Source organism: Bos grunniens, chromosome 17 (genome assembly GCF_055505025.1).
Source record: "Bos grunniens cultivar Pamir isolate PY7600 chromosome 17, Bosgru_T2T1.0, whole genome shotgun sequence".
NCBI lineage: Eukaryota > Metazoa > Chordata > Mammalia > Artiodactyla > Bovidae > Bos > Bos grunniens.
The window spans coordinates 46,355,899-46,644,256 of record NC_141181.1 but is presented as its reverse complement, the minus strand read 5'-3'; the positions used below and the strand labels follow the sequence as shown (position 1 = coordinate 46,644,256).

General features: G+C 46.3%; 1 protein-coding gene, 1 long non-coding RNA gene and 1 pseudogene across 4 annotated transcripts; 2 read left to right on the top strand and 1 right to left on the bottom strand.

Annotated features, from left to right (window-relative positions):
• Positions 1-73,602: 73,602 nt before the first annotated feature.
• On the top strand, positions 73,603-250,298 carry ADGRD1 (adhesion G protein-coupled receptor D1). Of its 2 annotated transcripts, XM_086347242.1 has the most exons (26): positions 73,603-74,554; positions 74,644-74,680; positions 83,401-83,484; positions 85,661-85,756; positions 87,612-87,734; positions 102,624-102,803; positions 107,038-107,280; positions 110,202-110,266; positions 110,980-111,135; positions 114,317-114,376; positions 117,372-117,489; positions 118,724-118,834; positions 120,666-120,741; positions 133,178-133,319; positions 190,677-190,750; positions 195,004-195,127; positions 215,170-215,273; positions 216,911-217,022; positions 219,525-219,678; positions 225,517-225,583; positions 227,897-227,963; positions 239,688-239,779; positions 243,621-243,747; positions 245,001-245,042; positions 246,614-246,706; positions 248,077-250,298. In XM_086347242.1, the coding sequence occupies exons 1-26, from the start codon at positions 74,489-74,491 to the stop codon at positions 248,170-248,172; spliced, it is 2,709 nt and encodes a 902-aa protein (XP_086203368.1). In that variant the 5' UTR covers positions 73,603-74,488; the 3' UTR covers positions 248,173-250,298. The 2 variants fall into 2 exon arrangements, with proteins under 2 accessions (XP_086203368.1, XP_086203369.1); XM_086347243.1 differs by lacking the exon at positions 85,661-85,756 and having other exon boundaries at positions 73,724-74,554.
• LOC147355293 (translation machinery-associated protein 7 pseudogene) lies at positions 73,673-75,959 on the bottom strand (annotated as a pseudogene). Its single transcript, XR_015144417.1, has one exon. The product of XR_015144417.1 is annotated as a translation machinery-associated protein 7 pseudogene (transcript).
• A 17,855-nt stretch (positions 250,299-268,153) lies between the features above and the next one.
• Positions 268,154-271,193, top strand: LOC147355291 (uncharacterized). Its single transcript, XR_015144903.1, has 2 exons — positions 268,154-268,355; positions 270,357-271,193. It is a non-coding gene; the product is annotated as an uncharacterized LOC147355291 (long non-coding RNA).
• The last annotated feature ends 17,165 nt before the right edge of the window (positions 271,194-288,358 follow it).

The window sequence follows — 288,358 nt, the reverse complement described above, 5'->3', positions numbered from 1 at the left end:
TAGCTCATTTGCAAATGCACTGAACTCAAATGTCCTTTCATCTCCCTGTACTACTAAAACTTTGATGTTTCTAAATTTTAACTTAAAAAAAAAGTTGTCTATTTGTCTGCACTGGGCCTTAGTTGCAGTGTGTGGGGTCTTTAGTTTGGGCATACAACTTCTTGGTTGAAGCATGTGGGATCTAGTTTCCTGACAACCAGGGCCCCTGCACCTGGAAGGCAGAGTCTTAGTCACTGGACCACCAGGGAAGTCCCTCTAAATTTCAAGTTTTGCAGATGGGTGGAAAATCAAAATTATTTTAAAAATCTTTTGCATTTGTGTTTTGCCATATTATCCTCAACTTTGTATCCCCAGTGTCTGACATGATGCAAGATGCACATATAATAGTCCCTGCTGAATTAAACACATTTAATGAAATAGTTTCCTTGCTGCCACATTCTGTGAATTCGTATTTTGTGTTTTTAGAGGTACTTGAATTCCAGAGATACTCAAAGTGAGATGTATACTTTTACCTCCTTTTTAAATATTCATATTGTGTTATGCTCCAATCAGAGCTCAGAAAATATTGACTGGTGATAGGATTGGATTTATAGGGAGAAGATCTAGGAGAAAAGTAGGGAAAATCAAAGAAAATTGCCATGAGGATACGAAATTGAAAGCTTAAATTGCAAAAAAAAAAAAGATGGAAGCTCACTAGTTTCTTTTTGCCAGTAATTTTGTCATAACAGGTGTATTTGTCGGAGAAGGCAATGGCACCCCACTCCAGTACTCTTGCCTGGAAGATCCCATGGACAGAGGAGCCTGGTAGGCTGCAGTCCATGGGGTCGCTAAGAGTCAGAAATGACAGCGACTTCACTTTCACTTTTCACTTTCATGCACTGGAGAAGGAAATGGCAACCCACTCCAGTGTGCTTGCCTGGAGAATCCCAGGGACGGCGGAGCCTGGTGGGCTGCCGTCTATGGGGTCGCACAGAGTCGGACACGACTGAAGCGACTTAGCAGCAGTAGCAGCAGCAGTGTATTTGTGCCTTTTATTAATAATTGCCAGTAATTAAACAGTGGGGCCGAGGTGGCCTGTTCCTTTCTCCACTGAGCAGACTGAAGAATGAGTAGCTAGGAAATTTAAGGAGTCTCGTTCCCTGAATTTTCATGATTTCCCCTATACTTATGGGATTGTGTTAGCAGGTAAATTTTGTTATAACACAGAACTACTCATAAAATGGTGACTTAAAACTCTAGTTCCTGGGACTTCCCTGGTGGTCCAACGATTGAAACTGTGCTTCCACTGCAGGAGGAACAGGTTCAATCCCTGGAAGTGAGACCCCACACACTGTGTAGTGCGGCCAAAAAAACAGGACTTTGCTGGTGGCTCAGTGGTAAAGAATCCACCTGCCCATACAGGAGACACAAGTTCAATCCTTTGCCTGGGAAGATCCCACATGCTGGAGCAACTAAGCTGGTGTGCCACAACCATTGAGCCTGTGCTCTAGAGCTGCAACTGCTGAGCTCGTGCTGCAGCTACTGAAGCCTGTAGGCCTAGAGCCTGTGCTCAGGAACAAAAGAAGACACTGAAATGAGAGCCCACACACAGCAACTAGAGAGTAAGCCCCACTCGCTAGAACTGGAGAAATGCCCGTGGGGCAACGAAGACCAAGCACAGCCACAAATAAATAAATAATAAAACTTAAAGTAAAACAGAACAAAACCAAAAAACTTCTCTGGTTCCCACCTCAGTCATCACTTTCTCTGACCATCACTTCCTCTAGGCTTCCATCTAGACCCTCTGCCCCTGATGCTTGACTCCAGAAGCAGTGTTCCTGTCCCCACCCTAACTGGCATTAGAAACGCTGTCCTATGACTCACTTCTGATTCAGAGCCTGGGTTTGGAGCGCACAGCCGGAGTCCCATGCTCTGCTGTGGGAGATACAAAAGAGGGTGCTTGGAAAGAAATGGGACTGACTTAGATCCAGAACAAATCTGGGGTTCTGTTAGAGTGAAGTAGGGGATGGTTTTGGGGGTGATCATTTACCCTGTCATACATTGTATTAAAAATGACTATGTACTTTTCAAATAATTGCTAAGAACCAACATACTGACTTTTTTTTTTATATAAGTACATGAATGTTTTTGTATATATATGGTTTGAACCTTTTTTTCCTTAGAAATGGGCAGGGGATTATCTGGTTGCAGTTTATGAAAATCATTCTCAAAAGGCATTGTCCCATTTGCAGTAACTTGGATAGACCTAGGGATTATCATACTAAGTGAAGTAAGCCAGAAAGAGAAAGACACATATGATATCACTTATATATGGAATCTAAAATATGATGCAAATGAACATATCTATGAAACAGAAACAGACAACAGACTGGTTACCAAGGGGGAGGGCGGTGAGGGAGGGAATAACCCCAAATACAGGATTGATAAATGACAGTCATATACTGTGTAGCACAGGGAACTATTATATTCAATATCCTGTGATAAGCCATAATGGAAAAGAATCTGAAAACAAATATATGTGTGTGTGTGTAACTGAATCACTTTGCTGTACAGCAGAAATTAACACAACATTGTAAATCAGCCATACTTGAATAAAAGTTTTTAAAAAGGAAATGTCAAACTTCTCTTTGGGGGCTAGATTGATTTAATATCTTGCGTTATTTTCATAGTTTTTGCTCATTTTGAAATATTAAGGTTATAGTTTTACTCTTTTCTAGAGGAGGTATTTTTCTGGCATCATTTCATTGTACGTTATTTTATTTACTTTCACAGCATCATCTTTCAGGATTTGAAATAGCTCAACTGGAATTCCATCACCTCCACTAGCTTTGTTCGTAGTGATGCTTTCTAAGGCCCACTTAACTTCACATTCCAGGATGTCTGGCTCTAGGTCAGTGATCACACCATCGTGATTATCTGGGTCGTGAAGATCTTTTTTGTACAGTTCTTCTGTGTATTCTTGCCACCTCTTAGTATCTTCTGCTTCTATTAGGTCCATACCATTTCTGTTCTTTATTTAGCCCATCTTTGCATGACATATCCCCTTGGTATCTCTAATTTTCTTGAAGAGATCTCTAGTCATTCCCGTTCTGTTGTTTTCCTCTATTTCTTTGCATTGATCACTGAGGAAGGCTTTCTTATCTCTTCTTGCTGTTCTTTGGAACTCTGCATTCAGATGCTTATATCTTTCCTTTTCTCCTTTGCTTTTTGCTTTTCTTCTTTTCACAGCTATTTGTAAGGCCTCCCCAGACAGCCACTTTGCTTTTTTTGCATTTCTTTTCCATGGGGATGGTCTTGATCCCTGTCTCCTGTACAATGTCACAAACCTCATTCCATAGTTCATCAGGCACTCTGTCTATCAGATCTAGGCCCTTAAGTCTATTTCTCACTTCCACTGTATAATCATAAGGGATTTGATTTAAGTCATACCTGAATGGTCTAGTGGTTTTCCCTACTTTCTTCAATTTCAGTCTGAATTTGGCAATAAGGAGTTCAGGATCTGAGCCACAGTCAGCTCCTGTTTTTGTTTTTGTTGATTGTATAGAGCTTCTCCATCTTTGGCTGCAAAGAATATAATCAGTCTGATTTCGGTGTTGACCATCTGGTCATGTCCATGTGAAGAGTCTTCTCTTGTGTTGTTGGAAGAGGGTGTTTGCTATGACCAGTGCATTTTCTTGGCAAAACTCTATTAGACTCTGGAAAAGGTCAGTTTTAATTCCAATCCCAAAGAAAGGCAGTGCCAAAGAATGCTCAAACTACCACACAATTGCACTCATCTCACATGCCAGTAAAGGAATGCTCAAAATTCTCCAAGCCAGGCTTCAGCAATACGTGAACCGTGAACTTCCTGATCTTCAAGCTGGTTTTAGAAAAGGCACAGGAGCCAGAGATCAAATTGCCAACATCCGCTGAATCATGGAAAAAGCAAGAGAGTTCCAGAAAAATATCTATTTTTGCTTTATTGACTATGCCAAAGCCTTTGACTGTGTGGATCACAATAAACTGTGGAAAATTCTTCCAAGAGATGGGAATACCAGACCACCTGACCTGCCTCTTGAGAAATCTGTATGCAGGACAGGAAGCAACAGTTAGAACTGGACACGGAACAACAGACTGGTTCCAAATAGGAAAAGGACATCAAGGCTGTATAATATCACCCTGCTTATTTAACTTCTATGCAGAATACATCATGAGAAACGCTGGACTGGAAGAAACACAAGCTGGAATCAAGATTGCTGGGAGAAATATCAATAACCTTAGATATGCAGATGACACCACCCTTATGGCAGAATGTGAAGAGGAACTAAAAAGCCTCTTGATGAAGGTGAAAGAGGAGAGTGAAAAAGTTGGCTTACAGCTCAACATTCAGAAAATGAAGATCATGGCATCTGGTTCCATCACTTCATGGGAAATAGATGGGGAAACAGTGGAAACAGTGTCAGACTTTATTTTGGGGGGCTCCAAAATCACTGCTGATGGTGACTGCAGCCATGAAATTAAAAGAGGCTTACTCCTTGGAAGGAAAGTTATGACCAACTTAGATAGCGTATTCAAAAGCAGAGACATTACTTTGCCAACAAAGGTTCGTCTAGTCAAGGCTATGGTTTTTCCTGTGTTCATGTATGGATGTGAGAGTTGGACTGTGAAGAAGGCTGAGCGCCAAAGAATTGATGCTTTTGAACTGTGGTGTTGGAGAAGACTTGAGAGTCCCTTGGACTGCAAGGAGATCCAACCAGTCCATCCTAAAGGAGATCAGTCCTGGGTGTTCATTGGAAGGACTGATGCTGAAACTGAAAGTCCAATACTTTGGCCACCTCATGCCAAGAGTTGACTCATTGGAAAAGACCCTGATGCTGGGAGGGATTGGGGGCAGGAGGAGAAGGGGAGGACAGAGGATGAGATGGTTCGATGGCATCACCGACTCAATGGACATGAGTTTGGGTGAACTCTGGGAGTTGGTGATGGACAGAGAGGCCTGGTGTACTGCGATTCATGGGGTCGCAAAGAGTCGGACACGACTGAGTGACTGAACTGAACTGAACTGATTTTACTTACTTATTTTCTTCTTTCGCTTTCAGAAACTGTCTCATATGAGTTTCCACCATAATCTCTTCCTCTCGCTTTATTTTGGGACTTCAGTGTCCTGAACTTTCAGAAGCCTCCCTGTAGGCTACTTCTCCAAATACAGCCACCCTGAGAGTTAGGGTTGCAACACGTGGAGTTTGAAGGGCATGAATGTCCAGCTTAGATGGTTGTTAATTTCCTGTATTCACAAGATAAAGATGCTCCAGCTTCTGCTGGTCCCTGAAGCACCACCTTCCACCATGCAGGACACCTCTCAGTTGCTGCTCTCACACTGGCCAGCTTTCTGCTCCTCGGGGAAGAGCTTGTTGACTGCTTTGGGATTCTGCTTCAGACCCCAAAGTGGCCCTGTTGCCTTTTTTTTTTTTTTTTTTTAATATTTCTTCATTTGGTTGCTCTAGGTCTTAGTTGTGGCTTGTGGGCTCTTTAGTTGCAGCATGCAGGATCTGGTTCCCTGACCAGGGATCAAACCTGGCCCCCGGCACTGGGAGTGTGGAGTCTTAGCCACTGGACCACCAGGGAAGTCCCACTGTGGCCTTTTCTTTTCCTTTTTCTGTCAGAGATGCTGGTACTAAATGGGTCATCCAGACACCAGTGGTTTGTCCCCCACTTGGCTTCTTGTTTCTTTGTTTTTTTGAGATGGTGTAATATTTTTTGTTTTTGCTACCCTAGTTTCTGTCTGTCTTTATATGCAGAGAGAGTAAAACTATGCCATTATGGCCAATATTATTATCCAAAGTCCCACCTGTGAAATACTGCTGCCCAAAAGATAAGCTTCAAGAGTCAAATCAAGCTCTTAAATGTAACCACCAATTTATAGAAATATGGAGTCAGAGAAATATGTCAAATCAAACTCTTCAGGGGCTTCTCTGGTGGTCCAGTGGCTAGAACTCCACACTCCCAGTGCAAGGCCCCAGATTTGATCCATGATCAGGGAACTAGATCCTGCATGCTGCAACTAAGGCCTGGCACAGCCAACTAACTAAATATTAAAAAATCACACTATTCAGAACAAGTCTGCAAAATCCAGAATATGGAAAACTGAACAGAACAACTTCCTTCTAGAAAAAAAGAGGGGAGAAATTGTAGCTTAATAGACATGTAAGATCAACATGAATAGGAAGTGATCTGTGGTCCGTGTTTGGATCTGGATTTTGACAAACTCTTAAAAAAACATGTATTTGGTAGACAATCCAAAAAATTCTATCATTGATTATATATTTGATGAACAGAAGGAATTACGGTTAATTTGTTTTGCTGTGATACGGTTCTTGGAAGTCTGCCTTGGCACAGGTATGAAAACTTCTGTGATGAAAATCTAATTGATAAGGGTTCTGCCTCAGTCTTTCATCTGATGGCTTTAGCAGTCGTTGATGAGTTCTGGATTCACTGGTTCATTTGGATGGCAAAATGGCAGTCTCCTAGTTTTCTGTCACTTCTACATTTGTTGGCTGACTCTTTATCGGGAATATCTTTTCTTCATCTACTGTTTGGTTGTCCTAAAACATGGCCCATGTTGGACAAACGGAATAAATACCTGAGTCCTGCCTTCTGACGATTTTCTAACTAGTGATTTGACAGTAGCAACCCACACAAGTGACCAATGAGATTTTTTTTTCATTGCACTATTTTTAGGTATGCATATATTTTAATATATTTTGTGTGCTTCAATATATTGTAGAACTTTCTTTTTTCTTTTTTGCCATACCTAATGGCATGTGGAACCTTAGTTCCCTGCCCAGGTATTGAACATCCATTCCCTGCATTGCAAGGAGAAGTCTTAACCACTGGACCGCAGAGAAGTTCCATAAATAACTTATTTATTTATTTATTTGCAATTTATTTATTTATTTAGACTTCACAGCAAGCGGGATCTTAGTCCCCGATCAGGGATCAAACCTGTGCCCCCTGCAGTGAAAGTGTGGAATCCTAACCACTGGACTGCCAGGGAAGTACCACTTATTTTCGTTTTTGATGGTCAAACTGTACTATCTTTGTCCAGTGGGGACCCCATCAAGTTAGTCCCTGTGTCATTTTGATAGGACCTTTTTCTCTCTTTTTTAAAATTTTAATTTTTAAGAATTAGAAACATTTATTTTGGAGGGGGGTGGCTGCACAGCATGGCATGTGGGACCTTAGTTCTCAGACAGGGATTGAACCCTTTCCACCTGCAGTGGAAGCACGGAATTGTAACCACTGGACCACCAGGGAAGTCCCCCTTCTCTCTTTTAATAACATTTTTGCTTGAGATGAAACAAGCTATCTCAGGGTTCTCCCATTCATTTCCTGCTTCAGACCTCAGAGATTTCTCCAGGAAGTCCTAGAGAGATGCTCCTTAGAGCCCAGAATCTGGGTGCTAGGACTGTGGTTACTAATTTGTTATTGTTTCTAGCCTTTCAGTTGACAAAGATAGGAAATAAGTCTTTTCTAAAAGGGAAAAAAAAATCAGTTCATACTATTATTTTCAAGTAAACATTAAGAATGTGCTTTGATTTTTTTTTTTTTTTTTTTTTTTTTACATTCTCCCAAATCTTCCCACCCTCTCCCACAGAGTCCATTGCTTTGATTTTATAGTTACATCTTGTTATGCTGAAATCTTGGTTTCTAACTATGTTAAATTAATGCTTTATACTACTGCCAACATCACCACTTATGAGAATCATGCTGAATGTAGTTTACAAGTTCCTTCTGAGTATGTGTTTTCTCTCCCACTAACAGTATGGGGTCAAAATACAGTGTTTCAAAATCACTTGAAATGATGCTTCTTTTCTTGGTTATGCCATCAATTTGGTACAGAGTTAGATTTGTATATTTCAGGTTTTAAAAAGGATTTTTAAGCTTTTTTTTTTTTTAAAGAGGAAGAAACATTTATGGCTCTAAACCTAGAACCAAAAACCAAGTTACATGGAGAGGTCAAGACTTACTTCTGTTGATCACCCTCCTCACAGGTAATCAGTTTATTTGTTTTTGGTTTACCCTTCCACTGTTTCTTTTGGAAAAGAAAAAATATATATATATATATATAAAGCCCATGTATGTGTATGGTTGTATTTGAGTGTGTGCTATGTAATTTATATTTTACCTTCCTTACACAAAAGTTTTCATACTATATATACTTTTCTGAACGTGAAGTACTGTATTCTGGGGACTTTCCTCATGGTCCAGTGGTTAAGAATCTGCTTTGCAATCCAGGGGACTCTGATTCGATCCCTGGTTTGGGAACTAAGATCCCACATGCTGCAGGGAAACTGCCCTCAAACCGCAACTCCTGAGCCCCTGTGCTCTAGAGGTGTTGCACTGCAATAGAGAAGCCTCTATGTGCTGCAATCCCAAAGAAAGGCAATGACGAAGAATGCTCAAACTGCTGCACAATTGCACTCATCTCACATGCAATGGCATCCCACTCCAGTACTCTTGCCTGGAAAATCCCACGTATGGAGGAGCCTGGTGGGCTGCAGTCCATGGTGTCGGTCACTAAGAGTCCGACACAACTGAGCGACTTCACTTTCATTTTTTCACTTTCATGCATTGGAGAAGGGAATGGCAACCCACTCCAGTGTTCTTGCCTGGAGAATCCCAGGGAGGGGGGAGCCTGGTGGGCTGCCGTCTATGGGGTCACACACAGTCGGACACGACTGAAGTGACTTAGCAGCAGCAGCAGCACATGCTAGTAAAGTAATGCTCAAAATTCTCCAAGCCAGGCTTCAGCAATATGTGAACTGTGAACTTCCAGATGTTCAAGCTGGTTTTAGAAAAGGCAGAGGAACCAGAGATCAAATTGCCAACATCCGCTGAATCATGGAAAAAGCAAGAGAGTTCCAGAAAAACATCTATTTCTGCTTTATTGACTATGCCAAAGCCTTTGACTGTGTGGATCACAATAAACTGTGGAAGATTCTGAAAGAGATGGGAATACCAGACCACCTGACCTGCCTCTTGAGAAATCTGTATGCAGGTCAGGAAGCAACAGTTAGAACTGGACATGGAACAACAGACTGGTTCCAAATAGGAAAAGGAGTACGTCAAGGCTGTATATTGTCACCCTGCTTATTTAACTTCTATGCAGAGTACATCATGAGAAACGCTGGGCTGGAAGAAACACAAGCTGGAATCAAGATTGCTGGGAGAAATATCAATAAACCTCAGATATGCAGATAACACCACCCTTATGGGAGAAAGTGAAGAGGAACTAAAAAGCCTCTTGATGAAAATGAAAGTGGAGAGTGAAAAAGTTGGCTTACAGCTCAACATTCAGAAAATGAAGATCATGGCATCCAGTCCCATCACTTCATGGGAAATAGATGGGGAAACAGTGGAAACAGTGTCAGACTTTATTTTTGGGGGCTCCAAAATCACTGCAGATGGTGACTGCAGCCATGAAATTAAAAGACGCTTACTCCTTGGAAGGAAAGTTATGACCAACCTAGATAGCATATTCAAAAGCAGAGACATTACTTTGCCAACAAAGGTCCGTCTAGTCAAGGCTATGGTTTTTCCTGTGGTCATGTATGGATGTGAGAGTTGGACTGTGAAGAAGGCTGAGCGCCGAAGAATTTATGCTTTTGAACTGTGGTGTTAGAGAAGACTCTTGAGAGTCCCTTGGACTGCAAGGAGATCCAGCCAGTCCATTCTGAAGGAGATCAGCCCTGGGATTTCTTTGGAAGGAATGATGCTAAAGCTGAAACTCCAGTACTTTGGTCATCTCATGCAAAGAGTTGACTCATTGGAAAAAAGTCTGATGCTGGGAGGGATTGGGGGCAGGAGGAGAAGGGGACAACAGAGGATGAGATGGCTGGATGGCATCACTGACTCGATGGATGTGGGTCTGAGTGAACTCCTGGAGTTGGTGATGGACAGGAAGGCCTGGCGTGCTGCGATTCATGGGGTCTCAAAGAGTTGGACACGACTGAGCGACTGAACTGAACTGATGTGCTGCAAAGAGCCCTTGGGGCGACAAAGACCCAGTGCAGCCAAAATTAAAATAAATAAAGTAAGTAATGTATCCTGGACACACTCCACAGCAGTAGATGTTCAGATTCATTTTTACGCTGCATAGGTATATACTGGGCTTGCCACATGGCTCAGTGGTAAAGAATGTGCCTGCTAATGCAGGAGACTGGTTTGAGCCCTGATCTGGGAAGATAACCTGGAGAAGGAAATGGCAACTCATTCCAGAAGTCTTGCCTGGGAAGAGGCAAGAATCTCACAGACAGAGGAGCCTGGAGGGCTACGGTCCATGGGGTCGCAAAACAGCTGGACACGACTTAGTGACTAAACAAGAACAAGGTATATATTATGTTACATAGCAATCCAAGATGCATTCACAGACCCTTTTGATGGACATGAGGGTTATTCCAGTGTTTTGAAAGAGAGTCTTGCCTGGATATAATTTCTTGAACTTTTGAAGCTGGTAACTAGAAGTGGACTTGGGGGTCAAAGGGTAAAGGCACATTCAATTCTGCTAGATAGTGCCAAATTTCTCTCTTTAGGGGTCTTAATTCATTTTATTCCTACTGGCAATATATGTTATAAAATTTTGCATGCAAATTTAGATTTTCACTTTCGGATCTGAAAAGATCTGGAGCCACCCCATTCCCACATGGATGGAATGGGTTCTCCAGGTTGTCACAGCTCCTCCTGCTGACAAATTTATGCGTATTTGTTTGTACCTGGCCCCAGAATGGGTTTGTAGGTGTTTGCCTTTGTGAATTCTTATTGTAAGTCATACTTTATGGTTTTAAATCATCATTACCTGTGAATGAGACAGGAAATGTATCTGCTTACTTCCATTTGAGAGTGTGTATGAATGTGTGTGTGTGTGATTGTGTGTATGAGTGTGTGTGTATGTATGTCTGGAGAGGACTCATTTTTTCACTCAATTTATACAGTGTTTATGCAACATAGGTGGCTCAGAGGATAAAGTGTCTGCCTGCAATGTAGGAGACCGGGATTCAATCCCTGGGTTGGGAAGATCTCCTGGAGAAGGAAATGGCAACCCACTCCAGTATTCTTGCCTGGAGAATCCCATGGACAGAAGAGCCTGGTGGGCTACAGTCCACGGGGTTGCAAAGAGTTGGACATGACTGAGCAACTTCACTTCACTTTACTTCATGCAACATAGAAATCTGTAGATCTTCAGGTTTTTAAATTTCTTGTTATTTTCATTGTATAGAAATTGGGACAGGTTTGAAATAGTGGGACTCTCAACTTTATTTTAGGACTTTTTCTTTTATTTTTAAAAAACTTTTTGGCTGCACCACGTGGCATGTGGGATCATAGTTCCCCACCCAGGGATTGAACTCATGTCCCCCTGCATTGGCAGTGCAGAGTCTTAACCGCTAGACTGCCAGGGAGGTCCCTTTTTCTTTTATTTTAACAAGAAGCCAGCACAGAGGGGAAGGTATTTGTGTAGGTTAAGCGCATGGGGCCTGGCCTGACCTTGAAATCCAAATCAAATCTGGCTTTTTATGTCAGACAACTGAGATGTCGTATGAGTCTGAAGGGGACAGGCTTGGAGTGGTGATTTTGTAATCAACATTATCACTGAGATGTGGAGAAGGATGCAGATTTTTCTGGTTAGCGATCCTTTTATGATTAAATCACCAAGTATTTGGTAATATCAAATCCTTGAAGTACTCTAATTTAATAAAGCTCTTTGATTTATGTCCTCATCGTCTGAGGATAATAAGTATTAAAAGTAGTCACTTGAAATAAATCTATTTAAAACAAGGATCAACATTTCAGAGTGAAGAGTGAAAAATGATTAGGACTTTATTTTGAAAAATGAAGTTCAAAATTATGACAGATTTTCTATTTAATGCCACTGAGTTTGTAATTGAAATTATGTGCAAATTCTCCAAAAATGGACTGTGTTAATTCAGGAGGAATACAATCTATATGGTAGTTATAGTCCATACTTCAATTCACACTAATTTTCACAGCATAGTCATAATTTTTTTTTTTTGGTAAAAATATCCGAGACCTTGATTAGTCTTTCATTCCCTTCTGATTTCTCTTCTGTAATTTTAGCAGGTCAAATTCTGTCAGATTCTTTTTTTATATATATAAATTATAGAAATATTTATTTTTGGCTGTGCTGAGTCTTCCTTGCTGTACGAGCTACTTTCTAGTTGCGGTGCACGGCTTCTCATTGCAGTGGCTTCTCTCGTTGCAGAGTACGGGCTCCAGAGTGCTTGGGCTTCAGTAGTTTTGCATGTGGGCTTAGTAGTTACAGCGCACAGGCTTAGTTGCTCCTTGGCGTGTGGGATCCTCCCGGATCAGGTATTGAACCCACGTCTCCTGCGTTGACAGGCGGATTCTTAACCACAGAACCAGCTGGGATGTGTGTGTGTGCTCAGTCGTTCAGTTGTGTCCAAATCTTTGTGATCCCGTGGACTGTAGCACGCCAGGCTCCTCTGTCCATGGGATTCTCTAGGCAAGAATACTGGAGTGGGTGACCATTTCCTCCTCCAGGGGATCTTCCCCCTCTGTCCATGGGATTTTCCAGGCAAGAATACTGGAGTGGGTGACCATTTCCTCCTCCGGGGGATCTTCCCGGCCCAGGGGTGGAGCCCAGGTTTCTTGCACCTCCTGCACTGGCAGGCAGGTTCTTTAGCACTGGGCCACCTGGGAAGCCTTTCTTTATCCATTCATCTATGGATGGACACTTAGGTTGTTTACATGTCTTGGCTATTGTAAATAGTGCTGCTGTGAACATTGTATGGGTGCAGTGCATGTGTTTTTTTCAAATTGAAGTTTTCTCTGGATGTATGCCCTGGAGTGGGATTGCTGGATCATATGGTAACTCTAGTTTTAGTTTTTAAAGGAAGCTTCATACTGTTCTCCAAGGTGGTTTCACCAATTTACATTCCCACTGACAGTGTAGGAGGGTTCCCTTTTCTCCACACCCTCTCCAACATTTACTATTTGTAGACTTTTGACGATGGCCATTCTGCCAGTGTGAGGTGATATCTCATTGTAGTTTTGATGTGCATTTCTCTAATTATTAGTGATGGTGAGCATTTTTGTATATGCCTGTTGGCCGTCTGTATCTCTCCTTTGGAGAAGTGTCTCTCTAGGTCTTCTGCCCATTTTTGATTAGATTGTTTTTAATATGTGAGTTTTAGAGCTATTTGTATATTTTGGAAATTAATCCTTTGTCAGTTGCATTGTTAGCAAATACGTTCTTCCATTCTGTAGGTTGTCTTTTTAGTTTGTTGACAATTTCCTTTGCTGTGCAATGTCTGCTTAATTTTGAGTCATAATACACAATGAACATTCTCAGCTTTGCCACTGTTCATTGCCAATTTATATTATTGACTGATTTCATAGGCCTTTACTGTAAGTCATTTTGCGCAGAAAGTGATTTGGGGAAGTGGAAAACAGAAAGTACTTTTGAGTGAGAGAGACGTAGGCTCAGATCACAAGAAGTCTATGGACCCCAATTTTTTCCTCTGTAGAACTACTTTCTTTCTTCCATTCTCACCAATCATCTGGGTTGCAATGGTTACCACAAGGGTAGGAGAGGCCAGCCTGACAAAGAGAAAGATTGCAATTCACCATGTCCTCACACTGTACAAGTTTTCCTGAACATTTCATAATGCAGTTTAGTTCCCACAGTGACAAGAATCGACATATACTTATTTGTCATCCATTAAAAATATTATTCTTATGAAAGACAGGAAAAGTATTGTGTCTCTTAGGCTTCAGGGAAAACTGTGAGAAATTACTTTCTTTTTAAGAGAACTGCTGATGTAAGAAGAGCACAGTGAATTTTCCTCGTGATTCTCAAATCACACAGAGCTGGAATACATCTCAGCAATTTTACTCCTGAATCATTTTCCACAACTGTGCTGTGCAGTGCTTAGTTGCTCTGTCATGTCTGACTCTTTGTGTCCCCATGGACTGTAGCCCACCAGCCTCCTCTGTCCATGGGGATTCTCCAGGCAAGAATACTGGAGTGGGTTGCCATGCCCTCATCCAGGGGATCTTCCCAACCCAGGGATCGAACCCAGGTCTCTCTCATTGCAGGTGGGTTCTTTACTGTTTGAAGCCCAAGAATACCAGGGGAGCCCAAGAATACTGGAGAGGGTAGCCTCTCTCTTCTCTGGGGGAACTTCCCAACCCAGGAATCATGAACTGGGGTCTCCTGCATTGCAGGCAGATTCTTTACCAGCTGAGCCACCCTAGAAGCCCTTACATCTACTAACTCATTTTATATTGTAAAATTTTAACCTTTTTCTATTTTGGAAAAATTTACAAACATACAAAAAAGTTAAGGGAATCATTTAATGAACCCTATCAAGCATAATCTAGTGTTAAGAATTAACGAGTGCATTTATAAACCATTGTTTCACAGTAGACATTATTTCATGACTACATAAGTATCTCAATAATGTTTCTGAAGCCTTGAAACAACGTCAAGCATACTAGTCCTGAGGATTTCTTTTTAAGAGAGTAAAAAAGTACTCATCAGATATGCAGATGACACCACCCTATGGCACAAAGCGAAGAAAAGCTAAAGAGCTTCTTGATGAAAGTGAAAGAGGAGAGTGAAAAAGTTGGCTTAAAGCTCAACATTCAGAAAACTAAGATCATGGCATCTGGTCCCATCGCTTCATGGCAAATAGATGGGGAAACAGTGGAAACAGTGAGAGACTTTATTTTTGGGGGCTCCAAAATCACTGCTGATGGTGACTGCAGCCATGAAATTAAAAGACGCTTACTCCTTGGAAGAAAACTTATGACCAACCTAGACAGCATATTGAAAAGCAGAGACATTACTTTGCCAACAAAAGTCCATCTAGTCAAGGCTATGGTTTTACCAGTAGTCATGTTTGGATGTGAGAGTTGGACTATAAAGAAGGCTGAGTGCCGAAGAATTGATGCTTTTGATCTGTGGTGTTGGAGAAGACTCTTGAGAGTCCCTTGGACTGCAAGGAAATCCAACCAGTCCATCCTAAAGGAAATCAGTCCTGTTTATTCATTGGAAGGACTGATGTTGAAGCTGAAACTCCAATACTTTGGCCACCTGATGCAAAGAACTGACTCATTTGAAAAGACCCTGATGCTGGGAAAGATTGAAGGCGGGAGGAGAAGGGGATGACAGAGGATGAGATGGTTGGATGGCATCACTGACTCAATGGACATGAGTTTGAGTTGGTAATAGGGAGTTGGTGATGGACAGGGAGTGTGCTTGTGTGCTGCAGTCCATGGGGTTGTAAAGAGCAACTGAACTGATACTGAAAAAAGTGCAGGATAAGACACAAATACAACTGAATTTGGAGTGTATTATTTGTACCTTAGAATATGATAAGAAAACAAAAATTCTCTTTTAAAAGAAAACATCCCCATTTCTGATTTGCAGATTTTTCTTGTAAAGAAGGGCTAAAGATTTCTTTCTATGATGTAAAATCTTGTTTGGTTTTTCTTTTTGAGAAATTATATTTTTGACTTGAACATTTTCTATAAAATTAAAAATGATTACACAATAGTAGATGTTAATTATAAAAATAAGACTATATATTTATTTATATATATATATATATATGCCATCTGAAGTCACATGGTCTGAGACAAGCACTTTTCCTAGCCTCATGGTTCATGTCACCATACATGTTCTTTTTCTCTGGCACTTTAAAAAAGGATGACCATTTTTTTCTTCCATCCTCTTCCTACCCAGTAACCAATGATGACAAACTGGTAGGATAATGTTCCATATACCATACAGGGTGTATACAAACTTAATGAGCTGTTAATACTTTTAATGATTGGAACAAGGCAAGCATAATGCATTTATTTGGTCCAAAAATGAAGCCACGTTAAAAGGCATCCTGGTGAAAACTCCCCATCCTGGCCTTTTCTGCCTCACCCCAGGGGATAACAGATTTGTGCTAAGTCACATCAGTCGTTTCTGACTCTTTGCAGCTCCATGCCAGGCTTGCTGTCCATGGGATTCTCCAGGCAGGAATACTGGAGTGGGTTGCCATGCCCTTTGGTGTCTTATGTAACCTCCCATAATTTGTTTATGCATAAACACATAATATATACTGTTATCTTTCTACTATTGAAAAACACAAAAATTAGGTTACTTACACAATATGCACCTGCCCTTTTTCTACCTACAAATATGACTAGAAGATCTCTTCACATTGTATATGGATATCTCTCTCTCACCCTCTCTTTTTTGGCCACATAGTGTGACATGTGGGATCTTAGTCCCCTGAGCAGGGATTGAACGCTTGCCCCCTGTAAGGGAAGCATGGAGTGCTAACCGCTGGACACCTAGGGCAATCCCAGGATCTCGCTCTCTGTCTCTTTAAATAGTTGCAACCCACTACAGCTGTATAGACTCCTCAGAATTTCTTTAACTAGTCTGCCATTGAGGATATCTGGGTTGTTTATGATATTTTACTATGACAAACACTGCAGTAAGTATATCCTTGTGTGTTTGCTATTTTGTGTGTGTGCGTATGTATCTGCAGGGTAAATTCCTAGGAGTGGAATTGTGGTCACAGATTAACTCTGATAGCTGTTCCTTACCTGCCTTCTCTAGTGGTTCTTCCAGGGTACATTCCCCCTGGCAAAACTGAGCTCTTGTTCTCCTGTAGTTTCAGTAACACTGTGTGTGTTATTCAACTTTTATAATTTTGCCATTATGATCAGTGAAAAAAGGTGATTCCTCGTGGTTTTAATTTGCAGTTCTCTTACTACCAGTGAGACTGCAACTACAGCAGGTAGTCTTTTCAGATTGGCTTTTTCAGTTAGTAATAAGCATTTAAGGCTCCTCCGTGTCTTTTCATGAGTGGGTAGCTCGTTGGTTTTTTGGCACTGAATAACACTCCATTGTCTATGGACCACAGAGTATCCATCCACCTACCGAAGGATAGCTTTTTTTTTATGAGACTGACGTGCTGCCTACTGTGCTAAGGAGGCAAATAGGACATCATTTTTAATTTAAAAAGATATGTTTTGGATGTGCCTCTTGGCTTGTGGGATTTTAGTTCCCTGACCAGAGATTGAACCAATGGCAACCCACTCCAGTATTCTTGCCTGAGATAATCCCACAGATGGGGGAACCTTGCATGCTACAGTCCATGGGGTCACAGAGTTGGACACAACTGAGCAATTGAGCACACACACAATTGGGTAAATACCAAGGAGTGTGTTTGGTGGGTTTCATGATAAAAGGATGATTAATTTTGTAAGAAACGGTCACGCTGTGTTGCACAGTGCTATACCATTTTGCATTCCCGCCAGCAGTGAATGAGAGAGTCCCTGTTGCATTGGTTTATCCTCTGGAACTATGTTCAATGGAGGTTGTTTAAGGGTATTTTCCCATCATTTTCTAAGCTAAAATAACAATTCTTATGAAAGCAGTTTTGTTAGATTACATTTTCTTTGAACAATAAATTTGTCATTTAGTAATTCTAGCTTATTTGCATAGATTTAAACAAATTATTCCCTCCAGTTCTCTTTAATTTTCTTTCTCTGCAATTAATTCTCCTTTATCATTTCTTATTTTACATTTGAGCAGGCTTTTATTTTTCTTAGATTATTTAAAAAGCATAAGTTCTTGGATTTTTAAGATAGCTCTCACACTGGTATGTTTCTTAAAGTTTTGTTTCTTTTGCATTAATTCCTTTCCTTTTTCCTTGAAGTTTTAAAAGCTTTTTCTAATTTCTTTAACTTCAGCTTCAGCTTAGATATTTAAAAATTAGTTTTCGTTAGTTAAAAAATTGTTAGACTGTTTTTTATTTAAAGTAATTTTTACTGGAATATAATCACTGTACAATGTTGTGCTAGTTTCTGCTACACAGCAAAATGAATCAGCTATATATATATACACATATAGCCCCTCTTTTTTTTTTAGAATTCCTTCCCATTTGGGTCATCTTAGAGCACTGGGTAGAGTTCCTTGTGATAATCAGTAGGTTCTCATTAGCTATCTATTTTATACATAATAGTGTATATATGTCATTGCCAACCTTCCAGTTCAGCCCCCCTCCCCCACCTTGGTACCCATAAATTTGTTCTCTACATCTGTGTTAGACTAAATATTTTGTCTAATGCTTTCGGTAGTTTTCATTGCTTCTTGTTTCAGAGTTGTCACTTTCTATATAATGTGCAAATTTATTTTGTGTTAACTCTAAATATTTATGAGGTATTTTTAAACAGATGGTAGTGTTTTCATTTTTTCCAGCTTTAATGAGATATAATTGATACATAGCATGGTGTAATTTTAAGGTTGCAATGTGATGATTTGATCCTTGTGTGTATGGTAAAACAATAACCACAGCAGTTAACATCTCCACTGCTTCCCAAAATTACCATTAAAAATTTTTATTTTATTGAAGGATAGTTGATTTGCAGTGTTGTATTAATTTCTGTTCTATAGCAAAGTGAGTCAGTGATACATATATATTCTTTTTCATATTCTTTTCCATTATAGTTTATCACAGGGTATTGAATACAGTTCCCTGTGTGTGCTGTCTTCTTAAATGAAAATTCTTTCCTATTTTCTCTAGTCTGGAATTATACCAGAATTTTGTCTACTGACTTTGACCTTTTAATGCCCCAAATGTCAAGTGGTCTTGAAATGTTGAGGGTGCCTGATGTAGGAAGATCTAAATGGAAAGTGCTTTTAGAGAAGACAGGTCATCAGTGTGGTCCTTGTGGTACCTGATCTTTTTGATGCGGATAGAAAAATCCCCCTAATATTGCAGTTTAGGAGGGTGGTGCAATAAGGCAGCTTCCTCTTCTCAGAAATGAACAGAAAGAAGAAACAGAGCAGTGTTACGTGCTCAGTGCATGACTATGCTCTCTCTGAAATTCTCAGTTTCTCTGCTAAAATGTTTGACACACACACATTGTCTCTCTCATCATTTTTTTTTTAAATTTTATTTATTTATTTATATTTGGTTGCCCTGGGTCTTTGTTGCTTTGCTTGGGTTTTCTCTAGTTGCGACGAGTGGGGGCTACTCTTGGGAGCAGTGTGAGGGCTTCTCATTGTGGTGGCTTCTCTTGCTGTGGAGCAGGGGCTTCGGTAGTTGTGGCATGCGGGCTCCCAGAGCACGGGCTCAGTAGTTGTGGCCCATGGGCTTAATTGCTCCGAGGCATGGGGAATCTTCCTGGATCAGGGTTCAAACCCACGTCCCCTGCATTGGCAGGCGGATTCTTATCCACTGCGCCACCAGGGGAGTCCACACGCTCTCATCTTTTAAGAGCCCATGGTCAAGTTGGGCCTCTGTCTCATAGGTCATTAAATAGCAACATATTCTAGGAAGAGGAGGGTCTCTCTCTCTGCTTTATTTAAACTAAGAGAGTTATTCTCCAACTTGGGAGCAGATTTGTGTTTCTGAAACGAAGTCTCACATTCACCCAACCTTAACTATCAGGTCATATGAATAGGGGCATGAGAAATACAGAGTTAATTTCCTAGTTAGGAAATGTCTTACTTAATCAGGTCATAGAGTTATTTTTGAAGGAGGGCAAACCATGGGACTTAGTTGCTCCTGGTGATGTCTGATGTCTCTGAGAGTAAAATGTGAAGTCTTATCTTGGCTCTTCAGTTCATCCGCACTGACTGTCCCCATTGCTCCAGGCACATCATCGTTCTCTGTCCCATGCAGCGCATACCCTTCTTTCCATCCCATTTGCCTGAAAGGTTTATGCATGACTGGCTCCTTTCTGAAGCTCAGGTCTCTGCACAAATGCACCCCTTGACCACCCTTTCCCAGCTTTGCCCCAGGCTCCATGGGAGTTCTTCTGTCCACCTGATGCCTTTATACCCATGTCAGAACCATGGGGGAATAACTAAATAAAGTGGCTCACAGGATGGCTAAACTGTACCAGCCTTTGTTTTCCATCCTGGGAGCAGCAAGCGAGTTTGCTCATTGCAAAGTTTTGAAATAAGTATTTTGTTGCACAGTACAGCATTACTGATAGCTTACCTTATTTGTTTTTTTTTTTTTTTTTTTTTGGCTGTGACACACAGCATGTGGGATCTTAGTTCTCCAACTAGGGCTCAAACCTGTGTCCCCTGCATTGGAAGTGCAAAGTCTTATCATTGGACCACCAGGGAAGTCCAATAGCTTATCTTTTGACCTACAAAATGGCAGGTTCATATGATGGAGCCTAATAATTGGGCATGTTTGGGGCTCTCCTTTTAAATATTTTTCATCAATGTTCTTGCACAGAAAAAAGCTCTTCCTTCTTCCCACCCAGGTGTGTTTTTCTCCCAAAGTTTACTCCCTCTCCAAATTTCAGACCATTTCTTTTCTTCCCCCCACAACCCAACTTTCTGTTTTCGGTCTTGCTGATCTCCGCCAGCTATCAGGTGGGAAGCAGTCAGAAACCATTTACATTCATATGAGGAAGAGTTGATAGCTCTTCACTCTTGCTGGAAGTATTGACATTTAAAAAAGATTTTTGGTTACCTGGGTGAATCTTCAATTGACATGACTGAAGACACTTTAACAGAGTGAAATGAAACAGTTGAAGACGGGTAGCTGTATTGTCTGGGTATTTTTTTTCCTATTGCACATGACAGAAAACTGAGACGTGGCTTAAAGAGTATTTATTTATGTGTAATGAGAAGACTTTATTTCTCCTTTTTTTTCCTTAATTTTGGCCACATTGAGCTCCCCAACCAGGGATTGAACCTGTGCCACCTGCAGCGGAAGGCAGAGTCTTAACCACTGGACCACCAGGGATCCCCTGTACTGAGGAGTCTTAACGAAAGTGATAGAGATGGGATTTCTGCCCCCACCCCTCTACACAGACACCTGAAACAAGTGAAAAGTTGGACAAAATAGGTACAACAGTGGGTTTTTAAGATTTTGAATTTCAAGCAGTGAAAAACAATTATCTCAGAGGGATAGAGAACATATGAGACAAGCCCTGCAAACATGCCAGTTTACTGGAGAGAGTTTCCAGGCTGTGGCCAGGGAGGGTGATGAGGAGGAGCCCAGCTGACCTCAAATTGAGGAGGTGGACTTGGGGGTCAAGGGAGAAGAAACAGCTAAAGTGTGAGGGTAGAGTCCTGCATGGGCATGTGGGGAAACCAAGGCAGGGAAAGAACCACCCAGAAGGAGGAGAGGGAACAAAGCTCAGGACACACACAAGGCTGAAGAGAGCTCCTGGCTCAGAAACTAGAAGGACAACTGAATAGTTTCTGGGTATTAGGTAAAGTACTCGAAACAATTTGCCTTATGGCAGAAAGTGAAGAAAAACTAAAGAGCCTCTTGATGAAAGTGAAAGAGGAGAGTGAAAAAGTTGGCTTAAAGCTCAACATTCAGAAAACTAAGATCATGGCATCTGGTCCCATCACTTCATGGCAAATAGATGAGGAAACAGTGGCTGACTTTGTTTTTTGGGGCTCCAAAATCACTGCAGATGGTGACTGCAGCCATGAAATTAAAAGACGCTTACTCCTTGGAAGGAAAGTGATGACCAACCTAGACAGCATATTAAAAGCAAAGATATTACTTTGTCAACAAAGGTCCATCTAGTCAAGGCTGTGGTTTTTCCAGCAGTCATGTATGGATGTGAAAGTTGGACTATAAAGAAAGCTGAGCACAGAAGAATTGATGCTTTTGAACTGTGATGTTGGAGAAGACTCTTGAGAGTCCCTTGGACTGCAAGCAGATCCAACCAGTCCATCCTAAAGGAAATAAGTCCTGTTTATTCATTGGAAAGACTGATATTGAAGCTGAAGCTCCAATATTTTGGCCACCTGATGCGAAGAGCTGACTCGTTTGAAAAGACCCTGATGTTGGGAAAGATTGAAGGCAAGAGGAGAAGGGGACGACAGAGGATGAGATGGTTGGATGGCATCACCAACTCAATGGACATGAGTTTGAGTAAACTCTGAGAGTTGGTGATGGACAGGGAGGCCTGGCGTGCTGCAGTCCATGGGGTCGTAAAGAGTCAGACAAGACTGAGTGAGTGAACTGAAATGAGCTGAACTGAACTGATGTAACATATAATAGTGTTAATTATATTTACCATGTTGTACATTATGTCACTAGTACTTAATTATCTTACAATTTGGAGTTTGTACCTTTGGTCACCTTCATCCAACACCCCTTCCTTCCACCCTCCACCTCTGGTAACCACAAAACTGATGTTTTTCTCTAAGTTTATTTATCTGTTGATTTTTGAAGTGTGTTTGGCCTACAACACTGTGTTTGTTTCTGTTACACACCTAGTAATTTGGTATTTCTATACATTTCAAACTGATCACCGTGATGTCTAGTTACAAATACGTCACCATGCAAAAATATTACTTAGTTGTTGACTACACTCCCCACACTGTACATTTCACTTCTATGACTCATTTATTTTGCGACTGGAAGTTTCTCTCTCCCTTGCCCCTCCCTCTGGCAACCCTGTTTGTTTTCTGTTTCTACAACCGTTTCTGTTTGGTTATGTTTGTTCATCTGCTTTGTTTTTGATTCTACATATAAGTAAAATCATATAGCATTTGTCTTTTTCTGTCTGACTTATTTCACTTAGCGTAATACATCCTCTAGGTCCATCCACGTTGCAAATAGCAAGATTTCATTCTTTTTTTATGGCTGAGGAGTATTCCATTACATATGTGCGTGTGTGCGTGTGTGTGTGTGTCTCTGTGATGTCGTTTTTATCCATTCATCTGTTGATGGACACTTAGGTTGCTTCCATATTTTGACTACTGTAAAGAATGCTGCAAATGAATATAGAGGTGCATTTATCTTTTTTGATTAATGTTTTTGTTTTCTTTGTATATATACCCAACAGTGGATTTTCTGGATTACATGGTAGCTTTAGTATTCTAATTTTTTGATGAATCTCCATACTATTTTCCATAGTTTATATTCCAGTTTACATTCCCACCAAGTGTATAAGGGTTTCCCTTTTCTATATCCTCGCCAACACACTTCTTATCTTTTAGAAAACAGTCATTCTGACAGCTGTGCGGTGTTTTGGTCAGCGTGGCTGGCCCCTGATCTGGTTGGTGGCTTTGTGTGGTGGCTGCTGGGTACTGGTGCATGGGGTTGGGTCATGAGGTCACTGACTGTGGAGCCCTGGGGTGTCCTGGGGCTACTGCTGGCCCATTGTGCACAGAGCCAGGTTCAGGTGTGGGTGGTTGCAGCGCTGGGAGCTCCAGACCTTGTGGCAACCTGCTGGTGCACAGGGACGGCTCCTGATGTGGCTGGCTGAGGGGTCCAGTGTGTCGGAGCTGCTCTTGGCCTGCTGGGGGGTGGGGCCCAGGGTCTCTGGCTGCAGGGCCCTGGGGTCCTGGAGTTGGTGTCGGCCTGTTGATATCGGGGGACAGTTCCTCACACAGTTGGAGCTACAGGATCCTCAGTCTCCCAAAGCTGATGGGTGGCCCAGGATCCCAAGGGGGCTGGTTAAGGGGCCCAGGGTGTCCTGGGTCTGGTGCTGGCCTCTGGAGGTTGGATTAGCCCCTGGCGTGGCAGGCTGTTGGGCTGTGGTGGTTGTGGGCTGGTGTCCACTCACCAGTGGGTGAGGCCAGGTCCTGGAGCTGGTGCAAGTCTGCTGGTGGGTGGTGATGGGCCTGGATGGCTGGCTGTGGGGCCCGGTGGTTCCCTGGATTGGTGCCATTGACCTGGTGTGCCATGGGCCCTCCAGGGGCAGGGCCAGGTCCCAGGTGGCTGTGAGCTCAGAGGGTCTTCAGGCACCCAGCCTGCTGCTGGGTGGGGCTGTATTAGGGCCCGGTTAGACGCCTGACCTGAGGCGTCCCCATTCTGCTGCAGGTCAGCTCGGAGCTAAAAACGTAGCAAGATAAATAGGAATGCCACCTGCTGGCACCAGTGTGCATGTGGTAGAATGGGCTCCCCCAAAATGGCCATGCCAGTGTCTGTGTCCCCATGGCCTCCTGCCTCTCAGGGAGGCCCTCCAAGATCAGCAGGTGGGGCCGACCCAGGCTTCTTCCACATTCCTGCTTCTGCCCTGGATCCCGGGATGAGTGAGATTCTGTGTGCACCCTGTGAGAGTGGAGGCTCTGTTTCACTCTGGGTCTCCCAGAAGTAAGCCCTGCTGACCTTCAAGGCCAAATGTTCTGGGGGCTTGTCTTCTTGGTGAAGGACCCCTGGCCTGGGGAACCCAGTGTGCGGCTTAAACGCTTTGCTCCTTGGGGAGAACTTCTGCAACTGTAGCTATTCTCCTGTTTGTGGGTCACCCACCTGGGGGTGTGGGACATGGGACTTAACTATACTGTGTTTCCAGCCCTCCTACCCATCTCGTTGTGGTTTCTCCTTTTTTTTCTTAAATAGGATTGTGCTTTTATTTATTCTTATTGCTGTGCATGGGCTTTAGGACGCGCGGGCTTCAGTAGTTACAGCACCTGAACTCCGTAGCTGCAGCTCGCAGGCTCTGGAGTGTGGGCTCGATAGTTGTGGCACATGGCTTAGTGCCCTGAGGCACGTGGGATCTTCCTGGACCAGGGACTGAATCCGTGTTTCCTGCTTGACAGGTGTATTCTTTACTCCTGGACCACCAGGGAAGTCCCTTCTTTCTGTCTTTGATTGTGGTAGATCTTTTGTGTTAGATTCCAGTCTTCCTCAACAACAGTTGCTCTGTAAATTGTTGTGATGTTAGTGCCTGTGGGAGGAGGTGAACTCAAAGTCTTCCTACTCCACCATCCTGGCCATCCTCTCTCCAGTTTGTTTTCAATAAATATATTGGAAATTTAGCAGGGCTTCTCTGGTGGCTCAGATGGTAAAAAAAAATCTGCCTGCAGTGCAAGAGACCAGGGTTTGATCCTTGGATTGAGAAGATCCCCTGGAGAAGGAAATGGCAACCCATTCCAGTATTCTTGCCTGGAGAATTCCATGGACAGAGGGGCCTGGTGGGCTACAGTCCATGGGGTAGCAGAGTCAGACATGACTGAGCAACTAACACACACACACACACTGGAACTTTAAAAACAAATTCATGTTACAGTTTCAGTTCAGTTCAGTCACTCTGTCATGTCCGACTCTCTGTGATCCCAAGGACTGCGGCACGCCAGGCTTCCCTGTCCATCACCAACTCTCAGAGTTTACTCAAACTCATGTCCATCGAGTCAGTGATGCCATCCAACCATCTCATCCTCTGTCATCCCATTCTCCTCTCACCTTCAATCTTTCCCAGCATCAGGGTCTTTTCTAATGAGTCAGTTCTTCACATCAGGTGACCAAAGTATGGAAGCTTCAGCTTCAGCACCAGTCTTTCCAATGAATATTGGCATATAAGGTACAGTTTATTAATCTGCAAATGTCTGGAAGCATTGAAACATTTTTTTTTGAGATTTGTGACAATTTGAAAAAACTTGCAGACAAATCCTGTGGCGTAGAAATAACAAAGAAAAAGAAAGAAAAATTTAGGTGTGTTATGAATGCATAAAACATATGTAGATGCTAGTCATCCTTACATAAACTGAGTGATATTTCATATAAAATTAATAGCATGTTGGTTTTCTTACTGTTTTATAACTTTAGTTTCAAAGAATTACATTCCTGTACAGTATGCCTCTCTCTCTCATAATTTGAGAAACTGCCTATCAGCTATCATCACAGGTGAAAGGTTTTTAAAAATTGCTCAATAAAGGACAGAAATGGTATGGACCTAACAGAAGCAGAAGATATTAAAAAGAGATGGCAAGAATACACAGAAGAACTGTACAAAAAAGATATTCATGACCCAGATAATCACGAATGTGTGATCACTCACCTAGAGCCACACATCCTGGCATGTAAAGTCAAGTGGGCGTTAGGAAGCATCACTATGAACAAAGCTACTGGAGGTGATGGAATTCCAGTTGAGCTATTTCAAATCCTGAAAGATGATGCTGTGAAAGTGCTGCATTCAATATGCCAGCAAATTTGGAAAACTCAGTAGTGACTACAGGACTGGAAAAGGTCAGTTTTCATTCCAATTCCAAAGAAAGGCAATGCCAAAGAATGCTCAAACTACTGCACAATTGCACTCATCTCACACGCTAGTAAAGTAATGCTCAAAATTCTCCAAGCCAGGCTTCAGCAATCCATGAACCGTGAACTTCCTGATGTTTAAGCTGGTTTTAGAAAAGGCAGAGGAACCAGAGATCAAATTGCCAACATCCGCTGGATCATGGAAAAAGCAAGAGAGTTCCAGAAAAACGTCTATTTCTGCTTTATTGACTATGCCAAAGCCTTTGACTGTGTGGATCACAATAAACTGTGGAAAATTCTGAAAGAGATGGGAATACCAGACCACCTGATCTGCCTCTTGAGAAATCTGTATGCAGGTCAGGAAGCAACAGTTAGAACTGGACATGGAACAACAGACTGGTTCCAAATAGGAAAAAGAGTACGTCAAGGCTGTATTTTGTCACCCTGTTTATTTAACTTCTATGCAGAGTACATCATGAGAAACGCTGGGCTGGAAGAAACACAAGCTGGAATCAAGATTGCCGGGAGAAATATCAATAACCTTAGATATGCAGATGACACCACCCTTATGGCAGAAAGTGAAGAGGAACTAAAAAGCCTCTTGATGAAAGTGAAAGTGGAGAGTGAAAAAGTTGGCTTAGAGCTCAACATTCAGAAAATGAAGATCATGGCATCCGGTCCCATCACTTCATGGGAAATAGATGGGGAAGCAGTAGAAACAGTGTCAGATTTTGTTTTTTTTGGGCTCCAAAATCACTGCAGATGGTGACACTTACTCCTTGGAAGGAAAGTTATGACCAACCTAGATAGCATATTGAAAAGCAGAGACATTACTTTGCCAACAAAGGTTCGTCTAGTCAAGGCTATGGTTTTTCCAGTGGTCATGTATGGATGTGAGAGTTGGACTGTGAAGAAGGCTGAGCGCCGAAGAATTGATGCTTTTGAACCATGGTGTTGGAGAAGACTCTTGAGAGTCCCTTGGACTGCAAGGAGATCCAGCCAGTCCATTCTGAAGGAGATCAGCCCCGGGATTTCTTTGGAAGGAATGATGCTAAAGCTGAAACTCCAGTACTTTGGCCACCTCATGCGAAGAATTGACTCATTGGAAAAGACTCTGATGCTGGGAGGGATTGGGGGCAGGAGGAGAAGGGGACGACAGAGGATGAGATGGCTGGATGGCATCACTGACTCGATGGACGTGAGTCTGGGTGAACTCCTGGAGTTGGTGATGGACAGGGAGGCCTGGCGTGCTGCGATTCATGGGATCTCAAAGAGTCGGACACGACTGAGCAACTGAACAGAACTGAACAAGGCTTTCCTGCTGGCTCAGTGATAAAGAATCTACCTGTTAATTCAGGAGACACGGGTTTGATCCCTGGTCTGGGAAGATCCTACATGCCTTAGAGCAACTGAGTAACTAAGCCACAACTTCTGAGTCTGTGCTCTAGAGCCTGGGAGCTGCAGTTACTGAAGCCCGTGTGCCTGGAGCCCCTGCTCCACAGCAAGAGAAGCTATCACAATGAGAAGCCTGCTCACTGAAACTAGAGAGTAGCCCCCGCTCACCGCAACTAGAGAAAAGCCCGAGCAGCAACCAAGACCCAGGACAGCCAAACAAATAAATAAAATTAATTTTAAAAATATAACAATGTTTCCAATAGTGTATTAAGAATAAGACTGTAATACTGTAGGCCATAAAAATGTTACAATGATGCATTCATTAGTGTATAGGCTGAACTACCATAAAGCAATCACACTGATCACACTAGGTGACCATAAAGTATATTGTTGCTTCTTCATTATCAAGGCCTGAATTGTTATATGTGTAAATAAGTGAGATTCCATTTTCACATTATCTTTTCATTTTTGATGTCAAGTGTTAGTAACACATATAACATCTATAGTGTTTTGTACCAAACAAAGCAGCATTGATTGGTATACTGGCAGATGGACCATTCATTTCATAAACGGATGATATAACTTTAAGGTGTTCACACAGTCAGTACCATAAATGCATTTTCTCTTCCTTAAGGCTTTCTTAATAACATTTTCATTTCTCTAGCTTCTTTTATATTATAAGAATACAGTATATAATATGCATAACATATACAATATGCATTAATCAACCCTGTGTTTTTGGTAAGGTTTCTGGTCAACAGTAGGCTATAGCTAAGTTTTTGAGCAGCCTGAAGGTATATGAGATTTTCAACTGTATGGGACAGTGACGTAGTGGGTAGTGGAGGGTTGGCACGCCTGACAAGGGTCACTTGTGATTTTCTTTTCCTGTCATTTCCTTGTCTGCCTTCTTTTTTTGTAGATTTTTTGATGTGGATCATTTGTAAAGTCTTTGTTGAATTTGTTACAATATTGCTTCTGCCATATGTTTGGTTTCTTTGGTCGGCATGTGGGATCTTAGCTCTCTGACTAGAGATTGAACCTGCATCCCCTGCATTGGAAGGCGAAGTCTTGACCACTGGACCATCAGGGAAGTCCGTCCTTGTCTGGCTTTGATATCAGAGTAATGCTGACCTCATAAAATGAGTTTGGAAGTGTTTCCTCCTATTTTTTGGAAGTGTTTGAGAAAAATTGGTGTTAATTCTTCTTTAAGTGTTTGTAGAATTCACCGGGGAAGGCATCTGGTACTAGACCTTTCTCTATTGGGATAAAGGTCTAGTTTTATTTTTTTAATTGTTTTTTTATTGGAGTATAGTTGCTTTACAATGTTGTGTTAGTTTCTACTGTATGTTGGGGGGTTTCTGATTACTGATTTTAATTAATAAACTTTCTCATCATTGGTGTGTTCAGATCTTCTTTCTTTTCTTTTTTAATAATAAATTTATTTATTTTATTTTTTGGTTGTGCTGGGTCCTCGCTGCTGTAGAGAAGCTTTCTCTACTTGCAGTGAGCAAGAACTACTCTTCATTGCTATGGCTTCCCCTGTTGCAGAGCACAGGCTCTAGGCACATGGACTTCAGCAGTTGCAGCACAATGGCCCAGCAGTTGCAGCTCATGGGCTCCAGAGCGTGGGGTCAGTAGTTCTGGCACACCGGCTTGGTTGCTCCATGACATGTGGAATCTTCCTGGACCGGGGATTGAACCTGTGTCCCCTGCACTGGTAGGTGGATTCCCATCCACTGTACTACCAGGAAAGTCCAGATCTTCTGTTTCTAAATCACTCAGGGTATATTTGAATGGGCTTCCCAGGTGGCTCAGCGATAAAAAATCTGCCTGCCAATGCAGGAGACCAGGGTTTGATCCCTGGGTCTGGAAGATCCCCTGGAGGAGGGTATGGAAACCCATTCCAGTATTCTTGCCTGGAGAATCTCATGGACAGAGGAGCCTGTACAGTCCACAGGGTCAAAAGAGTTGGACACAACTGAATTGACTTAGCATGAATGCATGCATAGTTGAATATAGAAATTCCTAGACTTCACCCCATACTTAGAATCTTCAGAGAATGGTCTGGTAATCTGTTCTTTTAAAAAGTCCCCCAGAATTTCCTTACCATCAATCAAGTTTGGGAAATCACTGTGATGATTCTCTTCTATCCAGAATGATGAAGTCCTCATTTCATCAGTTTGCCTGTGGTTGTGTGCACCGTCAGGCCTGGGCGTGGTGTCCTCATGGGATAAACCTGTGCAGGGTTGCGGCTCTGCCTGTTTCATAAACAGATTCCGATCCACGTCTCCCGAGGCTGAGAAAAAAAATTCTGTTAAATAAAAGGAAAACCCTTGCCAAAGATCTCTGTAAACTTTAAATGATCTATGTACCTACACTACTTAAAGCTGCCCCGCCCCGCCCTAAGAGTGAAACCCAGCCTTCCAACGGCCTTTCAAGCACATCCTGACTTTCCTGGCTTGGCTGGTGCCTCCCTCCCCCAGCTCTCTCCTTCTCTGGTCTGCTCCCAGGTCCCACATATGCCAGCCTCCTGGACACCCGGCGCCTTTGTTCTGCTGTTTTCTCTGCCTGGTCTGTGTTTCCCTGTAATCTCTCTATCTCTTTAGTGGCTTAAAATAAATTTAGTCTCTTACGGTTCTCGAGATCAGAAGTCAAAGGTTAAGGGGTTTCCATTCTTCTGGAGGCTTCAGGGGAGAAGATTTTCTTGACTTTTTCAGCTTCAAGAGGCCGTCCAATTCCTTGGCTTGTGCCCACCCCCTCAAAGCCCCCTGACCTCTGCTTCTGTCTTCACCTCTCTGACTCTGACCCTCCTACTCCCTCTCAGAAGGACCCGGTGATGACTCTGGGTCACCTGTGTGGCCCAGGACCTTCTCAAATCCGGAGCTTCTAGCTCAGTCACACCTGCACAGTCTCTCTACCCTTCGAGGGTGAATCCCACAGGTTAAATCAGGATGAGGATGCAGGACCTCTTTGGGAATCCTTACTCAGTCAGGCACAGTGGGTGCCTCCATGGCTTGCACTGCACCCCCAACCTCCCCCCAGGAGCTCCCAGCCCTGAAAGGCTTCACACTGGGCTCCTCCGATCCCAGTCTCAGGCCACGTGGCATCTCAGAGCGGCACCTCCGCGACTCTGCAGCGCCCCTCACCCGGGTCACACTCTGTGCTCTGCCTGCATGGGGACTTTCACCGTGGTCCCTCCTTGTCTCCTTATTTTCATGTATCCTTTTAATGCTGTGTATTGAGCACCCGTGTCAGGCCCTGTTGCAGACGCTCAGGACCATCGGCGAGTAAAGCGGAAGCGCCAGGCCTGAGGGCCTGGTCTGGATTGTCAGGCGTCCAGCAACTTCCTCCAGGTCCCCACTGCCCCATCCCGCAGGCACAGGGCCCTGCTCCATCATGTTCAGTTAGGAGTTGCTCAGGCAGGTGTCGGAGAAGGCAATGGCACTCCACTCCAGTACTTTTGCCTGGAAAATCCCATGGACGGAGGAGCCTGGTAGGCTGCAGTCCATGGGGTCTCTAGAGTCTGACACGACTGAGCGACTTCACTTTCATTTTTCACTTTCATGCATTGGAGAAGGAAATGGCAACCCACTCCAGTGTTCTTGCCTGGAGAATCCCAGGGACGGGGAAGCCTGGTGGGCTGCTGTCTCTGGGGTCGCACAGAGTTGGACACGGCTGAAGCGACTTGGCAGCAGCAGTAGCAGGCAGGTGTTGGATGAATTCCTAGAAAAGCCACCAGGGGGCACTCATGCCCCACGTTTGTGGCCACACACGCGCTGGAAAAAAAAAAAAAAAAAAACGATCCACGGTAATCACACCTCCAGTTTACATCCGGAAAGGGGATGTGAATGAACCTCCTGTTATGAATGACCGCAGAAGGGATTTGTAAGCCATTAGGGAAAGGAGGCCACCTGTTGTGTGATCAAGCAGAACGAGTGCGGTTTGGCTGCCTGGGCTGGCCCAGAGGACCAGGTTCCCTTTGGTATCAGTTTCCTGAGTTCTTGCCCGGGGATGTTTGTTCGCTGCCAGGGAGCCCTGTAAGCACTCCAGAGCACTGGGATGGTGGTGGACAGGCTGCTGTGTCTTCTGAAATGCCAGGAAGAGGCACGGGGGGACTGGAAACCCTTTACATTTGTCTACTTGAGCTGATGGCCTCCAGGAAGGGAGGATGTGAAGCCCGGGGACCTGAACGCAGGGCTGGCAAAGCGACCCTCCCACCCCCTCGCCCCACTGCCCCTGCAGTGATGCCAGTGGGAAGCGTGGTCAAGCTGAGGAGGCAGGTGCTGTTCCTCTGATGCTCAGTGTCACATCATGTCATGGTGGGGGGAGGGGGTGGTTTAGGGAGATGATTATGCTCTTTGACTTGCATCTGGACATAATTTAGTGTTCTAAGCTTAAATGAGATTGAGTCTCTGGCAGACTAAGAGCTGAAAATAAAAAGTCCATCCAGAGAGCTAGACTTTGCAGCAATGTTCCCTGGGGAGGGCTTAAGGGAGCGAGTTAATGTGGGGAGTTAACAGGGGAGTTAACGTGGGAAGCACCAGGCATCTATTTGAAGCTGGAAAATGCTTTGAGGTGTCAAGGTGCTTTGTAGGACGACACAGCTCTCTCTGCCAAAGGCTGCTGCTTTGGGGATTCCTAAGATCTTAGAAGATATTGGATGCTTGGGAAGAAGAAAGGGGTATGGTTTTAGCAAAAGGATTCAGAGACAAAAGTCATAGCTTTTTCCTTGTTTACCTGTGTTTTCTAAGGAGCCCAAGCATCACCTGGGATCCTGTTCAGCCTCTGACTCAGCAGGTCTGGGGTGGCCCGAGGGTCTGCATTTCTCACCAGCTTGCAACGATTCTGAGTCTGTGGTTCTTGGGCCACACTTAGTGTTGAGGTACAGTGAGGAGGGCATGTTGGGGAGATGATTTCACAAAGGATGTTGGCCAACCTCACTGCATTGGCCATCTGCCCTTTTAATCCCCTTTTTTCATTCAAAAATGTTGAGTGCCCACCACATGTCCCAGGGACTGGAGGGGATTGGTAAGTAAACTTGAACTTGATCCCTAACGTGTTGGGGTTATTATTTTCATTTGGGAGACACAGAATCACCGACATGGGCGATCGTTAGCTTTCAAGGCCACAAGCAACAAAGCGCAGCAGAGGCCTGTGGACATACGTGAGCTCTTGAGCTGGTTTCAGAAGTCAGGATGGAACCTTAGAGCTGATGTCTACAGGCTAAGTGGTCTGCTGAAGGTGTCTTAGGCGGTAATGCGGGCCAAGGGAGCTGTATGTGCAAAGCCCTGGGCAGGAGGGACCGGGGTCTTTTTGAAGAGAGGGAAGGTCCCCGTGGTTGGGACACAGTGAGAAGGGAATATCTGTAGCCAAGGCTGAAGGAGACAGCAGGACTTGGTCAGATGCTCTTTCTGTTGGACTGGGTGGTCCTGCTCAGGAAAATCAACAAAAGGCTACTGCATATTATGGTTTTTCCAGTAGGCATGTACAGATGTGAGAGTTGGACCATAAAGAACACTGAATGTTGGAGAATTGATATTTTTGAATTGTGGTGCTGGAGAAGATTCTTTAGAGTCCCTTGGACTGCAAGGAGATCAAACAAATCAATCCTAAAGGAAATCAGTCCTGAATATTCATTGCAAGGACTAATGCGGAAGTTCCAATACTTTGGCCATCTGATATGAAGAGCCAACTCATTGGAACAGACGCTGATGCTGGGAAAGATTGCGGGCAGCAGGAGTTGGTATCACCAACTCAATGGACATGAGTTTGAGCAGGCTCCAGAAGATAGTGAAGGACAGGGAAGCCTGGCATACTGCTGTTCATGGGGTCGCAAAGAGTTGGACACAACTGAGCCACTGAACAATAACAACAAGGCATTCTGTCTCCACAGTAAGTGCAGCCTGTCTCTATCTGACGGACTTATCCCTGCAAAATGTGAGCTCAGAACTCGGGGTCCAGGGAACAGAGAGGCGTGAAGGAATCTCCACATGAGGGCAGCAGACAAGCGGGTTTGCCGCCTACTCCCAGGACTGAAATGGCATTGCCATCGAGTCCTTCTGCTGAGATTCTAGACATCTTGGCAGAAGGCCTCACAGACAGTCCATATGCACTATATCCCCACTGTTCAACTTCACTTCTTGTCAATTTCCAGGCGAAAATGACAGACGGAGAGGATGAAGGGCACCTGCTTCCTCTGTCTCTCTTGTCTCATCTGGAGCGTGTGGCGGACACCTCCCAGTGCCGCCGTGGATGTTAGTTCCCATCCTGACACGTTGCAGGGGTCCCAGCGGACACACAGAAGCTTTGCCAGATGGTTAAAGTAATTAAATCCTGAATTAGCTCTGAGGGGGAGCAGGAGAAGCCATCCGCGCGAGGGGTGTGGGTGGTTTGGGAGACAGGTGGCCAAGTAAGCATGTGCTGTGGCTCCTCCGGATCTCAGAGGCGTGAGGCTGCCCATCCTTTCTAATTCGGGGAAAGAAGCAGCTGGCAAACAGCCCTCTGGAGAGAAGGAAGAAGGCAGTCTTCAGGTGAGACAACTTCCCGCCAGTGTCAATGTCACAGTGGCCAAGTGGACTGTTTGAGCCAGTGCACAGGCACAGCTGTTTCCTTTCTTACACTTTGTTTGTTCGGGTGGAGACAGTGAAGGAGGCTCCAATTTCTCCATAATCTCAGGGCAGTGGGGGGTCAGCCGGCTTCCCAGAGGGTGTGGTTGATCGAGGTGGACACCATCATGTGAACATCCCAGTGGCTCATTCTCTGGCATCTAAGGAAAAAAAAAAAAAAGGCTTGTATATTTCCCTGCACTGAAATCAGAGCCATCGATTGCAGTCATACACCTCTCATCCTGTCCTGGACTTGGCTCCGAGGGGTAAGACAGGTGGCCATGAACATGCTGGTCCTGTCAGACACATGCTGCTTAGGCTGGGTGGCCAGGGAGTGACTGGGGGGGTCCATGGAGCAGGGAGTGCTGCTGGTCCTGTCTCTCCTTTCTTTGGGGGCTCAGGGTTTGCTGTCCTGGCTTCCCGCGCATGTGGGTGTGGCTGATGGAAGTGAGTGGACCGAACGTGATGCTTCCAGTCTTGACCTGGGAGTCACCCCACAGCAGCAGCCGTTTACTCGAGGGCCTGTCTGCTGGCTAGAGAGAGGTCAGTTGGTTGAAGGTACCCTGGTTCCTGGTCACCACACAGAGATCTGTGTGAGTATGACCACGATTTGGGGTCTGTGTGAGCGAGAAATGAATACTGTGTGTGGGCATCGGTGACTCTGGATTTGCTTGTTCCTGAAGTTGGCATCGTCTCACCTGACACAGAACTAGGCTATCTTTTGGGCTTCCAGGTGGCTCAGTGGTAAAGAATCCACCTGCAATGCAGGAGATCCACGTTTGATTCCTGGGTCGGGAAGATCCGCTGGAGGAGGAAATGGCAGCCCACACCAGTATTCTTGCCCCTGGGAAATCCCATGGACAGAGGAGCCTGGCGGGCTACAGTCTACGGGGTCGCAAAGAGTAAACAGCAATGACAGCAAGACTGTCTTTCCGATCAGGGGCCGAGGGCAGGAGGAGAACCAGCTGGTGGGGCGAGGGGTCATCCACACACCTCTGGACTTATGTTGGTAACACCATCGCAGGGTGATCCATGTAACAAAACTGGAACCAAACCGACCATCGAGGGGTCACCATAGCTCACCTCCGTAGCTGCCGTCTTCAGAGTGGCGGTGTGAGCTCCCCTGACCTTTCTCCTAGTGGAATCAGGTCTTATCACTGACACTCAGAAATCAGATGCTGCTCATGGAATTCAGCACCGCCTTCACCGGCCCTTCTCTGCCAACACGCACTTCGTGGCCAAATGATGACCAGGCCAGGCTGTTTGGACTGTCGTAAATTCACAAGCCCATGTTCCTGCCAAGGGCGTGCCGCTTGGCCGCAGCATCCCATCGAGTTGCAGGGAGGAGGGGTGGCCGGCTTGGCTGACAACAGACAAAGTATGTGTAAACATTTTCCCCCTGCTGATATCAAGCGTATTAGTCAGGGGTCTTGGTGGGAAGCCAGAGACCGCCCCTGGCTCTCTTGTGCAAAAAGGAAAGTTTTGAAAAGGATGTTGAGGGTTCAGAGTCACTGGGGCGACAAAGGGTGGGGCTTGGAAAATAGAACTGACTGAGGGGGCTTGGGAAGGCTGGCTTTCAGGAAAGGCAGCAAGCCCAGGGTGTGAGCCTGCAGTGGGCTTTGTTCCCCAGGATGTGGAGGCCAGGGAAGAAGACCACACTCACAGATCCTGGGCCACAGGCTTCCCACGAACCTGCCGTGGTGGGGAAGTAGAGGATTTGTCCTCTTCAGGCTCCAGAGTAGGTATGATGTCGCTGCCTACCACATTCATGTATAATGACATGTTCCTCCAAAACAATTAAGAAATTTTCTTTCTGAGAAATACCGTGTGACATCTGTTACATGCAGAATTGAAAAGAAATGATACAAATGAACTTATTTGTGAAACAGAAACAGCCTCACAGACTTAGAGAAGAAATTTATGGTTGCTGGGGTGAGTGGATAGTTACACGATCCACTGGATAGTTAGGGCGTTTGGGATGGATATGTACACATGACTATATTTAAAATAGATAACCAGCAAAGGGGCTTCCCAGTGGCTCAGTGGGAAAGAATATGCCTGCCAATGGAGGAGATGCAGTTTTGATCCCTGGGTAGGGCAGATCTCCTGAAGGAGGGAATGGCAACGTATTCCAGTGTTCTTGCCTGGAAAATCCCATGGATGGAGGAGCCTGGTGGGCTATAGTCCATGGGATCCCAAAGAATCGGACACGACTGAACACAAATACACATACACACGCAACCAACCAGGACCTACTGTATAGCACAGGGAACTCTGCTCAAAGTGATGTGGCAGGCTGGATGGGAAGGGAGTTTGGGGGAGAATGGATACATGTATATATATGGCCGAGTGGCTTTGTTGTTCACCTGAATCTATCACAGCATTGCTAATCACAGCATTGCTATACTCTCCAATATGAAATTAAAAGTTTAAAACACGCAAGAAATTTTTCTTTCTTTCCCACAGAAAAGTCTAGATAAGGGTTGGTGATGCTCTTCCATGAGGAGTTTCAGGAATGCAGGCCCTTCCAACTTGAGGCTCAGAATGCTCTGCCTTCAAGCAAAGAGCGCAGAGAGGAACCCCAGAAAGGCTTGGCCTGGATGGGAGCAGGGGAATGTAGGACACGCGTCTCTTCTGATCATCACAGTCACAGAATCAGTGACGTCACTCAAAGAGATGCTAGGAAACAGAAGCCAAAGGATGCAGGTGAACTGTCATTAAACAAATACGCGCAACCTAAAAGTTGAGAGTTAGGCTTTATTTGGTGGAAATGTTAGGACTTGAGCCCAGGAGACAGTATCTCAGGTGACCCCAAGAGAGTTGACTCCAAGGAAGCTGGAGAGGAGCCAACTATATACAAGTTTGCAGGGAGGAGCAGGTTATCTGAACACTAAAAGATTATTGTTAATTAAGGGAAAACTAAATCTCTCATGGGCTTCCCCAGTGGGTCAGTGGGCAAAGAATCTACCTGCAATGTAGGAGACACACAAAAAACTGGGATCATGGCATCCGGTCCCATTACATCATGGCAAATAGATGGGGAAACAAAGGAAACAGTGACAGACTTTATTTTCTTGGGCTCCAAAGTCACTGCAGATGGTGACTGCAGCCATAAAGTTAAAAGATGCTCTTTGGAAGAAAACCTCTGACAAACCTAGACAGCGTATTAAAAAGCAGAGACATCATTTTGCAACCAAGGTCCATATAGTCAAAGCTGTAGTTTTTCCAGTAGTCATGTATGGATGTGAGAGTTGGACCTTCATAAAGAAGTCTGAGTACTGAAGAATTAATGCTTTTGAACTGTGGTGTTGGAGAAGACTCTTGAGAGTCCCTGGGACTGCAAAAACATCAACCCAGTCAATTCTAAAAGAAATCAACACTGAATATTCATTGGAAGGACTGATGCTGAAGCTGAAGCTCCAGTACTTTGGCCACCTGATGAGAAGAGCAGACTCATTGGAAAAGACTCTGATGCCGGGAAAGATTAATGGCAAGAGGAGAAGGGGCGACAGAGGATGAGATGGTTGGATGGCATCACCGACTCAATGGACATGAGTTTGAGCAAGCTCCAGGAGATAGTGAAGGACAGGGAAGCCTGGTGCACTGCAGTCCATAGGGTTGCAAAGAGTCAGACATGACTGAGTGACTGAACTGAACTGAAATCTCTCACATAGAAAATCTAGTGATCTTCTATATATGGGAAGATGCAAATGTCTGGGCTTGCTGAAATAATTTCTTTCATGTGCATCTAGCTACTTGGGGCCAATCCTTTCTTTATTGTTCACATACTAATTCCTTGTTTACTGTAAGAGATGGCGAATGTAGTGGTTGGCTGCCTCTCACATCCCCTCCAGCTCCTCAGTGCTTAGCGGGGAGGAAATAGCTGATGGCTTCCAAATAGCCGGTTCAGTTTTACCTGGGCTCAGAAATTTACATTTGGAAAAGGCATGTTTACTGGTAGAGCATAAAGCAGAAAACATTTCATTTCACAACACCATTAGGGCCTGCTCGAGGGGGCCCTCAGAGAGAGGATTAAAAAAATATGACCAGTATCAGCTCCTGGATTCCCAGGTGGTGCTAGTGGTAAAGAACCTTCATGGTAATACAGGAGACTTAAGAGACTAAGAGACTCCAGTTCGATCCCTGGGTCAGCAAGATCCCCTGGAGGAGGAAACGGCAACCCACTCCAGTATTCTTGCCTAGAGAATCCCAAGGACAGAGGGGTCTGGAGGGGCTACAGTGTCTGCAAAGAGTCAGAGCAACTTAGCACATATCAGCTCCTGGGGCTAGACATGAGCATGTGGTACCCTGGGCGTTTGAGGAGAGGAGGTGGGCACCAATGCTTGTTGAGGCGCTTATCGGACATGAGGCACTTTGCTAATATAATCTCACTTAATCCTTTGGAGTAAATGTTATTCCTTGCGCTTTACACAAAGAACACTCACTACACAGGCTGCCATGGTGTTTCTTAGCCAGCAGGAAGCAAGAACTGGGACTCACACCCAGGTCGACCACCGCAAAACCTTTCCGTCATGACCCAGTAAGGATCACTGGGCTCTGGCCTTCAACCTGGAATATACCCGCCTCTTTACTGGGAGGGTTTGGAATGAGTCTAGATTGGAATTAAGATACGTCATAGGCAGTCCAGGAAAGCAGCAGGGGTCAGAGGTTGAATTTCCCCAGGGAGACACAATTTCAGGAAAATCCTGCAGGGGTGGAGGGATGAAGAAGGGAAAGGGGAGAGCCTGGCTCAAGTGTGGGCGGTTATCATAAAAAATTTCCCTAATTGCCAAAAAAATGAACGGACTGGGGGATGCCAAGAAAATAAAGTGCAAGTGTACTAGGCGTTGGCTTTTTTGGCAAAGTGGATTTGTCTGAAATCACTTTCAAAAGATATAAAAGGAATTGCCTCACACAATGTGATCACTCCAGACTAGCTTTTATCTGTTTCTTCAGAAACATTGCATTTGAAGGAGCCGCATTAGCTGAAGATGGTGGATTGTCTGTTAATTGCTTTCTATTATAAATCGCAGGAACATTTAACTCCATTGGGGGAAGGCGGAATGATCGAGAAAGCTAAAAGTAGAAATGGTCTTTTTCAGAGTTGACAGTTTTGTTTTCCTAGTGAGGATGGATGTTTTCACATTCACGGAACACCATTTTGTATCACTTAGGGTAATTATGGGAGCAGAGATTATAAAGCTGTAAGAATCTCAGATGCTTGATAGGTTGAAAGAAGTGCCTGAGGCAGGTCACTTGACCTACTGGGCAAGGTCTGTTCATCAATACTCAGCTCCAATAAAAAAAGCATTCAATCTTGATCCTGGAGTGGGGGAGGGGAGACATTGCCTTGCTTCTCTTTTCTTGAGGATTTAAACATCTGTGATGGTCTTTGTCTCAGGTGGTATTCCTTTCTTTGTCAAATCCCTATTGTTAATTTGTCAACAACCTCTCTTAAAGAGATTCAAACTGGTAGCCCTGGAGCCTTACCTGGCTTGCACACATCTTTTCAGAATATTTGAATTAGTTGGCAATGTTGAAACATCAAAGGCTTTTACATGAAATTTAGAATTTCCACCTTCTCCAAAAAATCCATACAAATCAGAAGATCTTGCAAACTTGAGCCTTCATTTCTGCCTGGCAGAAAGAACTGTATCCTCAGGGTCCCCCAGGAAAAGCTGCATAGCCTCCAAAACAGGTGCCGATTACTTTAAAAAATATATTTATTTATTTGCCTGTGCCGAGTCATAGTTGCAGCACTTGGTATCTTCAGTTGCAACACGTGGGATCTAGTTCCCTGACCAAAGATTGAACCCTGGCCCCCTGCATTGGGAGCCTGGAGTCTTGGCCACTGGACCATCAAGGAAGTCCCGTATATTTGTTTTATTTATTTTTTATGAATTTTATTTTTTTGTGCACATTCCTTTCTGGCTTCCCAGAGGTCAACCACTGCATCTTCCTCCATCCATCCCTTCCCTCACATTCCCAGCAATGTGTGGGCTTTCAGACTCTTCCATATCCAACACTGGGGGGTAGCCAGTCTTTGTAATTTTAGCCACTCTGGGTGTGTGGAGTGGGAAGTCACGGTAGTTTTACTTTGCATCTTCCTAATGACTAATGTGGTTGAGCAATCCTTCATGGGCTTATTGGCCCTTTGCATCTCTTCTGTTTTGAAGGGTCACGATGCCAGAACAGGCTCTCTACCACAAGTTTTCCAGTTGTTTCCCGCCCTCCCAGAAGCACCTTGTCACATGCTGTCAGGGATACCAGCCCCAGCTGGGCAACTCCCATGCTTGGAGGGCTGACTTCAGCTCCGTGGGGACCCAAAGGAAGTCAGACACCTTGATCCCTTGATGGTAGCATCTTTAGAGGTCAACCTCCTTTCATGTGGAGCATGTGGAGAGTTGGAGCTTTATCATGATTTTCCATCAGGTGGCTTGAGCCTTTGTGTCTGACCTCGGGTCAGAGAGTGGCTTAGGTCATCGCACAGGTGAACAAGTACATGGGGGTGGGGTATGACTGGTGAGTGGAGAAAACCCACAAATGCACAACACAAATGTTACCCTGCCTAGTGTGTGCACCCTGGCTGAGTCGCTTCAGTCGTGTCTGACACTGTGCGACCCCATGGACTGTAGCCTGCTGGTCTCCTCTGTTCATGGTATTCTCCAGGCAAGAATACTGGAGTGGATTGCCATGCCCTCCTCCAGGGATCCTACCTAGTACTGGGGCCCATTTATCCAATGAAATCCTCTGCTGATCTCTCATCTAGAAAGCAGTTAAAGAATACAGTTTTTTAACATCTGGTAATGTGTATGTGATCCACACAGTCAAAGGCTTTGGCATAGTCAATAAAGCAGAAATAGATGTTTTTCGGGAACTCTCTTGCTTTTTCCATGATCCAGCGGATGTTGGCAATTTGGTCTCTGGTTCCTCTGCCTTTTCTAAAACCAGCTTGAACATCTGGAAGTTCACAGTTCATGTATTGCTGAAGCCTGGCTTGGAGAATTTTGAGCATTACTTTACTAGCGTGTGACATGAGTGCAATTGTGCAGTAGTTTGAGCATTCTTTGGCATTGCCTTTCTTTGGAATTGGAATGAAAACTGACCTTTTCCAGTCCTGTGGCCACTGCTGAGTTTTCCAAATTTGCTGGCATATTGAGTGCAGCACTTTCACAGCATCATCTTTCAGGATTTGAAATAGCTCAACTGGAATTCCATCACCTCCACTAGCTTTGTTCATAGTGATGCTTCCTAAGGCCCACTTGACTTCACATTCCAGGATGTGTGGCTCTAGGTGAGTGATCACACCATCGTGATTATCTGGGTTGTGAAGATCTTTTTTGTACAGTTCTTCTGTGTATTCTTGCCATCTCTTCTTAATATCTTCTGCTTCTGTTAGGTCCATACCATTTCTCTCCTTTATCGAGCCCATCTTTGCATGAAATCTTCCCTTGGTATCTCTAATTTCCTTGAAGAGATCTCTAGTCTTTCCCATTCTGTTGTTTTCCTCTATTTGTTTGCATTGATCGCTGAGGAAGGCTTTCTTATCTCTTCTTGCTATTCTTTGGAACTCTGCATTCAGATGCTTATATCTTTCCTTTTCTCCTTAGCTTTTTGCTTCTCTTCTTTTCATAGCTATTTGTAAGACCAGCTGACCTGCCTCTTGAGAAATTTGTATGCAGGTCAGGAAGCAACAGTTAGAACTGGACATGGAACAACAGACTGGTTCCAAATAGGAAAAGGAGTATGTCAAGGATGTATATTGTCATCCTGCTTATTTAACTTATATGCAGAGTACATCATGAGAAATGCTGGGCTGGAAGAAGCACAAGCTGAAATCAAGATTGCTGAGAGAAATATCAATAACCTCAGATATGCAGATGACACCACCCTTATGGCAGAAAGTGAAGAGGAACTAAAAAGCCTCTTGATGAAGGTGAAAGAGGAGAGTGAAAAAATTGGCTTAAAACTCAACATTCAGAAAACTAAGATCATGGCATCTGGTCCCATCACTTCATGGGAAATAGATGCAAAAACAGTGGAAACAGTGTCAGACTTTATTTTTTTGGGCTCCAAAATCACTGCAGATGGTGATTGCAGCCATGAAATTAAAAGACGCTTACTCCTTGGAAGGAAAGTTATGACCAACCTAGATAGCATATTCAAAAGCAGAGACATTACTTTGTCAACAAAGGTCTGTCTAGTCAAGGCTATGGTTTTTCCAGGGGTCATGTATGGATGTGAGAGTTGGACTGTGAAGAAAGCTGAGTGCCGAAGAATTGATGCTTTTGAACTGTGGTGTTGGAGAAGACTCTTGAGAGTCCCTTGGACTGCAAGGAGATCCAATCAGTCCATTCTGAAGGAGATCAGCCCTGGGATTTCTTTGGAAGAAATGATGCTAAAGCTGAAGCTCCAATACTTTGGCCACTTCACGCAAATAGTTGACTCATTGGAAAAGACTCTGAAGCTGGGAGGGATTGGGGGCAAAAGGAGAAGGGGATGACAGAGGATGAGATGGCTGGATGGCATCACTGACTCGATGGACGTGAGTCTGAGTGGACTCCGGGAGTTGGTGATGGACAGGGAGGCCTGGCGTGCTGTGATTCATGGGGTCACAAAGAGTCAGACACGACTGAGCGACTCAACTGAACTGAACTGAATGTGTATGTTTCAATGCTACTTTCTCAATTCGTCCCACCTTCTCCTACCCCTTTGTGTCCACAAGCCTGTTCTCTATGTCTGTCTCTATTCCTGCCCTGCAGATAGGTTCATCAGTACCATTTTTCTAGATTCCATATATATGGGATGGGGTAGGGGGCAGATGGAAGGAAGGTTCAAGAGGGAGGAGACATAGCTGATTTATGTTGTATGGCAGAAACCAACTCAACCTTGTAAAGTGATTATCCTCCAAATAAAAAGTAAATAAAAAGTAAATAATAAAAATGAAAAAAAAAAAAAAAGAATCCCCTTTGTCTGCCCCCAATGCCATTATATCATCCTCCTTGTACAGTGGATATGTCATGAGTAGAGATGCTCTTACATTGATGGCTGCTTATTCTGGCTGCTCATCACACACCACCTTCCATGGTCTTTTCTTTCATTCACGTGAGTCCACTTTGTCTTTCCAGCAGGACTGTGAATTCTTTGAGTCAGGAGTCATCTGTTGTATTAATCCGTGTTCCTTGTAGCACTTAACAGTGAGCCATGTACCACCCTCGTTTTCCGCAGATGGCTGATTCCAACACATCCAACCAAGCAGTAAAAAGTAGGGCCTGTGGTTTCCCAAACATGGACCAGTTTCTTACTAAAGAAGGCAGACACTGCAACAGGGCTGCTGACGTTGCCCAAACAAACAGTTATTCATCTGAAGAAGCTCGAGCTAAATATAGAAGTAAATAGAGGTCAGAAGCTTTGAGAACATATGGCATTCTTTCATCTGCTATTTTAAAGTCTTCGAATTGGTAAAGAATATTCTTTATTCTCTACTTCTGAGAGAAAGTAAGGGATACGTTTGGTTTATGTGGTTTGGGAGGAGGTTTGTTTCTCTGCTGTTGATGGATCTCAGGTTCTTGAACATCATATGGGTGAATTTTATATATTTGGAAAACAAAAGATGAGTGAAGAATTGAATCTAATAAAGAAGAGTGCAACAAGCTGTTTTTTTAAAAAAATATTTTATTGAAGTGTGGTTGATTTACACTGTTATATTAATTTCTGCTGTACAACAAAGTGATTCAGTTGTATACATATATCCATTCTTTTTCATATTCTTGTCCATTATGGTTCATCACAGGGTACTGAATATAGTTCTCTGTGCTATAGACTAGGACCTTGTTGTTTATCCGTCCTGTATTTAATAGTTTACATCTGCTAATCCCAAACTCCCAGGCTATCCCTCCCTCAACCCTCTCCTCCTTGGCAACCACAAATCTGTTCTCTAGGTTTGTGAGTCTGTTTCTGTTTCATAGATACAGTCATTTGCTTTATAGTTTAGATTCCACATGTAAGTGCTACCATATGGTGTTTGTCTCTCTCTTTCTGACTTACTTCACTCAGTATCATCATCTCTAGGTCCACCCATGTTGCTGCAAATGGCATTATTTTGTTCTTTTTCGTGGCCGAGTAGTATTCCATTGTGTGTGTGTGTGTGTGTGTGTGTGTGTGTGAGTGTCTGTGTGTGCCTATACCACATATTCTTTATCCATTCACCTGTCAATGGACATTTAAGTTGTTTTCATGTCTTGGGTATTGTAAATAGTGCTGCTATAAACATTGGGGCATGTGTATCTTTCCAAATTACAGTTTTGCCCAGATGTATGCCCATGAGCGGAATTGCTGGATGATATGGCCCAAGAATTGATGCTTTTGAACTGTGGTGTTGGAGAAGACTCTTGAGAGTTCCTTGGACTGCAAGGAGATCCAACCAGTCCATTCTAAAGGAGATCAGGCCTGGGATTTCTTTGGAAGGAATGATGCTAAAGCTGAAACTCCAGTCCTTTGGCCACCTCATGCGAAGAGTTGACTCATTGGAAAAGACTCTGATGCTGGGAGGGATTGGGGGCAGGAGGAGAAGGGGACGACAGAGGATGAGATGGCTGGATGGCATCACTGACTCGACGGACATGAGTCTGAGTGAACTCCTGGAGTTGGTGATGGACAGGGAGGCCTGGTGTACTGCAATTCACGGGGTCGCAAAGTCAGACACGACTGAGCGACTGCACTGAACTGAACTGATGGTAACTCTAGTTTAGTTTTTTTTTTTCTTTTTTTTGAGGAATCTCTATACTGTTCTCTATAGTTAAGCTGGTTTCTCCAAATGAGAAATCCCCCTATGTGGTCTAAACTTTCATGATACAGGATTTAGTAAAGTCATATGTGGAGTCATTCTTCTTGTAAAGATGTGAAATGTTATATATGAGACTAGATGACCTTTTTGACTTCTGGCCCCTTTATTTCCAGAGGTACATTCTTTTCTGAGTTTGCTGCCTATGCTTCCAGAACATTTTCTATGCCTTTGTATACACTTCTGTGTTCTGTGGCAAATGATGTCACCTGCCACTACAGTAAACAAAGGATCTGCAGTAATAAAGCCATCATCCGCTGCAGCCCTGAGGGGATTCAGGATGGAGAAAAGCTGGATGCTGCTGCTACACTGTTAAAGTGCATATCAAAGGAATCATTTCAATAAGCCCAGACTCCTACATCTCTGCATATATAGAAAAATTCTAAAATCATTAACTTGAGATGTCTGTTTTTTGTGACTGGCAGTAATCTTTAAAAATTGTTTTATTTATTTGGCTGCACACAGGATCTTCATTGCGGTACATGGACTCTCTAGTTTGGTCTATGGGCTTAGTTGCTCCTAGGCGTGTGAGGTCTTAGTTCCCCAACCAGGAATTGGACTTGTGTCCCTTGCATTGCAAGCTGACTCACTGGACCACTAGGGAAGTCCCCTAGCGTGAATCTTTTGATGTTTGGCTGCATTTTTCTCCTCACCAAATCTCCTGTGTATCCTGCCCCTCCCTGACTTCTTTGGAGCTGTTCCTCAGAGCGATCTGAGAGGCTACCATCCCAGGCTAAAGTCCTCAGTAAGGCCACCAAGTAAAATATAATTCTCAACTTTAAGGCTGTGAATTTTTTTTCAGTCAAAAGTATCTAGAGAAAAATGATGGTATGTGTGTGTGCATGTACTTTACATAAATGCATGAAGGCTTGGTCGCTCAGTCAGGTCCTACTCTTTGTGGTCTCGTGGACTGTAGTCCCCCAGGCTCCTCTGTCCCTGGGATTTCTCAGGCAAGAATACTGGAGTAGGTTGCCATTTGCTTCTCTGGGGGATCTTCCTGACCAGGGATTGAACCCATGTCTCCTGCATCTTCTGCATTGATAGGTGGATTCTTTACCACTGAGCCTGGGAAACCCACTTTACATACATAGTGTCAGTTCAGTTCAGTTCATTCAGTTGTGTCCGACTCTTTGCAACCACATGGACTGTAGCATGCCAGGCTTCTCTGTCCATCACCAACTTCCAGAGCTTATTCAAACTCATGTCCATCAAGTCAGTGATGCCATCCAACCATCTCATCCTCTGTCATCCCCTTCTACTCCTGCCTTCAATCTTTCCCAGTATCAGGATCTTTTCCAATGAGTTAGTTCTTCACATCAGGTGGCCAAACTATTGGAGCTTCAGCTTCAGTCAGCATCAGTCCTTCCAATGGATATTCAGGACTGATTCCCTTTAAGATGGACTGGTTGGATCTCCTTGCAGTCGAAGGGACTCTCCAGAGTCTTCTCCAACACCACAGTTCAAAAGCATCAATTCTTCAGTGCTTAGCTTTCTTTATAGTCCAACTCTCACATCCATACGTGACTACTGGAAAAAACATAGCTTTAACTAGACAGACCTTTATTGGCAAAGTAATGTCTCTGCTTTTTAATATGCTGTATAGGTTGGTCACAACTTTCCTTCCAAGGAACAAGTGTCTTAATTTCGTGGCTACAGTCACCATCTGCAGTGACTTTGGAGCCCCCCAAAATAAAGTCGCTCACTGTTTATATACAAGTGTATGGTTCTGCATCAATGGTTCTGTAACTTGTTTTTTTCACGCAGTATTTCTTGGACATCTTCCTAGATTGGTACCTGTAAATCTTAATCATTCTAAAGATCTAAATCTTAAATCATTTATTTAGCTACTTGTAAAGCATTTGGGGTATGATGGGACCTCTAAAAATTCATGTAATCTGACTTGGTTCCATTATCAGGGAATGAGTAATCTTGGATATTTTTAAGCTTCCTAAAAACCCCAATCATTTTGAGGATTTCCCCCTTAAATATCTGCAGCAAGTTCAGGGTTCCTTTTGGGAAAAATGGTAGAGTTCTCTTTACCTAACTCAGGTTTGACTGCTCAGTGCTTGAAAGCCAATACTTGAGACACAAGCGTTGGTTGGAACGGAAAGTTTCCTTTATTCAGGAGGCCAGCAACCTGTGTTAGTCACTCAGTGGTGTCTGACTCTTTTGTGACCCCGTGGACTATATAGCCTGCCAGGCTCCTCTGCCCATGGAATTTCCCAGGCAAGAATACTGGAATGGGTTGCCATTTCCTTCTCCAGGGGATCTTCCCAACCCAGGGATCGAACCCACGTCTCCTGCATCTCCTGCATTGGTGGGCGGATTCTTTACCACTGAGCCACCTGGGAAGGAACCTGGGGAGGAGGCAAACGGGTGTCTAAAAACCAAGATCGAAGATTCTGCTCAAACGGGAAAGTTTTTCAAAGGAGACTCTTTTGGGAAGCAGGGTCAGAGTTTCTGTTATCATTTGCTGTGTGCAGGCTTTTTCTGATTGGTGGGTGGTGAGGTAACAGGGTGGGGCTCCAGTAATCTTTCGCTCAGCCTGAAGTTGCCATCCTCCACCTGGGTTGGGGGCCTTAGTTCCTGCAGAACTCAAAGACTTTGTTATATATCTTCCTTGACGAGGAACCGGGACCCTGCCCTGTTGCTTCTTGACTGCTCCTCCTCTCTGCAACCCCTTCCTCCCCTGATTAGCAACGGTTGGTTTGAATCTGCCCTTTGAAACTCAGCAAGGTCAAGGAGGCTGAATGGAGCCTATTTCCTACAAACGAGAAATAGGGAACACAGAAAGAATTTGTTCCTGGGAGGGTCCCACAGAGTCCTGCTCTCCTTCATTCTCCCCCATGAGGCTCCCTTGTTCTCCTATATGTTTGTTTCAGGAAGGGGACCCTTCCAGGTCCCGAGAGAGAGCTCTTTTCTAACACCTGGAAATGAACTGTCCAAGGATTCATGTGTTGACAAAGTAAGAGCCTGTTGGGAAGGGGTGCCCTGACAGAAAGCAGCAGGGTAAGGTAACCCAGGAGGACTGCTCTGTCATGTGGCTCCCAGTCTCAGCTTTTATGGTGATGGGGTTGGTTTCCAGCTTGTCTCTGGCCAATCACTGACTCAGGGTCCTTCCTGGTGGCACGTGCATTGCTCAGCCAAGATGGATTCCAGTGAGGAGGATTCTGGGAGGTTGGTTGGACATATGAACTGGCAATTCCTCCCTCCTTTTGACCTTTCCTGAATTCTTTCAGATGGTGGTAGCTTGTTAGCTCTGTGTTCCTTACCAGGACCTCCTGTTTAAGATAACTCATGCAAGCGGTTACTGTGGTGCGTGGCCAAGGGCGGGTGGTTTCAGTCGGTGGTTCCCCTAACATGTTGACTTGCCTAGATTAACTGGTTGCTGTGTCCTCTCCCACTCCTTGATGACTGAGGTTTAAATGGTCATGACTTCTCTGTGGTCTTTGTCAGAAACTGGTCTGAGGACCGAGTCACAGTGAGTCAGAGAGGGAACCCGGGCCTGGAGCTGCTAGCATCTCCCACAGGTCTTCCCACAAGGACAGGGTCTGAGGACAGCTGACATAGGGAGGCAAAACTGTGCAACAAGATGCCGTTCAAGTTCCTGGATGCAGCCGTGCCTGCAGCCAGAAACCTCCGCTGGCCATCTCTTCCCGTGGACCAATCGTACATGTTCCCTTTGCTTCCATCAAATGGGTTGGCAGCAGGTATGGAACTCACTGGCAGAGCTTCTATGTCAGACTTTTTTTTTTTTTCTATGTCAGACTTTTTTTTCACTATTTTGGTGTGCTTTTTTTCCCCTGGTTGCAGCATCTTCCACGATGCACTTTCTTCACTATTTCTCTCAACCTTGCAGGAGACCAAAAAGGTCAACAGTCTGTATACAACTTTTAATCATTACAGTAAATTCCCTACATACAAACGAGTTCCATTCTGAGAGCACCTTTGTAAGTCCAATTTGTTCACAAGTTCCAAAAAGTTAGCTGAGGTACCCAACTAACACAATTGGCTGTAAGTAATGTAGTGTAATAGGTTTATAATACTTTTCACACAAATAAGGCATAAAAAAACACAAATAATAAAACAGTGACCTTTTTGGTTTGTTTCTTAAAGTTTCTGTTTTGTATTGGTGTAATGGCAACCCACTCCAGTGTTCTTGCCCGGAGAATCCCAGGGACGGGGAAGCCTGGTGGGCTGCTGTCTATAGGGTCACACAGAGTCAGACACGACTGAAGTGACTTAGCAGCAGCAGCAGCATAGCCGATAAACAATGTTGTGATAGTTTCAGGTGAACAGCAAAAGGACTCAGCCATACATATGTATGTAACCATTCTCCCCCAAACTCTCCTCCCATCCACCCTGCCCTGTAACATTGAGCAGAGTTCCATGTGCTATACGGTAGGTCCTTATTGGTTATCCATTTTTAATATTGTAGTGTGTACATGTTCATCCTAAACTAACTATCCCTTCCCCCCTAGTCTTTGCTCCCCACCCCCAACAGCCATAAGTTCATTGTCTAAGTCTGTGAATCAAAGAAAACAGTTTTTTTAACCTCACAGTACAGGACCTTGAAAAGCACAGTGAAAAAAGTGAAAGTGAAGTCACTCAGTCGTGTCCGACTCTTTGCGACCTCATGGACTGTAGCCTACCAGGCTCCTCCCTCCATGGGATTCTCCAGGCAAGAGTACTGGAGTGGGGTTCCATTTTCCTTCTCCAGGGGATCTTCCCCACCCAGGGATTGATCCCGGGTCTCCCGCATTCCAGGCAGACACTTTAGCCTCTGTAAAACAGCTGGCATACAGGGGCTGGTATCGAGTGAACAGACAAGAAGAGTCACTGACTGGAGGAGGGAGAGGAGGTGAGAGATGGTAGAGCTGAAGGAACATCAACAATAGGAGACGGAGGGCAAGTTGCAGTTTCACTCATGCCTGAGGTTGATGGACTTTTCCATCTTTGAAAGTTCGAAACTTAAAGGTTCTTATGTAGGGCACTTACTGTACTTGCTTGACTGCATCATGGTTACTATGGATGCTGTATATTAGCTCATATTTGGCTTAGGTAATATGGCCAAAAAGAAAAAAAAACCCTCAAAATCTAGCAAGAATTCTTTTCTCTGCAGCTATAGTGTAACCTATTTGGCAACACATTTTACTGGGAAAGTAACATATGGAGAGGTTTTGCCCCCTCCTCATTACATTTATGTTTCCTTATATTTATCATTCTTGAATTCTTTCCAAAAGTTTACATCTAATTACCGCTACATCACATTTCCCCCATCAAACAGAAAAAATTGCCTGCCTTATAAATTATTATAAACATGTTCACTGCACATTGATTTTGTTTTCTTGTTCCACACGGACTCACAATTTAAAAATTCTTCGTAAGGCGCCTCAGACTTTATTTCAGGCAGAGCGAAGTGTGAGTGGTACTATTTCTCCTCTAATGAGAGTCCTGCTGGGCATATTGGCCAGCTATTTCCATGCTTTATTATTGTGGCAAATGGGGAGGGACAATTGTTAAAAGGCTCAAGCAGGGATGGAATATGAGGCTTTTTTTAATATAGGTTAAAGAAAGAAGCATTCTCCTGAGAGGAAGATGCTATGAGACTGGGAAGGTTTCCAAAGTCTTTGAATCACTGCACGTGAAATCACTGTGAAAAATTTGATCCCTTCAGCAGTGCATGTGAATGTGAGCCTGTATGTATATTTGAGAAAGAACGAAATTGAGGCAATCGTATGTTTTGTGTGTGTGTGGTTGTGATAACTACGTATTTGTGCACTAATGAATAAAATACCCAGGAAGGAGTAACCTTGAAAATTTTTTATGAGACGTTTTTCTTTTGGAATATTTTGGACATAGAGAGGCTGCACAGTGTAGTGGTTAAGAATGTGGGTGCCAGAATAAGACTTCCCGGGTTCTAATCTTTATACCCCTACTCATAAACTGTTTGGTCTTGGACAACCCACCACACTTCTTTGGGCTTCAGTTTCTCATCTGCAAAACATGGATGAAAAATAAATCTCCAGCACCCTCTCCTTAGTATACTTTCAGAAAAGATAAAACTTCTAATTAAAAAAGACACATGCACCCCAATGTCCCTTGCAGCACTATTTACAACAGCCAAGACATGGAAGCAGCCCAAATGCCCATGAACAGATGATAGGTTTAAGAAGATGGAATATTACTCAGCCATATAAAGAATGAAGTCTTGCCATTTGCAGCAACATGGATGAACCTAGAGAATATTATCCTTAGAGAAGTAAATCAGACAGAGAAAGACAAATATTTGTGATGTCACTTACATGTTGAATCTAAAAAATAATAGAAATGAATCTATATACTAAACAGAAACAGACTCACAGACACAGAAAACAAACTTGTGATTATCAAAGGGAAAGGGAGGGAAGGAATGATAAATTAGGAGTATGGGATTAATAGATACAAACTGCTATCCCTGAAATAAATGAGGGGCAAGAATTTACTGTATAGCAGAGGAATGATATTCAATATCTTGTAATAACCTATAATGGAAAATAACATGAAAAGAAATGGGATCACTTTTCGTACACCTGAAACTAACGCAATATTGTATATCAACTACCCTCAATTTAAAGAATAGCGTGTATTTCATTAGGGTTGTTGTAAGAAGTCAGTGAACTATTACAGGTTGGCGCATAGAAGGAGGTCTGCACAGGGTTATTGCTCCCTAAGTGTCTGCTTTGAGGAGGAGGATGAAGGTGATAATGATGAAGATGCTGATGAAGAAGATGATGTGACCTACCATGGTGATGAGGAGGAGGATGTCTGTGATGATGATGGCTACAAAGATGGGAAATGATCTAATCTACTTCTGCCAAGACTTTGCACTGTCCAGTAGTCGGCTTGATGGAGGAGCTCCTTATGAGTGCTGAGAAAAAAATGTCAAAGGAAACTAAGGATATGCTTGTTAAAAGTCTCAAAAAGGTCATTGTTTCAGATATATTTTCTCATTTTCCAAAATGAATGAAAACTTCCTCATGCCACTGCCTCTTCTTCGGCTCTTAGAGTCTGGGTTCCTCTGGATATCCAGAGGAACTGCAGCTGCACAGATTCGAGGAAAACAAGATTGGTTATAGACACAATCATGCTTTTGCAGCGGGGCCACATGCAAGGATATTTTTTCTCCCTCTTTGATAATGGCTGTTTCTATAGATCTAAGTAAGGTGTGTGACAGTCTGCACACTCCAGGTCAATCTGTCTTTCTGATTTATAAGCAATGGTTTATTATTTCCCATACAACAGCCTTCGTGGTGCTTTAACATCTTGGAAGTAACCTTCATTCTGAACTTTCAAATTATTTTTTGCAAATGATTTTGAGATGATTTTCCTGACATTGTGAGTGTGTAGATCATGACATTTTAGCCCTATGTTATACTCCAGTTTTCAAATGGACTTTGGCCAATCCACCATTCCTCACTACAGGATATAATTTGGAATCCAGACCAATTGCTCTCAGAAGAATATACTATGGAGTAGTTTAATATGATTAATTTAGATAAATTAGAAACAATATGATTTTCCACATTTATAATTTTTATGTGTCATGTCTGATTGGAGAAGGGAATGGCAACCCACTCCAGTATTCTTACCTGGGAAATCCCATGCACAGAGGAGCCTGGTGGGCTACAGTCCATGGGGTCCCAAAGAGTCAGACATGACTCTGTAACTGAGCACATGTCTGATAATCTCTGAGTACACATACAAGGGAAATAAAGAAAAAGATAGTTCCTGCCATTATAGGAATAATTTAATGAAAAGAAATGAAGTGCACAAATGATGCCCACTCAGCCTGCATAGTAACAGTAATAACAGGAATTGACTAGTTTGAAACAACCTGTAGGAGATTAGGTCCAGGATTCAGGTTATTGGACCTTTAATGATTGCAGAAAGAATATATTTTTCTTCAATGATGTGGAACAATTCGCGACTATTAAATGTGAGACAAACAGATGAGTTCAGGGCATAAAAACTTTGTAATTTCAAAAATTCTTCATGTTCTGAGGCAATTTCTTAAATATGGCTTAGAGGCATCCAAAATTTAGGGTCAAGGAAATAAAAATCATTCAGACTGGGACACATGAGCTATTTAGACATCTGAGTTCTATGACCTGGGTTACCCTACTCTGTGGCAAATGTGAAAATATCCAGTAATTAACATTAGTGATTACTGGACAGATGTTTTCTATTGTCCCTTGACCCCCTGAGGCTGAGGGGTTGGACACTATTTCAAAAGTACAATTTGAGCATTGCCAGCTCACATTCTTCTTGCCACACCCCATTTCCCCTGTACCCCAAATCTATAAATGTACTGTGGCCTTCAGTCCTCAAAACCATCTCCCCATCAGCAAAATCATTCCAGTAACACCATCTTTTTTTAAATTTTATTACTTTTCTCATGAGAGTAGTGTCAAACCCATTAAACGGTCAATGGCAGTCATTACTTTATTTTAGAAACACTGCTGAATGAGATAACCCATCTTCTTTGGAATTTTTAGTGGGTTGTAAGTCTTCATGGGAAATGCGGTTGACCAGGAATGAAATGGAACATCTGGAAGTATGTTCAAATCTTTTCTCCCAGGATTTACGAAAGGTTTTAGGACCAGCAAATACATAGGGCCCTCTTAGATATATTACCAGCTAAATCCCAAGTAAATTTGTCTTTTTTTGCTTTTCAAAGATGAAAATGATAGAGTATCTTCTTTGGGACAATGTGAGATTACCCAAAAAAACCAACTAACCAAACCAAAAAAACAACAAATAAAAGCAAACAAAAAAAGCCAGTGAGCAAACACCAAAACAGCCTGATGAGATTTCTGTTGGCCACAAAGGGAGAGTTTTAGTTTGCTTCCCTCTCCCCTTTGTCATACCCAGTAGCCAAAATCACATCTAATCTACTGAATTCCAAGTCATTTCATTCAAGAACAGGGTTTGGCTGGGGTCTGAAGGCTTGGAGGTTGATATTGGGTCTAATCATGCTCCAGGGTCTCAGAAGAGAAGACTGAAAGAAGGTATCTCATATTCTGGGAAGATGTCTGATAGCTGAGAAAGGAAGAGAAGCGGAGATGGTGCTTCCTCCTTGTTTTTTTCTAAAGTTACTTTTAAGGAATTGACTATAGTGTCAGCTGCCTGCTTTCCTGTTCTGTTCCAGCTCAGTTGGCAAGAGAGAAACATTCCACGGACACTTAGCAAAACACCACATTGAAAACAAATAAATATGGGTGAGCCCCCTAGGAGGATCCTAGGGAGAGGTCTATGGGGCTGTGAAAGGTTCTTTTATGAACAACTCCAGCCGCTGGGGCCCAGGGACAGACACAGTGGGACCACTCCGCTGAAGTGGAGATAAACACACTTCAGAAAGCAAACTGAGCAAGTGGGTGTTTCCACCCGTTAAAATTACAAGCCAAAAAGTCAAGAAGGACATTTTTAGTTATACAAATAGTTCCTAAAGTGGTTCTTGTGGGCAATGTGTGAATTCTCCAGAGCTCCACCAGCCCATGCTGTGGAGCAGACCATGGAGCTGTGATGTGTGATTCAACGCTGAGATGTGAGGATGCCAGGAGCTCTCGGGGGTCCCCGGGTCCCTTCTTCTGCCTCATAGCAGAAGTTTGCTCTTGGATCCCAGCTTGGAAGCTTTCACATTCTCTGATATTCTTACAAGACCCCCGAGTCTCCTGGTGTCCAGGCCACTCCTTGAGGACCTCCAACATGGTGGGAGGGGGAGGACGTGCTCTAGTCAATCCGTCTTCACACTGGGGCTCACAGCTCACATCAGCCATCACCGAAGACCCACATGGGCCCTGGCAGAATGGGGGCCCCCTTGGAATCTGGTTATCTATCTAATTCTGGATTTCCTGTGGGTTTCCATGGTGGCTCAGAGGTAAAGAATCTGCCTGCAATGCAGGAGACCTGGGTTGGATCCCTAGGTAGGGAAGATCCCCTGGAGAAGGGAGTGGCAACCCACTCCAGTATTCTTGCCTGGAAAATCCCATGGACAGAGGAACCTGGTTGGCTACAGTCCACAGGGTTGCAAAGAGTTGGACACAACTGAGAGAGTAAGTAACAAACAAATAAAGTGGGTTCAGTATTGCCCCCACCTTGATTCCAAGTCTCCTGCTGCCACCAGCCAGTTCCTGTTCAAGGTCCTTCTTGGTTTCACCATCTACTTGGTTTCTCAAACCAATAACCCAGGAGTCAGTGTTGACTTGTCAGAGTCTCTTCTTGGCCTTATCCAATCCATCATCAACTCCCACCCGCTTTATTTTCAAAAGTACATCTTCATTCCCATTACTACTACCCTGCCCAAACCACCATTACCTCCTGGCTCAATGTCCCCCAAAGCTTCTAAGCTAGATTTCCTGTCTATGGCCATACCACCCTGGGTGTGTCTGATCTCAGGAAACTAGATATCCTGCATACAACGGTGCCCTGCCCTCCAAGTGTTTAGCATCTACACAGCCTCTGGAGCAGTCTTTTAAAAATATCAAGTAGCTCATCTTCTCTCCGCTTCAAAACTTTCCAGTGGTTTCTCACTCTCTGTTGAATCCAGTCCAACCTCCTTTCCATGGTCTACAAGAGCTGTTCATGATCTAACCCCTGCATCTCCCACCTTCCTTTTGGACCATTCTACCCCTTCCTACTGTGTTCTAGCCATGTCAGTTTTTCTAATTCTCATGGACACCAGGTCACTTTTGCCTTTGGGAATTTGATCTCCTCTTCATCTGGCATGCTCTTCCCTCAAGAGTTGTACATGCCTGGTTCCATCAAATCATTCAGGGCTCAGCTCAAATATAACCTGTATAGCAAGGAAGGTTCTCCCGGATCATCACCTAGTCATACCTCCATTCCCTCTCCCCAGTCTAGGACACCAAACAGTGTTTTATTGTATTTAGAATACTTTTCACAGTTTTCTTATTTTTTGTTTACTTGTGTCTTATATGTTTCTCCTATCCACCACCGCCCTCCTCCCCCGACTGGAATATATGTTCCTTGAGGACAGGCATTTGTTTTTCTTGTTCACTGTTCCATCTCCAGGAGCTGGTGTGCAGTAGATGCTCAATAAATATTTAACAATGTAAACAAATCCTCTGAAAATGTAGTGGCAGAGGGCCTGCAGATGATGAAGTGTTTTGTTCAGGGTCTTCTATGATGATGGGTTTATGGGTATATGTGAAGCTTATCCACAGATCACTTCTCCCAGCTGAAGCTTCTGTGAGGGTGTTGATGCATTAAAAAATCAGTGTTTGGGGGGAAGGGAGTTAGTGGGTGCAAGAAAAAAGGCTGATGCTTAGCCTTATCTCAAGACTTCTTTAGCTTCCATAATCACATGAGCCAATTCCTCAAAGTAAATGAATCTTTCTCTCATATCTCTCCATCTCAATACATATTTGTTGTTGTTGTTCAATCGCTCAGTCTTGTTCAACTCTTTGTGGCCCCAGGGATCTCAGCATGCCAGGCTTCCCTGTCCTTAGCCATCTCCTGGAGTTTGCTTAAACTCATGTCCATCGAGTCAATGATGCCATCCAACCATCTCATCCTCTGTCGTCTCCTTCTCCTCCTGCCTTCAATCTTTCCCAGCATCAGGATCTTTTCCAGTGAGTCAGCTCCTCGGACATTAGTGGCCAAAGTATTGGAGCTTCATTTTCAGCACCAGTCCTTCCAATGACAATTCAGGATTGATTTACTATATACCTAGACATATATACACTTATGTATATAGAATATACATATGTATATTTATTTATTCAGTTTACCTAGAGAACACTGACTAATACACCTTCTCTCCCTCCATCCCACAAATTTGTATTCAGCTTGAATTCTATTTAATAGGGAGTAGATATGACCTGGTCTTTGTGCTCTAGGAACTAATAATCTAATAAGAGAGTTAAGGATACAAACACTCAAAATTCAAGGCAGGATTTAATTGCTGACTCAAGACAGGTGTAAACGCAATACTCTGAGGGTTCAGAGAAGAGAGACAGACATTAAAGTGGTTGGGAGGATTAATTCAGGAGCCAGGCTGTCTGAGCTCAATTACCTGTTCCCCTTTTTATTACCTGTGTGATCTGTGGCAAGTTATTTAATGGTCTGTGCCACACTTTCCTTACTTACAAAATATAGAAATAATTAGTATCTACCTCATGGAATTACCAGAAATAGTAGGCAAAATAAAGCATATAAGACAGCATCATAATATTAGAAGTATTCAATATGTAGGACTAAGGATGGAGCATTTTATACTAAAGTTGGGACAATTTAAATTTTAAGGTGAAGATTGGAAAGGAAATTCCAAGTGGAGTCTTGTGAACAAAAGGAGCTGGAAGGGGTGAATGATAATGGTTGAAATATTCAATTTGATTGGAAAACAAGAAGGAGAAGAAGATAATATTGGGAAATGATGTGGGAGCATAATAGCGAAGGATATAGTAATAACCATCCTCTCTTTGGTGAGTAATTATATATCACCGAAGATTTCCAAGCAGAGAATTGTTGAAATGCCTTAAATTTCTGCAACAATTTACTGGCTCAGAAATCTTTGGTGACCTATAATATCTTATCAAGGGCTTCCCTGGTGGCTCAGTTGGTGAAGAATCCACCTGCAATGCAAGAAACCTGGGTTTGATCCCTGGGTTGGGAAGATCCCCTAGAGGAGGGAATGGCAACCCACTCCAGTATTCTTGTTTGGAGAATCCCCATGGACAGGGGAACCTAACAGGCTACAGTCCTTGGGGTCACAAAGAGTCAGACATAACTGAGCTACTAAGCACAGCACAATGTCTTAGCAAAACATTTCTTTTGATTTGGGTTCTTTCCTCTTTATTTGGGTTTATTTGACTTTCTTTTCTAGTCTTAACATGGCAGCTTAGTTTATTGATTTGGGATCTTTCTTTCTTCATTTTAATGTACTCATTTCATGCTATAAATTTCACTCTAAGCACTGGGTTAGCTGTAGTCCACATTTTATGTTGTGGTTTTCTTTTTGATCTGTTCAAAATATTTTCTAATTTCCTTTGACTGTCCCTCTTTTGCCTGTGGATTAGTTGGGAGTCTGCTGTTTAATTTCCAAGTGATTGGAAGGTTTTCTGTTCCTTTTCTCTTACTGATTTCTAGTGATAAAAAATCTGCCTGCAAATGCAGGCGATGCTAGAGACAAGGCTTCAATTTCATTATGTCCAGAGAGCATACTTTGTATGACTTCACTTATTAAAATTGGTCAAGATTTGTTTTATGGCCTAGGATTTGGTCCATCTTGGTGAATGCTTAATGTGCACTTGTGTATTTTGCTGTTATTGGGTGGAGTGTTCCATTAATGCCAATTAGATCCAGATGGTTGATCATGTTGCTTATTTATTCTAAATCCCTTCTAACTTTCTGCCTCCTAGTTCTATCTGTTACTGAGAGAGTGTTGAAGTCTCCACATCTTACTCTGGCTTTGTCTATTTCTCCTTTGAATTCGTCAGTTTTTTCTTCATGTGTTTTGAAGCTCTATAGTTAGATGTATACACATTTAGTATTGTTGTATCTTCTTGATGAATTGACTCTTTTATGTATGTGATATTCCTCTTTATCTTTGGTAATTTTGTTTTGATGTCTATCTTGTTTGATATGAATATAACCAGCCCATCTTTTTTTTTTTTTTTTTGAAGGGAGTTAGTATTTGCTTGCATGTCTTTTTCTACTATCTTACTTTCAATTTATTTGTATCATTATGTGTGAGTAAGTTTCATAGAGCTAGCGTATATTTAGGTCGTCATATAAAATCTAATCTGACAGTTGTCTTTAAAATTGGTGTGTGCTCAGTTGCTCAGTTGCCTTCGACTCTTTGTGACCCCATGAACTGTTGCCCATCAGGCTCCTCTGCCCATGGAATTTGCCAGGCAAGAATACTGGAGTGGATTGCTATTGCCTACTGCAGGAGATCTTCCCAATCCAGGGATTGAAACTGCATTTCTAGCTTCTCCTGCATCTGCAGGCAGATTGTTTATCACTAGCACCGCCTGGGAAGCCCAAAATTGATGTGTTGTGTATAATTTACCACTTTATTATTTTTTGTTTGTTTAATGTTTTTGTTTCTCTGTTTCTTCTTTCCTGATTTCTTTTGGTTTGTTGGATTGTATCTTAGCATTTCATTTTATATATTATTTTCATTTTGACTATGTCTATTTGCTCTAGAGATTACAAAATGCATTCTCAGCTCTTCACAATCTGTTTAGAATATTATTAATTCAATTTGAATGTAGATGTCCTGTCCCTCTCATGTTCTTTAACCCCAAGTTATTTTTTTTTCCACCTTGGCCACATTGCATGGCATGTAGGATCTTAGTTCCTCGACCAGGTGTCAAAACTGTGTCCCATGTAGTTTTAACCACTGGACCTCCAGGAAAGTCCTACCCCTCTTTTTATGCACAGTTGTCTTACATATTACATCCACATATGTTAATGACTTCATCTGTCAATATTGTTGTTGCTATTATTTTTATATTATTTTGCTTTCAACTGTTAACATGTTTAAAATAACTTTCGGGGAGGGGAAGTATAGTATATGATATTTAGCCATATATCCACTTTTGCTGTTATTCTTTCTCTATTTCTAGAGCATTGAGCCAACAGAGAGTAAGTGGAGACTGACAAATAGAACCTAAATTTCTGATGACCTTGACTGAGTTCTGAATATGGCTGTATTATCCTCTGGACTTTTCACAACTTTTTTTCCCCTTTGTTGAAATCTGTTTTCAGTTTGATTTTCTGTCCTTTCTAATGGAAAGCAGCCTGGTTGACACAGTCTTAAAGGAGGATGTTTTGGGGAAGGGTACTATGAAAATTCTTTGGTTGTGGTTTAAGTTGTAACAGGCTAATAAATCACAAAATTGTAGGTGTAATTCAACTTGATTTCAAATCCAAATGTCTTTAAAATTTTTCTAGTTTAATTTCATTTGTAGTTTAAGAAAGTCAGGATTAGAATATTTGTTGTTGTAGTCTCTCCTGGAATAAATCCCTTGAAATGCAATTCTACATTTGAAGGTTTTTATGGATCTTGACATTGCTATTCACTGAGACAGACAGTAGAATATTAATTAATTGCCAGTTTCACTACAGTGGTCCAGGATGGTTTCCTAAAAGGGGCACAATGACTGTCCTTTTCTCTGCAGCTGATTTCACTTCTAAATAGCAAGTCATATTGTTTGCTGGAGGATATGTTAATTGCTCATATGATGATGGTGGTGATAATGATGTACAATTATTACTTAGTGACTCATTGGCGCTGGTCCCATCTGTTAATATCTAGAGTTGTTTATCCCTCAGTTTCAGGTAGATGAAAATGAACATGGATTTGTAGGTAGGTACCCATGACTGTTTAAGTGGCTGAGTTTAGAACAAAGTGGAAAATTCACTGTGGACTGAGAAATCACTTAAGATGAGTAATTATGATGAGGTCAAAATTAGTTTGTCATTTTGTATCAGTTGGAGATTATTTTCAAGTACACGTAACTGAAACTAGACTCCATTGGCTTAGGAAATAGAGGGACAGGTATGATAGTTCATGATGTCATCAAAAGACCCAAGCTTCTGCTTACCCTCGTCTCTGCTGTTATTAGTCTACAGGACTTTTGGGACAGGTATATAATTTATATGTAGAAAAAAATCACCCCTTTTAGAGTACAGTTCTATGAGCTTGGACACATAGGGTCACGTATCCGTCACCATAGCAAGATATGGAACAAGCTGAACATCCCCTACATTTTCTCTTGTGCCCTTTTAGAGCTAGCATCTCCTTTCACCCCCACCCTGACAACCAATGATCTATTTCCTGTCTCTACTATTTTATCTTTATAAGAATGCCATATGGATGAACTTATTCTTTCACTTGGGATAATGAATTAAAGCCTTATGCTGCTGTGTGTGTCAATATTTTTCCTTTTTAGAAAAAAGAAGAAGTACTTTTATGGATATCCCTTTTATGGATAGAGTTTGTCGATCCATTCACTAGTTGAAGCACGTTTGGGTTGTCTCTAGTATTTGTTGATATGCTATCAATATCTGCATGCAGGCTTTTGTGTGACCATGTTTCGTCTTGGGTACATACCTAGTAGTGGGATTGCTGGGTCATATGATGGGTATGTGTCTGGTGGTGGTGGTGGTTTAGTCACTAAGTCGTGTCTGACTCTTGCGAATCCATGAACTGTAGCCCACCAGGCAAAAATATTGGAGTGTGCTGCCATTTCCTTCTCCAGGGGATCTTCCTGAACCCTGGTCTTCTGCACTGCTGGCAGATTCTTTACTGACTGAACCACCAGGGAAGCTTTCGGTATGTGTTTCAGTTCAGTTCAGTCGCTCAGTCATGTCCGACTCTTTGTGACCCCATGAATCCCAGCACGCCAGGCCTCCCTGTTCATCACCAACTCCCGGAGTTCACTCAGACTCACGTCCATCGAGTCAGTGATGCCATCCAGCCATCTCATCCTCTGTGGTCCCCTTCTCCTCCTGCCCCCAATCCCTCCCAGCATCAGAGTCTTTTCCAATGAGTCAACTCTTCACATGAGGTAGCCAAAGTACTGGAGTTTCAGCTTTAGCATCATTCCTTCCAAAGAAATCCCAGGGCTGATCTCCTTCAGAATTGACTGGTTTATACAAAACTGAAGACTTGTTCTTCAAATGGCTGGAACATTCTTAGCAGTAATGTTTGAGAGTTCCTGTTGATTTACCTCCTCACCATCACTTGGCCTCGTAGTTTCTTTCCAATCTTATATGGGTGTAACAGTATCTCCTATTTAAAAACTTCTTTTCTCAATTATTGTTTTGTATTTGGCTGTGTCAGGTCTTAGTTGCAGCATGCAGGGTCTTTGATGCACCATGCAGAATCTTTTGTTGCAGTTCACGGACTCTCTCTAGCTGTGAGTTGTGCATTGATTCTAGAGTGTGGGGCTCAGTAGCTGTGATGCCTGGGATTAGTTGCTCTGCAGCATGTGGGATCTTAGTTCCCTGACCAAAGATTAAATTCATGTACTCTACATTGCAAAGGATGCTAATTTTCCATCAAAATGTATCTTCCTTGGTAAAGTGTGTCCTCAAGACCTTTTATCCATTTTGTACTGAGTTGTTTTATTGAGACTTGAGAGTCTTTTATGAAAATATGCATTTTGCAGATATTTTCATCTAGTCTTCTGTCTTCATTTTCTTACTTACTGTCTTTCTGAGAGTTTAGGTTTAACATTTAGTTTAGTTGGATGAAGTCCAGTTTCTCATTTTTTTCTTTTATGGTTTGTACTTTTTGTATCTTTTCCAGTAAGTCTTTGCCTTACTCAAGGTCACAAATATTTCCTCCATGTTTTCTTCTAGAAGTTTTATATATTTAGATTTTATGTTTAGAACTATGATTCAATTTGAGTTAAGTTTTTGTTGCATGACAAGGCTTCAGTTGAGTCTTTTTTTTTTTCCCTTAATGTGAATGTCCAATAGTCCCAGTCTCATATGTTGAAAAATCTATCCTTTCTCCATTGTGTTCCCCTTGTTGAAAATCAATTAACAATGAGTTTGGGTCTACTTCTGCATCCTCTTGTCTATTTCATCTATTTAAACATATAATTTTTTTCTAATGCTATGCTCTATTGATGACTGCAGGTTTATAATGTCTTAAAGCTCTCCAATTTTGTACATATTTACCAAAATAGTTTTGACTAATCCAGTTTCTTTGCCTTTCCATATTCCTTTTAAAATCAGTGTTGATTATATATATATTAAAAAAGTGGGATTTTGATTGGGGTTGTAGAATTGGAATATGAGTTGGATTACTTGGAGAGGGAATAGATATTTTAACAGTATTCAAGAATACAGTGCATCTTTCCATTTATTTAGATATTCTTTGTACATATTTTGTTAATTCATGCATATTTCACTTGGGGGCACTCTATTATTAATGACGTTTATATTTTAATTTCTAATCATTCCTTGTTCAGTTCAGTTCAGTTGCTCAGTCGTGTCCGACTCTTTGCGACCCCATGAATCGCAGCACACCAGGCCTCCCTGTCCATCACCAACTCCCGGAGTTCACTGAGACTCACGTCCATCAAGTCAGTGATGCCATCCAGCCATCTCATCCTCTGTCGTCCCCTTCTCCTCCTGCCCCCAATCCCTCTCAGCATCAGAGTCTTTTCCAATGAGTCAACTCTGCGCGTGAGGTGGCCGAAGTACTGGGGTTTCAGCTTTAGCATCATTCCTTCCAAAGAATTAGCATCTCAAAATACAATAAATTTTTTATGTTGACCTTGTTTCATGTGACTGTGGTAAGCTCACTTGTTAGTTCTAGTAATTTATATACTCTAAAGTTCATTGATTTAAAGTGTACAATTCAGTATTTTTAGAGTATTGACAGTCATGTAACCATCACCATAATCTAATTTTAGAACATTTTCATCACCTCCAATCCAGGTAGCTCTCTTTCCTTTGGATTTCTAGTCTAACTCCATTGATTAGAGACCATATTTTATATGATTTCAGTGTTTTATATTTATTGAGGTTCTTTTTATGATCAACTTTGGTTAATGTTTTATGTGCATTTAAATATTGGAGAAGGAAATGGCAACCCACTCCAGTACTATTGCCTGGAAAATCCCATGGATGGAGGAGCCTGGTAGGCTACAGTCCATGGGGTCACAATTAGTTAATGCTTTATGTGCGTATACAGGGATATCATTTCTCTGTTGTCGAGTGGAGTGTTTTATAAATGTCATTATATACCCCAGCAACGTACATTGATAGATGTGTTGGTGTTGGTCAGGTCTGTATCCTTAGTGATTTTCTGTCTACTTATTTTATTGATTACTGAGAGAGGAGTCTCCAGATATAACTGAAGGTTTACCTCTTTCTTCTTTCACTTATACTAGTTTTTGTATCATGTATTTTGTGGTTCTTTTGTCCGTTGAATGCATATTTAGAGTTGTTACGTGTTGTTGCTGAATTCATCCCTTTGTAATGTAATGACTCTGTTTATCCCTGATAAAACCCCTCTGTTCTGAAACCTACTTTGTCTGATAATATAGCCACTTCAGTGTTCTTTTGTCTAGTGTTTGCAAGATATATCTTTTCTGTCTAATTTTTAACCTTGCTGTGTATTTATATTTAAAATGTGTTTCTTATAATAGACAGTATATTTTTTGGTCTTTCTATTTTATCCAGTCTGAGAATCTTTGTCTTCTATTTGGTGTTTTTGGATCAACTAGATTCAGTGTGGTGACTGAATAAAATCTACTCTCCTTGCCAGTTCTTTTCTTTGTTTTGCTAGTTATTTTCTATTTGTTTCATTCGTCCTTCCTTATCTTTTTATCTCTCATTTATGGTCTGCTTCTGGATGAATTCAGAATTTACTATGATTCTATTTTGTGTATTATTGGAGTGTGTGTATAGTCACTCAGTTGTGTCCAGCTGTTTGTGACCATATGGGCTGTAGTGCAGCAGACTCCTCTGTCCATGGAATTCTCCAGATGAGAATACTGGAGTGGGTTGTTATTCCCTTCTCCAGGGGATGTTCCCAACCCAGGGAATGAACCTTAGTCTCCTGCTTTGCAGGCAGATTCTTTACCATCTGAGCCACCAGGAAAGCCCTTATGTATTATTATTATTAGCTTGTTATTTGTACCTCTATAAATTTTTTTTTTTTTCAGAGAAGGCAATGGCACCCGACTCCAGTACTCTTGCTTGGAAAATCCCATGGACGGAGGAGCCTGTTAGGCTGCAATCCATGGGGTCACTAAGAGTCGGACACGACTGAGCGACTTCACTTTCACTTTTCTCTTTCATGCATTGGAGAAGGAAATGGCAACCCACTCCAGTGTTCTTGCCTGGAGGATCCCAGGGATGGGGGAGCCTGGTGGGCTGCCGTCTCTGGGGTCGCACAGAGTCAGACAGGACTGAAGTGACTTAGCATAGCAAACATTTTTTTCTGGTGGTTGTCGTAAGGTTTACTGCATTTTCTCCCAATGGTTATCGAAGGATATATTTCTTTAATAGGTTACATGCTACTGTTAACTTAAAAAATGCACAGTGCGAGAGTTCTGAGTCAAGTTCCATTTGGGGGCAAAATGAGGACTGCAGCCTGGGAGCCAGCACCTCAGATAACTCTGAGAACCTGCCCCAGAGAGGCCAGTATATGGTGAAGTGGGAATACATGCAATCAAGCACATATTTCTCCAGAAGATTTCTGCTAGTCTCATGAAGCTTTTGCTAGTCATGAGGAACAATTGTCACCATGAAGGATTTTAACACTTTTCTAAATATGAGGAGATATAAGAATTGGGCTCATAGAATCTGCTCCTGAAAATATCTATCTGAAGACCTGTCCTGCCAGATTTCCCAGAGCTCAAGGTGCCTGTTTCTGCTCTCCACCCTGAACTCCTTTCAGGGGCTGTTGAAGGTCAGCAGCTGCGGCAGCACATGACTTAATCCTATGGAGATAGATGGCAAGTGCCAATTTGTAGTTGATACTACCTTCCAACCATATTATACCACTGTGTGGGGGGCAGGCCCTTCACAAGTGTATGTTCCCACTTTCTCCCTCCCTTCTTCTATGGTTCTTCTCATACATCCTGCTTTTACACATGCTATCAACCTACAGCATGTTCTACTCTTTTTTTGACAATTCAAGTTTTACAGCAATTAAAAATAAGATAAATAGTCTTTCCTATTTACCTCAATTGTAACCATTTCTGGATATCTTGAGGGCTTCCCTGGTGGCTCAGCTGGTAAAGAATCTGCCTGCAATGTGGGAGACCTGGTTTCGATCCTCTAGGTCCATCCAACTCACTTTTTTAAAGTGCAAAATTCAATGACTTTTAATATCAAACCATGATTTGTGCAACCATCCCTGGTTTCTAATTTCAGGACAGTTTTATCATCTCTCAAAAGAAACTCTATACCCAGGATCTGTCACTCCTCAGTCCCCTATTCTCAGTCTCTTCTTTCATTTTGAAAAATACTATTATTAGGTATAGACTTTTGAGTCACAGTTTCCCTCTTCCTACCATCCCAAACTCCACATATTTCACTTTATTGTCTTTTGACTCACATACTTTCCGATAAGAAGGTTATTGTAATTCTTGTCTTTGCTCCTCTGTATGTAATGTGTATTTTTCTCTTATTTCTCTTTTGACGTCACATGTCTAGGGATGTGTGGTTTGTGTGTATGGTGTGTTTATCTGGTGTGTGAGGTGTGTGTGCATGTGTGTACATGTGGCATGAGGAATATGCACATGCATATGTGTGTTCTTTACGTGTGTACACGTGTGTGTACATGCACATGCATCTCTGTGTTGTGTGTATGTGTGTGGCATGATGAACGTGCACATGCATATGTGTTGTGTGTGTCTCTGTGTGTGTGTACATGTGTGTGTGTGTGCATAGTGTTGGTATGTTTGGGATTTATCTTTTTTGGGGACTGTCTGCACTTCTTTAATTTGTGGTTAAATGTAGCCCATTATTTTCCAGCATTCTTAGTTATTTGCTCTTCAAATATATTTTGTTGTCTCAGTTTCTCACGTCTACTTCTGGAATTTCAGTATACACATATGAGAATATTGGACACTGCTCCTTCATGCTCTGGTTTTTAGAAGTTCCTTTTTTTACTTTGTCGTTTAGCCTGGATAATTTTAATCGACCCATCACAGGGTTCACGGATTCCTTCTCTGCCTGTATTGCATCTACTTATGAGCTCCCAGAAGGAGTGTTTGATCTGTTATGTTTTATTTTTAGTGGCAGCATTTCCATTGATTCCTTCCTATAATTTTCATCTCTCTGTAGAATTTCCCCTTCTGTACATGAATACTGTCACACTTTCCCACTAAAGCATTTAACATATTAGTCACAGCTATTTAAAACTTTCTGATATAGTTTTGATTTTTTTTTTAATCTCTAGACATGGTTTTCCCTGCTTTTTTGTGTGTCATACTTTTAGAATAAATGCTGGGCATCAGGTGTAACACAGTGAGGACTGAGGTCAACAGTACTGCTGCTGGGAAAAGAGTACAACAGCTCTTTTCTGCTGGGCATTAATGTGTGTGTGTGCAGTAGTGCACACATGTGCTTATGCATGTGTATAATGCATGCATGCATAAGCATGCATTTTAACTTATAACTGTGCACTACACATCTATGCATGTTATGTGTGTGCGCGTATGTGTGTACATGCATGAGCACGTGTTTACTTGTGCACATGTGCACATGTATGTTCATAATATATGCACACATGTGAACACATATATGCATGTATACACACATGCATGTATATGTATGTGTCTGCACATGTTCACGTGTATGTGTGTGTGTCTGTGTGTGCATGCATGAGTACAGGTTTGCTTGTGTGTGCATGCACACACATGCATGTATATGTGTGCATGTGCACACACACGTGTGTGTATATGCATGTGTGCATATGCCTGCTTGCATGTATGTGCATGTTAAATCAGTCTGGTGGGGAGTGGAGCTGGCTTGGGTTCTGTAGCCATGGTTCCCGTCAGCACTGCACCGGCTTCAGTCTCCTCTGGCATAGCCTTGCACTTGGGGTGGGGTTGTTCAGCAGAGGGAGTTCCTCACTGTTCCTGCTCTACTTTCAGTTCCAGGCCTTTCTCCTCAGCCAGAACAGCTCCCCATGCTCTCACCTCTCCCATTCCTAAGATGATGAGTCCAGCTGGCCTGGAAGTGTGGTGGTGGGAAGTCCATTTCCCTGGTCAGCCTCAGGCTCAGGTTGCCCTGCATTGTGGGCAGATGTCCTCAGTGGCTCTCTCCCTGTTTGGGTACAAGGGGACCTTTCTGCCCCTCTCCGGGGACAGAGTGGTGTCTTGCCTTCCTCCAGTCACGGAAGTTCTCCCCAGTACCCTGGGGTGCAGTGGCAGCTGTCCTTCTCTAGTAATGTCAGGATTTTGGTCCCTGGTGGAGAAGGTCCAGACAGGTGTCATGCCTGTGCCATGGTGGCCACTCACTTCTCCTGTGAACACTGCTGAGAGGCTGCCTCCCAGCTCGCACCACCACCATCTTCTTCTTAGCACCTCTGATCATGGAGAAGGGCCTCGGCTGGGGTGTGAACTCCCCTCTGTCTGCAGCAACAGGGGGCCTTATGCTTTCATCTAGCTCACACCTGCCTTTCCAAATTCACTGCAGTTCTTTTGCTGAATTCTCCTTACCTGTCTGGGCCCCATTTCCTCATGCCCCCTCTCATGTGAGCCAAGACTCATGCACACCTCTCCTTAGAGGGGTCTGTCTTCCTCACATTTCAGGCCTGGTGGGCACCCTGACCTCCGCGTGCTGGTGGACTCAAGAAATTCTCACTTTTGTAGATGTGGAGGCTGCTCTTGTGGTGAAGGGGATAGTGCTCTTTCCAGCCTTCCATGTCCTTGGAGAAAAGTTTGGGTTTCCGTGCCCACGATCACAGCACAGCTGCTCCGTCTCTTCTCATCACTTCTGTGCTTGGGCCAGAGAAAAGGTGAAGATCAGCAGGCTTCAGGAAGAGCAAAGGTCAAGAGTGTTTTCTTGGAAGGCTGTGCCACAGGCATCTGCCTATATCTCACTGTGCGTGGTACCCTGGTCACCCCAGCTGAAAGGGAAGTCACTGTTTTTAACTGAGTTACAGGCACACTAATGCACTTATTATTTTTTGGCCATGCAGGATCTTAGTTTCCCAACCAGGAATTGAACCCATGTGCCTGCAGTAGAAGCACAGAGTCTTAACCACTGGGCCACCAGTGAAGTCCCCCCTCGCTGCCCCATGCACTTGGGATTCTGCCTGGGGAGAAGGGAGAGACTGGATTTGGGGCAGGCAGTTAGCCACGTCTTCTAGGCAGTCTTCTTAGAACCCTCCCCCCCCACCAAACTCAACAATTTCTTAAGCTCTAACCCTCCCCTCCTCTTTGGAAATTGGATGAAAGCTATGGAACACTCCTCTCAAAAGTTCATGTGTTTGCATTCAAACAGAATTGTGCGTGTGACCTCAGGGTGTCCAGTGACTCTATGAGGCTCTACCTGCATGTCAGGACCTACGGGACTGTCACCCCTGAGGCTTAGTCTTTTTCTTAAAAAAATTTAAATTGGAGGATAATTGCTTTACAGTATTGCATCGGTATCTGCCATATTATATATACATATCTCCTCCCTCATACGAAGAGTTGACTCATTGGAAAAGACTCTGATGCTGGGAGGGATTGGGGGCAGGAGGAGAAGGGGACCACAGAGGATGAGATGGCTGGATGGCATCACCGACTCGATGGACATGAGTTTGAGTGAACTCCGGGAGTTGGTGATGGACAGGGAGGCCTGGTGTGCTGTGATTCATGGGGTCGCAAAGAGTCGGACACGACTGAGCGACTGAACTGAACTGAACTGACTGATCTCCTCCCTCTCGAGCTTCCCTCCTACCCCCAACCCCCACCTCACCTCTCTAGGTCATCACAGAGCACTGAGCTGAACTCCCTGTGTTATACAGCAGCTTCCCACTGGCCATCTGTTTTACACGTGGTAGTCTATTATGTCAGCGCTAATCTCCCAATTCGTCCTACGCTCCCCTTTACCTGTTGTTTGCACAAGTCTGTTCTTTCTGTCTCTCCATTCCTTCCCCGAAAATAGGTTTGTCCGTATCATTTTTCTAGACTCCATATATATGCATTAATATACAGTATTTGTTTTTCTCTTTTGGACTTACTTCACTCTGTATGACAGGCTCTAAGTTCATCTGCCTCTGATGGTCAATCTTATTCTTGGTTGCCCAGAAGCAGAGCCTGGGGTTGACAATGTGTGTGTGTAGCTTTCTTGGAGGTTGATTCCAGGCATGAAGGTGTTTGCTGCTGCTGCTAAGTCACTTCAGTCGTGTCCGACTCTGTGCGACCCAATAGACGGCAGCCCACCGGGCTCTGCTGTCCCTGGGATTCTCCAGGCAAGAACACTGGAGTGGGTTGCCATTGCTTTCTCCATTGTGTGAAAGTGAAAAGTGAAAGTGAAGTCACTCAGTCGCGTTCGACTTGTAGCGACCCCATGGACTGCAGCCTACCAGGCTCCTCCATCCATGGTATTTTCTAGGCAAGAGTACTGGAGTGGCTTGCCATTGCCTTTACAGGGAAATAAAACAGGCTGATGAGAAAGTCAATTCAAAGGTTGTTATTGGGTTGCCAACCCTGGAGTAGAAGAGAAGGGGGGTGTTTATCTGCTGGGTCCTGAACCCACTGGGCAGGGCTGCTCCCTGTCAGTGAGTGCCCCAGTTCTGGGTAATGATGCATGTGGCCACGTGCCCCCACCACCCCCACATCTCATCTGTCAAGTGGAAGGGGCCCCAGGCGGGCAAAGGCACACTGTGGGGAGTGAGGCTGGCAGGGGCTGCTATCAGGAAGATCATCCCAGTGCGTGGGACTAAGGAGTGAGGCTGACAGGACCAGCAGTGATGAGCAAGAGGGCCTGGGATGCCAGCAACCAAGCTCCACCTCTCTCTCTGTCCCCCCTCCCCTCCTGCCCCTTCCCTTCTGTGCCTACAGGTCACTGAAGGACAAGCGACTGCAGCTTCTGAGATCCATCCCTTTCGCCAGGACTCCTGATCACAGAAGCCAAGCTCAAACTTCCTCCAGGGAAACGTGAATTGATTGGTGCCTGTTGGCAAAAACTGGCTCTAGCCTCGAAGGAGCTCAGCAGACTCCAGTCTGTCCATTCTTTCCACCATAGTAACTCTTTATAGTGGAAAAGTGGGTATGAGAAGCCTTAATTTAAGATCCTTCGGGGTTATAGCAGCTCCAGTGGGGGTGGGGGGCCTCTTCTCTTCCAAGGCGCTGGTCTGGGAAGATTGGAGCCTAGCAGTAGGATGTACAACAATCACAGGCCTGGGGCACGGAGGTGCTGCGGGGGGTTCCCATCCTCCCCCGCTACCTGCCCTCCCGACAGAAGCACGTGGGCTGATGGAGGGCGCACCCTCCAAAGGAAGACCACTTACTTGTGGCCACAGAAGGGGAAGGGGAAGCCTGGGCTGGCAGAAACAACACAGGCCCTTGGTACACCCCAGGCTCCTTCCAGAATGTCTTTCCAGAATGCTCTTCCTTCCCTTGTCCCTTAAGAGAGAGAATTCCCCAACTCCCTCCCACCATTTCTGCAGTGCATTCATCTCTCAAGCTCTAATCCTGTTGATGTCTATGGTATCTGTGTGTTGCTTGTACCCCTAACACTGGCTGGGGGCATCATAGTTCTTCCTGGGGCGGCATCTCCACGGAACCCAGTGGGACAGGGCCAGCCCTGCCCAGGGAGCTCTTTACAAATGTGATGGTGTGTTGAAGGCTGTGTGGGTGGGGAGGTGCGGCTGAGGGAGAGGAGAACCAGGCACTGAGAATTCATCACCCTGCCAGCGTCTGGGCAGCTCTACAGGGCTCTTCATGAGCTCCACGCTGTCCTCCTGCTCAGCAGGAGGACACATATCCAGCTGTGGGTGAATAATCCAGTTTAGCCCCTATTTTCAGTCAACTTTACACTTTGTTTCATCCCTGTAAAACTGTATTGAATAGAGCCTAATTGGAATTTAAGCTTCCTTTGATTTGTTTCAGCTTTATCATAGTATAATTGACAAAATTGTAATATATTTAAGGTGTGCGATGTGATGATTTGATATACATGTACACTGTGAAAAGACTCCCACAGCAGAGCTAATTAACACATCTGTCACCTCACGTCTCACATATTTATCTTTTTTTGGGGATGAGAACATAAATTCTACTCTCTTAGAAATGTTAATTACACCATATAGTCTTATCCACTAGAGTCACCATATTATATTTTGGATCCTCATCTTATAATTGAAGGTTTACGTTCTTTTACCAACCTCTGGTAAATGCATTCACAGGGATGGGATTCCAGATGGGATTCCACACTCCATCAGTATCTTTTCCAAAATCCCCCCACCATAGGAAAGGATGCTTTACACAAAGATGGGCTCATCTCAGCCCATGAAAAGGAACCGAGAAAGGTGAGAGATGTGAATGAGCACGAACCTGCTATCTGGGATTGAGACGAAAAGCAAGTCCATGGGGAGTGAGGCCAGGTTCCGCTGACTTTGATTTCTACCCAGTTTTTATTGCTGTTATTGTACTGAGATGCCTCCTGTTATCTGATGGTGATTTTTAAAAAATGTTTATTGGAGTATAGTTGGCTCACAATGTTGTGTTGATTTCTGCTGTACAGCGAAGAAAATCAGTTATGCATATACACATATCCACTCTTCTCTAGATTCTTTCCCCATGTAGGTCATCACAGAGTATTGAGTAGAGTTCCTTGTGCTATGCAGTAGGTCCTTATTGGTCATCTCTTTTATATATGGTAGTGTATATATGTCAGCCCCAATCTCCCAATTCATCCCTCCCCCTTTCTACCCAGTAACCATAAGGTTGTTGTCTACATCTGTCACTCAATTTCTGTTTTGTAAATAAGTTCATTTGTACCATTTTTTTAGGTTCCACATGTAAGTAGTATCATATGATACATGTCTGACTTTCTTCACTCAGTATGACCATCTCTGGGTTGATGGTGATTTTTATGGTTAAAAAAAGAACACAGCCAGCGTGGTTCAGTCTCAGTGATGGGACAGGTCCATTTAATCAGCAATCTGTCTAATGTTTCGTAAATTAAGAAGCGGACTAAGGAAAGTCTGCATTGGCTCCCCCTCCTCTTGCATCTTTCTCTTTCTTCCAGAGGGAGGCGGTGGGAAGGAGAGAAAGCAGATGAAATGCAGAGATAAAGGCTGTAAGTTTCCACTGAGGCCATCAGTCTAGGCTACAGGATAAAGGTGCAGTTATGACAGTGGAATCTGCCATTTTTTTCAAGTGCGAAGAGATGGAGAAACGTGCGCAGGAATTTTCTGGAACCCTGCTGCCGCTGTGCAGGGAAGTTCAGGCTATCAGATCATCTGAGAGGTTGTGGGCTACAGGCGCAAGTTAAAAATAATCACTTTACAGTTTTGACATCACTTTTTTTTGTTCTTCCCCATGGAGACTGGAGGTCATTTTTCTTATCCTCTTTAGGAAGTACTTGGACTCCGTTCCCATTTAAAGTCAGGACGAAGGAGCTGATAATATTAGTTAACATTTAATGAGTGTTATTTTCTACTTTATAATAATAATCACAGCTAGCATTTATTGAGTGATATTTTTTTTTTTCCTTGCAAAAAACAGCGAGCGTTTATGGAGTGCTACATATTTTCCAAGCACTGCTTTGAAAGCCTTATATGTATCATCTCATTTCTTGTTACAGCTCTTTGGAGCTGAAACTATTACCTCCATTTTACAGATGAGGAATTTGAAACAGAGAGGTTCAGTAACTTGCCTAAGAACACACAGCTAGTTACGTGTTGGAGAGGGTACAGGGAGGTAAGTGTTAGTTAATTAAGTGTGTGTTAGTTAGGGGCATCCCTGATGGCTCAGACAGTAAAGAATCTGCCTGCAACGCATGAGACACGAGTTGGTATTTGTGTGGGTTAACTGTGTTACTTAATGGTGTGTGTGTGTGGACATGTATGCAATATAGATTAAAGTTTTAGTTTCTAGTAAAGTAAGATGAGGCTGGCTAAGGGTCCCTGGATGCTGTGGCTGGGGGGGAGAAGTGGGGTTTGGTGTAATGGCCCAGTGCACCTTGTAAACAGTTTCATTCATCTCTGAAAGGGTTAAAGAGAAAAGTGGCCAGCATCCTATGGAGGGCATGAGCTGGGGAATGGGTGTGGGTGTTTTTTTTTTTCCATCCCTAGATCACCTTACTTTTTTCTTTGGGCAAAGAAGACTCAGCTCTAAACAGAGTTTATTGTCTGTTGTATGTTTTGTATTTATTAGTATTTTCACTGACTTTGAGGGTGTTAAGGGAAGGCAGCTAAGGTATGTCCACACCCTGGCTCTGTCTGCTCTGCTTGAGAACCACAGATCCTGAAAATAATTCCCAGTTCTTCTTAACAGACCGGTGTTAGGACCCAGAAAGGATCCAGCAGCCGTGGGATATAAACAGAGGAGCAGAGCTGAACAAAGTTTGAGGAGAGAGCCTTACATCACTCACTCTCTCCACCCCGAGAGCCGAGAGCCGTGCCGGGGGACAGACGGAGGTGTAAGCCTGAGTCACACCAGAAGAACTTAGGCAGCAACGCGCTGGCCGGAGAGCCCCGGGAGCTCCAGACACAATTCCTCCCGCTTCCAGGAAAAAGGGCAATGTCCAACTCCAGACCTGAATGGGGACAAATGACGGCTCTTGACAGCAAAAGAAAACCGTGAGGGACCCAAGATTGCCCCCTGAGCCTCGCCACTGCAGTCCCAGCCCTGGATAGCTTTTCAGGAGTTTGGATCGGAAGCAGTTTCTCCTCCCCTCATCCCAGGGCCGGTTGGTTGCTCCAATGTGTTTATTGACCACCGAAGACTCTGAAGTTTGGAGACAGGCAAGAAACACCTCTTAACTCTCCACGACTCTGCCCTCACTCTGAAGTTCACAAACTCTAGCTAAACAGATGGTGTTCTTCTTTCTGGAACCTGTGACAATGTCCCTTTCCCAAAGAAGTGAAAGTTAAAGGCAACTCTGTCACAGACCCTCAGGAATTCCACTTGGATCATATTTTCACCTCTGAAAAAACCATGAAGAAGCTGCTGCCTCTTTGCTGCTGGCACTCCTGGCTGCTGTTATTTTATTGTGATTTTCAGGTAACGTCCCCAGGCGGTGCTCGTCGAGTCGGGAACAGATTTCTGCTGGGAGGTTGCTCGTGTCTTATAGTGTGATGTTTTGTGTGCAGGTGCACGGGGCCCACACCAGGTCACACGTCCATCCAGGTAAGGCAGCTTCCCCCATCTTCTGCTCACTACCTGTTCTTCCTGCCCAGTCTGGGGTCTGGAGGCAGTTTGCTTGTGTGTCTCTGAGGCTCTTGGGGAAGGAGCCCTTCTTGGGCTCCGCTGGCCCCACCAGCTGTCCTGACACCTTGTCCCCTGGGTCATTCATCGTCCTCCACCTCTGATTTGGAGAAGCAGGTCTCTCTGCGCCCCGAGCCTCTCGCTCTGGGGCATCTGAACACTTGTGATTCAGGAAATGGGATGTTCGTAGGTGAAGCATCTTCTGTCCTTGACTCATGTCGTGCGTCTCCAGCGCAGATTCACTTGAGCTGCCTTAGAGCAGCTTTTGTCCCCATCCTTTTGTCCCTGCCCTCTTTTGTCCACATCTCTCCGACGGGAGCTTGACTGCTCCAGCCCCTCCGAGGAAACCCCTCACCCACCCCTGGCTGGGTTCCCTTTCCCTTTGCCATCGTGAGTCCTGTCTGGATGCCTCACCATGAGGCTTTCCACAGGGAGGACGGAAGAAGCGAGAAACTTTTCCTTGCTCCTTCCCAGAGAAGGAGGTCTCTGGGACCATGGCAGGGGTGCACTTACTGGCCCTTGTTCCCATTTGCTGCTTGGCTGGTGCATGCATGGTGGAGGGGACCTCACACTAACATCCCCAAGTCTTTGCCTGGGAGCCATGAGAGCAACACTGGCCTGGGGGTGAGCGTGCTTCTGGCCGTGATTCTTGTCTAGAGCAGCCCTGCTGCCTCCACAACCCACTAGAGATGGTGGGCGCAGCATCCCCACGGTGTGAATCCAGGTTCCAGGAGATGGACCCCGGTCTGGTGGGAGCGCCAGCTTGGTGCTGGGTGAAGGTGGACGTGGGGTGGGGGGTCTGTCCCCGTTGGAGTGACGCGGCCCTCACGGTGGGCATCCTGTCATCTCCCTGTCTTTATCTGCAAGTTTATCTTTAAATGGAGAACAGGTTCCAAGACAACACTTCCTCCTAGCTATAGGTGGCATCAGACATTATGGCAGGGAATCCAGATGTTTAAGCAGAAACGTGATTAAGGGTCGTTATTGCCTCAGGCACCAGGATCAGCAGATGTTTCTCCAGATTTCTTTATTCCACCTGTGGCCAGGGGCGTTTCCCTTGCAGCCTTCCCTTTTAGTTCCTCCGATTTCTTCTGCTCCTCCTCCTGTTTCAGCTTGGATGTCTTATCTTCCTTATCCATCTCCTGAGCTGCTTCTTGGGCTGCTTCAGGGGCTTCTTCTTGCCACCTTGGCAGCTCAACATAGCACCTGCCGCCCCTTTCCCAGACCCTTCCAGGTTGTGCTGCTGTTTCTTTTTATCTGCACATTCAAGTTCAGTCTTCCGTTGAAAAGGATGCGAAGCTGGTAAATTTTCACCGGCTCCCCTTTCCTTGGCCAAAATGCTGAATGATTTGGGGATAAATAAATCATCTAGCATTGCACTAGAGGGAGGCTGTGTGAGCCCTACCGCTAACCCACGCCTCATAGCTCACGCGGATTTCCCAGGAGAGATGAGGGGAGGGGTCTGGCCAAGAACATCAGGCAGAGTGAACAAAGCAGTCCTGAGACCCCAGCCCCATCAGGGAGGAAAGAGAGCTGCAGGGGCGTTCCCACATTGTGCCTTTGGCCACATCTCCCCACATGCACTCGCATCCTAGGCTCTCAGCTTCAAGGAGCAGCTTGAATCCAGCCTTGGTTTCATAGAGAGACTGTTCCTTTCACATCCTAAGTTAGTGTAGAAGATCTTTTTCTGTTGGTCAACTAACTACCTTAGAGAAATCATACTAATACTGACGATCACAGACATGTTACTAAAAAGGAGCAGTAGACACTGAAACCTGGGTGGGGAGAGTTCAAGTTCAAAAACCCAGATTTCTGACACATACATGTACACACACACACACACACACACCAGGCCTTGTTTTAAACAACTGGGATATGGTACAAACAGAACAGTCTTTGCACTCAAGTTGCAAAGAGTCTGATAGAGGAGACAGACTACAAATATACTAACAAACAAAAACTTTTAAATTATAGTGTGAGTGCCATGGGAAGACAAAGAAGGGGGTTGGTAGAAAGAGTGGATGGTGGGCGATAAAAGGTGATCAGGGCAGGCCTCTCAGAGGGTATGTCCCGTGGACCGAGGCTTGAAAGACAGAGCTGGTTATGCACAGCAAGAGAGCAAGGGGACTTCGGGGCAGGGGCGACAGCAGGGAGTCCTGCTGTGGCATGAACTCGGTGTGTCATGGGCCAAACAGGAAGGGACCACAGTTGGCACGGGATTGGCAGGGACCAGTTTTCCTCTGTGTGGTGTAGTTTTCTGTCCAGTGAAGTCAGTGGAACCCTGGAGACGTATTTCCCTCCACACATTCAAGGGGTGAGGGCTTCCCTCTACTGACACAGAGAGTAAGTAACAGGGAAAGGATGGAATAGAAAAATCTGGAAGAAAAACTGAAAAGAAAAAACAAAAGCTATTATTAACTTTCTTTATGAGTATTGATACCCCTCTGTCCCTCCCCCCTCACCAAACTGGATCAACGAAACATTAAATATGGATGAGAAATTATTCCTGAAGAACTGATTTTTTAAAAATGTATTTTATTGAACTATAGTTGATTTGCCATGTCGTGTTAATTTCTGCTGTACTGCAAAGTGATTCAGTTATACATACGTACATGTGTGTGTATATATATATATGTATATATATATTTATCATACTCTTTCCCATTATGGTTTATCACGAAATATTGAATATAGTTTCCTGTGCTATACAGTAGGATCTTATTGTTTATCCATTGTATATGTAATAGTTTGCATCTGCTAACCCCCAACTCCCAATCCATCCCTTCCTTCACTCCCTGCCACCTTGACAATCACAAGTCTGTTCTCTATGTCTGTGCGTGTGTTTGTTTCATAGCTAAGTTCATTTGTGGTCATATTTTAGATTCCACATGTAAGTGATATCATATGGTATTTGTCTTTCTCTGTCTGACTTACTTCATTTAGTATAAGAGTCTCTTGTTGCATCCATGTTGCTGCAAATGGCATTATTTCATTTTTTTTCATGACTGAATAACATTCCACTGCTTACACAGGCCACATCTTCTTTATCCATTCATCTGTCAATAGACATTTAGGTTATTTCCATGTCTTGGCTATTGTAAATAGTGCTGCTGTGAAATAAGGGTGCATTCATCTTTTTGAATTAGAGTTTTCCCTGGATAAATATCCAGGAGTGGTATTTCAGGATGGTATGGTAACTCTGTTTTTAGCTTTTGGAGGAACCCCATGCTATTCTCCATAGTGGCTGCACCAACTTACATTCCCATCAACAGTGTAGGAGGGTTCCCTTTTCTCCACACCCTCACCAGCATTTATTTAGTTGTAGACATTTTGATGATGGCGATTCTGACCGGTGTGAGTTTTGCACTTTTGATTTGCATTTCTCTGATGTTTAGTATCTTTTCCTTTCCCTGTTGGCTATCTGTATGTCTGAAGAACTGCTTTATAGTTGTGACCTAGGCTGGAAGTCTGTCTCTCTCAGTTTATTTTTTAGGGCTGGGGGATGTTTTGAAGACCCTGTATGAACCGTGTTACCCCTCAGCTGTTGTCTTGTCTAAGTAGACATTTAGTCTGTTTAGGTTTCTTTGGTGAAAACCAGGGTGACTGTACAACCTGAAGATTCCATATCACCTTCTTTTTGGGAAAATAGCTGAAGTGTCTAATTCACAAAAAAATGAAACCCTTTTCTTCTGACACTTTTAGGTTCATGGATTGTTTACTCTTTAGGTTGTAAAAGGAAATCTATGTGTTCAATTAATTTCCTTGATATGTCTTGTTAATGCCACATAATGTTTTAATTAGTAAAAAACCTAAATTGCTGACATTACCATGTGGGGAGATTTCAAATTAAAAAAATATGTATTTCTGATTTAAAAAATATTTAGTATTTATATATTTGGCTGCTCTGTGTCTTAGTTGTGCATGTGGGATCTTTAGCTATGGCATGCAAACCCTTCGTTGTGGCCTGTGAGATCTAGTTCCCCAACCAGAAATTGAACCTGGACCCTCCGCATTTGGAGTGTGGAATCTTAGCCACTGGACCACCAGGGAAGTCCCTCTGACTTCTTTTTGAAAGTGGGAGACCTGGCAATACTAGGCATATCCTCCTACAGAGGTGGGATCACTGGCTTGGGAAGAAGTCACTTTCTTTAGACAGGACGCTCATTTTCTTCCCCGCCCAGCTGCTACCGCCCTGAGACCTGGGAGTGAGAAACCGGGGTGGTCCCGGTGTGTGTTCCCAGCACCTTTTCTGATCACCTGTGCCTTCCAAGTCGGAAGCCACAGTGAACATCATCCCTGGCCTCCCTGCAGGTAACTCCTCATGCCCCTGGCCCTCATGGATATTTCAGTGTGCACCTCCTTCATGACTTACTGGACAAACTCAGTGTTGATAGTTACATCTGGGCCATTTGGTGGGTAGCGTTCAGGCCCTCTCCTGGTCACAGACCCCCTCACCCAACCACTGATACTTCCCATCACTGGGCACTGGCTGGCAGGCAGGTGGCGGGGGGGGGGGCATCTTTCTATGTGAACAAGACACAATCCCTCGATTCTATGAACCTTCCTGCCCAGGATGGACATGGCCATTTCTCAGTGGAGCTGATAATGGAAAGAAATTTATTACCCACAGGCTTCATTTTATGAAGACGAAAACTCTGAAGATATAACATCTGTTCTTTGCTCAACAGATGTTATTTCCTTTTCCTATTTTTTTTCCCCAGATGAGTTGAATATCAAGTCAATGATGTCTTCTCCTCTTCAAAATTAATATCCCAGATTTTAGGGAAAAAAAATCATGGTATAAATAGGGATGAATATTTTTGATTTTTGCATTTCATATTCTTACTGTGGAGGTCCTGGAATAGAACCACTGATTTCCCAGAGACATCAAGTCCCTAACAGGTACAAGAGAGTTAGTTGTGCACACAGCTACCTCTCTGTGGCCCCTATTGTAGAATTAGCTAGATTCTTGGCTTCCATTTTTGATGCATGTACATAACCCTGAAGGGACAGCCTCACAGATGCAAACTGAAAAAAGAACCCGATAATCTGGACCTGGGCACATGTTTGGCATCCTGGTAGAAATTCAGATGTTAGATGGAGTGCTTCAGTTTTCTCTGAAAATTTCATATGGACATTATCTACGGTCACTTTAATTGTGAAAGCAAGACTTAAATGGTTGTTAAAATACAGGTCCTAACATTCAATTGCTTCCCTGGTGGCTCAGAGGTTAAAGCGTCTGCCTCCAATGTGGGACACCCAGGTTCGATCCTTGGGTCGGGAAGATCCCCTGGAGAAGGAAATGGTAACCCACTCCAGTATTCTTGCCTGGAGAATCCCATGGACGGAGAAGCCTGGTAGGCTACAGTCCACGGGGTCGCAAAGAGTCGGACACGACTGAGCAACTTCACTATAACAGTCAATAAAACAGAAATGAAAATCTCGCATCTTACACCCCATTTCTCAATTTTGTCACCCCAAACGAGTCTTCTCAGTTTCTAGAGTACACAGCCAAGCACCCCCTCTTTCTCTTTTCCCTGCCCTCTGAAACACTGTATTTTACACAAAATAGTTCACAATATACATATTTTTCTCACCTTGATTTTTTTATCTTAACAATACGACTAAAGAATATTCTATGTCAGTACATGTAAATCAGCGTCATTATTTATCCTAGTTACACCCTAGATCATTATATAGATGTTCCATATTTATTTAGCCAGCCCTCTGTAAATGAGCATGTAGGCTGTTTGCAGGTTTCTGTTACTATTTTAAAAATTCTGCAACAAATACCCTTGTACATAGGTCTTTGATCATATGCATGAGAATATGCTAGATCTTCAGAATAAATTTCTGGGAATTAAATTGCTAGGTCAAACATCATGTGAGCTTAAGATTTTGATAGATATTGCCCTCCAGAAAGGTGAACCCCCACCAGAAAAGGTGGTAGAACTTGCCCACTTCAGTGTGTTGTTGTTCAGTCAGTAAGTCCTGTCTGACTCTTTGTGACCTCATGGACTGTAGCTTACCAGGCTCCTCTGTCCTCCACTATCTCCTGGAGTTTGCTCAGATTCATGTCCATTGAGTCAGTGATGCTATCTAACCAACTCATCCTCTGCCACCCCCTTCTCCTTTTGCCTTCAGTCTTTCCCAGCATCAGGGTCTGTTCCAATGAGTTGCCTCTTTGCATCAGGTGGCCAAAGTATTGGAGCTTCAGCTTCAGTAACAGTCCTTCCTAATGAATATTCAGGGTTTTTTTCCTTTAGGATTGAATGGTTTGATCTCCTTGCAGTCCAAGGGATACTTAAGTCTTCTAATAAGTGTAACTTTTCATTTGCCAGTCTGATAAGTGAATAGGCTAGCTCGCTGTAGTTTTAACATGCTTTTTAAAATTATCAGCATGGTTGAACTTCTTATATTTCTAAAAGTAATTTGTATTTCTTTTTCCTTGAACTGTCTATGTCTATTTTGTATATAGTAGTATATATATTTTAATCCCAAATTTGTAATTTATCCCTTCCCCTACTTTCCCCTTTGGTAACCATATGTTAATTTTCCATGTTTGTGAGTCTATTTCTGTTTTGTAAATAACTTAATTTGTATCTTTTTTTTTTTTTCGATTCCACATATAAGTGATATCATTTAGCATTTGTCTTTCTCTGCCTTGTTTACTTCACTTAGTAAGATAATCTCTAAGGTCCATCCATGTTGGTGCAAATGGCATTATCTCGTTGTTTTTTATGGCTGAATTGTACTCCATTGTATACATATGTACCACTTCTTCTTTATCCATTCATCTGGTGATGGACACTTAAGTTGCTTCCATGTCTAGACTGTTCTAAATAGTGCTGAAATGAACACTGGGGGTGCATGCATCTTTTTGAATTAGAGTTTTCTCTGGATATGTGCCCAGGAATGGGATTTCTGGGTCATATGGTGGTTCTATTTTCAGTTTTTTAAAGAACCTCCATACTGCTTTCCATAGTGACTGCACCAATTTATATTCCCACCAACAGTGTGGGAGAGTTCCATTTTCTCCACACTTTCCAGCATTCATTATGTGTAGACTTTTTTATGATGGCTATTCTGGTTGGTGTGAGGTGGTACCTCACTGTATTTTTAATTTTTGATAATTAATGTTGTATTTTTGATAATTAGAGATGTTGAGAATATTTAGTAGATATTTTTTGATTTTTGAGTTTTCTTTATTAAGAATAGGTCAAGTCAACCGGTGTCTCCTGCATTTCAGGCGGATTCTTTACCAGCTGAGCTACCAGGGAAGCCCTTCATTTATTCAAGGGTTCTTTTACATCCTTCAGTATGATTTGATTGTTTTCTTCGTGAGAATGTTGTGTAGTTCTTATTCTTTTGTCCTTAAATGTCTTCTCTTTATTGATTGCATTTATAAATTAAAACCTTTCTTCTATTTTTTTTAGCATTATTATATGAATACAAGAGAGCTATTCACATTTGCATGTTTAATTTGTATCAGCCTCCTTACTAAATTCTTTTACCATTTGTAACAGTTTTTCACTTACTAAATTCTTTTCTTATTTGTAATAGTTTTTCATTTTCATTATCAGGCATACATCATTTGAAAATAATGATCATATTATCTCTTCTTAAAAAATATTTTTTACAATGAACAACACAAAGATTACTTTGGTAATTTTAACTTTACTGGGACCTGGCAGACACTGAAGGCAGTTGATTATTATTTAGTCATCTGGATCTTTATTTCCATTTCTGGGAACTGTTCACAGAGAATTAATCCCAGAGAAGATTCAAGTTAGGAGAACAGTTGAGTGTGTGATGGTGCAGCCTCTCCAGAGACTATTACCCAAATTCCATTATGAGAGTTAGAGAGAAAAAAAAAATGAAATAATTCATATGATATTAAGTGAGAAGAGCAGAATAAAAAAGAACATGTCTGCACAATATGATGTCTACTCAAAGTACAAGGACCCTAAAGGAGACTTTTAAAGGATTGATTTTTAGTATGGAGGAAGCAGAGCAAAAATAGAAAGATCAAGATCAATTCAGGAGATGTATATGGAGGATTGTATCTAAAACCAGTTGGCTGGGTGACTACTGAGGTGGCATTGTATTCCTTGTCTTAACATATGGCTAGAAGTACAATTATTTTATAGATTATTGTTAGACTGAAATGAGGATGTATTTGTAAAGAATCTCACACGATGTCTGCACAATATAGCTGCTGGCTTCCTCCTCTTTTTCAGCCTTTTTTTCTCTCTTGTCTGATTGCATCAGCTATTTCTCTTAAAGCATAGGAACTAACGGTGGGATAATGGACATTCTTATCTTTTTCTCTGACACATGTGGGCATGCTTCATGTGTTGTGCCATTAGGCAGAATGGCTTTTATTTTCTTTGGGCTAAAAGGTATCTATTCCTATTTAGTATGTTTTATCCTGTAAAAATATTCATTTATTTTTAGTTTATTGAGTTTTTGAAACCTGGGAGTGTGTGTCGAATCTATTCAAAGACATTTTGAGTACCTCCGCAGTCACTCTGATAATTAACTCTTCCCGCAATTCCTGATGTAGGTAGTAAGTAGCTCCTTATGTCCAGCTCTTTCTTTCCTAATAGTGATGTAACATTTTTATTCTTTTTTCCCTCAAGGGTTTGAGGTCCTGGCTTCTGCTTCCCATTACTGGCCATTGGAAAATGTGGACGGGATCCACGAACTTCAGGAGACAACTGGAGGTAGACAGGGGTGGAAACAGAAACTGGGGCCCCATGGGCATCTCTCAGGAATCAGGGGCAGTCTAGAGAGACAGGGAACAACAAACAGCATCAGCTGTGAAGCCAGGATGACAGAGATGAATAGATATTTGTGTTGCTTCCCCTTAATAATTGTTATTGCAAAGTATTTTCACTAGAAGTTTTATATGTTTTTATGATTAAAAGAAAACATTTATGTTTCAAAATATTAAGATGTGCATTTTCTCCAACAACCTTAAAACAAAAGCAGCGGTTTTCAGCTTTAACTTGTACCTGATGGATCAACCTCTGTACGAGTCAGGATGTATGTTTTCTAGGTAGACACAAATGGTATAATCTACACGCCTGCCAAAGCAGGGGCCCATCTGAACCTAGGGCCAAGGATTGTGCCAGTGAAGACTAATGCCCTGTTTGTGGGGTCACAATTTCATTTAGCAAAGGTAATCCCACCTACCCATCAGCTCTTCCGTGCTTCACTGATAGCCCCCCTCAACCCCCACGCCTTGAGAAGATCGAACATCACCTAAGATGATTCCAGTGGTCTGCAATTCCATGGAAAATAAAGTTTCTATCTGACTCAGTTCAGACTTTTACCGGAAGGAGAAACCCCAGACAGCCCTGAGTACTTTTTCCATTCCAATAAGATTTTTTAAAGTGTAAGTTTTGAGCAATTTGGGATGTTCTGACATTTTAATTTTTATTCCTCTTGATTATGTCCAATGATTGATTTGTACAGCAGGAGGCTTATGTACAACCATGCTAGCACATGCTCAGATTGTCTGTACTGGTTCTTTGCAATGGATTAAAAAAAAAAACAAACCCACATTGCTGCTTATTAGGATTCTCACACCAATACACTGATTTGTTCCTTATTCCCAGGACGTCATGTGCTGCCATAAATTGTCACTTCAGATTCTAAAATGTCTTTCTTAAACTTTGCAAATCAGGAAGTATTACAGTGAATGTCTCTGTTGTTGGCATCCTTAGAGGCACTCAAAGAGCAGGGCCCTCCAGAAGGATGCTATCCTCCTGTGCAGGGCTACCCAAAGCCCTGCCTTCATCTGGCATTATCTCTTCCTTGCCTGCATGTTGGGCAGCAATGGCGGCCATGATGAAAACTTACATTGAACCACTGGGGCTTCATATATTCTCCAAATAGTCTGTGCTATAGCGATGGACTGTTCCTGTGGCAGTTCATTTTGTGACTATCTCGGGTCAAAAGAAATGGCTTTCCCTTGTCATAATCTAATTTTCTCTTCTCAGGGCTTTTATTTTAAAGCCTTTGAAAGGAGATCATTCCAACTGGAAAATGCATTGTCAAAATAGCTCCGTGTTTAGGACCTGGGTGCTAACATTTCCGTAATTACTTTAAACAAGAGTTCAAATAATGATCCGTATAGTTCTCTCCTCACCCTGTCAACTCATCTCATTGTCATAGGTTATCAGATACAATTACATTGTGGTTGGATTTTGTTCACCCAAAATATTAATTTCCCATAAAACTCAAACTACATTGGTGTTTGTCCCAAAACACTCGAATAATAAAGGTTTCACTGCCCTTTTCCACGGGATCTATTCTTTATGTTATAGTGCACTGCTGGCATATTTCAATTTGATTACAGGTTTCTTAAGGCAAAAAGAAAAAGGAATAGAATCCATCAGCACATTTTACTGCTGGGGACGGTTGAATGGTGTTGGAAATTATTGCATGGATGCACTGCTTTGTTATTTGTTGCTGAATTAAATCTCTGTTGTTTTGTCCATTTGTTGTAATAACGTGTAGTTGTTTTCATGCTGTGCTTCTGTTTCATCAGTTCTTGTGACATCACAACCGTTAATCCTTTTTGTTAAGGCTACTTCGTGGCCGAGTTCAATTTCATATCTCTCAACTAAAGTATCTGAATGGGAGTTGGGGCCAGCACGTTGGAACCAAATACAACAGCCACAGCACCCTAGCTTGGGGACAGTATGGGGCTGCTGGAGTTGCCATAATGTTGACTGAATAAGTAAGGAGGAGGTGGGGCTGGGAGAGAGAACCCAAGCTGTTTGTGGGATGGAAGCACGCTTATGGGTGTGTATTATGTTGAGAGATATGTCGGTTCCATTTGTTTTTTGTGTCACTCATTCATTGTGCTTTTTTTTTTGTTGTTTCACCCAGCATCACGAACCCACAACCTCACTGTGCTCCCTTCTCATAATTCTACCTTTGTTTATACCAATGACTCTGCCTACTCAAATTTCTCTGCAACTGTAGGTGAGCATGTGTTACTTCTGGGTTAAGGTTGGATCTGCAATGAATTGAAAGGCCAATCCGATCTGGTTCTATATGAATTCACTATATCTTGACTAGCAAATGAACAAATATCTCCCCAAGAGCCAAAGAGTCAGGGTATTTGATGGTAAGGACTTAAGACTGTGGCTTAATTCTAAAGGAAATATCACAAACTGAAGGATAGTCGGGTAGGGGGTGTCTATGCACTTTCAAGCAACCGGGGTCTTCCAAACCAGCAGCTTATTTTCAGAACAGTACAGACATAAGATGAGATAGTTTCCAAAAAATAAACCTTGTTTGGATTTTTTAATGGATTATATTCTTTTGAGAAGGAAAAACATGCCCTTGAAATGAAAAATTAAAGTCAATTTTAAAATACCTCATCAAAAATTTGATGTCTTGCAAACACTAGAATCAGCATTTCTTCTGTAGCTGGAATTTTTTTTTTTTTTTAATCATTAGAAGCTGTTTTCTAAAAGACACACCCACAAGAGTCATGGTTAAATGATTATCTTATTTAATAACCTCCAAGGACCACATGTTTCAGATTTTTCTTAGGCAGCACAAAACAGGACAGATAGTAGCAATTGGGCAGCTTTCTGATCAGTATGGAAAGCTGGTTCAGATAACTTAGGTCTTGCTCCTGACCTTTTAAAAAATATATGACCTGATCGTTCTTTCAACTATGGGATGTTTCACTTCCAAAATTAATTTTGCCAAGCAAATAGTCTGGTTTAGGGGTTTATACAGCCTCATTCAATCCTGCAACTTCAAGTTGCCCATTTTAACTATGTAATATATAGATTCCCCACCCCCAGCAATAAACGAGATAGATTAAAAAAAATGAATTTAAAACAATAAGGAAAGATGTTGAAGTCCTTCAGGTTGGTATCTACATGCCAGTGGTTGTTAGAGAATCTGACCTAGGATAATGGTCAAGTCAAAGTTCTCCTGGCGCTTCTGTCCATCTTCATCTGGACCACCAGCTCTAAGGGCAGGACGCAGCTGCCACAGGGCAGGGGTGGCATCTGGGTGGCTTTGGTCCCAGTCAATCATGTGTGACTCATCACCCTTGGCTTTTAGAGTCTTCCCTTATCTATTCTGTAAACCATGTACATCACACTGACACCATCAGAGAGGTCTGCTATCGGAATGGGACAAACAAAATGATGGGGGAGCTGGCGTCCCCGCCAGGACTACTGGCCCTGCAGTCCAGTCACTGGCAGGCTCTGCTGGGTGCCTCAAAGTGTGGCTCTGAGTTTCCCTCCTAGAGCCTGAAAAGGAATGCTCTTAAAATCATGGGTTCCCATGTGTCAGATCACGGGCTTTCAATGAGAGAATTCAGAAAGATAGAGAGTACAGGTGTAGTTTTACATTTGAAATTGAATCTCAGAGTTTCACCTGAAAAGTCTCGTGTGAAGATGACAGTGAGAAGGACTCATGAAGAGGTGGATGGCATCAAAGTTTAGGACAGTAGGAGATTCTAATCATATGCCTCCTAGTAACTCAACTGTTGACAAATACAGTACTTATAATGTGGTCATATTACAGTGCATATTATAAACTGGTGTGATATTAATTACTAGGATACAATATTAATAAGATAATATTTAATATTGACACTAATACATTACTTATAGTCTAGTTCGCAATTATGAAATGTTAAATACCATTAATATTAAATAATATCTGTAACGTCATTGAATAGAAATATTTAATTATAAATAGAAAGAATACAGCATATTTAGATCAAAGTGGTTTGTAAGCCTGACAGGTGTCCGGACTTTTCATCTCCTGCAATTATTAATCTACAATGTTTGCCATTCTTCTTACTTAGATATTGTAGAAGGAAAGGTCAACAAAGGCATTTACCTCAAGGAGGGAAAAGGAGTCACATTTCTCTATTACAGAAAGAACAAAACTTCCTGCATCAGTAATCCGGCACAGTGTGGCCCTGAGGGTGAGTGATGCGCTCCATTCTTTTCTTCCTTTCTTTCAAGTTCATTTCATTGCCAGGTGGCATCTGTTCCTCTGGGCTGTGGCAGATGTGAAGACAAAGTTCAGCTGCACCATGCGTGCTCATGTCACATACGGACTTGAGGGGAGGAGTGGGGACAGGGATGCAGAGACTGGCCCTGGAGACGGAATTAAAACACCATTTTGCAGAGGCATGAGAGCAAAGTATTTAATCTTGTAAAGCAAAAAGCAACAAACAACAACAACCAAAACCCCCAAGAAACAGACGAAAAAGAACCCTCCATAAAAAGCAGACACGGTGATGTCGCAGTGGAGTTTGGATTGGGACCGTGGCGTTTGTGGGCAGGAAATTGATGGTGTGGCTCACGGGACGTTATTTCTGGCTCCAGGATGTTGGCCATGGGTCTGGGCGGGGCATGCCTTTTAAGACTCGTGCCATGGGTTCGCTTCTTTTATATCCGTGGAGATTGGAGGGGGCAGTGGTGAGAGCTGTCCCAGCGAAAGGTTGTGGGCCTGTGGTTAAAATAATACCGTGGGTGAAACACATAGGTACAAAAGAGAAGTTAGGAACCTATTCCTTCTTCTTCTTCCTTTTTTTTTTTTTTTTTTGTCTCTATGAAAAGTAACCGGCTCTCTCGGATCTGAGCTTCAGAAAATGAAGATTTGAGCCACATTTCAAAACGTTCTGGGAAACTGTCCTCTGCCATCCAAATCAGTTTCGAGCCTCCAAATTCCATTATCCTAAGTAACTGAAAATTTTTCTTTCTAGGAAAAAAAAATTTAATGCAAGCGGGTCTGAAAGCCCTAAGTCTTTTGGAGCATCCAATGGGCTTATCAAAACTGCCCTGTGATGAATTCATTGTTCTCCCACTCCCCAGGCCCTATGGGTTACATTCCAGTAAAAGTAAACAAAGCTTAACAAGGTGATAACGTGTGGGAGGATACATTTTGGACTTTGCAGAACCCAGAGTTTTGAGAAAGGGATTTGAGGTCTAAAACCACAGCCAGGTTTACAAATCCACAGTTCAAGCTGTTCCTGAATTCAAACAGCCCTATAAACACAGCAGAGTTGTTTATTTCTCTAAATTTAAAACAGCCCCGCCTCAGCTACAAGGACTAAGAGAAACAGGAGGGCAGCCTGTGCCTGCCCCACCCTTTCCCTGCCTTGATCAGGATGGCCGAGGAGGAGAAGCAGGATAGGTGTGTGTTTCTGTCCAGTTTGTCTCTGGGTCTGAGAGGCAACAGCTTCTCTTTGGAAGAAAGGTGTCTCTACAGCCCCAGCTACCAACTGGAATTGACTCAGGTGGGAGGGGAAGGTCCCAGGAATTCTAGTAACTGGGCACTGTCACAGATAACCAGCCTTTGAACGATGACTATGATGGGACCAGTGGTGACTATGATAGTGACCAGCTACTGGAAATCAGAACTATCGGAAAACTTTACCTGAATTCTCAGGTCGTAAACTAGAGGCCTCTGAGCTCACCCTGCCCTGTGGCTGTGCCTGGTTTTGTAGGCATGGAGTTAAAATTTTTTGATTAGCTACCAGAGTTGAAAAATAGGACAATTTCACATAAAAACACAAATTCCCGGTTTCTCTTGAGAAATCTCCCTCCCTATTCCGATTTCGTGGGGCTGAACAGAGGGGCCCTCTTTTGTGTTGGACATTGCCCTTCAGCTCATCACTGACTTCTGACCCTTTGATCATTGGACCTGCTGGACATAGAGCATGTTAATGGTTTGGGCTCCAGGCCCAGGCGGCTTGGGTTTCAGTGGTGTTTAATCCTTTCTGTGGTGACCTTGGGCAACCACTTAACTTCTAGGTCCAAATTCCTTACCTGTAACATGGGTCAATCAAAGCCAGATTTTAGTTCCCTGCTATGGGGTTGTTCTGAAGACTGGCACGTGGCCAGTCCAACACTGAGAAGCCCCCAGGGTCCTGTCCTGTATGGGTGCCTCCCCATGTGCCTCCTGTCCCCAGGATCGTGGTCCTCACTCCATCTGCCTGCTCAGATGTAACCCTCTGACAGGGGCTGACATGGTTGGACCAATCGTCATAATCACCCACAATCATGCATCGTTTACTTGGTGCCAGTTTTCTTGGACTGCAAGGAGATCAAACCAGTCCATCCTAGAGGAAATTGGTCCTGAATATTCATTGGAAGGACTGATGCTGAAGCTGAAACTCCAGTACTTTGGCCACCTGATGTGAAGAGCTGACTCACTGGAAAAGACCATGATGCTGGGAAAGATTGAAGGCAGGAGAAGAAGGGGACAACAGAGGACGAGAGGTTGGATGGCATCACTGACTCGATGGACATGAGTTTGAGCAAGCTCCGGGAGTTGGTGATGGACAGGGAAACCTGGCATGCTGCAGTCCATGGGGTCGCAAAGAGTTGGACATGGCTGAACGACTGAACTGAACTAAATTGAGTGTTCTAATCCCATTACCTGTATTAACTCATTTCATCCTCAAAAAAAAAAAAAAAAAAAAAGAGAGACAGACAAGAGCTCACATGGTATAGAGAGCTGTAAACTTTGGCTTCATGTTACCACCCTGTTGATAGCTTCTCGTGTGTCCTGGTTAACTGGAGCCTTTGAAGGTATTTTTTGGGTGGCTACTTTTCTAGAGTATGGCCAGATATGCGGTGAAGCCAGGAAACCTCAAGTCAACTTTGACCCCCTGGGACCATGCTAGCAGGGGTCTTTATGTGGCGGATGCTGAGGGAGGTTGGGTATTTCTTGGTCCACATCCTTCAGTTTGGATTTCAGACAGGACCACCAAACATGGGTGTCATCCTAAGGATCACTGTAGGCATTTCTCCATTTTATTAACCATATCCTTTGCTCTGGGGGGTTTCCCTGGGGCCTCAATGAGCTTACATTTCTAGGTTTAAGGAGAACAGGATTTGAAAAGGAAAGTCCATCCAACATTTTTCAAATCAAACTCCACATGGCTTTTGAAGTAGGTGAGATGATTTCAAGTGCACTTTTAGTGATTAAACATTTCTTTTTTTTTTTTTTTTTGCTTTGCTGGGTCTTTATTGTTGCTTGAAGTCTTTCTCTAGTTGCAGAGAGCAGGGGCTACTCTGTAGTTGCAGAGCTGGGACCATATATATATATATACATATATATGTCTGGCTGTGCTGTGTGACTTGTGGGATCTTAGTTCCCTGACCAGAGATTGAACCCAGGCCCTGGCAATGACAGCACAGAGTCCTAACCACTGGACCACCAGGGAATTCCCTCAACACTTAAACAAAGAGAGAAACACTTCCCACACCCAGTCAAGCAGGTCAATTATTTTCATATTTGTGATTTCCCAATTCTCTTGTGGTCTCTGTTCATATTTTTGGCTGATTTTTTTTTTTTAAGAACGTTGTAGCAGACAGGGTTGAGGTTTGAACTTTTCAAAAAAGGATAAAACATCTGAGCAATTTAGCTGTTCCTTCTCCGAGTTCTCAGCTAGAACGTGGGATCTTCCTTCTCTGCCAGCTGCTCACTCTGACATTTTGAACCCATGACCTGCTTATCTTAGGGCTCTTCTCCATCTGCTCCACCAGTTTCTCTGAGCTGACTGTGTGACCTGCCTTTTGGCAAATTGTGCCTCCTGGGAAATTTCCTCATGGGCGTTGGGTGCAAATGGGAGAGAGGCTCTGGAGGATCCTTTGAGAGAGAAAGTCTATTTGAACATTAACCAAAGGAAGCACAGTCTGTGTTCCTTCAATACTGAGGCAATTCTCCTCCAACTCCCACGACCAGCAGTAATCCACATGAGGGGGGAGTCTTCCTGGAGTGTTCCAGCATCTTGTTTCACTGCCCTGTAAATCTTATTTTAATTTTATTGTTTTATTGGCTTTGCTGGGTCTTTGTTGAGGCATGTGGGCTTTCTTCAGTTGCTTTGCACAGGCTTAGTTACCCCTCAGCATGTGGGATCTTTGTTTCCTGACCAGGGATTGAACGCACATCCCTTGCATTGGAAGGTAGATTCTTAACCAGTTGGAAAGTGGATTCTTAACCACTAGATCACCAGGGAAGTCCTCCCTATAGACCTTGAGGGCTCAGCTCCAGTGTGGCTCTTACAGAGATGAGTCCCACACCAGTTGCGTTCCTCTTTGCTCTCACAGGTTCCTGTATGTCCCCCTCTGTCCCTTGCATCTTTGGTGATGACCTGCTCATTATGTGACTTCCTTCTTGGACATTTAGCTCTGCAAGGGCAGGGACTCATCTGTCTTAGTCACTGCTGTATTTTCAGGGATGAATATCAGCATGATAGATGCTTGATCCCTGTCAACTGAACAGATACATCTAGTCTGTCTTTCTGATGCTTAAATGCCTTTGAATCCTTCCCCAGCACATATCTGATGGGCCATTATTTGCATATCACCTGTGATGAGTCCTTCTCCATCCTGAATGGGCCATCCCATTTTTGCACCCCTCTGATACTTCTTTCTGATATTGGACTAAATTTGTTTTGAGTAATTACCTCTAATTCCACTTCAACTCTCAATCACCTTGAATGCCTGCCAGAAAGACCTTCTTCCTGTTTTACTTGTTAATTTTTCCTCCCTCCGGAAATGTACCCTTCTTTTTTCCCTCTTGTGCATTAGAGCTTCCACTGCTTATAAACACCAGGAAACCTGCTACAGCTCCATAGCAGCAGCTGGAAAATCTCAGCATCCATATTCTCTTCTCAGCATCGACAGGACTTTTTAGACTATTTGCATTAGGTTACTAACTTCAACTTTGCATTAAGTCATTAACTTCAATGCCATCAACAAAATGGTAAAATATTCTGAATGGTGTTTCAGGACAAAAATTTCCAGAAGGGCCTGATGGTTGGGCACAGATCCAGCTTCTGTCTTCCTTAGATGATTGGGGGTTTTAGGGATGTTTGAAAGCCTGATGGAGCTTCAGAGAGAAGTATTCATTCACCACGTCCATTTCACAGATGGGGAGACTGAGGTCCAGAGAAGGCACAAGATAGCCTAGAGTCACAGGATGATTTACTGCTGAGTTTCTTTAAGTATTGTTTCCAGACCATCAGCAGAAGAGTCCATTGCAGAGACTGCTAAAAATGGAATTTCTCAGTCTCCAGCCCAGGACCCACTGAATCCAAATCTGTGGACAGGGCCTGGAGATCTGAATTTTAACCCAGGCCCTCTGGGTGGTTTTCATGGACCAAATCTCAGAACTGCTCAAGGCTGACTCTAGCCCACAAATGTGTTTTGTTTGCTGGCATTATGTCGGTTCTCACAAATTTTCTATTTTAACAAGTTTTCTAAATTGTTTTTTGGCAGAATGTGTGCATGTTAAGTTGTTTTAGTCATGTCCAACTCTTTGCAACTCTATGGACTATAGCTTGCTAGGTTCTTCTGTCCGTGGGATTCTCCAGGCAAGAATACTGGAGTGGGTTGTCACGCCCTCCTTCAGGGAATCTTTCCAACCCAGGGATCGAACCTGCATCTCTTAACATCTCCTGCATTGGCAGGCAAGTTCTTACCACCAGCACCACCTGGGAAGCTTTTGGCAGAATGGGTGGGTTCAAAAAGACTGCCTAACTGTTTGCAGAAACAGAGCCTCTCTCACGGTGCTTTAAATGTTTTTTTTTAATTAATGCTCAACTTCCCTGAAAGATAAAATTTCATTAAAAAATCTCTACTTCTGTCTTCTCTTGAAAAATCAGTAAATCCTAGTGTTACCCACCCTCCTGGCATCAGTTGGTTAGAGCTAAGGTGACTGTCCAATGGTCTCCAGGTTTCCTGAGTCCCTTAGACTCTCAGCTCTCTGGTAGTCCCTTGGACTCTCACAGCTTCCCTGGTAGCTCAGCTGGTAAAGAATCTGCCTGCAGTGCAGGAGACCCCGGTTCATGATTTCTGGGTCAGGAAGAGATTCCCTGGAGAAGGTATAGGCTACCCACTCCAGTATTCTTGGGTTTCCCTGGTGGCTCAGCTGGTAAAGAATCCACCTCTAATGCGGGAGACCTGGGTTCAATCCCTGGGTTGGGAAGATCTCCTAGAGAAGGGAATGGCTACCCATTCCAGTATTCTGGCCTGGAGAATTCCATGGACTGTATAGTCCATGGGATCGCAAAGAGTCAGACACGACTGAGCAACCTTCACTTTCACTTTGGACTCTCAGCGCTCTGCTTGATGAAACTGAAGGGAAGTGGCCCCTCACCTGTGGCTTTCTTAAAATAATATTGAGGAGAGAAATGGTGAGAGTGAAACAGAGTCCTACGGCAACAGATATTTCTAGAAGAAATTAGAGAGCCTTCTGGGGAGGCAGGAAGCATAGGCATGAGTAGCAGTTCATATGCAGGGCTTGATCTGACAAAGAGTGTGTCTGCAAGTTGAAAAATACAGCCTGAGCTGCCTACAGGAAATACGCTGGCTCTCTTATGGAGTCAGTGCCCCTGGGAAGACAGGCTTTTGAGTTTATGGCCTCTGTCATGTATATTAAAGTCAGAGAAACACTATTCTTCTGAGTCTCAGTCATCTTTTTCTCTGCATTTCATTGATCACTTCTCCTACCATTGCAAACTCAACTATGACTGAAGATGCAATTCCTCATCTTTCACCCAGGGTCTCTTCTGTTAACCAGGTTCTTCACCACTATGACATTTAGCTTTTTTTCTCTCCAAATTTTGCTCTTCGTTATATCATTTCTCCCACCCTATTTTGGTTATTGCTTCCTTGTAATCATGGAGCTGAGGGGAAAAAAAAAAATCTAAGGATACAGTGTGGAAGCTTTAGCATCTTCACCACTTCTCTGTGTCAAGTGAGAATCAAGATATTTTTGGGAAAGACAATGAATTTTGGGCCATAGAGTTGATACCTTGTAACATTTCTACTTTATGAGTAAGGTCTCTTGCATTCACTTAACCATGTATATATAGCCTCACACTTTGCTCCTCAATTGTTCTGTAATTTTTAGGATGAATAAGAAAGTCTTAGGAGCCATTCCTAAGACTGTGTTTTAGCACCTGGGTCTCTGCACTCTTGAGAACAGGTGAGAATAGATCACTTGAAAGTTTTACTGAGGAAATGTACACAGCCAGACATAATTCTATCCTTACAGCCCTAATGTGGACAAAAAAAAAAAAATGGCATGTCATCCCCCTAACTCAGCTTATATAATATAGACTATGAAGGCAGCAAGGCAGGATGTATTTATGCCAAGGAAGTCCAAGGGTGGGTTATTTACTTTAATTGGTTGAGGTTGAATGATGCAATTATCTAAATTTCCAGTCAAGCTAGAATGTTTTTAAGACAGTTTTTAAGATTCTCAAATTTTTCTCACTTTTAAATTTCTTTTACGATTTTTTTTTTTTTTTTTTTTTTTTACCGTATACACGTAGCACCTGAACTATAAAACTTGGGCTTCCCTGGTGGCTTAGCTGGTAAAGAATCTGCCTGCCTTGTGGGAGACCTGGGTTCGATCCCTGGGTTGGAAGATCCCTTGGAGACCCCCTGGAGAAAGGAACCGCTACCCGCTCTAGTATTCTAGCATGGGTTCATGGAGAATTCCATGGACTATAGTCCATGGTGTCGCAAATAGTCGGACGTGACTGAGCGACTTTCCCTCACTCACTAGATTCAATTGAAAAGGAAACTTATCATCCCCAAGAACTGAAACCCAATTATCATTTTAAGTGGAAGATTCCTGCGTTGTTGAATTCCATGTGGGTACCAATTCCCACCAGAGGCTCTGAATTCGAGATGTGGCATTTCTTTGTTAAAACAGGGATTAGCAATTGTTACTTACATACAAATGGACTTTCTTCTCATCATAATCAGAACTGAAAGATGACTGAGAAGGGATTAGCATCTCATACTGTGATTCCTGTTGTATAAAGGCATGAAAGTGAAAGTGTTGGTTGCTCAATGGTGTCTGATTCTTTGTGACCCCATGGACTGTAGCCCAACAGGCTCTTCTGCCTATGGAATTCTCCAGGCAAGAATACTGGAGTGGATTGCCATGGCCTTCTCCAGAGGATCTTTCCAATCCAGGGATCAAACCCAGGTCTCCTGCATTGCAGGCAGATTCTTTACCATCTGAGCCACCCAGGAAGCCCATATAAAGTCATGATGATATGCTAAAATTCTCTTGGAGAATCTGTCCAAGACCAGAGTGACTGAAACTATCAACTCTTAGAAAGATGTAGGAAGAAATCATCATATTGCCCTGTACTCTGCTGAAATGGGGAGGTACAGATACACTTTAGGGTCTTAAGAAAAGTCAGAGTTAGAAATCTGATTCGATGGCAGAAGCTTGCTGATTGATTGCCATGAGGTGTCTGGTCTTTTCCCAGCTTAGCCAGAAAGCCCAAACCTCCCCATCACTGTCTCCCAGCCTGTGCTCTTTTAGAAGCACTCAGCAGGCGGCCACTCCGTAGAGATGCTCTGTTATCAGAACCCTGTACATTCCTCTCCTCCTGCACAGTGGCCACACCACATGGAAAACCCGCTTAGAATCCTACAGTTGGTAGATTCCCTTGATGTCTTCTATTTTTTCTACAAATAAAGAAACCAAGGCCCCAGTTCTGGAGGCTCTCTTGACCAAAAACTGGGAGAACATCCAACTCCCATGCCTGAGATACGCTGTAATAAAATTGGACTTTGAACCAGCCAGATCAGATTAAAGGCCTTCCCAACCCAGCAAAATCTCTTTTATTTTCTTTTATGAGATCCTTTTTATTTTGAGATAATTGTAGATGAACAGGCAGTTGTAAAAAGTAATACACAGTGATGCCATGTACTCTTTACCCTTTTTGATGAAGTTGAGTGGTTAAGTTGAGGAACTTGAGATGGGGACTGTCCTGATTGTCTGTGTGGGGCAGAGACATCACAGGAGTCCTTATAAAGAGAGAGGGCAGAGGGGCAGAGTCAGAGATGTGGAGATGGTTTAAAGATGGGGGAGGGGCTGTCTTCTTCACCCATTCATCTACGGATGGACTTTTGGGTCGTTTCTATGTCCTGTCTATTCTGAATAGTGCTGCAATGAACACGGGGGTGCATGCATCCTTTTCAGTTATAGACTTGTCCAGATACAGACCCAGGAGTAGAATTGCTGGATCCCATGGCAACTCGATTTTTAGTTTTTTGAGGAACGTCCATACTGTTCTCCACAGTGGCTGTACCAGTTTACATTCCCACAAACAGTGGAGGAGGGTTCCCTTTTCTCACACCCTCTCCAGCATTTGTTATTTGTAGACTTTTCAGTGGTAGCCATTCTGACTGGTGTGAGATGGTGCCTCACTGTAGTTTTGATTTGCATTTCTCTGATAATCAGCAATGTTGAGCATCTTTTCTTATGCCTGTTGGGATGGCCTTGGTTTTCATGCCCTCAACTCCCCACTCCAGAACGTTCTTGAGCCTGCTCTGCAGGCTCTGGGTGGTTCTCATGGAAACTTGCTTTCAGGTGGCTGACAGGTGTGGATGAGCTCATTTCATGCTATCACATTGTAGGTGGACATGTGTCCCACATAGGCTGAGGGCCACCTCTGTCTTGAACCAAGTCCTCTTGGAAACAGAAAAGAATAGAGCATCTCCTTACTCCCTCTTCCCTGGTGGCTCAGATGGTAAAGAATCTGCCTGCAATGTGGGAGACCCAGGTGCAATCCCTGGGTCAGGAAGATCCCCTGGAGAAGGGCATGGCTACCCACTCCAGTATTCCTGCCTGGAGAATCCCCATGGACAGAGGAGCCTGGTGGGCTACAGTCCATGTGGTTGCAAAGAGTTGGACCTGAGTGACTAACACTCACTTTGCTCCCTCTGCTCACCCTGCAGCAGCTTCCCCAGCACCCTCCCCCTGAATCTGTCACCCAAAGTGATGGTCAGGAAGGAGTGAGGAAGCCATGTGCACATCCTTGTGGTGGCCTTTGGTGGCCTTCAGGGTCAGGAAGGGGACTCATCCTCTATGGACAGTCATAGTCAGCTGAAAGTTTGTAAGCAATGGGAATTCAACTCAGCTAGGCTCGGGGATTTATTGAGAGGCTCCAAGTAAGACTGTGTTCTGGTTATCGACTGCTGCATAACAAGCACTCCCAAACTTAACAAGTGAAATGCAATTTAGCATCACCTCTCACAGTTCTGGGGCTTGGCAGGGTTCTCTCATGGCTATAGCCATGGCAGCCAGGACTGGGTCCTCGGAAGGTGCCCCTGAGCTGGTTTCTCAAGACCACTTTCTTCACTCACATCTGGCACCTCTGGCTCCTCTGTGTGGTTTCTTTCTATACCAGCAGAGCCTGGACTTGTTCTGTGCTCCAAGAAGCCGAAACCTGAAGCTTCCGGACAATTAATGGCTGTCTCTGGAACCTGGCCAGGGCCACTTCTGACGTTTCTTCTTGGTCAGATCAGCCAGAGGGCAGGTGGAGAAACTGGCCTAAGTCTTGGAGGAGAATGGGAAGGTCACATGGCATGAAAGCAGATGGGCTGGGAGATGCCGTGGCTTCTTCAGGAGATTCAGTCTACCATGACGATCTGGGTCCAGGTGCTTAGATGACGTCACTGGAAGCTCGTGTCTCCATCACTTTGGCTCTGTTCTCAGGAGGGCTTTCCAGGTGTGATAGCAATGTCAACTCACAGCCTCCAGGAGTCCCTTTTATCAGCTGATGCATGGCCATCCCTGAACCAGTCACTGTGATTCAGACTGCTCCAGCCCTTGTGAGCCTGGGGCTGTGTAATCAGTCCGCTGTGTAATTAGTCCCACTTGACCTAGAGGACACAGAGGTTGGTGGAGGGGGGGGTGGTGATTCTCCCCAAGAATGCTGTGCTGGGTGAGGAAGGATGGATATCCAGGCTGCTACATCACCTGTGGGTCTCCTTGCCCTCCCCGCTGGCCACTGCTCTGGTCTGCCTTGAGTTATGAACACGCAGGACATGGTGCCGAGTCTGCGGGTCTGGTCCTCTACCTGGAGAGATTCCTTGCCCATTCCTACCTGCTGCTTCTGCCCCACTCACCACAGACACAGAGATGATAGTGCACAGCAAGACTTCCGCATCTGTAGGCATTTTTCTCCTCCATGGAATTCTTGAGAAACTTTGTTGTCTAATTCAGTAAGTGAGCTCTCTCCCAAAGAACGTCATCTCCATGAGAGGATAGAGAGATGACAGTCGCAGATTCCAGAGCCAGACTGCCTGGTTCCAGTGCTGACTCCATCACTAGCTATGTGGCTTTAGACAAGTTACTTTACCTCTCTGGGCTTCAGTTTTCTCACTTGTCAAATGGGGACCATACTAATCCCTACTTCACAGGGTTGTTGGGAGGATTAAAAGAGTTAACTCATGTAAAATTCTTGGGACATTTTATCTTGAACAAAGTAAGTTCTTAAACAGTAGAACTTATTTTTCTTTTTAAAGTGTTCTTTATATAGCAAGGACATTCATTTCTTGCTTGTTAAATGTTTTACAAATATTTTTTTCCTGGGTTGTCATTTGTCTTTTGACTTTGTCATGGCTTTAAGTTTTTTGGCTTGCAGAATTTTATAATATTTATGCACTCAAATGTATCCATCTTTTCTTGGGACAGCTGGAATTTTTTTTGTTTGTTTGTTCTATCAAGAAAGAACTTTCCTCTCTTTACTTTTGGGATGGATGAGGATTTAATGCTCGTAAGAAGAAGAAAAGTGTTGAATCAATTTGTCAATACTGCACTTCTTTTTCCTTTAAACTTTTTCTTCTTTGTATTGACAATTTCAAGCGCAAGAAGCAAAGTTCCTGAAAATACTAATATTAGAGGACTCATTGCGAATCTTTGAAGACTCAATGAAGACGTAAATTGATGTTTAAATACAAGCTGTTCCTCAGAGAGAAATGATTATTTTGTCGGCCGAATGAACCAAAATGAAAAGCTTGGCTTGTAGAAACCATCATCTGCTTCGATCTTCCCTTACCTAAGGCGAAATTGAATGTTTTATGTTTAATTTTTCTTCCTGGAGAGAAAGACATTCCACCAAGACAGGATTGAGCGAAAGGAATTTTTCAATGCAGCAAAGTGTTTGGGAAAAAATGGACTTTTGTGAATCCCACTGGGACATTGTTTCATAACAGAAGTTTCACAATGTGCTGTGTTCGTGTCTCTGTGAAATTGGTTGTTTCTGAGTGGACAGGCAAAGCAAGAAGACTTGGGGTTTCGTTTTCGGGCTCTGTGCCCCTGCAGTAGATGGCAGACAGAAGACCTGGGGGACCCCGGGCCCGGGACTCCCCTCCACCTGGTGCCTTTGCAAAGGCAAAGAAGAACAGTGTCTGGGACAGCCCAGATGCTCTCTGGACAACCTACCAAAGTCCTGTCATTTAGTTGCAGTGACCCGTGTCCCAGGGCACTTTTGAGGACTTTTTTCTTTCCTCAATAGTCCTAAGAACATACTCCTGGAGACTTGAAACTCTGCTCTGCAGTCTCTCTGAGCCTCATCTATTATTTCACATTTCATCTTTTTTTAAAAAAATTATGATATTGTTTTATGAATTTTTTAGAGACACGTGGTATTATGCTGTACATATTACTTTATTAGCTTTTAAAACGTATTTGTTTATTTTTGGCTGTGCTGGGTCTTTGTTGCTGCACATGGGCTTTCTCTAGTTGCGGCAAAGTGGGGCTGCTCTCTAGTTGCAGTGTGTGGGCTTCTCATTGAGGTGGCTTCTCTTATTGAGGAGCTCACGTTCTAAGGTGCACGGGCTTTAGTACTTGTGGTGTGAGCTTAGTTGGTCTGTGGTATGTGGTATCTTCCTGGACCAGGGATTGAACCTGCATAGGGTTCAATGGGCATAGGGAACCTGTGTCCCCTGCATAGGCAGGTGGATTCTTAACCACTGAACCACCAGGGAGTTCCAATCTTGGGCCTGTTTTGATCAGCCCTGAGTAACTCCTCTCTCAGCATCCCTGAAGCCTGGACTAGGTTGAGGGGGCCAAGGCTGCCTGATTTATTTCCAGCTATTACAAGCTGTGCCCAGCAGGTTGCATGCATTCTGTCTCTCTCACACTCACACAGTTTACTCTTGTGCAAAGAAAGGGTAAATGTTACTGGAGTTGGAGAAGCAGAGTGGGGGTGATCGGGCTCCAAAGGGCAATGACAGGAGCCTCTAGCTCATCTGGCCTTTGTCAGCCCTCCCTGGGGAGCTTGCCCCCCTCCCCTTCTCCTCCCTCCTCCCTTGTCTGCAAGGTGATCCTGGGTCAGGTCTTCACCATTAGGAGCTGGACTTGGCTGTCTTGGCTGCCAGGGCCTCCATGGGCCCTGCTTTGTTGGAAATGAACAATTATAGGTTTCATAACCTTTCAAAGTGGGCTTCCTCTTTGACTAAAAATGCTCTACTGGGAATCTATTGTAAAGGCATTTAATCTGAGATGTGCAGAGAAGTTTAGTTTCCAGTTCGGTTTGGGAAATTAAAACTTGAAGAAAACTTATAAAGACTTAGTCATGGGGAGGTTGCTGTTTAAAAAAAATCTACAGGACTTCCCTGGTGGTACAGTGGATGAGAATCCTCCTGTCAATGCAGGGGACATGGGTTCCATCCCTGTTCTGGGAAGATTCCACATGCCGAGGGGCAACTAAGCCTGTGGGCTGCAACTACTGAAGTCTTCGAGCTTAGATCTGGTGCTGCTGCTGCTGCTGCTAAGTCACTTCAGTCGTGTCCGACTCTGTGCGACCCCAGAGACGGCAGCCCACCAAGCTCCCCTGTCTCTGGGATTCTCCAGGCAAGAACACTGGAGTGGGTTGCCATTTCCTTCTCCAACGCATAAAAGTGAAAAGTGAAAGTGAAGTCGTTCAGTCGTGTCCGACTCTTAGTGACCCCATGGACTGCAACCCACCAGGCTCCTCTGTCCACGGGATTTCCCAGGCAAGAGTACTGGAGTGGGGTGCCATTGCCTTCTCTGGAGCTTAGAGCTGGTGCTCTGAAATTAGAGAAGCCCCCTAAATGAGAAGCCTGCACACCACAACAAAGAGTAGCTCCCACTTGCCGCAACTAGAGAAAGCCCTCGAACAGCAGTGAAGACCCAGTGCAACTAAAAATAAAATAAACATATAAAAACTTTACAGTTCTTGCTTGCTTATTTGTTGCTTTACTTATTGGGTGCACCAAGCAGTTTGCAGGCTCTTAGTTCCCCAGTCAGCGATTGAACCTGTGCCCTCTGCAGTGAGAGCAGAACCCTAAGCACTAGGTCTCCAGGGAATTCCCTACAGTAACTGTTTAGACTGTCATATTGTACAGTTAAAAACAAAGATGACATCAAGGCATATTTATGAACATTGGAAGGAGTCTATGATAACACAAGTATAAAAAAATGTGGCTTATAAACCAGTATGTATGAATTGGTTCTTTTCTTTGTAAAATGCTTATGGAAGAGGTTTTGGAAGGATCTGCCTTAATAGATGACATCTGTGCATCAGATTTTTTGAATCTAATCAGAGTCGGTCTCTAGTTTAGGGACCTTGGGCAAACCAGCCTTAGTTTCTTCATCTGTGTAATGGGGGTGATAACCTCATTTTGTAATATTAAAATTTTAAGAGGTATATGCTGTGTTTAGTCATGTCTGACTCTTCGCAAACCCGTGGGCTGTAGCCCACCAGGCTTCTCCATCCATGGGATTTTCCAGGCAAGAATACTGGAGTGAGTTGCCATTTCCTTCTCCATATTTAAGAGGAGAGCATTTGTTTAAAACCCTTAGAAAAGTGTCTGGTACCCAGTGAGCTCTTAATAAATATTACCTGTTATTATTGTCTGTATTTTCTGCATTGAACATACATTGTCTCTAGAATGAGAAAAAAATTACCTTTTGAATGAAAATCAAAAAGCAGGGAGACCGACCTGCTTCTATGAGGTTAAGGCCCATTCACTTTTCATTAATAATAACCGCACGTCTTTCCTGTCCTCAGGGGTCTCCTTCTCTTTTTTCTGGAAGACACAAGGAGAACAGTCCACATCAATCCCTTCTGCCTATGGAGGACAGGTCATTTCCAACGGGTTCAAAGTCTGCTCCAGGGGCGGCAAGGGCTCAGTGGAGCTATACACGCATAACAAATCCGTGACATGGGAGGCCAGCTTCAGCCCCCCAGGTAAGGGCGCCACTGGCCTGAGAGATGCTCGGGGAGGTCGGGGAGCGGGGGAGGCGGGAGGAGTTCCGGTGTCCCGCCCCCTCCACCTCCTGATAGGAAGCGGATGAACCCAATGGATGTAGAGCTTCGGGGCGCTGTCCTTGGGGCACGTGAGCCCCTTCTTCGTCCAAGGGGCTGCTTGGGAAGACTCACTGGAAAGGGTGAGATAGCATCGTTTGCTTAGATGTCTGCCTGGTTAGCTAAGGGCCAGGATTTCGTCTGACTGCAGACAGTGTTACCGCGTCACGTTACTTAGTGCACGGGAGCCTCAGTTTCCGTGCAGTGAAGATATTAACGATACCTCGCTCACAGGCTGGAATATAGCTCTCGGCCCAGTGCTTATTGTTTCTCCTTTTCCTGTCTTCCCCTCTTTTTCCTGCATCTTCCTTTTGCCTTCTCCTCCTCCTCTTCTATTCCTTTCCTTTCCTCCATCTCTGGCCCTCCTCCTTTTTAGTGGTGCAAACTTGCAAATGTTTCGACTTGGATGTGAAAAAGCCTTTGGAAAAGAGGGGCTGATGATTGAGGGAAAGAAAGGATGCTGGAGGAGAGGCAAGGGCACCAGGCAGCGAGGGGCCCCGGGATTCAGGAAGGATGCTCCAGGACCTGGGAAGCGGAGGTGGAGGGGCGGGGAGCTGGGTGTGTGCAGATGTGCCTGAGATCCTAGGTGGGTGTTGGGAGGCCACATGGTTCTGTTCCACAGATTCCTGTTTTCTCGGGGGCACAGTGCGATCCTAGCTGACCAGGCAGGAGGGCAAAGGTGTGGGGCAGGCACCTGGGGGAGGCTGGAGGTCTGTGAACTAAGATGGAGAGAGGTGACCAGGGACTCAGAGCATCTTAAGGTAGCATGGAGGGGGCATCCAGTCCAGACTAGAGACTAGGAAGGGAATCTCACAGGTGGAAGGCAAACTGAGAGTCTAGAATGGTCTCCTCCAGGAGGAAGTGATGACATCCCTGACCTAGTTAAGGAAAAGTCATTTTCTGGACCACTTCAAGGAAGGCTGCGTGTCTCCATTTTTTTTTTTTAAAACATGGAGCCAAGCAGCCTGGGTCAGGTCTCGCTCTGTACCCTCTCTGCCAGCTGTGTGGACCCAAGTGCCTTACTCACCCACCCTGTATCTCAGCGTCCTCATCTGTATCGTCAGCACAGTGACAGTATTAGGTCAAAGGGCGACTGTGAGAGTGAAGTGAGTTAACAGGAAAGGAACCTAGAAGACAGCGGTGCCCAGGGAATACCGAATGCATCTGCCTGATTCTGCTGGTACTATAAGCTGGGGTCAGGCTTGTACCTCTGGAAAAGGGGCAAATTCAGTGCATGCAGACTTCGAGAGAACTTTGCATGTCTGCCCTCTCTGATCCTCAGGGCCAGAAATCGTCTCTGCCTCGCCTCTCCTTACTGACGTGCATGTCCTGCACCTTGTTCACAGCTCTTATCATGTTCTAACTGCTATCAGTCTCTTATGTAACAGTCTGATCTCCCTGCCCCTTTGGGGCTGACACAGTATCAGGTACTGAGAAGTTTTCTTGGTATGTTTTAAGGTCAAATCTATTGAACCCTGATTGTTCATCTACCCAGAGAAATGGGGAGAATTGTAAATATTTCTGCCTGATATTGTGCTCTTATTTGTTCCTTGAAGGTATTTTCACATTCAAGGACAATGATACTTTTCTAAAAATTATGAAATGAAGAGAAACATTTTTATTTTTATTATTTAAAAAAAATTATGTATTTATTTACTTTTGTCTGTGTTGGGTCTTCGGAGAAGGCAATGGCAACCCACTCCAGTACTCTCGCCTGGCAAATCCCATGGACTGAGGAGCCTGGTAGGCTGCAGTTCATGGGGTCGCTAGGAGTCGGACACGACTGAGCGACTTCACTTTCACTTTTCACTTTCATGCATTGGAGAAGGAAATGGCAACCCACTCCGGTGTTCTTGCCTGGAGAATCCCAGGGACGGGGGAGCCTGGTGGGCTGCCGTCTCTGGGGTCGCACAGAGTTGGACACGACTGAAGCGACTTAACAGCAGCAGCAGCAGTGCTGGGTCTTTGTTGCTGTGTGTGGGCTTTTCTCTAGTTGCGGTGAGCAGGGATGTTGCTAGCCAAAATCCTGGACTTCTCTACCCACCAAAGCTGAATAAAAAAACAATATGAAAGCAGAGTTTGAAAGAAATAGAAAGGTGGCTTTAATTCTCAGCCAGCAGAGAGGGTAACACAGTAGGCTTATACCTTAAGAATTGTGCGCCCCCCCCTCCATGAGGAGTCTAGGGGTTTATATAAGGCAAGGGCTCACAGTCAGGAGTCAGTGATGAGGAACAAAGGTGAGAGGATCTTGACTTCTTCCTCTTGCATTGTTTCAAAGACTGTCATAAACTGGCTTCAGTAACCCAGTCATTGAGTCTGGCAGTTGGGTGGCTCTGTGGCCTTCTTTATGATATGTAACTACAAGGGGAAGGGTGTTGTAAGGATAAACACCAGATAAGGGATGTATTTAGCATAGAGTCAAAGGAAAAAATGTGAATTGTAGCTTCTGCAGAGTTAGGAGGCAGAAGAGTGAACTTAGATACAGACATGCAGAGTTAAGAGCAACTGAAGTAAAAAAAAAAAACTAGGAATATTCAGGCCTGCTCACTGTTCCCTTTATCTTCTTTGTTCTCAGGAAAGGGAAAGATAAAAACTCATTCTCTTTTTTCCTTTTCACTGCAACAGGGGCTACTCTCTAGTTACAGTGTGTGAGCTTCTCATTGCGATGGCTTCTCTTGTTGGAGAGCACAGTCTCTAGGGCTCGTGGACTTCAATAGTTGCAGCATGTGGGTTCAGTAGTTTTGACCCAAGTGCTCTAGAACGCAGGCTCAATAGTCGTGGAGCATGGGCTCAGCTGCCCTATGCCATGTAGTGTCTTCCCAGACCAGAGATGGAACCCATGTCCCCTGCATTGGCAGGTAGGTTCTTTAACCACTGGACCACCAGGGAAGTCCTGACAGTGATGCTTTGGACCTATCTGGGATCCATGCTCTCCTGAGACTGAAGGTTAGAAAGTTGCCCAATCCTGAGCGAGAAGCCTGGGGTAACTGCTTATACATCCTATAAAGGGCCTATTTCAGCAGCAGGTCACTGGCTGCATCTGAACACTCACTACACAATGAAGTGAGGCTCTCTGTGGGGCCAACTGGTGTCAAAGTCTGGCGAAATTTCTTCTTGTGGGTCATTGTGGTTCTCATGCCAGAGCCATGAGTCACCACCAAGGCTCCTGATGAAGGGTCTAGAGGAGCCAGGAGTGGTCTGTCCTCCCCCAGGCTGCCATCACATGCTCAAGGTCAGGGCGGAGTTGGGTACCGGTGGCCTGAGGGCTGAATCAGGCTCTCAGGTATGTCTCACTGACCTGCCTGGGGGTGGCCTAGGCTGGATTAAAAAACATTTTTGAGCAAGTTAATTTTTTAAAATAAGCTCTCCTTTTTAAAAGTTTGCTTCCCTGGTGGCTCAGACGTTAAAGCGTCTGCCTGGAATGTGGGAGACCCAGGTTCAATCCCTGGGTCGGGAAGATCCCCTGGAGAAGGAAATGGCAACCCACTCCAGTATTCTTGCCTGGAGAATCCCATGGAGGGAGGAGCCTGGTAGGCTACAGTCCATGGGGTCACAAAGAGTCAGACAGGACTGGGGGAGTTCACTTCACTTTCAAAAAGTTTTTTAATTATTATTTTTTTGACATGTACACACTGGACTGACCATTAGTTGTTATTTTCATTTAACTTAAAATGGCAAAGGATATCTTTGAACAGGCTTCTGGGCTTTGGGGAGTGAGAGTAACTTCTTTCCTGAGCTCCTAAGACTGAGGGAAGTCAGATGTGTATTATGACCTGTGTGTGTGTGTTAGTTGCTCAGTTGTGTCCGACTCTTTGTGACCCCATGGACTGTAGGCCACCAGCCTTCTCTGTCCATGGAATTCTCCTGGCAAGAATACTGGAGTGGGTTGCTATTCCCTTCTTCAGAGAATCTTCCCAACCCAGGGATTGAATCCAGGTCTCCTGAATTGCAGGCAGCTTCTTTACCATCTGAGCCACCGGGGAAGCCCATATTATGACTTAGGACTCAACCAATGACCTACTATTGTAAGGGAGAGAAATGTGTATAAAACTAGGATAACCACTGAGTGTGGAGCTCGAACCCACGTCTTCAGAAGGGTGTGTCTGCTCTTTCCCAGGCCACTACTGGACTCACGTCCTGTTTACATGGAAGTCCGAGGAGGGCCTGAAAGTCTACGTCAACGGGACCCTGAGGACCTCAGACCCAAGTGGAAAAGCGTCTCCTGCCTACGGGGAGTCCAATGACAACCTCGTGCTGGACCTGACCAAGAGCTACGAGAACAGAGCTTTTGACGAGTTCATCATCTGGGAACGGGCTCTGACACCGGATGAGATCGCCATGTACTTCACAGCTGCCATTGGTCAGTGAGAGGGGAGGGGCTGCAGGCCGGGTGTGACGTAAACTCTGGGGGGCGGGGACTTTCCTATCTACCGCCCCTTTACCCGCAGCAGATAGTTCTCTGCTCTCTCCTGCTGGGCTGTTGGTACTGCAGGGTGAATGCGTCCTGATCAGTTTTTTCTAGAACCCCTTCTCCCTAAGATGGAGGAATTCATAATTTACCAGAAACACACTGAGGCGAATATTCTCACGCTGGTCACCAGGGAATTTTTGAAGTTTGTGTTAGGTGGTTATGGAAAGTTTTGGGAAGCAAGTGTTCCCGGTCCATTTGATGCACAAATATTTGCCACATCCCTTCCGCGTGTCAAACTCACCCATGGACCCTCAGAGAGCACCCCTGCCCACCTCCGTTCCTGCTCAGCACAGAGCGGTGGTTCAGATCAGGGAGCTGGTGGGCCGGCAGACCTGGTTTCAAAGTCTCATGCAACCACGATGAGCCGTGGGACTTGGGAAGTCACTTTGTTAAAAAATTGAGCTAAAATTCATGTAGTGTGAATGTCACCTTTTTACAGTACACGATTCAGTGGTACTTACTATGTCCACATGTTGTGCAACCATCCTCCCCAGAGAAACCCAGCCCCCATGAGCTGTCCTCCCCATTTCCTCCTCCCCTGCCCCTGGCAATCACTAACTTACCTTCTCTGTGGATTTACCTATCCTGGATAGTCCGTATAAATGGAGTCATATATGTGACCTTTTGTGGCTCAAGTGATGTCACTAGGGAATCTGTTTTGGACTTTGCCTTCTTTTGTTTTCTTGTGGTGCCAGGATGGCTGCCATTCCCTCCAGGAGCACAGTCCTCCCCCCCACCCCCGTATCCCCACAAAACCTTAGCAGGAAACAAGGAGCTTCTTTTTTCTGTCATCCACTACAACCCGGCTGGCCATCACTGTTGTTGGCCCACACTGACCACGAACCAATTACTGTGGGTGGGGATGTGGAATATTCTGATTGGCTTAAGCCTGGCTCACAGTCCACCCCACTGAAATGGCAGTGAGGTCAGGGCTCCCCCCACCAGTCCCCCTCCAGAGCACAATCAGGGCACTGACCTCGGAGCCACTGTGCAAGCAAAACCAGCCTATATCCACAGCAGCCTCTGATGTCTCCATCTTTCACTGAGAAAACAGAATTCACTCCCTTTCACAGAGGTGACACAAGACAAAATATACCGTCCTTTAGGACGAAAAAGGATATCAATCGACAGCAGTTTATTGCCTAAGATTCCGAGATTTGTCACCTAGAGACCAAGATAGCATCTGTACTTGTGTTATTGAGAGTCTCAAACGACTTCTGCCTCCCCAGGAGCTTACTGTTTTAGCATCACTGGAAAGAGGCTTTAATGTTCCTGGCTCTTTTAGCTGTCACAGCAAAACCTGTCACCAGGACATCTCTGGCCTCAGGGATGTGGCCTGTCAGTCTCCTCATCCCCACCTCCACCCCACCCCTCCACCCCCCTGCTGCCACAGTGCAGTGTGTCAGGAAGTCCCTGCAACTGAATCACGTGTGTGTGTTCACCCTCACTCTTCACATTTGGGGAGGGCTCTGTGCGATTTTGGGAGACTGGAGAAGTGTTCTCTTAATACTTGTGTATCCTGGGGGCTTCAGGCCCTACCTTTACTGAACCAGAACTGGACTCCTAATCCCACATCACTTTGGGGATTTGGTTCTGAAGACAGAGGCCATGATGTAAATCCTGTATTGAAAAGTGTCCCTCAAAGACCCCTAAAGACCTGGTGTGGGGCTCCTGGACCATTACTTAGTCCAGCTCAGCTGGGTTCAGGGCAGCTGTGCTCAGACAACTGAGGCTGAAATCCAGCTGCTGTGGTGCTGTGCCCACAGGACAGGGTAGAACCTGTTCTTTGCATAAAGATCTGTCTGTACATGAAGCTGTGAGCTAGGCTGCAGGTGCCCAAAGGGAGAGCATTTCCCTGGGTGACCTGTCTGGAGGGGGCCCTTCTCCTAATCCCTTAGCTGGTGACAAAGAGGCAGAAAACATTAAATCATGGCGCATGTTTTGTCTTGTTTCTTTTTGCCTGTGCTGGGTCTTCGTTGCTGTGCACGAACTCTCTCTGGTTGTGGTGAGTGGAGGCTACTCTTCCTTGCGGCGTGCAGGCTTCTCATTGTGGTGGTTTCTCTTGTTGCAGAGCAGGGGCTCTAGGCGAGAGGGCTTCAGGAGTTGCAGCTCGAGCACTTAGTTGCCCTGTGGCATGGGGGAGCTTCCGAGACCAGCGGTTGAACCTGTGTCTCTTGCATTGCAAGGTGGATTCTTAACCACCAGACCACCAGGGAAGTCCCATGGCTACATCTTTGGTTTTGGATGTCTTTCTGATTGTGGGCCTTCATAACTGACCACATGGGGTCTTTGAATAGAATCCTTGGGATGGGAGGGGCTCAAGAAGATGGTCTCCCCACCACTGGACTGGGTTCCAGTGTCATCTTGCTGGAAGGGAAGGGGCCAGGTTCCCTGTCTGTCCCAGCCCAGTGATTCACAACCCTCTGTATTTTATGTCTAACTAGTCCACAGGGTGATAGAAATCCATTTCTTTTGCTTTTTTATTTATTTGAAATTGGTGCAAGCTTGTATGAAATCATCTTTTTATATGATGTTTTGCCTGAAGGGTGTTTCCAAGCAATTTAGACTATAAATAGAAAAATAATTTGATCTGTGAAAATCCATACAATCTCCCCATTTGGCTGATTTATTACACTTTTATCTTTCCAGAAACATTCCTACTCACAGCGTTCTCAGTGTCTCTTAGTTTGTGTCTGAAACTGATAGATTTTTGTTAAAAAAAAACCAAACAGGCCTTCCTGAAGGTGAACGAAGTGACCATGTTTCAGTCCTTAATTAAGTATTATTATTATTATTATTATTTTTTCCAGGAGAGCAGCTTTCGCTGTCTTCAACATCACCCAGCTTCTCCGTGACACCCACAGTGAACACCATGGTGAGCAGATGTGTTTAGTTTTGCCCCCCATCTTGGTGATGTCTTTTTGCTTGGACTATGTGCCAGGAGAGTGGGGATCCCATTAGACTGACTGGCTCTATCTTGGTAGCCAGCGTTAGCACTAATTCTTGACGCTCAACATGACTAAAGGGAAGACCCTTGGCTCCCCGTGACCTGTAGCCTCAGGTGCCCACATGGAGTCAACAAGACTTACCAGGGATCACCCAACATGAGGCTGTTTCTTGGTGCACTTGGCACCATGACTGGAGAGCGAGAAGGAGGTGGCCTGGACACTTAGCTTCTCTCTGCACCATCTTCTTCTGATGTTTGAGGAAGGGTCCATTCCTTTAGAAAGTGTTCCCTTCTGATATGAGCATTTGTAATCAATCAATTTTCCTTCCATGAGAACTTTAATGTAATAGTGAAGGAACAGACTCTAGAACCACCTGTTTGGGTTCAAATCCCAGTTCTCTCATTTATTTCTGCATAAGCCTCTCCATGCTTAGTTTCATCTATCAATCGCGTGTGTATTTCATGAGGTTGTTGTAAGGATGAAACGTTAATATATGTTAAATGGTCACAAGAGCATATTGGAAGTGCTGTCATCATGATTATTATGGTGTGAGAAGTATGAGGCCCAAAGGACAGACTGAACTTCTGTAGACATCTTGGCTTTAGTTCTTAACAGGAACTTGTGTCACTGATTTCTTCAGGCGCCCACCGATGCCTACCATCCCATCATAACCAACTTGACAGAGGAGAGGAAAAACTTCCGGCGTCCTGGAGTTGTTCTGAGTTACCTTCAAAATATGTCCCTCAGCTTACCCAATAAATCCCTCTCAGAGGAGACGGCATTCAACCTCACCAAGGTAAAGGCTATGTGATTTCTGTGCCTAGTAGATCAGGGATGGCAAACTGCCAGACCATGGCTGACAAGTGTGTCTTGTTTGACCTACATGGAGCTGAAAAAATCAGAAGCTTTTATATAGAAGCCTGGATTTCAGAATTCTCATGAATAGCCAGACGGCGTGGACTACACACTGTGTAGTCAGCTCTACACAGCTCGGTGGAACTTCCTTCAGATGAGACTCGACTCTTCATCTCCTTTTCCCAGTGTCCAGCCAGGCTGGCCTGTCTCTCCATCTGCCTGGTCCCTTCGCATGCCTAGTCGCTTTAGTCATGTCCAATTCTGTGACCCTATGGACTGCTACCCACCAGGTTCCTCTGTCTGTGGGATTCTCCAGGCAAGAATACTGGAGTGGGTTGCCAAAGCCCTCCTCCAGGGGATCTTCCTGACCCAGGGACCAAACCCAGGTCTGCATTGCAGAAAAATTCTTTACTGTTTGAGCCACCAGGGGAGCTCCACTTGACCCCTGTAGGCATTTGAATTTGCAACTCTGGCTCTAAACTCTGCTACCTCCCTTGGCAACAGCTAGAATGCAGAGTTGGGTCTTTGGCAGATTTAGCCATGGGGTCATAGTGTGACCCCAATGCTGTGACGCGTATCTCAATGGGAATTCCCAAAGTTATTGAAAACACTTAGTGAATGCACTGTGTATGGCACGAGAACCAAGGTACTTTCTCTTTACATTCTCCTTAAGATCTTTCCAGGTCAAGGTAGAGGAGGATGCTGGGCTTGTATGCGCCTGATAACTTCAATCTCAGCACAGGGCTCTTGGCTGCTGATATCCAGAGAAAAGGAATGTGAGACTATTATACTTCAAAAGTGTAGATAAGGGTTAAAAGCAGGATGTATAGGGTCTGATTGCTGGGCTGAACATCTCTCTGCTGGTTACTTACTGTGCACCCTTGGTCAAGTTACTTTATATCTCTGCCTCACTTTGCTCATCTGAGATATGGGGAGATAATAGTACTTACTTTATTGGGTTCTTAGAAGGCTCCTATGTGCATAGTATGACTCTGGCACTTTTTAAGAGTTCTCAATCCTTCCTGGTTTCCTTGCTGATGACAAACCCAAAGAAGCAGCCAAAGAAGCACGGGAAAGCGTGTGTTCATTAAACAAGATGTCTTGATTTGCTAGGAGGCATTTGTCCCAGTAGCTCTCCTGCCCAGGTGAGAGAAGCAAGAGTAAGCCTTCTCAGATTTTGTTCATTCATTCATAGAATGTGGTAAGTTCTGGGGATCCAGGATGACCAAGAACTACTTCCTGCTTCCAAGAGGCTCAGGACTGAGAGGGTGAAGATGGACCATGGAGTCTGAAAAGTGTCCTGAGCTGCAGCCGCTCAGTGACTCTGGAGTCAGGCAAGCCTGGGTTTAACCCTTAGATCTACGCTGTTTTCAAGCCTCAGTTTCCAAGTCTGTGACATAGGGATACTTCGATGACCCAAGTCTGTCTCTGTTAGAATGGTTTTGGTTGCAAGTAAGCAGTAATATGACCAAGTATTGTTAAAATAGGGGCATTTAATTGCTTCACTCCAGGTTTGATTACTTCAGTCTTTCAGCAGGCGTCTAGGTGGCAATTGCAGTTCCCTTGGCATTCTATTCTATTTCCAAGTGACTTAAATGGCTCCAAACACCACACCTCACTGACAAAGACCAGGAGGAAAGGGAAAGGCAGGGGGCACTTCTGTCTTTTCAGGGCAGGAAATTCTTTCCCGTGGTTCCCCTGCAGTTCCCCTGACATGACCACGCCTAGACCAATCACCAGCCAAGGGAACGGAACTGGCTTGGTGGCTCAGCCAATCATATGGAGAAATGGGCGGGGCCAAGACAGCCCTGTATAAGCACTTCCAGGCTTCCTGCAGGAAGCACTTCGGGTTCTTCAATTGAGCTCAGTGGGTGGGAGTGAGGCTACCCAGAGGGAGGGTTGAGGCCCTTCTATAGTCTTGCAGGGATGTCTATATGGGAACATAAAATTCCATGCAAGTCTACACAGGAAACTGTTAAAGCTGGGTGATTTACTCTTTCAACTCCCCTGTTTCCCCTCAGATACATTGGACAGTGTCAGAGGTAGCAAAATCAAATGCATTCAGGAGCCAGAGGAACAAAGTAAATGGATATTAGGTCGGACAGACAAGAAGGAGGAGTAGAGACTGTGGCTCACCGGGAATACCCACCCATGGGGAGTAGCAGTGAGCTTCTAGAGAGCCTCCTGATTTTAACCATTATGTTTACTTCTTCTGATTTCGCAAGCAAAGCAAAAACCCAGAATTTTAAAATGGAATCTCACCCATTAAAAAAAAAGAAAAGTGGGCAGCTAACAAATTTAAAAGCAGTTGTGTACAAACCAAATAAAAGACCTTTATGAATCGGATGCAGACTGTGGCTCATCAGTTTTAAACCTCTGGTGGGGGCCGTGTGGGGATGGATACTTGACTCTGAGTGTCCTGTAGAGGAATCATGTGGATTTACCCCAAACCCCACCAATTGGGATTGAATGAGAAATAAATATCTTTGGCATTCATTAGCCAATTTTCCACGATGTTTTGACTTCTCACCACCAATAGTTGAACAAGAAAGTGAAAAGGAATTTCTTATGCTGGGTAATAAGGTGGCCATTAGCCACACGTGGCTCTTGAATACTTGAACTGTGGCCAGTTCAAATCAAAGTGTAAATACACACTGGAGCTCTAAAGTTTAGTGTAACAGATGAATGTAAAATATCAAACTGGTGATTCTTATATTGATTGCATGTTGAAGCGATATTTTAGCTATATTTGGCTAAGTAAAATATATTATTAAAAAGTAATTTCACCTATTTTCTTTTAACTTTTAAAAATGTGGCCACTAGAAAATCTAAAACAAAAATTTGGCTTGCATTATATTTCTATTCAAATGAACTGCTCTAGATCAGGAGTCAGCGATGTAAATACTTGCCACTGACTAATGAGTGTCACCTGGAGCAAATAAGATACCATCTATCAAAGTGCTTTGTAAATATAACCTGATGCACTGATGAGAGCTATTTTCGTTTACTGCTGTATATATGCAAAACCCAGCCTGTGGTTGATGGAGATGAGAAAATGAAAGGTCTTATGATTTTGAGGCTTAAGAATATATGCTAAGCAGTGTCATCCTGTCTGCCTTTAGACTTTCTTAAACACCGTGGGAGAGGTTCTTCGTTTGCCCAGCTGGACTGCTGTATCAGAGGTAAGAGAAAAGAACATTTTGGTCTTCAGAAGTACCTTGGGAACCATTTTGTCTTCCTTGAAGTGGCATAAATATGGCCCAGTTCACATCTATAAGAGAAATGATGCATCTCTCAGTCATGAGATCTGGGATATTAGAGCTCATTTTGACAGGATATGTGATTAATTTTCAATGCTCTGTTTTCTCTGTGGATCAGAGCTCTGCAAACATCAGTACATGGTGCTGTCCTCAACACAGAGCAGGGAAATGGTTGGATTTCTTCATGAGGAATGTATGCTTGTTTATCATTTTAGTAGTTTTTTTTTTTTACCATCACATTGTCGTTGAATGATAATAAAACATATTTGGTTAAAGATCACTGTATTAAATGAGAAAAGTCAAATGTGTGACAATATACACTTCATGATTATGAATGATTATACGTAGAAATCAAAGCAGCTTCTCCTTTTCTCTGTACTCTAAAGAATTAGGAGAATGAAATGCTTTCTCTTTTCTTTTTAAAAATAACTTTCCTGATTTTACTTATTTAAGAAATAAAACAAGTGAATATGTTTGGAGTAGTTAGAAAATGCAGATAAATACATATAAAATAAAAATCACCTGAAATTCTCAGACTGAGTGATAATGATTTTTCATATTCTTATATATATGTGAAAGTGAAAGTGGAGTCGCTCAGTCATGTCTGATTCTTTTCGACCCCATGGACTATAGCCTACCAGGCTCCTCCATCCATGGGATTTTCCAGGCAAGAGTACAGGAGCGTGTTGCCATTTCCTTCTCCAGGGGATCTTCCTGACCCAGGGATCGAACCTGGGTCTCCTGCATTGTAGGCAGATGCTTTTACCGTCTGAGCTACCAGGGAAGTCCTATATATATATACAAATATATATATATATATATATATATATATATATACACACACACACACACATATATATATATATATGTATTTCTTACAATCTAGTTTTCAGTTCTCTTATATGTGTATAATAGAAATTTCTCTCTCTCTTTTTTGGCCACAACATGTGGTTTGTGGGATTTTAGTTCCCTGACCAGAGATTGAACCTGCACCCTTGGTAGTGAGAGCACAGAGTCTTAACCACTGGATTGCCAGGGAATTATATATAATTATATACAATTCTTATATGCATATATATTCTATAAATATGCTGTCTGAATTTACCAGTTTCTCTTTATTTAGGATCTTTCCTAATGATGTTAAGCATTCTTCAGCAATGCCGTATAAGCAGGCTAGGTTAGGCTATGTAGCAGTAACAAATGGACTATCCATCCCAGTGGCTCCATGCAGTGGACATTTCGTTCTCACCCATGCCAAATATGATGTGAGCCCGGGGAGCCTCTTCTCTGCCCAGTGACCTGGTTCCTGGCTCTGCCCATTTTCTGAGGCTACTGTTTCAACATGTGACTTCCTGGGTTGCCCAGCAGGGGTGGAGAAGCGGGGAAGAGGAGAACTCTTGACTGTCTTGCCTGGAAGGGCTGCAAGCACACCATTGTTTAAAGTACTCCTTCTCCTGAACTCCTATAATGTTTAAAACTTATCTGCCAGTTTGTGGCAGAATGACCTCTCCTTCTTATTATGAGTGAGATTGCTCCAAGATTTACACCTGAACTTTTTATTTGAACAGCTTCAAATAGAATGGGATGAGACTTCACAGTGGCAAAGAAAGAGAAAAACAGTCATGAACTTAAGATCAATATAATATTCCCTAGAAACAAATTCTGTTTTAAAAGACACAGTCCTCCAAAGTTGATGATTTCCAGGGGGACGGAACTGCCACCTAGAAAGCTCCCAGAAGATGGCCAAGGAGGACCTGAGCAAATATACTTTCAGCATCATTTCACATGAACTTTTTCTGAATGCTCTGCCACAAAATATGAATAATCATGAAACTATTCAGACTCAGGCAGGCTCTACTGTGCGTTAAAGGGAAGGTATGAATCAGCCATACCCAACAGAACTGCATGCCAGAAACACAGATTTTCATGTGCTTAACTGTGCTTGGCTGATTGAAGTCAGGCCATGGGCCTGAAAGGAAATATCTAAAATTGGCCTCCATGTTCTATTTCCAGCTCATTAGACTCTTATGGAGCATATGTTTGTGAGAGAACGCCTGGGACACTTAGCAACAGATGGATGCTTTTTTCAGAAGGGCGGGAAGGAGAGAGGGGTGTGATGGCAGAGATTCACACACCACACCCTCAGGGGAACTGAGATGCCCCCTCCCTGCTAGACGTGTGTCTGAGGATAAGGAGCAATCAGCCCAGTCTGAGCGGGCTGCAGAGATACAAGGTGTCCTGGAGGGACTCCCTGCCTCCTTGGGGGCAGCGCCCACTAGGATCGCCTCTGCTTTGCGGACTCAGAGTGGAGAGGCCCTTGGAAAAAGGAAGAGACACACCAGGCTTGTCAGGGAGGCCAGGGGTGACTTGGGGTGCTGGCACCTCCAAAGTACCCTCCCCTTTGTGGAGATTAGGACAGAACTGCTGTCTTCATCCTGGAGGGTGTTGGGAGCAATGAGCCCCCTCCTCATGAAGCAGAAGAGGATGGAGTAGGGGGTGCAGATCAGAGAGATGCCAAGGTCCGCAGTGAGTTCAGAGTGGACCCAGGACCAGGTCCGGTTACTCTGTGTCTGAGTGTGGAAGCCTTGGAGCTGATGCTCTGGTGATGCTCTGGGGTCAACCTCAGCCAGTATTCACATTGTGTGAGCTCTGCTGGGCTGGGTGACCTCAGCGGTCAGACCTCCGCGCCTGTGAAATGGGTCAGCGGTGTGACTGTTTCTCCTCTCATCTGGTCGTCGTGAGGCCAGAGCTTGGCCGGAAACATCACTCAGCCAATGCTGGGTGTCCTCCTTTGCAGGATGTTGACAGTGAACTTGAAGCTTGATCTTGTGCGTTTGTGCGTTTGATGCCTCCGACTCATGCATGTGCTTAGTGAGCGCCATCTTCACGTCTCCTTCCTGTCGTGATGTTGTTTCAGGACAGCGCTGTGGTGCCGGGCTTGATAGACACCATCGACACCGTCATGAGCCACATAACTTACAACCTGCAGGCCAGCAAGCCCCAGGTCGCCATCGTGGGTTCCTCGTCCATGGCAGGTAGCTCGGCAGTGGGGGTGTGGGTGAGGCTGGCTGTGCGGCAGGCGAGGGCGGGTGGAAGCAGCGGGTGCAGGCAATGCCACCTGCTTGTTGAATTTTGCTGCACTCCTGCATTTTCTTCCGTGTGCCCAGGTACACACAAACCTCACATGCCATCAGTGGAGATGCTCCTCTTCATTGTCCTAAACTACATTGTCTGATGTGCAGTGACATTTTGGAGGAAGACAGAGTTAGCTTGAAACAACCATGCTCAGCTGGAATGTACACACAGGACCACGGGAGCCTTTGAGACTGACTTAAGGGCCAGATTCATCTCGGGTGACAACTGTCTCAGTGCAGGGCAGGAGATGAGCAGCAGCAGCCCCTGGAGTGTCTGTGGGGTACCAGGTTCCCTAGGGTCAGCTGCAGGTTTCTCCAAGATATTGGTCACATGGTCTCCTACAAGTGGACATCATGGTTCTTGATATTTTCAGAGTCTGTGTCTAGGGAGCATGTGTGCACGCTAAGTTGCTCATTCATGTCCGACTCTTTGCGACCCCATGGATTATAGCCTGCCAGATTTCACTGTCCATGGGAGTTTCCAGGCAAGAATACTGGACTGGGTTGCCATTTACTCCTCCACGGGATCTTCCTGACCCAGGGATCTGACCTGCATCTCCTGTGTTGGAAGGCGGGTTCTTTACCACTAGCGCCTCCCGGGAAACTTGGTACCCTAATACTTTATCACCAGAGCCACACTTCTGGAAAGGAAGCTTCATTCACTCACTTGGGTTGGCTTTAATGGGAGTTTGTCGGCTAAGGCAGGTCCCTCCATGTGGTGATGCTTTTGCCTCACTTAGAAGATGAATGTCATGGGCATTTCATTTTCCTGTGTTTTGTGGGGTTCCCAGCGAGGAGGAGGAGCCCTTCAGCACCAGGGTCTCCCTGCCAGATTGGATGCAGTCAGTGCTGAGGCATCTTAAGCTGAGGGGCTGCCCTGAGGGCAGAGGGGTCACCTCAGGCCAGGAGCCCCACCCACCCCCACACGCAGCGGGTGGCAGTCAGACAGGTCTGCCACATGGTCACAATTACTGCTCTGGACACTCATTTTTTAGGTTCTTATTTCCTAAAGGTAATTACGCTCCCCAGGAGAGCTCATTCTGTCAAAAAAAAGCAAAAGCAGATGGGATTTTACAGCCCAGTTTCCTGCCCTGGAGTTGACTGACTACAGCGTCCTCTCTCTGGCTTGTTTTAGACTTTTCAGTGGCCAAAGTGCTCCCCAAGACCATGAATTCCTCCCACTACCGCTTCCCAGCCCGGGGGCAGAACTACATTGAGATCCCCCACGAGGCTTTCCACAGCCAAGGTGAGTGCAGCTTGGGACCCTTGCAGAGGGACTCAGCCTGTGAGCTGTGACCTGGCTGAGGGGCTGCCCCAGCCCTCCTCCCTGTGCCGATGGGGCCAGGTTTCCATGGTGGGAACACCATGTGTCATTGATGCTCCTGAGATGTCTTCATAATGCAGACTACAATCCAGCCTTGTGCACTGGGACTGAGGAGGCAGGCTGGCAATCTGCACTCTACACTTGCTCACTGGAGGATTCTTAGTGGACCATGAGCTGATGTGGCCACCTCCCCTCCCTGCTGGGGTGGCCTCTGGCTGGGTGGCTGGGTGAGGGATTTTATCTGCTCAGGAGTCTGGGGTTCTCCTCCTGGGAAGTTGAAGTCAAGGATAGTGATGGGACAGCAGCCAAGGTGATCTCAATTACTCTCTAGGGGGACCCAGGTGGCTCTGGCCATTTTTGCTATCATGACTGTCCCCCTGCCCCTTGAAAGATGACTGTGCCTCTGCAGGCATGTCACTCTGTCCCAGGGACCTTGGGAAGTCAAGGGAGTTGTAGATTCTCGGCACCTGACCATCTGGCCACGCTCTTCCCATTCTGCCTTCAAGACTGAGGACCAGTCTGGGTGGTGGTCCCCTCTCCAGCTCGGGGCTCTCACTCCCCAGCCCTTGGGAGCTGACCTCTGCTCCCTGTACCCTCTAGTTTGCTTTGTGAAGGGTGCTCAGGGATGTCGGGGTGTCCTGCTTTCAGGGGACTGTCCTCCCACACTCGGAGTGAATTGTAGAAGGGAGAGGTCCAGGGGCAATGCCAGGGTTGACCTAATGCATACCACTGCACGTGGGGTCTCATCTCATGTGCCCGCATGACTGTTAGAAATCCCCAGTTTTTCAGAATCAGCAAGATCACAGCCTCGTGTGGTCTGCCCACATGGAAACTTCTCACACTTGGCAGTAGAACTAACTGGTCACAAGCACCCACTCCGTGGCTGAAATTCCTGGGCTCGAATCCCAGTTCAGCCACTCAACTGGGCAAGTTACTGAACCTGCCTGGCCTCCGTTTCCTCATCTGTGACTTAGGGGACAGTCTTAGTATCTGCCCCAATATTTTGTGGTGAGCATTAGAAGAGACAGCTCTTACACCAGTACCTGGCCCGTCGTAAATGTGACGTGAATTGTTAATATATATTCCTGAAATTTCAACACACTCAACAGATATCCTGAAGAACTCAGGAAGCATTGTGGGACTTGCTCCTCCCAACCTCCTATTAAGCTAGCAGAGGGAGGTAACAGAATGGATGATTCCTGTTTCCAAGTTGGAATAGCACAGAGAGGTGGGACCCAGCAGAAGGAGTGCCAGGTGTCTGGGTGACTTGTAAATCCTGCATCCGCTGCCTCACTGGAGTGCTGAGATTGCTGTAAATACTGCAAGCACAGATAGCCCCTGACATACGCTCATGGCTGCAGTGCTATTGCCTGGCACCGCCAACCACAGCTCGACCGGGCTCTGCCTTCAGAGGCGCGTGGTGTTCCTGGAATGTCTCCCCGCCCACCCACCCACTCTCCGCCAAGAGTTGTAGCATCTATGTGTCCAGAGCTGGCTTGGGGCGGAGCAGGGAGTGGTTGCCGTGGTTGCATTCACAGTTGAAGGGTGGAGTGGAATCTCTTCTCAAACTCTGTCCTCGTAGTCAGTTCTGCCCCTGAATGTCCCTCCCCTTGCCCTTGAGGAGCTGCTGGGTTCCCAGGTCTGAGGTCTACACTGTGTGTTGCTGGGCAAGCACTTTTGATGGGGGCTTTGTGTTTCTCTTGTTTATCACTGGGGATGCTGACAGGTGTCTGGTCGTCTGCTCTTTCCCCAGCCTGGACCACCATCGTGGGGCTTCTCTACCATTCGGTGCACTATTACTTGAGCAACATCCAGCCGGCCAGCACCAAGTGAGTTTCTGGGGGCCATGTAGCATGGAGTGGGGAGGTGGTGCCTGTTTGCTGGGTAGCAGATCACTGGGACACCCCCACCTCCCTGCCACCAGAGGCTCATGCAGTATTGTTATCAGAGAACTTGTGGTGCCAGTGCCTGGTGCTTCTCTGTTCGAGCAAAAGAAGAAGATGCAGGGATGCCTACACTGGGGCTTCAGCAAGCCTCAGGGGCCTGGGCTGATAGTGCAGTGGTCAGGAGCACCGGCTGAGTGACCATTCCACCTGGAACTGTGTGACCTTGGACAAGTCAGTTAACCCCTCTGAGCCTCAGTTTCCACTTTTGTAGAATGGGAAACGAGCAGCACATGCCTACATCAGTCAAGACTGTGTTGGATATAACAGCTTAGACAGAAGGGAACTGAGGGCTCATGGGACTAAGAAGGGCAGGAGTAGTCAGCTTCGAGCATGGCTGGATCCAGGGACCCAGAAGATAGTGCTTTGACCTGGTCTTTCCTTTCCCTGCCTCTGCTCTCCTCCATGTCAACTCATTTCCTGGCAAGCCCCTTCATAGAGGCATTGCTGGCTCCCGTAGATTCAGACCCACATGGGTTTGGGTCCTGAGATCTCAAGAAGGAAAGTAATTGTCTTTCATGAATGAAAAGTCAGTTTCATTAGAAATCTAGAGAAGATTGTGATTGGCCAACTTGGGTCACGTGCCCATCCTGGCCCCCTAGTCATGGCGGGAGAGGATCCTGCTCTCTCATTGGCCAGGTCTGTTCACATGACCTTCTAGGATTTGGGGGTGGATCAGCTGTACTGAGACCACAGGGAGGGGCTGGTTCCCCCAGCAAAGATTAGGCGTGGGACCTGTTCCTCCCTTTCAAGGGGTCCCTTGGAGGGGACAGGGAAGCAGAGCCTAGGGCCGGGGCAGAGAAATTGCCAATGAGGTATGAACCCAAGAGCCCAAGGGGCCCATTTGTACAGTTAATGTTTGGAAGGCAAAGCCGTTTCTGTTGGCCGCAGATCCGCCCTAGACAGGGGCCCTGCAGAGGGCAGCAGGCAGGCTCTGGTTCATCTGTCTTCCCGGGTGTCTGGCACAGCGCCCGGCCCAGAGTGGAGGCTCTGAAAAGGTTCCTGGAGACAGAGCTGTGCATCTCAGAGGGAGCCGCGCAGCGCCTCCACCCCTGGCCCCGACGAGGCCCCGTTTGGCTGCCCTGCGAGGACCACGCCTGGAAGAGCTGATAGTATGAGAGAGCGTGTTCCTGCAAGCTCACTATCTCTGCTGATGGGAAGGCGCTGCGGGGGCGGGTTTCAGACGCTGGTGCCGCTGCTGGGTATTTGGAGGCCTGTGTGATGGAAAGCAGGCAGCTATTTTTAACCGCCTACAGATAAACGAGAAATGATAAATACTTTCTAATGATGCAAATAGTCCTGTTATCGTGGGCTCTCTCAGAGGAAGACTCTTCTCCCATCTGATACCAGGGACCAGCTCTTGGTACAAAACCCTAGGCTAGGCCTGGGGGAAGCAGGCAGTCGTGGTTTCGCTGACTTGGAAGGAAGCCTTGTTCTGGGCGTGATTGCCGGGGAAAGCCTGCAGGTTGTCGGGTTCACTTTTAACCTGGCACCCTGGGTGTGCTTTCCAGAATTCTTCAGGAAAGTCACAAACGAAGCAACCTGCTTTCCTCGGAAATATGCCCTCTAGACTATTTGAGGGAAATTTCTCCAAACCCAAGAGTATGAATGAATAGTGGACCCAGCCTTAGCCCCAATTTATATATTTACCTCTCTCACTGCTGAAGGTTCAGACTGAAACTGACTTTTCAGTGAAATCGATAAAAATGTATATTCCTGGGGATGGCCAAATCCTTCTGTGGGTTGGAGTAAGGGTGTGGGGAGGACCATGTTTATACCACATCTGCAGCGCCCCTCATCCTTGGAAAAGGGGACAAAGGCAGAACTGAGGGTTACACACGGAGAAGGCGATGGCACCCCACTCCAGTACTCTTGCCTGGAAAATCCATGGACAGAGGACCCTGGTCGGCTGCAGTCCATGGGGTCGCTAAGAGTCGGACACAACTGAGCGACTTCACTTTCACTTTTCACTTTCATGCATCAGAGAAGGAAATGGCAACCCACTCCAGTGTTCTTGCCTGGAGAGTCCTAGGGACGGGGGAGCCTGGTGGGCTGCCTTCTATGGGGTCGCACAGAGTCGGACATGACTGAAGCAGCAGCAGCAGCAGAGGGTTACACATGGCAGTGGGTACTCTGATTCACTGTGACCAGAAACACACTCTCTCTGGGTGTTGGCAAAGTTTTGCATAAAGGTCCAGATGGTTAATATTTTTGGCTTTACCTGCTATACTGTTTCTGTCACATCTGCTGTGTAAAGGCAGCCCTGGACAATACATAAAGAAATGAGGGTGGCTGAGTGCCAATAAATCTTATTTACAAGGCCAGGCAGTGCCTATGGTTTGCACAGCCCTGGTGAACACTGTTGTATCAGTGCTGGCCGCAGGGACAGGGACAAGGCTAAGTCTGCCCTGCTGTGGGGAGTCGAACCCCATTCTTAAAGCTTGACCACCAGGTGTGATTATCCTCCATCCTAAGCAGGGGTCTCCAACCTCCAGGATCTACTGCCTGATGATCTGAGGTAGAGCTGGTGTAATAATAATATAAAGTGAACAATAAATGTAATACACTTGAATTATTCCAAGACCGTCCCTTAACCCCACCCCTTGTTCATGGAAAAATTGTCTTCTACAAAACTGTTCCCTGGTGCCAAAAATCTGATCCTAAGGGGTCCAACCCTCCCATCCCTCTCCTACTCTCACTGCCCAGGGGTCTCCAGGCAGGACTCCCTGGAGCCTCAGGACCCAGGGCGCCATGATCTGCTCTCACACCCTCTGCAAGTTGTGGGCTGGGAGACTGACACAGGCAAAGAACCCCCCAACTCACAGCCCTCTACCCACTGAAACATGGACCTCTGAACTCTGCCAGCAATGAATACAAGTGTTCAGTTATTTTCCTGAAGTCAAAACAGAATGATTTTATGATGATGACCACTTATTTTTCAGGTGTTGGGTCTTCAGTTCTAAGGTTAACACGTGATGCAAAGATGTCTTGTTGTCAACATTAACCTCAGAAAGAATCACCCTGTGGGCTCATCAAGTGTGGTCCCTATATTTGTTGTCTTAGCTCCTGTAGCACAAGGTGGCACAGGGGTGATGCCAGCTGTGGTTCACACGCAGACTTGGAGCCAGGCTCCTGGCTTTTTACTCCCAGTCGGCCACCCCGCCCAGCTGGTGAACTTGACACAAGCCTGGTGGTCTCTCTGCCTGCTTGCTTCTTTCTAAGATAGGACGGTTGTCCTGATTTCTGAGGACTTCTGTGAGCTCTGAGTTAATGGTTTAAGTAAAGCTTGGTGCCCTTGAACATATGTAAGCTCTTCCTTTGTCATTGCATAAGATGCTTGGCTGTTCTCCCATTCTCTGCCTTTAAGATAATTATCAAATTCCATGCACAATTAGAAGCAGATTAGTGCAATCGCCTTGATAATGTTCTGGTGTTCCCACTTGCTTGCACAGCTGACGTCATTCCACTTTAGTTTTGTGTGTTATTACCCTCACACATGTATGTTTTTTGGGTGTGAGGTTGAAAGGATGTGGTGGAATCGTGACATCCTTTAAACCTGCCTGGGGTGTGGAGTCAGCACATGAGATTAATGGGATAGGAGGGTGACAGGGCTGGATGGGCTCTTCCCCCCACCTGTCCTCTGTTGACCATTCGGGCCCCACTGATGTCTGCCCTGGGGCAATGACTGACCATCCACAGGTCCTGGATGGGGGTGTCCTTTGTCCCTGCATGGGCCTGGACACAAGGGATCCTCTGAGGTCCCTGTCTCTGGCCCAATAGTGATGAGAAATGTTCAGTTCATCTGCCATGTGGGCAGCTGGGACAGCTGTTCCTTCAAACCAGCGATCTGAGCTGGACAGGGCGCAGAGTCACCTGCTCCTCCTCCATAGATGGGCCTGGGACTCAGAAGGGATGGGACTCCTTGACTTCAGGGCTGGGACTCGGGCCTCTGGATTTCAGCCTCTCAGTGATGGACTCACTTGTGCTTCAGAAGGATATGTTCCAGGGGGTAGACTTTAACTTTAATGTCTGCATTTCTTTTTACTTTTAATGCTATATGTTTTCATTTATTTTTGGCCATGCTGTGAGGCATGTGGGAGCTCCCCGGCCAGGAATTGAACCCTTGTGCCCTGCATTGGAAGCATGGTGTCTTAACTGCTGGTCCTCCAGGGAATTCCCGTCTTCACGTCTTTGTAAAGCCAAGCCATCCAGGTAGAAGGAAGGACAGGGTCAGAATCACCGTGTAGCAGCCCTCGGTATAGCAACTGATTCGGGCAGTCATCCTCAATGCTGACACCCCTGGGCGAGGGATTGTGTGGAGACAGGGTTCTTCCCTGTTGTCCCACAAGGTACCTGTTAATCACTATGTGAGAACATCCTGGAGAGCAGAGACCACTTTAGTCAAGGGGTTATGCTCAGTCTCACGGGCATTGGGGCAGGCTGATGTACTGCATCCCCCGATAGGAGGCAGTGGCAAGAGTCATCCTGCCCCCAGATGCTCGGCCTGATGCTCCCCATGAAGAAACAGTCAAGGGCTGTTTCGTAAAGCCTCGGTTTGGACTGTCACACGTACATGCAGTGGAAGCAGTGACAGGAGCAGGGCCTGTTCCAGGTCAGAGGGGACTGGGAGGACATGGTGACTAAATGGATGCTGCCCCTTCCTTGACAGGAAAGCAGAGCTCTGACAGACACCCTGGGGACACTGAGGACGCTGGACTGTGGACCGGGCACCAGATCACGGGTTGAAGCTGGGTCAGATTTCTGAGCGTGGTGATGGATAGGGTGGTTATGTAGGAGGCAGTCTTTATTTTTAGAAGATACACTTAAAGTATTTAGAGGTGGAGTGTCATGATGTACTTTCTGATGATTCAGCAAAAAGAAGGGGTGTGTGTGTGTGTGTGTGTGTGTGAGAGAGAGAGAGAGATGCCAGACAAAGCAAAAATGGCAGAATGGTAGGAGCTGGGAATCTAGGTGCACTGTTTCTAGCATTTTCTGTTGGCATGACTCTTGCAATGCAAGGTTTGGAGGGGAGGGTCCTGGTTGGGGCAGAGATTCTGGTTCTTGCCATTGTCTCTTGAGAGGCCCCACTGAACTTTATTATATATTGGCTGTGCTGAATTTTCACTGCTGTGTGGGCTTTTTCTCCAGTTGCAGCGCATGGGCTTCTCGTGGCAGTGGCTTCTCTTGTAGGGGAGCATGGGCTCAAGGCCACGGGAGCACAGTAGTTGCTTGCAGCATGTGGGATCCTCCAAGATCAGGGATCCAACCTGTGTCTCCAGCATTGGCAGGCAGATTCTTTATCACTGAAACACCAGGGAACTGCTTCTAGATACCAAGAACTTAGTGACTAAGCCACCTGAGCACCACGGAGGTCAGGTCCACCATCCTGGTGGGTGCTCTCTTTTTTTATCTGTCAGTCAGAGGCTTCTCATACCACTTGAGAATTCTCCCAAGTCTCTCCAAGGCTCTCCCCCATGCCTCCATGTGCAGCATCTTTCAGATCTTTCAGGAGGTTTAAGTTTCCTTTGCTTAGCATTTCCTGTCCCCTCACTGCTCCCTCAAGCATCAGTGAGAATGCAGCTCTGATAGAGGATGGAGATAGACTCTGGAGTGAGCAGGACACCATGTTTGAGCAGGAACTTGCTAGAAAAGGAGTTCATTTACTATGGGATATTTCCAGTTTTACTTTTTGTATTAAATCTCCCTGTACAACCTGGTTTACCTGTTGCTGTTGTTCAGTCGGTCAGTCATGTCCAACTCTTTGCAACCCTATGGACTGCAGCACACCAAGCTTCCCTGTCCTTCACCATCTCCTAGAGTTTGCTCAAACTCATGTCCATTGATTCAGTGATGCCATCCAACCATCTCATCCTCTGTCACCCACTTCTCCTCCTGTCCTTGATCTTTCCCAGCATCAGGCTCTTTTCCAATGAATTGGCTCTTAACATCAGGTGGCCAAAGTATTGGAGCTTCTGCTTCAGCCCCAGTCTTTCCAATGAATATTCAGGGTTGATTTCCTTTAGGATTGACTGGTTTGATCTTCTTGCTGTCCATGGGACTCTCAAGAATCTTCTCCAGCACCACAATCCAAAAGCATCAGTTCTTTGGCGCTCAGCCTTCTGGTTCACCTGTGGGGCCCTCGTATTTGGAGTGGTCTTTTAATGAGACTGCTTTTTCTTGTTCCACGCATGCTGATTTCTCTTGCTTGAGGACCAGAACTCATCTCTCCATGTGCTTGGGTATTCTGCTTGCAGATTTCAGAGTTCCCAGATCTGCCCTAGAGATCCTGAACTCTTCCATCCTCTCTATGCTTTCTTTCTTTTTTTAATTTTTAAATTTTTGCAATGTTGTGTTGGTTTCTATTGTACAACAACTTGAGTCAGACATACACATATCCCCTCCCTGTGGAGTTTCCCTCCCCTCTCCCATCCCATCCCACAGAGCACCAGACTGGGCTGCCTGCGTTACACGGCAGCGTCTCAGCAGTTCCCCGCCTTGCACATGACAGTGTACCTATGTTCATGCTGCTTTCTCCATTTGTTCCACTCTCTCCCCCCCACCCATGGCGTCCATGTCCACAGGTCCATTCTCTGCATCTGTGTCTCCATTCCTTCCTGCAAATAGGCTCCTCAACACCATTTTTCTAGATTCCATATATATGTGTTAATACATGATATTTGTTTTTCTCTTTCTGACTTACTTTGCTCTGTATAACAGGCTCTAGTTTCATCCACCTCACTAGAACTGACTCCAATCCATTCTTTTTTATGGCTGAGTAATATTCCATTGTATATATGTACCACATCTTCTTTATCCATTCATCTGTTAATGGACATCTAGGTTGCTTCCATGTCTTGACTATTGTAAACGGTGTGCAATGAACACTGGGGTGCATGTGTCTTTTGGAATTGTGGTTTCCTCAGGGTATATCAGAGAAGGCAATGGCACCCCACTCCAGTACTCTTGCCTGGAAAATCCCATGGATGGAGGAGCCTGGTGGGCTGCAGTCCATGGGGTCACTAAGAGTCGGACACGACTGAGCAACTTCACTTTCACTTTTCTCTTTCATGCATTGGAGAAGGAAATGGCAACCCACTTCAGTGTTCTTGCCTGGAGAATCCCAGGGACGGCGGATCCTGGTGGGCTTCCGTCTATGGGGTCACACAGAGTCGGACATAACTGAAGCGACTTAGCTTAGCTTAGCTTAGCTTAGCAGGGTATATGCCAGTAGTAGGATTCCTGGGCTGTATGGTAGATTTATTCCTAGTTTTTCAAGGAATCTCCATACTGTTCTCCATAATGGCCATATCCATTTACATTCCCACCAACAGTGTAGGAGAGTTCCTTTTTCTCCACATCCTCTCCAACATTTATTTTTTGTAGATTTTCTGATGATGGCCATTCTGACTGGTGTGAGATGATACCTCACTATAGTTTTAATTTGCATTTCTCTGGTAATTAGGGATGTTGACAGTCTTTTCATGTGTTTATTGGCCATCTGTATGTCTTCTTTGGAGAAATGTCTATTTAGGTCTTCTGCCCATCTTTGGATTGGACTTTTTGCTTTTCTGATACTGAGCTATGTGAGCTGCTTATATATATTCTGGAGATTAATCCTTTGTCAGTTGTTTCTTTTGCAGTTGTTTTCTCCCATTCTGAGGGTTGTCTGAACCTTGTTTATTGTTTCTTTTGTTGTGCAAGATTCCTCCTTGACCCACCTCCTAGAGTCATGGAAATAAAAACAAAATAAACAAATGGGACCTCTCCACGTGTAATCTCAGGCACAGATGACCAGCAGAGGGGTCGTGGCTCAAATGTGCTGAAATATGTGAGGGTGCAGGCTGGACTTTGGCCCATGTCAGTCAGGTCCCCAGCAGGACTAGATGGTAATTTGGGGGAAGTTAGAAGGCGAGGCCATTTGCCAGGCTGTGCTCAGGGTGTGCTCCCTACTCTCAAGGATAGAGTAATAACAGGAGGGCTTCCCAGGTGGCTCAGTAAAGGGGGTAAAGAATCTGCCTGCCAATGCAGGAGACTTAGGTTTGATCCGTGAGTTGGGAAGATCCTCTGGGGGAGGGCATGGCAACCCACTCCAGTATTCTTGCCCAGAGAATCCCATGGACATAAGAACCTGGCGGGCTACAGGCCATGGGGTCACAAAAGGGTCCACACGACTTAATGACTAAACAACAACATAATAACAGGAAGTGTTCTCAGAAGGAGGGAGTGGGGCACGATGCTGCCACCCTGGGCTGATGGGGTCTGGAGAACACAGTTCCTAGGACAAAGATGCAGGGCTGTGGGGATGGGCACCATGCCCTTTTTGTGACCCCACAAAAACAGTGCTATCTGGGTCTCACTCTCCTCTCCGACTGGCTCTGATTTCCTGTGGATGCTGCCGTTGGCTGAACGCCCCAAAGCAGAGGGCAGGGCCTGTACAGGGGGGTGCAACCATGTGGCCCCGACTCCCGGGACTGTCTTCTTTGCCATTTCTCCCCTGGCATCTAGAATGAGCCTGTTCTCTTATCCAGGAAGGCCCCCAAGCCCTGGTACAGTCAATTCCAAAGTGACAGATAATCCAGTCTCCAAGTGTTACTGCTCCCCAGATAACAGGTTAAAATAAAAGAAAATCAAGCCTGGATCAGATTTATGAAGACAAAGGAAAACCCTTATTAAAACTGGAGGTACCAGAGAGATTAAATGAAGTCATAAAAAAACCCTCTTTTTATTATGAAAAAAAATTGAACATCTGTAAAAACAAAAGAGACGGTCATCACCGGGTTACAACCGGGACCACCCACGGCCGTTTGGGCTTCCTCTGCCCACCCCGCTCCCTCACCCTGGCCCCACCAATTATTTTGAGGCAAATCTCTGACATCATGTAGTTTCATCTGTAAATATTTAGTCTCTATTTTTAAAAGACAAAGACTTTTAAAAATACAGAATGAACTCCATGCCATTATCCCATCTAAAAAGTAAACAGTAATTTCTTAGTCCATCTGATGTCTTGTGATTGTCGACTTGGGTGGTGGTGTTGGGATGGTGGGCTCCTCCTGGCTCAGCCACCGTGGACCCCGACCTGGGCCTCTCTGCAGGGCAAACTCAGCCAGAAGGAAAGGCTCCCTGGCTGCATGAGCAGTGAGTCACTGGAGACCATCAGTGTAAACCCATCTGTATTGGGAAATTGTGCTTTTCCAGATTAAAAATGCTCCTAAGGGCACAGTGTAGACTGTTGAGTCTGATATCAGTTCCTGCCCTCAAAGGCAATGTTTACTAGGCTGCATTTGGCTGAATCCATGTGTTGCTGGGGCCAAATCCAGGAATCCACTCTGGATTTGCACTGTGTTTATGGAGAGAAGATTCTCCATAGGTTTTCCATTTTTTACATGTTTTTCTTAAGATTTTGATCTAAGTCATCACGGTCTGTCTGTGAGAAGATTAATTCACTGAACACATATTAGTTGAGAACCTACTGTGTGTCAGGCTTGGTTCTAAGGGCTTAGAGAGCTGTGAACAGAATGGGTAAGAAGCCAGCCCCCGATGGAGCTTATATCCTAGTGGGAGATGACAGCTGACCTGATGAATTGTTAGAAATGGACGTGGATGGGGAGAGGGGAGATGTGACAAATAACGATGTGTATGTAGGGTCTTATGGTTGTGATTTTACTGTTGGCTAATATATAGTCCTAATTTTTGCTAGACAAATGATTTCTATTATGTTGGTGGAATTACATACATGCTGACTTCACAGAGAGAAGCGTAGACTATGAGGTGTTGGCAAGCATTTCACCTTATCTCAGTGGATACTGCGCTGAGCTCAAAACATCTCAGCTCCCTGAAATCACAAGCGGAGAGGTGGTCTACCCGGGCAGCCTCATTGTTCTGCAAGAGAGCAGGCCTCTGTGTTACTGAGGACCACTCTTTCTATCTTTGGGTCTGAACTGGTCCCTGGTGACATCCAGCGAGTCTTAACTTTCCATAGCAGTGGCTGAACTCCCTGCCTTTTCAGTGGGGACATTATCACCTCCAGAAGGTGAAAATTGGTTTTGAGGGCAAGGAGTCTGAGATATGACAGTGGCTGTGGCTCTGCAAAGTTACCTAAAGCATATTGAAGTACATAAGCAGATTTACTCTATGTGTGTGGTACTACGATTTCACGGGATGGGCAGGTGTTGATGGAGTAATGGTGGGGTGTTAGGAAAAATGGGTCTAATAGGACTCTTTAGGGGGCCATAATGAAAAACAATGGCTGAGAACCACGAGCTGGAGTGAGATTTGCTTTTCAGTGTCTTTCACTTTTTTAAACCTGTGTGACTTATTCCATATGTGTCTTGTAGCTTGGGGCTTGCACAGTGATGCCTTTCCAGAGAAGAATAATCAGATAGCAAATCAGCCGTGTTCTCTGAGTTTGCAGCAGCTCCTCAGCTTTCCAACCTTGGTGATATTCACAAACACGAGGAATCCATGCCTCTGTTTTGCTACAGGAAATATTTTCTGTTGGAAATACCCTTCAGCAGGGTATTTCCATGAAGGCAGGGCTAGGGTTTTCAATCTTTTTTTAGTTTTGGACTACGCTTGGTCTTCTTTGCAGCATGCAGGCTGTTTGTGGAGGCACGGGGGCCTCTTTAGTTGTGGTGTGCGGGCTCAGCAGTGCAGAGTCTTAACCACTGGACCACTAGGGAAGTCCCAGGGGTTTTAAATCTTTACGATATTTTTTAAAAACCTCTCACATTGACAATTCCAGGAATAGTTCTGTGTGCTGCTGGGGACCTGCTCTTTTTTAAGGAACTGATGTTAGGGGCTTGTTTAAAGAGCTGGGTCCCATGGTGATGATGGTGGTGTTAGGGGGGAGACGCATGGGTCCCACTGGCTCTAGTCCAGATCACCAGCTTTGAGTCTAGTTAACAGGTAAAACTAGTTGAGGGAGGAAGTAGATTGTACACCCAGCTCCCAGGGATCTGCTTGATGTTATGAAGATGGTTCTGTGAGTATAAACACAGGGAAGGGACAGAATCCCCATGCAAAAGTCCAGATTAGGAAAGAAACCAGCAGATGACTGGGTGACCTGAGTCGGGGCTGAATGACTTCATGTCGCAGGCATCCTAGTGAAATGTCTTGAAGTTCAGAGTAAGGCAACAGACATTTGCTGATTACTGACCATATACCAGGCAGGGCGAGGGTGAGGGCTAGATAAACAGTCACCAAGAACACAGCATTCAGAGCTGTGTTCATTCATGGAGTCATTCATGTGCTGCAAGTGGCAAACCCTGAATGTGAACACCTTCTTAGATCTTGCACCCCAAGTTCCTTGCTTCCCTCATCCTAGTCCTGGCCCTGAATGTCATTTCAGCTTCATAACTCCATGAGACAAGTACTATGTCTATCAGCCAAGATTCTTTTGATTGGGCATAAGCAACAGAAACCCAGGCATAAGCTGTTTTAAACAAAAGGGGAGTTTGTTGGATCCCATAAGCTGAAAGGTGCATGGACAGCTGGCTTCAGGAGTAGCTTGATCCAGCATCCAGTTGCTATCACCCAACTCCATCTCTCAGCTTTTCCTGGATGTGGACCTCCTTCCCAGTCAGTCTCTCTGGTCATGACTATAAGCCACTGCTGGAACCTCACGGTTCTGGACTGACATCTAGCAGAGAGAAGTGAGGATCTCTGACCCAGCATTTCCATCTGAATCTTGTTACTTCTCTTCGGATCTTAATGGAACATGTGCTTACATCTGAACAATCAGTATGGTCTGAGGAATGCAGTGCACTGATTCACTCAAATTGTGATAGCGGGGTTTACTCTTGAGTTAAGGATGGAGGTCCCTCCAAAGCATATGGGCTATAAGTCAGGAAGGAGTGGTCACTTGGAGGGAAGCTGAGGTGCCTTTATCAGGAGAGGGATGAAGGGCTACTCGGTGACAAGACAACAGGTGTCCATCACATTACTGTTTGCCACAGCGGTTTATAATTTGGACATGGAAAATTCCAACAGGTAAGTCACTTGTCCCAGGTCAAGGGAATGTATGGCTGAGATTTAATCTCATTGTTTTGATCCTCCTGTTCTTCCCCACTTCCTGGGTTACCCTCTCCTTCTGCTAGACTATAGACTCTGTGAGGTCAAGGGCTCCATCTCACCTTTTAGTACCAACACCGAGTCTTGGAGCAGAATGTGCTGTTTGATAGAAATCAAAACTCCACCCCCAAAAGATTTCAGTCTCAAAAGTCCCAGGCTTAACTTGAAATTTTAAACTCAAGGGTTTTTTTTTTTTGTTTGTTTGTTTATTTTTAAATTTCTGTTTTGTAATGATTTTTCATTTGTTCCCAAGGATTGCTGAGGCAGCAAATTATAAAAACTGCTTGCTCTCTGCGACCAGCTATCTGATCTCCTTGGAGGTCTCCCCGACGCCGAAGCTCTCCCAGAATTTATCGGGCTCCCCTCTTATCACTGTCCACCTCCGGCACCACTTGGTGAGTTAGAGTGAATTTGTCCTCATTTCTGCTCTTTGATTTCCTTTTGCAGCAAGGAATATTCGATCGTCTGTATGATTGTAGAAAGAATCTTGGATGGATTGGTGCTGGCCGGAATTAGGATTTTGGCATCCATTCTTGTGATTATTTTTGAACAGCAGTGGAAAGTCCCCTGGATAGCTCTGGGGTTGGACACACAGTATTAATTTTGTGTAAAAAGGCCTCTGAGATCAGACGTTGCTTTTACAGATGTGTGCACAGCAACTGTGGCTATTTCTGTTTTACAATAAATGTTGTCTTTGGAGGATGGGATATCTTGGCTTATTCTCACTTATCTTAGTTGATAGCCATTAGCGAGATAGAGAGTTTGGTTCTTTCTGGGAAATATGTTAGCATTTCGCAGAGCCGTTTCTATGCTTTCAGTTTTGAGCTGTTTGTTTTGCCCCGTTGTAACTGACTGTCTCCGCCTTCACTCTGTCTTTGTGATAAGAATGACAGGTGGATCAGGGACACAGGTGTGCACCTGTCCTTTAAAAAGTGTGACTTTCCTTGTGCCAGAATCGTGCACTATGGTTGAAGCTTGACGTTCTCAAGGAATTTATTAAAGAATACAATATATATCTATTAAATTTTTATTGAAGTTTAGTTGATTTACAATGTTGTATTCATTTCTGCTGTAGAGCAAAGTGATTCCGTATACGTTCTTTTCCATACTGTCTTCCATGATGGTTTATGATAGATGTTGAACAGAGATCCCTGAGCTGAACAGTAGGACCTTGTTTATCTGTTCTGTGTGTGATAAGAACTCAATCCACTTTTGATCCTTTGGAGTCCTACAAAGACCGTTCCCGCCAGGATCTTCTGTTTCATTCCATTTTATACTGTTCCATCCCATTCTGCCAACATTATCTGAAGACCTACTATGTGCCAACCCCTGTGTCTACCTGTGTTTTTATCACCTCCTCAATGAGACAGCATTGAGGGAAGCTGACGAGTCAGGACAAGTTGCTGTCACTGCAGCTCCTGTCTCACCCTGCCACCCCCCAGCCCTGATTCCCCATGGAGGTCAGGCCCCTTCTTGGTCCCCTCAGAACCCAGCTCTGCCCATTTGTCCACACTTTCCGGCCAGTGTCTGTCTGCACTTGTGCTTTCCCAGGCAGATAGCCACCACCAGACAGCTTGCTCTTGGTTGCTCCATTACTTCCTTCATCCTGACCATCTTGCTGATTGGTATTGGAATGAAAACAGATCTTTTCCAGTCCTGTGGCCACTGCTGAGTTTTTCAAATTTGCTGGCATATTGAGTTCAGCACTTTCACAGCATCATCTTTTAGGATTTGAAATAGCTCAGCTGGAATTCTAGCGCCTCCACTAGCTTTGTTCGTAGTGATGCTTCCTAAGGCCCACTTGACCGAGCACTCCAGGATGTCTGACTCTAGGTGAGTGATCACACCATCATGGTTATCTGGGTCACTAAGATCTTTTTTGAATAGTTATTCTATATATTCTTGCCACCTCTTCTTAATATCTTCTGCTTCTGTTAGGTCCATACTGTTTCTGTCTTTTATTGTGCCCGTCTTTGCATGAAATGTTCCCTTGGTATCTCTAATTTTCTTGACGCAATCTCTAGTCTTTCCCATTCTCTTGTTGCCAGAGGATGTTCAAACTACTGCACAATTGCACTCATCTCACACGCGCTAGCAAAGTAATGCTCAAAATTCTCCAAGCTAGGCTTCAGCAGTACGTGAACCAAGAACTTCCAGATGTTCAAGTTGGATTTAGAAAAGGCAGAGGAACCAGAGACCAAATTGCCAACATCTGTTAGATCATAGAAAAAGCAAGAGAAAAACATCTACTTCTGCTTCATTGACTATGCTAAAGCCTTTGACTGTGTGGGTCACAGCAAATTGTGGAAAATTCTTAAGAGATGGAAATACCAGACCACCTTACCTGCCTCCTGAGAAATCTGTATTCAGGTAAAGAAGCAACAGTTAGAACTGGACATGGAACAACGGACTGCTTCCAAATTGCGAAAGGAGTACGTCAAGGTTGTATATTGTCAACGTGCTTATTTAATTTATATGCAGAGTACATCATGCGAAATGCCGGACTGGATGAAGCACAAGTTGGAATCAAGATTGCCGGGAGAAATATCAATAACCTCAGATATGCAGATGATACCACCCTTATGGCAGAAAGAGAAGAGGAACTAAAGAGCCTCTTGATGAAAGTGAAGGAGGAAAGTGAAAAAGCTTGCTTGAAACTCAACATTCAAAAAACGAAGATCATGGCATCCGGTCCCATCACTTCATGGCAAATAGATGGTAAACAATGGAAACAGTGACATACTTTATTTTCCTGGGCTCCAAAATCACTGCAGATGGTGACTGCAGCCATGAAATCAAAAGACACTTTCTCCTTTGAAGAAAAGCTATGACCAACCTAGACAGCATATTAAAAAGCAGAGACATTATTTTGCCAACAACGGTCTGTCTAGTCAAAGCTAGGAGAAGGAAATGGCAACCCACTCCAGTATTCTTGCCTGGAGAATCCCAGGGACAGGGGAACCTGGTGGGCTGCCATCTATGGGGTCGCACAGAGTCAGACACGACTGAAGCGACTTAGCAGCAGCAGCAAAGCTATGGTTTTTCCAGTAGTCGTGTATGGATGTGACAGCTGGACCATAAAGAAAGCTGAGTGCCGAAGAATTGATGCTTTTGAACTGTGATGTTGGAGAAGACTCTTGAGAGTCTCTTGGACTGCAAGGAGATCCAACCAGTCCATCCTAAAGGAAATCAGTCTTGAATATTCCCTGGAAGGACTGATGTTGAAGCTGAAGCTCGAATACTTTGGCCACCTGATGCAAAGAACTGACTCACTGGAAAAGCCTGTGATGCTGGGAAAGATTGAAGGCAGGAGGAAAAGGGGACAACAGAGGATGAGATGGTTGGATGGCATCATCGACTCAATGGACATAAGTTTGAGCGAATTCCAGGAGCTAGTGAAGGACAAAGAAGCCCGGTGTGCTAGTCTGGCATCTCAAAGAGTCAGATAGCACTGAGTGACTGAGCTAAACTCGCTGATCTTGCTGATTCCTCACTGCCCCGCTCATCACTCCTTCCTTCTCTACTCCACAGCCAGCCTTTCTTCAGGAACCTTCCCTCCATCCACGGCCACCCCCACCCTGCCACCTGCTCCTTCCCCCTCCTCTCGTCCTCTTCATCCACCTGCAAACAGTCTTCACCTGAGAATGTTACCCCACCCTGTCTCTCTCCTTTCTTTTTGAAAAATCACAAAACATTAAAAAAATTGTGGTAAAATACACATGACATAAATTGCACCATCTTGACCATTTTTAAGTGTACAGTTCAGTGGTGTTAAGCACGTTTCACATTGGTGCGCATCCTTCACCACCCTCCCTCCCCAGAACTCTCCTGATTTCCAAAAACCCAAACTCTGTCCTCATTAAACACGAATTCCCCCTCCTTATCCTCCGTCCCTGCCCGGCACACACTGTTTTCTTTTCCATCTCTATGGCTTTGACTCCTCTGGGGCCTTTGTGTAAGTAGAATCAGAGAGGATTTGTCTCTTCGTGTCTGGCTTATTTCACTGAGCATCAAGTCCTCAAGGTTCATCTGTGTGATAGCAAAAGTCAGAACAGAAAGAACAGAATGTCCTCTGTTTTTTTTTTTTTTTTCTGTTATGGCCTCGCTGTGAAGCTTTCGGAATCCTAGTTCCCAGACCAGGGATTGAACCTGCGCCCCCTGCAGTAGAAGTGCAGAAATTTAACCATTTGGACTGCCAGGGAAGCCCCAGAATGTCCTTCTTTTTAAGGCCGAATCCTAGTCTATGGTGTGGATGGACCATGCTTTGCTCATCCATACATCCATCAGTGAACACTTGGGTTGCTCCCACCTTTAGGCTGTTGTGCGTAATGCTGCCATGAACGTGTGTGTGTGCAAGCATTTCTCCCAGATCCTACTTTCAGTCCTTCTGGGTATGTACTTGCAGAAGTGGCTTCGCTGGATCCCATGTTTCAGAGATCTTATTCAACATCCATCTCCCCTTCTCTTCTTTGAACTAGGTTGATTTTTACCATCTCCACTTTCTATATACATTTTCACACTGCAGAGATGGTCTCACATGTCTTCAGAGGAACTTCCCAGGTGGTGCTAGTGGTAAAGAACCTACCTGCTAATACAGGAGACATATGAGACTCGGGTTCCATCCCTGGGTTGGGAAGATTCCTCCAGTACTCTTGCCTGGAGAATCCCCATGGACAGAGGAGCCTGGTGGGCTATCGTCCACAGGGTAATGGAGAGTCAGACACGACTGAAGCGACTTAGCCTGCACGCAGTGCCTCTCTAGAGTCCTCTGCTCACCTGCACTCTGTCAAAGCCTACCCCACCCCCTGCAGCCCCTGAGGTTCCCACTTTCGGGTCTGCAGGACATGTCCCCCTGCAGGTGGTGCCCTTTCTCTGGTATCAGCCCCTCCTCTGCTGCGCCACCTGCTCCAACTCCGTCTGCAGGAACGTTTACCTCTCTGAATTCATGGGGTTGCCTTGATTTCAGCCACCACTTCCAGACTGATGTTCCTGGTGACACAAAACCCACCTCTCCCCATGGCATCACTCCTGTTCCCCGGCAGGTTTCTCCACCCAGGTGTGCAGGTGGGCACGTTACCCCCCAGCCTTCATGTCCTCTGTGACCTCCTGTCACTGTATCGTCTTCTCTCTGCTCAGAGTCTGGCGCTCTGGTGCCCTCCTGGCTCTTGGTCTCTTGGTGGGACCAGCTGTGACCCTGTTTTCCAAGCATCCCTCACCTTCTCCCTCCCGCTGCCCCACCCCTGGTTCGGAGTCTCATTGCTGGTTTGGTTCTGCCTGAGCTAGAAGCTTCCTGACTGTTCTCCCCACTTTATTCTCCCTGAGTTCCCAGGCTTATCTTCCAGAAACACATGCCAGGTGGTCTTATTCAGCTATTTAAAATCTTTCAGTGACTCAGGTTTCCCTGAAGACTCATTTCAACTTCGGGCCACACGGTCAGTCTTGAGTGGACCTTTCCAGTGTGACTTTCTGCTTGAACCTCTGTCCAGAGGAACAGAAACACTCGCTCTCCCGTGAAGTCTGGGCCTGGTGGGCCTCTGCCTTTGTGTGTGCCTCTCCTGTTATCTGGAAGGTCTTCCACATCTCGGGTCTAGTCCCACCCGTGTCAAGGTCACTGGAGTCATTACTGACTCCTCCATGATCTCCCCAGGGAAGACGCACATCTCCCTCTTTAACGTCTTTGCTGAGCCCTAGTGCCGCCTCCAAGGATCGCATCTTACTATTTATGCAAACTGACCATCTCTTCTTTTTTTTGACATTTGTGTGCAAGAAGTTTATTCAAGAAGGATTGCAAGCTTGACTTATATGGGAAAGGAAGGAAGGCTGAGTAGAAGGAGAAGGCGGCCTGTGATGCATTCTCAACAAAGACTGAAGGTGACCCTGTGGTGAGCTCTGAAGCTGGGATGGCCCTTCAGAATGGTCCCCTTGAAAGTTCGGGGCTTTCGCCTTTAGTCCAGTACATGACTGAGGGCTGTATAGGAAGGGAGTGACCTTGGACAGGAAGCTCTTATCTACTAACAGCAATTCTGGCCGTTGAGGACTCTCAGTAGCTGAACTCACAGCAGTTGTGGATGTACAGAAAGTATATGTAAAAGGGAGGGTAGCTAGAGAGGAGTGGGAATCGAAATAAGCGTTCAAACTGACCATCTCTTAAACCAGCCTGTGCATTTGCGGGGAAGCTGCCCTGGACCCCATTTGGAATCATCTATTCCTTCCTCTTGATGCCTGGCATTGAGCTTTGGCTCAGAAAATATTTGTTGAACGAGTGCTGAGCTCAGAGGCAGCAGCACCATATAAGTAGCTCTGTCCTGATTTGTGTGGCTCCTCTTTCTATGGAGAGGGTGCTCACCCAGGCCAGAGACTCTTCCCCGGCTGCCATTCAGAGGAGGCAGCTAACTAGGCAAAATGAGCTCGGCAGGCTCAGTCTGTGTTGGAAATTTGGTTCTGGTGTGAAACAGAGGCATTTTTAGTGCTTCTGGTGTTGGGGGTTTTATAATGTGGCATGGAGGTATTGCAAGTCTGTAATCCAAGTGCATAAAAGCAGAGAAGGCTTGCTCTGAACAATTTTGGAAGCGATGTGGGTTTGAGGTTGAAGTGGCCCTAGGAAAGGGGGCTGTGAGTCTTGGCGGATGTCGGGGGGTGGGCTGAGCTGGGGCTGCAGGGGCTGAGGAGTTGGGGGCTTGGGGACAAGGTCCTGAAGCTGAGACAGGAGGCTGAGTGGGCAGGGGAGATGGGGACAGAGGACTGAATGCAGGGCTTCTTGGTGTCTGGACCCCCCGTGAGTTCACAGGGCATGGATGTCCATGTGCACACACACACATCCCCAGGACACACACTGCCACACAAATAATATGTGCACAACCAGATCCAGCAGACACAGACACACACACATACACAGTATACACACCTAAACACACATATATGCACACACTCTTATGTAGCACACATACAGACACACATGCATACACACACACCCCAGTACACACACTCACATACAGATACACGCACAAGTGCAGACCCAGCATATATATAGACACACACATGCACACACAGACACACACACACACCCACAGCTCCCACAACCACCATCCTTGTTAGATCAGGCTGGTGTGAACCTGGATTTGAAGAGTAGAAGGGATTTTGTTTATTTATCTCGGCTCCCTCCCAGTCCCTTTCTGAGTCGGATGGTGTCCAAGACCCTTGGGCACCCTCAGGACCTCGCATCCTTCCCCTCTCTCACTTTTCCTCTCCTTCAAAACGGGATGCCCATGTTCTGATCCACAGAACCCTCTCTTTACTAGCTCCCAGCAAGTCAGCAAGGCCATAAACAGACCCCCCATCGTCAGGTTGTGGGGATGCCCTTGGCATTTCCTGATGCCTGTGCATCTGAGGGGCTCTGGTTCCGGGCCATGTCCCAGAACACCCCTGCGATGATGCCTGATCCAAACTGTACTTTTAGAGCGAGTTTCATTCTAGAGTTTTCCCAGAGAGACTTTTCAACCAATGAGACAAAAACTCACATGTTGCCAGAGTCAGCTGTCCCTGCCGGCTGGTGTCCTGCTCAGCCAATATCTTTTGTGATGTTTTGCCATCAGTTTATTTCAAGCCACACAATACTTTTTAAAATTTTATTTTACACTGGAATACAGCTGATTAACAATGTGACAGCTTCAGATGGGCAGCAAAGGGACTCAGCCATACATATACAGGTATCCATCCTCCCCCAAACTCCCCTCCCATCCAGGCTGCCACCTAACATTGAGCAGAGTTCCCTGTGCTATACAGTAGGTCCTTGTTGATTATCCATTTTAAAGACAGCGGTGTGTACATGTCCATCCCAAACTCCCTAACTATCCCTTTCTCCCATCCTTCTCCGCCCCCTTGCCCCCAGCAACCATAAGTTCATTCTCTAAGTCTGTGAGTCTCTTTCTGTTTTGTAAATGAGTTCATTTGTACAGTTTCTTTTTAGCTTTCCCATATAAGGGATTTCATGCAATATTTCCCCTTCTCTGTCTGACTTACTTCACACAGTATGACAATCTCTAGGTCTATCTGTGTTGCTACAAATGGCATTATTTCATTCTCTTTAATGTCATGCCACTTGATTCTTTACATTAAAACAATGTTGTCACTATTTTTTCTTTTTTTAGGAAACCAACTCCAGTCAGTCACGGGTACAGTGAAATAAACCAGAATCCACTGCCCTGGTATCAAGGGGCCTTGTTTGGAGACCCCAGTGCTCACTAAGTGTTCCGTGTTGCCTGTGGGTGGGGACCTGGGTCAGGTAGACCATGATGGCCAGTGTAGCCTGGGCGCCTGCTCCACACCTTGTTCAGAGTAGATGTGTCAGGCGTGCCTGGTACCCAGAGTGTGTATCATCAGAGCCCATCCTCAAACCATTACAGTGTCTTCTTACTTCACATTCCTTGCTCCCCAAACCATCAAACAGTCCAGATTCTGACCCATCCTTTGGCCGATGCCAGTTGTGCTGATTTGCAGGTCTCCGCTGATATGTTCCTGCGGCTCCTCTGAGTGTCCTGTCTGGCGTGGGGAGCCTGCAGGGCTGTTACCTTCCCAGCTCAGAGCATATGGCCAGGTAGCTGGCACACAGGCTGTTGAAATAGACAGTCCAGTTGAGGGGGATGGAAATGGGGAGCAGATGTACACCACCCTCGAGACGTTACTGAGGGCATCTCCTTGCTGTAGTCAATTCTGGGGCAAGAGCCAGAGTCCCCTGCCTAAAAGATGCTTCAGAAATGGCAGCTCTCTGGCCAGTTAGAATTGCTCTTAGCCGCTAATCAGAACCTTTATTTGAGAATCAAGATGGAATGGTCGGTTTTCCTTGGTCAATGAAGATGTGTGCATGCATGCTCAGTCACTTAGTCATGTCCAACTCTGTGACCCCATGGACTGCTGCCCACCAGGCTCCTCTGTCCATGGGATCTCCCAGGCAAGAATACTGGAATAAGTTACCATTTCCTTCTCCAGGGAATCTTCCCAACTCAGGGATCGAACCCACATCTCTTGCATCCCCAGTGAAGATGAGACCTTTGTTAACCTCAGAAAGAAACAGACTGAGAGAAGCAGATTCTTTGGAAACTTTGAGAATTAGAAAACCAAAAGTCAGTGTCTTGAAGCACTAAGTGCTGTCAGTTTCAATGGCTGTTGTCTAAAATTCACTCATCTATTGGCCTTCAATCCATCTGACTGTAAGTCCCAAAGACAGGCCGTCCATCCATCAGGCTTGTCATAAAGTTTGGAAGAGATTGAGCCCAATATTGGTGACGTTCCAGTAGTAGGACTCTGGGAAGTGGTCAAAATGGAGGGTCTGTCCCTCTGTATATCTGATACCATTTCCTGGAGGACCAGCGACGGGGCTGTGGACAGAGCCAGACTGTGCTGGGTCTGCCTGCCTCTGACCCGAGGCTGCTGTGTGCCTCTCAGCGGGAGCTGCTGCAGCCACCACGGGGGAGGAGACCCAGGCGGGATGGGGACCACAGTGACCAGCCCAGATACTGGGGAAAGTGTGGCTGCCATCGCAATTCACAGTGTGAGCCTCATGTGGAAGGGGCTGGTATTGCCTAGCCGAAGTCATTTCAGGGTAAGAGAGGTAAGTAATCTAGGAGATAGTAAGAAAATCTGCATCACAAAACTATCACAGGTATAATTTGTCCTCTGAGATGATGTTTATTCATTGGCTCATACACTGACTCAACAAATACAGCTGTGTGCTCCCCAATGGGGTGTTAGCCTCCCTGCCTCTGTTTCATCCTTAGTAAGCTGGGATAATGACACCCACCTAGGAAGTAGTTAGCGTGTGTTCAGTTCATAGTCTGCAACACAGGAACAGACTCCAGCTTCGGCTGACTTTAGCAAAGAGAGAGTTTTCCAGAAGGGCATCTTGCAGCTCGCAGGACTGGAGGAGCTCCACCCAAGGGTGGTCCGGGCCGGTTAGGGACCCCGTGCTGGTGCTGAGTGAGGACTGCCTCTCTGTGCATGTCCCCTTGTCACCACGGGAGGCCCCAGGAGAGAGCAGGAGGGAGGGTATGTAAGTTCGTCTGCCTGGACCGTGAGCCTGTCCTGGGCCAGAGGGTGGCAGGCTAGTGGGTGCAGTTCCCCCAGGATCACCTGTGGGGGGTCGTGCACCTGCACCTCTGTAGCATCTAAATGATGGAGTGCAGCTCCCCAAGCTGGGGACTGTGAGAGCAGAAGCCCTGATGAATTCTAGCACCTGGACTTCTGAGTCTCAGGATGCCCAGGTGCTTGAGGACTAGGGCTCTGAAGGAAGCCCTGTACTCCACCCTGTGGGGAGCTGGGACCCACGTGCCCTTGGGATTCCATACCCTCTCAAGCCGTCTGACTGCCTGGGCTGAGCCGTGCAGTGTGTGAACTCAGCTCTGGGACACCAGGGCCTTTGGTCCTGAGGATGGGGGCGTGTGATGGGGCTTCCTCGGCGGTAATGCCACAACTTCTGATGTTTTGAAAGGAAGCCATACATCTGGATGTAAAATTGCATCTCTGGATTTGTATTGTTGGCAGTTCATTCAAATTTGCTTTAAACATTTTCAACCAAAATACAATACATCTGTGGGTTGAATTGGGTCAGCTGATCACCAGTTGACAACCCCTGTGATTTTTTTTTTTTAGATTTTTATTTGAAATGATTTTAGACTTAAGGAAAAAAGGGAAAATTGCAAAATAAGACAGAGTTCCCATATACCCAGTTCATCCTAATGTTAATATTTTAAGGTACAATTCTTTATTTTTTTATTTTTTTAAATTTAAATTTATTTATTTTAATTAGAGGCTAATTACTTTACAATGTTGTATTGGTTTTGCCATACATCAACATGAATCCGCCATGGGTGTACACATGTTCCCAATCCTGAACCCCCTTCCCAGGTCCCTCCCCATACCATCCCTCTAGGTCATCCCAGTGCACCAGCCCCAAACATCCTGTATCCTGTGGTCCTCGGGCCTAGGTCTCCAACACAGGGATTTTGGGGGCACAATTCAGCTCAAATACAGACATTAAAGATGGTATTCATTATCACCAGTGATGCTCACTTTGATTGCTTGGTTGAGGAGGGTGTTTTCCTAGTTTATCCACTTTGAAGTTATCATTTTCCCTTTGCAAATCATAATCTCTTGTCAGAGAGGTACCATGACACTACACAGCTGTTTTATATCTCATGATACTTTCTCCATGAATTTTAGCATCCAGTGATGGTTATTACCTGCAAGTTATTACTGTAGTGTTTGCCAAAGGTTGATTTCCTATGTCCATCATTCTTTCTACATTTATTAATTGGAATTTTAATACAAGGGCACCTCATTGAATTACTTATTTATATCAATATATTTTAGATACTTATTTTTGCTCAATAAGCTATAATCCAATACTATCATTACTTATTTTGTTGTTTAAATTGTCCCAGCTTTGACCTTTGGGGGCCTTTTCCAGTTGGCTTCTGTGTCCTTTTGATATGTCCTCATCATTTTTGAGTCTTTCCTAACTTTCTAGCACTAGAGATGTTCTAGGCTCATGGAACCCACCATATCTCCATGGAGCCCTGGTTCATTTTCTTGGAGAGTAGTGTTTAGAAACCAGGCTCTGGGTGCCACGTGTGCTCATTTCTGTTGTTGTTGTTCAGTTACTAAATCATGTCCAACTCTTTGCAACCTCGTGGACTGAAACACACCAGGCTTTCCTGTCCTTCACTTTCTCCCAGTGTTTGCTCAGATTCCTGTACACTGAGTCAGTGATACTGTGCCACCCCCTTTTAATCCTCTGCCACCCCCTTCTCCTTTTGCCTTCAGTCTTTCCCAACATCAGGGTCTTTTCTAATGAGTCGGCTCTTCACGTCAGGTGGCTGAAAGATTGGAGCTTCAGCTTTAGCATCAGTCCTTCTTCCAGTGAATATTCAGGGTTGATTTCTTTTAGGATTGACTGACTGGTTTGAACTCCTTTCTGTCCAAGGAATTCTCAAGAGTCTTCTCCAACACCATAATTCAAAGGCATCAATTCTTTGATGCTCCTTCTTTATGGTCTAACTCTCATATCCATACATGACTACTAGAAGAGCCATAGCCTTTGTCAGCAAAGTGATGTTTTTGTTTTTTAATATGCTCTCTAGGTTTGTCATAGTGTTTCTTCCAAGGAGCAAGTGTCTTTTAATTTTGTGGCTGCAGTCACTGTCTGCAGTGATTTTAGAGCCCAAGAAGATAATGTTTGCCACTGTTGCCACTTTTTATCTATCTATTTGCCATGAACCGATGGGTCTGGATGCTATGAGCTTAGGCTTTTGAATGTTGAGTTTTAAGCCAGCTTTTCCACTCTCCTCTTTCACCCTCATCAAGAGGCTGTTTAGTTCCTCTTCACTTTCTACCATTAGGGTGGTGTCATCTGCATAGCTGAGATTGTTGATATTTCTCCTGGCAATCTAGATTCCAGCTTGTGATTCCTCCAGCTTGGTATTTTGCATGATGTACTCTGCATATGTTTCTGCTGGAGTGTTATTGCTTCTTGATCCTCTGAACAGAATTTGAAAATGTATGCATGTACTTAAACAAGCAAACACATGCATCATATTATGTATTTATATTAATCCATCTGTATTTTTTCTAGATTCCATATTGAGCCTTTTCTCACATCCTTCATTCTCCAAAACTGGCTGTTATGATTCTCAGTGTTTTTACTGATTTGTGTAAGCCCCTCACACATACACAGTAGTTCTGGGATTGCTAACCCATCCCCTGTGGGAAACAAATGTACCAACTAGAGGACAGTATTTGTTTCTATTCTCTCTGTCATTTGCTTACACTATACAGTTGAAATTCTCTTTTATAAAGTTACCTAGGTTCGTTTCTTTCTTGCCTGTTCCCTTCAAGTGATTTAATCATTTGTGATCCAGTTAGATTCATCTGTGCTTGTTCGTATTCTGTGATGGCTGTGCCCCGTTCCGGCTGATTTTAGCTACTGATTTATTTGGGAAGTATGCGGGATGTTACCACAGTCCTAAGGGTTAGGTCTCCACGAGCAGGTGCGCTCGGAGGAGTGACACCCTTCTCTGCCCTACGCCTCCTCTGCGCCTGCTACTCCATCCCACCACACGCTCTAGGTGAGCAGTTCTCTTAGTTTCCGGTTTCTCCTTCCTGTATGCCATTGGTGCTGAACAAACAGGTGCACGTATGTTTTCTCGTATCTCCTCTTCATTCCATGAAGGATAGCATGCCATAAAACTCTTTGTTTAAAAGAAATTATTTTATATTGAAGTATACTGATTTACAATGTTGTGTTAGCTTCAGGTATGCAGCAAAGTGACTATCAGCTCAGTCGTGTCCGACTCTTTGCGACCCCATGAATCGCAGCACGCCAGGCCTCCCTGTCCATCACCAACTCCTGGAGTTCACTCAGACTCACGTCCATCGAGTCAGTGATGCCATCCAGCCATCTCATCCTTTGTCGTCCCCTTCTCCTCCTGCCCCCAATCCCTCCCAGCATCAGAGTCTTTTCCAGTGAGTCAGCTCTTCGCATGAGGTGGCCAAAGTACTGGAGTTTCAGCTTTAGCATCATTCCTTCCACAGAAATCCCAGGGCTGATCTCCTTCAGAATGGACTGGTTGGATCTCCTTGCAGTCCAAGGGACTCTCAAGAGTCTTCTCCAACACCACAGTTCAAAAGCATCAATTCTTCGGTGCTCAGCCTTCTTCACAGTCCAACTCTCACATCCATACATGACCACTGGAAAAACCATAGCCTTGACTAGACGGACCTTTGTTGGCAAAGTAATGTCTCTGCTTTTGAATACGCTATCTAGGTTGGTCATAACTTTCCTTCCAAGGAGTAAGCGTCTTTTAATTTCATGGCTGCAGTCACCATCTGCAGTGATTTTGGAGCCCAAAAAAATAAAGTCTGACACTGTTTCCAGTGTTTCCCCATCTATTTCCCATGAAGTGATGGGACCGGATGCCATGATCTTCGTTTTCTGAATGTTGAGCTTTAAGCCAACTTTTTCACTATATATATATCGCTCCAGGAGTTGGTGATGAACAGAGAAGCTTGGCATGCAGCTGTCCGTGGGGTTGCGAAGAGTTGGACACGACTGAGCAACTGAACTGATATATGTGTGTGTGTGTATATATATATATATATGTGTGTGTGTATATAATATCTGTCTGTTAATCTGTTAGTTGCTCAGTCGTGTCCAACTCTTTATGACCCCATGGACAGTAGCCCACAAGGTTCCTCTGTCCATGGAATTTTCCAGGCAAGAATACTTATATTAGGTATAGTTTCTTGCGCTATACAGTAGGTCCTTGTTGATTATTTTATATATAATAGTGTGTATATGTTGTGTATATGTTAATCCCAAGCTCCTAACATTAAAAACTCTATTGAACGTCACAATTTTTACAAAAGCTTTGTTTGTTTGTGTTTGGCTGCATAGGGTCTTCCTTGCTGTGTGTGGGCTTTCTTTAGTTGTGGCCAGTAGGGGCTCCCCTTCGTTGCTGTGTTTGAGCTTCTCGTTGCAGTGGCTTCTTTTATTGCAGAGCGCAGGCTCTAGGACGTGCTGGCTTCAGTAGTTGTGACACAAGGGCTTAGTTGCTCTGCGGCATGTGGACTCTTAGTTCCCGGACCAGGGATCGAACCTGTGTTCCCTGCATTGGCAGGCAGGTTCTTAACCACTAGATCGCTTTTTCACGTCACAGTTTACCCTGGAAATAACTCTAAACCAGTTCATGGAGATTGTCCACGTCTTTTTTTTTCTTTCCACTGCGTAGTACTCTGTTGTGTGGCTTTATTCAACCGTCCTGTGCTTATCAACTCCTGTCTTGCATATGGGCATTTGAGTTGTTTCCAGTATTTTGTAAGCGGTTTGTTAGAGGGAAAGACCTTGTGCATTTTCCTGTTGTGAGAGGTACCGCCTCTATTCTAGGCTGTTGGGAAAGTGTGTGTCTACTTGCAAATAGACCCCAGGCTGCTCCCCTCCCTCCCCTGTCATGGCCTCTGGCTGTTCTGGGGCAGTGGAGTGACAAATAACAGAGACAATGGGAAGAGCTCAGTCTCTACACATGAAGTCACTTTGAGAATGCATGCTGCTGGCCAGATTCCTTCTTCCTGGCTGCTCTGGTGATCTGCATGTCTGTGTTTAATTAATTTCAGAAAATGCAGCATTATGAGCTGTCAACCACAGGTGATATAGAATAGGTCTCACAGATTAAATATCTCACTCCGGTTATCACCCACATGACCCAGATGAATAGCAGTGTGGGGAGCAGCAGAGCCTGGAACTAGCCGCCCCATAGAGATAGAGTGTTCCTGCCCTCCAGCACAGAGGCTCCGGAAGGTGTGGGTGGGAAGCAGGTGCAGACAGCTCTGCCTGAGCTGTGCTGTGTAACCCGGGGCCTGGCTGGAGGGAGATGGGGGTTGGCTTCAAAGGGTGTTCTATGTATGATGCAGGGAACCCAAAGCCAGGGCTTTGTGACAACCTAGAGGGGTATGATGGGGAAGGAGGTGGGAGGGGGATTTGAGAGGGAGGGGACATATGTGTACCTAATGCCGATTCATGTAGATGTATGGCCAGACCCATCACAATATTGTAAAGTAATTATCCTCTAATTAAAAAACCAACAAAAAGCCACTGGCCTTCAGGTGTGGCTGGAGAAACAACACCAGCTACAGCTGAGTGTTGCTGTGCTTTTTGAAAACATTTTTTTTTTTCTTTAAGAACACCACCCTTCCAGACTCCAGCAGCTAAGGAGAGATGTTTGGATAAGCATCCCTTTATTCTAGAAGGCTCTGGTCAGGGGCTCCCGGTGACACTGTCTCTCCCTGGTTCTTGACACCTTTTTGTCACTGGATTGGTTCAGAAAGTGGTGTGCATTAAGGGAGTGAGATGGTGGGGGACTTAATCCTCCAAAAATACATGTTCTCTTTCTTGGTGGAGCCTGAATTCCAGCTTCTGCTGGACTTGCTGCAGCTGCTGGACATTTTGTAGAGGTTTACATTTTTTTTTTCCTTCTCTGAAATCAGGAAGGTGCCAGTTTGGAAACCAGAGAAAAAGAAAGGGTGGATTAAAATGCAATCCCCATTTTAATAGTGGGTTACTGTAGTTATTTTTAAAAAAGAAAGTTTTCTGAGTGAAGACTGTCATCCAGAGGCGAGGCGGAGAGGAATTTTTATCAAACCAACCGAGGACGATAATTGAGGCTTGTCTCAGCCAAGCGTTCTCCAGGGTTTTGGAGGTTTTTCTTTTCAAGGTTGCTTTTACATTTCTGAGGATGTTTTTGGAGGCATGCTTTTTTAAGTTAAAATGATTTGTCCGATGGGAAATTTTTTTGTGGAGGCCCGTGCCAGCGGGCAAAGTGGGGGTGAGCGGGGCTCAGTGGAAACGTGGGGGCTGGGGGACTGTCCCCATCATCACCGAGAGACACGTGGCTTGGAGCTGCTGCGCTTTATTGCAGCAGCAGGGACAAGTCTGATGTGGCTGGCATCTTTTCCTGGCACAGATCAGGGGCTCCACGGGGTCTCCAAGGGACAGTGGCCACAGGCCTGTCCTAGGGGTCTTGTAGAGGACACTTAGTTAAGCCCAGGCATGCAAGAGGGTGACCCACCAGGGGCCCAGGTCTGTGTTTCCGGGACACATAACCATGCCATTCAGTCCACTTCCAGGTTCCTCAGGTACCGTCAGTTAGTCTGAATGTCAGGGTGCAGAGGGCAAGTTGGATCAGGGCATTTGTGAGCCCAGCTTGGCCTCTGACCCTGGGCACTGTGAGAGGACAGAGGACTCAGTCATCGCCTCAGCCTGTCCCCGTGTCCCCCAGTTTTACTAAGCTTTCCCATCTGAGCAGGACAGATTTCCTCCCTGAAGAGTCTTGGGGGCACCTTGACCCGAGTCGGCATATGTGTCTCATCAGCCAGGGCATTTGAATCAAGAACCTCTGGGGATGGACTCCAGGTGGGTCCCGAGGGACACCGAGCTCCGGCATTAATGTCCCCACCGCACAGAACCGTGGCTCAGATGTGCTTGGGCACTTGAGATGGTCAGCATCACTTTGATGAGATGTGTGTCAGACAGGGCTTCTTGTGTGCAGAACTATTGAAGTGAGGCATCACGTGCACCTGAGCAGCTTCCCTGGCCTCTACCCATGCAATGCCAGTAACCGCCTCCCCCAAGTAGTGACAACCAAATACATCTCCAGATAGTGCCAGACACCCCCAGAGACTCCCTGGTGTGTTGTTGCAGCAGCAGCAATGGCCAGGTTGTTCTCAGGGTGGTGTAATAGTCCACCCAGTTTATTTCTCCATGATGAATGGATTTGGTCATTTCCCACTTTGTACTATTAAAAATAGTCGCTTTTCTATGCTTCTTAAATTTTAATATTCAGAACAAGATTGAAGAGAGAGGCACAGAAGTGGGCTGATATTATTGTAAGGAATGAACTCTCCTGGCTGGGGTCATGGCATGCAGCTGTTATTTCTCTAGGGTTTATTGTGGAGGAGAAAATAGTTTTATTTGGCATGAAACAAAAGTTTTATTTTCTTCCTAGGGTCATTTTTTGGTGCACTAGGGATCTAGGTTATTCCTGGTCTGCAGACTGCCTTGCACACCATGGTGCCTACACATGGCTATTAAAAAACACACATGTACCCACACGTGTCTGCACACATACACGTGCAAGCATGTAGACACACATGTGCACACACACACACATACATGCACACACCCACACATAGCTCAGTATCATTTGAAAGTCCCCCAGTATGAACACCAATATGAATGAGCTTCCTGCGGGAGCTTCTGGGTAAACGTTTTTGCTCTGCACACAGCTTCCTGTCATGAGACCGTGCTTGTGTTGTGGTGTCCACTTTTGAATGTTTGTTTTCATGCCAATAGCTATACATTAATCATTTTCATGGCTGCATGATAGTCTATTTATTTATCATTCTTCCACTGTTGTCCATTTAGTTCATTGCATGTGTTCATGATTATAAACAACTCTATAATGGGCCTTCTGTGCTCTAGTTCAGTTATCTCTTTAGGATAAGTTCTTAACAAGTAAAATTGCCCTGCTTAATGTCTACTCATTACTCTTCTTTGAAAATTTCTTTTGGGATGTTTGAGCTAGATCTCCATTTCCTTCCCAAGGGAGCAAATAGAATCAAGGAATCCAAATGTGAAAGCTGGGAGTTCAGATTATTCAGAGCAAACTTCTCATTGCCTCCCGGTTTGAAAAGCAGATGTCTTACTCAAGTAATAATGGACTTACAGAAAAGCACACACAGACGTGTGCAGTGCGACACTTTTGCAGAGCAAACACATTCGTGAAATCATCTCCTCCCATCAAAAAACTGAGCATGACCAGCATCCCAGAGCACCCCTCAGGGATTTCCCCATCAGACCATTTGGGATATTACAAATAGTGCTGCTTAAAGATGTCTGGGCCATTTGGTGACTGTATACAGAGATTTCTGCCTGGCACAAGCTTAGGAGAGGAACTGCTAGGTCATAGGGTGTGCATATGTTCCTTGAATAGGCAAATGCCAAACCAGTTCCCCAAAGTGGATTGCTGGTTTCCACTCTCCCATCAGTGTGAGAATTCCAGCTGCCAGCACTTGGCATTGTCTGCTGTTTCCAGGTTAACTATTCTGTTGGTTAACAGTGTCTCATTTTGGTCTTTATTTACTGTCCCCTAATGACTAATTCCTGGGTTGGGAAGATCTCCTGGAGAAGGAAATGGTGACCCACTCCAGTATTCTTTTCCTGGAGAATCCCCATGGACAGAGGAACCTGTCAGACTACAGTCCATGGGGTTGCAAAGTGTCATGTGACTGAGCGCGCACGTGCGCGCACACACACACACACACACACACACGCACGCGCACACACATGCACAGGCACAATGATTAATGTGGTCAATCAGCTTTTTATACACTTATTGACCATAGTGCTATGCTTTATTTTGTCCATATTATTCAAGTCTTTTGCCTATTTTTCTATTGGAGGTCTGCTTTGTCCCCCTTGTGATTATTTTAGGTGTTCTTTATACATTTTGAGTATGAGATATTCGTTGAATATATGAACTGCAGATATCTTTTCCGACTGGATCTTGCCTTTTTACTCTTAAGCTGTCTCCTGGTGAACTGGAGTTTGAAGTTTTAGTGTGGTTGACGTCATCAAACTCTCCTTTTACGCTTCATGCTTTTTGTGTCCTGGTCAAGGAATGTCGCCTCACCCAAGGTCATGAAGATAGTTCTCTGAGCTACATGAAAGTTTTATTGTTTTCTCTCTCACCTTTACATCTAGTCCTTCTGTAATGGTTTCTGTGTGCTATGAAGGAGAGGTCAAGATTTATTTTTCCCAGGTGGCTATCTAATTTACCTCGCTCTAGTTGTTGAAAAGCTATGCCCCCCCCCCTGTTTTTTACACTGCGATGTCACCTTTGTCATAAATCGGTTCACTGTTACATGCAGTTCTGTTTCCGGACTCTGCCCCTACTTCACTGTGTATTCTGTGCCAATACCTCGCTCTCCTAACTGCTGCAGATTCCTGAGAGATCCTGAGACGGGCTCAGGGCCCCCAGCTTGGTTCTTCTAAGGCTGCCTTGACAACTTTTGGCCTGATACACATTTTAACATTTGATACACATTAACACACACATTTGATACACAAAACGCCCTTCAGAAACCTTGTAACGATTTGTATTGTCCAGAAGAGGCACCTATTTCCCCACATGATTGCAAATTCTCATGGCAAGAAGTCTCGTGCTGTTCTTGTTGTATTTTTATTTGCATTTCTTTGATTATGAGTGAGGCTAGACACCTGGTCCTATTGAATCAGCGATTTGCATTTTTATTGCTTATATTCTTTGTTTCCTTATTGACTTCTAAAGGCTGTCAGCCTCTCACCGTGTTAACTCGTTGTCTGTTATGTTTCATTTTGACTATTTTGGCCACGTGCAAGTTAAACTTTTTTTTTAAAATTTAATTTAATTTTATTTTTAAACTTTACATAATTGTATTAGTTTTGCCAAATATCAAAATGAATCCGCCACAGGTATACATGTGTTCCCCATCCTGAACCCTCCTCCCTCCTCCCTCCCCGTACCATCCCTAAATCCTCAAATGTACCCATGGTTTTCTCCAGAAGAAGGATGTGTTTAGTTTCCTACTGCTGATGTAACAAAACACCACAAAACTAGTGGTTGAAAACTGCACAACCTAATGTACAGTATTTGTTTTTCTCTTTCTGACTTACTTCACTCTATATGACAGATGCTAGGCCCATCCACAGCTCTACGAATGACTCCGTTTTGTTTCTTTTTAAGTCTGAGTTAATATTCCATGGTATTTATGTGCCACATATGCTTTATCTATGCAGATGAACCTGTTTGCAGGCCGAGAATAGAGACAAAGATGTAGGGACACAGTGGGTGGGGAGGAGAGGGTGGGGCAAAATGAGAGAGGAGCGCTGACATGTATACACTACGGTGTGTGAAATAGACAGCTAGTGGGAAGCTGCTTGTAGCACACGGAGCTCAGCTTGGTGCCCTGTGATGACCTAGACGGGTGAGATAGAGGGGTGGGAGGGAGGTCCAAGAGGGAGGGGATATATGTCTACATATAGTTGATCCACTCTGTTGTAAGGCAGAAACTGTTTAATATTACAACATTGTAAAGCAATCATTCTTCAATAAAAAAAATAGACAAATGAAATACATGCACACTTTATCATCTTATACTCTAATATTGATCCCCTTGGACTGAAATCAAGATGCCAACAGGTCTGCATTCCTTCTGGAGGCTCCAGGGGAGCTCTGTTTCCTTGCAGCTTCTAGAGACCCTGGCATTCTTTGGCTCATCTCTCCCTTCTGCTTCCAGAACTAGCAGCACGGCATGTTCAAACCTCTCTCTTTGACCTCGGCTTCCGTCGTCATGTCTCCTCTGTCTCTGCCCCTCCTCCTTCCCTCTTATAAGGACCCTGGGGATCATACCAGGTCCTTACAGAACATCTAGGATAACCTCCCCGTCTCAAGAATTTTAACTTAACCTCACTTGCAAAGGACTTCCCTGATAGCTCAGGTGGTAAAGAACCTGCCTTCAATGCAGGAGACCCGGGTTCAATCCCTGGGTTGGGAAGATCCCCTGGAGGAGGAAATGGCAATCCACTCCAGTATTAGTGCCTGGAGAATCCCATGGACAGAGGAGCTGGATGGACTGCAGTCCATGGGGTCACAAAGAATCAGACACGACTGAGTGACTGAGCACACACCACTTGCAAGGCCCCTTCTCCTGTAAAATAGCATTCTCAGATTCTGGGGATTGGAATATGATCTCTTTGGGGGAGGGGGCATTGTCTTGTCTACCACAAAGGGTAGTTTACGAGTCTAGTAAGTCAGTAGGGCTACTGAAACACTCAGGGAGGGTGACCAGGTTGCTGAGTTGACATCCATCATTCTGGGGTGGGCAGACTTCTCTAAGCTGTGAGATTTCTGTGCCCAGACCTTTCATTCTGATTAGTGTAATGGGTCATAGAGGCAGATACATGCTCAGCACACCTTGTCTCTCCTCCACAGAGGAGCCTGCTCAGTTGTGCCTCAGGGCTAGGATGCAGGATGTCAGCCTGCTTCCCTAGGAACCGTCGTCCTCCCCCTTCCATGGAACAGTGCTCTCCCCCTTGTTTTGTGGCCAAACGTGAATGCTGGATAATTTAGCATGTATCGCCTGCTGTGTGTCCCAATCACACTGAAAAGAAACAGAAGACCAGTAATCCTACATTGGAATTGGACCATTCTACATAAGTGATGAGTGTAGAAGCCCATCACTTAACTAGCCAGTTTGCTGAACACAGAACATCTGTTGTGTGCTGACAGTGTGGTCCTGGAGAGACCATGGGTACCAGGCTCCTCTCATCTCTAAGTGAATCTTAACCATGTAGCATCTTCCCGTGGGGCATTCTGGCTACACCTGGGCAGAGGAGATACTGCTTCTCATTCTGTGTTTTTGAAATCACTACACAGACGCCCTGGGAATAAGGACTAGGCAAAGCTTTGGTCCTCACTGCCTGCAGTTCTAGTTAAACATGGATGGAAAGGCCTGTTTGAACTCTCTGTGTTTAGTTTTATGGCTTTTCCTGAGAAAACTGCTGAGATTCAGTGCCTCCAGCTGGTTCGTGTCTTTCCAGTTCTTTCTCCTGGGCCTGCCCACTTCCCTCCCCGCAGATCACTGGGCTGAGGCCTTTGAGAGCAGAGCCAGCTTGGGTGGGGGAGGAGTGAGTGGCAGGTGTGTTTGCCCAGCTCAGCTAAAACCCTGGGTTATCATCTTATTCTCTCCCTTCAGGCCTGGCTTACTGTCTTCCAGGATCTGAGTCCATGGGTCCTGGTGGATTTTGTGGGATTGATGGAAACTCTGGGACTTGGCTGGATGCATCTACATATTGGCCCGTTATTGGCATGACTTGTTCACAACTCAAGACACCATGCAGTCACATCACACATATGTTCTTTTCAATTGATCATCCCTTTACCCGACTCCAGCTTCCATGTTCCCAATGCTCAGATTTATTATCCTGTTATTTCTCATTCATTCTCATGCTCTTTCCCAAAAGGTTGGGTCTTAGCAAACACCAGCCCTCCACCCTTAATTCAGTCCTTGTCTTCCATAGGTCATTGGCTTCAGGGGTTTCAACCTAGACATCCCCTCCGTCAAGGCAGGGATGCTTCTAGGCCACACTTCCTTTCTCTGCCACTGACCTTGACTGGACCACCCAGGTCTACTGCAGAGAGCTCTGAGACTTTGCAGCTCACTATGGGGGTGCCAACTCCCTGTGTCCCCAGAGACCTCTGGCTCCTTAGGCAAAGTGACCTACCTTCCCTCCAGGGACCAGCTCTGTGTTCCAAATAGTGGGGTTGCTTTTGTGCCTGTGTGCTAAGTCCCTTCAGTAGTGTCCGACTCTGTGAGACCCCATGGACTGTAGCCTGCCAGGCTTCTCTGTCCATGGGATTCTCCAGGCAAGAATACTGGAGTGGGTTGCCATGCCTTCCTCCAGGGGATCTTCCAGACCCAGGGATTGAACCCAGATCTCTTATATCTCTCCTGCATTGGCAGATGGGTTCTTTACCAGTGGTGCCACGTGGGAAGCCCCATGGCTTTTGCTATTGCTCAAAAATCTACAAGTTGTTGTCATCCCCCACCTCCCACATTTGGGGTGTTGACCTGCTGTTCAAGTGACTCCTCTGTGAAAGGCCACGTGGGCAGGATGCCTTTGAGATAATCCAGCTGGCCTCTTTCCTGGTGCAGATTCTGACAGCCCCATCCCCACCACTGCCCTTTATGGGCTATGCCATGTCATATGGGATCTTGGTTCCCTGACCAGGGATCAAGCCTGTGCCCGGTGCATTGGCAGTGTGGATGGAATCTTAACCACTGGATCACCAGGGAAGCCCCATGATTCATACCCCCTTGACCCTCAGAGAGAAGAGGTGATGTTTCTGTCCAGGTGCAGCCCTGAGCCCTTCAGACACAGCCACGAGAGCTTAGCCCAAGGAATCAACACCAGCTCACAAGCTCTCACCTGCAGGGGTCTTATCAGCTCCATCCCTGCCCTCTGCCACTGGGTTGCCGCTACCAGGCTGGCTGGAGCAGCCCTCCTGCCTGGGGTCCTGATCGAATTCATGAGTTCTTCTCTTTAGAGACAGTCTCATAAATCCACCCTTTATTGTTCAACTTTGGACAGAGGAGCCTGGCAGGCTACAGGTCATAGGGTCGCAAATGTTCTGACACAACTGAGTGACCAACGCTCTTATAATTCCATTTAGACCCTCCTCATGGAGGAGTCATCTAACAGATTCTGACACTGAAAGTTCAGCTTTGTGGTAGGTTTCACAACTCAGTTTGTTTTCCTGGAAATAATCTGATGCCTCGGTTGAAGCTTCCAGCCATCATCCTGTGACTTTTATGATGCGCAGTGGCAGCCAGGTAGCTTATGAGGTACATGTGGAAGTTCCAACTACAAATCCCTCTGTTTTCCTCCAGGGAGGCAGCACAGGGCACTGACCCTGCAGCTCTGGTAAAGCTTGGTGGGTTTTCACCAGTGATCTCTCTCCTTCCTCCCCTCCCCGTCCCGAGGCGGTTATGTTTGTTGGAGAAATACCGAGACTGTCCCCACAGCCACTTCATTAGTCTGATCACTCTCCTCCCCAATTAAATAAAACTGTCATTAACACTCATTTCTGAAATTCTTGATGAGTCTGTGGTTCCTCCCCTGGTGGCTCAGTGGTAAAGAGGCTGCTGGCAGTGCTGGAGATGAGGGTTCAATCTCTGGGTCGGGAAGATCCCTGGAGAAGGAAATGACAACCCACTCCAGTACTCTTGCCTGGGGAATTCAGTGGACAGAAGAACCTAGTGGGCTACAGTCCATGAGGCTGAAAGAGTCAGACAGGACTTAGCGACTAAGCCACCGCCTGTGGTTTGTGCAGCGAAACGTGGTGAGATTTGCCTGCATTTATCACTCAGCCATGCAGGAGCCGAGCTGGCGATGCTGTTTTCTGTTTTGTTCGAGAGCCGGCGTTTGGGTGGGTCCCCTCTGAGCTCATCCAGATGGGGTTGGGCTGTGGTTTGGAGCAGCAGTGGCAGGGGTTGGGGCTGGTGGTGGTGGGGAGGAGTCTGAGGAAGCAGAGGTTTCCAGAGCTGGCCGTGTCCTCAGCTGCCTTCGTGTCGGATGGGAATCCTGCAAGCTGGCAATGCAGACACTCCTTCGTTCATTCAACAAACATGCTTTAGAGCCACGTCCGTGCTCTGCTCCTCTGTGGGCTCTGGGGGGTGCAGATGAGCAGCACAGACTTGCCTGCACGTGGTGTTCTCTTCCCCACTGGGGCGGGGGTGGGTGTGCGGTATTGGATTATTGATCTTTTCTCTTTCGAGGTTAGCCTGGATACATGGAATTCTTATGTGTGGCTGGGCTGAGCCAGCAGTGTGTGCCCTGATGAGGGATCTAGACAGGCACTTCTTTGATGCGAAAGGGAGTGAGCACTCCTTTTCTCTAGCTAACAGGAGTTGGGGTGATGGGGGCTTGGGGCTGCCACTCTGCCTGCCATGGGGAGCACAGACTGGGGGTGGGGGTGACCACAGAAGGGGAAGGGACATGAACCTAGCCAGGGGCTGGCCCAGCTGCATGATGCCCAGTGGTGTTTCCATGGATGCTGCATCTGCTTGGACAAGGGTGTGTGTGGGGGTGACAGCTAAGTCAAGTTGGGGCCTCAGTGAAGTGGGTGAGGGCTGGGGACACACACGGAGTCACCCAGTGCTGAAGAAAGTTCTGGGTGTGTTGATGACCTGGGGCATCCCTGCCTGCAATGTAGGAGATGCAGGAGACACAAGTTCCATCCGTGGGTTGGGAAGATCCCCTGGAGGACATGGCAACCCTCTCTGCTATTCTTGCCTGGAGATTCCCATGGACAGAGGAGCCTGGTGGGCTGTGGTCTGTGGGGTCACAAAGAGTCAGACATGACTGAGGGACTGAGCATGTACTTGCCAGGACAGAGCCTGCCCTCTGCTGGCCCCACCACAGGGACGGCTCTGAGCAGGAGCAAACAAGACCAGCCTACTGGCTGGGTTCCCAGCTTGTGTCCCAAATCCATTCCTGTCTGGTCTCCACGGTCCTTGCCCAAGACTGTCATCTCCCCTTCAACTGCATGACTATCTACCCACTGCCAGACTTGTCCCCTCTACACACAGAATACTGAGTGTATTACTCAGTCCTCCATACCCGTGGGTTCAACCAATCTTGGATCAAGAATATTAGAAAAGCAAATTCCAGAAAGGTCCAAAAGGTAAAACTTGAGCATATTGTGTGCTGGCAACCGTTTGCATAGCATTTATATGGAATTTGCGATGAATTATGCAGTATTTGCATTGTATTAGGTGTTCTAATGGGCCTCCCTGGTGGCTCAGTGGTAAAGAACACACCTGGTGATGCAGGGGATGCAGGTTCAGTCCCTGGGTCGGGAAGATGCCCTGGCGAAGGGCATGGCTACCCACTCCAGTAATCTTGCCTGGGAAATCCCATGGACAGAGGGGCCTGGTAGGTTACCATCCATGGATTCACAAAAGAGTTGGTTACGACTTGGCAACTAAACGACAACAACAACAGATGTTTTAAGCATTCTAGAGATGATTTGAAGTGTGTTGGAGTGCGTGTATAGCTTACGTGCAAATATTACACCATTTTAAATAAGTGACTCAAGCAGATTTTGGTGTTTGAAGGGCGTGCATGAGCCAGTCCCCTGCCGATACTGAGGGACGACTGTCTTTGAGGTGTCCATCGCATCATGTGACTTCTGTGCTTAAAAGCCTTTCCCACCTTCTTTGCATTTTGAATAAGTTCTAAGTCTGCAAATTTTTGTCTTTTCTCTCAGCCTCATTCTGTGCCAGCCTCCTGCCCCTTCTCTGCCTTAGCCACAGGGTCTTGGCACGTGCTACATCTGCCCACGGCTTAGATCGGCTGTGTTGTCATGTTCTGAGAGGCCTTCCTTCCCTGACCCACCTGGACCAGGTGGGAGTCACTGCTGTGGCCCGTTCCCTGGTGGTACTCACACTCATCATGCAGTCATTTGATGAATGCTTGTCTTTTCCCCTAAATTGTCTCGTGCATTTTTACATGTCATGCTGTGTGCAGCACGTGGTGCCATAGTAGGATCTTTTGATGACAAGGACACTGAGCTTGGAAAAGTGGGATGACTTTCTCCTGGTGATCCAGCTGGGAAGTGCTAGCTACGGAGATTGAATCCAGGTCTGTAGCCATCCAAGCTCTGCCTTAAAATGCAGCCTGGATTCTCTGTGGAATAAATGTAAACTTCAGTCAACATCTTTGAACTTGGTCCGTGTTTTATGCCGTGAACAAGACAAATACGCCACTCAAGACTTAGCTTTTCTACATTAAGTTGTTGCTGTGATGTTAATAGCTGGGCCCAAAACATGATGTTTAGTTGTTTAAAGATCTGAACATAAAAACGCTGCCATGGTCCATCACTTAATTGGAGTGATATGGACTTATTAATACCTTACACACACGCATGCATTTTATATTGTGGGAATTACAATGTGGAGAAGTTTTTGTGCTCTCAGTTAATTATTTCCATTATATTTATAAAAGGCAAGATGATTGCTTGGAGATTCATTCACATCAAAACCAATAGAGAGAAAAATTATGATACTATTAAGTGCTCTTAATCTCCTTCTTGTTTATCTACTCTTAAAAAAAAAAAACATAAGCAAAGCTTTGAAAACAAATCCATGTCAGGGAAGCATGAAGCTGCTCCTGTGTCCAGCCTGCCCAGGTGGGAGCTTGTTTGCACCATCCATACACATGTTCCCACCACTGCTGGGGGCTCGGTGACCCAGCACCTGGGCCAACCCCACCTCCCTGCCAACTGAATGGGTCCCCAGCTCAGCCCAGGCAGCATCTTTGCAGTTATATTTGGTATCTCCAAGTGAGGGTTGTGTTTGTTGGAGAGTGTATGTATTTTCCAAACTGGACTTGACAAATCTAGTTTTTCAAGTGAATCTGGAATTTTTAATGAGAAATTTTCCAAAATTTTGGAACACTGTTCAGGCCATGTAAAACACGCCTGGAGGCAGGGATGGGCCAGCTGCAGGACTGCACTTCCCTCGTGTTGCTCACAGATAGTTTGCTCTGGGACGGTGGAAACACAGCCAGGAGAGGGGCTCTCCAGTGAATAGGGGGAAGGGACTCAGTGGGCTCGGACTTGGTGGGGCATGGATAAGGAATTCCAGAGCAGGCGAGGAGGGCTGGGGCTCTGCAGGGGCGGTGACTCCTTTCTGTCCTGAGGGGATTAAGGATGCTCTGATGACACCAAGTCAGATGGAGGTGGAAGGGGAGCTGGTCAGCTCAGGTCCCTCCAGGGGTGAGCCTGGTTTCCCAGGAGGATGGACATCACCTCTGTGTAGCCCCTGTCTGCCCACCACCCTCCACTGTGATCATGACGCCAACAGCAGTAGTGGCTTCTGAGCCCTCCCCTGAGCTGGGGGCTGGCTGGAGCTCCTCCCAGAGGGATGAGCCCACCCCACTGTCTTCCTGAGAGCACACCCTCTCTCCTCCCCTACTGAGGCCAGACAGCCAGGGGATTGGTACTGGGATCCTGGGCAAATGTAGTGAACTGATGCTCACCTGGCCAGCCCCAGGTCCAGTGGTAAGACACATGGACACTCACCCCTCTCCCCCAACCTGTGAGAGTTGCCTCTGCCTGGTTAGAGTCAGACATAATGGAGGGGCCACCTTCCTCTAACTCTGTGACAAGAGCAGTGGCCCCGGCAACCATGCCTGGGACGGACCCTTGACCTTGGAGTTGGGAGAAAACTGGGCATGACTAGGGACCCCCCCACCCCACTGATGGGGCAGCAGCAGTGGGGCACACATCCTGTCTCCTTGCCCTGTAGATTTTCCCAGAGAAGCTGCTTTTGCATAAAACCTGATTTTTCACTACGGGCATGCGTGCATGCTAACTCACTTTAGTCGTGTTTGACTCTTTGCGACCCTATGGACTGTAGCCCACCAGGCTCCTCTGTCCATGGGATTCTCCAGGCAAGACAGCTGGAGTGGGTTGCCATTTCCTTCTCCAGGGTATCTTCCCCTTCACTGTGTACAGCACTCAAATAAGAAGAACAGGTGCAGGCTGAGTTGTGAGGGGGGTGGATGCACCTCTGGGCCCTCATATGGGGGAGGGGCAGGGAGCACCCCAGTCCTCGGGGGGGAGGAGGAGCCACTGACCTCTTGTTAGGGACCTTGAGACAAAATTCATAAGGATGCACGTGTGAGAGAGAGGCCTATGTCTGGGGCTGGACAGAACAGGTTCCCCTAGGGGAGCCCCAGAGAGAGGCTGCTGGCTGATCCGGGGATCCACTGCCTTCTCCTCCACAAGGACAGTGGGCGGAGGCGGGGGGCGGTCAGTGGAGGGTACAGCTCTTCCGGGGCCTCATCTAAGCTCCCATCCCAGCAGGATCCTCACAGGGAACACAACTGCTCTGGTCTCAGGACCAGGGACATGGGGAGGGGGTGGGAGCCATGCATACACACAGGTTTCCGGGTTGGGACTGCATGGGCATCACCTGGAGGATCGCGACTAGTGCTGCTCAGGGCCCACGGAAGCCCCTCAGAGACAGCGGAAAAGCAATGAAGCAGGGAAACAAGCGTCACCCCTGCAGAGGTGCCTGGAGAAGAGCTGGGCACAGGAGACTTGAGGGGCTGGCTTTGTGTTTATCAGGAGGGAGCCATCCCCAGGCACACCCCCACTGACAGCAGGGTGGCGACATCTCAGCGTGAGGAGGAGCGTCCACCTGGCGAAGGTCAGCTCTGCCCTGCGTCTGGAGAGGCTTCCTGCTTTAAAATAGTGAATTCATTGCAAACACTTTAAGATTGGAGATTTCTCATGAAAAATCTGGGTTTCTGTCCGTTTTCTCCCCTGGGCTCCGGGTCCCTGCAGAGGCCCACCCCCTGCAGAGAGACTGGACTGCTCTGGGCATCACCCCCCTGGTCCTGCAGAAACTCATGTGAGACCCCTGAAGTGACTCTCTCCACTGGGGTGAGGGGTCTGTTGTGGCTCCGTGGGTTTCCCAGGCTCTGGAAGAGATGGATGGGGTTTGTTGTCCCTCTAACAGGACTCGGAACTGTTGACCATGAGACGTGGGTCTTCCCTGGTGGCTCAAACAATAAAGAATCCACCTGCAAGGTGAGAGACCTCGGTTTGACCCCAGGGTCGGGAAGATCCCTTGGAGGAGGGCATGGCAACATGCTCCAGTATTCTCGCCTGGAGAATCCCATGGACAGAGGAGCCTGGCGGGCCCTAGCCCATGGAGTAGCAAAGGGTCGGACATGACTGAGCGACTGAGCACGCACATCGGGAGACATGTGCAGCCAGAGTGGAGAAGGGCTTTGTCGCTGCCTCCTAGTTCTCCCCTCCCCCTCCTTCCTTCCACCCTCCCCTTCTTCCCTCTTCCCCTCCCTTCTGTTCCCCTCCTTCTCCTCCTGCCGCTGTCCCTCCTCTCCTGCCTTCTCATCCCCCTCCTCCCCCTTCCTCCTTTATCTTCTCTTCTTCCCCGCCCACTCCTTCTCCCCCTATATCCTGTCTCTCCTCTCCCCCTCCCCATCGTCCTCTCCCTCCTTCCCCTTCCTCCTCCTCCCTCCCTCTCCTCCCCCTTCTTCTCCTCTGCTTCCGCCCCCTCGTTCAGAAGGAGCTGACACTCATTAAAAAGAACCTGCTTGTGAATCATGGATTTGATGTGTGGTTATGTATATTTCAGTTACTTAGTAAAATAGGTTTACGTTATTTCTTAAGATGAGGGTAAAATCTTAATCACTAGCATCTATGACATCTTGTGCTTGGCCAACATTTTTCAAATATACCTGGAGATATATTACCATTAAATAGAAAATGCTGACATTTCTCTTCCCTGTGTGGACCTGACATCACCTTGCAGTGTCCATGGCAGATGACCGGCCCCCTCGGGAAGCTGTGGGCTGACTGGGGGCTCGCACAGCTCTGGCCAGTTCCTGATGTACCCCTGGATTTGGGTCAAACGGTGTGATTTAGGGTAAATTGTGCACCTGTGGGAGTTTGTTGTCCGCACTGCAGGGACCACAGTAGTGATGTGTGCTCCAGCCTTGTGGAGCAGTTGGCAGGACCCATCACAGGCAAATGTCCCCGTGAACCTGCAAAGTTGTGTTCACACTTGGCTCTGAGCTTGCACAGTGGTGGCCCTCGGACCACCTTCAGCCCATAGAAGACCCGGGCCCTGTTTCAAACAGTTTTGAAACCATTGCCAGTATCAAAATCAGGGGATTTTTAACCTTAACATCTTAACTTCCAGGTCCTCTCCAGAAACCCGAGCAGGTCCTGCTGCCTGGCGGGATGGCGGGGCTGAGTGACAGCTGAGTGGTGGCTGCCTTGTCCCACTGGCCTCCCCTGTGGACACCTGAGTTATGACCTCGGTCAGCGGGGTGGCCATTCCCGGGACCGCCCTCCTGTGTTCTGGGTGGGGGTTCCATGTGCAGTTACCAGGAGGGGGAGCGGGGAGCAGGGACTTCATGCCGCATACGAAGTCGGGGGCGCTGATCCCTGTGGGGGTGAGTTTGAGAATGCAGCCTTGGGCTGAATTAGGGATCTGTCTGTTCTCCCTCATGTGAGAGCCCCCAGGGCCCGGACTTCTTAGAGAGTGGGCTGTGCACGCTGCACTCCACCTCTGAGGCCCCAGGGCAGCCTGAAGTGTCACCCACAAGTCCTCTTTCTGGCCCTTGGCTCCTCCCGCAGTTCTGTCTTGCTCAGAGGGGACCAGACCAGGGCGGGGCAGGAGGCAGACAGGTTACCCTCTTGGCTCATCAACCTGGATTCTGGAAACAGCTCTTCTCCTTGGGGCTGGTGGGAGACCTGAGCCCCAGGCTATGAACTGAGTGATGAAGTCAAGGATGGAAGGGGAGGTGAGGACACGCCAGCTAGGGTGCGAGGCTGAGGAAGCTGCTGGGGGTGGGAGTGTGTGCCCAGCAAAGGGCAACCCAGCAGACAGAGGCTTTCCAGGCCAGTGTCAGGGGCCAGAACCCCTAACAGGCATGGGATGACAAATGGGGAGGTGACTCAGAGGACACGGCCCGTCTGAGGTCACAGCTGCAAGGGGCTGCAAGGCCAGAGGCTTGTGTGGAATCGCCTTATTTTCAAACATTGGCAGCTAACCCTTGCATTCCCGCCCTTCCAATTCCCAAGTTCTGTTTTACTTTTCTCCATAGCACATAACAGAGTCTAAATATTATGTATTTCATACATTTATCTTGTCTCCCTGCATTAGAAAAATAATTCCATGGAGGTGGGAAATAGACATTTTGCTCACTGCTGTGTCTCGTCTCATAGCAGACATCTAATAAATGTTTGTTGAATGAATGATGGATGTGTAGGTTGAAGAAAAAAATGCATCGTAGTTTTTGACTTCATATATTTTCTGTTCGCCAAAAAAAAAAAGTTCCCATTAATCACTTTCCAAACTGAAGACGTTTTGTTTTTGAAGGAAATACCTGCCATGTATAAGGGATGTCCCCCAACCTCGTGCTGTCTGAGGGGCCCCTGGGGTGACAGCTCCTTGTTTATGGGGTGACCTAAGTGAGCAGGAGGACGGAATGTGGGTGAACTACGTCCTGAGCACGTGTTCGGTTCTGCAGCACGAGCTCTGGAGTTTGCGTTTCTTCCAAGCGAGTTGGGGGCAGGATTCAGGCCACAGTTTGACATGATGGCTTCCAGTCAGATGGATAATTTGGTTTAGTTGGGGACATTTAAAAACTGGTCAGTTTCATGTAAGTTCCGGTCACAGGCCCTGTTGGGGAAAACTCAGAGTTCGGGGCAGAGGGGCGCCTCCCTTGGTTATGACAGTTGTCTGAGCTGAGTGGCCTCTGGCTCCTTACGTGGAGGGGGTGGGTTAGGGAGAGTTGGGGGTGGAGGTGTCTCCTCCCATTGGCCCACCCGCACTTCAGTTCTCTTACCTGTCACTGCCTGTCTCCCTGGGAAGGTGGTTTTGTTATTCTTGCTCTCAGCTGGGGGCCTCCAGGTCTCCTGAGTCTACCCAAAGCCCAGCGAAGTGTGGAGTTGGGGGAGGCCTGGGGTGGGGACAGAGGCGCACAGGGGTCAACTGAGGCCTTAGCATCCCTAGAAGCAGCCAGGATGGTATTAATTCTTTGTTGTTGTTCGTCATTAAGTCATGTCCGATTCTTGAGACCCCATGGAATGTAGCCTGCCAGGCTCCTCTGTCCTTGGGATTCTCCAGGCAAGAATACTGGGGTGGGTTGCCATGTCCTCCTCCAGGGAATCTTCCTGACCCGGGGATCAAACCTGCATCTCCTGCACTACAGGCAGATTCTTTACCATCTGAGTTCTTTGCTGTTATATAAACCACTCCCGTCTGTTTTCATTCACTTCCATGACTCTGGGAAGGAGATGATGGAGCAGGTGTGCTGTGCTAGGTGGGTCAGGACCCATCTCTGAGAACAGGCAGAACAGGCAGAACAGGCAGGGGCCTAAGTGTTTGGACCCTCTGGAGGAAAGATGGCTGAATTAGCCCAGTGCTGGTCCTGTGCTGCCCCACAGCCTGTGTGGACACAGCACAGCCATGGGTATGTCAGTGCACGGTCACCTCAGGGCGGATGTGTCACTTTCTGCAGTCAAGTGTGCAAGTAACACTAGGGTTACAGGTGACACTCCTGGAGGAGACCCATGTGGGTATCAGCCACGTGCTCTCATGCCCAGGAGGTGACTGTACCTGTTCCCATTTGCTCCCTGGCGGGGGGTGGGGGCGTGAAAGGCAAGAGACCCACAGCCAGGAGGCGCTGATGGTTCCCGTGAGCCCCCTCGCCACTGCCTAGCCCTCGCACCCACACCTTGTTCGTTGGGTGAAGGGTCTTCTGGGGACCCTCTCCAGCGTTGCCACCCCTGGTCGGCTTCTGGGATGGAAGCTGAGATGATTGGGGTCTGGTCAGCAGCCCTGATAAGAGAAGGGGCAGAGGCAGAGGCGATTTCAGCTGTGAGATATGGAAATGGCCAGCACTGCCTTCATCACCAACTGTGTCCTTCTGCTGAGTCAGGGTGGGAATTCTCGTCTTTGCGGACAGAGGCTGGCATCAGCGGGAGGGGCATTCCCGCCACTTTCTGGGTGATGCCATGCATCACCCCCCACTTCCGTGCTTCATAGCAGGCAATGAATCAGTACAAGAAGTTTTGGCTTCTGTCTGTGGGGTCACACAGTCGGACACGACTGAAGCGATTTAGCAGCAGCAGCAGCAGCAACATGGCATCCTCAAAAATCCTCACCACCTCCCATGATAGTGGCTTGAACAGCGGGCTGTTTCTTTCTCAGGGGGTGGTGCTCCACTTGTCATCCCCACATCACACATCGGTGTGGGGGGAGATTTGGGGCTGGGGGCTCCATTAGCTCCTCAGCAGGAGGCTCCTGACATCTCGATGCAGTGTGTCCACCCATCAGCATTTAGTCACGGGGCAACTCCAGCTTCACAGGAGGGACGTGTGGTCGCTGTTGGTGGTCAGAGATCCTTTCCCTGCACAATAGAGAACAGATGTCCGTCCGTCACAGACCTCTGTCTTGCTCCCCACCTGGCACTCAGGGTTGTGTATCCTGTTTGCTGAGAGGGAGTCTGTGAACGCAGGGTCAGTCCAAGGCCAGTGACCTTTCTAAGACTGCATGGGGGCAGAGATGACCCTGGGTGGGGAGTCCCTATTATCTGGGAGTCTCCCCTCCTTGGGGAGGGCGTTTCCCTCAACTGTCCTGCAGCTGGCTGGGAAGGCACGGCCACCCATCCTCTGGGCTCGGAGTCCAGCTGTAGTTCTGGTGCAGCCCAGATGTGCCTGGGGCTCACCCGAATCTCCTGGGTTTGAGCTCCCGACCTCCAGGAAGCGATGGGATGGGAGAGTGCTTGGGGTGCAGCCTGGGAGAGAGATGCCGGTGCTTTGGGCTCCTTGAACTTGTAGGGTGGAGGCATTCCAGGCATCCCAGCTGACGCTCAGATCAGTGACTCACTCCACAATGATAATAGGTTGCTGATCCAGGAACTTTTTGTAGCTCACATCAAAGGTTCTTGTCCTCGTTTGTGGGGAGGATGAAATCACTTTCAGATGTTGGTATGGCTCTTCTTCACAGCACGGGACAAACCTGAATTCAAGGGCATCCAGAACCAGGTCTGTAGTCCAGGGCCTGGGCAGCAGGACCTGCCTTCTTTTCTCCCCGAAACTGTGAAGGGACCCAGACCTTGTCTTCCACTTGCCCCCTCTCCTGCACTTCATTCTGCCAAGAGTCCTGGTGCTCAGAGTGCAGTGGGGAGGCCAGCTGCCTTGTCCTCCTCTAGATCCTCCATGGGGCTAAACCAGGCCACTGCTTTCCCCATCGGCTGAGTGCAGGCTCTGAAGCTAACCCCCATGTTGAAGTCCCAGCTCTGTCATAGGTTACTCTGTAACCTTGAGCTGGTTGCTAGAGGTCTCTGTTCTCAGTTTCCCCCTGTGTCTAATGGAAGCCATTATGCTGTCTGCAGACAGGCATGAGGGCTATGTGAGCCCCAGGTGTGAAGCAGGTGTGGCAGGGCTGGCTGGTGAGTCACTGGCTCTCAGGAGGGCGCCCTGAGGCCCACTCTCAGCATCGCTCGTTCACTTCCAGTCCACCCTTGTGGTTTTGCATGTCTGCACCCCACACACTTGTCTGCCTTCATACGCTTTTCTTTAACCTGCACATCTGCTCTTCTCTTCATGGTCCAAAATGCTGGGAATGAAACGCTCATCATAGTATTTTCTGTGTTAGATGCAAATGTAACCAAGACATAGCCTTCATCCACGCACCCCCTGCAAAATGATCAGGTGCTCCTCGAGGGGTCAACTGAGCTGGCTTCTGGTGGCAGCTGAGTAGGGATGTTTGCCCTTCCTTCTGACCACATGGCATAACCGTGAGGCTGACCAGATGGCATAACATGTGGAGGACACATGCTTTGTGGGTTGGGTGTGTACCAGGGTCACCGCTGAGGACATCTGTGAGTGAAGGTGAGTCTGGTACCCAGCTCTGTTGGATGAGAGCAAGATGTGAGCCCCTCACCAAGGACTGGCTACATCTCTACTTGGGGCTGGTGGTGAGACTGAAAGTCTGTCACCCGAAGGAGAGGTGTCTGGGGAGGTGGAGCTGGGGGAGGTTGAGCAGTGGGAGGTGCACCAGGAGGAGACCAGAGCCAGCACTTGAAGCCTGAAGTAAGTCAGGGCTTATGAGGTTACCCTGGGTGGTGCAGCAAGGCATCCACCCACTGCTTCAGCTCTGTCTCATCCCTGTGAAACTAGGCAAAGATGCTTCATTTGCAAGGTATTTGGAGCGTGTATTGGATCTACGAGGTTCCAAGAATTTGTGCAGAAAGCTGGGAATTTAGCAACTCCCAGTTGCCTCAGTGGTAAAGAATCCGCCTGCCAGTGCAGGAGATGTGGGTTGGATCCCTGAGTCAGGAAGATCCCCTGGAGAAGGAAATGGCAACCCACTCCAGTGCTCTTGCCTGGGAAATCCCATGGACAGAGGAGTCTGGTGTGCTGCAGTCCATGGAGTCACAAAACAGTCAGACAAGACTTAGCGAGTAAACGATGAAAACAACGTCTGGGACAGCACTGCACTTGTGGCTGTTGGTGGCCCGTTACGCAATAGAACAGCAGACCTCTTGTCTTTTCCACAAGAATTATCACCATCATCACCACCATCACCACATCATTATCATCAATGCAGTTCTCAAAACTCACTGGCTGCATTTGTGGCAGGAAGTGCTGTGAACTGGGCAGCCAGGTGTTCTGGGGTTGCTCCAACTACAGTTTGAGTTGGATTTTCTAGTCCAGATTTCCAGATGCTGTGAACCACTCCTATGGTCCTCCACTTCTGATGTTCACCATCTGTGTTTAGCTGGAGGAACAAGGACGCGGTCTTCTTGGTGAGGCCGTACCAGTGTAACATTGAAGATTCTGCCGATACACCCCAGGAAATGAGAATTCATTGTCTCTTTCAATAGATTCCAACAAAGGCTGCTGGCATACTTCACTGTCTTTTCTACAATTTGATTTGACACAGAACTTGGGTGTTTGTATTTAAATGATAAATTTCCATCGAGAATCCTCTGTTGAAACAGACTGGGAAATCTGAGTAACGACATAGACTTGTCTGGAGTGTAAGATCTTTGGGACAGCAGTAAATTTCTGAATTTCTAAAGCTTCTTAACCTTTCTTCACTAATAAGGAGCTATTTAAAGGAAGGCACTTCCCTGGTGGCTCAGTGGGAAAGAATCCACCTGGCAATGCAGGAGACATGGGTTTGATCATTGGGTCAGGAAGATCCTCTGGAGAAAGAAATGACAACCCACTCCAGTATTCTTGCCTGGGAAATCCCATGGACAGAGAAGCCTGGCAGGCTATAGTCCTTGGGTTCGCAAAAGAGTCGGACATGACTTAGCGAGTAAATAATATGTAAGGGAAGAGAGGGGCTTCTCTTTTCCAGGATGCCTGGGACAATGAAATGATACTCTCCTGAGAAGGGACTCAGGCTTGTTTCAAAGTATGTTTCCAAACCCATATCTCACCCAGCAGTTTTTAATTAAATGGTTCACACTGAGTTCTCCTCTTCCTCACATTTCTGCAGAAATCTCATCTTTTGTAGCCCAACCTGGTGAGTACTGATCTGAGAATTTCCAAATGACTCCTGGGGTCTGTTGGTAAGACCAAGAAAGACAAAGCGTCGGGAGGGGAGGGGGGTCCCAGGAGCAGAGCTGAGGGAGGTCACTGCCCACACCACATGGTGGAAAAGCTTTGCCTGTAAGTGATGCCCTCTGGAGGTGGTCACCTCCACCCAGGTGCTCACATTCCGTCTCTGGCTACTCTGAGTCTCATCCCAGAAGCGGGCTTAAGGGCTGGAGGAAGACAGGTGGGGCTGCAGCTGCAGGAGGGCCCGAGAGCCTGCACTGAGTTCAGCTCTGGAAGGGCTGGGGTCCTGAGCTGTTCTGGGGGTGCTCCTGCCTAGCCTCCTGCCACTCCACTGACCGTTGTAGTCACTCCTCATTCATCTGTCTCGTCTGCGCCTGGACTCAGCACAACTTCTGCTTGGGGCAGGAGCACTGGTCTTTGTGGAGGCGGAGTGACTGCTCCTGTTCACCGTCACAGAAGAGCCAGCGACGCTTCCAGGGCTTTCCTCCTCCAGGGGCCGACGGACTTCTCTTTCAGTGAATGGTCAGGAGGTGAAGGTGCATGGATTAGCTTAGACCCAAGTCACGTGGAGCTGTCGAGAGAAAGGGAGAGTGAGGAGAGACCCACTAGAGTGAAGTCGGGGGAAACCGAGAGGTGTGAGGGCAGATTCCGAGCATCCAGAGTAATGGGAATCGAGGGTGCTATCCTTTCTTGGTGGCTTTATGGAATCGAGTCAGGAAGACGGTTTCATGAACTCTTTAGGGGATCATAGGAGCCTCTGGAGGGGTGAAGGACAGTTGTGACATCACCCACCGGACCGGCTGATCCTGTGGTGGACTGAGCGCTCCCTGCGCAGTGCGTTCAGGAGCTGCGCCCCAGGCATCTCAGCCCTTGTTCACAGCACAGAACTCACTTGGGGGATATTCCGCCAGCCGCAGGGTCCCCTCACATGCACAGAGCCTGGGCCTGTTCTCTCTCAGATCCAGGCACTGAGACCTCCCCTGTAGGGTGTGGGTTTTCCAAAACATCATTTCCAGTGTTTCTTGCATTTGCCTTTCTGACATTCCTCATGGCACTGCCGCTGTCATGGCAGAACCAGGAGTGTTCACCGGCCGGATCCCCTCCTCGCTGCCGTCTGTTGGCTTTTTCTTTCGTTGTCCTGTGCACTCACATTTGCATCTTCCTTTTTGTTGTATTTACATCACGACAAATGAGAAGTGTTTTTTTTTTTTTTTTCTTGGAAATGCTTCTTGATCCAATGCTGCTAAATTCTAGCAAAGTACTATGCCAGATCAGGAAGAGGTTTATCTTTAAGTAAGAGCCTTGTGTTGAAGCAAACATGGTGGTTTGGAAAAAAAAAATCTCAAATGGCTTTTATACCATGAGAATAACAGGTGTTCATTTCACAAGTAATTGGTCGTGTTCATATTTTAGGACCTTCGGGATCTAGCTTACAAAATCATTTTCTGTGAACTGTTCACATTGAAATCTTTAATTCTTCCCATTGAAATGCAAATGTTGTCTGGCAGAGACGGAGTGTCAGCGAGATGATTCATATCCCTGTGGATTGCAACACCGTTTTGCCAGTTTTGTATCTATTAAGTAAATTTATTTGAGTGTTCCTGATGGTCTCATAGATGCATGATTCTTTGAATTTTCCTTTGAAGTGATACTAACATTTAATGATTGCTTCATTCATTAATGAGTTAGATAATATAGTTTATAGATATTCATTTTATATGGCTTCTCTGCTGGCTCAGATGGTAAAGAATACGCCTGACCGTGCAGGAGACTCGGGTTGGATCCTTGGGTCTGGAAGATCCCCTTGAGGAGGAAATGGCCACCCACCCCAGCATTCTTGCCTGGGAAATCCCATGGACAGAGGAGCCCGGTGGGATACAGTCCATGGGGTTGCAGAGTTGGACATGACTTAGCCACTAAACGACAATAATTCATTTTAATTCTACAACATCATATGGAAAAACTCATATGGACTTTTTGGCCAACCCAGTTTATCTGTTTGAGAGTCATGGTTTTACCCTTTTCAAAGGTAGGCTTTTAATATATGGGAAGAGAACTTCAAGGGAAAGGTTTTATGCATTCTCTCTTGCTTTAAGAAAAGAATGTTTTTACATGTGTGAATTTAAGGCCTGGGGAAATTTGGGTTAAACTGTATGGCTTCCCTGATAGCTCAGTTGGTAAAGAATCCGCCTGCAATGCAGGAGATCCTGGTTCAATTCCTGGGTCAGGAAGCTTCCCTGGAGAAGGGATAGGCTACCCACTCCAGTATTCCTGGGTTTCCCTTGTGGCTCAACTGGTAAAGAATCCGCCTGCAATGTGGGAGACCTGGGTTCAATCCCTGGATTGGGAAGATCCCCTGGAGAAGGGAAAGGCTACCCACTCCAGTATTCTGGCCTGGAGAATTTCACGGACTGTATAGTCCATGGGGTCACAAAGAGTCAGACACGACTGAGCGACTTTCAGTGTCACTTTCATATATAATATATGAGCTAGCAAAATAGAATAGCAAACAGGAAAGTGGGAAGCAAAGACGATTAACAGGAATGTCTCACAGTACACACTAAAGAGAGTTCTTAGACTGTTCAAGAATGCAAATTGTGGGCTTCTAAACTCCTACTTTCTTTTCTAAGTAAAATTGCTCTTCATTCATGAAAAATAACATCATTTTAATGTGGTTTATTAGAGGGTTCAAGGCTGCAAACCTGATTTATTATTATTAACAGCCACAGAACCAGGCTGTAAAACAGATCAGAATTTTATAACCTTTAAACCTATCTTGTTATTTGCATAGAAATTAAAGTATTACACTCCCTGGGACCTGCCCATGTGACCCCCAGGGGCATACCTGTAATTGAAATTTCCTGATTATGTGCAAATCCTAAAAGTTTTTACGCTGAGAGTTCTGCTTTGTAGTTTGTGATATGAAAATTATATTTTTCCCTCCCATCTGAGGATGCATATACATGAGGCACCATTCACCTGTTTTAATTGAAAACTCTTTTCAGAGATACATTTGAGATTATAGTTGAGTTTATAGTCCTGGAAGCTTTTCAGGCTGTAGGAAAACATTCCACTGGGTGAGAGCAAGAATCGATGTAGTTGATTGATTTAGGGACCACCGCCCTTCCTTTTCCCTTCGTGGAGACAGTTGTCAGGGCAGGAGAGAAGGGCAGCAAGTTCATTTGAGGAAGATCAAACAGATCAGTGTTGAAGCCATATTTTAAGTCTAGCTTTTTTTTTTCCCTTCTTGTATCACAGTTCAAATAACATTAAAGTTTGTGAAATATCTTTGAAAAATTCAACCCAGGTATCCAGGGAAAAAATTTTTTAACACAAATATTCTATGAGCAAGAAGCATGTGGGAAGAAAAATTTTCCAGAAGGAGACCTGGAGGCAAAAGCTGACCACTTTGATGTGGGTCTGGGATGGACTCTGACATGGAGGGGCGGGGTGCGGAAGCCTGTGGACCGACCCTCTGTGGGGCCATCGCTTCCCTTTGTTCTGGCCCAGACCACACAAGAGATACTTGTGCTTCAAAGTGGGAACAAAACACACACATCTCAGGATGCAAAGATGGGCGTTAATGTAGCAACCAGGGCCCCGGGAGATGGAAGGAGGCCCCGGGGAGGAAGTGAGGGAGCCTACCCAGCCTACGCCAGGGTCTGCCTGCATCTGTCTGTGCTGGGCTTGCCTGGGACTCATACATGGTGACAAATAGTTGAGATCCAAGGTACTGGGAGGAAGGAAGGATAACTACAAATCCGGTAGTATTGTCCCCAGCAAGGAGAGTAACAGTATATCACCTGTGACCCCCTTAGCTGGCTTACTGACAAACTTCTGTGTTCCTCTGCAGATTTCATCTAATCAAAATGAGGCTTAAATATTAAAATCCCCGGCTTAATGGTTGGGGACATTTTATCTCCTGCTTGAGTTGTGTTTATTCCAGCTAGAAAGCTTGGCTGGGTGATTGCTGATCCGATGCTAAACTTATTTTTTTTTTTTTAATTGGGGTAGAGTTGTTTTACAATGTGGTGTTAGTTTCTGCTGTACAACAAAGTGAATCAGCTCTGTGTATACATGTAACCCCTCCCTCTTGACCCTCTCTGCAGCTGCCTCATCCCACCCATCTGGGTCATCACAGAGCTGTGGAGCTGAGCTCCCTGCTATACAGCGGATTGTATGGTACCATCCCATGAGCTATCTATTTACATCTACCTATAGAGATGGTAGTGTATATATGTCAGTCTCAGTCTCCCAATTCATCCCCCCTCTTTCCTCCACAACACTGGGTCCACACATCTGTTTTCTACATCTGCATCTCTATTTCTGTCCTGAAAATGGGGTTTTAAAACCATTTGTTTTGGGATAATGCTCGATTCACCAGAACATCACTGAAATCAAGGTGCAGAACCATCTTACCACCCAAAACATCTCCTTTGGCTGTACTTCCTTCCCCTCACCATCCCTCATTCCTGGCAACCAACAATCTGTTTTCCATCTTTATGGTTTTGTCATTTTGAAAAGGGTGCCTAAATAGAAGCATACAGATGTCGCCTTTTGAAATTGGCTTTCTTCACTCAACCTAATGCCCATGAGATCCATGCAAACTGTCAACGTGTATCACTAGCTTAAACCCTTTTGGCCAAATAGTCATCTGGGGTCTAGATAAACTGCAGTGTGTTTAGCCAGTCACCCACTGAGGGATGTTTTAGTTGTTACCCGGTTTTGATCATTACAAGTAAAGCTGTAATTCTACTTCTTGCGTGGAAGTAGTTTCTATTTCTCTGGGGTAGATTCCCAGGAGTACAATTGCAGGATCATGGGATAAGTATTTTCAATATTTCTTAAAACTTCCAAACTCTTTTTTAGAGTGGCTGCGTCATTTCACATTCCCACCAGCAGTGTATGAGCAATTTAGTTTCTCTGCATCTTTGCCAGTGTTCGGTTCAGTCTTTTATTTGAGTTGTTCTCATTGTGGTCTGAATTTGAATTTCCCTGAGGGTTAGTGATGCTGAAAATCTTGTCTTCTGCTTATTTGCCATCTGTGTATCCTCTTCAGTGAAATGTCTGTTCATGCCTTTTCTCCCTTTTCTAATTGGATTCTTTTTTTTTTTTTTAAACAATTGAGTTTTGAGAATCCTTTATGTATGCTTGATATGACTCCTCTGTCAGATGTATGGTTTGCAAATATTTCTCCTAGGCTGTAGTTCATCTTTTTATCCTCTTAACAGGGTCTTCCACAGAGTGTGAAGTGTTTAGTTTTTATGAAGCCCGATTTATTTATTTTTCAATTTTATGGCATGTATTTTTGGCGTCATAGCTCAGTACTCTTTAATGAACTCTAGGTACTGAAGGTTTTCTCCTGTTATCTTCTAAACGTTTTCTAGTTTTATGTTTTAGATTTAATGAAGGGCTTCCCTCGTGGCTCACTGGTAAAGAACCCGCCTGCCAGTGCAGGGGGACATGGGTTCTACCCCTGGTCCGGGAAGACCCCACATGCCACGGGGCAGCTAAGCCCCTGTGCCACAACTGCTGAGCCTGCACTCTAGAGGCCAGGGAACTGCGACTGCTGAGCCCATGTGCTGCAACTACCGAAGCCCACTTGCCCTAGGAACCGTGCTCTGCAACAGGGGAGGCCCCTGCAAGGAGAAGCAGACATACCACAGCTTGAGAGCGACCCTCCTTGCCACAACTAGGGAAAAGCCTGCACAGCAGTGAAGACAGCACAGCCAAAAATAAATAGATAAATAAAAATTATCTTAAACATTTAATGTAGGATCTATTTTCTGTTAATTTTTGTGTAAGGTTGGGCTTTAGGTTGGATTATTGATTGACTGATTGTCCTATGGATGTCCAGTTGCTTTGGCATTATTTAGTGAAATAGCTAGCCTTCCTTCATTAAATTACTTTTGTTCTTTTGTCAAACGCCAGGTCACTGGATTTGTGTGGAGCTGCCTCTGGGTCTCTGCTCTGCCCCACTCATCTACTTGCTGATTGTCAGGATGTGTCTTTATAACTCATTTTCTTTCTGAAAATCCACCCTGTATATTATGGTGATATCATTAGCTCAGGCTCATGGGTTCATACAGAATGTATTTTGAGGCACTGTAAGAAAAATAATGGCATTTATTTCTTTTTTTAAGGCGTATATTTTCTCATGGGAGGAGATGATCCCAGAAAAACAAGGATTTCATGTTTTCCATAGAAAAGATATTTTTGCTACTTGAGTGAACTTGTTCTAATTCAGACAATTCCTTAGGTGTCTTCCATTCTCCCCTCTTGGATTAGGAAGGAGAGGGCAAAGAGGGTCTCCTCTGAGATTTAAACCCTCCAGGGTCAAGGTGCCCCTTTTGGGTATAGCTGGCCTGGCTCTGAGGTCTGTGAGGCACCATTCCCTGGGGGTTTTCTGGGGACACCTGCTGTCTCTGTGTTAACTTGAGGGGGGAATAAGTGGGTGAGGAGGGAGGTGGGGATAAACATGAGGGATCTGAGACCAGGGCAGTTGCCTTTGTTCTTTAATATTTGAGTCAAACTGGAAGCAAACCTATGTAGTGACCCCAGACTCTTGTGAGCCATGAATAAACAGCTGTCTAGCATCAAATAGTCCTGAGTGTGTGGCTCAACGCAAGGTTTTCCTTGTGTTTTACAAGCAAGAATCTGGACTTCTCTGGTGGTCCAGCGGTTAAGAATCCACCCGCCAATGCAGGGGACTCGAGTTCCATCCCCAGCCCGGGAAGATCCCACATGCCACACGGCAGCTAAGCCCAAATGCCGCAGCTACTGAGCCTGCATGCCCTAGAGCCCACGCTCTGCAACTAGAGAACCCACCACAATCGGAAGCCTGGGCACCACAAGTAGAGAGGGGCCCCTGCTTGTCACAACTAGAGAAAAGCTGGCCTAGCAACAAAGACTCAGCACAGCCAAAAAAAAAAACCCAAACAACCAGCAACAACAAAAAACAAGCATCTTTGCAGCCCATTCATGTGAAATAGGGATGGAGACTTTTAGAAAGAACCCCAACCTCCAGGCTGACAAGAGCTCACAGCTGCCTTCGTCCCCACACATTCCTGCCTCTTTCTGCTTCTGTTTTCTGCCCCGCACTCTGCCTTCCCTGGGACCCATCTCTCTGAGACATCGCAGCTGTAAATACCACATGTGGGAACAGGCCTGGGGATGTGTATAGTTTATGTCAGCACATTGTCCACTGAGACAGTCCTGACTTCTGTTACCTGGGCCACAGGGATGATGTGAGAACATTTTCTGTTCAATTTGAAGCATGCTGTTCTAATTCCAGATTCCTGTGTAACTTCTTGGGTTTTTTCCTTTTTTTTTTTTTTTTTTTTTTGCTGGAAGCAGCAAAGCAATTTTCTCTCTGCATGTTTCTCTCACCTGCCTTGTAGGTTTACACACCGAATATAAACCATGAATGTGAGAATCAAGAGGCTGGGGGCCTCACACTGGACCCGTGAGATTTAACAGAGGAGAGAGGACTTGGGTCTGGAGATCACAGAGGATCACATTTAGAATTTAATTCCCTTCTGTCACCAGACCTGCCCCTGCCCAGAACTCCACAGGGACAGTGAAGGCGGAAAAACTCAAGTTTCCTGCAGGTGTGGGACTCCGCCATCCCCAGGCCTCTGGATGGGGTCCTTGGTGGGCATCTCTGACCCGCTCCTGATGGCCGTGGGTGTGCTGATGTGTCCCTCCAAGGCCCTTCTCGGTGTCTCCAGCTGTGCTCAGCTGCACGTGGAGGGAAGAGGCAGGTGGGGAGGCTGGGGTCCATCTGGGACTGAGGCCCAGCTGTCCTCTGAGGATGAGAACAAGTGTATGTTAGCGCCTCTGGGGCCATCCGTGCATCGTGTAGTCAGGACGTGTCTGTCCACAGACAGGACAGACAAACTTAAGCCCAAAGAAGCTTCTGTTGGCTGGTGGGCCTTGAAGGGTTGGTGGAGATGGGGATTCAGGCAGCATTTGAATGGAGAGAGCCTGGGGGCCGTGGATAAGGGCCTCTGATGAGCTGATCACACACTGAGGGATCTTGGGAGGGTCTGAGTGCAGCGCTTGTGGGTTCTCAGTGCCCCAGGCATGGCCCACTCCTCCTGGGAGCCAGAAAGGGCAAAGCCCAGTGCAAATGGTGCTGGAGTTGGGGGGCTGGTGTGGAGCCAGAGAGCCTCCTTGATCTGCTCCATGGGATCAAAGGTCTCAGTTCTCAGCCCACCTGAACTTTCACCATCAGCATTTGTGCAACTCAACCCACCAGGCTGCCTAGGTCTCCCCGTCCAGAGGTGAATCTCAGGGGTCTCTTTCTTGGGGCCCTGCCTTGCCCCCATCCTGCCAGTGCTGGAACCTGTCTTACCATCTTCAGGAGGGGCTGCTTCTGCTGTGCTGTGCTGCCTGTGATTCTGTGAGTGAAAGAAACACCTGAAAATTCCAGAAGGCTGAGGCTGGATGAAGGGTGTCCCCTGTCATCCCCGACTCAACGATACCTCTGCCATTCTTGTTTCCATAAAGTGGGGATGCATTTCAGCCATGCAGAGGCCTGGTCCTTGGCTCATGAGATGAGCCTGGTCAGAGAGGAAGGTGACCAGCAGAGGGGGCTGCTCCAGACCTCCTGCTGACTAACAGCCGTGCACACATGCCTGCAGCTCTGGGTGGGGGGCGGGGGTGCGCTAAGACCCCTGCCATTGCTTCTATTGTTCAGTTGCTCAGTCATGTCCAACTCTCTGAGACCCCCTGGACTGCAGCATGCCAGGCTTCCCTGTCCTTCACCGTCTACCTGAATTTGCTTAAGCTCACATTGACTTGGTGACATCATCTAACCATTTCATCCTCTGTCATCCCCTTCTCCTCCTGCCTTCAATCTTTTCCAGCATCAGGGTCTTTTCCAATGAGTCAGCTCTTTGCATCAGGTGGCCAAAGTCTTGGAGCTTCAGCTTCAGCATCAGTCCTTACAATGAGTATTCAGGGTTGATTTCCTTTAGGATTGACTGGTTTGATCTCCTTGCTGTCTGAGGGACTCTCAAGAGTCTTCTGTAGCACCACAGTTTGAAAGCAAAAATTCTTTGGTGCTCAGCCTTCTTTCTGGTCCGCCTTTGTTTTACTAAGTGTCAAATTAAGGGACATAGTGCTCCATGTGTGTTTCTTGGCACAGTGATAGACAAGTGTCCTTCCAGCTAATGCATAAGTCTAACTATATACAGTTGGCCCTCCATATCTGCCAGTTCCACATCCATAGAAACAACCAACCTCAGATGGAGAATATTGGAAACAAATTTCAGAAAGTTCCAAAAAAGAATATCAATTTGCCTTGCACTGACAACTATTTGCATAGCATTTACATTGTATTAGGATTATACATAAACTACAGATGATTTAAAGTATATGGGAGTTGCTTATTTTGAAGAATCCATGCATCCAGGGGATAAATCCCACTAGATCATAGTGTATGATCCTTTTAAATGTGTTCTGTTTAATGTGGGATTCTGTTTGCCAGTGTTTGGTTGAGGACTTTTGTGTCTATGTTTATCAGTGATATTGATCAGTAATTTTCTTTTTTTGTGATATCTTTGTCTGGTTTTGGTATCAGGATGATGTTGACCTCATAGAATGAACTTGAGAGTGTTCTTTTCTCTGCAGTTTTTGGAAGAGTTTGAGAAGGGTGGGTGTTAGCTCTTTAAATGTTTGATGGAATTTGCCTGTGAACTCAACTGGTTCTGGACTTTGTTGAAAGATTTTTAATTACAGTTTCAATTTTATTACTTGTGATTTGTCTGTTTGTATTTCCTATTTCTTCTTGGTTCAGTCTTGGAAATTTGTACCTTTCTAAGAATTTGTCCATTTCTTCCAGGTTGTCCATTTTATTGGCCTATGCATGCTTATAGTAGTCTTTTATGATCCTTTGTATTTCTGTGGTGTCAGTTGCAATTTCTCCGTTTTCATCTCTAACTTTATTGATTTGAACTCTCTTTTTTCTTGATGGGTCTGGCTAAAGGTTTATCAATTTTGTTTATCTTCTCAAAGAATCAGCTTTTAGTTTCATTGATTTTTTTTAAAGATTTTTTTTCATATAGACCATTTTTACAGTCTTTATTGAATTTGTTACAATATTGCTTCTGTTTTATGTTTTTGTTTTTTGGCCCCGGGGCATGTGGGATCTTAGCTCTCTGACTGGGGCCCAGACTCATGTCCCCTGCAATGGAAGGTGGATTCTTTACCACTAGGCCACCAGGGAAGTCCTAGTTTCATTAATTTTTGCCAATGTTTTCTTCATTTCTGTTTCATTTTTGTACTGACTTTTATGATTTCTTTCCTTCTACTAACTTTGGGTTTGGTTTGTTCTTCTTTAGTTGCTTTAGGTATAAATTTAGGTTGTTTAGTTGAGATGTTTCTTATTTCTTGAGGTAGAATTGAATCATTATAAACTTCCCTCTTAAAACTGTTTTTGCTGTACCCCATAGGTTTTGGGTTGTTGTGTCTTTGTGGTCATTTGTTTCTGTGTATTTTTTGATTAGATGCTCAGCATCACTAATGTTGACTGGAAACAATAGTCACAACCTAAAAGTTGAGAGTTATGTTTTGTTTGGTGGGGATTTTTAGGACTTCAAGCCTGGGAGACAGCATCTCAAGTGACCCCAAGAGAACTGTTCTGAGGAGCTGGTGGGAAGGAGTCAGGTTATATAGACATTGGCAACAAGGGGCAGGTAGGTTGAACAACAAAATATTGAGGAAAACCAGATATCTCAAGTTAAGGACTTTAGTACTTTTCTATATATGGGAAGATGTAAGAGTCTGGGCTTACTGAAATCATTCCTTTCGTATGCATCTCAGCTCTCTGGGGCGAGCATCCTGTTTTTTTTTTTTGTATCCCCAGGCTCCTCGGTGCTCACAGTAGGGAGTGGCTGCAGCTTGCTGCCAAATCACAGGCCTCATTCTTCCTGGGCCCCCTCTGGGCTCAGAAAGTCACATTTGGAGGGCCAGAATTGCTGGTAGCTGTAACATCCTTGTTTATTGATATGGTGGGAAACACTCCATTTCTCACTAATTATTAGAGAAATGCAGATCAAAACAATGAGGTGTCACCTCACACTGGTCAGAATGGCCATCATCAGAAGTATCTACAAACAATAAATGCTGGAAAGGGTATGAAGAAAAGGGAACCCTCTTGTTCAGTTAATGGAAATGTAAGTTGATACAGCCACTATGGCGAACACTACGGAGGTTCCTTAAGAAAATACAAATAGAACTACCGTGTGACTCAGCAATCCCACTACTGGGCATAAACCTGAGAGAACCCATAATTCAAAAAGACACTTGCATCCCGGTGTTCATTGCAGCCCTATTCACAATAGCCAAGACATGGAAAGAATGTACATGTCTATCAGCAGATGAATGAATAAAGAAGATGTGGTACATATATACAGTGGAACATTACTCAGTCATAAAAGAAACAAAATTGGGTCGTTTGTTGAGAGATGAATGAACCTAGAGTCTGTCATAAATCAGAAAGAGAAAAACAAATCTCATATATTAATGCATACATGTGGAATCTAGAAAAATGGTACAGATGAACCTATTTGCAGGGCAGAAATAGAGACGCACACATAGAGACCTGACGTGTGGACACAGCAGGGAAGGAGAGGGTGGGACAAACTGAGAGTCGCATTGACATTTATACACCACAGTGTGTGAAACAGACAGCTCGTGGGAAGCTGCCGCACAGCACAGGGAGCTCAGCTCGGGGCTCTGCAACGACCTAGAGGGGTGGGGTGGGCACTGGGAGGGAGGTCCATGAGGGGAGGGGATATGTGTATACATATAGCCAACTCACGTCGTTGTACAGCAGAAACTAACACACCATTGTAAAGCAACTCTACTTGCCCCCCCTCCCCCTCCAGATATACTGTCCTGTCTGCCTAGATGATAAAGGAAGGCATTGACCTTGCTTGTGAAGCTCTCCTCAGTCCCACAGCAACTGGGATAGGAATGAGCAGATCCTGCCTCCTAGTTCGAGGGCAGTTTGGCAAGTGATGCTCTCATCTCATTTAAAGGGCCTCTGTGGTTGTTTAGTCGCTCAGTCGGGTCTGACCCTTTGCAACCCCATGGACTGCAGCATGTCTGTATCTGACCACAAACAAAAAAACAAAACAACCCCCATGGAAATAGATGCCCAATGGCACAAAGCAAAAGCCCAAAATGATATGGAAAGTGACATGGATATGATGTAGCTTTTGAATTTTATTGTTTGTTTTATGGTTTATCTCTTAATTATTAAGAATTTCATGAGGGTGCTGGTGGGATAACGTGTCTTACAGACACATATCAATAGGATGAAGCCCTGGCTGAATCACGACATTTTTAGATGCTCTCCTGAGATTTTAAGCAAATGATCTTTTCTAATACATAAAGTGGGAGTAATGATTCCTACTTCAGAGCGGTATTGTGAATTAAAGTTGTAAGTACTCATCTACTATGTTCAATCCATAATAGGCGCTCAGTGAATAGACTCTATACTGATTATTCTATGGTTAAAATTTTCAATGATTTTCAATAAAGCCAATCTAAGATTTTAAAAAAAGTATATGGGAGGATATGTGTAGGTTATATGCAAAAACCACACCGTTTTGTATAAGGCACTTGCGCATCCATGGATTTGGGTGTCCTCGGGGGTCCTAGAACAAGTCCCCCATGAATACCCAGGGACAATTGTCCTTGAATGAAAAGCAAGCAAGTTTCTAAGTGAGGAACATTCATAGGCTGCTGTGGGGTAGATTTTCTCTCTTCTAAGGTGTGTCTCTCAGATAGAGACCTCTTGCCGAACCTGCAGCAGACAGTGAACACCTGATTAATCCCACTTGCTTCTCCCCAAATGGGAAACCCTTATGGTTGTTTGCGGGAGTCTCAGATCCCATAGGAGACGTTCCCTGGGGCCCATGTAGCCTTTTCCCCATGGGACTTTGGTGCTTAGGAAGAGATGTCTGGTGAAGAATCAGACTTTCCCTGTGGACCGCAGGGCTCTGCAGGGTCCTCAGCCTCAGGGCCCAGGGAGGTCAAGGTGGCTGCTGCTTTTCCCCCTTCCCAATGGGGACCCCCGTTTCCTGGGTCCTGGGATGACTGATGGGGATGGTTTTCACGATGGCCAGACAGCATCTCCCACATCTCTCTGGGAAAGTGGGCCATGACCTGGCGGACCCGCCCTCCTTTCTCAGGCAGCACCACGCCCGGTGCGTTCACACACGCCCTTCCTTCCTCCTGTGCTCCCGGGAACTGTCTAGTCTTTCCTGGAGGCGTGCTGAGAGCCTTTGTTCCATTTTGGCTGCAGATTCCAAACAGAAGGAGGGGATCTGCTTTTCCCATCGCAGGAGCCCAGCCGGGAGGAACCCAGACGGGGTTTCCTGTTTCGGGTGTGATCCTGGCCCTAGATCCCGGGGAGCGCCGTCTGCTCTCCACCCTGCCGACCACACAGGCGCTTGGCTTCAGGGTTGTGCCTGATTTTTAAATTCCCCTTGAAGAGTGATTTAGGTCCAGTGTCAGAGGGTCAGGGCTCCAGTCTCTGTTCCGCTCCCACGTGGAAATACTTCCTCGTGCTCAGAGCAGGGCTGGCGATGAGAGAAGGGGTGGCTCCTCTTCCTGGGGAAGCCCTCAGGGCCTCGGACGACGTTGCTGGCTTGCTCCTTCTAGTCCTGGCTGCCCTAATGTTTATTCCATTACACAAGCATCACACAAATGCATTCCTTGTTTAAAAATGGTGCATAGTAAACAAATGGGACCTAATTAAACTTAAAAGCTTTTGCAAGGCAAAGGAAGCCATGACAAAATGGAAAGACAGCCTACTGAAGGAGAAAAGGTATTTGCAAATGATATGGCTGATAAGGGGTTAATATCCAAAGTATACAAACAGCTCACACAATTTGACATTTAAAAAAAACTGATTTAAAAATAGGCAGAAGAACTGAATAGATGTTTTTCCAAAGAGGAAATGCAGATGGTCAACAGGCATGTGAAAAGATTCCTAACATCTCAAGTCACCAGAGAAATGTAGATCCAAACCTTGAGGAGTTATCACATCACACCTATCGGAAAATGGCCATCATCAAAAAATAACACAAAGAGCAAATGAGGATGTGGGGAAAAGGGAAAATGCTGTTGGTGAGAATGGAAACTGGTGCAACCACTGGGGAAAAGGGTATGTTGTTGTTCGGTTGCTAAGTCGTGTCTGGCTCTTTGCGACCCCATGGACTGCAGCACACCAGGCCTTCCTGTCTCTCACCGTCTCCCAGAGTTTGCCCAAGTTCATGTTGATTGAATCAGAAAATAGTATAGAGATTCCATAAAAAACTGAAAATAAGAACTGCCATATATATGACCCAGCAATTCCACTCCTGGGTGATGTCTAAAAAAAAACCCCCAGAGCACTAATTTGAAAAGATACACACACCCCAATGTTCACAGCAGCATTTACAACCTCCAGGGTATGGAAGTCCGTTAATGAATGGATAAAGGAGATGTGGTATATATACACAATGGAATACTTCATTTCAATTTAGTCGCTCAGTCATTTCCAACTCTTTGTGACCCCGTGAACTGCAGCACGCCAGGCCTCCCTGTCTATCACCAACTCCTGGAGTTTACCCAAACTGATGTCCATTGAGTTGGTGATGCCATCTAACCGTCTCATCCTCTGTCGTCCCCTTCTCCTGCCTTCAATCTTTCCCAACATCAGGGTCTTTTCAAATGAGTCAGCTCTTTGCATCAGGTAGCCAAAATATTGGAGTTTCAGCTTCAACATCAGTCCTTCCAATGAACATCCAGGACTGATTTCATTTAGGATGGACTGGTTGGATCTCCTTGCAGTCCAAGGGACTCTCAAGAGTCTTATCCAACACCACAGTTCAAAAGTATCAATTCTTCTGCACTCAGCTTTCTTTATAGTTCCACTCTCACATCCATACGTGACTACTGGAAAAACTATAGCCTTGACTAGATGGACCTTTGTTGACAAAGTAATGTCTCTGCTTTTTAATATGCTGTCTAGGTGGGTCATAACTTTCCTTCCAAGGAGTATGCATCTTTTAATTTCATGGCTTCAGTCACCATCTGCACTGATTTTGGAGCCCCCCAAATAAAGTCAGCCACTGTTTCCACTGTTTCCCCATCTATTTCCCATGAAGTGATGGGACCGGATGCCATGATCTTCATTTTCTGAATGTTGAGCTGTAAGCCAACTTTTTCACTCTCCTCTTTCACTTTCATCAAGAGGCTCTTTAATTCTTCTTCACTTTCTGCCATCAGGGTGGAGTCATCTGCATATCTGAGCTTATTGATATTTCTCCCGGCAATCTTGATTCTAGCTTGTGCTTCATCTAGCCCAGCGTTTCTCATGATGTACTCTGCATAGAAGTTAAATAAACAGGGTGACAATATACAGCCTTGACGTACTCCTTTTCCTATTTGGAACCAGTCTGTTGTTCCATGTCCAGTTCTAACTGTTGCTTCCTGACCTGCATACAGATTTCTCAAGAGGCAGGTCAGGTGGTCTGGTATTCCCCTCTCTTTCAGACTTTTCCACAGTTTATTGTGATCCACACAGTCAAAGGCTTTGGCATAGTCAATAAAGCAGAAATAGATGTTCTTCTGGAACTCTCTTGCTTTTTTGATGATCCAGAAAATGTTAAAAATTTGATCTCTGGTTCCTCTGCCTTTTCTAAAACCAGCTTGAACATCTGGAAGTTCATAGTTCACATATTGCTGAAGCCTGGCTTGGAGAATTTTGAGCATTACTTTACTAGCGTGTGAAATGAGCACAGTTGTGTGGTAGTCTGAGCATTCTTTGGCATTGCCTTTCTTAGGGATTGGAATGAAAACTGACCTTTTCCAGTCCTGTGGCCACTGCTGAGTTTTCCAAATTTTCTGACATATTGAGTGCAGCACTTTCACAGCATCATCTTTTAGGATTTGAAATAGCTCAACTGGAATTCCATCACCTCCCCTAGCTTTGTACTTCCTAAGGCCCACTTGACTTCACATTCCAGGATGTCTAGCTGCAGGTGAGTGATCACACCATTGTGATTATCTGGGGCATGAAGATCTTTGGAATACTTACTCAGCCATAAAAAAAGAATGAAATTTTGCCATATGCAGCAACGTGGATGGAGGGCATGATGCTAAGTGAAATAAGTCAGACAGAGGAAGACAGATACTGTGTGATATCACTTGTCAGTTCAGTTCAGTTGCTCAGTCGTGTCCGACTCTTTGCGACCCCATGAATCGCAGCACGCCAGGCCTCCCTGTCCATCACCAACTCCCGGAGTTCACTCAGACTCACGTCCATCAAGTCAGTGATGCCATCCAGCCATCTCATCCTCTGTCGTCCCCTTCTCCTCCTGCCCCCAATCCCTCCCAGCATCAGAGTCTTTTCCAATGAGTCAAGTCTTCGCATGAGGTGGCCAAAGTACTGGAGTTTCAGCTTTAGCATCATTCCTTCCAAAGAAATCCCAAGGCTGATCTCCTTCAGAATGGACTGGTTAGATCTCCTTATATCACTTGTAGGTGGAACCTAAAAGAATACAACAAACTAGTGATTATAACAAAAGAGAAGCAGACTCACAGATATCGAGAACAAACTAGTGCTTGCCAGTGGGGAGAGGGAAGCGGGGAAGGGTACACAGTGGTGTTCTGAAGAGGTCTGGTGTTACTCAGGGCCAAGGAAGCCTTGCTGGTACTGGGTGGGGCTACCAGGTTCTTATTGTAGTTTTGACTTTATGGGTTTCACATGTTGCCATTTCCCCGCTAATGACCTTCTGTGGTTCTGAATGGCTGCAACCACAGGGCTGTCTGTGTCTGAGCACAAAGGCCACGGCAGACTGAGACAGGAGGAGGGGACAGAAGAGGGAGCCTCTTGCTAGCTTTTAGTGGTTCTCAAGTTCGTGTGGGAACCTCAAGGACTTGTGAAAACCCAGAGGCTGTTCCCACCCCAGAGTTTCGGGTTCTGTGGTGGGGCCCTGGGATGCTGAGGCTTCTGTGGGGACCACACTTTTTTTTTTTTTTTTAAAGGTTATACTCCATTTACAGTTATAAAATATTGGCTATATTCCCTGGGTTGTACAGCTTATCCTTGTGGATTGTGTTTATGTATTAGTCGCTCAGTCATGTCTGACTCTTTGTGACCTCATGGACTGTAGCCCACCCGGCTTCCTTGTCCATGAAATTTCCCAGGCAAGAATACTGGAGCGGGTTGCCATTTTCTACTCCAGGGGTCTTCCTAACCCAGGGATCAAACCTGCATCTCTTGTGTTTCCTGCATTAGCAGGCAGGTTCTTTACCACTAGTGCCACCTGGAAAGCCCATCCTTGTAGCTTATTTTATTTTTATTTATTATTTTATTGTTTTGTTTTTTAAAAAATTTTTTCTCCTTGTAGCTTATTTTATTCATGTTAAGTTGTTCAGTCACTAAGTCATGTCCAACTCTTTGCAACCTCATGGACTGCAGCACGCCAGGCTTCCCTGTCCTTCACTATCTCCCAGAGTTTGCTCAAATTCATGTCCATTGAGTAAGTGATCCTGTCTAACAATTTCATCCTCTGCTGCCCTCTTCTCCTTTTGCCTTCAATCTTTCCCAGCATCAGGCTCTTTTCCAATGAGCTGGCTCTTCGCCACAGGAGGCCAAAGTATTGGAGCCTCAGCTTCAGCATCAGTCCTTCCAATGAATATTCAGAGTTGATTTCCTTTAAGACTGCCTGGTTTGATCTCCTTGTTGTCCAAGGGACTCTCAAGAGTCTTCTTCAGCACCACAATTTGAAGGCATTTATTCTTTGGTGCTCAGCCATCTTTATAGTCCAACCCTCACATCTGTACATGACTACTGGAAAAACTATGACTTTCACTATATGAACCTTTGTTGGCAAAGTGATGTCTTTGCTTTTTAATACATTATCTAGGTTTTTCAGGAGAAGGCAATAGCACCCCACTACAGTACTCTTGCCTGGAAAATCCCATGGACAGAGAAGCCTGGTAGGCTGCAGTCCATGGGGTCGCTAGAGTCGGACATGACTGAGCGACTTCACTTTGACTTTTCACTTTCATGCATTGCAGGAGGAAATGGCAGCCCACTCCAGTGTTCTTGCCTGGAGAATCCCAGGGACAGGGGAGCCTGGTGGGCTGCTGTTTCTGGGGTCGCACAGAGTCGGACACGACTGAAGCGACTTAGCAGCAGCAGCAGCAGCTAGGTTTGTCATAGCTTTCCTTCCAAGGAGTAACATCTTTTAATTTCATGGCTGCAGTCATCATCATTGTCTGCACTGATTTTGGAGCCCTAGAAAATAAAATCTGCTTCCACTTTTTACCCTTCTTTTTGCCATGAAGTGATGGGACCGGATGCCGTGATCTTAGTTTTTTGAATGTTCGGTTTTAAGCCAATCGCCCCTCCTCCCTTTCCTCTACCCGCTGGTAACCACTAAACTTGTTCTCTATATCTGTGAGTCTGTCTCTTTTTTGTTATATTCACTTTGTTGTTGTTATTCAGTCAGTCGTGTCCAACTCTTTGCAGCCTCATGGACTGCAGCATTCTAGGCTTCCCTGTCCTTTACCATCTCTTGGAGGTTGCTCAAACTCATGTCTGTTGAGTCAGTGATTCCATCCAACCATCTTGTCCTCTTTGTCCCCTTCTCCTCTTGCTGTCAGTCTTTCCCAGTATCAGGGTCTTTTCTAATGAGTCAGCTCTTTGCATCAGGTGGCCAAAGCTTTAGAGCTTCAGTATCAGTCCTTCCAGTGAATATTCAGGATTGATTTCCTTTAGAATTGACTGGTTGGATCTCCTTGCAATCCAAGGGGCTCTAAAGAGTCTTCTCCAACATCATGGTTCAAAAATATCTGTTCTTCGATGCTCAGCCTTCTTTATGGTCCAACTGTCACATCCATATATAACTACTGGAAAAACCATAGCTTTGATTATATGGACCTTTGTTAGCAAAGTAATGTCTCAGCTTTTTAATGTGCTGTCTAGGTTTGTCATAGCTTTTCTTCCAAGAAGCAAGTGTCTTTTAATTTCATTGCTGCAATCACCATCTTCAGTGATTTTGGAGCCTAAGAAAATAAAGCCTCTCACTGTTTCCATTGTTTCCCCATCTATTTGCCATGAAGTCATGGGACCAGATGTCATGATCTTCGTTTTTTGAATGTTAAGTTTTAAATCAGCTTTTTCAGTCTCCTCTTTCACTTTCAGCAAGAGGCTCTTTAGTCCCTCTTCACTTTCTGCCATAAGAGTGGTGTCATCTGCATATCTGAAGTTATTGATATTTCTCCCAGCCATCTTGATTCCAGCTTGTGCTTTATCCAGCCCAGTATTTCACATGATGTACTCTGCATATAAGTTAAATAAACAGCATGACAGTATACAGCCATGATGTACTCTTTAAAAAATTTTGAACCAGTCTGTTGTTTCATGTCTGGTTCTGACTGTTGCTTCTTGACCTGCAGACAGGTTTCTCAGGAGGCAGGTAAGGTGGTCTGGTATTCCCATCTCTTGAGGAATTTTCCACAGTTTGTTGTGATCCACACAGTCAAAGCCTTTAGTGTAGTCAATGAAGCAGAAGTAGATGTTCTTCTGGGATTCTCTTGTTTTTTTTTCTATGATCCAACAGATGTTGGCTATTTGATCTCTGGTTCTTGATTTATCGACTGGGAATTGATTAGATACCGTTTATTCTGGTTTCCTATGGAGCTGCTGGCTTCCTGAGCTCCCTGGCAAGATTCTTGGAGAAACCTCTGTGTGTTGCTGAGGGCAGAGCAGCTGATACCAGATACCCCGAGTTGGCATCCAGGAGTAACCTGGGAACAAGACTTTCTCTCTTAGGGGAGTGAGAATCCTAGTAACAGGGCTGTTGATGGATCTGTTCACTTGTTCATTGGTTCAATAAGTATTTAGTAAGCACGTGCTGTGTGCCAGACACTAGGGTAGGCACAGGGGATATGAGGAAACGAGATGCCACAGGTTCTCTGTGTGCAGGTTCTAGAGAGGAAGCTAGCAGACAAGGAAGTAAGTAAATATGCAACATTCTGCGTGATCAGTACTATGAAAAATGCAGTAAGAGGAAGGGGTGGGTTGAAACTGATTTGAATGGGCAGGTGGATCTCCTGAGGAGAGACCTGAAGGTAGGGAGGGTTGTCTTGGGGGAACAGCTTTCTAGCAGAAGGACCCAGCAAGTGCAAAGGACCTGAGTGCAAAGGAGCCCTGATTTGTGGACAAAGGAGCGCCATGTGAGAGATGGGGCTGGGTGACCCACCTTCTCTGTCCACAAGGGTTGCAGTGGAAGGTCAAGGGCTTTGTGTGTCCACAACCTGGACTCTTGGGGGTCGCGAGCGTTTGGCTCTCCCACCAGTGTTGGCAGTTTGTCTTCCTGGCTGTATCATGAGCATTTGGCTTTCCCACCAGTGTTGGCAACTTGTCTTCCTGGCTGTATCATGAGGTGTGTCCATCCTCTCTCATTTCAGACTCAAAGGCAGTACACTGAGGCCACCAATGAGAGCAACCGAATCTTCCTGTATTGCGCCTTTCTGGACTTCAGGTACTGTCTGCGTGGGAGGGTCCCTGGGCAAGGAGGGGGCAGAGGAGGGGACGGAGGGAGTGGAGAGAAGAGTGAGGGAGATGGCCAGGCTGTCCGTGCTCGATCACACACCCGACCAGATCATGATCTACTTTTATTTATTTATTTTTTTGGCTTCTTATATTCTCCTTTTCTTACTCCATTTGGATTTTTCTGTGTATTTTTGATACCATTTTTTCTCTGCTATTGATTCCTGGTGTATACTTCCTTTTAACTTTTTTGTAAGGTTGCCCTAGAGGGCTTAGAATATATATCTTTAATTCATCATAACACAGATGAATTATATTATACCACCTCACATGTACTCAGAGACAATACAACAATCGTTTCATAGCTGTTCTTGCCCATAATTAGTACTATTCTTATTATACATCGGAGAAGGCAATGGCACCCCACTCCAGTACTCTTGCCTGGAAAATCCACGGATGGAGGAGCCTGGTAGGCTGCAGTCCATGGGGTCGCTAAGAGTTGGACACGACTGAAGTGACTTAGCATTAGCATTATTATACATTTTATCTTTACAGATGTCATAAATGCACAGTATGTTGGGAGTATTGTTACTCTAGGTAATTAGTTGTCCTCTAAGGCAATTAAAATTAAGAAAGTGATCATTGTGGGGACTTCCTTGGTGGTCTAGGGGCTAAGACTCTGAGCTCCCAATGCAGGGGCTACAGGTTCAATCCCTGGTCAGAGAACTAGAGCCCAAATGCAGCAACTAAGACCCAGAGCAGTCAAATAAATAAATAAAAATAAATATTAAAAGCATAATAATTTCCCTTCATGTTTTCAATCTCCAGCTATTTTATCACTTTGTGTAGAACACACTTTCTGTCTGGTATGTTCCCATAACTCCTCTTGTAGTGCGAGTCTGCTGGCAGCAAGTCCCATTCTTATTTTTCTGAGAATGTGCACTTTTATTTTTGAAAGATGGTCTCACTGAGCTTAGAATTCTAGGTTATTTTTTTCCTAGCTTACACTTTAGCAAATGATAGCAGCAATATATTAAAGCATTATTCTTTTAAAAAATAAAACATTATTTAGAAAAGCACATGTCCTGTTGGACTTCGAGATCTTATCCTGATCTCCTTTCCTAGAGCCTGCAGTAACACAGAGGGCAGATTTTTGTGTGTATCTTTCACTAACTTGTGCATGTCTTATATTTACATTCCCAGGAAACATATGGTTGTTTAGTTTCATGTTTCTTGCATTATTCCACCATCCTTTCTTGTGTGTGTTCTGCCCACATCTACAGAATACACATAATATGAAGCATTTTCATATTTATATATACACATTCCATTTATGCATGTGGGTGAATGGTTTTCTGCTCAGATGCCAACTTCCTCGGTCACAGGGTGAGACGCATATTTTCCTGTTATTTGACATCGCTTGGCCTGGCTTCCATGGCAGATTTATTGACGCACAGACTGGGGAGCGAGGCTTCTTGTTTCCACGGGCTCCCTCGGATGCAGCTCTTTACACGCAGGCAGAGGTGACACCACACGGGGCTCAGGTCCCCTGGCTAATGAAGACATCGTCACGCCTTCGTGGCTCCGTTCGGGAAAACGTGACTTTCATGGTTGGTTTTTAATTCATCGTCACTCTTGGCGTCTGTGCAAGGTGCACTTTCTACCCCTGTGATCGCGCTCCCCAAATTCTGTGCCTGCTAGTTTTCTGGTCACCCTCTAATTCAAGTATGGCATTCATATATTCAGTAGACAGAGGTCGCATACAGCCCAGCAGCGGGTGTCTCTGGCTTTCCTCAAGGAACGGGAGCCAGTTAGCCCTAACAGGTGGCATGGTGGGGGAGTTCCTGCCCATCTCTAAGGCCCTTTTATTCTGATCTCATTGGGGGGTGGCGGCCCTAAACTGATCGGTTCCAGTGGTCCTGGCTGTGCTGTCTGGCTCTGCTAAATGCCCCCACCTTGCTTGTCATGAACCTCGCCTCCAAAGCCCCTGTTCCCATGTCATCAGGCTCAGCACCACCCCGAGTCCCTGCCTGATGACCCCTTCAACCCCACCCACCCTTAAGTTGTGTGCTGCCCAAGGCTCACCCAGAGTTACAATCACAGCATCTTCATAGGGACACCATCTGCCTCAGGGATGAAAATAAAGATGCTGCCCGTGTGTGTTTCATTCACTGGGCGTGAGCAGGAGCAGGCAGGACTGTCTTTATACGCCACCCTCTGGGACGCCCGCATTCCTCATCCACGGCTGATGTTGTCATGAAAACTGAACATAAAGCAAAGCGGAACTAGAGCCTTTAAACTGCTTCAGCTTTATAAAACCTTTTCCCAAGGGCCCCTGCCCTTGGCCAAAGCAAAGATTTGTCTTTGCTGATCACTCAGAGTTGCAGCTTCTGGGAAGAACCATTTAAACATCTCTCTCTCTTTTTTTTTTTTTTTTTGGATTTGAAAATATACAGCGGTACAGAGAGGAAAATTGTAATTGCTAATATTCTCACCACAAGAATGAACCCCAGTTAGCATTTGAGCACCCTTGCTTCAAGTAATTTTTGTCTTGGTTTGTACTTGAAGACATGATGCAGGTAATATGTCAAAATGTGATTGTTTAAAGAATTAGAACATTATAAAGAAAAGCAAACACGTAAAAGATGTTTACATCTTATCCTAGTCTTTTGCTCTCACTGTGGGGAGTTTTCTGAATAACTTATGTATAGTGTGTAGTTACATTCATAGAAAATATTTGATCTTCTTTTGCGTCATGCCCTTGCTTCATTATTATGCAGTCAACATTGGATGTTATGTTTGTGTGTTTTATCCGTATGAATACATGTTGCTTTTTACTAGTGTTCATGCCTTATCCAGGTCCCTGAGGTAGACATTAGTGTGAAAGTGTTAGTCGCTCAATTGTGTCCAACTCTTTGCAACCCCATGGACTGTAGCCTGCCAGGCCTCTCTGTCCATGGGATTCTCCAGGCAAGATTACTGGATTGGGTAGCCATTCCCTTCTCCGGGGGATCTTCCTGACCCAGGGATCAAACCCGAGTCTCTTGTATCGCAGGCAGATTCTTTACTGTCTGAGCCACCAGGGAGGTGGACATTAGGTAACTTTAAAGTGTTCTCTAGCATCACCCGTCATTCAGGAAACATCCCAGATGTGTCCCTGTGCACATAGCTCAGAATTCTCTAGCTGGGGTTGCTGGGTTGCAGGACCTACACACTCCATTTTTATGAAATTTTTACTGAAGTATAGTTGATTTACAATGTTGTGTTAATTTATTCTGTACAGCAAAGTGACTCAGTTATATATACATATCCATTCTGTTTCATATTCTTTTCCATTATGGTTCATCACAGGATATTGAATATAGTTCCCTGTGCTATATGGTAGGACCGTGTTTATCCATTTTATGTATAATAGTTTGCATCTGCTAATCCCAAACTCCCAGCCCTTCCCTCCGCTTCCCCTCCCCCTTGGCAACCACAAGTCTGTGCTTTGTGTCTGTGAGTCCTTTTTGTTTCTTAGATATGTTAATTTGTATCATATTTTAGATTCCACATGTAAGTGATCTATGGTATTTGTCTTTCTCTTTCTGACTTATTTAGTGTGGTCATCTCTAGGCTCATCCATGTTGCTGCAAATGGCATTATTTCATTCTTTTTCATGGCTGAGTAATATTCCACTGTATACATGTACCGTATCTTCTTTATCCATTCATCTGTCAGTGGACATCTAGGCTGCTTCCATGTCTTGGTTATTGTAACTAGTGCTGCCGTGAATATTGGGGTGCACATATCTTTTCAAATTAGAGTTTTGTTTGAGTACATGCCCAGCAAAGGAAACCGTAAACAAAAAGAAAAGACAACCACAGAACAGGAGAAAGTATTTGCAAATGATGTGACCGACAAGGGGTTAATTTCCAAAATATACAGACTGTCCATACCACTCAGTAACAGAAACAAAGACACTCGATCGAAAAATGGCGCAAGACCTGCATAGACATTTCTCCAAAGAAGACCTTCAGGTGGCCGAGAGACACTTCGTTTTTATTGGACCTCAGACCAGGTGTTTTCCAAAGTGATTGTGCTAACATGGCTACACAGCTTCCCCCTCCCAGAAGGAAACAGGTGCTTGTTCCCTTGTGGCCCGATCAACAAGACTCATCAGCCTGTTGAGTGAGAACGGTTTCTCAGCCCCTCAGGCAAGGCTGGGCGGTTGCTTCCCGCTGACCTTTCCGTCTGTGTCCTCAGCTCCGGAGAAGGCATCTGGTCGAACCAGGGCTGTGCGCTCACGGAAGGGAACCTCAGCTACTCCGTCTGCCGCTGCACGCACCTCACCAACTTTGCTATCCTGATGCAGGTGGTCCCGCTGGAGGTAAGCGCCAGGCAGGGAGGGGCTCCTGGGCTGCGAGGAGGCGCCCTTTCTCCATCAGCCCACAGTGGAGGCCGGGTGCACGTCTTCGTCATCAGTGCCTAGGGGTTTCGGTTGCAGCAGGGCAGATGGGAAGGGAAGCCAAGTGGTTGGGGACATCTGCGAAGCTCCAGTTCTTTGATGAAACCCCCTTTGCTCTAGGTTTACTTGGGCAACATCTGTGCAGACTCTGGGTCCCTCTCGAGGATTCATGTGCAGCTTGGGAGGTGGTCATTGCAGCATTTTCTGCCTTTGGATCACTGGGTGTTGAAACCCTTCCTGTGCCATGGGATCCAGCAGAGCATGGTCCTCAACTATAAGCAGTGTGCCTGGATGTCCAGAGAAGGTGTTGCCAGTGGTGACATGCAGGAGCATGTATGTCCAGGGTGGCCACACCATGTTCTCTGAGCATTTCTGCCATGACATAGGAAACCTTGGGCTTCGGACCTGTTTCTAAGGGACCTGACTTCCAGCTCCAGTAGGAGTGAGTCCTGAGGTGGGGGAGGGGATTCCCAGCTGACTCCTGGGTCCTCCTCTCCAAAGAGGGCCAAGATGTCTACCCTCACGTTAAGGATGGGAGAGGCCCCTCCTGGCTGGGTTTCTCTGCTTCAGAATATTTCATCTTTATTACCTGTTTGGCTTGGTCAGCATTAAGGACTGGAGATTAATTTCTTTGGTTCAAGGCAAGCATAGCTTTTAACAGGAGAGAAAAATGGCCTTTAAAAATGCAGATGCCCTAAGTATAGCCCAATAACAAAATTGGAAATTGACATTGGTACAACCCATAGAGTTTATTCAGACTTCTCTAGTTCTCTATATGGCAGTCTTATCGTGTGTAGTTTCGTGTACCTGTCCAACCAAAATATAGAATTGTTCCATCAACAAAGGCTCCCTTGGGCAACCCCTCTAATTTCCCCATCTTCCATCCCAAACCCCTGGCAACCACTAATCTATTCTCTGTCTCGAATTTTGTTACTTCAAGAATGCTATATAAATGGAATAAGACAATATATAGCAGATTGACTTCTTTGCTCTGCATAATACACTTGGAGTCCATTCCAATTGTATCAGTAGTTCATTTTTCAAAATTGCTGAGTAGAATGAACTGATTCCATGGTATAAATGTACCACAGTTTATTTAACCATTCACCTAGTTTGCTGACTGCTTTTTATCATGAAAGGGTACTAAATTTTGTCAAATACTTTTTCAGCATCAACTGAAAACATGTGGCTTTTCGCCCCTTAATTCTGTTAATGTAGACAGTTTTTTTTTTCTCACAATATTGATAGTTCTTTATTCAGTCCAACTACAAGTCCTTTGTTGAATAAGTGATTTACAAATATTTTCTCCCCAACTAATTTTTTGTTATTGTTGCTATCCTTTTTGCTGCTTGCCTTTTTTTTTTTTTTTTGAGGTAACATTGGTTTATAACATTATATGTTTCATGTACAACATTATTTTTCTACTTCTGTATACATTACATTAACAAAGTGGTAAAAGCAATTCAATTTCTCTGAGAAAGAATAGTCTTTTCAACAAATGTTGTGGGAGCATCCATAGACAAAAGGATGTATGTTCCTATACAAAAGAATGAACCTCAACCAAACCTCCCAGTTTATACAAACATTAATTTGAAAGAGACCACAGACAAGTATAAAATGTGAAACTATAGAACTTTTAGAAAAAAAAAAAATAGAAGTCTTTAGGACCTAGACCTGGTTGAAGAATTCTTAGATTTAATTCCAAAAAAAGGGAAGAATTGATGAATTAGACCTCAGCATAATTAAAAACGTCTCCTTTTTGAAAGACTCTGTTAAGAAGATACAGAGATTTTGAAGTAAAAACGAAGGGCGTTGATAATCATGGATAGTTTTGCAAAAACAGGAATCTTCAGCCTGGCCTTCCAGATACCTTAAAGTATGTCAGAGCTTAAAATCTACTAAAAAATATTATCTCAGGACTTCCCTGGTGGTACAGTGGATAAGAGTCTGCTTGCCAATGCAGGAGGCACAGGTTTGATCCCTGGTCCATATGTCTGATCCCTGGGAAGATGCCACATGCTGCAGAGCGACTCAGCCTGTGGGCCACAACTACTGCGCCTGCGCTCTAGCGCCAGGGAGCCACAAATACGAGCCGGCGTGCACCAACTGCTGACGCAGGCTGTCCGGATCCCACGGTCCATAACGAGGGAAGCCAGCTCAGTGAGAAGCGCACTTGCCGCAACTAGAGGAAGCGCTTGAGCAGCAACAAAGCTCCACTGCAACCAAAAGTAATACAATTAATTAATTAAAAAGAATATTATCTCAAACTGCCTCTCCCTACCTACCCTCCCCCCATTTCCGTCCCCCACACTTGTGTTTATATAAGAACAAGACAGATGTTAGGTGGGCCAAACCTTAGACTTACTAAAAGTATTTCTTGCCCTGTGATAGAGCAATTCTACAGACAGGAATGAAGAAATGACAAAAGTTATGTGCAGAAGTGTTCGTAGCTTCTTTACTTATAACTCAGATCTGGAAATCATCCAAATGTCCACCAACTCTATACTAGATAAAATCTTATATAGTCATAGATGGAATAATTACAACAATGATAATGATATGGCATGAACTTTGTGTCCCCCTAAAACTCACACATTGGAATCCTAATACTTAATGTGATGGTCATGAACAGGATTAGTCCCCTTATGAAAGACACCCAAGAAAGCTCTTTTGCCCCCTTCCACCATGTGAGAACACAGAGAGAGCTTGGCAGTCCAGTCTGTGGGCCCTCACCAGAACCTGACTGTGTTGGCACTCTGATCTCAGACTTCCAGCCTCCAGAACTGTGAGAAATAAATTTCTGCTGTTGACAAGGCAAAACGAAAATGCAAATGCCCTGGCATGGGATTCTCTGAGCCACAGTGGGTCCCTGTGCATGATGGCTTCCTTGGCTTCTTAGGGCCCCAAAGGAAATTGAGTTTTCCTGGTGGGGGCGGGAGAGCAGCGAGGTGATGGGATGCCTCCTGGGATCTCCTAAGAAGCAGAGCAGGCCAGGCACCTAGAGACAAGTTTGGTTTCATCCCATACTGTGTTTTGGAAATTGAAAAATTTTATTTATGACTCTGAATTTCTGGCTCCTTTTGAAGATTTTGGGTGATGCTGGGACAGAGTTCTCAGAATAGTGAGGCAAGAGCTGGGTAGGGACCTCTTCCTCCTCCTTCGTCAGCAGAGCTGAACCCTGCTGGGAAGTGAGATGCCAGCACTGGGTGAGTCTCTTTGGCCATATGACCTTCCCTGGGAGGCACTCCGGCAAATCCACCTCCAGTTAACGGGGACCCATTCTCTCGGGGCACATCCATTCTTGGGTCTGTCTGTTTATGAACAGACTCTCTTCTCCTGAGGTTTTGTAGTCCAGGTGCTGCATATATTGGGTGTCAGCAAATATTTGATAAGCCCACGATTGTATCAGTTTTGTTAGGGAAGGAGAGATTTCTATAGCAACACCCAGGCTGCAAGCGGTGTTTACCTAAGGATCGAAATCTCATCCACCATCATTCGACAAATACCCATCAGGGACCTAAGATGTCAAGCCTGGAGTTTCATTTGTAAACAAGAAAAGCCGTGTGTTTCTGCTTTGGAGTAGTTTATATTCTAGTGGGAAAGACAGATCATAAACAAATTAGCAACTAAATAGGTAATTTCAAAGAGCAATAAGTTTAGGAAGACCCTTGGGGAGAAGGATGGAAGAGATGGCAGGCAGGGAGGAGGGAGGTGGTGGGGAGGAGGCAGGTGTCTCCGAGGAAGTGACAATTGAATGGCCAGAAGAGGCTCATCTCTAGAAGGCCTGGGAGAGGAATATTCCGGGTTAAGAACCAGCAAGTGCAGAGGACAGGAGGCAGGAATAGATGAGGTTGGTGTATATGGAGGGAGGGCAGTGAGCATGGGGATCTTTCTGTTTGCAAAGCACATCACGGGTTTTCCAAGCAGACTGTGAATTACTTATGGAGACTCCAGAGAGGACTTCCGGGGGACGTGGGGGGGCCCGACACCCCCTACACAGTCCACGCGTGTACATGCCCGATGCTGTCTATCTGGACAGACGACCCCCTTTGGTCTTGTGATGAAGCATCAAGTGAGAGTTGGGTAAGCAGACTTTTCAGCAACCCCATGAGACAGAGTCGCCAAGAGCCTCTGGGTTTTGCCTGGAAATCCTGATGATGCATGAAATGAAGCCCAGGTCTGACGTGTCTGGGTCCTTTGGGTAGTGAGTTTTTAGAGGTTCAGAGCAGATGGTTCTATCATAGGCCTGAGGGGCATGAGCCCACCTCTCCGCCCAGCACCCTTCGTGGTGAGTCTTTGTCCAGGCAGGTATGAGCCCCAAACACTCCCAGTGGGAATGTTTTTTTAAAGGTGTGACATTTAGGGATGAGTTGATCGGTGCTCCTCCATTTCCGTTTCCATCCTTCCCGTGTGTTCAGTCAAAACCCTTTCTCTTGTTGACCTGCAGTTCTTTGATCCTAAATCAGGGAGCATGCTGGGTTGGGAACCAATGGTAGCTGGGGAGACCAGCCGGGGGCAACTGCTAGTGATTTAAAGAAAAATGAAATAAGACAGCAAGAGTGCCTTGAAGTGGAGAGGGTAAGTCCCTATTTGCAGGACCCAAGCATCAGCTACTTTGACTGCAAGAGGGGGACCCATTCTAGCCGTCCATCCACTTGGCTCCTTTCTCTGCCTCCCTTGCTTGTCCTGGTCCACAGGTTCTGCTCCCACTCGTGTCTCTTAGCACATCAGGCTCCAGAAATGAGGAGCACGGCCTCCAAGAGGCTCAGTCCTCCCCTCTGTCCTCCACACCGGCCCCTTTGTCCTCCCTCCTGCCAGGGCCTTGGCCCTCATGGCTCACTCAGCCTCCCTCTGGTGTCATGGGGAAGATCCAGCCACTCTCTTTAGTCCCTGGAAGAGGCACTGTGCTGCCTCGATGCAGAACCTATGTGGTCCTGTGGCCAAGCCCTCTTCCTTGACAAGTGGAGAAAGTGAGGCCCAGAGGGCGGGGTGGCCCGGCCTGTCGTCCATCCATTCATCAGTGAATTGCTGAGTTCCAGGTGACCCCTAGGTTTTGCCTTATTCTGGAAAGTTCAGTGCTCAAGATCTTGAGCGGGGATGGAGACACAGCATGTGAAGGCAGTCATGGTAGGGTAAGGTGGGAAGACAGAGGTGTCCCCGCAGGGCCTCCTGAGCTGGGGGTGATGGGTAGACACCCCAGGGGAGTGAGGGAAGAACCATGCAGACGTGAGAGAAGGGAGCAGCAGATGCAAAGGCTTGAGCAGAAGTGGCCAGGGGCTGGTGCAGCTCCCAGGAAAGGTGCCGGGGACTTCAGACCTGAATGTCTGGGGGGCTGAGAGTGGTGCGAGTGGGGGCCGTCATGGAGGGTGGGGGCAAGGTGAATTGAGACCCCTCACCCAGCTGACCGGGCAGCCACTGCGGATGCAGATGCTGCTGCCCCTTCTCTGATTGAGTCAAACTGGAGATTAGTTTTGTGCAAAATCTCTCGATTGTTTAGATGTGTCGTTAATTATCCTTTCTAGGCCACGTGTCAGAGGTGTATCCGTAGCCTGGCCCAGTCCGATGCCCACAGACCAGCAGCCTGAACTGCACGTGCTCAGGGACCACTGGGTCTTGTGAAGATGCTGACCTAGGCTCCACAGGTCCGGGTGGGGCCTGAGTAGTGCTCAGGCTCTACTGGCTCCAGACCGCTCTCTGAATAGACCCTGGGTGCAGCCATCTCCTCTGTAAAAGTCAGGTCAAGCTTGTGCTCACGTCCTGTGAAAATGGCCAGGCCAATCATTACAGATAAGAAGGGCGGGTTAGGGTTAGTCTGATTCCAAGTGTGTGCTCACTAGAGACGGGTGATCTTGGGTGATCTTGGTTGGGGTCTGAAGGGAGGGAGTCGGACAGATCCCCGCCAGGAAATTAGGTGCAGAGGAAGCTAGTGAGACTGCCTTTGGGGAGAGGAGTTCCAGGGACACAGGAAACAAAGAAGACAGTGAGCCGCAGGCAGGGCAGACCCAGGGTCAGCAGGGCTAGTGTTCTGCCCACAGGGGGGTCTTCAGGGTGCTCCCCTGACAAGGGCAGTTCTGGAGTCCTTGGAGGCAGCTGTGGTCCCAGGGTGGGTCACAGAGCTGGGTGCCTGCTGATGACAGTAAAGACAGGACTGCTTGGGGTCTGTTGCCTCCTTCGGGCCTTGCCATGTGGGTGGGGGGTGGGGGACTGTCACCATCACCATCACAGATGAGGGCTTGGGGACTTGCCTGAGGTCACCTGGGGACAGAGTCTGGAACTGAGCTCTGCTCTCCAACCCCAAAGCTTAGGCTGGTGGCCATGCCCATGGATGGCCCACAAGCAGAGCTTCCTCCTCTGCATCCTTTACATGGGTGTGTGTGTGCTAAGTCACTTCAGTCATGTCAGACTCTGCGATCCCATGGGCTGTGGCCCACCAGTCTCCTCTGTCCATGGGATTCTCCAGGCAAGAATACTGGAGTGGGTTGCCATGCCCTCCTCCAGGGGATCTTCCCCAGCCAGGGATTGAAGCCGCATCTCTTGTGTCTCTTGCATTGGGAGGCAGATTCTTTACCACTAGCGCCACCTGGGAAACCCTGATCCTTAAAATACCAAGGACTAAATCTGATTTCCTGTATGATGTGGGTAGGTCTGCAGAGCAGTGGGAGCGGGCAGGGGCTCCCAACACTCAGCAGGAAGTTGTGTTTGTGCCTGTGGGTGGGAGAGGATGGAAGGGAGGAGCTTGGTCCAGGAAACTAAGAAACCGGGGTCACAGAGCATCTGTGATTACAGATCCATCCCTACTCAGCGGCGATGCCAGATTTAGACAGCCTGTGGGTGTCTTCATGGAAGCAAATCATATCTACTCATTGCCAGGAAAGGTCGATTTGAAAATGGTTTAAAATTATCCATGCTAAAAATGAACATTTTCATGAACATTTAAAAAAAAACAAGGCAGTTATCACAAGTAGATGCCAGATCCGTGGTGCTTTTGGAGAATTAGTAAAAACAGCACAGATGCTTTTATTTTCCTGATGTTGAGGCTGAATCTTCCTAAGCTCTGCCTCCTGGCCCAGGTCTCAGGGTCTTGGACAGGTTCTCTCTTCTGAGCTTACATCCACCTGTCAGCCCTTCTCTCTGTCTGTCTCTTCTGGCTCCTCTCCCACCCGGCTTCCTCCTTGGTGGTTGGCTCTTGGAAGACCTTTCCTCCCAGAGTGAGTCAAATAAGAGTCAAGAGAGACTGGGCTGAACCCCGGCCTGTGTGATACATTCCCACTGATGCACTTGTGTGGAATGATCCCAAATGAGTGAGTAACGATTCACAGCTTGGAGAAGCAGTTGCCAAAGACCGAGAGCATATCATTGAGGGCTCTTCCTGACTCCCAGTGCCATGTGGCTGAACAAGTGCGTGGATGAGGGAGTCAGTTCCACCCGGGAGAGGAGCTTAGGGAAACACAGAGTGTTCTTGCTGGACACTGGAATGCTGAGTGCATGTGGGGTTAGTCTGTAACCCTGATTCCCAGGCACAGGGACTGCAGGTGCACAGATGCTAGAACCTCCCTCATCTCCAAGGATTGACCAGCAGGGGGCACCGGGGACCGAGGAACAGAGGCTCCCACTGTCGGGCTGCTCAGGTGGGCTGGTCCAGGCAGGATCCGGGGATAGGGGCAGGTGGGTTTCTTGTTGAAGCGACAGTAACCGCAGTGTCAGACTTATGCATGGAATTTATAGGCAGGGAAATCAGAACAGGCAGAATTTGGAGGAGGTGAGAACAGAGAGACTCTGGAACAAAGGCTGAAGGTATCTCTTGCCTTAGGGGGAATTCAGTCCTTCCTGTGTCTGGGATCCCCACCCGAGGCTTGCATTTCAGAGCATAGGCTTGCTGTCTAATGTGGGAAAGCTGTGCTATGACAGACAGTCATGGTGATGGCTGAACCTGGTAATGCCCAAGGTGAGGTGGTGGTGAGCACAGCCCAGAACTGGCAGGAGCACTGGAGGCCCACGCAGCACAGCTCAGACTTTCTCCAGGGTGCTGGCCCCTGGCTCCCTCGTGGGCTCTTTCAGAGCAGCCTGAGTGTGGGCATCTATCCTGGTGGGGGCAGGAGCTCTGTGCCAGGACAGGTGCCCCTGGGAGAGCTGGACCCCAGGGGCCCCCTCATGTTCCCGTCAGCCAGGTAGCCTGGGGAAGGAGCAGTTCCCTAAGACAGGGTCACAGCCTGTGGTCTGCAGGCTGACTTGGCCCGTAGACCTGTTTTGGTTAGCCCTTTTGTCCATGAAAGTGAAAGTGTTAGTTGCTCAGTCACGTCCAACTCTTTGCCATCCCATGGAATGTGGCCCGCCAGGCTCCTCTGTCCATGGGGTTATCCAAGCAAGAATACTAGAGTGGGTTGCCATTCCCTTCTCCAAGGGATCTTCCTGACTCAGGGATCGAACCCAGGTCTCTTGCATTGCAGGCAGATTCTTTACTGTCTGAGCCATCAGGGAAGCCCCCCATTTGTCAATATTTCTTTTTTTAAAAAATTATTTTATTGACGTATAGTTGATTTACAATATTGTATTAATTTCTACTGTACAGCAAAGTGACTCAGTTATGCATATATACCTATTTGCTTTCATTATGGTTTATCACAGAATAGTGAATATATTTCCCTGTGCGATACAGTGGCCCTTGTTGTTTATCCATCCTGTATACAACTGTTTGATCTGCTAACCCCAAACTTGCAGTCCTTCCCTCCCCCAGCTCCCTTCTCCCTTGGCAACCACAAATCTATTCTCTATGTCTGTGAGTCTGTTTCTGTTGCATAGATAAGTTCTTTTGTATCATATTTTAGGTTCCTCATATAAGTGATATCACATGATATTTGTCTTTGTCTGAAAGACCCTGACACTGGGAAAGATTGAGGGCAGGAGGAGAAGGGGATGACAGAGGATGAGATGGTTGGATGGCTCAACAGACGTGAGTTTGGGTGAACCCCGGGAGTTGGTGATGGACAGGCAGGCCTGGCGTGCTGCGGTTCACGGGGTCGCAAAGAGTTGGACACGACTGAGTGAACTGAGCTGAACTGATTTGTCTTGGCTGTTGGAAATAGCGCTGCAGTGAACTTAGGGGTGCATGTACCTTTTTGAATTATAGTTTTCTCCAGATATATGCCCAAGAGTGGGATCGCTAGATCGTATGGTAGCTCTATTTTTTGTGTTTTGAGTAATCTTCATACTGTTCTTCATAATGGCTCTACCAATTTACATTCCCAAAAACACTGTAGGAGGGTTCCCTTTTCTCCACATCCTCTCCAGCATTTGTTATTTGTAGACTTTTTAATGACGGCCTTTTTGTCATTTGTCGATACTTCAAAATTCAGCTGTTATCTAAAATTTTGGATTTCTGGTTTTCTTTTTTAAAAAAAGGAAAAAAAGATCTGACCATAGAGAGCTTCCACTCCTGAGCAAGCAGCCATGGCCCCTGCAGGCAGGGGTCTGCACTGCAGTTCTCCACAGCCCCCACCACTCCCTATCGCCTTCCTCACGAGGGGCCATTCATCATCATGTTCGCATTGTGCTTTTAGGAAGGCAGCAAAATGCTGCTTATTCTTTTCTAGGGAAGAGAAATGACATATCCACTAAGAGGAACTTTGGGAAAAGAAATGCAGATAAAGATGTTTCTTTTTGGAAGAATAGTCTTGCTTGTTTATTATGTATGCAAGCTCCCAGATGGCCTCATGAATTTATATAAGCTGCCTCTCTGAGGGCAATGGTGTTTGTGGTCTCTGACTCAGAGGAGTCCATGTCCTGAAGCAAACTCCAGGTTTTTCTGGGCATTTCTAAATCTAGCCACTGGTGGGAAAGGAAGGCCATGGCTAGGGCACACCACGCCTTCCTGAGCCTGGAGCTGCAGTGGTGGGGGGGGGGCACCTGCTTTCACCAGAGTCCCTCCCCCACCTCTCAGGGCCCATGTCAACTCGGGGCCAGTGGTTAGAGGATCGCCTGGGCTGCAGCCACCTGAGGCCATGCCCCCAGCTCTGGCTGCCAGGGAGGGCACGGGGTGGGTGTGGGGTGGAACCTAATTACAAGGCAGCCCTGGGGCTAGTGAACTGGCCCCTCTCTGAGCTGTATTTGTGGTCCTGGTGGGTGTATCAGAGACAGACTGGGCCAGGATTTAGTTGGTGCTGGCAGAGGGCTCAGTTCACCATCAGGATGATGTCTCCAAGGGTGCACATCACTTACTCTGATGAGTACCTACTGTATACAGCTCTATCCCTAAGCAGTGGCCCCATTCTGTCTCTTGGTCAGTTGAATGCTTGGTCCATCCCCTAACACTCTGCATGGCTTTGGGCAAGTGCCTTCTCTGAACCTCAGCTTACCTGCCTGTGACATGAGTGGGGACCCTCTCCTTGTGGAGTTGTAGTAGGGAGTCAGATGCATCTCAGCCCTGAGAACTGAACTCCAAGCACCCAGTTGTTAGTACTGAGTTAGAGCACCCAGCCCAAGTACTGAGCTCCAAGCACTGAGTCATGAGTACTGAGCTATGAGCACCCAGCCCCAGGCACTCAGGCTGACCGAGACTGCAGTGATGTCAGCAGCGGCACCCACCTGGGATGTGGCCAGTGGAGCCATGTCAGACAGGAGTAGGCAGGGGACTGGGGTCCCCTGAGCCTGGGGACCCCAGACCTCCCTACATGGCAGTGTCAGAGCATGTGTCCCAGCGTCGTCCTTCTCCTTTCATTCTTTGAAAGGACAGTAGGGTCCTGTGCTCTGGGCAGAGTCGGGACTACTATTTCCCTGTTAATGGGAGTCCTGTGGGAGGAGGGAGCTGAAAAGTCTCTTGTTTTGCCCTTTTCTCTCCCAGGGTGTAACGCCTCACCCTGTGGGTTTCCACAGAAGGGGGCTGTCCTAAATGCCTTTCTCTTATGGATCCAGAAAGTCTCCCTACATCACTCCTCAGTTCCCTGGTCTGTTATGTAGCAAAAGGGGGAGCTGACAGGCTCCCACTGGGTCCTGGCTCGTCCTCTGGGCTCTGACTTGCACACCTGCCCTCTGTGCGTGTGTGTTATTTGCTCGGTTGTGTCCGAGTCTTTGAAACCCCATGAACTGTAGCCCACCAGGCTCCTCTGTTCTTGGGATTCTCTGGGCAAGAATACTGGAGTGGATCGCCATTCCCTTCTCTGGGGCATCTTCCAAACCGAGGATCGAACCCAGGTCTCCTGCATTGCAGGCAGATTCTTGACCATCTGCACCACCAGGGAAGCCCACCTGCTCTCTCCCTTTTGCTGATTCACCAGCCAAGGCCTTCAGGCTGTGTGTGGACCAGGAACTTCCTCTTCTGACCCTGCACCTCCATGGAGCCTGAGAGCCTGTGATGGTGCTGAGCTGGGCACTGGGGACTGCAGAGAGTGCCTCCCTTCTCCCTCCTCCCTTCCCCCTCCCCTGCCTCTCCCATCTCTCTCCCTTCTCGTCCTCTCCCCCTCCCATTTCTCTCCCTCCTGCCTCCCTCCAGGGCTCCCAGGGCCCTTTCCTTGCTGCCTCTCTGGTGGGCACGTTGGCTGAGCTCTGGGGCTGGGCCACTGCCTGTCATCCTTCTCTCCCCGCTAGAACCCCAGGCATGCAGGCACTGGGCCCACCTGGGAAAGAGTTGCAGGAGGAGGAATCAGATGTTTGGGGAGCTCAGCTTGTCCATGAACCTGACCCTGCTGTCCTAGGGACAGTGCCTTGCTGTGGGCTCAGCATCCCCTCCTGGCAAATTTAATTATCCTCCTGTCCTTCAACCAGACCCAGGCTACTACCTTAGAGGAAAAGCAGCTATTGCTTTATTTATCCTAGACTCTTCTGAGAAACCTCTGCTCAGGGGGAGCTGACGGTGGGATCCCAAGGGCTCCTGTCTCTGAACCCCCTTCAGGAGGGAGAGCTTGCTTCCTTCGGGGAAGGGGCGGTGAGGGTAGCTGCCAGGAGGGAGGATGCAGGGGTGGAGTCAGGGTGGAGCCAGGGGCATCTCCATCTGGAGGTAAAAAGACTGCTGTGCAGCCCACCTGCCAGAAGGAGGCCAACAGGAGGGAGAGACAGAACGCAGGGCAGAGAGCCCAAGGGTTCTGTAGCCATTCAAGGTGGTCAGCTCTGGGCTGGAGGACTGAGCTGGGGACTGAAGTGCATTCTGACCCAGATTGGGTGCACTCTGCATTTTTTGTCATAAACATGATGGATCACCACATGGTGATGGGAAAGGGGACCCTCTTGGAGAAGTTACCTCCCCCCATGTCAGGGGTGAGGGGCCCTGCAGGAGCCCGAGGGCTCCTTGCAGGACTGAGACAACGCCAGGGCCAATTTCTCAGGCTATGCTTGCTGTAAAGATGCTGCACTACTTGGGAAAATGCAGTAAATAACACAGAAGGTGGAGCTGAACATGTGGGCCCCATCCCTTCTCGTGTCTCCCAGCCCCCTGCCCAGAGCAGGGCTGACTCTCTCACCTCAGAGACAGTCTCCGTGTCACCCTCTGCTCCTTAAACACAGAGTTGTGTGCTGTAAAAACCATTCTGTGCTTTTGAGAGACGTATCAGTACATCCTGGCGACTGCTTCATCTCTGTCTATGCGGACCTGCCTCATTCATTTTCACCACTGGGTACCCCCCTTCCCCCACCCTCAACCCCGGGATTTCTCTAAGCCTCTGTGGATCCATGTCAGGTGACAACAGTCTTTGGCTGCTGCAAACAATAAATATCTGTGAGCAGACACCCTTCCCGTCACTGCAAGTGCGTCTGTAGGACAAATTACCGCAGTAGACTTGCTGGGTAGAACAGCCCAAGGTTTGAACTTCTCGTAGCTAGGTGCTTGAAGCCACCATTTATGGGGAGGTCTGCTCCAGCCCTGCCTCTGTGCAGAGAGTGTTGGGGTGGCTGGTGTGTTGGCTCCATGTCACCCCATCGTCCACATGCCTCCCACAACAGTTGCTCTGTGTGCTTTGCAATCTCCGTCTTGAGTTCCCCCTGATCCTCACCCCCACGTATAAAGCCGAGTTCCCCCTGATCCCCACCCCCACGTGTAAAGCCGGATATCACACAGCTTCCAGTTAGCATCTTGGGAGCTGGCAGCCTCCCAGCCATGTTGGCAGGCTCAGGGGCAGAGGCACGGGCTCCCTGACACCCACGGCCCAGCTGCCTAGGGCTGGATGCAGGAGGGATCCAATCCCCAGGACCCTAGGCATGTCTGGATCCTGGGCCTTTGCTCTCAGACCCACCCCTCCCCCTGCTGGACTCAGCATCCTAGGGCTGACCAGTGCTGGCTGCCCTTTGGGGCTCTGGCAGGAGATGGGAAGGGTGAAGCCAAGTGCCATCCTCTCTCCCTGAGCCTCAGGCAGCTTTCCTGGCAATGGCCTTGTTTCTGCAGCCTCCTTCTGGCAGCTCCTCCAGCCTGTGGCCCTGGCTTCCCCAGGTGACCTTTGACCAAGGCAGGTGGCTTCCGGCTGTGATTTAATTAATACCTGGGTAACACCATCATTCCTGTGGCATCTCTGTTCCCCTTTGCAAACATTACCCTGAATTAAATTTCTCATTTTTTTTAAAAGACTGAAGTAGTCTTCCCAGTCAGCCTCAGACTGGTACACAGCTGTATGACTGAGTGGAGATGGTTAAGACAGCCCGAGGGGCCTGGTCTGGGTAACCAGGGAGTGAAATGGCTCAGTTCTAGCCCCCAGCTGACTCTGCTGATGAGGTGGCTAGCCTGAGGAAGGCAGGTCGATGACACCTTTTTAAAGACATGGACCCCAGTCTTCGTGCATCTGGTGGGGTTTCTCCCCCACCAGTGCACCCCTGTAGGCCACGATGGTGCCCTTCAAGCAGCCGAGAAGCTTGGAGCTCTGGTCTCATTTCCATCACTGGAACATAGTGAAAGTCACCTGCAGTCTGGACTGCGTGCAGAGGGTGTTGCTAGTGAAACCCACAGATGATTAAGCCCGGAGACTGTTGTCAAACCTCGGCTGCCCAGTGAGCCACATGCCCCTCCTGTCCAGGGCTGAAGGAAGGCACATGGTTTAGCCAGGGTCAGAGGGGACCAGGGGAGGGGCAGGCTCCAGCAGAGCCTGGGTCCCAGCAGAAGGTAGACCAGAAGGCAGGACGGAGCAGGCCTTGCAAAGAGCCAGGGGTGGGGTGGTGGAGGCAGGGGAAATTGATGGAACGCAGGGTCCAGGAGCAGTGAGGGGCTGAGAGCATCTACATCTGGGCTGACCCAGCGGGTGGGCTGCACGCTCTCAGATTGTCCCCAGTTGTCCTTCACTCTGCTCAGCCACAGGTTCCCTTGACAACTGGCTTCCTGCCGAGCCCAGCCAATGAGAGGCAGGCATGAAGTGACACCGGTCTGCTCTCTGCTCAGATGCTCCTATGCCGCCCATGGCCCCTCCGTGGTCCCTGCTCCCGCTGTACCGCCCTCCCCCCAGGACCCCAGCTCAGGGGACAGGCCTGTTGTGTTTCCAGCTCTCCAGTGGTCCTGGCTCTGCTCACATCACCCCCTCCTGTTGTCCTTCCCACCCTACAAGGGTAGAAGTTCTTGCTGTGGCTGTTCTCTGGGGACTGTCACCATCATCTCCTTTTCCGAGGGTTCCCAGACTTTGTCCCCCACTTCCTATGTTCAGTCCCCTCTGCTGAATTCCTGGGAAGGCCTTCCTTTCCTGTGTGGACCCTCCTGAAAGAGTAAGTGAGTAAGGCGGTGAGGCAGAGATGCTGGCGGGACTGAGCACTTGGGGGCCTTGCAGACCCGGGCAGGAACAAGGATTTCATTCTGGGTGCAAGGGTGCCCAGGAGGTGGGTGAGTTCAGACCCATGTCAGACCCATGTCTGCTCAGCCAAGTGGAGACTTGGCTGAAGATGGGGTGCAGTCAGGGAGCAGCGAGGCAGTCCAAGAAGTAGAGGAGGTTAAGATAGAGGCTCTGGAAACTGAGGATAAGGAGAGATGTATGCCTGCATGTTAGCAGAGGAGCCAACAGGACTGGGTGGGGATGAGCTCTGAGGGGAGAGAGAGGACCTGGAATGACTCTCACGTCTAGGTACCCCCTCCTGTCCCCGACAGTAACCTCCAGCAAGGCCTTTGATTATCTAAGCCTGATCAAGCTCAGAACTAGTGACCTTATTTATTCACTCATGTATTTATCAGTATCTGTTTGTGCTTTGTTCATTATCTGCTTTCTCTACTGCAAGTTAAGCCCCAAGCTTGGCACTCAGTGGGTGCTTAATACATGCTTGCTGCTGACGGGGGTCCAGGCCATCTGGGGTTAGTCCAGTACTTCCTCGCCAGCTGTGCAGTGATGGGCAGTCATGTTTCTTCAACATGAGAACCACGATCCCCACTCACAGCCTCCTTTGCTGGTTTGGTGCCTGTATACAGTAGATGCCCAATAAAGGCACTTCTGTTCTCCCCATCTTAACCATCCAGTCTGCTGTGAATGCTTCACGACCCCAGGTGAATCTGATCTTTGGTTCATCTTTCGAACATCTAGAGTTTGCCAGTCCTTGTCAGACGCTGGGGATCTGGACAGGAGCAAGACAGACAACCCTTGTTTCCATGGACCTCACCACTAGAGTGCACCCTGCTTCTGGTCCAGGAGGTCCTCTCCTGTCCTCTCTGTCTGCTTCCGGTTGCATGCTGGGGCCAGTGTGAAGTCCACTTTCCCTCCTATCCAACTTCACAAGGCACAGGCTGTTGGCTGCTTACAGTGGAGCCATGTTTAACACAAGTTCACTTAACACACTGGCAAACCAGTGGGCTGAACATGCGTTAAAGTTATCAAGCTCTTATATAAAAAGAGAGGGGGAGTAAACCCTTCAGGCAAGCAGAGTCTCTCAGATTATCCCAACACCAACACACACACTATTCTGCTCTGTGGATTTGACAGCTGTTTTAAACAAGAAAAATTTGAAGACTCTAACTTCTGCAGGCAGGTTCCTCCTGTGGTCTGCCTCAGTGCTACTTGGACCACTGTGCTGAAGAATGATGTATGAGGTTACCTGCACAGACCATGGTTTGTAGGGGACCTGAGAGGTTTTCAAAGGTCCTTCTGATCACCTCTCATTTTCCCCTCATAGGCTTGCTTTATCATGCAAGTGCCGTGTAAAGTATGACCTTCCGATATATTAATAGCTTGCCTTCTGCTCTGTATGAGCATTTTGAGACTGGCTAAGAAGGCAATGGCACCCCACTCTAGTACTCTTACCTGGAAAATCCCATGGACTGAGGAGCCGGGTAGGCTGCAGTCCATGGGTCGCTAAGAGTCGGACACGACTGAGCAACTTCACTTTGACTTTTCACTTTCATGCATTGGAGAAGGAAATGGCAATCCACTCCAGTATGCTTGCCTAGAGAATCGCAGGGATAGGGGAGCCTGGTGGGCTGCCATCTATGGGGTCGCACAGAGTTGGACATGACTGAAGTGACTTAGCAGCAGCAGCAGCAACCAGGATAATAGTTCTGCTCGAGGAAGGGGCCTTATCTCATTTTTAAAGTGTTCCCTATTGTGGTTGGCTTAAGGCTGGCTTTGGTGGGGTTGGTAAAAGCTGTGATGAAAAATAGGTTGATGGTGAGTTTTGATTAATGGTAAGGTTGGTTGATGGGTTGAGTTGGTTGATAATAGGGTTGGCTGATGGTGGGGTTGATTGACAGTGGGGTTGGTTGATGGTGAGATTAGCTGATGGTGGGGTTGGTTGCTGGTGAGATTGACAGATGATGTGGGGTTGGGTGCTGGTGTAGAATTGGTTGATAATAAAGTTGTTGATGGTGAGGTTGGCTGATGGTGGTGTGGGTTGATGGTTGAGTTGGTTGATAATAGGGTTGGTTGAGGGCTTCTGTGGTAACTCAGATGGTAAAAAATCTTATTGCAATCCAGGAGACCCAGGTTTGATCCCTGGGTCAGGAAGATCCCCTGGAGAAGGGAATGGCTACCCACTCCATGATTATTGCCTGGAGAATTCCATGGACAGAAGAGCCTGGTTACAAAGAATTCTTTGCATCGGGTTGCAAATATCAGACTGAGCAACTAACACTTTCAGTTTTCTGCAGGTTGGTTGACAGTGGGGCTGCGGGGCATATGGTAGAGTACTGGGTAGCTGTGGGTATGAGGCTAGGGCTGGACTCTCATTTTTCAGAAGCACTAGGCAGAGCCTGTGTGCAGAAAGCAGGCAAAGATTTCAGTGAGTGTGGCTGGCCAGGTATAGCCCTCACATCTGGAAGCTTTTATGCTGTGCAGTGAACCTCACATGAGCCCACAAGAAGCTCACTAGAGCTCTGTGAATGGAGGAGGTAAAGTTTCATTATTTTTCTAAGAGGTATACACACAATGGTGTACATTAAATTCATCTTTTATGGTGAATCAGTGGGGGAGTCAGGGGAATAGACTCCAGGGCTCTTTCTACCCTGAAACCTTCAGCAAATGAACCCTCATTCTCAGTAGTACCTGCTGGTCTCAGAGCTGTGGGTGATCAGGCAGTGGAAGTTTCAGGAACGTGATCTCTGTCCTCAAAGAGCCCCCCATCTCTCTGGGAGAGAGAAGACTCCCCCCATGAAATGTGACTGGTGTCAGAGAGTGGGATGCTCACACTGTGGGGATGTGAGATGTTTGGGCAGTAGAGCGATGAACAGGGAGGGGGATGAGCTGAGACCTCAGGGTGCAGAGGACTCCATGCACAGAACTTGCGCTTCAGGGCCAGACTAGGGAGGGGACTTCCCAGTGGCAATGGGGTGAGCATGTCACCAGAGCCAGCCTACCTTGTTGATACAGACATGGGGCTATATTTCATTTGCTGGCATTTCCATTGGTCATTTAAGTTAATTTCAATTTAGTGAGTGCTGCCGAGGTCAATCTCAGTTTCCAAGAACTGTTGATGGCCTGCTGATGTCTATAAACTCTGGTAACCAACACTTCACACCTTCTCTTGTTGGCAAGGATCATTGTAACTGTGACAAGACACTTCTATTGTCTTATGAGACAGCAAGGAAAGATGACATAGTCAGTATAATGTTAGTGTTTCCTCTTTGGGTTTTCATTTCCGTTTCTCAAAAGCATCACTTGAAGTAACAGCACTTCCAAAGATGTACTCTATTCCCCTCCCCCAAAGAGTTTGAGAAATGCCAAGTTTAACACAGCTCTCTCTCTCTCTCTATATATATATGTATATTCACCTGTAGGATTTCTCAGAAGCCTTATATTGCTTATATTCACCAAAACATCTTTAAAGGCAGATAGAGAGTGCAACTTCTCTGAAACTTATCTAAAACCAGAAACGTCATTTCACAGAAGACCAGTGACAACATCTCACAGGAATTAGAGTGTTGAGTGATACCGTGTGGGAGCGTGGCTCCAGGAATATATTTCCGTTTGTCTTCCTAGGGGATCTGATGACTTGGAGCACCGTGTGTTCCATCTGCAGATGGGGAAGTTTAGGATCCAAGATCTTGTGATGTTGCTGAGAAGGAAGGCTGCTGGAGGAGCCCACTAGTGGCCCCACCCGCCTAGGAAGCTTGCTGTGCTGCAAAGATAGGAGTTACTCACAAGGGCCCTGCCTTGACGTCTATGGCTGCTGGGTCCAGGCTTCAGCCTCCCCACCTCCCTTCAGCCAGAGATCTGAAATGTTTCCTGACCCCTGGGGATGAGTTGAGTGACTCAGATCTGAAGGAAGTAGACCCCATTAAGTGATGAGTCCTCAGGCACAGAGCTGCTGGCTCCCAAATTGTTCCTTGCGATCCACTTACATTTCCTGGTGGGGCCTCCTGTGCCTGTAGCATTTCCCTCATCCTGGCCAACAGCCCTTTTACAGATCTCAGTGTTTCCTCCTTTTATTCCTGGTTAGGTCCCAGGTGGCTCAGTGGTAAAGAACCTGCCTGCCAATGCAGGAGATGCAGGTTCATTCCCTGGGTTGGAAAGATCCCCTGGAGGAGGACATGGCAACCCAGTCCAGTATTCTTGCCTGGAGAATCCCCATGGACAGAGGAGCCTGGCTGGCTACAGCCCATGGGGTCACAAAGAGTCAGATGTAACTGAAGTGACTTAGCATGCATGCTCAGGTCCCAGTGAACAGGGAAGAAGGTGGTTTAGCTGGAGGTCAAGGTTCTGGGTGTCCTGGACAAGGCTGGAGGGTCCTTGATGTCCAGGGCTGGACACAGATGCAGAATGAACTCCAGGCTGGGTCTTTCATGCTGGTGGAGGAGCCATGAGCCCCAGCAGGAAGTGTACTGCAGTGACCTCTGCCGGAAGCTGGTCTTCTAGTTGTGTGGCTTAGGGAGCACCGAGTTTCTTGGATCCCAGGTTCAAATGTGTGTGACCTTGAGATGCTAGCTCCTGGAGTCTTGGATTGGTCTCTTAAGTGAGCTGTGGTTTCTGTCACCATCCTTTGTGACTTTGCATCCACTTAACCCACTGAGTTTGTTTATGCTGTATTTGACATCAGGGATAATAGCAAACTCTTATGTTGCTCTGAGCATTTTATGTGTGTAAATTCATTCCTAGGTCATTGGCTGGGAACAAGGGCATGTTGTGACTTGAACCAAGGCCTATGGATCAGGCTCTTAAGCAAACACTACATCTCCTGGGTAGCTGTGGATGTCACATTCTAGACAGGGAGGCAAGGGGCAGGCAGGCTGCTTGGGGATGGGTGGGGGAGGGGTAGGCAGTAGGCTCACAGAGACTGATGGGTGGAGGAATCTGAGAGATTGGTGGAGCCGTTTGGAGCATCTGAAATGTACAGAACCAAGGGCCAACATCAAAGGCCTTGCCCTCTTGATGGCAACAGCAGGGTATCTGGCAGAGGCAGGGACTGTCAGTCACCAACTCAGAACGGCCCGATGACTACCTGGTGCTCAGCTGTGCATTAGCCCGGGACCCTTTCCAACCTGAACTCTACCTTACCTCCCCTCAGTCAGGCTCGGGTGGCACTAACCACTGGGCAAGTCCCCCTGTAGGACCTGGACCAGATGGCTGACCACCTCCGCTCTGCTTCCCGCACAGCTCACACGCGGACACCAGGTGGCGCTCTCGTCCATCAGCTACATCGGCTGCTCGCTGTCCGTGCTCTGCCTGGCCATCACGCTGGTCACCTTCGCCGTGCTCTCGTGAGTCATCTTCTGTTCTCCCCCGAGGGCCAGGAGGTTGGCAGCTTCGTGCGAATGTCAGTGCCACCCCTGCCCACCTCGATTTCCCTTCTGGCACTTGTACTGGGCTGGGGGTGTGGATGGGATGGCAAATGCTGGCCTCTGTTTAGATTCTGCACACACGGTGTGTGACAGGTGGATGGTTGTTCCTCAAGTACCTTTTGTTTTGAGATCTGGGGTGTGGGGAGCCTGTGGGGTTCTGGAAAAGACGGAGGAGAGAGGAGGGGCTGTCGAATTGGAGGGCACCTGGCTTGAGCTAAGCTGGAAAGTTCTGGAAAGTTCCCCAGCCCACAGGACTTTCTGGCTTTTGACCAGGTGAGTGCCAGAACAGAGGACCTCCCGCCCCCCACCCCCCCACCCAAAATGTTATCAAAGCAGCCAGATCCTTGTGGGGCTGGGCTGCTGGAAGCCGCAGGGGTAAGATCCCTGGAGGGCCCCTTCCGCCTGCTGAAGTCACATCAGTCTGGTCAGAGCTTGAGGGGATACCCCCAACCCCCGCCACCAAGTGGATACTGGCAGCTAAGTCTGCCCATGGCTCTTTCAGGACTGGGACAGAAAAACAAGATCAGAGCCGAGAGTCTGGGCAGTCAGCCGGGAAGATGGGTTTGCACACTCCCCTCAGAGCTGTTGGACCTCTAAGAAGGGCGTGTTACTCACACCTGGATGGGCCTCAGTCTCAAGGGGTGCTCAGGTGCTTCCTCTGCTCACGGGGTTCCTCCTGGAAGTTGGCACCCCTCCTCACCTGCCCTGTTCCCTGAGGACACTGGCCACCTGGGTGACTGTCTGTCTAGGGGGGTCCCTGGTTTGGTTGGTCCGGGATCTGCCACAATGGCAGGGGAGGCTGTTAGCTTCCCTGGGCCCCTGCTGCAGCCCACCAGGGACCTGGGCACTCTGAGGGGTGGAGCGAGGGTTCCCACTGTACACAGGAGCTTCTGGTAGGATCTGAGCCAGGTAAGAGGAGATGGAGGCAGGTTTGGAGGGGCCTCAGTGTTATGCTCAGGATGTTCCTGCTTTGATTCCCTTGTTCCCCAGCTATTTGCTCAGCAAGTCCAAACCCATCACCACCCCCACTCCAACCCACCCAGGCCTATAGTCACCTCTGAGGACGCAGTTGCACCCCAGACAGTAAAAGCATGCCTGATTGGGGGTGGGGGTGGGGAGGCAGATGACAAGTGAGGATGCGAAGGCCTGAACACACATCTCCACAGCCGTCTGAGCCCTGAGGGCAGTTTAGAGAGGAAGTGGGCTCCCTCAGGCTCAGGAAGTTCTCTCTAAGGGGAGACCCGGGGAGGGACTTTACTGCAGAGTAATAGCTGGTGCAGAGACCTCAAGGATGGAGCGGGCTGGGGATCTTGGAGAACCAGAAAAAGGGGTCTGTGACCAGAGGAAGGAAAGAGCTGAGTCGGAGTGATGGGCAAGGGTCAGGTCCTGCAGGGCCTGTGGAATGAGCTGGGTCATTTCCAGGAGTAATAGGGAGGCACTGATGGTTCATAACCAGAAGTGGCAGCACCCAGGCAGGCTTATCAAGACCTCTTTGGTGATTCTTGGAGGAGCAGTAGGGGGAAGCCACAGCTTAGCCAGTGCCTCTCTGCCCCCAGCTCGGTCAGCACCATCCGGAACCAGCGTTACCACATCCACGCCAACCTGTCCTGCGCTGTCCTGGTGGCCCAGGTCCTGCTGCTTATCAGCTTCCGCTTCGAGCCGGGCACGGTGAGTGGGTCTCCTGGGTCCTGATGTGTCCACAGTGGGCCTCCCTCCCATCCCCTCCTCCCATCACCAGGGGGGCATCAGCAGGGGTGGCACCTGCTGATTTCAACTCCAAATTCAGACCACTAGATAGCCAGGCTGTGGTTCCTCTGGGAGAGACAGGGAAGATGACTGGCATGAACTGGCCTCCCTGCTCACATCAGTCTTGGTAGTGAAGACAGGTATGGCCCTGACTGCATGCTGGACGCTGTGCTAAGGGCTTACATAGATCCACTCAGTTAATCCTCATATCAAGCCCAGGAAGTGATGCCACAGAGGCAGGACTGAGGCACAGAGGGTTATAGTGACTCGCCCAGGTAAGTGCCGACCAAAATCTGACCTCGTGCAGTCTTGCTGCAGACACTGCTCTCCATTTCTGCTCTGACTGCACACAGCCACACCCCTCCTCTGACTACCCAGGGCAGGTGCTCTCCACAAACAGACTGTGAAACCTAGACCCACATTTCTGTACCCTTTGAATCAGGCAGGGAATTCTCTGGGGAGCTAGGAAGTCTTAGATCTCACAGTAAGTCAAATGCTGAGACCAGAATGACCCAGGCTTGGGTGATGTGGGTTATAAGCCTGGTTGATGGGAAGGAGAAGCAGAGATGGGCTTGCTCTAAATTAGGACAGAAAGAGACCCGAGCGGTATGAATCAGTCCTGGGATACAATCACATTTGGCTAAAGGAAGATGAACTCTTTATCCCCCTACGTGAGGGTCAGCAGAGCCTCTTATCCTTATGCCCAGCAGTGTCCTCAGCCCACCTGCCTGTCCTGGGGCTGCTGCCTAAGGAGAGATCCACTCTCCTCTGCTCGCAGGTTTAGGGGTTCAACCAAGCATCTAAGAAGTTCTTGGCTGTGCCTTGGACAGAAGAACCTGCACCAGCCTCATTCTCTCCTACAGGATGCTTTTCAAACTCCACTGTGGATCATCACATGGGATTTTCTTAAAATGTAGATTCAGGTTCAGCAGGATCTGGAGTTCCTGTTTCCATCCAGTATCTGGCTGATGCTGCTGACCCAGGCCACACTGAGAGGAGTGAGCTCCCACGGTGTGATGGCAGCAGGAGGGGAAGTGGTCCAGGCATCCACTGTCCAGATGATGATCTCAGGGACCCGGGAGTATTCTCCCTCTCAGAGCCCAGGTGTCTGAAATCTCAGGCAGGGCTCCAGTGGGTGGATCTGCTTGAGTGATCCACCCATTGGATGACCTCTTGACAGACAGGAAAGGTGACTGTGGTGGCTGGTCTCATCCAAGCCTCTGTGTGTGTAGGGGGGTAAGGTGCTCCCCACACCAAAGGGGAAACTGGTCCTAAAAGACCCAGAGCCATGAATACTGGGACCACAAAAATAGTAGATGTATCCCATATTTATATCTAACTTTAACAGAGCCTGGTGACAAGAAACACAGCATTTTAGCAACTTGTTCCTTTTTCTTCCCCAAAGAATTAACTGTCCAGGGGGCCTTGGGAGGACAGGATATAGAGCCCCCACAGAGATGGTTGTTCTTGGTTTTCATCTTTGTTTTCCTCCCTGACTCCTGGTTCCCTGGCCCTTTGATCTGAGCTTAGGGATGGGTGGCTGTGGACTTACAGAGACCATAGTGGCCCGGGGGGAGAGGAGTTGAAATTTCTGATCGAGGTCCCGGGAGAATCTGAGGCCACATGGCTGAGCCTGAAGCTGTGGCCATGACACTAGGAGCAGGAGGGACCAGATGCCCCGTGATGCTCTGAACAGAGAGGAGCACAGCTGCCCTCCTCATCTAGTCAGAGAGAAGGCAGGTGGGCCTTCTGGATATCAGTGCCCCGAACAGCCAAGAAAAGCAGACATTACAGATAGTTTGTACATCTCTTGTTTATTACACACTATTGAGAGTAAACTCCAGAGAAGCGGCCGTGTCACTCAGGCTGTTCAGCTCCAGGTAAATAACCAACACCTTGAAGTAGAGAACTAAAACAGACACGTCACATGCTGATTTGTCTCTTCCCCTCAATTCCATTCCCCTCATACACTTTGCTCTGCAGCACCTCCCGACTGCAGAGCCAAGGTTACTTCATAAGCTCCTAGGGTACTTAGGTCTGGAGCTATGAGGGAAACCCGCTTGCTGATGGCTCCGCCCCCTCTGGAGCTCAGGCCATCCACCTGGCCAGTCACATGCCCGCCCCTGAACCAATCCTGTGGCAGGGATGGGGATATTTATGCTGATTGGTCGGGCCGATTCCCTGCCCTGTCATGAACCAATCACTATACCTGGGAGGGGTTCTGATTGGCTACTGCTTGAGTCACGTGCTCCACTCAAATCACTTCCCCCCGGGAAAAGCAAAACATGACTCTCCAGAAAGAAATGAAGCCACATGACCATAAGGCACCCCCAGAAAATCTGTGGAGGGAGGTTGAGACAACAGCAAACACGCACTGCTCACACCCTGAAAGAGCTTATTTTCTATGCATTGCGTTGATCCTAGGCCCCGTGCCAGGTGCTGGCCATGCTCCTGCACTACTTCTTCCTGAGCGCCTTTGCGTGGATGCTGGTAGAAGGCTTGCATCTGTACAGCATGGTGATCAAGGTCTTTGGATCAGAAGATAGCAAGCACCGCTACTACTATGGGATAGGATGGGGTAGGTGGGGATGGGATGGGGAGGTGGGGATGGCATGGGGCCGGGGGCAGCGGTGGGTTGCGATTTCATCTTCATGTGAAACACCTTGAAGAGGCCAGGTACTGTCAGTTCCCATGGGGAGTGCTTTGGAGTGTTCTATTCTAATGGTTGGCTTCCCTTCTGTCTAGAAAAGATCTCAGAGGCATGTTCCTGAGCCAGTACGGGAACAGTGGCCAGCTTCTCTTGGATTGACACCCAGCTTTAGTGTGGGGTGCTGGGTGGGGAAGGTAGCCTCTAATACCACAGTATATGGGTGCCCTGGGGGGAGGGCAGTCGGGGCCCTGTGTTCCCAGCCAGTCACACGGTGGGTGGACTCTGTAGACTGTGGGTTGTGGTTGGAGGCGGAAAGGAATTCCGATCTCTTGGTTGTGCTTACCTGGAATAGAGTTTCTGCACCGTGGTGCTAGGGAGAATGAGATATGCAGGCAGTCTGCCCCAGGGAGATATTGTGGCTTTGGATTGGGCCTCAGGGGAGGGCGTCTGTCTTGTTAGCCATGCCTGCCTGGAGTGGAGCAGATTGTAGCCCAGGTGTCCTAGTCTCTCTGTTTTCCTCTCTATTTTTAGTAGGTTTTCTTGAATAAATTCTTAATTTGCAGCAAGCCCTTAGGAAAATTTACAGAGACTTTATATGCTTATGTTTTTTTAAAAGCTAACTTTCATCAGTTATGGTAGTCCTTTATCTTGGGAGTTACCTCCCCATCGTCGTGACTCGTTTGTTGAACTTCCTCCTTGCCCATCTTGTGGTGGAGCACCAGAGCACAGGAGACCCTGCTTCCTGCCAGAGTAATGGCCACCTGGAATTCTTGCATTTGCTATAAAGCATTAGTCCATCATCAGGGACCTGCTACTCCTTTCTAGTTTTCTTGCAATAGATTTAATTTTCACAGTCTTAAGCATCTGTCTACAATGTGGGAGACCCGGGTTTGATCCCTGGTCAGGAAGATCCCCTGGAGAAGGAAATGGCAATCCACTCCATTACTATTGCCTGGAAAATCCCATGGACTGAGAAGCCTGGTAGGCTACAGTCCGTGGGGTCGCAAAGAGTCGGACACGACTGAGCAACTTCACTTCACTTCACTTCATGGTGCAGGGAGCAAACAAACATTTTATTCTGTGCTTTGACCTGGCTAACGGAATGGGGAGAGAGGAGACTCACGGGCCCCACGCAAGCATAATTGTCTCCTTCCATCCTGCTGTGACTTCCTGAAAGAGGTGGGTTGCTCCTGCCTCTGACTTCTTCATTTAGTAAGCATTTAGTAAGCTTACTAAATGCTTCATTTAGTGAGCATTTACAGGATGATGTGTGATCAACCGCCTGTGATGACTAGTTTCTTTATGGAAATGGCCATGCAGTTTAGATTTGTGTGTGCATGTGCATGCACACATGTGCACGTGCGCACACACACACCCCATAGCCACAGCAAGGACGGTTGAAATGAATTAAGTGCGGAATTTGTTTCTGCAGTGACAGGAGCCATCTACGCTGGTTCAGGGTAGAGGTGAGGGTCACAATCCAATCCAGCCTTGAAGGATAGCTTCTTTAGCCTGAAATGTATTAGAGGAAAAACAATGAAATATCTGCCAATATATAAAAATGGAGAAGGTTTACATAAAATTATGGGGTTCTTTTGAAAAATGAGGAGATCTGGAAACTCTGAGTTTCCATTCCTACTTGACAGCAGTGGCTGTGACTGCGTGGTTTCTGGTCCCAGTGTCTTCCCTGTGGGTGTTCTTAGGCCTCCACAGCCTCCATCAGAGACTCCCTGCAAACAGAGGGCTGGGATGGGTGCCAGCAGGCCTGCCACCTCTGTCTCCAGTCTGCGTCCCCTTAACTGATTTCATCAGGGCTCAGAACTGCATCCCTCCTTCTTAGCTCTGGGCCTGAGTACAGACAGTCTGCAGATGGCTGGACTCTCTCTACCTGCAGTTATTAACTAGGAGGAAGCTGGAGGCTGATCCAAGGCCCTAGGAGGTCACCTATAGGAAGGATCCTCCAGAGAAAGGCCACTTCCCTAGGGATTTTCAGCCTGCTCTTACAGCAGCCTTCAAACGGTATCATTTTTTGAAACTCAAGGATTGTGGTTTTAGCTGACTTGGAATTGGAGGTGTCCCATGAACAACCTACCCAAGGTTTTTCTGTATGTCAGGCCCTGTGCTTGAACTTGTAAGGTGGGTGAAATGTAATCTCTGTCCTCAAGGAGTCCACCTGGGAACCTGGAGAGGAGGTGAGTGATAAACAGTTGAGTGTTTGTTTACATGTTGGTGCAGCAGATGTGAATCTCTGACCACAAATTCCCAAGTGGTCAGAGAAACGATCATAAACTCAGAAGTGAAAGAAAGGCAGCTTGCTTCACTTTTCTCTGTTATGACTTCATTTCTTTTGTGAGCATCCACTCATCTAGGCTTCCCTGGTGATTCAGATGGTAAAGAATCTGCCTGCAATGCAAGAGATCCCAGGTTTGATCCCTGGGTTGGGAAGATCCCCTGGAGGAGGGCATGGCAACCCACTCCAGTATTCTTGCCTGGAGAATCCCCATGGACAGAGGAGCCTGGTGGGTTGCAGTCCATAGGGTGGCAAAGAGTGGGACACGACTGAGTGACTAACACTTTCACTTTCACTCACCTAGGGTTGAAAACTTCATCGTAGTTCATTCTGGACCCTGCCTTTCTCTGAAATCGTGCTGGTGTCCCAGGGAAGTGACATAGTACCGAGATCTTGGGAGGTGTGTCATTCAGGACAGCCTAGGTCACGCTGCCATAACAAGCAGCTTCCAACTCACATCAGTTGAAAACAGCAACGTTTGTCTCCTGTGTACACTGTGTATCCTCAGTGGGCTGGTGGCCGCAGAGGGGCTCTGCTCAGGGCAGTCCCTCAGCAGCCCAGGGTGATGGGGAAGATGCTGCCTTGAGCCATAGCTGGTTGCTGTGAGAGAGAAGATGGTTTGGGTATATATCACCCTGGAAATTAAACACTTAACTGATAGAGGCATGTGTCCCTTCTGTTCACAACTCACTGGCCAGAAGGAGTCAGTGATCCAACAGCCTTGGATAAGGAAGTGCAAACCTCTCATGTGCCCAGAGCGAGGCATCCAGAATACGGCCTCAGTGACTTCTACCAGAGGGTGGACCACTTGTCTTCTGGCATTGTTATCTCTCTGCCCCTTTCTGCTGAGACCTCCCTGCCCCTGTGTTGGATTTCACATTATCCATCCTCTCCATGCGTTGCTCTGTGTGTCCAGGTTAATATTTCATAGCAATGCTCCTTCTGGTCACTCCTTACATCACCCCTCCCCACTTCCCTGGGTCTTAGGAGGCAACAACCAGTGTGGTTCCTCTGAAAGGTCACCACATTCCAAAGAGAACACTGCTTTCTTTAAAAGATTTATTTATTTGCTTATTTTTGGCTGTACTGGGTCTTTTCTGCTGCGTGGGCTTTTCTCTAGTTGCAGAGAGTGGGAACTACTCTCTACTTCCGATGCACGGGCTTCTTATTGCGGTGGCTTCTGTTTCAGAGCACAGGCTCCAGGGCACATAGGCTCAGTAGCTGTAGCTCCCAGGCTCCAGAGCACAGGCTCAACAGTTGTGGTGGATGGGCTTCGTTGCACCATGGCATATGGGCTCTTCCTGGACCAGAGATCGAACCCATGTCTCCTGCATTGGTAGGTGGATTCTTTACCACTCAGCCACCAGGGAAGCCTAAAGAGAGCGCTTCTTGAGCTCCATAAGGTCAACATCCTTGGACAGGGCCAGAGGGACTTCAAGTTGTTTGCAGGAAGCAGGTCACATGTCTGCCTGGGTTGTTGAGGTGTGAATTTCAGATGACAGCAACAGTGGAAAAGACATCTGAGTTTGTTAGTAATAGTGGAGGTTATTGTACAGAGATGGACTTTGTACATCAGTGCCTCCTGGATCACGTCCATAGCTCAGCTTGTGTGGTCCTTACAGTAAGTAGCCTGATGTCACCTCCATTTACAGAGTGAGAACCTGGTGACCCAGAGAGGTTCAGCCGAGCCCTTGAGGCTTCACAGCTGGTCCAGGTTGGCCCTGGGGCTAGAACCACGTGTCATTTGGCTCCAAAGCCCAGGCTCTTCCTGCTGGCTGATGTCTGCATCCTGTTCCCATGCTCATCCTCCTGCTGCCTGTGAATTTTCCTTCTTAACAACGCGCTCACCCGATCCCTGTGGCTCCTGCAGCGTGTTTCAGAGAAAGCAGAGTGGAGCTTGCCCTCTTCTCAGACCCTTCTGGTCACCTTTCCATGCCCTGTCCTCTGCAGGACACAGAGGATGGTGCAGGAGAAGCTGTGACCAAGGACTGTCAGTGTTGCTTTGGGGATCGTGGGAGAAACACATCACACCGCAGTTGTGAAGGCAGAAAAAGAAGCTTCTACTCTTCCATTTAACTCTGGGCAGTAAAGGGATGACAGCCTCTGACTTGGGCCCCCACCATTGCCACGATCAGCGGAGAGAGGTGTGGCAGCTCCAAGTGAAGCCTCAGCCACTGAGTTTGAAAATCTGTCCTCTCTGGCACCTCCAGTTCTTCCTGCACCTTTCAGAACCCACCTGAACGGGGCCCTGGGGACTCTGCAGGGCCCCATGTGCACCTGCCAGGCTGTCCTGTGGACCCAGTGCTCCTGCAGCACCTGCTTCTCCTGCACCCTGAGGCTTGGGCTTCCTCGGGAAGATGGGAGTGGGGGGACCTTGGTGTGCCATGCCCCCAAGGTCCCTCACCATCTCAGGTCCCGTGTATTCCTCCCACCCCAAGTGAGCCAGGCAGTGGGGGTTCTCTGTGACATCTGAGGAAACTGAGGCTCTCAGTGAGTGAGCAGCAGGGTGGGGGCCTGGTTCCAGGTCTCCGCTTGTCTCCTGTGACTCTGGGTCCATCAAGGCAGGAGGCAGCCAGTGGCTCCAACACCTGGAAAGGCTCTGGCTCCTATGAAGTTGTGCACGCAGGTAGAGAACCCAGTGTGGTAGCGGGTCAGTGGTGAGAGGCGCAACTCCTCCTGGCCCCGGCACCTCTCCCCAGAGGCTGCTCTTCTCCTGTGAGAGCCCTGCGATGTCTTGTGCAGATGTCCTGTGATGCAGACTATTTTGACATCAAATCAAAGTATTTCAGAGATGGGATGTTTCTCCAGAAACTCCTTTTCAAGATAATTTAAACTTGATCCTCAGAAGGGCAGGTGTGCTGTCTGCTGACTGAGCCACCAGACATCCCAGGAGGGCTGTGGCCTTGAGGTGCCCAGGCCTGGAGTGAGTGGGGGTAGCGGGGGAGAGGAGCAGGCTTCCCTCTGGGTCCTGGAGCTGGTCTCCCATGGGCGGGACAGACTCAGCTCAGGGGCGGGCGACAGAGACCCACTTGTTGTAATGTATCCCCCCACCCTTTTTTCTTTGGAATCTGCCAAGTGCAGTTTCCTGGTCGGGAGCCCTTTCTCCTGGAGGGGAGGGTCAGTGGGTAGAAGGGACCCCTTGCTGTCTCCGCACCCCCCGCCATCCCTTCCTTGCAGGGGAGGAGAGGGAGACCCTGTGCTCATGGCACTGATCAGTCAGAGGCCCAGAGGATGCACGGCTGCTTTCTGAGCAGCCAGAAATGGTTGTTTTCAGATAAAGAATAGATTAGTAACGGATCTTCCCTAAAATGCACCTGTGTGTTATCTCTTTGTTTAGACTCTAAGTCCTTGGAGCCTAGAGGCTGTTCTGTGCCCTCAGCACTCAGCACACAGTTTTTTGTATCCGTCAGGTATAAAATGAATAAATGCATCAAAAGAGAGTGGCTAATACAATACTCTGCTCTCATTTTCTGCAGGTTTTCCTCTTCTGATCTGTATCATTTCAATAGTCTTTGCCATGGACAGTTATGGAACAAGTAAGAAGTAAGTGAAACGGTGATTCCTGTGTTGGCAGGACTCCCGTGGGGAGGGTCCCCATGGCCCCGGCTCGTTGTCTTCCTGTGTTCTTCTGGGGGAGGGGTCTGTCCAAGGCTGGCATCTTCCAGCCCTGACAGTTTTTTTAAAAAAGTGTTTTGGGCTTTATCCCACCTTGAAACTAGCAATGAGGGTGTTCTAGTGCCTCCAGGACTGGGTGGCCGGTACAGGTTTCTAATGGGAACTTTCCATCCATGCAGTTTTCCTAGACATGCTGTCTGGTCCCCTGTGGAGCCCAGTTTTGTGTCGAGTCCTTTCCTTGGTTGGTCAGCAAGTGCCTAGTTCATACGAAGTCTCATTCAGTTACAGCCCAGTGAACATAAGACTGTGTGCGTGTAGACCGGTGCGCGCCAGCAGTGGGCCCCAAGGTTCTCCTCGCGGGGGCGGCAGCAGATGGGACCCTGTATGTTCTAGACCTCATGCCACCGTTTTGAAACTGCAGCTGGTGGGTCCAGAGTTGAATCAAGAAGAGGCTGGGTTGGTGCTGTGCAGCCAGGCCAGGTGTTCAGGTTCTAGAAAGTTGATTTCCTTTCCTCCCAAAGAGAAAAAGGCTTTAGCTCAACCGTCTTTAGGAGGCTGCCCCCTTGAGCCACTGAGAGAAAACACCATGGAGAGAGTTTAAGAAGAGAGAGGGAGTTAAACTTGGTCATAGCTTCAGCCTGAGATAATTTCTCAACTGAGTCACTAAACTGGGAGGAATCTGGCTTATTCCACTTTAGGGCAACAATTTCCTGGAGATGAGGCTTTTAAAGAAAGTGCTGTCTGAGTGCATACTGAAATAAGAATGATTAAACAACCACTGTTCTGGCCCATTCCTTGCAAGCCTGCGTGGTATCCGAAGTCAAGGTGCAAATTAAAAGAAGAAACTTCATCTCAAACACATCTCGTTGGCATTTGTTCAGTGTCTTTCCATCTGGGAGTGCAGATGCTGGCCGCCCACAGCATGTGGCTCAGCTCCAGGGTCTGAGTCTGATACAAGCCTCTCATCCACTCACGTGCCTGAGAGCAAGGCATCCTTGGCAAATGTCCAGAGGGTCACTGAGTGTCTGATGGGGACGGGGGATCTGAGGATGCTCGTCCACTTCGCACTCTGCATGACAACAGTGGAAAGCATGGGCTTCCTCCTGCAGAGTCATCACCCTCTCAGGGAGCCTGGGTTGGAGACCACTGTACTCGCTGTGTGTTTCCATGGGAGATGCCGCATCCTCAGACAAGAGGCTCTTTCTCCAGGGTCTGGGTTCCAGACAGGAACAAGCCTCTTACAGGCACTGTCACGTGTCTGGGGCACTTCATGTCTCCTGATCCAGGAGGTCTCAGGTTGGGGGAGGACTGGGGCCAGAAAGGCAGGTGCAGGAGCATGGACTTGGGTCCCCTAACCTCCCTGGGCCTCAGCCTCCTCCTCTGCAGGGCGAACGTCATCACAGCGCTTGCCTCGGGGTGCGCAATGGAGTTTCAGGGGATGATGTGTCTCTAGGTTTGCAAAGCTGGGGGCAGGGGCCAGGCTCCTTGAGTAGCTGTGAGTGAGTGACCAGGTGACATTCACGTCCTGAGTCAGTGAGGATGTGTCGTGGGCCTGGCCAGATCCCAGAGGGTGTGCCAGGCCCCTGGGGCTGCGCCCAGATCCAGGGAGGGATGTGTCTAAGGGACACCCAGGCTCTTGGCAATTCTGAGGCTTTGGAGAGAAATGAGGTAGTAGAATGGCTGGCGGTCCTGCCTGAGCCCCTGGAATCACATCTCGGAATCCAGGAGGAATTTCACAACCTTAAAACTGGACCCTACATCCCAGACAAGGCTTCTCTGGAAGTCAGAGCCCTGGCTGGGATCCACTGGGGAACCATTCCTCTCAGCTGAGGGGGCACCGCCAGGAGGGGCACTGACAGATAGCTGATGAGCTGATGAGGATGGTCAGTCCTGTGCCATGTAATGCCTCCTCACTCCTCCAATAGACAAAAGCCTATTTATCATAATAAAACTAAAGCCTTTGTTGGATTTTGGCTAGACTCTTCAGAGATGGTGAAGTTTTTCACTAACTAGGTGACCTGTAAAAGCCTTCTTTTGCCTGAGCCGGTCTGCAGACCCAGAACGTTCTTCCCAAGAGTGGAATACTCTTGAAATTGTGAGCAGGATACGGGCACGTCTGTTGGGATTAACGGCATTATTGTCACCATGCCCACATTGTCCCTGTCCTGTTCTGGATGCAGGGCCCCTGCGCTGGAGTGGGTGGGGTGATGCACTGAAGTAACCGTCTGTCTCTCTCTGCAGTTGCTGGCTATCACTCGGGAATGGCGCCATCTGGGCCTTCGTGGCCCCTGCCCTGTTCATCATCGTGGTATGTTCTCTGTCCCTTGGGCACGGAGCTGGGCGGGGCTGGGGGTAGTGGAGTAGAGGGAGCACTGGGCTGTGTGGAGATGGGGCTGGGATCCCTGGGAGTAATGTCCGAGGCTGTGGCAGCATCAGTCCTGTTACAGCCCCTCTTGTGGCCTGTGACCCAGAGCCTCATTACTCCAAGAGAACTTGGCAAGGTCGGCCATGTTTTCAGATTTAATGCAGACTGGATTAAGGCCCTTGGTGCTTTTCCCGCCAAAGCAACCGGTATGGATGTGCACCCAGGGGGGCAGTGCAGACCCAGCTGGTTCTTCTCCTCCTCACCGTTCTTTCATAATTTCCTCACATGCACATCTCCATGGTCAAGGAGATGCAGGATCCAAGGCTGCGTTAGGAAGCTTTAGTCAAAGCTCCCTGGGAACCACAGGGAACAGAACTCCTGTGATTATGAAGGACCTACTCAGAGAGGTTGACAGAAATCGGGATTTATAAACGCATAGTCAGGAATGCTTGCTGTGGCTGCTGGGTTCAAGATTCAGACGTGGCCATCTCCACGTGTTTCTAGCTTCTCACATCTCAGTCCTGTTTTCCTATGAGTTGGCTCCATTTTTAGGCTGCCCCAGATGCTGGTAAGAAACTTTTAGGACCATATAAAATTCCATTATCTGTCTTAGGGGGAAAAAACTCCTTTGCTCTTCTTGTTATTGTTCTGCTGACATGTCCCACAAAATCCTAGGATCGATTCTCATCATTTCTAATGGGCTTGACTCGGAACCCTGCCTGCCATGGACCCCCTCACTGAGGTCAGAGGAGCAAAATGCTCTGATTGGCCAGAAGAATGGACTGTTCTGATTGGCCAGCCTTCACCGAGGCCAGTGGAAGCAGAATGTTCTGATTGGCCAGAGGAATAGACTGTCCTGATTGGTCAGCCCTCCCGAGGAATGAAATGCTCTGATTGGCCAAAGTTCTGAAATGCTCTGATTGACTAGGGCTAGGTGACAGTTCTCGGAGAAGGCAATGGCACCCCACTCCAGTACTGTTACCTGGAAAATCCCATGGACGGAGGAGCCTGGTAGGCTGCAGTCCATGGGGTCACTAAGAGTCGGACACGACTGAGCAACTTCACTTTGACTTTTCACTTTCATGCATTGGAGGAGGAAATGGCAACCCACTCCAGCGTTCTTGCCTGGAGAATCCCATGGACAGAGGAGCCTGGTGGGCTTCCGTCTATGGGGTCGCACAGAGTCGGACACGACTGAAGCGACTTAGCAGCAGCAGCAGCAGGTCACAGTTCTAACCCTGGGTCCTTATACTTGGTTTCCAGTGAAGTTGTTTAACATTAATGATAAAGGCTCAAATTTATAGAGATCTTTTTAAAAAGATGTTTTTACATTAAATGTCCCTTTTCCTTGCCCTTAAAATAGCTACTTGAAGAGATGGTGATTTCTGTTTTATAGAGGAGCAGATTGAATGATAAACTCCTGGCCAGTGATTGCAGCTGTATTGCTATAGATGTGCCCTTCCTCTCCTCCTCCCCTTCTCCTTGCCGTCTTCCTCTTGGTATCTCTCCTCTTCCTTCTTCTCAGGTGCTAGTAAACCAGCTTGAGCTCTCTTGAGCAGAAAAGGCTCAGTCCTGGGAAACGCAGGGGGAATCAGATTTGGCTGGCTCTGGGCACTCAGTGCTGTCAGCTGGTATCTCCTACTTAGCTCTTGGCCCCACTGCCTCCTTGCTGGCTCCATCTGGATCAGGCTTTCCTGGGGAGGAAGTGATGGAACTGGCACCCCGACAACATCCTCCAGCTCTGCAGCTCAGGGTGGGGAGGGAGGCACTGCTCCCAGCAGTCCTAGCAGAAGTGCCAGGGCAGATTCTGATTGGCTCCTGTGGGTCAGGTGCCTGTCCCAGAGCCAATAACGGAGGCTGAGCTGGAGACAGATGATTGTTCGACCTGAACCACATGACTGTCCAGGGGTCACCCCCCTGAACTCCAGGGTCTGGAGGTGGGGGTTCTCAGGAAGCCCTGTGGGGGGGAGGCTTTGGGGAGGGGGAACAGCATCCTTGCACCCTGCTCAGTATTTGGGGTCTGGTTAGGGCTGAGGCATCCCCATGCTGTCCCAGTCTGAACATCTCTCCTCTCAGGTGTTGGGGGCTGACACTGGGGAACCTCCCCCACATCCCTCCTGCCCACCCTGAGCATCCACAGAACACACTCTTCACACTCTGGGCTGGGACTCCAGAGCATGCTCTCCACACACCCCCAGGGTGGGATCCAGGCTGTGTTTATTACCTCTCCAAAGGGTGCTGTCTTTGAAGCACCCCTGGGCGACCCTGATACTGAAGGCATGGGAAGGGACTCCAGCCGGAGACACTTGTGCCTTTGGTGTCCTTATTCATCGCCTCCCAATCCTAATGACAAACCCAATGTCCCATGTCACCAGTGATGGTGGTGGGAGGATGGACTTAGAGAGGGTCTGTGGATGGCACTGAAGCCATCCCCTCCCCCATGGGGATATTTCCTAAATATTGTGAACCCAGCCCTCCTTTCTCTCACCCCCTGCTCTCTTCCCCAGCTGCTGATTTGAAATCTTCTTTTTGACTTTGTTGCATATTCACTGGCACTGACTGAAGCCGTGGGCCCTGGTGGTTAATTAGAAATGTGTCCAAGGGAAGATGCCTGAAGATGTGGCTTCCTACTTCTTAATTAAAATTCCACTCAGGCATCCTCATGCCACACAAAGTGCAGCAGCATCTTCTTGGTAAAGGATTTCCGGAAGGGAGAGAGGGGACCTCATTGTGGTGTCCTTGTCTGTTTGGGACCGGAGGGAGGGTGGGTGGTGCCAGCCCCGCACACGATCCCCTCTTTCTGGCTGCACTGACTTGCTGCCCTCCATGCCCATCTCCTTCCAGGTGATGTGGGCTCTGGGGTGTCCACAGGTACAAGCAGGAGATGGGGAGTTGGTGGGAGGTGCTGCAAGCCTCCTGGATCCCCAGTGGTCCCAGCCCTCAAGCGTCTGTGCCAGCGGTGAGGCGGGGCTGCACTCCCAGCTCTGTGGGGCTTCAGGGCCCCTGGGCTCTCTGTAGGATCCACGTGGAGCCCTGGTGGGAGGGGTGGGCATCAACCAAGTGCCCCTCCTGATACTGTGCCCCTTCTGCCCAGGGTGGAGGGGTGACCTGTATGGATGTGGACGAGACTCAGAAGAGGAGGGCCCAGGAGTGCATCCCCAATTCCCTCAAGCAGGACAGTGGGTGGCAGGGGCTGCTCCATCCCCCACAGGCCACACTCCTGTCTGCAGCGGTAGTGCAGCCCTGGCCACAGACTCCCTGGGGCCCAACACTGTCCCTCTGCCCTCAGCTCCTCTGTCTCGCAGGAGCCAATGTCCCAGGCACCCCATCTCCAATTGCTGGCTCCCTTGTGGTGCTTGGGTGTTTTCTTTCTTTCTTTGTCATGGGTAGTCAGAATCACGTAGCTGGGTCACCGCCATGATGGAAGGGGGCACAGCTGTCTCTTCAAGGCCAGGGCGATGCACACCTGCTCTGTGAAGGAGGGCTCCTTCCAGGAAGGGCCGCCAGGTTGGGGAAGGGGTGGGACTGTCAGCTCAGGTGTCCCTCCTCTGCGTGAACTCCGGGCTCTGAGCACAGACCTGGGTTCTTCAGTTAATTGCTTTCAGCTGCAGGAGGGGGCACGTTACTGTGGTGACGTGTCCCTGAGCTTTCAGTCCAGGCTGTCCCCTGTCCCAGGGCTGTGTGAAGACTGTCTACAGTCATGTTACACCCGGCCTTTCACAGGATGACAGAGGCCCCCGTGAGCGACCCGGCGGGCACTCTCACCTCCTGCTCCTGGGGTCAGGGAAGACCCTTCACTTTGTCACCCAAATGGAGACACAGGCTCAGACTGACTCCAGTTCCCCCGACAATTAAACCCTCCTGGTCAGAGCATGGATGGCGGGCAGGGGTGGAAGGGAAGTAGTTGAATGTGTAAGTCCCCTCTTCTGTCTGTGTGCTGACCTAACCCACCCGGTCTGGAGGGCTCGGCAGCATCGCCCCCTCCCAGACTCCCTGGGTGATCTGAGTGTTTCATCTGACTTCAGTCAGTGACAGCAGGGGATCCAAGGCTGCCCTGCCTGTATCCTTACCCCCCCACCCATGCAGCATGGGGTCCGGCTGCAGCAAGGTCCCCACACCTTGAGTCCTCCAGGATCACTGGAGCCCCACTGTCCTTCCTGGGGGAGCGTTACCTCCAGCCCCTCTCCTTGACATCAGCCATCAACACCTGAGGACTGCAGTTCTCAAACTTGTTAGTAAGGGAGTTACTGGGGAGCGTGGGAGCAGTTCCCACCTTAGAGGTTCTAGATTTACTGGATGTGGGCTCCAGGACCTTTCAGAGCTCCAGGGGATCCCACCGTGGAGCCAGCTTGAGGTCTGAGGAGGGCCAGGGGAAGTCAGGGAGCCCTGGATGATGAGGAGGGAGGTGTAGGCCTAGAACTGTTCAGCGACTTCACAATCGAGTGCAGGGTCAGCGGGCTGTGGCCCATGTGGTAAAGCCTGTGCAGCAGCACAGGTGATTACTTACAAGTCATCTGCAGCGGCTGTCATGCTGCAGCCATTGAGTTGAGTTGTTTCAGTAGAGACTGTGAGGCCTAGAAAGCCAAAAGTATTTGCTACTTGGACCTTGAGAGAAAAATCATGCAGACCCTGGGCTGGGGGACGCAGTGGAAGGGTCCAGAGACCCAGCCTCTCTGAGCCTCAGGGCTCACGCTGGCTGTGGTTGGGTGTGTCTCATGTTCCTTGTCTCCTCTGAGGACCCTGGGTTGTGCGTGTTGAGTTGTTCCCCATTGTTCAGAGGTGCCCCCTGAAGACAGCAGTTTTCAGGACCCAGGTAGGGCCTGGCCCCATTGTGTAAAGTGTGCACAGCTCTGTCTGGGCGCAGGTTCACATGAGTATGTCTGTGGGAAAGAAATGTCTGGACGGATGCAATGGGATAGGGTTCCCTCCAGAGGGATTCGTGTCTGGGGGCTACCTGTTTGCATATCCCATGCATTTAAAAAAACACCCGGCAATTTTAAACTAAAACACTTTAGCAAGGTGCAGGTTCATGTTGGGACATATGGTTTCTGTGTGTACTGGTGAGGTTGATCTTGGAGGGGCAGGAACCAGGGGGACAGAGATTGTCATGGTTATGCCTGCTGGGCCCATGGCAGGGGCCGGGAAAGGGCAGATCCAAGCCCCTTCTTGGAACAGCTCACCCTTCACCCCACTGTCAGATACCGACCCCCCTCCCAACTGTCCCTTCACAAACCATCCTACCTGATTATGAAGGGACACGGATGTCATTCCCTGGGTGACTTCAGTGAGCCTGAGTGCAGATGTGCCTATGGGGCCAGCAGGTCTTACAGAAGCAGGGACACAACCTGAGCCCCGTAAAGGGCTTGTTCCATGCCAGCCCCACTGGGGAGAGAGCCTCCAAGCCAGGGAAGAGAAAAGTCTGGAGCTTTAAAGTCCTTCTCTCACATGAAACAATGGACTGGTTCAAAACTGGGAAAGGAGTACATCAAGGCTGTATACTGTCACCCTGCTTGTTTAACTTATATGCAGAGTACACTAGGTGAAGTGTCAGGCTGCATGAGGCACAAGCTGGAATCAATAACCTCAGATAAACAGATGATACCATCCTTAAGGCAGAAAGTGAAGAAGAACTAAAAAGCCTCTTGATGAAGGTGAAAGAAGAGAGTGAAAAGGCTGGCTGAAAACTCAACATTCAAAAAACTAAGATCATGGCATCTGGTCCCGTCACTTCATGGTAAATAGATGGGGAAAAAGTGGAAACAGTGGCAGGTAATATCTTCTTGGGTTCCAAAAATCACTGTGGACGGTGACTGTAGCCATGAAATTAAAAGATGCTTGCTCCTTGGAAGAAAAGCTATGACAAGCCTAGACAGTGTATTAAAAAGCAGACATCACTTTGCTGACAAAGTTTTGTATAGTCAAAGCTGTGGTTTTTCCAGTAGTCATGTATGGATGTGACAGTTGGACCATAAAGAAGGCTGAGAGCCAAAGAATAAATGCCTTCAAACTGTGGTGCTGAAGAAGACTCTTGAGAGTCCCCTGGACTGCAGATCAAACCAGTCAATCCTAAAAGAAATCAACACTGAATATTCATTAGAAGGACTGATGCTGAAGCTGAAGTTCCAGTACTTTGGGCACCTAATGTTAAGAACTGACTCATTGGAAAAGACCCTGATGCTGGGAAAGATTGAGGGCAGGAGAAGAGGGTGATAGAGGATGAGATGGTTGGATGGCGTCACTGACTCAATGGACATGAGTTTGAGGAAACTCCGGGAAAAGGACAGGGAAGCCTGGTGTGCTGCAGTCCATGGGGTTGAAAAGAGTTGGACACAACTGAGCAACTGAACAACAACCACTTCTCACCTAGGAAGAAGCCAGAGTGGTTGTGTGACTCTACAAATACAGGTGCATAAAAATACATCAGTCAGTTCAGTTCAGTTCAGTCGCTCAGTCGTGTCTGACTCTGCAACCCCATGAATCGCAGCACGCCAGGCCTCCCTGTCCATCACCAACTCCCGGAGTTCACTCAGACTCACATCTATCAAGTCAGTGATGCCATCCAGCCATCTCATCCTCTATCGTCCCCTTCTCCTCCTGCCCCCAATCCCTCCCAGCATCAGAGTCTTTTCCAATGAGTCAACTCATTGTATAAAGATACATAGATACGGATATAGTTGTTGTCTAGTCACTAAGTCATATCCGACTCTTTGTGACCCTGTGGACTCTAGCCTGCCAGTCTTCTCTGGGCAAGAATACTGGAGTGGGTTGCCATTTCCTTCTCCAGGGGATCTTCCCAACCCAGGGATTGAACCCACGTCTCCTATATTGGCAGGCAGATTCTATACCACTGAGCCACCAGGGAAGCCCCATGGATACAGTTACCAATTCCTAAATACAGATACAGAAATGGACACAATTACAGTTACAGACATATAAATACAGAGTCATAAATGCCTATGCTGCTAAGTCACTTCAGTCGTGTCTGACTCTGTGCGACCCCATAGACGGAAGCCCACCAGGCTCCCCTGTCCCTGGGCAAGGACACTGGAGTGGGTTGCCATTTCCTTCTCCAGTGCGTGAAAGTGAAAAGTGAAAGGGAAGTCGATCAGTCGTGTCCGACTCTTAGCAACCCCATGGACTGCAGCCTACCAGGCTCCTCCATCCATGGGATTTTCCAGGCAAGAGTACTGGAGTCGGGTGCCATTGCCTTCTCCATAAATGCCTATAGGGACATAGAAACAAGTAAAGATACAAACTGCAGCATTTACTATGTCTATATGTGTCTCTGTACTTTCATTGGGAAATCATGGCCACATCCCAGTGATTTTTCATGAATACCTGAGTAGCCCGGAGTCAGGTCAAGAAACACAGCATGGTCTGAACCCCAGAAGCCCTGCCACGATGTTCCCTCCTCCCAGCAGAGGTCCCCATGGTCTTGAGTGTATATCCTCCCCCCCGCCTTTTTTTTCTGCTGAAATGCAGCTTGTGAATTATTGGTTTGACGTTCTGTCTAAGTAGCTTGTTGGCTATTCGAATGCAGAGACACTTAGTTGATGAGATACATGATATTCACGTTACAGACGCCTCACTGCAGAGCCTTTCCCAGTTTGCAGCTAGGCACAAGCCAGGGTGAGTGAAATGCAGTGGGGAGCTGGGTCCGCTTCTGCTTTGTATTTTCATGAAAATACAAAGATTTGTTTCACCCACAGCCACCATCTCCCACTTAACTGTGCGTTGATGCGGGATCACAGGTTCTCTGCGCCTTCTCTCATATTGCCGTGGTGGACGTGACTGTCTTACCAACTCAGAGGAAGCATGCACGCCAGATGAAATCAGACAGGCCCATGCTGAAAGACAGAGGGGAAATAAACCCCAGCAGAAGCTTTGGAGAGATGAATTATAACATCCAATCATGCGGCAGCTTAACCATTATTGAAATGCTTTCTTCCGGGTCTTAAATACAGAGACCAGGAAATAACACAAGATCTGAAATTAGATCAGTCACTTGTAGCATTTCTATGTCTGTTAAACGATTTGCAGTAATCTGATCATGCATTTAGCGACCACATCACGGAGTCTGTGAACCATAGCCTGAATCATCTGGCTTCACACCTGAGAAGTCTGGGGCAGGGTCCCAGTTCAGCCTTCAAGCCAGCAGAGGGAGGGGGCGGTTGTGTTGTGACCTCTGGGGCCACGTGGGGTGTTCAGGCTCCTCCCCTGGCGTCCCTCTCCCAGGTTCTGGGCTTTGTGGCTTCTCCATCCTCTCCCCCAAATTATCGGGACACTTCATGGTTAAGCCTGTTTTCCTCCTGAGACCAAGGACATCACTGAAACAGTCACAGGAAAAGGGATTTATGTTAGTCCCCTTTTATAATTTAAGTAATTTGACTTTTGAACATTAACACACATGGCTAAAAATTTGAAAGCAAAGCTTAATAATATATATGAATAGTCTCTGCCCGCGTCTCTCTCTCAGCTCTCTGGTTTCCACCCACCTCCCCAAACAGATGCCCCTGGTACTAACTTCTTGTGTATCCTAGGAGTGCTGTGCAGATATAGGTGAATATAAATATGCATTCACCTTGTTGTGTGCATTTTCTGCGCAGAAAGTGCTGCCTTGGTTCATAATACATCCAGGGAGCATGCTGCCCATGGTAGCCCCCAACCTGCTCCTTGTCAGAAACAATTCAGGTTGTTTCCAGTCTTTTCTTGTTATAAACAAGGCTTCAGTTTTGGCCAGTATGTAAGGAACCCAAGATATAAATTCCCAAAGTGAGAGAGGCAGGAGAGGACCACGCTAAGCATTCTTCCCCTGGAATGCAAGGAATTTACTGGAGGAAGTATGGGGGGGAGAAACCCAGATGTATCAGAACTCTAGAAATCAACCAAAGGCATAGAAACTGAAAAGTGTTTAATAACGAAAATCATGAGTCTTGGTGAGATAAGCAGGGTCTGTGCTTTCTATTCACCACTCCAGCTGATAGTCTCAACTCCATGACACAGCTTGTCGCCTCCGGAGACGACTGTGCAGTGTCCACCTGCCCTCAGAAGATGCTGTTTGCAGACGTCCCTGAACCTCAGTGTCTGGAATTAAAATTCACGTTCTTTTCTGTTTTTTAGTGGTTATTTTTGGCTGCATTGGGTCTTTGTTGCTGCACGTGGGCTTCTCTCTAGTTGAGGTGCACAGGCTTATGCACCTCAGGTGCACAAGTGCATTGCCTATGATATGGGATCTTAGGTCCCAACCAGGGATCAAACTCATGCCCCCTGCCTTGGAAAGTAGATTCTTAACCATTGGCCCACCAGGGCAGTCCCTAAAATTCCCATTCTTAAAGTGGCTACCAGTTAGTTCCCTCACTCTCTGGTCACTGTCCCACTTGAATGGGCTGCCCCCACGTTTTTCACATCCGTGCTGGCCCACCTCTCTCTCATCTGCTGAGTGTGGCTCTCCTGTGGGTGTTGCCCAGTGTGGAGTGGGGAGGGCGTGGCTGGTTATTCCTGTTTGCCAGCTTCTTCCATCCTCCCTGACCTCGGGAGATGTCCACCTTTAACCTTACTTTACAGGTGAGAGAATGGGAGTGAATGAGGGGGCCTGACTATCTGGAGCCAAGCTGCCAGGTGTGGAGGTGGTCAGTGAAGACTGGAGTCCCACTGACAGCATCTGTTTGTTATTTGCTATAAAGGCTAATGGGGCTTCTCAGGTGGTTCAGTGGTAAAGAATCTGCCTGCCAATGTAGGAGACATGAGATGTGGGTTTAATTCCTGGGTGGGGAAGATCCCCTGGAGGAGGAAATGGCAACCCACTCCAGTATTCTTGCCTGGAGACTTCCATGGACAGAGGAGCCTGGTAGGCTACAGTCCATGGGGTCGCAAAGAGTCAGACACAAATGTACGATACACACACACACATGCATAAAAACTAATAAACCGTTATTCACTTACTGTGATGGTGTGAGCAAGGGGCTGAATGGGCACAAGGGCCAGCTTCCTGGTGCTCCATCCCAAAGAACAGTGCAGGCAGGGATGCTCACTGATGGAGAGGCTGCTGCTGAGTCCTGGACCAGGGAGCCAGGGAGGAGGAGGTAGGAGGAGGACTGGGAGTGGAGAAGGTGCGGGTCACTGAGGCAGAGTGGGGAGACATGTCTGCAAGACTCCTGGGATAAGGGGTATCAGCAGAGGTGCTTTGGAAAGGCCCCAGGCTGGACCCCCTAAGAAAGCCGGGAATGCAGGTATTCAGGCCAGGAATGCAGATATATGTGTGGCATGGCCGGTCAGGGTGGGAGGGGCCTGAGTCCCTGCCTGCAACTTCCTTCAGACCTTAGGATGCTCTGCTGTACCACAGGTCTGGGATGGGGAGGGCCACTTTCCCTAGGAGGCTTGCCAGGGAAAGTCTTTGTTCTTACCTGTGTTCGGGCCTGGAAGTTCACACATGGCCAGGAGCCGGACTCCTCCGTGATTCTGTAAATGACCTCTGAGCTTTTCAAATACAAAGAAGTCCCCGGCCACAGCACGACCCTGGATTCCAGCTGGCGTGGATCCTGTAGCGGAAAGAAATCTAGAGGGAGGGGACGCTTCTGCTGTCATCTGCCTGGTCAGACTCCTGTTCAGGACCCTGGAGAGCTGCCCATGGGAGAGGACGGGTTGTGCTGGAGCCACTGCCACCGACCCTTGCAGCCCCCGCCCCTAGCCCTCAGTCCCCAAGAGGAGCCTCCCAGCCCCCCAGACCCCAAGAGGACCTTGCCTAGCAGGAGCGAGCACTGGGCAGAAGATGAAGAATCCTCTACCATGGCCTCTGTGGATCCCACAGCTGGGAGCCTGGAGTAGGGGCAGGAGATGAGAGTCAGGCTGTACTGGGGCTTTGGAGATGTGATTTCCTATCTTTCCAACACTCAGACTGCACTGTGGGTGTTAATACTTATTAAGTGGAAAAACTGAGGTTCAGAGGACTTCAGTGTCACACCCAGGGAGTACATGGTGAAAGGAAATTGGAACCAGTTCTGTCTGATGCTGAAGTTCACAACCTCCTTACCTCAGTGCTGAGTGGAGCGGTGCTTGCTTGCTTTCTTTTAATATTTATTTATAAATTTTTGGCTGCATCGGGTCTTCATCGCTGCACGCAGGCTTTCTCCAGTTGCAGTGAGCAGGGGGCTACTCTTTGTTGCAATGCGTGGTCTTTTCACTGCAGTGGCCTCTCCTGTCGTGGAGCATGGGCTCCAGGGTGTGCAGGCTTTACTGGTGCGTGGGCTCAGTAGTGTGGCTCGCAGGCTCCAGAGCACAGTCTCATTAGTTGCAGTCCACGGGCTTCATTGCCCCACGGCATGTGGGATCCTCCTGGACCAGGGACCAAACTCATGTCCCCCGCGTTGCAAGGCAGATTCCCAACTACTGGATCACCAGGGAGGCCTGAGAGGTGCTTTCTTTGATGTGCTTCTGGGGACTAGCCCTGGGATGTTGGGCTGTCTTTTCTCTAGCATAGATGTGTGCTCCTGGAAGCAGTCTTGCAGGGGATCTGTGTAGGTGAAAGTTCAAGGACACTGTTAGATTTCTCCCAGAGATGCCACCTGTTTGCTCGAGAAGCCTGGCTGGGGAGTGGGTGCCGCCAGGTGGACTCAGACGTTCTGCAGGTGCGCTCCAGCCCTTACCTTGTCTCCTGTGCTCCTCGTGCAGGTCAACATTGGCATCCTCATCGCGGTGACCAGGGTCATTTCACAGATCAGCGCCGAGAACTACAAGATACATGGAGATCCCAGTGCCTTCAAGTAAGCTGGACCCAGGGCTGTCAGCCATCCCCGCCCCCCGCCACTGATGCTGCAGGGGTAGCAGGAAGGCAGGTCACACTCTTGGGCTAGCTCTGTGTCCACTTGACATCACAGGGAGCACAGAGCTCATGCCCTCATCTGTCTCAACCAGGAGCAGCCCCCTTTCCGAGCTCGCTGCCCCATCCGTAAAAGAGGGGGTTTATTGGATGATCCTCCAGAGACAGCTTCACCCCTAGAGTTAGAGGAGCTTGTGGTGGGGTACAGAGGTACTCAAGCCTGACTGTTCTTCTGCGTCGGTCGTGGCTCAGCCCTTACCATCTGCTGAGACCTCATGGGCTGTTCAATCCCATAGCACCCTGCTTTGCTGATCTGTGTGGTGGGGGTGATAGCTGCCGTCTCAAAGGTTGGCCTGACCTGTGCTGGGGCTGATCCATCCACAGAAGGAGCAGGTGTCTCCACACTCACATTTGCTGCCTTCTGGGGTTTCCTCGCCCCATTATTGGGGATCTGCCACTTGCAAGTGTCAGAAAACCCAACACAAGCTGATTCAAGCAAAAGGCAACCATGAGTCTAGGAGTGAGTCTAGAATGGCTTAGTCCAGGACCCAGTCTGCCTGCATTTCTCTGCCCCACATCATCTGTTGGCTTCACCCTGAGATGAACTGTGCCTCCTGGTGACAAAATGGCTGCCAAAGAAGGTTCAAGTCCATGGGAAAGTGTGTCTCTTTCCCTCAAAATCAGACAGAGGTCCTGAGCCTGCAAGCAGACTCAGACCAGACCATATGCCCATTCATGAATCAGTTACAGTGGATGGAAGTCAGCAGTTAACTCAGGCCTGAGTCACATGGTCCATCCTGGCTCTGGGGTGCAGGCAGCACCTCTAAACCACAGGGCCAGGAAGTGGGAGAGGTGGCTCCTTGCAGGGAATTTAGGGGGTTACACAAAGAGACCGGGATTCCCAGGTGGTGCTAGTGGTAAAGAACTCGTCTGTCAGTGCCGGAGAAGTAATACATGTGAGTTTGATCCCTTGGTAAGGAAGATCCTCTGGAGAGGGAAAAGGCAACTCACTCCAGTGTTCTTGCCTGAGAATCCCATGGACAGAAGAGCCTGGCAGGCTACAGTCCATGGGGTCACAAAGAGTTGGACATGACTGAAGTGACTTATAAACACGGCACAGTTACTAGGCAGCTAGCATTCTGTAAGTTACTTTAGCTGCACTACATCTCTTCTGATCTGAAAGGGAAAAGAGTAAATATATCTGCGGCAAATCGATAAGACAATTATTCTGTAATGAATTCCAAACACTATAAATTAACCTGACAGGTGGCTCTGGCTTCTTGGACTTTTTCAGCCCCTGGAAACCTTGGAGATGCTCCTGGGTCAGGATCACTTGCTTTCCTCTTTCATCAGCGAGAACAGGCAGCGCTGCTCCATGAGGCAGCCTGTCCCCAGCCAAGGGGCCTGGCCAGGGAGGAGCCCGACCCTCCCTCACCCCAACCTCAGTCTGTAGGCCCTCCCCTCCACGGAGAGGGCCCCAGTCTGTCTCCAGCACAGGCTCTTGCTCCCCCTCTGACCTGGCACCCAGGGGACCACTGGCCTGGCTGTGCCCAGAGCAGCCTAGGTCTCAACTCACACCCACCCCTCCTCTCTGGCCCCTGTCCCCTCTTTATGCATCATGGCCCAGGAGGCGGCTGAGCCCATGACCTGCCTGCTCTCCACGGGGACCTGGTCTCGGAGTGGAGGCTGACACATGGGAGATGGGGCTGTGATCTGGAGGGTGTTTCTGCCTCTCTGAGGAACCATGACTGGGGCAATGCCACTGTGCCCTCCCGTGTCCTGTGTCCTTCAAGTGACACAACGGCCCTGGGACGACCTCCTGAAGAGAGTCCAGCTGGTCTCTCTGGACAGACCCCTGACTCTGATGTCACCCAGCACTGACTCCTCCTCTTCACGTGGTGCAGCTGGACCCTGAGTAGCTCTCTCACTCCCTTCTTAGTGTCATTAGAGTGACCACCCCCTCCCTGGGCTGGTGAAGCAGGAGCCCTGGAAGCTGGGCTGGAAGATGCAACACAGCCTCCTTGGGACACTTCCGGCTCCTCGTCTCTTGGATTCAGTCTAAGCCTCTCCTTCCTGCCCATCAGCTCAATCAATGCTCAGTGACTAACGGGATCAGATGCTTCCTCGGGAGCCCTAATGGGCTGCCTTCCACCTGCTTTCTCATCTCTTATTTATTGGTCATGATTTCAGACTCCCCAGAAAGCAGCAGAGAACATTGAGTTTTCCCAGTGAGATCAGGGACCTGGGGATGGGGAGGGAGGTGTGAACCACGTGGAGCCTTGGGTGGTTAGAGGATGCAGGAGGTGGAGCCCCACGCAGGCCCTGCCCCTGGGGGGAGCGAGTTGGGGCGGGGCATCAAGGAGTCACATGCTTGCTTGCGTGCGTGCGTGGTGCGTACATGCGTCGTGCATACGTGCATGTGGACAGCGTCCCCCTCCCGGGCCTTCAACTGTTCAGGGACCCCGCTCCTTCCACCTTTGACAAGACCTGGCAGCTTGGTTAACAAGCCCACAGAGAGCCTCAACTAGAGGAGTTTCTCCCAAGATTCTTATCATTTATTGCTCTATTTTTTAAAGTAAAAATGAACCATCCCTTTAAAGTAGCACATTTGATACCGATTTGTCGGCGGCTGCTCCTTTCAATTACAGATTTTTCCAGGATCTAAAGTTTGAACCTAAATCATTCACGATATTTTATTTCCCAGATTCAGGTGTTTTAACGGTGTTAACATTATGATAACACACGGCGGCAGCTTCCCTGAGAGCTGACATGCGGGAACAACCTTTGGTTTCTCAGGAATTTGCCGCCAGGAGCTGTCAGTGCCGGGAGCTTGGCTTTCTGACCCGGAAGTGCCTTGGGGCTGTTACACCACCTTCCGGAAAGGGTTGGATCCATGTCCCCCACGTCTGCGGGCTCATCTATGAGCTCTTCCTTCATCCGTTCAGTGACCACTTCCTGAGAGCCTGCAGGTTCTGGCGCCTTGCTGCGCTTTGATGCTGCGGAGATGCAAAGTCCAAGCCTCCAGACAACTCACCCTCCAGTGAGCGAGACTGTGTCAGCCACTGCGCTGAAGGACGAGGGGTGTGCCGGTTGCTGACCTGGGCAGCACGGCTCCCATCAGCCTCCAGACTTTTCTCTAAAGCTCACATGCAGAGCCTCCCTCCACCCTCATCCCCATGGAAAGCTGAGCTGTTGCAGGAGTCAGGTAGCCTGGGCTTCAGTTAGCATGTGATTTGCAGGGCATATCAGAAACAACCAGGATTCAGACAACCTCATGGGCACTGCCTCAACACCAGCTCTATCTGGGCTCTCCAGACACTGGGGAATCGAGATCCTTCTTCTCGAGGAACTCACATTCCGAGGGGGAGCCTCAGGGCTGATGCTGCAGGTGCCCCAGCACTGGGTGTGTCTCCCACCCTACCCAGCCCCACAGCTCTGCTTCCCTCTGTGACACCTGGGATCAGCATTTGCGTCAGCATCACCACCGGCTGAGTCAGGGTGGCCATCCCGAGTTTGCCCAGTGGACGTGCTGGCTCCCAGATGCCCAGAACGGGCTGCAGTCCAACGGAGCAGGACAAGCCCTGGATCAGCTTGGCCCAGGGCTGGCCTGGCAGCGACCTTGTCTGATACATCTGGGGTGGTCAGCGCCTCACCCAAGGTCTCCTGAAGGGAGGAGCCAGGTCTCACTTCTAGCAGCGGCTCTGTCTGCTCCCGTCCAGAAGCCTTGCATCTGGACCCTCCCTGTCTGCCCGTCACCAGAGTGCCCATCCCTGTTTCTCTGGCAGGTTGACCGCAAAAGCTGTGGCCGTGCTGCTGCCCATCCTGGGAACCTCGTGGGTCTTTGGCGTGCTTGCTGTCAACAACCAGGCCATGGTCTTCCAGTACATGTTTGCCATACTCAACTCCTTACAGGTGAGGGCCCAATGGGATTGTCAGCCTGGGAGCTGTCAGCTTTGTGAATAGATGAGTGGGTGCAGGTTGCCATGGCAACAGGATGGAGACACTCTGATCTGCTCCCTCCACAGGGGTTCACCTTGTGAGCCCGTAGGGTGGGAGCATCCCAGAGGACAGAGGCATGGATGGGGCACACACTGGGGTCTCTGAGCAAACAGGGCCTGGAGGACCCCATTTACAACAGGGTTGCCTCATCTTTCAGGGAAGTACCTGTGGGAGATACATCCAGCTTGAATGGAAGATGATCAGCATGTGGGTGGCTCCTAAAAGGGAGCCGGGCATGGAGGGGTGGTGAAGAGGGAGGTACCTCAGGTTCTGAGTTCTCATCTGCCCTCTACATGGAAGGACAGAAAAGGTAACGGCCTGAAAACCAGAGATCTGAGATGCCCAGAGTCTGAGTCCCCAGACCCACAAGCCCCTGCTGGAAGGACAGAGGCGAATGCTCATTGCCATCCATAGCCTACACAGCCGAGCTGCGGGCTGAATCCCAGCCAACGTCACTGCGGCTCAGCTCAGCCCTTACCGTGATGTCCTTGCTGCCTCTGGGTCTTCACAACCAGCAGCTGTGTTGCACTTTTAATCTGTAATAAGCCCCTATACACAGCTTTCTTCTGGTTGTCATGGTGACAGGGGATAGGTTGTCGTGGCAGCAGCCCTTACACACCATAGGTCCTGGGTTCCTCATTTATCCTCTGTGTCCTGGTCTCCGCTTCCATAAAACGGGAACAGTAATAGGACCCACTTCATGGGGCTGCTTTTAGCACTCAATGAGATGAAGTGTTTGCCTAGTGCTGACACAGAGGAGAAGTCTCTAGATGTTTGGGGACATCCTCGTCTTGGATCTGTTTTCGTTGTCATCATCATACTTGGTCTGCCGGTGAGGACACAAGGGCTGTTTAGCTGGTAGGCTCGTGCCCTCCCACCTGTCCTCCCCAGCAAGTTTGCTCCTCTTCCAGGTTAAGCCAATCTGGGCATGTACCTGTCTCTGTATCTTGGCCATGGTGTCTGCCTGCATCTAGGTTAGGTTACAGGACACCCTTCCATCCGCATGGTTTCATGGTGAAGCATCACAGCCTGCTCACATCCTCTCCAACAACAAGCCATGCTGATGCCACTCTAGAGTCCATGGGTGACATTGGAAGGAACCCTCAGAAAGTGTAACAAAAATGCAAGAGGCTCTAATTCTGCGTTTTCTTCCCTTTCCTTCCCAGGGATTTTTCATCTTCCTCTTTCACTGTCTTCTGAATTCAGAGGTATGTCTGCTCCACTTCCTGCCAACATGAAGCTGGTTTTTCATTTCTGCAAGGGCACAGAGAGCAGGAAAGGTGTGGCCTCATCTGGCTGGTTTCTGGGACTGTAACGCTGAATGAGCCTTGGTTCCTGTAACAGGTTGTGTGCAGGCGGCTGCTTCACATCAGTCCCTCCTCCCTCATCCCAGTTGCTAAGCAACATACACAAATCCTCCCTCACTGATGTCACCCAGGGGCTGCTGGCTGCATGGAGGACCAGGGGAGATGGAGACAGTGTAGAGTAATTCAGTTGGAGACTCAGGACCTTGCTTGGCATCTGGTGTATTAGGGAGAGTGAGATGCAGATGGGCTCCCAGCAAACCCTTCCCCAAGGCATACAGGAAGCTGACCTGGGGTGTAAGGAAGACTCTTGACTACAGGGATTAGAGATGGGGCTTTTGTGATGCGGCTTCCAAGGGCACTGGGGCACTTGGAGTGGGCTCATTCCTCTTGGTGCAGTCTGGGCCATTGCCCCTGCCATGTACTTGGCCACGGGATGGTGCAGGCTGCTCTGGATCCCATCCCTGAGGACCAGTAATCCATAGGAAAAGTTTTACCCTTACATTGTGGGTTTGGTACCATGTTTCTCGGCATTTGCGCCAGGTGGCACTAGTGGTAAAGAGCCCACCTGCCACTGCAGGAGACGTGAGACGCGGGTTCAATCCCAGGGTCGGAAAGATCACCTAGAGCAGGGTATGGCAACCCAGTCCAATATTCTTGCCTGAAGAATCCCATGGACAGAGGAACCTGGTGGGCTACATACAGTCCATGGGGTCGCAAAGAGTTGGTCATGATTGAAGTGACTCAACACACACACACACACACACACACACACAACAGGCTGGGATTATGGGGAAATGCCTCTGGAATGATGATTGAGAACAGGGTGGGAACACCCGCTCTGTGCTCTTTCAGGAGATTCTGTCCATTTGCACAGGAGAGGTCAGGCAGAGAGGAAGGAGATGTGGGGTGGAACACGCAGGGTGAGTTGCCCAGGATGATGGAAGCCAATGGAAGAGGGAGGTCACATGATTGCAAAGACCAGAGAGCAGCCCTAGCAGAGGCTGAGACTGATCCACGTGGCAGAGGGAGCAGAAAGGGGAGCCGCCTCAGAACCACACACAGCCTGCCCCACTCGTGCATTTGTTCATTTACTGCTCTGGGTGATGTCTGTGCCAGTCACATGCCCTGCCCTCATGCTGTTCATTGTTGAGCATGTCCTGTCTCTTCACCCAGAGCTGTGAGGTCAGCAAAGACCAGGAGATCCAGCTTTCTCCCCGTGCAGGGTTGGGTATGGCGGGAGTTGGTGCGGGGGATGGGCACAGTCTGTATCTGCCAAACGAATCAATGACACACAGCACAGCTCTGGAACCACTGACTGGACCCAATACCTCCGAATCCTGTCTCACCCCATGTGCAGTGTTCTGGGCCTGGCATCAGCACAAATTCCTCAGGACCTTTTAGAATGACCTCTTATTGTTGCTTTTTCCACTTCTGAAATTGCTTCCATTGAGCCTTCCATTCTGCTTTTGAAGGTGAGAGCGGCTTTCAAGCATAAAACCAAGGTATGGTCCCTCACGAGCAGTTCCAGCCGCCAGGCCAACGTGAAGCCCTTCAGCTCGGACATTGTGAGTGCATGTGGTGTCTTGTCTGCACCCCTCCTGTGCCGGCCCATCCTTCTCCAAGTGCCTTCCATCCTTGGCCCACCTTGACCCAGGGCTCTTGTTCCTTGTCCTTATTGCCTGCAAAGCCAGTCCCGGCCGGCCGGGGACTTGCTCCAGCTTCACTGAGCTGCACACAGCTCCCACCTTGCTGAGGACCAAGGGGTCCCGAGCCTGTGTCTTTCGAGTCCTGAGCCCCGGCCCCTCTGCTTCCTCCTTCCCTAAGCTCCTTTGTCCGCACCATCTGTGTCGGGGCAAATGGCTGCCCAGGTCGAGGTGATGGAGGCTCGGCTCAGGTGCTGGTGCTTGTCAGTTGACCCTTTCACACCTGACATAGGCCTGCTGGTGGCACAAGCTGATGTCACACCCCAACAAGGTCCCCTCCTCATGAAGTCACCTGAACCTCTCTCCTGCACTTTCCAGGATCAGAACTTCTTATGTTGACTCAGGGGGATGGAAGGTCAGTTGACCAAGACGCAGACACTGGACACACTGGTGACCCACAGAGGCACAGAAGTCTGCTGGTACAGCCCGGCCTTTACATCAGGGCTCCTCCCCCTACAGATGCCTGAAAAATTGATCATGAGTGATCAGGGGTCTGAACAAGCCACGCACTTTTCAGTGCTGGGCTTGGATGTGTGGTTCCTTGTCCTCTGCCCTGCAGACCCCTGAGCAGGGTCCCGAGGCAGCCTGGAGCAAGCAGTGTCCTTCGTTCTCACTGCAATGCAGCTTCCTACCTGTCAGGTCCTTGCTCAGGGATCCCATCTCAGGAAGTCTTCCCCGGACAGCACTGAACAAAGGTGCTCCCTCCCTATTCCAGCATCATACACCTGCCTGCCACTCCCGGGAATTGTTCAGTTTATTCATTTGCTTGATGGCCATTGTCCGCCTCTCCCATCAGAATGTAAGCTCCACGAGAACTAAAGTCCGATCAGCTTGGCTCACTGGAGTGACCTCAGAGCCTACCTCCGTCCCTGGTGCATCGCCTGCTCCATAAATCAACACAGAGGGAATGACCACATAAGCAGATGGACGAATAGATTTGCAAATGAATGAATACATGTGCGAATGAATGAAGGAAGGAAGGACAGATCGATGAGTAAATGACTGCAGGGTTGAGTGCACCCCAGAAACTGGGGGCTATGAGGCAGGCAAATGCTTGCCAAGAAGGTGGGGAAAAGTGCTCATTTTTCTGGGGAGCAATGCCCCTTCCTCAAACTAGGGAGGATTCTCAGGCAGCTTTCTGGCCCAAGGCTTTGCTCTCCACACTCCCAGGGCACCATGGGTTTCTTGTCTGGGAGCAGAGTCTTCACTCCTCACTCCTTTGTGGTTTGCAGATGAATGGGACCCGGCCTGCTACGGGCTCCACCAGGCTCAGCCCTTGGGACAAGAGCAGTCACTCCGGACACCGCGTGGACCTGTCTGCCGTGTGAGCAGAGAGGCTGAAGACCCGGCCGGCCTGCTGCTCAGAACCCCTCTACCTGCTGCAAACAGAACGCAAGCAACGCTCTGCTGTCGCCACTGGGACCCTCTCCTCGTTACCGTCTGGACCCGGGGGTCACAGCCCTGAGAGAGCTGTTCTCACCTGTGATCTGCCCATGTGACAGAGTCTGCCAGTCTGCCTGCAGCCTGATACACAGAGGAGAGGGTGGGACCCTGGGGCACACACTTCCATTTCATCCCTGCCAGCGCACACACAGCACAGGACCCTCCACACTGGGCGCACAGGGGCCATAGCACCGGTGAGAAGTTTAACCTCTGCCTTGTGATGGGGACTTTGGACCAAAGTCCTGCTGTATGCAGGGGAGGGTCGGGCTGAGGCAGCTGCCCATGAGCATGTTTTCTACCTGCCGACTCCACCTAACAACAGGGTCCCCAATGCCAGGCACCTGCCAAAGAGTGATTCTTTTTGCAGGGTGGTGTCAGCCTGGGCCAGCCCCACGTCTGCTCGCATGGCCGCGCTGGGCCTCTGCTGATGCCCAGGGCTGTGGAGGGGGAGACGCTGGCTGCCCAGCCCCTGTCTGTGCATGGGGATCTCGCTAAGGCAAAGAGCTCCACCGAGGGTGGAGTCTTCTGCTCCGAAAGCATCTCAGCCCCTTCCTCATGAGTTTTTGCTCTTCAGATTCAAAGTCAGCCTTAAAATCCAACCCCTCCTCCTTTCCTGGCACCTGAGCCTTCTCTGTGTTCATGATGGGCCAGAAGAGCCACCGTTTTCCAAGGCATAACATCCCTAGGATTTCTTCCTCATCACTTGCAAATACTTTTCCAGTTTTCCAAAGAGTGGATTACAGTGGAGAGTAGCATGGTACAGTACGTGACTGCACATTGCTGCAAAGATGCCTTGACAGAGCCACGTGGCAGGCTGCTCTTGAGTGCGGGGGAGAATCAAGAACCCCGTCCTGACGGACCTAGGGAGGTGGGGGGTGGCACTGGCTGTGTCTTCTGAGTTGATGTTTATTTATAGGCCTAGACCTGGACTCAGCCCCCCAGGAAACGGAATGATCCTTACGACCCCATGTTTGGGCGAGATCCCGTGGAACGCTAGGGTTTGCGATCCTAGATGTGAACCAAAACACCATGGAGTTGTTGGGAAGCAAGACTGCGAAAGGTTGCACTGTGATGACAGCACTAAGAGTGCTTGTGAAATGTGTGGGTAAGAAATTCCAACCTGTTTTTGATACTGGAAAATCTTCCTTGAAAACTGTGACGGCGATAGCATTAAAGCCCCTGCCCCCCACGACCGTCCCGCCCTGTCCCCTCACCTCTGCTTTGTCTCCTGGTGAGTTTCTCTGTGGTTTTGTAGACCTTCTCCCATCTTCCTCTGCACCTTCATAAAGGAACTGCCCTGATGACGATGAGTGTTAACAGTCATCTTCAAGCATCTCCTGCTGTGTTGAGGGTGGGACACAGTTGCATGTTGATGGAGGGGTTAACCTCTGTCCCTCCACAGAGAGGAGGGGTCTTCAGATGTACCAGCCTTGGCACCTGTGACAGTGCCCTGTGTGGTGACAGTGCCCCTGGGGGGTGAACCTGCCTGATGCAGGCAAAGACCCCAGTGTTTGGTGAAAAGTATGGCTGGCCCCCGCTCTAAGTGTCTTGTGATTCCAGAAGCCAGGTCACCTGTAACTTGGCATTATATCCTTGTGCCCAAGAGCACCTAGAAGTGAGAACACTGTATTCCTAAGATTTACACTTGGATTTTTTTTTTCTTATTTAGTTTCTGGTGAAGCAAATCAAATAAGGAACTGTCTTTATTTTACATAGAATTCTTTGTTTTTTTAACTCTGCATATTCACTCTACACAGCTAATATATATCAGGAGAAGTAATGAACAACTTTTTATTTCTAAAAATGAGAGTAGTGCACTTTATTTATAGGCTATATATTTTGGCTTCTGCGGCACTCTATTATCTACACATAATTTGGCCGAAGATAAGCAATTGGAAAGAATTGTGTGTTTAAAGTAGTTTATAGCACAGGAAAGGTGATGAATGCAACTATGTAGTGAATATATGTTGTGACTTTTATGAAATAAACTCTTAATGTCCTTTAAGTAAAATGTGGTCCTTAGCATCTTTTGCTGGTGAAAGGCAAGCAAGACTGTGTGTCTCTTGACAAAAATCTATCGGGAAACGCACATGGGTAAAATCCTATCCTGGGATTCACTTGACAGACTTCTACTCAGTGCTTTCTATGTCCTCAGCACATTCTGGCTCTGGGGACTCTGCCATAGACGATGCCCCACCCTACCCAGGAGCCTCCCTGGGTGCCTCCCTGGGTAGGGAAGAATGACAGACAGTGGGATTTTTGCAGCCCTGTGTTCCTCAGGTTAATGTATTGCATGGAATATTGGTGCTTCTTCTTTTTTTTTTTTTAACTTAACATATTTTAGCTAATATATCAAAAATATTTCAACACAATATTAAAGAATTATCAAGCTATTTTATATTCTTTTTATATACCAAGTCTTTAAATATGGTTTATTATTTTTTATTAAAAAATTTTGTACAGTTTTTAAAGTTAATACTCCATTTACAGTTATTACAAAATATTGGCTGTATTCCCCGTGTTGTACAGTACAGCTCTGTAGTTTATCTTACACTCAATGGTTTGTACCTCCCACTCCCCCACCCCTGTACCGCCCCACCGCCACTGTGGCCACTAGTTTCTTCTCTGTATCTGTGAGTCTGCTTCTCTTTTGTTATAGTCACTAGTTCGTTGTGAACCCCTAGTGTCTCAGGCAGTAAAGAGTCTGCCTGCAATGCAGGAGACCTGGGTTCAACCCCTGGGTTGGGAAGATCCCCTGGAGAAGGGCATGGCAACCCACTCCAGTAGTCTTGCCTGGAAAATCCCATGGACAGAGGAGCCTGGCGGGGTACAGTCCACGGGATCACATAGAATTGGACACGACTGAGCATGCAAGTATGGCATAGTTTGTTGTATTTTTGTAGGTTACACACACACACACACACACACACACACACACACACTGGTGATTCTTCATGGGAGGTTCAAAGATCCTCCCAGCTATAGTTATTCATTTGCTTTGTCATGTTTCTCTTGGTTCCTTTTACACGTGATCTACTTGGTTCTACATCTTGTCTGCTGTGCAGACATCTGCTTTTAAACTTGATGTACTGACATACTGTGGGGACTTCCCTGGTGGTCCAGTGCTTGAGAATTCACTTTGCAATGCAGGGGAAGTGGGTTTGAACCCTGGTCAGGGAACTAAGATATCACATGCTGTGGAGCAGCCAGTCCCTCGTGATGCAACTACTGAGCCTGTGCACCCTGGAGCCTGTGTGCCACCACTAGAGAGTCCATGCGCTGCAACGGAAGAGCCCACGTGCTGCAGCTAAGACCAAACAGCCAAATAAATAAATAATATAACAAAAATTAAGTTGATGTACTCTCTTAAACTGTTTTCCATATTATCAGGTATTATTCATAATTATAATGTATATACATAAACATTTAATTACATATATTTTACCAAAATTTGGCACTATTTTACAATGTAATGATTGCTATGCTTCTATAGCCCTCCAGGCTCCTCTACCATGGAATTCTCCAGGCAAAAATACTGGGCTGGGTAGCCATTCTCTTCTCCAGGGGATCTTTCCAATCAAGGGCTCAAACCCAGGTCTCCTGCATTGCAGATAGATTCTTTACCAGCTGAGCCACCAAGGAAGCCCTCTATATTATATACAACATATATAATAAGTATTTAGTTATATTCATATTATATGCATTTAATGTATTTTATATCTATTTTACATAGATTGATGGGTATTGGTATCTTTGAGGTTTTTCTGCTTATGACTTTTTTTCTTATATTGATTACTATCCAGGTTAAAATTTCAAAATTGAATTTTTGCATCAAAAAGAGTAAATAATTCCATCACTCTTGAAACATTTTGCCAAAATATTGAAAGTAATTTCTCACTGCCAATGATAACTTATTAATATTCTCGGTTTCCAAATGTTTTACCAGCAAAGAGCATTATCAGTGTTTTTATCACCAACTTAGTATGTGTGAAATGTCATGATTTGCATTTCTCTGCTCACTCCTGGGGCTGAGGTATCTTGCACTTGTGGGCTTGCTTTTTCCTCTTTCTCGTGGAAGCGGGGGATGAACGCACTGACTCTACAGGGGAAACGTTTCCCTTCTTTGTGTACTTCCTCGCTGTGCTCTGAGAGCATCTCAGTCAGATGCTCTTACGGCTGAGGTGAAGGGGGCTTGTTGAGGGTCGGAGTTAGATGATGCCCCCACACCAGCTGTACTGTGAAAGCATGAACCAGAGCCTCCTGCTCGCAGTTTAGGTCCATTTTGGAGACGGGTCAGCGCTCAGGGCATCATTCCGGCTCTCTCTTGGTGTTGGAGGAGGCGGGTGCAGGCCGGGTTGGGTGCCGTGGCTGCCTCTCCTGCCGCAGATTTCCTCCTCCATCAGCTGTGAGCCCTGAGTGTAGTGGCTGGGGCAGGGCGCCTCCAGAAAGGATGCCTCAAGATGGAGCCGCATCGGAGTCCTAGAGGGGTTCTGATGCCCTCCGGGTCCCTGCGTGCCTTCCGCCAGAGCCCACAGACCTGCCTTACACAGCAGTGTTCTCAGGCCGTCTTTCCTGCAGAGATTCCTCAGAACTTGGAGTCCAGACACGGAGGACTGTTTTTCTGGGCTGCAGTTGGCCTTTAAACTCTTTTTTCACCGTGTTTGGGGAGTTTGGGTGTGAGTCCTGGGCTGTATGGCATGGGTGGGGGGCGCGGTGGGTAGAGGTGGTGCTCTGTTCTCATTATTGGCTAGTTTCCTGCTTCCTGTCTTTTTTTCTAACTTTATTATTATTTTTAATTGAGGTACAGTTGACATACAACATTATAATATTGTTGGGTGCACAACATAATGACTTGACATTTGTATACATTGCAAGATCACCACAAGTCTGATTAATATCTATCATAGTATGTTGCTACAGAATTTCTTTTCTTGTGATGAGAACTTTTAAGACCTATTCTCAAAAACTTTCAAATATGCAAATAAAACATTATTGACTACAGTTACCATGTTGTATGTTATGTCCCCAGGACTTACTTATTTTATAACTGGAACTTTGTATCTTTTTAATTCCCTTCATCCATTTCACCTACCCCCAACACCCTACCCTACCGCCCCATCCCTGTCTCTGGCACTATCAATATACTCCCTGTTTCAATGAGTTTGGCTTTTGTAGATTCTTCCGGTAAGTGAGATCATACAGTTCTTATCTTTCTCTGCCTGACTTATTTCACATGGAAAAATGCCCTTTGAGGACATTCATGTTGTCTCAAACTGCAGGGTTTCCTTCAGCTGAGTAATATTCAGTGTGTAATATATATTCACATGTATCTATATATATATGCCACATTTATTTATCCATTCATTCCTTGACATTGATTCTGTATCCTGCAACTTTATGGAATTCATTTGTTAGTTCCAACAGTTTTTGGTGGAATATTTAGGGTTTTCTAAAAATCCTAATTTCATTTTTCCCTTTATGATTTGGATGATTTTTATTTCTTTTTCTTGCCTTAATTTTCTGGCTAGGATTTCCAGTATTATTTAACTCCTGTGTTGAATAAGAGTGGTAGGAGTGGGCATCCTTGTCTTGTTTCTCATCTTAGAGGGAAAGCTTTCAACCTTTCATTATTAAATATGTTATTTGTGGGCTTGTCAAGTATGGCCTTTATTATGTTGAGTTTTTAACCATGAACGAATATTGTATTTTGCCAAAGAGTTTTCTGCGTCTATTGAGATGGTAATATGATTTTACCTTTTATTCTATTAATATGGTTTATCCCATTACTGATTGAATATGTTGAACCATCCTTGCATCCCAGGGATAAATTATGGTGTATTATTATTTTTTTTTTAAAGATTCTGTTGAATTCAGTTTGCTAGCATTTTGTTGAAAAATTTTCCATCTGCGTTTATCAGAGATATTGGCCTGTGGTTTTCTTTTCTTGTAGTGTCCTAGCCTGGGTTTGATATCTTGGTAATACTGGCCTTGTACAATGAGTTTGAAAGTGTTCTCTCCTTTTCAATTTGTTAGAAGAGTTTGAGAAGGATGGTGTTAGTTTTTCTTTACATTCTTGGTAGAATTCACCCGTGAACCATCTGGTCTTGGGCTTTTCTTTTTTGGAAGGTTTTTGATTATTGATTCAACCTCATTACTTTATATTAGTTGGATTTTTTGTACTTTCATGATTCAGTGTTGGTAGGTTGTATCTCTCTAGGAATTTATTCATTCTTCTAGGTTTTCCAATTTGTTGGCATATAATTGTTCATAGTACACTCTTACAATTCTAGTATTTCTGTGGTATTACTTGTAATATGCCCTCTTTAATTTCCAGTTTTGTTTGAGTCCTCTATCTTTGTGTGCATGTGTGATACCGTCTCTCAGCTCTAAGTGTCTGAGGCCTTCTCAGGCTGTTCTGTGGACACACCTACTCCATACATCTTATTCCCTCTTGTGATAGAATTCTTAAGCTCACACACCTTCTCTCCATCCTGCAAAGCTCTGGGCTGAGTACTGAGCTTCCTTTTGCTGTCCCAAGGGTGGTGCTGATTGCTCAGATTTGTGGGGTTTCTCCCAGGCTCACATAGTCAGGCCAAATTTCTGCATATGCTCACAGTCCTCTTTCAAAAGCCTCCTCTTGGGGCAGTTGGCAGTATGCACAGGGACCTGCCACATGGTGGTTGTGTGTGTGTGTGTGTCTGTGTGTGTGTGTCTGTATGTGTCTGTGTGTGTGTGTCTGTGTATGTGTGTCTGTGTGTGTCTCTGTGTGTGTGTGTCTCTGTGTGTGTGTGTGTCCGTGTATGTTTGTGTCTGGGTGTGTGTCTGTGTGTGTATCTGTGTGTGTGTATGTGTGTATCTGTGTATATCTGTGTGTGTCTCTGTGTGTGTGTGTGACTCATGGAGCACTGAGGGTTCCTGTGGGCCAGCTTGGGGATTAAGGTCCAGTCTCCTGATGGAGTCTGTAATGTGTTGGGGTCTGTGTCTTTGTCATGCAAGAGCCCTGTCTGCTGTTCTCCCAGCCTGCTCCCTGCCCCTGGTAAGGCAGCACATTCTAGCATTTTGCATGGGATGAAAGAGATGTGAGGCTTTGGCAACGTTAACAGTTGGGGAAGCCAGGTGCTCACTCATACTGTCTCGTTTTACCCTGTGGGAGAAATCAGAGTCCAGGAAGCTCTCTCTTGGCCCCAAGTCGTGCAGGGAATGAGTAATGTGGGTAAAATGAAACTGCTCTTCTGCATTTTTAGAGCGTCCAATTTCAGATTGTTTTGCTCTGACAGTACCTGGAACTTCTCCACGGGACTTCTAGATTTCCACAAGGCTTTCTCCTCTGTCGGTTGTTGTCTAAAGGATGATCTTTGGCAGTAAGATGGTAGAAAACTCTTTGTCTGCCATGATGATGTCACTCCAGAGCAAATGCTTTATTTTGATAAAGTGAAATGTATTAGTTTTATCTTTTGTCAATTATACTTTTGGTATTATGTCTAAGAAATATTTAACAAATCTTAGTTTAAAAAGATTCCCTCCTATATTTTCTTCTAGGCATGCTATAGATTTTTTTATTTTATTGAAGTATATTTGATTTACCGTATTGTATTGATTTCTTCTGTACAGCAAAGTGACTCAGTTATATGTATATGTACATATACATAAACATATTCTTTTCCATTATGATTTGTCACAGGGTATTAAATATAATCTATTCATTTTAATTGTTTTTCTTTTTTATGGCTGAGTAATATTCCATTGTATATATGTACCACATATTCTTTATCCACTTATCTGTCAGTGGGCATCTAGGTTTATCCACTCATCTGTCCATGAGCATCTAGGTTGCTTCCGTGTGTTGGCTATTGTGAATAGTGCTGCTATGAACATAGGGGTGAATGTGTCTTTTCAGATTACAGTTTTATCTGGATATTTACCCAGAAGTGGGATTGGTGGATCATATAGTGGCTCTATTTTTAGTTTTTTAAAGAGCCTCCATACTGTTTTCCATAGTGGCTGCACCAATTTACATTCCCACGAACAGTGTAGGAGAGTTCCCTTTTCTCCATGCCCTCTTCAGCGTTTGTTATTTGTAGACTTTTTGATGATGGTCGTTCTGACTGGTGTGGATGGATGGATACCTCTTGATTTACATTTCTCTAGTAATTAGTGATGTTGAGCATTTTTCATGTGCCTATTGGCCATTTGTATGTCTCCTTTGGAGAAAGTAGACATGTTTTAGTTTAAAAATTTAAGTATACAATCCTTTTAAGATTAAATTTTGTATAAGGTTTGGAGTTTGAGTCAAGACTCATTCTTTTGCCCATCAGTATTCTTGTGGACATCCAGTTGGGCCAGTCTCCTTCATCTGAGGCTCTGTCCTTTTGCCCTTGAATTGTCTTTGCTCCTTTGTCAAATATCAGTTGACTGTATGTGTGTGGTTTTCATTCTGGGATCTCTTGTCTGTTCCATTGTCCATGTGTCTGTTTTTTTCCTACCAATACCACACTGTCTTGATTACTACATCTTTTTACAGCTTTATAGGAAGTCTTGAAATCAGGAAGTGGTGTGAGTCCCCAGACTTTGTTCTTCTCCTTCAGTATTGTGTTGGCTATTCTTGGTATTTTGCCTAGAATTATATTCATATAATTTTTAGAATCAATTTATCAATATATCTAAAGTAGGTTGCTGAAGTATTGATGGGGATTACAATCAGTCTATAAAAACCCATCTTGAACAGTTGATTTCTTAACATTATTGAATCTTTCAATCCATGAATATGGAGTATCTCTTTATTTATTTAGATCTTTAGAATTGGTATAACATCTTTAAATGCTTGGTAGAATTCAGACTGACTGACTTTTGGGTTCCAAAATATTTTTATACTATGTTTTTAAAAAGCGATTGCTCTAAAGTCTGCAAAACAGATTTCAACTAATCTAAATCCATCTTCAAATAAGAGTGTACCACTGATACTTCAGCCACCTTTAACACTGCAATCTTATTCCTCCCTTCCATTCCTCATGACTTTGTTGTCATTCATTTCCTTATGGTATAATCATCTAATACACTGTTACTCTGTGTGCTGTGCTCAGTCACTCAGTTGTGTCCGACTCTTTGCAACCCCATGGGTTGTAGCCCACCAGGCTCCTCTGTCCATGGAATTCACCAGACAAGAATACTGGAGTGAGTAGCCATTTCCTTTACCAGGGGATATTCCCAACCCTGGGATCAAACCCGGGTGTCCTGCATTGTGGGTAGATTCATTGCCATCTGAGCCATCAGGGAAGCCCTCTTAACATATTAATAATGGTTATTTTACATTTCCTGTCAACAACTGTGTAATAGTATGTGGTCTAGTTCTGATACTTGTTTTATTGTTTTACTTGCCTTTTGTTGTTTTGATCGCCTTACAATTTTTTTCTTGTTATTGAAAGCTAAACATATTTGTACTGGGTATTAGAAACTGAGGTAAATAGGTCTTTAGCGTAAGGATTTATGTTAATCTGACTAGAAGCTGAGCTGTGTTGAATGTTCTCTATAGCCGTAGGTGCCTGAGCTTCAATTCCTTCTTTGCTCTTGACTTTGAACTCTCCCTATGGACTGTACTCGTCATAGAGCCTGCATCTTACAGCACTTTCGACCTAATGTATTAATATACTGGCTCTTTTTTGCTGTGATGTTAATACGTGAGGTAGGAGAAATGTTCCATAATATTATAATAAATCTCCATCTTTTAGAGAGTCTGCGTCTAGGGAGGTGACTCTCAGAACTGTTGCTCTAGTGTTTCGTCCCTCTCTGGGGAGACAGGAAGCCCAGAGGGGGCTAGGAAGTCAGGAATGCCCTTCCCCTCAGACAGAAAAAGGCTTTGATAAGCACTTCCTGCGAAAAGTAGGGTAGTTGTTGATAATATGATGGGAGGGAGCTATGACTCCTTGTTTTCTGGCTGCCATTTTTTTTCTGTCACTTAGCCAAGTGCACACTGGCTGCGGTGAAGATACTTTCTCTCCTCCAACCCCCTGACCTCTTTATCGCCTCTCTGGAGACTCAGAGACCTTAGAACAAAGAAGCCAGCATGCAGGGTCTCGACTGCAGTTCCCAGGGCTCTGATCTTCCCTCCTGGATACTTTGGTGTTGCATAACCCCCCTGGGACGTGGACTCAAAGCTGGAAACAATACAGAAAGTGGGTACAGAATCCTCAAATCCCCCAAGGTTAAGTTCCCACTCAGGCAGAGTGGAATCTGAAACAGAGAGATCAGTTTCTTCAAGTCAGTGTGACTTTTGAGTTCAAGCTGCAGCAGCTCGAACTCCATCCTCTGAACAGCAGGAGCAGGTGCAGCAGACACGGGGTCTGCATTCCAAGACCCCTTGTTCTTTGTTGAGAGAACTCTGAATCTCCTGGGTGTCTCAGGGAAGGGTAACCCAGCCCCAATGCAGGGGCACATCCTGATGGGTCTAAATGGCCTAGGTGGGTCGTTGGTTCACATGGCCAGGTGGTCCAGTGGTTAAGACTCCCTGCTTCCAATGCAGGGGTTGTGGGTTCGATCCCTGGTAGGGGAACTAAAATCCCGCATGTGTGCGGTGCTGCCAATAAATAAATAATAAAAAATTAAAGATATTTAAAAAATGACCTTTGTGGTCCCATTCTCCTTCCCAGAGATTGGTTTGCTCAAAGGCACAGGATGATGTGTGAGGGGACACTGATGTCTGCCCAGGAAACCTGGAGCCATGGTGTGACAGAGGGCAGGTGGCCAGGCCACAGCTGACCCCCGAGGATAGGTGTGGAGAAGATGGAGAGGACCGGGGCTCCTGTCTGCAGGCAGGCTGGCTTTGTGGATGGTCCTGGAGGTGCAGCCAGGAGAGACACCAGCAGAGTTCCCTGTTGCTCACAGCTGGGCTCCCCTCCATGTCCCCAAGCAGCAGGACGGGCCCTGTGTGCCTCCTGCTTGGGGCTGAGGGAGGGACGGCTGAAGGGAGTTGCAGTCCACGGGGTGGGGACACCACTCAGAGACTGCCCTGTCGTCTCCCCAAGCCCATTCCTCCATCCTTGCAGCCATTCCTGGGGGAGACTTCATCACGAAGAGTAATGGACCAAATGGAGTCTGTCCAGATAAACGAGTTAATGGCCTGACAGCTGCATCTGTGTAGCTTGTTCACTTAATTGGATATTCTGGAGCTTCCTCTGCTTCAAGCTGTGTTTGTCGATTAAACAGCAAGCATCCCTGGCCCCAGGTTCTATTCCTGGTTTTACACATTCCCTGGGGTGAGAGAGCTTTCCTAAGTGTATTGACTTTCTCCCTTCTCTCCCTGCTGGATCCTATAGATGGATGCTCTGCTGTGTTTAGTCGCTCAGTTGTGTCCGACTCTTTGTGACCCCGTGGACTGTAGCCTACCAACCTCCTCTGTCCATGGGGTCTCCAGGCAAGAATACTGGAGTGGGTTGCCATGCCCTCCTCCAGGGGATCTTCTCAACCCAGGGATCAAACCCAGGTCTCCCACATTGCAAGCGGATTCTTTACCAACTGAGCCACCAGGGAAGCCCTATAGATGGATACTGGGCAGGTTCTTTCCACATGGGATAGGGAACACGGGACACAGAGAATGCTCACACCTGGCCCTGCTAGAAGAGTTCCTCTGACTTTCCCAGCACTCATCCCAGGAGACAGGCTGTGGGTGCCATGGCTTTGTGTGAAGCTGGTCCCCAAATTTGGAGGTGGCTGAGAAGGTTGGGAGACTAGAGTCAGGTAAGGACAGTGGCTTTAGCCAGAATGTAGATGTGGGGGCTGGAGCTCAAGCAGCCATCTTGGAACATGAGGAAGAATCAGCTATTGGGGAATTCCTAGACACAGGATAGAGGAGCTTCCTTCCCTATGACCATGAACAATATTGCCAGCACTGGCCACACTTCTCTAGGCTTGGGTTTTGTGAGGGAGAGTAGCTTCTGTCCTGTGTGAGCACCTGTGGACTGTGGTTTGTAGTTACTCACAGCTGTCTTGCCCAACCCTATGCAGCCACAGTGGGTGCATTTCTTCCTTCCGTGCTGTGCTGACTGGACAGAGCAGCTGCTGTCCAGCTCCTCAGAGAACAACGTGCTCGCAAGTCCCCTGGGGCTGCTGACACTGCAGATACTGATGCCGGGGCCTGTGATTCTGCATTTCTGACCTCCCAGGGGATGCCAGGTATATGTAACTCCCTGACCACACTTGGGGCCTAGAACTCCTCTACCTCAAGTCTCAACCCAGGTGTTCTCACCGTCCCAGCCAGGGTAGCTCCTGCCCGGCTCTGCCCACAAGAGCAGCTGCTGGAGAAGAGCAATCATCAGAGAGGATTTTCATGTGATGGGTCAGTGGGGAACAGGGGCTCTTCAGTGATGTGGGTCCTGGAGGAAACCCATCACCTCCCCTCACCTGGCTGCTCCTGCAAGCTTCATTCCACAGCAGGAAACTGGGCCATCATGATATGAGAGGCCCAGAATGGGTCCAGAGGATGAGTTAATATTTGAAGCAGGTTTTCTGAGCCTTTTCTGGGTTTTCAGAGTGGTTTGCCTTCTACCTTCCAAAGGTTGGTTAGAAATTGAAGGCTGCAGCCTAGGATCCCTGATTATCATTCCATCCATTCGCATCCAAAGATGCTCAGTCCCCTCCCAACTGCTGGTCAGCCTGGACTCAGAAGGTCACTCCCTCCAGCCCCTCCCACCCTCCCTGTGGCCTCTGCATAAACCCTCACTGTAAGCACTGCTGGGGAAAGCGCAGCGCCTGGACAAGAGAGCGGGGCTGCAGGGACGGTCACAACCTCTCGCCGGGGCCCACGGTCCTCAGCGCCTTCTCTCATTACCACACTGCTCCACAGGGAATGGGTCTGGGCTTCACCAGCTCCTATGGTGAATCCTCAGACCTCCCACTCATACTTGTGCAGTCTTCCTGGCCAGCTGAAAGATTTCTGCTGCTTTGTGTGTGAAATCTCCATATCACTTTTTTTTTTTTTTTTTGAGCAATGAATCAAGCTTTAGGGAGCTCATCTATTTATTTGTTTGCATTTATGAATTTTTAAAGAGTATCTTCTTTAGTCAGAAGTTTCAAGATCAGGGATTATGGGGAGAAAATTAGCCAGTGAATATTAGACTCCAGGTACACTAATATATTTAAATTAATTTCCAACTCTCATCAATTTCCATAGCTGTAATCAGTGCTAAAATAGTTTTTTTGGGGTTCTGCTATATCATCATCATTGTTGCCTTTTATATCCATCCCCAAGCATCCAAGAGCTAGCAACTCTGTTTGGATGATAAGAAGCATTTTAAAATGTTTTCTTTTTTCTTATAAAATGCATAATCATTGTAGAAAGTGTGTTAATTACTGATGAGCAAAAGGAAGGAAAAGAATCACCTATTAATATGATGCTGCCAGTGAGACAACAGTGACAAATATCCTGTGGTTTTTCAGGTGTTTGTATGAGTTTGAGTGTGTACACACATACCTGTGTGTGCATCTATCTCAATGACAATGAATTCTGATTGCACACACTTTTTTGTACCCGCTTTTCCCTAACAATTAAATGTATCAATAGAGTGTAGCTTTTTAATAACATCAAATCATTCTCCTGCAGCAGGAATTGTCCTCTGGCTCACAGAGTCCCCCAAGGAGTCTTTAAAAGTAACTGGACTCCTGGGTTCTCCCTGGAGGCTCTGATGGTGGTGGTGCCTGCTGTTTTATCTTAGGGATAACCAGGTTCTTATATTTAATCAATTACATGCTGTTGGAGTCTTAGGATATTTTTGCCGTTATAAGTCTATACGAGAGATAATTGCCATTGTGAAATATCTGTAGATGTACCTTTGCATACATCAGTTATCGTGGATAAATTCTGGAAGTTGGATCACTGGGTCAAAAGTTTCCACCCTCTATCACGTACCAACTTGTCACTCACGCTTCGGAGAGAAGAGACCCAGAGACCCTGTGTGGCAGGAAGGACTGAGCCATCTGCCCACAGCTTAGCCAGCCTGGGAAAGATGAGAGTTGTTCCTGGTGGGAACAACTCCTAGAAGTAAGATCTAAGATGGGGATACAGACACCCCCATGGCATTGTGTCCTAATGAGGTGGGCTAGGTACTCCTGTGGTGATGGGTCTCTCCTCAGGTGGAGAAAGTGCCCAGACTGATGGCCTGCATCCACCCTCCGTGCTGCCTGGGAGAATCCATGTCATCAGTTACAGAGCTGCTGCTACTGCTTCAGTCGTGTCCAACTTTGTGCGACCCCATGGACTGCAGCCTACCAGGCTCCTCCGTCCATGGGATTTTCCAAGCAAGAGTACTGGAGTGGGGTGCCATTTCCTTCTCCAAGTTACAGAGCAGGAAGCCCCAAAGACAGTGGCTGAGCCCACACAGCGCTCAGACTTCCACCCACCTCCAGAAACGTCTGAGGCTCAGTCTTTCGTGACCCCTTTGTCGAGCTCCTTTCTTAGGACAATGACTGGCTGTGTGCGGCCCTCAAAAGCATCTCTTACAATCAACTGGGAGTCTCAGACAGCAGACGAAGGTTGCTTCACAACCACGTTTAGCTTATCTGTTGCAAGGGCTTAGCTGTTCCTGGTTATCTTGCATTCCAGGGCTCAGAGCTGGAACCCAAATTTCCTATATAGCATACTCTTCCTGCATGGATTAGGATTTATTTATTTGACTCTGGTACATCTGTTTTATTAGTTCTAATGTGCTTAATCTTATTTAAAGCTTTATTTGTATCTTATTTTTGCTTCAATGTTCTCTCCTCAAGTCATAGAATTAGAATCTTATTGTAGTTTTTTGCCCATTAATTTCACCTCTGGGTCCTCAAATGGTTTTCAAAGCCAATACACATGGTTCAAGAGTGTTTTTACTCAGTGTTCTCACTTCTGAGTGGAGCATTCACCATTTATAAACAGGGGCTTGAAGCTCAAAGAGGTGCCACAAACCACTGTTATACTTAAAATTAGGTCAATAAGACTGGAAGGAGGAATATACCATTATTTGATTAAGTTAAATACTCAAAAAATAAACCATTTGTTGCCACTATATAAACCTAAGAGAGGACTTGCATGTTTAAAGACATACACTGCAGTGATACATTTAGGAAAGACTGAATTAAAAAAAAAATGTTTCAGAATCACATTCGAACTTTACATACAACCATTCCACGTCTGCCACTGATGGGTCAGTCTGCAGGTTTATAAGTTAACACGGTGGTTTCCATTGGTTTCCACGGGGATGACGCACACCCCCTGGCTGGAGAGAACCCACACAAACCATCCTGCAGACTCTGGGAACTGGCTGGAGGTTGGCGTGTGGGAAGGCCCAGCCCAGGTGAGAGCTGGCTGGGTGTCAGGAGCACCAGATCCTTACCCTGGTGCATGAGGCAGGTGGGACTCCACCCCTTATCTCTGTGAAGAAACAGCCCAAGACCTGGGGAGGATGGGGCAGGTCTGTGCTTACACCTCTAAGGGCAGTGATCAGTGTGGTGGGTGCAGAATTGGGGGTGGGGGAAGGATAGTGATCAGTGGGTATGGCACAGCCCCTGCCCAGGGGTCTGGGGTCATTGCTACAGCCTCTGGACCTTATTGAGGATGAAGCCTCTCTCATCATCCAATACATGTTCATTGAGTACCTGCCACATGGTAGGGAAAGTTCTAGAAGTTGAGGAGGAGACACTGAACAGGTCAGACCAAGCTCCTGTCCTGTTAGAGATGATGTCCTGGTGGACAAGGCCAATGGTGATCAAGTGTTGGAACCATGGACATGGTGACACCAGGTGGTGATGTGTGTTCTGAGGACCAAGATGCAGGGCAATGTGATGGACTGTGTGTGTGTGTGTGTGTGTGTGATCTGTAGGAGTGTGTGTGTAAATGGAGTTTGTGTGGATTTGTAAGTGGGTGGGGTATGTGTGGATGTGAGTGAGTATGTGTGAGTGTGCAGGGGTGCATATATATCTCTATGTATGAAAGTGTGCATATATGGGTAAGTGTGTAAATATAATACAGGTGTGTTTATATGTATGAGTATGTTTTGGGCTTCCCAGGTGGCGCTGGTGGTAAAGAATGTGCCTGGGAATGCAGGGGAATTAAGAGACCCAGGATCCATTCTGGGTTGACAAGATCCTTTGGAGGAGGGCATGGCAACCCTCTCCAGTATTCTTGCCTGGAAAATCCCATGGACAGAGGAGCCTGGCAGGCTACAGTCCATAGGGTTACAAAGAGTTGGACACGACTGAAACAACTTAGCACACAGCATACGTCTACACACACTAATTCTAAGGTAGAACAGGGGTCAGTGAAAGCTTTTCTGAGGATTGACAGTTAAGATGAAGTTTTTGGGAAAACGGTGGAAGAAGGAACAGGAAGTCGAGAGGAGCTGAGCGGGAGCAGGTGAAGTCTCAGAGGACAAGATGCAGGAGACAAGGTGGGCGGGGCAAGGTCACGTATGGAACCGGCGGGACGTCAACGAAGACACGTACTAGGGATCAACTCTCCAGGACTTATAAGATTCTGGGTGTGGGATGTGATGCTAACCAGGAAACCATGGATGAAGCCCAAACCTCTGCCCTAAACATGAAGGCAGCTTTGCTGTCGAGATGGGGATCACATGAAAGAAAAACATCCCAGGATGGGGTACATGCCAGCAAAATCCTGATGGTCACATGGTCGGACACTTCCTCAGCAGCCCCAGGATAAAGGGCTGTGAATATTTCTAGAATTTCAATAGCCCCAAGATCCAGATCCCCAGTGGGTCTTTTCAAGTCTGCCTGAGAGCTTCAGAGAATTCTTTTTATCATCTACCAGCGATGGATTATTCACATAGCTTCCAGTGGGCACTCTTCATTTCTGTGTAATAGGTCCAGACGCTCCCCAGAAATTATTCCATTAGTGACCTCGTTTCCAGCCTCACATGACTTTATCAAGCTTTCTCTTAGGAATTAAAATGTCATGTCTCCTCTCACCTGACGGCGACTCCACTGCAGAGTTTAGCTTTGCTGCAGAGCCTGATGAGGTTGCAGACTGTGCGCATCTAACCACAGGCAGTTTTTCACAACGTGACCTTTGTACACTCCTGGGAACTGTTGAAGGCATTCCCCTGGAAACGTGGACTTTTCTCTCCAAACATGCACACCACAGGGACCAGGGAGGGGACATTGTACTGCTGGGAAACACAGGGGCTCGGGATGTGGACGTAGTAGGGGCTGAGTGAAGACTGCTGTGGGTCCTGGGAAGTCAAAGGAGGGGTGGGGCAGCAGGGCAGACTGAGAGGAGGTGGAGGGAGCTGTCCGCCCCAGGACTGGATCCTCTGAGGTGTGCGATATGAATGGGCCACATCAGATCTGATCTTAGAGATGTCCCTCTGGAGGCCTGGGAGGGAGCCGCTGGCGAGTTTGTTAAATAGGAAATTTCCCAGGGCAGTGATGGTAAAGTGCAGGACCACAGGCTGGGAGACTCCCAGATGCTTAACCTGGCCTACATCTCGCCCCGTATCCCTCAGAAACTGCTACGCTGCTTGTAAGGCAATTAACCCCAAAACCATGAGTTGTTTCCTTGAATAAAGGACAAGCTCATTACTATGTTATTTTATTTTTGTCTTTTGCTTAAACGGATGTCACAATCATCACCCCATCTTAAATGTTTTCCATAGAATTTTGCAAAGTTGTGTCACAAATGTGCCACCGTTTTCACATCAGCACCTCATGGTGGGAACTTCTAGGTGGCGGGACAGCAGACATCAGTCATTTTCCTCACAGTGTCCCATTAGCTGGAGTGTTCATAGCCTTGTCACACTCAGAGCTCTCGTTAGGGAGGACGGTGTCATTCCTACAAGAAGGCTTCAGAGTCAGGGCAGAACCAGATCCCCTGGTGAAGGTTCCTGTGCTCTGTTATGAATCACCTGGCCCGACAGCATGGCCATGCTCTGACTACCAAATTCAGATGTGCTGGTGGGAGACCTTGGGCTCCAGTCTAGTTCCTGTAAACTCGGGGGACACAGAGATTACCCCAGAAACTTGGCGTAGAAATTCACATGGGCAGATGCTAGAGGAGGAGAGGGCGCACCCTTCCTGGGGCTGGTGAGGGAAGGAGCATTGTAGAACGGGAAGCTGGCTTCCCAGGCTGACTGTGGGGTATAGGGTGCAGTCCCCAGGGGACTTGAGGCTCTTATTCCTGAAGCAAGGATCCCTGCAGGACGCCCATTCAAGCTAAGTTTCTGGGAAGGCTGTTTAGCCCGAGCCTGGGTCTTGCTGACTGAGCACGTGCTTAGGAACCTGGTTGACAGGTGTCATCTGCTCCAGGTGACGGTCCCAGGATAAGCATCCACTCACCAGGTGAAAATGACAAAGGCAACCCACGCTGGGTAACTGAAGCATTGGGCCTGTGTTCCCCTTCCCAGACCCAGATTTCAGAGACAGATTCAAAGGTAGGTCTCCCGGGTCAGTCCAGGACCCTTTCCTGCAACTGTGAGCCCGTTTCAGGCAAAATCTCTTACATGACTGGACAGTAGCATGTACCACCTGGGGTGTGTCCACCGGTGCATTGATTATTTAGCACTGTCTGCATGGAAGAAACAGCAAATGCAGGGAAGGCATTTGCTGAACCCCCTTAATGTGCCTAAAGTCAGATCCTTCCAGGAACTCAGTTGTCACAGATCCCCTCCTGGAAGGCTCACAAATGGGGACGGTTGACTCTTGTCACAGGAGAGGAGACACTGCATCCAGACAAAGCTTGTCACAAGCTATCCTGCCTCGCATCTGTTCTTCCAAGTTTCCTGCCATCTTTCCTAAAGTACCCCTCACTCTCCCCTGAGAGGCCTACAACTCCTTCCCCTTTCCTTACTAAGATCATTTTTAGTCTTTATTCAAGTCAGATTGGGAGAATTACTCATTTTCCTGGTTGTCTACTGTGCATGTTGAGGTGCATATGTTAATAAAGTTCTGTTTGATTTTCTCTTGTCTTTCATTATACGATTCTCAGTCAAGGAGAACACAGGAGGGTAGAGGGAAAATATTGTCCTCTTTACATCAGCAAGCTTAACAAGCTAGCCCTTTCTCACATGGAGCTCTCCTAGCTGATGCTGACGCTTTTGTTTTCAATTAAACTTGTTGATTAAGGGCAAGGCTCCCTTTGCTGAAGGTTGTGCAACAGTAATTAGTATTGAGGCTGCAAAGAGCAAAGAGCTTTATTTGGGAGTTGCAGATTCAGGTAAAACCTAACAGAGTTCCAGGAAAGAGAAAGAGTCATGAGCTTATAAAAGCCAAAGCCAGGAGGTTGCTCAAGAATTGTGATTCACTGTGATTCAAGAAAGGAAATATTTGTGCCCTAAGGGATAGGCTGTCAGGAGTTATTTTAGGGCAATGGCCTGATAAATATCTTGAGTTTCTGGCACATATTATGGATGCCTGCATTAAGACAGTAAGTGATCAAATAAACCTTAATTATGTCAAACTGGTTCATAATACTTTTCAGGTCTATTACATTCTTCTACTCCTCTGTATATTCATCCTATTAATTTCTGAGAATTCAATATTGAAATGTCAACTAAAAAATCTTAATTTACCTACTTAAACAGTTGTAGTATATAGTGGAACTATATGTAACTTTGTTCTGTATTTTCCAGGTCTCCTGTAAATGTGTGATCATTTTTAATAACTTACAAAATAAAGAAGAAAGATTTAAAAGGCAGTAAGTGGTCAAAAGATCAGATTCCATCTGGGCTGAAACATACATAAATCATGCTTCCTTAATGACCTCCCAGCTCCATTTTAGGGAGCTCTCTTAGAAAGTTACTTGCCACGGTATAGGGAAACAGGTGAGTATGTGAGAGTTATGCTTTTGGAGAGTTTATGGCTACATTTAAGCAACAGGGATCCATTTAGGAAGTGAGCTGTAAATGGCATTCAAAATAGAAGTTCATGGATCTTCACTGGGCTTCCCAGGTGGCAACAGTGGTAAAGAACCCACCTGCCAATGCAGGAGACATAAGAGGCGCAGCTTTGGCCCCTGAGTCAGGAAGCTTCCCTGGAGGAGGAAATGGTAACCCACTCTAGTATCCTTGCCCGGGAAATCTCATGGACAGAGGTGAGCTACAGTCCACGGGGTTGCAAAGAGTCAGAGATGACTTAGCGAATAAAATGACAACCATCTTGAGATGCTATAATAACGTCAAGAACCATTCTGTTTTGTAAGACTGTCTTTATTATTAAAGATATTTCAGAATTTTAAAGATTTATAACTTGTTGGGGAAATTTGGTTAAAGCTTGTATGTGAGTAATGACATCTTCAAGTTCCAGTGAGGGGAAAAAAATATGGTAAATGGCAAACCTAGCCCATCCTGCTTTTTAAAGGAATAATTTTCAGAGGTTGTGTTGAGAGTTGTGTGACTATGCACTTCAGTTCAGGCAAGTCCTGTGGTACAACATCCTATCCACCTTGGAGGGACCGAGTCTATTTGCTGTGTTTCCTGGGAGGAGAGGAAAATGTCCGACAGATGCATAAACAGGTTTTCCTAGGTTATAGTTAGGACAATTTTGACATCTCTGATGAATTCAGGAGGCTTTCTTTGGGCCTCCAATAACATTGCTTTCCCCATTTTATCACTATTTCTAATGAGTTAATTCATATACATGATTCAAAATTTATTTTTACATTAAAGATCTGATTCATTAGAACAGAATTGACAATGAAAATGGATTATTTCATGACACACAGAGTCTTAACGTAATAAAAAGAATTATGACTGATAACATACTAGGACATATCCAAATTTTGGGAGTTTCCTGTAATTTCTAGAACATTTATGTTAATAACATTTATCCATACAGTACAACCTAAGAAGATTTATCATCCTTTATTTGACAATGCTTTTCTTGTAATTTAGCCTACCAAATAAGCTTGATTAGTTTAATGTCTCTTTTATAAACAGAGAAAATAAATCTTTTGAGGTATTCCAGGGACCCTTCTGGAAAATCTCAAAGTTATTTCCAAGTTAATAAGACTTCAGTTAGAATGTGATTTGTGGGGAGCTTATTAAAAATATCGAAAGTTTTACAAACATTTGATCAAATAGGATCTTAGGTCACTGAAAAACAATATTTAGTTATCCATTTACTCAAAGTGACAAAGATGCCACAGGCAAATATAGAAAATTAAATAGTTGTAAAGAGTCTTGCCTACGAGTTATAGAATCTTTGTTTTTCTACACAGATTACATCAAAAGTAAAACCTTTGCCCACAGTTTCCCATTAAGACTAGACCAATAATCTGAAACACTTTGTTCTTTAAACAGAGAGAAAAAAAAATATATTTTGATACTAGCTTTTGATATTGAGTCATTTACTCAATTAAGTTCATTCCAATCTCAACCAGTTCTGACCGCACACGAAATTCTCTTCCAAAGATTTCTCTTTAATAAACCTTCTTTTACCTAAAACACACATTCTACTTTCCTTGCTTATGTAGATGTTCCTTTCCTTCCTCCCCCCTCTCTCCATGCCTCTCGCTATATATATAACTTTAATCACATATATTAGAAATTTTAAACTCCAAGAAACTTTTGATTTCCAGTGAGAACTAAAAGGGAAGCAATTTTCTTTTATGTTAGTATTCTGTAGGTTGGCAAGTTTATATGTTTTATGATTTCTAGAAATATGTTTTCTCATAGAAAAATTTCACTGTGGCACTAAACATGTTACTAATTGCCCCAAATACCTTTTGTTTCTCTGAAAAACTGCCTATGTTTATCTGCCTGTGTTCAGTAATTAATGTTTTGGTATCACATATTATTTAGGAATGAGCTACATATTGAATGACTTTAACTTAACTCATTGTTTAACTTAATTTAGCAAAATGCTAAGGATGAAGTTACCAAAGAGATTTGGGAAGCTATTTTAAGTTGATATATCACAAAACATAATTATTCTTAAAGCGTTCACCTAAAACTCTTATTCAATTTATGTTAATTTACATTCTTATGAAACAAAAGTAGATGTTTTTCTGGAATTCCCTTGCTTTCTCTATGATCCAGCAAATGTTGGCGATTTGATCTCTGGTTCCTCTGCCTTTTCTAAACCCTTTAAACAGTATGTACATCTGGAAGTTCTCAACTCAAGTACTGCTGAAGCCTATCTTGAAGGATGCTGAGCATAACCTTACTAACATGGGAAGTGAGTGCAATTGTCCAGTAGTCTGAACATTCTTTAGTATAGCCCTTCTTGGGAACTAGAATGAAGATTGATCTTTTACAGTCATGTGGCCACTGCAGCTATGAAATGACAAGATGATTGCTTCTTGGAAGGAAAGCTATGACAAACCTAGCCAGTGTATTAAAAGGCAGAGACATCACTTTGCCAATAAAGGTCTGTATAGTCAAGGCTATGGTCTTTCCAGTAGTCATGTACAGATGTAAGAGTTGGACTATGAAGAAGGCAGAGCGCTGAAGAATTAATGTTTTCAAACAGTGGTGCTGGAGAAGAAGACTCTTGAGAGTCCCTTGGACAGCAAGAAGATCAAACTAGTCAATCCTGAAGGAAATCAACCCTGAATATTCATTGGAAGGACTGATGCTGAAGCTCCAGTACTCTGGCCACGTGATGCAAAGAACTGACTCACTGGAAAAGACCCTGATGCTGGGAAAGATTGAAGACAGAAGGAGAAGAGGGCAACAGAGGGTGAGATGGTTGGATGGCATCACTAATTCAACAGACATGAATGTGGGCAAATTCTGGGAAATGGTGAGATGTCAACAGGGAAGCCTGGTGTGCTGCAGTCCATAGGGTCACAAAGAGTTGGACACGACTGAGGAGCTGAACAACAACAACAACTTATTAAAGTATTTTTCTGTACAAATTTCATAATAGAGATAACATAATATTACTTGACTTTTAGTAAACCTAGATACAATAAAAGTGTTATACTTAATGTTGCTAACTCTGAAGAAATGTTTATATTAATTAAACCAACAGACTTAAACTAACTATAATATTGAATATTTTCCCAGATCAAGTGAACCCAAAACTCATTTGGGTTGCTTTTTTTATATATTTCTGAGAAGTTTATATAAGTGCTTGTTGGTTTAACCTAATTAAATAGAGCTCTTTTAAAAATTAATTTTGGCAATACCATTTTGGAGGTATAAAGACACCATTTTTATGACATACATGCATAGACATACGTACATACAGGTATACACAGAAATCTCATAGTTTTCACTTTAAAAGCTTAGTCATGAATCAGGTACAATACAAAACTCATTAGTTTATAAATAACAGTTGAAATAAGTAAGTCCACCTGCTCAGATGGCTAAAGTCTTTCATTATGTGTGGAAAAGACTTTAAGATCCATATTTGTGCTTGACAAAGAATTTTAAAAAGGCTATTTGAGCAAGAGAGGCCTTCTAACAGTTTGTATATAAAAATACCTTGCTCCTTTTCTTTTTTCTTCTAACCTTGGGAGTTGGAGGTGGTCTAAATAAGAGTTCCCAGAGAGGTTACAAAGCTTTTGAGACAAATAGGGGAGATTTTGGGGTTGTTGAAAAAGAATCTGTGGATTTTAACTGCCTTGAACTGCATGTCTAGTTTTGCAAAGATTTATAAGGTATAACCTAAATGATAAATATATTGATCCACCCATCCGACTACATTATACCTGATTTAAAAGGGACAGTCTTTAACAGGGAGTGGGCAGTATGGCTAGTCTTCTGCAAGGGCTCAAGCTCAGTGTTAGAACAAAGAAGGCCAGAGAGAGAGATGAATTGCAAGGAGAGCCTTGTGGGGATAGTTAGAGGAACAGGAAGGAGCAGAGGGAGCCAGAGACAGAGTTCTCAGAAACCTCACAGAATTTTTCCAACTGGGAAATCCTTTGAGATAATAGTAAGTTAGTTTCTTTGAGGGAAGCGATAGTCAATTCATTTGGGGGCCTCAAAATATCAGTTGCAATACGCTTCCCATGCTAGTCTTATCCTATAGGGTTTTTTTTTCCCCAATTGAACATGCAAATAGACTAATTTAGGAATCTCAAATGAGCCCCAAGTAAACCAAAAGAGTTTCAAGTTGTTGTGGGTACTTTTAGTCCAACATCTGAGAAATATACAAGAGGAAGTTTTCAAATGAGCTGGAGTTCTGGATGATGACTGTCCGTCAGCCCTTAGAAATTGAACAGTGCTCACAAAGTGAAGGATTTCCTTCCCAGATTAAGCTAACACCAGATAAACCCCAGTAACTCAGAATCTTGACCAAAATGGGAAGTTAGAAATCCGAGAGGACTTACTCCCAAGACCCAGGGCTACCGAGGAGATGACTAAACGATGATAAGGACCTTTCATAGGTGCCTTACTCATTTCATGGTGGTGTTGGAGGTACAGGTCTGGATCCCCCTTGTGACACCATGTAATGCTGAAAGTTAATTGGTATCAAAGCTATAAAGAATAATAAGATTTGCAGTTTGGGAGACACAAATCTGGATAAACAGAAAGAGTGTTCCAGAGATGAGAAAGAGTCAGAGGCTTATAAAAGCAAAAGCCACAATGTTGTTCAGGAATTATGATTGATTCTAGTGCAATAAAGGAAATACTGTCTTTAAAGAATATGTTGTCACAAGTTACTTTAGGGAAAGAATCCAATTACGTAGGTAGTTACTTTAAGGTAAGGGTCTGAGAGTATCTTGAGTTTCTGGAAGATTGATTTTGGATGCCTGCATTAAGACAAGAGATGTGGATTCGATCCCTGGATGGGGAAGATACCCTGGAATAGGAAGTGGCAACCAGCTCCAGTATTCTTGCCATGGAAGATTCCATGGACGGAGGAGCCTGGAGGGCTACAGTCTATGGGGTCATGAAGGGTTGAACATGACTGAGCAACTGAGCACACATGCGCATTAAGACAGTAGTGGTCAAAACGGCAGATTCTACCCAGGCTGAGATGTGCGTAAGTCACGCTTCCTTAATGGCCTCTCAGCTCTCAGCAACACCAACTCCATTTTCACTTGCTTTCACATGTTGGAGGCACTGTTGCTGTGGGAGAAGACACAGCTCCTCTTCCTAGAATCTAAAGACTGAGTCCCCTTTCTCTGGGTAGAAACTTCAGTGCCCAATCCAGATGAGAATTCCAGATAACAAACTCTAATTGAAGAGGAGTGAGTGGGGGTTAGTGGTCACAGTGAAAGTCCTGCCCAAGTCTAAGACACACCCTTTGGCTTCAGACAACTTCTGACAGTCAAGGCTTCCGGGGGCACCCCTCTCAGGTGAGGAGTCTCATGTAAGGAACCCCTAGTGGAGGACTCTGCAGGTGAAGACCCAGAAGAGCAGTCCTTGGGATCTGAGCCCAAGGGCTTGACAGGTGCAGCAGCCGTGAGTCACGGGCCAGCTGACAGGTGGACAGGGCCCATTCTCTCTCCCTCAGGCCATTTCTCTGCCTGTGGGATGGAGCTGATGTGTCTCTAGAGAATGAAGTTGGACCTGTTCCTGCACCCACAGTCAGAAGACCCTGGGTCCCTGCAGCTCCCTGTCCTCTGTTCCCCCAGGTACACTCAGGGCTGGTTGTGGGGCAGGAAGCAGGTTTCATCCACTGTTCACACCTGCGTGAGTCACCAGGTAAGTGGCTTTGCAGGAAACGCAGCCCAGAGAGTGGGTCTGAGCCTCCCAGGGGCCCTTCAAACCCTACTCCATGTGCCACGTGAGCTGCGCCCAGGGATGAAGGGCAGGTGAGTTTCCTGCTCTGTGGCTGTCACTGCAGATTTGAGCTACAGAAGGGGGAGTTTGAACTCCAGAGAGGAATAATGGAGCTCCTTTGTAGAGAGGGGCTCAGAGATTTCCAGAATGCAGAGCAGACCTCCTGCCTCTGCCCAACCTGAGGTTGGAACCACAAGGTGACTGGGTCCCTAAACCCCAGCGCCTGTGGGCTCCACATCAAGGATCAATAGAGCCCAGACTGCAGGTGAAGATTCAGCCCTTTCCTGCAACATAAATGTCGATGTAGCAGTTGGAGGCTGGGAGCACGCAAAATGCAAACACAGCATCTGGCAGAATCTTCTTTCCCCTCTCATCCCCATTTGAGCTGTCAAAGGGACCCTGACACCTGACTTGAGGGGGCGGTGGGGTGTTTACTTTGCCCCTGAGGGTGCCAGAGGGAAGTAGGGCAAGGTCCGCAGGGAGAGGCAGCAGCTGAACCAGGAGTCCTAGGATACCTCCCTGTTGAATGGGGACAGCTGGGAGGTGATGTGCAGGGGCTCTGCTGGGGGCCAAGATTCAGGACAGGCAGGGACCCGGGGGTAGAGGATGGAGCAGAGCCGCCTGCAGAGATGGGCTAGGATGAGAGATGAGGATGGCTGACTGGGGCCCACAGGGAAGTTGTTTCTCACAATCCCGTGAAGGGACTGCTTCATGGGTGGTGAGCTCCCCATCATTGGGAGCATACAAGCAGAGATGGAGGGACTGATCTGCAGCTCAGTCCTTGGGGGGAAGTTGGACTAAAAAGGTTGTGTTCCATCAGGTTCACTGATGATCAATCTTGGAAAGTTTAGGAAGCTTTAGTATTTTACTGTTTGGCTCCTCCTTGCAGAGTCTGACTCAGGGTTTAGGATGGGGCCTGAGGACCCCCTTGCCTCTGCAGATCCTCTCAGGTCTGAGAGTCTTGATTCCTGGCCTGGAATCAAGTTCCAGTTCCTGGAACTGGCCTTGGACCCTGCCTTATGCAGACAGGGTTCCAGGAAGGCAGGTCTCCATCCTGGTGCTTGGAACAGCTCTGGCTCTCTCATGCAGTGTGTATTGACATATCGGGCTCGATGTTCTGGGAACTCCCTCTCCAGGAGTGCAAAGTGTTTCCAACCTGCTTCCTGCCTGGGGTTGCCCATGGCAGCCTCTGCCTTGGAGTCTCAAAGCCCTTGGTCAGCTGCTGTATCTTGTATTATTTAATCACAAGGGCTATCTGTGAGCAAGTCCATGCATTATCTAAGAAAAATGTGAGTCATTATTTTAAAATACTTTATTTTTTAAGTATAGTTTTAGGTCCACAGCAAAATTGAGGGGAAGGTACAGAGATTTCCCATATACCCCCCACCTCTCAAACATAGCCGCCCCCTGTAGCAAACCCCCCCCTACCAGAGTCCATAGTCTATATTACATTTCATTCTTGCTACTGTACATTCTGTGGGTTTGGGCAAGTGTAATGAAACGTGTACATCATTAGAGCATCTTACAGAGCTCTACCCTGGGAACCCTTGCACTTTGCTTGTTTCTCCCTTCCTCCCACCTCAACCCCTGGCAATGACTGATATTTTTAGTCTTGCCACAGTTCTGCCTCTTCCAGAATGTCATATAGTTGGAATCGTACACTAGGCAGCATTTGCAGATGACTTCTTTCACTTAGGAAAGTGCAGTTAAGGTTCTTCCATCTATCTTCTGGGCTTGATAGCTCATTTATTTTTTCCAGCTTTAATGAGATATAATCAACATTTTAATTTGTGTAGGTTTAAGGTGTACTTGGTATTCTTGCCTGGAGAGTCCCCATGGCAGAGGAGCCTGGTGGGCTACAGTCCATGGGGTTGCAGAGTCGGACGCAGCTCAGTGACTGAGCACAACCCAGCACAGGGTATATACTGGGGCTTCTGAGATGGCGCTAGTGGTAAAGAACCTGCCTGCCAGTGCAGGAGACTTAAGAGACGCAGGTTCCATCCCTAGGTCGGGAAGATCCCCTGGAGAAGGAAATGGCAACCCACTCCAGCAATCTTGCCTGGAGAATCCACGGACAGAGGAGCCTGACAGGCTATAGTCCACATAGTCCATGGGGCTGCAAAGAGTCAGGCACAACTGAAGTGACTTAGCACACATGTGTGCATGAATGTTGTGGGTTTTACGTTTTCTAAGGTGTACTTAAAACGTGTTTATTTAAAACACCTCTATATCGCAAAAGCTAAAACTTCTATCACATCACATAATTACCATTTCTTTTTTTGAGGTGAGAGCATTTAAGATTTACTTTCTTAGCAAATTTCAAGTATATAATACAGTGTTATTAACTATAAGACATGCTTACTTTACATTAGGTCCCCAGAACGAATTGGTCTTATAACTAGCAGTTTGTATCCTCTCACCAATATCTCCCCATCCCTGAACCCCTAGTAGTCACCATTCTACTGTCTGCTTTTATGATTTTTGTTTTTCTCGAGTCCATGTATAAGTGATATCATACAATATTCGTCTTTCTCTATCTGAATTTTTTCATTTTGAGTAATTCCCTCAAGGTCCATTCATGTTGTTGCAAATGACAGGATTTCCTCTTCTCTCATGCCTGAATAATATTCATATGCTGCTGCTGCTGCTGCTAAGTCGCTTCAGTCGTGTCTGACTCTGTGCGACCCCATGGACGGCAGCCCACCAGGCTCCCCCGTCCCTGGGATTCTCCAGGCAAGAACACTGGAGTGGGTTGCCATTTCCTTCTCCAATGCATGAAAGTGAAAAGTGAAAGGGAAGTCTCTCAGTCGTGTCCTACTCTTAGTGACCCCATGGGCTGTAGCCCACCAGGCACCTCCATCCATGGGATTTTCCAGGCAAGAGTACTGGAGTGGGTGCCATTGCCTTCTCGGAATATTCATATATAGATAGATAGATAGATAGATAGATAGATAGATAGATATAAATAGATAGATATTTGGGCTTCCCAGGTGGTGCTAGTGGTAAAAAAAAAAATCCCGCCTGCCAGTGCAGGAGATGTAAAAGACTCAGGTTCGATCCCTGGCTCAGGAAGATCCCTTGAAGGAGGGCATGGCAACCCACTCCAGTGTTCTTGCCTAGAGAATCCATGAACAGAGGAGCCTGGTGGGCTACGGTTTATAGTGTCGCAAAGAGTCAGACACAACTAAAGTGACTTAGCACACGCCTATCTATCTATCTAATCTTCTTTATCCATTCATCCACTGATGGACCCTAAGATTGTTTCCATGTCTTGGTTACTGTGAAAGCTGCTGCAAAGCACAAAGGAATGCAGATATCGCTCTGAAATCCTGTTTTCATTTCCTTTGGACATATTCCCAGAAGTGGAATTACTCGATCACATGAAATTTCTATTTTGAATTTTTTGTGGAAACTCCAAGCTGTTTTCCATAATGGTTGTACCAATTTACATTCCTACCAATAGGCCACCATGGCTCCCTTTTCTCTAAGTCCTCACTGACACTTGATATCTCTAGTCTTTTTGATAATGGCTACGATGTTTTTGAACTGTGGTATTGGAGAAGACTCTTGAGAGTCCCTTGGATTGCAAGGATATCCAACCAGTTCATTCTGAAGGAGATCAGCCCTGGAATTTCTTTGGAAGGAATGATGCTAAAGCTGAAATTCCAGTACTTTGGCTACCTCATGCGAAGGGTTGACTCATTGGAAAAGACTCTGATGCTGGGAGGGATTGGGGGCAGGAGGAGAAGGGGATGACAGAGGATGAGATGGCTCTGTCTCATCATTTTGAGTAATTCCCTCAAGGTCCATTCATGTTGTTGCAAATGACAGGATTTCCTCTTCTCTCATGCCTGATTAATATTCATATGCTGCTGCTGCTGCTGCTGCTAAGTCGCTTCAGTAGTGTCCGACTCTGTGCGACCCCATGGACGGCAGCCTCGATGGACGTGAGTTTGTGTGAACTCCGGGAGTTGGTGATGGACACGGAGGCCTGGCGTGCTGCAATTCATGGGGTCGCAAAGAGTTGGATACGACTGAGTGACTGAACTGAGTAATCTGATCTGATCCAAACAGGTGTGAGGTGATATCTCATTGTAGTTTTATTTGCAGTTCCCTTATGATTAGTGATGTTGAGCAACTTTTCATGTACCTGTTGGCCATTTAGATGTCTTCTTTTAAAACTGTTTATTCAGTTCCACGCCTGTTTTTAAGTTGAATACATATATATATCTGTTCTTGTATTGTGTGAGTTCTTGATACATTTTGTATATTAACCCCTTATCAGATGTATGTTTGTAAATATTTTCTCCCATTCTATAGATTGCCTTTTCATTTTGTTGATTTTTTCTTTTGCTCTGCTGAACCTTTTTAGTTTGACTTAGTTACACTTATTAATTTTTGCTTTTGTTGCTTGTGATTTTAATGTAATATCCAAAGCATTGTTGACAAGACCAATGTCAAGAAACTTCTTCCCTATGTTTTCTTCTAGGAGTTTTATAATTTCAGGCACTATGCTTAAGTCTTTTTTTTTTCTTTTTTAAAAATTTATTTATTTATTTTTAAATTTATTTTAATTGGAGGCTAATTACTTTACAATATTGTGGTGGTTTTTGCCATACATTCACATGAATCAGCCACAGATGTACATGTGTCCCCCCTCCTGAACACCCCTCCCCCCTCCCTCCCCATCCCACCCCTCAGGGTCATCCCAGTGCACCAGCCCTGATCACCCTCATGCATCGAACGTGGACTGGCAATCTATTTCACATATGATAATATACATGTTTCAATGCTGTTCTCTCAGATCATCCCACCTAATCAGTTCCAAGCTACATTTGTGGGTAGTGTAGGTTAGGGCTCTAATTTCACTCTTTTGCGTGTAGTTACCCAGTTTTCACAATGCTGTTTATTAGAGACAATCCTTTCCCCACTGAGTAATCCTGGCTCCCATGTCAAAGATCAGCTGACCTGTATATGCAAGGGTTTATTTCTGAGCTCTAAATTTTGTTTCATTGGTTGATACATTTAATTTTATGCCAGCATCATGAAGCTTTGATTACTGTAGCTTTCTATTACGGCTTGAAATAGGAAGTCTGTTGCCTCCAGCTTTGTTCTTTTCTTGGTATTGCTTTGGCTATTTGATGTTTTTCACAGCTCTGTACAAATTTTAGGTTTTTTTTATTTCCATGAAAAATGCCATTGGAATTTTGATAGGGGTTGAATTGAATCTATAGATAATATATGATCATTTTAGCTATAGAATGGACATCTTGACAATATTAATTCTTCTAATCCATGAACACAAGGTATTTTTTCCATCTGTTTGTGTCTTCTTAAATTTCTTTCACCAAATTCTTGTCGTTTTTACTGTGTTTTCACCTCCTTGCTTAAAGTTATTTTGCTATTTTTGATAGTATTGTGAATGGAATAATTTATTTCCTTTAAAGATATTTCATTTTTAGTGTATAGAAACACAACTGATTTCTGTGTGTTGATTTTGTATCCTGCAACCTTACTGGAATTCTTTGATTAGTTCTAAATAGTTTTTGTTGGAGTCTTTCAGACTTTCTACACATAAAATCATATCATTTACAAACAGAAATCTTACTTCTTCTTCTGTGATTTGGATGTCTTTATTTCTTTTTACTACCTGATTGCTTTGGTTAGGATTTTCAGTAATAGATTGAATAAGAGTAGTGAGAGTGTGCACCCTTGTCTTGTTCTTGATCTTAGAGGAGAAGCTTTTGACCTTTCACCACTAAGTATGATATTAGCTGTGGGCTTGCCATATATAAACTTTATTAGTTGAGGCACATCTATGTCCAATTCATTGAAGGTTTTTTTAAAATCAGGAAAGGATACTGTATTTCGCCAAATGTGTGTTCTGCGTATATTGAGATGATCATATGAATTTCATCTTCCATTCTGTTAATGCAATGTATCACATTTACTGACTTTTATATGTTGAACCATCCTTGCATTCCAGGGATGAATCACAGTTGATCATGATGTACAATCCTTTTAACTGCACTACTGAATTAAATTTACTAATATTTTTATGACAATTTTACATCTAAATCCATCAGGGATACTGGTCTAGAGTTTTCTTGTGGTGTCCTTATTTGGCTTTAATATCAGGGTAATCTTGGTCTTGTAAAAAGAGTTCAGGGATGCTTCTCTCTCTTCTATTTTTTGGATGGATTTAAGAAAGATTGTCACTAATTATTATCTAAATGCTTGTAGAACTCACCAGTGAATCCATCTGGTTCTAACTTATTGTGTTTGGGGAGGTTCTTGATTATTGATTGAATTTTCTTACCCATTATTGGTTTATTCAGATTTTCTTATTCTTTCTGATTCAATCTCAGTAGGTTGTGTATTTCTAGGAATTTGTTTATTTTTTCTTAGGTTATCCAATTTATTGGTCTTTGATTATTCATACAATCTTTTGTATTTCTTTGGTATCTTTGGTAATGTCTCCTCTTTCACTTCTGATTTTATTTGTTTGAGATATCTTTTTTTTCTTAATTTAATTAGTTTTGTCAATTTTATTTATCTCTGTTAATTTTTATTGCTGGAAAAGGACAAAATAGATGGATATCTTATGCCATTGGAATGTGGACATCAACCTTTAGCTCATTTCTCTTTACCACTGAATACCATTCCATTTTCTGTATTTACCACAGTTTACTTATCAATTCACCTACTGAAGAACATTTTTGTTGCTTCCTGGTTTTGGCAATTATTAATAAAGCTGCTATAAATATCTTTGGGCAGGTTTTTGTGTGGAGATAAGTTTTCATCTCCTTTGGGTAAATACTAAGGAGTTCCATTGATTGATCATATGGCAAGAATATGTTTAGTTTTGTAAAAAAATACACCAAACTGTCTTCCGAAGTGGCTGTACTACTTTGCATTCCCACCAGCAATGTACAAGAATTCCTGTTGCTCCACATCCTCTCTGCTATTGTCACTGTTCTGGACTTTGGCCATTCCAAATAGGCATGTAGTGGTACCTCATTGTTTTAGCTTCCATTTATCTGATGACATATGACATGGAGCATTTTTATATGCTTATTTGCCACCTGTATATCTTCTTTGATGGGACATACAAGTCTGGGTCCCTAGACCATTTTTTTAATTGAGTTTCTTATCTTCTTATTGAGTTTTAATAGTTCTTTGTATATTTTGGATAACGGTCCTCTATCAGATGTGGCTTATCTTTAAAATCATTTGATAGTATCTTTTACAGAGCAGATGTTTTAAAGTTTGTCAGTTATTTCATCCATGAACCATGTCTTTAATATTATATCTAAAATATAATCATCATACTTAAGGTTATTTCCGTTTTTTCCTAAGTCATCTTCTGGCAGTTTTGTAGCTTTACAGTTTGTATTTTGGCTTATGCTCCATTTTGAGTAAACTTTTGTGAAATGCATAAGATCTATGTCTAAACTCAGTTCGTTTTTCATATAGATGTCCAGCTGTTCTAGTGCCGTTTGTTGAAGACTTTCTTTGCTCCATTGTAGTGCCTCTGCTCCTTGTCAAAGGTAGGTTGACTCTATTTGTGTGAATCTATTTCTGGGCTATTTTGTTCCACTGATCCATTTGTCTGTTTTTTTTTTTTTTACCAATATCACACTGTCCTAATACAATAAGTCCCCTACATACAAACCTTTAAGCTGTGAGCTTTTGTTGTGCTTTCACACCAAAGAGATTCATGATGAAGGACACTGCAAGGGGATTTTCTTTATTTGAGGAGGCATGATTAATTTCAAAGGCAAAAAATTCAAATGTAGAACCACACACAAAGGTTACAGCAGCCTTCCAGAATACCATTCAGTGTTACCATGTCTATGATGAGAAAAAAAGAGCTACAACCCAGACGTCACTGGATTGTTTCTTCAAGAGGGTAAATAGAACTGAATCCAGCAAAGAACCAGAACCTGTGCCATCAATGTCAGGTGTGAGCGAAATTGCAGCTTGCCCTCCACCTCCTATCGCTGATGGTCCTTCAGCTTTACCTTCTCCCACCTCCTCTCCTTCCTCCAATCAGTAACTTTTCTTGCTGTTCACTCAACGCCAGTGCTTGTATGCCAGCTGCTTGCTGTACTGTACTACTGTATTTTTCAAGGTACTTTCCTGTAATATTAAAAATGCTTTCTTTATTTTTTGTGTTTTTTTGCTTTTTAGGTATTATTGTGTGTAAACCTATTACAGTAAAGTACTATATAGCCGATTGTGTTAGTTGGGTACCTAGGCTATCTTTGTTGAACTCATGAACACATTGGACTTATGAATGTGCTCTTGAGATGGAGTTTGTTCATATGTATAGGACTTACTCTAATTTATATTAAGTCTTGAAATTGGGTAACATCAATCCTCTAACTCTGTTCTTCAATATCATGTGGGTTCTTTTGCTTCTCCATGTAAATCTTAGAATCAGTTTGTCAATAATGATAAAATAATTTGCTTGAATTTTCCATGAGACTGAATTTAATCTATAGATCAATTTGGGGAAAAAAGAACTAACATCTTGACAATATTGAATCTCCCTCTTTATGAAGATGGAATGAGTATCTTTCCATTTATTTAGTTCTCTGATATTCATCAGATATTTTTAGCTTTGCTCATGTATATCTTGTTATGTTTTGTTAGATTTATACCTAAGTGCTCAATTTGGGGCATGCTAAAGTAAATGGTATTGTGTATCAAATTCCACCTGTTAAAAGTGGGTCATTTTATGAAAAGTAAAAAAGTATTAGCAAAGGCAATCATATAGATATGGTATGCAGAAAGTGAGGGTTGGTGTAACTTTGAGGAAGATGGAGATGTGATCTTCTTATCCCAGACCCCAGCCAATTGTCAAGTGTGCTAGACACATCTACGTGGTCAACACACCCCTAATTATTTCATCACTACACAAAACCTGCCTTTCCTCTTGATTATCTCACTCACAGACTCTTCCTCCTAGCAGGAGCCACAGCTCCATTGTGTAGGCTCTGGCTCCCTACCTCCTCCCTTCCTCCATCTCCCTGGTGCCCTCTTCCTCCTCATTCTCCTCCTTACTTCTCTCCTCCCTTCTCCTTTCTCCCTTTCCCTGCTACCCCAGACTCTCTTTAACAGGTCCCATTGCTACTGTCTTTCCCCACAAAGGTTTTCCCCCTTTGCCTTTCCCATAGGATGCTGTTTATTGGCAACAAGTCAAAGGCACCATGAACCAAAGGACTGGCAAGTGGGGGAGGGGGAGAGAGCGAAGGAAGAGTGATAGAGACGAAGGGAGGGGAGAAGGGATAGAAATGCAGGGGAGAGAAGGACTCAAAGCCTTTGGACAGAAGTGACACTACATTCCCTTCACATTTATTTGGCTGAAGCAAGGTGATGCTTGAGCACTTCTGAGTTGAGCAGGGAATATGTGGTCCTTTCCCAGGTATGAGAAGCTAATAAAAACAGTGGCGTCTGTTTCTTAAAATAGAGTGTCCTTGATTACCTCAGGGAATGGCTTATTTTTCCTTTTATTGAAATTCAATTACAAATCACAAGTGCACAGCCCAGTAGATTTCCATCTGGGTGAGCACACCTGGGTGACCTGCACTCAGGTCAGAAAACAGCCTGGAGTAGAAGACCCCTCCCGTCCCCTCCCACTCAGGACTTGCTTTGCTCTGGAATCCAGCAGATGGCAACTGTAATCAGAGAAACCACTATTCAGTGTGTCTGAAAAATATAGTTAAAAGCAACAAGTTAGAAATATGGAAGGACCTGTGTTGATAGAACTGTGGCTCTGGAATAGAAGGGTCTTCTGGATCTGTGCCTGAGATGCGTTGGTTCTAATTACAAATCCCACTGGACTCTGTTTTCATTTGGCCTTTCATTGTCTATGGTTCTGGCTCTGTTTTCATTGCTTCATGTCCCCCCTTTATTCATAAGGAATCAATCCACCAGAAAAACCAATTAAAAACTAAAAGAGATGAAAGGCATATACTGTTACCATGTGAACATTTCTATAGCATTGGGAACAAGCAGCTTAAAACCTACTTACATTAAAATTAAACAAATACTTTACATTCAGTGTTCATTTCCTTGGTCATATTTTGTGTTGTTTCTATGGAAACATGCAACATTTACGCTAAAAGCACCACTCTTCATGGTTTATGTACTTTTATGCCCAGCTCTGGATACTTCCACTAACATCTGAGTACTTCTTCAGTAAGGTTTGTCTCTGATGTATGGCATGCAGTGGCTAATGCAGCATCATTTTAAGCAAGTTTTGGGGTAAGGAAACAGAAGTTTTGCTTTAGGGGCATCTGCACTGTATCTTTGGGGAACAGAACAATGTGTCCCAAGATTCCTTCTGGCGCACGGTTTTGTATCTTTACAGTAAATAGAAGCAGACTTTTCAGTGGCCTGCCTCCAGGGGAATTCAGCATCTGTCCCAGTTCTCATTCAACCAGCAAGAACAGACCTGAATTCCAATGGACAGTGGTGAGCTCAGACAGCTTATGATCAGAGATTGGAAAGAAAAATCCAAACCATCAACTCTGCTTTTCAGCCAAGTGATACAATTAGATAATACCCCTGTTGCCTCAAAAAGTAGAAACTATCAGGAGTGAGGCAATACTCAGTAGAATCTATGAAAACAGGGGGCTAGCTAGCTGTGGGGTCTTGGTGGCAGCACAGTTCACCGCAGGGAAGGAGCTGATTGCAGTGACATCTGTGATTATGAGAGATTCAAACAGTGGATCTGTCACTGGGAAGCTCTGGGTGACTGGTAGCAAATTGTGTGAGATACAGACATGAAGCTGCTCTGCCTTGGTCATCAGTGTCCAGTTCTATGAGTCACTCAGTGTGGATATGTGGCTTTTCTGAGTAGGCTTGTAGCATATAGAGACCCATGTCTTTCATACAACATGGCTCTTAAACGCAAGCTGTCTCCCTTACCCGTTGCCCAGCTGGAGAAACATGGATCTGGTCCATTATTGCAGGAAGACTGTCCATGGTGGGTGCATGAGAGATGCTGGGTCTTCATATTGCAGTGCAGTGGCTCCCTAAGGTATGATGTCAAGGGCAACTTTGATTATTCATGATTATATTCCATGTACTGACTTTAGAACTTAACTTCTGAAAAAGGTATGACTCACCTATTCCATTAAAAATGTGTAGTTTTTCTAAAGGGGCCAACTGCCTGAGGGAACCCTCTATAATTCTAGGGTCAGAAGTGGAGCCTCAGGCCAAGTGATTAGGAACAGGAAGAATGTCTTGGCAGAAATGGTTGACACATTTGTAAAGAAGACTTCTATTAGCTCCATGTTTGAGGATGAAAAGGCATGTTATAACTAACACAGAGCATTTACTATGGGCCAGCACTGTTACAATTAAATCCACACAGAAGCCTGCTCTGCAGATAAGGACACAGAGACACAGAGAGATTAAGCAACTTCCTTGCTGCCTCCTAGTTTATAGACAACAGAGTGAGTGTAGAATCCAGTGTCTGTCTCCAGAATCTGTGACTTGACCACTATGCGTCTGCTAATAGGAGCAGAACTCCAGGTTATTGATTTAAATGAGATCAAACCAGCTGGTCAACTTGGCCTGTCAAAATAGAGACTTCTCCCCAGAGGATTAAGAGTGAAAGGTTTTTGGATTCTAAGTCTCAGTGAAGGTCCCTTTCTAGGAACTAGCTCCCTTAGACAGGATCCCTCTTCCCGCATCTACCTCTGGGACTCTGGGTTGGCCCACTCAGCTGCCCCTGGAGGTGTGTGCCCCATGCTTATAGCTCTGTTCCTGTTAGATGAGTCACACCCTCCCAGAGGCATCCTGGACCCTGTGCCCACATCTGCCTCAGCTCTGCATCCCCAGTTCTCCCACTGCTCACAGCTAAGGAGGCGTCTGAGCCCAGGATAGTTCCCAATAGTCTCTCTCCTGTCTCATCCAGGGGATCCCTGCCCACCCTCTCATCTACCGTGTCTCTGTATGAACATTCTTCAGGGCTGATACCCAGGCATTTATGTAAAAATTTCTTAAAACTTCCTTTTATGTTAACATTTGACCTGTAATTGAATCTATTCCCACACTTTGCCAAGGTGGGCCATAGGAAAGATCATCCAGTCCAGCCTCCAACTTGAGTTTTCATCTTTGGGTTCTGGTAAAGGAAGATGTGCTGAAACCAGCCCCAGAGAAACTGTCTGGGCACATTATAAGAACAGAGATGTTTCTGGTCTTACATTGAGATCTTTAATCCATTTTGAGTTTATTTTTGTGTATGGTGTTAGAAAGTGTTCTAGTTTCATTCTTTTACAAGTGGTTGACCAGTTTTCCCAGCACCACTTGTTAAAGAGATTGTCTTTAATCCATTGTATATTCTTGCCTCCTTTGTCAAAGATAAGGTGTCCATATGTGCGTGGATTTATCTCTGGGCTTTCTTTTTTTTGGGGGGGGGGGCTTTCTATTTTGTTCGATTGATCAATATTTCTGTCTTTGTGCCAGTACCATACTGTCTTGATAACTGTGGCTTTGTAATAGAGCCTGAAGTCAGGTAGGTTGATTCCTCAAGTTCCCTTCTTCTTTCTCAAGATAGCTTTGGCTATTCGAGGTTTTTTGTATTTCCATACAAATTGTGAAATTATTTGTTCTAGCTCTGTGAAGAATACTGTTGGTAGCTTGATGGGGATTGCATTGAATCTATAAATTGCTTTGGGTAGTATACTCATTTTCACTATATTGATTCTTCCAATCCATGAACATGGTATATTTCTCCATCTATTATAAAACTCCTAGAGGAGAACATAGGCAAAACACTCTCCGACATACATCACAGCAGGATCCTCTATGACCCACCTCCCAGAATATTGGAAATAAAAGAAAAAATAAACAAATGGGACCTAATTAAACTTAAAAGCTTCTGCACAACAAAGGAAACTATTAGCAAGGTGAAAAGGCAGCCTTCAGAATGGGAGAAAATAATAGCAAATGAAGCAACTGACAAACAACTTATCTCAAAAATATACAAGCAACTCCTGCAGCTCAATTGCAGAAAAATAAGTGACCCAATCAAAAAATGGGCCAAAGAACTAAATAGACATTTCTCCAAAGAAGACATACAGATGGCTAACAAACACATGAAAAGATGCTCAACATCACTCATTATCAGAGAAATGCAAATCAAAACCACTATGAGGTACCATTTCACACCAGTCAGAATGGCTGCGATCCAAAAGTCTACAAGCAATAAATGCTGGGTGTTGGTGGGAATGCAAACTAGTACAGCCACTATGGAGAACAGTGTGGAGATTCCTTAAAAAACTGGAAATAGAACTGCCTTATGATCCAGCAATCCCACTGCTGGGCATACACACCGAGGAAACCAGAAGGGAAAGAGACACGTGTACCCCAATGTTCATCAAAGCACTGTTTATAATAGCCAGGACATGGAAGCAACCTAGATGCCCATCAGCAGATGAATGGATAAGAAAGCAGTGGTACATATACACAATGGAGTATTACTCAGCCATTAAAAAGAATACATTTGAATCAGTTCTAATGAGGTGGATGAAACTGGAACCTATTATACAGAGTGAAGTAAGCCAGAAAGAAAAACACCAATACAGTATACTAACACATATATATGGAATTTAGAAAGATGGTAACAATAACCCTGTGTACGAGACAGCAAAAGAGACACTGATGTATAGATCAGTCTTATGGACTCTGTGGGAGAGGGAGAGGGAGATGGTGGGGAGATTTGGAAGAATGGCATTGAAACATGTATAATATCATGTATGAAATGAGTCGCCAGTCCTGGTTCGATGCACGATACTGGATGCTTGGGGCTGGTGCACTGGGATGACCCAGAGGGAGGGTATGGGGAGGGAGGAGGGAGGAGGGTTCAGGATGGGGAGCACGGGTATACCTGTGGCGGATTCATTTCGATGTTTGGCAAAACTAATACAATATTGTAAAGTTTAAAAATAAAATAAAATTAAAAAAAAAAAAGAACAGAGATGACTCAGGTACTTCCCACGCTCATTTCATCTGTGATAAAATGATTTCTGTAAGGCTCTTTTGTATTTTCATTATATCTGACCTTTATGTTAGTGGCAACTGGAAAGTGAGGGCACCAGTACCAGGCGTAGGGCCTGTATTCAAAGAGTCTCAGGTAAGGAAATGGAGGCAAGGAGACATGATTTCACATGTATTAGAGCTCCTTTAAAGGGACGGAGCTGTGAGTTCGGGGTTAGATGGTGTGGATTCCAATCCAAACCCTTCTGCGTTAAAAATGATTGTCAGGTGGTCAAGACAATAGAGCAGGGAGACCCTGAGGTCACCTCTTCCCATAAGCACCAAAATTACAACTCTTTGCAGAGTAACTATTGATGAGAACAACCTGAGGACTAGAAGAAACTATTTTCCACAACTAAAGACA

Bases quoted from the DNA above. Each gene is read 5' to 3' on its own strand.
- ADGRD1 (XM_086347242.1), top strand. From the start codon at position 74,489: ATGAAGAAGCTGCTGCCTCTTTGCTGCTGGCACTCCTGGCTGCTGTTA. The intron at 120,742-133,177 runs GTGAGTTTCTGG...TTTGTTCCCAAG, and splicing joins ATCCAGCCGGCCAGCACCAA to GATTGCTGAGGCAGCAAATT. The intron at 239,780-243,620 runs GTAAGCTGGACC...TTTCTCTGGCAG, and splicing joins GGAGATCCCAGTGCCTTCAA to GTTGACCGCAAAAGCTGTGG.